This window comes from Ahaetulla prasina, chromosome 2 (genome assembly GCF_028640845.1).
Source record: "Ahaetulla prasina isolate Xishuangbanna chromosome 2, ASM2864084v1, whole genome shotgun sequence".
In the NCBI taxonomy this organism is placed as follows: domain Eukaryota; kingdom Metazoa; phylum Chordata; class Lepidosauria; order Squamata; family Colubridae; genus Ahaetulla; species Ahaetulla prasina.
The window spans coordinates 211590044-211878401 of record NC_080540.1 but is presented as its reverse complement, the minus strand read 5'-3'; the positions used below and the strand labels follow the sequence as shown (position 1 = coordinate 211878401).

The 288358-nt window shown below is 41.4% G+C and overlaps 5 protein-coding genes and 1 long non-coding RNA gene across 9 annotated transcripts; 2 read left to right on the top strand and 4 right to left on the bottom strand.

Moving 5' to 3' along the window:
- Positions 1–105741: 105741 nt before the first annotated feature.
- ACO1 (aconitase 1) lies at positions 105742–162305 on the top strand. 2 transcript variants are annotated; one of them, XM_058170602.1, is made up of 21 exons: positions 105742–105877; positions 121442–121559; positions 122475–122643; positions 128944–129081; positions 132828–132897; positions 133506–133689; positions 137867–138006; positions 139256–139427; positions 140813–140913; positions 142063–142179; positions 144301–144460; positions 145552–145687; positions 148166–148250; positions 149642–149798; positions 151006–151130; positions 151689–151793; positions 152549–152691; positions 155131–155278; positions 158412–158534; positions 160277–160462; positions 161685–162305. In XM_058170602.1, the coding sequence occupies exons 2-21, from the start codon at positions 121463–121465 to the stop codon at positions 161796–161798; spliced, it is 2670 nt and encodes an 889-aa protein (XP_058026585.1). In that variant the 5' UTR covers positions 105742–105877; positions 121442–121462; the 3' UTR covers positions 161799–162305. The 2 variants fall into 2 exon arrangements, with proteins under 2 accessions (XP_058026585.1, XP_058026587.1); XM_058170604.1 differs by having other exon boundaries at positions 105745–105877; positions 121445–121559.
- Positions 162306–163484: 1179 nt separating this feature from the next.
- Positions 163485–217546, bottom strand: RIGI (RNA sensor RIG-I). Of its 2 annotated transcripts, XM_058167176.1 has the most exons (19): positions 217524–217546; positions 217157–217271; positions 194114–194242; positions 191113–191291; positions 189939–190089; positions 188969–189106; positions 185340–185447; positions 182927–183077; positions 181537–181795; positions 178651–178813; positions 176080–176181; positions 173943–174100; positions 172984–173119; positions 171575–171723; positions 170841–170931; positions 169121–169291; positions 166727–166878; positions 166310–166456; positions 163487–163989 (listed from the first exon to the last, which is right to left on the bottom strand). In XM_058167176.1, the coding sequence occupies exons 4-19, from the start codon at positions 191191–191193 to the stop codon at positions 163699–163701; spliced, it is 2448 nt and encodes an 815-aa protein (XP_058023159.1). In that variant the 5' UTR covers positions 191194–191291; positions 194114–194242; positions 217157–217271; positions 217524–217546; the 3' UTR covers positions 163487–163698. The 2 variants fall into 2 exon arrangements, with proteins under 2 accessions (XP_058023158.1, XP_058023159.1); XM_058167175.1 differs by lacking the exons at positions 217157–217271; positions 217524–217546 and adding an exon at positions 199645–199813 and having other exon boundaries at positions 163485–163989.
- TOPORS (TOP1 binding arginine/serine rich protein, E3 ubiquitin ligase) lies at positions 201996–209097 on the bottom strand. The gene is made up of 3 exons (XM_058167177.1): positions 208311–209097; positions 206232–206432; positions 201996–204968 (listed from the first exon to the last, which is right to left on the bottom strand). Exons 2-3 carry the CDS (start codon positions 206307–206309, stop codon positions 202455–202457), a joined length of 2592 nt encoding a protein of 863 aa, XP_058023160.1. The 5' UTR covers positions 206310–206432; positions 208311–209097; the 3' UTR covers positions 201996–202454.
- On the top strand, positions 209131–215692 carry LOC131190146 (uncharacterized). Of its 2 annotated transcripts, XR_009153234.1 has the most exons (3): positions 209148–210939; positions 212332–212760; positions 214337–215692. It is a non-coding gene; the product is annotated as an uncharacterized LOC131190146 (long non-coding RNA). The 2 variants fall into 2 exon arrangements; XR_009153235.1 differs by lacking the exon at positions 214337–215692 and having other exon boundaries at positions 209131–210939; positions 212332–212992.
- SMIM27 (small integral membrane protein 27) lies at positions 214910–220513 on the bottom strand. The gene is made up of 4 exons (XM_058167178.1): positions 220460–220513; positions 217524–218150; positions 217157–217271; positions 214910–216611 (listed from the first exon to the last, which is right to left on the bottom strand). Exons 1-2 carry the CDS (start codon positions 220502–220504, stop codon positions 218058–218060), a joined length of 138 nt encoding a protein of 45 aa, XP_058023161.1. The 5' UTR covers positions 220505–220513; the 3' UTR covers positions 214910–216611; positions 217157–217271; positions 217524–218057.
- Positions 220514–223656: 3143 nt separating this feature from the next.
- On the bottom strand, positions 223657–230669 carry NDUFB6 (NADH:ubiquinone oxidoreductase subunit B6). Its single transcript, XM_058172448.1, has 4 exons — positions 230364–230669; positions 228466–228558; positions 225651–225695; positions 223657–224834 (listed from the first exon to the last, which is right to left on the bottom strand). The coding sequence occupies exons 1-4, from the start codon at positions 230595–230597 to the stop codon at positions 224757–224759; spliced, it is 450 nt and encodes a 149-aa protein (XP_058028431.1). The 5' UTR covers positions 230598–230669; the 3' UTR covers positions 223657–224756.
- Between the last annotated feature and the right edge of the window lie 57689 nt (positions 230670–288358).

The window sequence follows — 288358 nt, the reverse complement described above, 5'->3', positions numbered from 1 at the left end:
CATTCCTAAGAGGTCTGTAAGGGGCGTGCATAAGAGCACCAGCATGCCTACTGTCCCTGTCCTAATGTTTAGTTGTATTCATTTTATGTATTCAATTCATGCTTATATTTATATATATTATTTAATATGTATTTGACTAAATAAATAAATAAATAAATGTCAATGAGGAATCCCGATTCACTCACCAACCACATTACTAACTTAATAAATTCAGTGATTCAATTAATAACTGTGGCAAGAAAAGTCATAAAAGGGGGAAAACTCATTTAGCAACATTAATTTTGGCCTCCATTGTGGTTGTAAGTCGAGGACTACCTTTCTTCTAAATCCTGTTCTCCTTTCTGTCTTAATATCTCTCCCTCCCTCCCTCTCTCTCTCTATTTCATCTGCTTTTTTTCTCTGTTAATGAAAAAAGCATTTAGAGTACTTGCACCATTCCATGTTGTCCTTTGTCTTGCAGTGCCTCTATACTTCTTTTTCCTGTGGAAGAACACAGACGCCTGCAATTTCTTAAACCATCCTGCTCTTCCACAGGTTCAGTTCTTACCTGTTTACTCAAAAGTGTGTAGCTTTTTGCCAGATGCTTAGCCAGAAATAGATGTGGCTCCATGAATTATGACTGGATAATTATCCCCCTTCTCATATGTTCATTTGCCCCCTTCGTATTGCAGAGGCTATGCACCACCTTCATTCAGCCTTTCTGAATCTGATGCCTTCCAAAAGCACTGAAAAATTATCCAACCAGCATTGAAGCTGTAAAAGAGCCTTATATTGCTCCAGTACTCTGGCAGTATTAGTTTACAGCAACTATAGTAGAAAACCAATTTGGAACAGTAGTGGAGGTGCTGGCCTAGAACCCGGGATTCTGAAGAATAAGAACTGCTTGTGTGACTTTGGGCTGGTCACTCTGTCTCAGCCTAACCCATTTTAGATGGTTGTTAGAAAAATGGAAGATGCAAACATAGAGTAATGAATACCACCTTGAGTTATACAAAACAAAATATAAATAATGTCACCTCTAATGGATGAATAAATCAAATTGTTCCTCTCCTTGCTTCTAAATAGCAGTGCTTAGACTCCAGTGGAGTGCTCTGACCTAGACTTCCCCAAAAAGTACAAAGCAGATTCTTGGTCCCGACAAAACCCCTTTTATTAAACGAATGTGAATTCCTCTCATTCACATTCAGCATAGGCCTGGAAAACAATCTTTCAAAGGTGAAGTTATGACCACAGACCTTATCTATCTTGGAAAGCTGCCATGTAAATATTTTCCAAACACAGTGCTGTGCAAGGAAAGACTTGGCACAGAATCTCTAAGATTCAAGGACAGATCTTCACTCTCCTAAAATGAACTAATGAATAAATAAATTGTTTCCTGCAAAAGCCCACTCCCCTTTCACTCCTCTTTTATTTCCTATGGGAGGGGCCAATCATCATCCACCTGTGGTTTTACTCCCAAATCGACCCTGCTTTCTTAGTTGTTCTTGTCTTCTGGCAGCTCCGTGCATGTGCACACTGGGGACAGGCTCCAGCTGTTCCTCTGCCTCACTGCTGTCTAGCTCTGAAGGCAGCTGAGAACTGCCAGACGGCCTTGGCCCCACATCTGCCTCCAACCCAGACCCCTCATCTGAGCCTTCCCCAGCCTCCAGGACTAGCCCATGTACCTCCCAACTTCCTCACTGTCTGACTCTGGTTGCTGGCAGGCCACAACATGGAGCCAACTGCTTCTCTTCTGCATTGGATGCCCTATTGGGGAGTGATAGCAATTGAGACCAATGATGAGCACTGATGATGAGATCACTGATGATGTTACCTACTTTGGGTAATGAAATATCTGCAAACAAACAGCCAAGCTCAGAGAGCACCAAGGACCTCTCAGCGACAGCAGTTACACCCCACATATTCAGAGTAGGCTAAATTTAAAGATGACTTTTCTAAAGAACAGAGACTTCAAAAAGCAAGTCTTATATCATTTTCATGATTCTGAATTCTTGCTATTTACATTTTGGAGAACAACTTATGTAAAGGAGCCATGGTGACGCAGTAGTTAGAATGCAGTATCGCAGGCTAATTCTGCCCAGTGCCAGGAGTTTAATCCTGATCGGCTCAAGGTTGACTCAGCCTTCCATCCTTCAGTAAAATCAGGACCCAGATTCTTGGGGGCAATATGCTGACATCGAAAGTGTTATAAAGCAGCAGTCCCCGATATTTGCAGCTGGTGACCCAACTGGGCGGGCGGGGGGACCTCATTGCGCAAGTGGTGGGCCGGTGCAAATGGCTCACCTCTTGTGTGGCCCAGTTCCAAATATGCCATGGCTGGGTAGTGGGCCATGGCCCAGGGATTGGGGATCCCTGCTGTAAAGCGCTATAGGGCAGCATATAAATCTAAGTGCTATTACTAGGGCTAGTGCTAAAGTAAAGGAATCAGTAAATCCACTATATTATTCATATTGTGACCTATGTTACCTTGACAAATGTCTGAGTTTCTACTGTTCCTGCTATTTTAATAGGTAGGATTCTAAAGGAAATGAGAAACATTTGCTTAAAGTCAGCCTAGACTTGGCATTTTTAGAAAGGGATTGTTATAACTAGTTTAGTACAGAATGGAGAAAAGAGATATTGAAAAGAGATTTTTCCTTGGTGAGGAACTATTTGCAAGATCTTTCAATGTTTCAGATATCCCCTAGCCCAGGGGTCTGCACTCTTGGTTCTTTTAAGACTTGTGGACTTCAACTCCCAGAGTTCCTCAGCCAGCAAAACTGGTTGAAGAACTCTGGGAGTTGAAGTCCACAAGTTTTAAAAGAACCAAGTTTGCAGACCCCTGTCCTAACCCTTCCTTTAAAGAGGAACTCTTACTCTTACAAAAGATGTAATGAGCTGAGGCTCCTCCTACTGTTTTTTTCTGCAGTGTTGCAAATTCATAGCTTTGTTTCTATATTTCGTGGGAGTGTATTTAGTTTGCTGGATGGCAAATTGCTCTTCTGCTTTTTCGGATGGGTAACTTCACACTCCCTCCTCTCCTTTCAAATGCCAGTTGTAACATATTGAAGGAGGCCTCTTCCCACTCAGCAAGGTTGCTCTGATCAGAACGTTTATACCACACAAATAGAAGGATATTAGGAGAGAAAAAAGAAAACCACTAGATTTTTTTTATTTCTTTCAGTGGATTTTTAAAAAAACAACCACCACTAGCTGCCCAACTAGATAAGTTCTAAGACTCAGTCAGTTCAGGACCAAGCTTTGGTGTCATTGATACCCACCCACTCACCCACCCACCTTAAGATAATGAGCAGACAAAGCAAAAAGGCACTCAGGATACTAATGAAGATTAACTTTGGAGTGCTCGCTTTTTAATCTTCTTGCCAATAAGTAGCTTGGAGACATTTGTAAAAAGGGATCAAAGAGCAGGATGGAGAAAACAGATTTTTTAAATATATTTTTTATATTGGACATCACTTTAATTTTTAATAAATTCATTAATTGTTAAGAGTCCAATCTTTTATCTGCTTACATCTAATGGGCAGAATGTTGGCAAACTAAAGCTATAATCCCCTATCCTACTAGATATATCCCAAGATATTCTATCCTGAACTTCTTTCTTCCCCTCCCCCACCCAGCTTTCTGGACTGTGCAGGCTCTTATTCCAGGCCTCTCTTTATGATGCCGAATTTCTCCCCCACTGGTCCTGCTGGTGCACAGTCCATCCCATCAAATAGTAGTCATTTCTAGTTTGCTTTCCTGGACTGAAATAGTTTATCCATCAGTAAACCATGCAGTGATAGTTCATTTTTTTAAAAAAAACACCACAATGGGTCTAAGAGAGGCTGGCTTCAATGATTTCTTCTCCTTGAGCTCAATATTATATGGTTCTCTCCCGTGTCTTTCAAATCTGTTTGACTACAACTCCCACCAGTCTCTAGTTAACACAGAATAACTAATAATGCAGAATTAGATCTTAAGTACTTCTAGTGTGCTTTGTTCTTCCTTTGTTTCTGGATCATCTCAGAATATGCAATATTGCGTTTAAAGCAGAACAATGTGTTTCTCATGGTGAATGTGAGGAGATAGTTACATTATTGAACTAGAACCAAGGAGACCCCCCAGATTAAATCCATTTTAGATATTAGTGTTAGTGGGCTCCTTTGCGCCTGCACCTTCTCCCAGCCCCACTTATTTCTTAAGGTTGCTGTTGTGGGTAACATCTTGAGATTTTGGAGCTACGTAAATCTAATGGGTATATCCCCGCCAGGGATGGGTTCTACTTATCTTTACTACCGGTTCACAACGGGACCGTGCGCGCACTTCTGCACATGCACACAAGCTTCCTGATGACGTCCGGGTCGGTGGGCAGAGCTTCCTGACGGTTTTATTACCAGTTCGCAAGAACTGGTCCAAATCGGGGGCAACCCACCACTGATCCCCACCTATCTACCAAAGAAAATATCAAAATCTTACCTAGAACTTCTTTGTTTTTATTTTGTTTTGCCTGCGTTTAAGGCAGATAATTTCAAATGTTGATTCATGGTATCAAGAATGCAATAATAAATAAATAAATAAATAAATAAATAAATAAATAAATAAATAAATAACCCTTGTGTCCCCTTTCTGGATATCTAAAATCAGTTGCCTAAAGCAATGAAGCAGCTGCCATACTCTGCCTATAGGGAAGAGTGATTGGAATACTCTGCCTTTATCTATATAGATAATTTTGGTATAACCAGTCTGGAAAACTGAATAGCATTGCCTTCAGCTTTGGGCTTCCATGACTTAATTCACGTTTTTGAATAGGAAGATGAGCTATAATGATATTTGACATTTCTGCTACGGTTTGTTAAAAATACATGCACAGAGCCCTTCCATTCTCCTTGTCCTCCTTCTTTCTCTCTTGCTGACTTTCTGACCTCTATCATGAGGAAAAACCCTGATAGAATCGCACTTATGATAGGGTTTATCTCTATGGAAGATAAAGTCAGCACACAAGTATTGATCCTTAAAAGACTGTGATCCAGATGCAAACAGGTTGAGCAGAATATAATTGTGGCCATCGATTAACAGTACACTGATTTATGCTCCTATTTATTCCAATGATCTTTTAAAGATCTGTCTTAAAAGGTGCTTAAGAAGTCACAGGAAATACTTTTCCACTAACATCTTGGAGAATGCATTCACCAGTCATTTCTCCACTTTTTTTTTTTGGTTCAAACAATTACAGGCTAAAAATACTTTAAGTAGAATTAATGAGACCATGTGGAGAACTCAACCCCAACTGCAGGTCCAGTGTTATGAGATATCTGATTAGCTTTTGGTTAGCCTGTATTCCAGAAGCTAAAAGAAAACTGCAGTGTATAACTGACTTCACCTGTCCTTGAAGCATTGCTGTCTTATACCACATTAGTTGGTTTCTTAGCGTGGTATTGATTTTCTGTATAGCATTTCAGAGTGTAAGGTAGGAGTATACAAGCCTTTTGCGCAGGCTTCCTCAAAACTTTAGACATAGCCCTCAACTTTATCCAAACATGGATTTTTTTTAAAAAAAAAAGAAGGAGTAATATTATATGTAAATGTTTGTAGTAGATGAAGATCATATCAAATTTCTTGATTTAGATTTGTTCACCTTTAGGAAATGTGATTGAGGCATGGCATTCAAAGATTTGACCTGAAAACTTTGAGTGACTAGTTCAGTCTTGCTAAGTAAAGCAAATTTAATGAGATACTCAGGGTACTAAAACTGGATCCCTTAACAATCAATCAATGATTTCTGTCCTTGAGCTCAGTATTATATGGTTCTCTCCCACGAGTGTCTTTCAAATCTGTTTGACTACAACTCCCACCAGTCTCTGGTTAACACCATAATTTCTTCCCATCTATTTCCCAGTAATAATGGATAACCACTTACCCATAAAGTGAATGGTGAATCATTGCTCCCTGCAGTGGAATCCATGACCTCCATTCAATTCTTCTAGCTTAGAATAGAACTTAATATTATAATGGAAACTTTGGACTGATAAAATAGTAAACTCAGCAGCAGGGGCAAGTTATTAAGGACAGATCATTAATCATACTTCTGATACCTGTTCCTTCGAGAAAGCATCTATATTTCAGCCTCTTCTAGGGAAGAGATATTTTGCCTATGATATGATAGATGAAGGGGAAATTACAGTATCAAAATATATTAAATAATCCTTGAATAAAAAACTGGAAAACTGTAGAACAGCCACACCCCAGCAGTTCTGCAGAGGAGATAGATCTGAAGACATAGAGAAGTTGAAACATCCATTAAAGAGGTTGAAAGGAAATAAATGAGTAGCATTTTGCCAATAAAATGAAGAGGATATCCATCTGACTAAAGTGAGGTTTTAAACAGTCAAATATTAGAACTGTAGACTGGGAAGGAACTCTGCTAAATACCAATTGTTGTTTCTTTCAGTTTAAATAGCCTCCTACATAATTAAAGCAGACAAGTTCAACTTGTAACTAACCATATTGGAGAGACCCAAGATATGCAAGCATGGAGGCACAAATGGAGAGGGAGAAAATTGGTAGTTTCTTTATGCCTAACAAAATAGGGTATCATGAACTTGATAAGCTGCAATAGATGGCTGCTATTGATGGTTGGTAGTATGATTCAATGCCATCATAAAGTGTCCTCGATAAACACCCAGACCATTAAAATATATCAGGGATGTCAAACTCAGTTTCATTGAGGGCCACATTGAGGGCTTGACTTCACTCCCCAAACTGCTGACATGTTTCCTCTTCGCATTGGGTAGACTGGGCCGAAGCCACATTGGCCCAATGTTTCCTCTTGGTATTAGGTAGAACAGGCCGAAGCGACATGGGCCTGATGTTTCCTCTTTACATTGGGTAGACCAGGCCGAAGCCACACTGGTACAATGTTTCCTCTTCGCATTGGGTAGACCGGGCCAAAGTGGTGTGGGCCGGCCTCTACTACATCACAGGCTGAATCTGGCCTGCAGGCCTTGTGTTTGACACAGCTGAAATATAGGGTTTCTCATGTTTTTATGTACAATACTCATAAAAATGGGTGAAGCTTTGCTCATACCATCATTACCAATCTTGAATGTTTTGTTTTGTTTTTTGAACCAATGGATAGCTCTGGATGTAGAAGCCATCCAGAAGGACTTGTGAAAGTGTGGACCTGACCACAACATTTCCAAAAAGCAACAACGATATAGTAGGTTTAAAATTCCTGCTTTCTTCCTTTAAAAAAAAAGTAAGGAAATAAATAATAATAAACAAATAAACAAAAACCAATGAAATGAGTAAGAAAAAACGGCAATGTAGGCTACAATTTACATAACATTTCTGACATGGAATAGAAATTGGAAAATGGCATTCATTTCCTAGCATTCTACAGAAGCAGGGGTTTTACAAAGTCACCCAAACATGGAAATATATATGTACAGGTAGTTCTTGGCTTATGTTCTGACCCAGCTGCCAAATATGACAAACCCTCTGTAGTTAAATTATTGATTCCTTTATTAGGAGTGCCAGCAGCCCCAGCAAAAAGTCTTTCTCACACACACAGCAGGCTAACAAGTCTGTCCAGCAGGGAGATAAATAGTTGTCTGCCACATCTATCTCTGCCCCCTGCCTCTTAACCCTAGAGCTAGGGTGGGACTTCACTAGCAGCGTGGCTCTGCTGTCCCAAGGATTGGCCCATAGATTTCCACTGCTATCCTCTCCTCTGCTTCTGTGCATGAGGCACTGGACCCAGCTGTTCCTCTTCTTCCTCATCAGCCACCTCGAGACCTGGGAGCTGTTGACTTTCCATCTGAGGGCTGATGGACGGCCCAGGCTCTGCCTCTGTCTCTCTCTCTCTGCCAGCTCCATTCCCTCTTCTCTTTCAGAGCTCTCAGGTTGCCTTGATGCTGGCCCTGACTCCCACGCCGCACGCCGCCTCATCTGATTTGGCTGCTGGAGGGGCTGGCAGCCGACAGGCTACAACAACTTACAACAGTTCACTTAGTGACCATTCAAAGTTGCAACAGCATTGAAAAAAAGTGACTTATGACCATTTTTCTCACATACAGCATCCCCATGGTCACAAGATCAATATTCAGATGCTTGTCAACTGACTCACATTTATGATGGTTGCAGTGTCCTCGGGCCATGTGATCGCCTTTTGCAACCTTCTGACAAGCCTAAAGTCAATGGGGAAGCCAGATTCACTTAACCCCCATGTTACTAATTTAACAACTGCAGAGATTCGCTTCATAAATGTGGCAAGAAAAGTCATAAAATGTGGCAAAACTCACTTAACGAATTTCTCACTTAGCAACATAAATTTTGGGCTCAGTTGTGGTCGTAAGTCAAGGACTACCTGTATTTTAGGAAATCTGGGAGTCCTCAGTATCCCATGCCTGGGAATTATCATTATATATAAGATCTTATAGATACTATCATGTAGTGGAAAATGGAAAGAGGCAAAAGAGTTTAAAATTCTCTTGAGTATTTGCTTCAATCTGCACTGTCCATAAGAGACCCAGCATAAACATTTATTTATTTGACTGTAGTTCTTTTTGCTATTTACAGTCAATAGCAGCAACAGCATCCTCTTGTAGCAACCAAATTATTTGTCAGCTGAAAGAACCAAATTAGACTTATAGCATCCGTGCAATTAGCAAATGCTTCTAAATGTTCTGTTTCCACAGGTTTTTTTAAAGAAAAGTGGAAACAGCAAACATGGCAAATTAACCTGGATCAGAACCATAATGGAAATAGAAAACTGAAAGCTTCCTTTTAACGTTCACCTGACAAATTGTTTTGATGCAGATAAGAAACTGTACCCTTTCTTTTTTTTTCAAAAAATGCAGTCAATGCAGTTTAGGATCATTCCAAACTAGGTTGATGCCTGGAGTGAAGGAGAAGGTAAGTACTATGTTTACTAGGAAATTGCTATTCTATAATATGAGAGAGTATTTTTAGTAGAACAGCTCCCTATGAAATTCCCTACTGTATTTGGGTTGGGTTGGTACTGAGCATTGCAAATCTTTGACTGCAAGTGAACTGTATATTTTCCCTCAGGCCTAGAGTTAAATGTGTTTCGCCAGACCTCCTGGTTGCTCCTTCCTGTCTTAATTTCAGCTGTTTTACAGATCTGAATTTGAATGTGAATTTCCCACTTGGGAAATAAGTTGTATTTCATCTTCAGTTCGGTCCCAATGGTGGTAACCCGAATTTTGTCAATAAGGGGATCTGTAAACTGAGGGAATAAACTTGCTGACTCTCAGCTGTTTCTTTCGAAAAACATTTCTCTTGCATTGCCTTTATTATTTATATTGAACCAGAAAGGTCGCTGGCAAAAGATTATACTCACTGGTCGTAATATCATGGGCAAAGAAATTTGTTTAGTCTGAATTTTTATTTGATTTTAGGCCATTTGCAACTCCAAAACCTATTCTGTAGATTTCTGTTGTGTCTTGCCCGCCCTCAGAGCAGCCGGGGCCTTCTTACCTGCTCCCGCACACTGAGGAATGTATGCCTCCCGGTCCCAGTCCTGGCTCCATGCCCACACAAACTGCAGAAGGAGAATCTCCCTGCCCCAGCCCTGACTCCATGCCCAGGCAAACGGAGCAGCTAGACCCCTCCCCCTCCTCCACAGCAGGTGAGCCTGAGGAGGGTTTATTACCAACAGCTGATTGGTGTGACCCTCGCATCAGAAGATTGGAGAGGCGGAGGCTACAGAGGAAGGAGGGCAGGCCTTAATGAGTGCTGAGTCATGGAGCCACACCCCATGGCCTATATAAAGGATCTACTTTCTGGCAGTCTCTGAGTCAGGCAAAAGTCAAACTTATCTTGCTGAAGTCACTTACTGGTCTCCTGCCTGCTCTGAGGACTTTGCTAGGACTTTGGGCAGAGCTGCAGAGGCACGCCTGATTCGGATTTCCCGGACCCAGCCGTCAGCGGAGGAGTGGGACACGACATCTTGCCTGACTCCTCACACATCTACAAGATGGATCAGCAACAGCTGGCGCTGATTGTGCAGCAGCTACAAACAGACAACCAGCAACTGCAACAGCAAGTCGCCCAGCTGACTGCTCAACTGGCTGCTGGGAATGCCCCAGCAGTCCAACCTCCTCCTCCTCCTCCTCCTCAGCGCCACAGCCCGGTACGGTGCGGAGAAGTTCTCAGGGCGGATGGAGATGTTCCCGGCCTTCATGGCCCAGTGCCAGACCTACATGGCAATGCGGCGGGGACTTTCCAGATGACCGGGCCAGGGTGGCCGTGATGAACCTGTTGTCTGGCCAGGCTGCGCAGTGGGCCACGCCCTTGGTGCTCAGGGACAGCCCCTTGCTGGCGGACTACCAGGGGTTCTGGGGGCAACTACGCCTGATGTATGAAGACCCTGTGCGGGCCCAGACGGCTGCCTGGCGCCTCGGAGAGATCCAACAAGGGCCCCGCCCCCTCCGGGAGTACATCGCGGAATTCCGGTTGCTGTGCCATGATTCGGACTGGAACGACACGGCACTAGCGGACGCGTTCAAGAGGGGCCTTTCGGAAGAGCTGCAGGACGAGCTGGCTCGGGTGGAGGCGCCGCGGACCCTCGTTGACCTGGTGCCCCTCTGCCTGCGCCTCGACACCCGTCTCCAGCAACGCCCGTCCTGTCGCCGCCCGCAACCGTCAAAGACCGTCGCCCTCCCTCGACCCGTGCCGACCCCGTCCCGGGCCACCCCGCGCTTCGTGGCTGCCGCCGAGGAGCCCATGGAGTTAGGAGCGGCCAGGCCTCGCCTGACGGCCCAGGAGGCGGGCGGGCGCCAAGGGGCTGTGCTTGTACTGTGGGAGCCCGGCCATTTCGCCGCCGCATGCCCCAGGAAGCGGCGGAACACGACGCCCGTCCCGAATCCCGGCCTGGCCAGTCGGGAAGCAGGGCAGGCCCGGCCAGAAACCCTAGGCCGGGCACGGACCAAGCCCCGCCAGACATGGCCGGCGTGGACCCTGGGCCCCTCGGCACCTGATTTTGGACACCGGGTGTGGGTGGGTGACCGGCGGAAGGATCGGCACGCGCTGGTGGATTCAGGGCCACCACGAACTTTATGGACCGGGCCTTCGTGGACCATTTTGGTGTCCCCTTGGTTCCGGTAGACCCTCCGATGGCGTCGAGACCATCGGCGGGAGGAGCTGGTGGCGGACCCATTAACCGCCACGCAGCCCTTGCGCCTCGCCATCGGGGACCACGAGGCGATTCGCTTCTACGTGACGGCGGACCTCCACTTCCCAGTGATCCTCGGACTGGCCTGGCTGCGGACGACCCTCAGGTGGCCTGGTCGCGGGCGCCATCTCGTTCCCAGCCTGCAGTGTGTCGACCACATCCGCCACACCTCGCCCGGCCAGGGCGTCTTCACCCGGCCGTCGCCGTGCCCCCGGAGCTGCAGGACTTCGCTGACGTCTTCAGCGAAAAGGAGGCGGACCGCTTACCCCCGCACCAGCCCTACGACTGCCCCATGGGCCTGCAACCCGGCGCCCCGCTGCCCACAGGACGCCTGTATTCCATGTCCGAGCCGAGTTGGCGCCCTCAGGGACTTTCTGGACAAAAATCTGGCCCGAGGTTCATCCGGCCTTCCAAGTCCCCTCTGTCGGCCCTGGTTCTCTTCGTAAAAAAGAAGACGGGGGATTTGCGCCTGTGTTGCGACTACCGCCGGCTGAACGCCATCACGGTGCGGAATCGCTACCCCCTGCCGCTCATCCCGGAGCTGATGGACCGGCTGCGGGAGGCCTCCATCTTTACCAAGCTCGACCTCCGGGGGGCCTACAACCTGGTGCGGATGCGTGAAGGGGACGAGTGGAAGGCGGCGTTCGGCACCCGGTACGGACACTACGAGTACACGGTCATGCCGTTCGGGCTGACCAACGCCCCCGCCGTCTTCCAACATTTTATGAACGATGTGTTCCGGGACATGTTGGATCGGTTCGTGGTGATCTACCTGGACGACATCCTGGTCTACTCCCGGTCCAGGGAAAGTCACCTCCAGCACCTCCGCCTGGTCCTGCAGCGCCTGCGGGAGCACCAGCTCTACGCCAAGCTGGAGAAGTGTTTTTTCCTCCGGTCGTCCATTGAGTTCCTCGGGCACATCCTCTCACCCGAGGGGATCGCCATGGACCCGCGCAAGGTGGAGGCCCTGAGCAGCTGGGAAGCCCCGCGTCGGGTGAAGGATGTCCAGCGGCTGCTGGGCTTCGCCAATTACTATCGGACCTTCATCCCGGGCTTCGCCACGCTGACGGCCCCGCTCACCCAGCTCCTTCAGAAGAAGGTCCCGTTCCGGTGGGGTCCCCCGCAGGAGGAAGCCTTCACGGCTCTCAGGAAGGCTTTCGTCACGGAGCCCATCCTGCGACATCCCGACCCGCACCGGCCTTTCGTGGTGGAGACGGACGCCTCCAACGACGCCCTCGGAGCGGTGCTGCTACAGGCCCCGGCGGATGGCGGCACTCTTTTTCCCTGCGCGTACTACTCACGGAAGCTCAACCCTTCCGAGCGCAACTATACCATCTGGGAAAAGGAGTTGCTGGCTATCAAGGCGCGTTCGGCGTGGCGGCACCACCTGGAGGGCCCGGCATCAGGTGGAGGTCGAGCGGACCATCGGAACCTCGAACATCTCACCACGGCTCGGAAGTTGAACCAGCGGCAGATCCGTGGTCGCTGTTCTTGCCCGGTTCAACTTCCGCCACCTATATCCCCAGTGGCCACAACCGAGGGCGGACGCCTGTCCCGTAAGCCGGAGTACCTGAGCGCCAAGACCCTCTTCCTCCACGGACTGTACTGCCGGCGGAAGCCTTGGCCGCCGCCGGGAACCGGTGGACTTACGGGCCCGGTGCGAGGCGCAGCGCCAAGACGCCTGGTCTCAGCAGCGGCGGCGGAGGCGGGCCCCGTCTCCGTGGACATTGGAAGACGACGTACTCAAGTTCCGGGGCGGTTGTATGTGCCCACGGGCCGCCGTCCTCGTCCTGACCCAGTGCCACGACAACCCTGCCGCGGGCCATTTCGGGTTTTTCAAGACTCTCAACCTGGTAACGCGGACCTTCTGGTGGCCCCGGGTGCGGCATGATGTCCATGCCTATGTGACGTCCTGCGTGCCGTGCCGGCAAGCCAAGGCCGCCACGGGGGCCCCTCCCGGTCTCCTCCAGCCCTTGCCGACTCCTGACAGACCCTGGGGGGCGATTTCCATGGACTTCCTGACGGACCTGCCGCCGTCCTCGGGGTTCACCACGGTGCTGGTGGTGGTGGACATGCTCACCAAGATGGCACACTTCATCCCGTGCCGCGGGCTGCCCACCGCCACCAAGACGGCCCGTCTCTTCTTGCAGCACGTCTTCCGCCTCCACGGCCTGCCGGACAGGGTGGTGTCGGACCGTGGGGTGCAGTTCACGGCCCGCTTTTGGAAGAGCCTGATGGCCGCATTGGAAGTGCAGGTGTGCCTGTCGTCGGCGCACCATCCGGAGACCGACGGCGGGACGGAGAAGATCATTGGCGTCCTGGAGCAGTACCTCCGGTGCTTCGTGAACCAACAGCAGGACAACTGGGCCGATTACCTGTCCCTGGCGGAGTTCGCATTCAACAACTCCCAACACACCTCCACCCAGACCACCCCTGTTCCTGGCCAACTCTTCCCTCTGGCGCCCCCGGACTCCCCGGTTCCCGAGACACAGTCCTTTCTCTCCGAGTTGCACGCGGTCCAGCAGATGGTGCGTCGGCAGCTGAATCGGGCGAAGGAGGACTACAAGCGGGTCGCCGATCGTTCCCGACGGGCAACACCCCCGCTGGTGGTTGGAGACCGCGTGTGGCTCTCCACAAAGCATCTCCCGTCCGACCGGCCGGCGAAGAAACTGGACCACCGGTTCATCGGTCCGTTCCCCGTCGAGGCGGTCATCAATCCGGTGGCCTACCGATTGACCCTGCCGCGTTCCATGCGGATCCATCCCGTCTTCCATCGGTCCTTGCTGGTCCCTGAGGCCCCGCCGTCTCCCCTCCGGCGCCGGCGCCACCCGTCGCTGTCGAGCGGGACGGGGGGGGGGGGTACGAGGTGCACAGCATAAGCGACTCCTGCTGGCTGAAGGGGCGCCTCCAATACCTTGTGGCGTGGCAAGTGCGGGACCGAGTTCACCTGGGTCAATGCCTCCGGCGTCACGCCCGGACCTGGTGCGGGCCTTCCACGAGCAGAACCCGCCCGACCGCATCCCGATCGTCAGCCCGGGGAAGGGCCCTGCGGTGAGGATAGTGTTGTGTCTTGCCCGCCTCAGAGCAGCCGGGCCTTCTTACCTGCTCCCGCACACTGAGGAATGTATGCCTCCGGTCCCAGTCCTGGCACCATGCCCACACAAACTGCAGAAGGAGAATCTCCCTGCCGCAGCCCTGACTCCATGCCCAGGCAAACGGAGCAGCTAGACCCCTCCCCCTCCTCCACAGCAGGTGAGCCTGAGGAGGGTTTATTACCAACAGCTGATTGGTGTGACCCTCGCATCAGAAGATTGGAGAGGCGGAGGCTACAGAGGAAGGAGGGCAGGCCTTAATGAGTGCTGAGTCATGGAGCCACACCCCATGGCCTATATAAAGGATCTACTTTCTGGCAGTCTCTGAGTCAGGCAAAAGTCAAACTTATCTTGCTGAAGTCACTTACTGGTCTCCTGCCTGCTCTGAGGACTTTGCTAGGACTTTGGGCAGAGCTGCAGAGGCACGCCTGATTCGGATTTCCCGAACCCAGCCGTCAGCGGAGGAGTGGGACACGACAATTTCATATTCCAACATCAATATTCTTGGAATGTTGAGACAGACTTGATTTGCAACTTAAACAAAAGTAAAGATAAAGGTGTCCCTTGTCTGGTTGTGTCCAACTTTAGGGAGCTGTGCACATCATCGTTTCTTAGCTGAGGGAGCCAGCATTGTCCGAAGACATTTCTATGGCTCTATGGCCAGCATGACTATCAGTGGTGGGTTTCAAAAAAATTTACTACTGGTTCTTTGGATGTGGCTTGGTGGGCGTGGCAGGGGAAGAATACTGTAAAATCTCCATTCCTTCCCAAATCCAGGGGAAGGTTACTGCAAAATCCCCATTTCCTCCCGATCAGCTGGGACTTGGGAGGCAGCGAATAGATGGAGGTGGGGGCCAGTCAGAATTTTTACTACCGGTTCTTCGAACTACTCAAAATTTCCGCTACCGGTTCTCCAGAACTGGTCAGAACCTGCTTAAATCCACCGCTGATGACTATATGCCGAGAGTCACACATGGAGCAAGTCTTAAACCAGGACTGTCAGCTTTACAGCTGACAAGCTCAGCATCTTTAACCATTGAGCCATTGCGCCCCCTTAAACCGAAGTATTATATAAACCAAAGTGCTCTATATGAAAAAGAGAATGCACGCGGGAATGTGGTAAGTTAGGAAAAGAATTATTTATGCTAGGAATCTGTCATACAGTACAAAAATACATTCATGACAGGAGTGTGTGAAGCATTTGGAGGAACATTGCATGAGGCACCAATTCAGACTCAAAGCATCAGAGCAGCCCAGCTTCTTGGTAATGCTTCCACTTCAAGGCCCTCGGTCACGATTATGTGAAAGCAAAGAGAATTGAGAAAAGCCCTTAAAGCAACACTTCAAACAAGCACATTAATTGCTTCATTAAATGTTCTCATTAACATATCACTCGGCTCTAATGATTTTAGGCCAGAAACGGCAACATCACGTGGCCAAAGGGCTAATTTCTTCTCACCTTAGATCTCATTTAAATACCTTTCAGAAGAAATCAGTTAGATTTCTGCTAAGAGATAACTGCCCTTTCTCTGCAGTCTGTTATTTTGGGAAAAGAAAAGAGAGGCTTTGGAAGAAAAAAAGAAAGAAGAAAGTCATATTCCGATCATTGTCATGTTCTCTTATTTAAGGAAATGCAGCCCTTTAGAAAAGAGTTTACCTGGGCAAAATACCTGCAAATAATTATGAACACCATTTATTTATTTATTTATTTATTTATTTATTTTATTTAATCATTTTTGTATACTGCCCTATCTCCCGAGGGACTCAGGGCGGTTAACAGGCACTTAAAAACACATAAATACAGCATAAAAACAATTAAAAAACTTATTCTAAAAGCCCAATAACTAAAAAAATATAAAAATAAAACCCAATTTAAAACCCGTAAATTTAAAATCTAACTCAGTCCTGCGCAGATAAATAAGTATGTTTTAAGCTCGCGGCGGAAGGTCCGAAGGTCCGGAAGCTGACGAAGTCCTGGGGGTAGTTCGTTCCAGAGGGTGGGAGCCCCCACAGAGAAGGCCCTTCCCCTGGGTGTCGCCAGACGACATTGCCTCGCTGACGGCACCCTGAGGAGTCCCTCTCTATGAGAGCGCACGGGTCGGTGAGAGGTATTCGGTAGCAGTAGGCGGTCCCGTAAGTAACCCGGCCCTATGCCATGGAGCGCTTTGAAGATGGTCACCAAAACCTTGAAGCGCACCCGGAAGGCCACAGGTAGCCAGTGCAGTCTGCGCAGGATAGGTGTCATGCGGGAGCCACGAGGGGCTCCCTCTATCACCCGCGCAGCCGCATTCTGGACTAACTGCAGCCTCCGGATGCCCTTCAAGGGGAGCCCCATGTAGAGAGCATTGCAGTAATTTATTGGTGTGATGAAAGAAAAGAGGCAAAATGCATCTATTTTTGGCAGAATGGGAATCTGAGCAAACTCCTATATGGCACTTGTCTCCCCATGTGAATGCAAAATGGCAATGAATGGCAAAGTGGCATAATCAAAGTTAGAATAGTGATGGAAACTAGAGAGAGGGGGATTAATAAAATACACATTTTTATATAATGAGAAGTAATAGTAAGAGGGGAATTTAGAATTTGAATGATGGTACTACTAAGTACACTTAGATAATATGGTGACTGGCATAAAAATAATATATTGAATTATTGATTAAATAACTAAAGATTATAATTCAATATGAATAGGTGTATGTTTACTAAATATAACAAATATGATCAAAATACTTTATTTGTATTAAAATGTATGACATGCAGAATATGGTGGCTGACATAAAAATAATATATTGAAATATTGAATAACTAAATAATGAAGGATTATGAATTGAACAAGCAAATCATGGAAGATTTCAATTTAGCATAAATCTTTATACTATTATTAGAATTATATAAGCTTATTAAAAGTAATAAATATGATTAATAACATTCTATTTATATTAAAAGGTATGATAGAATAGGGTGATTCGCATAGAAATGACACGTTGAAATATTGAATCATTAAATAATAAATGATTATAATTTAACAAAAATATGTGTATTATTACAAGGATTATATAACATTAATTGAAACAAATATGATTAATACTATTTTATTTGTATTAAAATAACAGTCTGTATGACAGTCAGGTGCCACGCTGTTCACACACTGATATGGCTGTAAAAAATGAAAAACTTTTAAAAAAAGAAAAAGAAAAGAGTTTACCTGGGCAAAATACCTGCAAATAATTATGAACGCCATTTATTGGTATGATTTTTTTTAATTTTTTTTATTTTGAACACATTAAAACACAAGACAAACATACAACATTTATATACATATCACTGTTTCTTAAAAGCTATTCAAAGCGGTCCTTTCTTACTATTTATACATATTTTAATTCTATCTTATTCTACTTTTATATTATCTGTCTTCCTTTATTTCATCTACGTTTTACACTGTTGTTCAATTTTCATTATCTTTCCTATTTTCCAACCATTCATACCATCTACACCAGATCTTATAATATTCTGTATCCTCTTTTTCTTTGATTTCTTTTGTGAGTTTATCCATCTCTGCACATTCTAGGATTTTCGTAATTAAATCTTCTTCTGTTGGTGGGTTCTCCTTCTTCCAATTTTGCACGTAAGCTATACGTGCTGCTGTTAATATGTGTAGTATTAAGGGGTTTTTTTGTTTTGTTTTGTTTTGTTTTATGTAAAGGCTGGGAAAGAAAGGAGGCAAAACACATCTATTTTTGGGAAGAATGGGGAACTGAGCAAACTCCTATGTGGCATTTGTCTACCCATGTAAGTGCAAAATGGCAAATCTAAACATCTACAGACAGACACTAAGGCCCCTGTTTTAGTTTCACACAGATGTGTCTCCCGGCCCTTAAGCATAAGACAATGGTATCAATTTTTTTCTATCTCATTCTCAGAAGAACAATCTGTTAAAAGCACATTATGTGTCAGTAATAGATAATATTTCCAGGATCCAAATCAGAGGTGGGTTTCAGCAAGTTCTGACCAGTTCTGGAGAACCGGTAGCGGAAATTTTGAGTAGTTCGGAGAACCGGTAAATACCACCTCTGACTGGCACCGCCCCCATCTATTCTCTGCCTCACAAGTCCCAGATGATTGGGAAGAAATGGGGATTTTGCAGTAACCTTCCCTTGGAGTGAGGTGGGAATGGAGATTTTACAGTATCCTTACCCTGCCACACCCACCAAGCCACACCACGTCCATCAAGCCACACCCACAAAACCGGTAGTAAAAAATTTTGAAACTCACCACTGATCCAAATCTCCAGATTTTTCAGTCTTAGGAGGGGGTGGGGAGAATCAGAAATTTTCTTTGGTTCTGTGTTTCTTTCTGACTGCTGGGCTACTGGGGAGGGAAGGTTCACATTTGCTAGAAATCCAAAATTGCTTAGCACTTAGAAATAGCACTTAGACTTATAAATCGCTTCATAGTGCTTTACAACCCTCACTAAGCAGGTTTACAGAGTCAGCATGTTACCCTCAACAATCTGGGTCCTCATTTTACCCACCTTGGAAGGATGGAAAGCTGAATCAACCTTGAACCGGTCAGGATCGAACTCCTGGCAGCGAGCAGGGAGTTAGCCTGCAATACTGCATTCTAACCACTGCACCACCACGGCCCTTTGCTTGCTTGCAAAGAGTTTCTAAAATGTGGCTGGAAGGTTATGGACTTCGATGTTGCCCACCTTTTCCATAAGATCTTATGGAATTGATAGCATAAATCTTGGCTGCCCTCATTTCCCAAATTAATATGGTTTTCACACTGGGAGGCAATAATTACAATAAGGCAGGGTGGTGGTGCAAGGAGAGGGCTAAGAGCAAAGAAAGGAACATTCAGGTGATTTAAAAAAGCCAAAACCAACTTTGAATGTAATGAATACTTACGGGACCGCCTGCTGTTACCTTATGTCTCCCACCGACCCGTACGCTCACACAGAGAGGGCCTTCTCAGGGTGCCGTCCGCCAAACAATGTCGGCTGGCGGCCCCCAGGGGTAGGGCCTTCTCTGTTGGAGCTCCTACGCTTTGGAACAAACTTCCCCCTGGTTTACGTCAAGTGCCTGATCTTCGGACTTTTCGCCGTGAGCTGAAAACGCACCTATTTATTCAAGCGGGACTGGCTTAAAAGTTTTATTAAATTTTTAATTGGGGCTTTTTATGAATTTTAGGATCTTAAATTGTTTTAAATTTCGGCCATTGTAATATGCTTGGTTTTAGTTTTGTTTTAATGTGTATATTGTGGGTTTCTTTTTACTATTTGGCTGTACACCGCCCTGAGTCCTTCGGGAGAAGGGCAGTATAAAAATCTAATAAGAAAAAAAAAATGTAATCAGATCTGTCCTTTCTGGTATCAATATTATTGCTGAAATGAAAGAAGGCATGAGGGGAATGCACTCAATCAAATATGGCAAAAACAAAGCAGGAAAAAAAAACCTTGCATTTTGCATCATACCATGTTTCATTGACTCTGATTTTAGGGAAGGCTAATACTACAGGTAATCCTTGACGTACAACCACAACTGAGCACAAAATGTCTGTTGCTAAGCAAGATAGTTGTTAAATGAGTTTTGCTCCATTTTTTTGTCACCGCTGTTAAGTGAATCACTGTAGTTGTTAAGTGAATCCTCCCTTTGTTATTTGAATCTGGATTTCCCCATTGACTGTGCTTTTTGGAAGCTGGCTGGGAAGATTACAAATGGTGATTACATGACCCCAGACATTGCAACATGATAGTTGCGAAGTATCTGAATTTTGGTCACATGACCATGGGGATACTAGAACAGACATAAGTGTGAAAAATGGTCATAAGTTCCTGTTTGAACAATGAATGGTTGTAGTTCAAGGATTGCTTTTACTCTTAGGAGAACAGACATCATAATTCTGAAGAAGAAAAATAAGTGGGAGGAGACTGAACATAATGCTGGTATTGGACTCTAGATACATCCAAGCAGTTACTAGGTGGAGGTTTTGGGTGCAAATTGTGAGAGCCTTTGTGTGGTGTGTGTACATCTGGATTTGAGCACTGATGAGTTAGTATGTACTATTGGCCATTGCTTGGCAAACCCAAGCAATTTTCTTGGCAACATTTTTTGGAAGTGGCTTGCCATCACTTTCTTCTTTCTTGGGTTGAGAGAGTGACTGGACCAATGTCACCCACAGTGGTGGGATTCAGCCGGTTCTGGAAAACCAGTAGTTAAATTGCTGGCTGGCTCTGCCCCGCTCGGCCCACCACTTCCAGGAGTCCCCACGTGCCCCATTTTGACTCCCAGGTAGGGAGGCCTACTAGGGAGGCCTACTAGGCCCAAAATGGGGAAGGGGGGTGCAGCACCCCCCCCCCCTTCTTTAGTTCGTTTTCACCCCAAGGAGGCTTCTGGGAGGCCTCCTAGGCCCAAAACAGGGCTCGGGGGGTGCACCTCCTCACCCAACCTGTTTTCACTCCCAGGAGGCTGCAGGAGGCCAAGTGCTGCCTGTCACACCCCTGGCCACGCCGACCATGACCACGCCCACCCAGCTGGTCATTAGGGCAGAGAACCAGTTGTTAAATTATTTGAATCCCACCACTAGTCACCTAGCTGTCTTCATGCTTAAAGCAGGACTAGAATTCAAAGTCTCCTAATTCCTAGCATTAACCATTACACCAAACTGGCTCCCAAAAGCTCATCACTGCCCACCCAACTTCTTTCTAACATCTGTGGACCAAATTAGGCTTTGTAGCTTTCTCTTTGGCCTTTCTTTACTTTTTCCACACCAAAAAAGAGGGCGGCTTGGGAAAATATGATCAGGAATAAATGTATCCTCTCCCCAAGCCCTTTCCCATGATCCTTTGCTGTAGAGATTTGCCTGAATTGGCAAAAATGCTTTGTTCAGAACCTGAAAATCAGCACATTGCCACTCAAAATTTGATTGAACCATCTCAGAATTATGATTAATAAAAATTTATTAGAAGGAAGGTCAAATGTAGGCAAAGTGAGGTGGCAAAACTATCGTCCATTTTCTCATATTTTTTCAGTACAGAGGGGAGAACCTTTTGTGAAGGTACGGCAATCTCCATCTTTTACTTCTTTTAATAACTCCTGCTAGATTTATCAGCGTCAAAAATTACAAAGGTAAGACGCTTTCCAAACTGAAACTCAGAACATGCTGGTTGTTACAAATTGAAAAAGATTCCAGAGGAGACTTATAGGACAAGGCTGGCAGTGGTGGGATTCAGCCGGTTCTGTCCGGATCTCACGAACTAGTAGCGGTGACTGCGGGAAGCTCCGCCCACCCGCCTGGACATAATGTGTGACTACTGTGCATGAGGTGGCGCATGTAAGCGAAGCGAGCACGCATGCACTCTCATTTGTGAACCGGTAGGGAAGGTAAGTGAATCAAAGTAAATGAAGCATGTGCACCAAACACACACTGCACATTTAAAAAGCTACTGGTTCGGTCAAACTGGTAGTTAAAAAAAGCTACGATCCAAAGATCAGCTGTGCCACACATTTTAGCTTTGCTAGAAAGCAGAATTTCCTGCTTTCTAGCAAAGCTAAACTGCGAGGCACAGCTGATCGTTGGATCGTAGCTTTTTTTTACTACCACTTCGCTCGAACCAGTAGTTTTTATCACTACCAGTTCACCTGAACCGGAGCGAACTGGTAGCATTTCACCCCTGGGTTGACGTACGTACATAGCCTGGTGTTTCAGATCAGACGTAAACCTATTGACAGTTCAGTGGAATAGAGAAGAGTAGGTGAGACACAACTGAATTATTTTAATGTATCACAGGATGTCCCTCTTGTTTCATCTCATTACGCTAATCAATTAACAATTGGGTAATTGTGCAATTAAAAGTCTTTTCAAAAGGTGCAAAAAAATGGAGGCGGTCTTATGGTGATAACTAAATCGAAGTGCAGCATTACAATTCTGCAACATGACTATGGACTACTGAAAACAGAGGGTTATTTAGGCTAGGTTATTAGCAACATTTCCTTGGGAGTAATTTCTAAGGAATTCAGTGTGTATTTGTGTATTTTTTTAATGTAAAAATGAAAAAAACAGTACTGCCAATCAAGAATTTGCCTCAGTCAATATCCATCTGGGAAACTCAAAAGACAGGTACAAAAATAACTGATATTCTTTGCCATTTTGTATTCTAGTATCTGTTAACTGAGGATATATTGCCACCAAATAAGTAGAAAATGCGTGGCAGGTAGTAAACCACTAAAGGCCAGCTTTGGGACATTGGGAAATGAAACTTCTGAGAAAAGCTTTTTTAAAAAAAAAATTTTTTAGTTTAGCTTGCTTCAGCTAGTTGTCCTTTCATTCACACTACTTTCTTCTCTTCTTTTCCTGTGGATGATCACGTAAATCATTTATTTGATTGACTGATTGATTGATTGATTCAATTTCTATAGCCTCCCAACTCAACCAAGTGGCTTTGGGAGACTTACCATTCTAAAATTATAAAACAATGAAAAACATTAAAACAATGAAAACATCCACAAAATAAATAAGTACAAACAGCAGCTGTGATGATCAATCAATGAACAATAAAGCCAAGTAACAGGGCCCTCTATGCATTCTGAGCCCCAGGCCTGGGTCCATAGCCAAGTTTTTAAAGCTTTGCAAAAGGCCACCAGGGTTGGATCTGTCCTTTGGCAGGTGCCCCAATTGTAGAGACCAGAAAGGCGTGTTGGGAAATTAGGCAGCCCATTTCAAAACATTTTTTTTAATAGCATTGTTTCATTTGGAGCTCAGCTATCCCACTGTGGACTATCTGATAGTTATCATTCATTTTGGAACAATAGCTTACTGCACTATTAATATGTCCTGTATTTGTAACACATGTAAGCAGCAGCCCATGGCGCTCCATTGAGCATTGTTTCCATATGCTCCATCCCGTTGCCCCAACTCTACTCCAAATTAAGGGATTACAGCAGGGCTGTCAAACTCCTAGGGGCCGGATGTTTCACATGCTGGCCATGCCCACACCCAGTTTAGCAAAGGGGGGGAAATCCCAATACGTCACATGATGCCAAATGACAATATAAGTTTGACAACGCTGGGTCATAAAAAAGAGGTTATCTCTATCCCTTCCTCCCTCCCTCCCTTTCTCTCTCTCTCTCTCTATCTATCTATCTATCTCTCTATCTATCCATCTCCAGTGCTTCCTTCTGTTCTAGTGCAACTCCAGCTCTGATTGGCTGCAGTGCAGGGGTGGTGTTCACTTACCTTCACTACTGGTTCGTAAATGTGAGCATGCACAGAGGGTCAAAAATGGGATGTGATGATGTCCGGGTGGGTAGGTGGAGCCTCCCACCGGCAGCACTACTGTATCATGTGATCCAGATAGAGCCGGCTGAATTTCACCACTGCTGCAGCTCCTGGCATACTCATCTCCCTCCAGCAGCTGGTTGCTGTCCTCTGCGACCATTTTGTCCTGGGCTGCCAAACACCTATGTTTTTTGATATTATTTTATTTATTTTAATTTTTATTGTAATACTGACATCGACTGAAGCCTGTTAGGTCAGTGAGCTATCTTCAACTCTGTTTCATGATGCATCGTACAGTGACCACCCTGTTGGTTTCTTCTCAGCCAGGATGAATCCCGATTTCTTTTATTGCCATCCCCTGCTCATCGTCCTGCAAAGCTTCCCTTTCCTCATTAAAAAGACTCAAGTTGCTTCTGTGAAGCTCTTCTGTTCTCCCTTACCACAAATTTCCATGGATCTAGAGAGGAACAAAAGGACAAAAGAACAGCTTGCTCCCTATTGTTTTGATCATTATAGCTATGACAAGTTTAAGACAAGAAAAAGAAAAGGCCACAACTTTAGTGTCCAAAGAGAAGGCATCCAAGTTTGCAAACATCTGGAAAAGGAAAGGCATGAGTACTAGAGAGAAGGGAGCAATCTCTAAAAGGAAAAGGCAAATACAGGTAGGCCAGTCTAAAGGTAAAAGTAAAGGTTCCCCTCTCACACGTGCTAGTCGTTCCCAATTCCAGGGGGTGGTGCTCATCTCTATTTCTAAGCCGAAGAGCCAGCGCTATCTGATGACCAGCAGAACTAAACTCCAAAGGCGCACAGAACACTGTTACCTTCCCATCAAGGTGATCCCTATTTTTCTACATGCTTTTTGAACTGGTAGATTGGCAGAAGCTGGGGCAAGTAACGGGAGCTCACTCCGTTACGTGGCGCTAAGGATTCGAACCGCTGAACTGCCGACCTTTCTGACCGACAAGCTCAGTACAAACCTGTGTGACTTGCCTTCTTTGCCTGAATGGGAAGGCCAGGAGAATAAAATTCCAGAATAACAGAGTTGGAAGGGACTTTTAGTTCAACCCCTTCCTCAAGCAGGTCACAAATGGCTCTCAGCTCTCTTCTTAAGAACCCACATCTTCTAGAGGCAAGCCATTTCACCGATTAATTGTTCTCACTGACAGGAAATTTCTCCATAAGAAATACAAGCCTTACAATGGCTGGGACTGAACAAAGACCTGACCCTATTTCCAACCCACTGCAATCCAGGCTGCAATTTCAGAAGTTGGCTTAAGAAACAGCCAACTTCTGCTCCCAGCAGCAGCATGGGAGACAAACCAATTAGGCTGAAGTATGGGATTTGCCTTGCAATACTATTTTTATGATGGTTTTAAAAGTTATTAAAACTATTTCTCATTGTTCCCCTGAAAAACAGAAAGCGGCTGCCATGCATCAATTGTCATGCTGAAATAAAAATTCTCTTCCCGTCTCATTAAAGGCTCCAATTTGTCTATCTTCCCCTGCTTGCCTTCTTGTACCTCATTTACAGAACATGGGGAGGTTTGTGATTGTTTCTTCCCATGAATATTTTGATAAGCAAAGAATAGCGGAAACTTCTTCTATGGGAGCAGGATTCTTGATTTGTTCCTACTTCTCACTCTGCTTCAGTATATGAACATTATAATGAACATTACCAGTGTTTGCTGGCTAAACTGTTAGGAACATTTATTCAGTAAGACTTATTTGTAAGGCTTCACTTTTGAAAGCAATGCTGTTGCACTGGAAGGTGCTATGTACTTTGCTAACGCTACCCAAAAGCTTTTATGGAAACAATTACCCATTAGCAAAATTGATCAAATAATTCAGAAAGGACTCCTTTGTCTAAGAAATGTGTGACCTCTTTTCTAGCTGTCTTTTTAATCCACTAATGCATTGGGATTTGCTGGAGAGCTCATACCATGAATCTTTCCTGCTTTCTCCCATGTTTCACTGGTTGTTAGATCACAAGCTATTAACCATTTTTTTTTAACTCTGAGCCTGTAGTGCAGCAGAGATAATAATTGAAAGAGATTCTGCTTTCAGTGTATTGAAAGGGAAATATCCGATTGGTTCATTTCATTTGATAATCAATACTTCGGTCAGTAATTAGAAAGGAGAGTTTGAAAAAGATGTCCATTCCTCCTCCTGTTTCCAAGCTTTCAACTTTTTATTGATCTGTAGAATTTCTCAAGAATGTATTTTCTAGAGCTCTGAAGAGTTGTGGAATGGGATCTAGAACCTGTCCCAATATGTGGAGGTCCAGTTTTGATTGTCATAGTCTGTACACTCTGATGTTTGAAAGGTTTTCAAACTGAAACTTTACCCTGTGTTATCATGATACAATTAAGATGTGTGTAAGCATGAGGAAGGGACATGGTGGCTCAAGGGCTAGGACACTGAGCTTGTCGATCGAAAGGTTGGCAGTTCAGCGGTTCGAATCCCTAGTGCTGCCATGTAACGGGGTGAGCTCCCGTTACTTGTCCCAGCTTCTGCCAACCTAGCAGTTCGAAAGCACATAAAAAATGCAAGTAGAAAAAATAGGGACCACCTTTGATGGGAAGGTAACAGCGTTCCATGTGCCTTTGGTGTTTAGTCATGCCGGCCACATGACCACGGAGACGTCTTCGGACAGCCCTGGCTCTTCGGCTTTGAAACGGAGATGAGCACCACCCCCTAGAGTCGGGAACGACTAGCACGTATGTGCGAGGGGAACCTTTACCTTTACCTAAGCATGAGGAAAAGGTTATACATACAGCTAGGAGATTGTTAGATACAGCAATCTGCTTTTTTAAAATTTAGAAACATGGAACATTGCATTTTTACACTTGTTTTCTATGCTATACTCACAATTTCAGAAACTCCACCTTTAATAAATGTGCTTAGTCTCCACTATGCTTTCCTTCTATTTTTATTACTAGCACTTCAAGGATCTTGTTAAACAGCTTTGGAACCCTAGTTCATCTCTTTTAAAAGGCTAGGAATTATACATACCCATTTTACTTTATTCAGGGTTTCAGTCCACTTATCCACCCATTCTGACATGTCATTATATATTCCAAAGAGTTCCACAACTATGCTAGATATCAGTTGTTAACGTTATTTTACTAGATAAAACATAAATGCACGTTGCACTTACGTTAAGGATTTTTTTTTGTCTGTGTTTTGTTTTGCTGTTTTTCAAATCCAGTTTTATACTGTTTCCAAGATGACTTTTAAAATCCTGAGAACTGAAGATGCTTTTTATGTAACCAGTATAAAATAAAAATGCCAAGGACTATTTAAGAGAGTAATAGTTGATAATATCTATTTAACAGAGACATGCAAATTTTCTACCAAACAGAGAAGAAATGAACCTCTGAACCAGCAGATTTAATAGAACAGCAGGTCCATGTTTTTACCCACTTTTCTAGTTGTAAATGGTTTGTTTATAATTTAAACCATGTCTATAACCTGGTGCAGTCATGTATTAAATTGTCATGGCCCCATCAGAAGCCGGGGCCGAGGAGGAGACAGAGTCGGGCTGACAGAGAAAGATGGTGCAGCCTCTCTGGCCCTAGAGGAGTGACCGGAGGAGCAGGATGAGGCAGGCCTGAGTCCCTCAGGTCTGGGAAAGGTCATCAGAAAGGAAGAGAGATTGCAGAACAACTGAGCGAGGGGGGAGGATATCAGTGGTGGAATTCAAATTTTTCTACTACCATGTTGTGACTCCAGCCCCCGAACCTGGCCCCATGCCCGAAAGTGACTCAGAAAGTAAGGGGGAAGGGCTGGTAAGGCTTACCTTGGGAGCACCGATTCCTTTGGCTCAGCTCCAGGAACCAGAACCAAACCAGTCGGAGGACGTAATGAGGCCGTCATCCCCTGATTCCTCCCTTCCCCAGGCTACACCTTCATACCCAGCTGATAATAATAATCAAGCTTGGCTTGACCCGCGCTTCAGAAAATTAGAGAGGCGGCGTCATCAAAAGGAAGGGTGGGGCAGGAGCCCCACCCCACAGGATATATAAGGAGCTTTGGGACTGCTCTCACTCCAAGGGAAGCAAAGTTTAGCTGAACCATTTCAAAAAGAGCTGAAAGTCTTACTACGTGAGTCATTTGTTTGAACTTTGGCAGGCAGCCGCGATTTCTCTGCCAGGACTGATAAGAGCCATGAATCCACTGGCTGAAGGCCAGCTCATGGGTCTGAAGTGGGGAAGGAGATAGAACATACCACTTCTGTGGGTGTGGCTTGGTGGGTGTGGCATGGCTTGATGGACGTGGCAGGAGAAAGTTACTGCAAAATCCCCATTTCCTACCAATCAGCTAAGACTCGGAAGGCAGAGAATAGATGGGGGCAGGGCCAGAAAGAGGTGGTATTTACTGGTTCTCCGAACTACTCAAAATTTCTGCTACCAGTTCTCCTGAACTGGTCAGAACTTGCTGAATACCACCTCTGGAGGAGATAGAAAGGACAAGTAGCAGAGCAGAGGAACGATGGAGCTGTGGAGATTGCCTCCCTCACCTGATCCCAGAGCATGGAAAATGGAGAGGAGGTGGGATCAGCATAGAGCAACCCAGCGACTCAGGAGGAGGGCACCCCATCCCTCGCCATGAGGCTCACCTGGGGAATAGGATTTAAGGAGACGCTGTGGGGAGGGGCCTTTGTCAGGAACAAGTGTTGCATTCTTTCACCACAGTTGCGATTACCAACATTACCAAGATTGCTACCTTGCTTTGCCCTGTTTTGCTTTGCCTTGCCTTGCTTTGCGTTAGTTTGTTGAAACTTGCCTTACCTTGCAGCCCAAGCAAACTTCCTGAGCGACGAGGACACCCTGTGATCAGGTTTTGCATACTGCTTCTGCTCCTAGGACTATGTTGCTCCTCTGGAAATATAGCAATCAAGAACTATCGTTTGGTTCTCTATATATTTCATGGTGGATTTTGAGGGTGCCCTTTTCCCTTTGTTTCACAGAAAAAGTCACCCCTTGTATTACCTACTAGGGACTATTGGTGGTTTCAAAGGTTTTTCTCTTCCATCTGTGGGATGGTGCTGTAGAAGTAGAACCAGCAAACTCTAGGCCAGGCACTTCCATTGGAAACTAATGACTGGTTAGTTGAAGAAAAGGAGCAGTCTGGAGAGCAAGGTGACTTCTGATCAGGACAGTCAAGCTTTCACTATTGTAAAATTTAGTGGAAAAATATTCTAAACAACTTCAGGAATCTTCTTTACTGATTTAAAGAGGGTAATTGATTCCTTACTCAGAGGCTGGTATTTGAGACCTTTTCCACTGATGAGAAATCACCATTTTTTATTATGAGCTGGGGTGGCGCCAGGGGTGAAATCCAGCAGGTTCTGACAGGTTCTGGAGAACCAGCGGTGGAAATTTTGAGTAGTTTGGAGAACCAGCAAATACCATCTCTGGCTGGTCCCATAGTGGGGTGGGAATGGAGATTTTGCAGTATCCTTCCCCCCGGAGTGGGGTGGGAATGGAGATTTTACAATATCCTTCCCCCAAGAGTGGGGTGGGAATGGAGATTTTGCAGTATCCTTCCCCTGGAGTGGGGTGGGAATGGAGATTTTGCAGTATCCTTCCCCCAAGAGTAGAGTGGGGATGGAGATTTTACAATATCCTTCCCTCAGGAGTGGGGTGGGAATGGAGATTTTGCAGTATCCTTCCCCTGGAGTGGGGTGGAAATGGAGATTTTGCAGTATCCTTCCCCTGCCACCAAGCCATGCCCACCAAGCCACACCACATCCACCAAGCCACACCCACAGAACCGGTAGTAAGGAAAATTGAATTTTACCACTGGGTGGCGCAGTGGTTAGAATGCAATACTGCAGGCTACTTCTGTTGACTCAGCCTTCCATCCTTCTGAGTCGGTAAAATGAGGACCCAGATTGGAACTCCGTCGCCTTCTACAAGACCTAAGTTTAACTCACAGAATCATCTATTGTAATGTCCTTCCTGTCAAAGACTACTTCAGCTTTAATTGCAATAATACAAGGGCAACCAATAGATTTAAACTTAATATAAACCGCTTTAATCTAGATTGCAGAAAATATGACTTCTGCAACAGGATCATCAGTGCTTGGAATACTTTACCTGACTCTGTGGTCTCTTCCCATAATCCTAAAAGCTTTAACCCAAAACTTTCTACTATTGACCTCACCCCATTCCTAAGAGGACCATAAGGGGCGTGCATAAGCGCACAAACGTGCCTACCGTTCCTGTCCTATTGTTTTTCTTTTCTTCTTCCTATATATGTTTATATGTGTATATACTATATAATCTTTTTGTATGATGTTGTGACAAAATAAATAAATAAAATAAAATAAATTGTTGGGGGAATAGGCTGACTCTGTAAACCTCTTAGAGAGGGCTGTAAAGCACTGTGAACCAGTATATAAATCGAAGTGCTATTGCTATATAAAAATACATCAAGGAAAGTCAGAGGCCCTCTTAGAATGCCTGCTAGTGCCGATTACTGTCATAAATGCTGTTAATGCAACATGCATCTTAGCTTTCTTTTTATTTCCTCATTATCTTAAATTCAGAGTCATCCAAGACAGAGTCCAATATAACTAAGCTGGAAAGTAAATGCATGTCTCTTCTTCACCACGCTGATGAAACAGCCATCTTATCCACAATCGTGTAGATTTAAAAAGGAAACTCCAAGCACTTGCCTTGGACTATGATAAGAAAGACTCATAATCATCCATAATGAAATAAAAGTAGTGATGTTTTCTAAAAAGCCGTGCTAGTTACAGCCGTTGCTGGAAGATAAATGCAGCCCTCACAGGGCAGATAAAGGCTTTTAACTATCTTCCGTGGTGTGAAGATTACAAAAATAAAAATAAAAGCTATCACTGCTAGAGCCCAGAAAACCATCAGTGACATTTGGTATTTTGCCTGTAGCATAGCGATAGTAACTACATACCTGGAGCTATAAAATATATTTAAAGTTAATCAGCTTCCTTCTATGTGGCTTGAAGTTCTGAATTTACAAAGATTCAAGCCACTCAACCAATTTTGCTCAATTTCTGAGAACTATTTTCCAACTCCTTTTTTTTTTTCCTGTAATGTGGGCTAAACTCATTAGAGGCTCATATGAGAATATTTCACTTTAAATTTTGTATGAATGTATTTTTAATTATGAAGCTTTGACCTCTTTGATTCTTTGAACTTTTCCATCAACTTGGAAGGAATTTAGAGACTATGGATCATTAACTCAGTATCTGAACTCAGACAGCCTTGGGAGAGGAAGCATGGACATGACAACTGTCTTTCTGAAACTGAGTTCTAAACTAATTGGAGTATAGCCCCATTTTTGTCATATGAACAGAAGGGAGACATCACAATATGTCAATGCAAGATACAGGTAGTCTTCAACTTACAAAGTTCATTTAGTGACCATTTGAAGTTACAACAGCACTGAAATAAATGACTTATGACAATTTTTCACACTTAGGACAATTGCAGCATTCCCATGGTCACATGATCAAAATTCACACATTAGTAACTGACTATATACAGTATTTATGACGGTTGCGGTGTCCCAGAGTCATGCGATCACTTTTACAAATGTCTTGCAAGCAAAGTCAATGGAGAAGCCAAATTCATTTAACAACCAAGTCGCTAACTTAACAACTGCAGTGATTTGCTTAACAAAATAAGTTTTTTAATTTGTATTTTAAATTGTATATTGTATTGTTTGTTTTTACTTTTGGCTGTACACCGCCCTGAGTCCTTCGGGAGAAGGGCGGTATAAAAATCGAATAAATTAATAATAATAATAATAATAATAATAATAATAATAATAATAATAATAATAACAACAACAACTGTGGCAAGAAAGGTCACAAAATGGGCCAAAATACACTTAACAACTGTCTCACTTAGTGACATAAATTTTGGGCTCAGTTGTGGTCATAAGTCAAAAGACTACCTATAACTTAGGACAGGGGTGTCAAACTCATGTCATCATCACAGTGGCGTCACATGACCTATTGGGACTTTCCCCCCCTTCGCTAAACTGGGCATGGGCATGGCCAGCGCATGACGCATCTGGTCCACAGGCCAGGAGTTTGACAACCCTGGTTTAGGACCTTGTCTGTTTGTGGAAATTGACTCAATCATACATTTTCTATCTGTCCATTCTATGCAGTGTATGTTGCTGTTCTAAATACACACACACCTTGTTATTCAAGCTTCTCAATACGCCATTTAGGAAAATTATTATTATTATTTTGTTTTGCCAATCTGTCTCTTACTAGATAGCTCTGGAGGATTTGCTTTGATTTGCTGTTTGAAAACAACTGAGTGGGGATATGGGGTGGACATATATGTGTAAAATATACACATGAAATTTACACGTTATGGAAATATTCATCTACTTTAGTACTGTTTGAGTTTTTAGTTCTTGTTCTTTTTCTATATTATACTATGAACAGATGGTCTTTGACATAAATAACATTTACTTACTATGTTGTACCTATTCGAGCTAGTTAGTGAAAACATATCTACGTAGCTGATTGTTTTGTCACTGATCATTGGTTAGCCTTAATCAAGATATATTAATCAAATTGATGCAGGCATCTGTCAGGTTTATTTCGATTTCTTTTTTCTTGTCTTCGGTTATTTTGGCAGCACTGAGAACCTGCTGCTCCACAGAGGGATCCCGCATGGCTACAAGTAAGATTCTCTGTAATAAGGCTAGCAGCTACAAAGAACATTGGAAAATGACTTGCCACAAGTGCCAATTATAGTGTATGCATCTCCTGCTGAAATAGGGGTAGAAGAGAATTACATCAAAAGATGCAGAGCGAGGCACATTTTTGTCTCTAGAATTTTATTTTATACCAGAGACAGTTGGTGCAAAATGAGAGAAAAACGCAAGATCCAAGCTACTGATGTTTGATTTAATCAATTTCTGTTTCTCACCCCAATTCACTTGCAGTTTTGAATGCTTTACAGGGAATTTTTAAAATCAATAAAAAGACCACTACAATAACAAATAACCACTGTGCAAAAACTTAATCAAATATACCACAAATAATAATGCATAGAAACTAATCAAGGGAAGTAGCAGCCTAGAACCAAGGAGAAATTTCCTAATGGTGAGAACAATTACCCAGTGGAACAGCTGGCCTTTAGAAGTTGTGGGTGCTTCATCACTGGAGGTTTTTAAGAAAAAATGGGACAGCCACTTGTCTGGAATGGTATAGGGCCGTGATGGTGAACCTATGGCACATGTCGCCCGTTCCTTTTCCGGATTCCTGGCACGTATGCGTGCGTTTATGATCAGCTGGCCTTTTTGCATGCGGCAGTGCCAGAAACTAGAAGAGATGGTCTTCCATTTTCCTGCTTGAGCATATGCGCCAGCCAGCTGATCGTTACATGCGCAAGCGCAACAGAAACCCGAAAGAGTAGCTGACTAAAACCGGAAGTTCATTTTCGTGGGCGTGCATCAGTGGTGGGCGTCGCAAGGAAAGGATACTGTAAAATCTCCATTCCCACCCCACTCCAGGGGAAGGATACTTAAAATCTCCATTTCCTCCTGATCAGCTGTGTTATGTCCTGCACCGGCAGTGGCGGCCCCTAGTGGTGGAGATGGTTTCTTGTTCTGTTCTGATTGGCTCCCGCTTTGACAGCCGAGTATAAAAGGGGGCTGTCAAAGCAGGCGCGCTGTTCTTGTGTTGTTGCTGGTCTCTGTGAGTTAAAAATAAACGCTATGTGTGAACATCTGTGGAGCCTCAATTATTACGGAACCCACAGAATATAATAAGCTGGGACTTGGGAGGCAGAGAATAGATGAAGGCAGAGCCAGTCAGAATTTTTACTACCAGTTCTCTGAACTACTCAAAATTTCCGCTACCAGTTCTGCAGAACCTCTGGCATGCATGCGCCCTGGCCAGCTCCTCTTCTGAGTTTCAGTCCAGGTGCGCGTGTGTATGTGTTCCCTTTTCGGCACTCGGTGCCGAAAAGGTTTGCCATCACTGATATAGGGTCTCCTGCTTGAGCAGGGAGTTGGACTAGAAGAATTCCAAGGTCCCTTCCAACTGTTATTACATTCTATTTTTTAAAAAACCTAAATAAAGTATAACTGTACCTGTGCTAGCAGGGTCAAAGGACTCACTTTGTTTAAGTGGGTGGGTGGGAACATAGGGTTTCCTGCCTGAGCAGGGGGTTGGACTAGAAGACCTCCAAGGTTCCTCTGATATTCCATTATAATGCTTTTTCAAAAGACAAGCAAAGCAACAGAGATGGCATGTCTCTGGAGATATCATTGATTTTTGACATGATCCAGCGCATTAAACTGTTACCTAGTGTGTTCCTTATAAGGCGAATTCTAATAGCAGATCGAGAAACGGGGGAGACACCTGCAGCATCGAATGGGAATACTTAAAAATTCTTCAAAGTGCTTGCAGCCCTAAGATGTTCAATATTTAACTATTTCTCCCAAAAGAGTTTGAATCTGGCTACTAGTAAAATTATTTCTCATCTCTCATAAGGAATGAGGGGAGGTGCTTGCACTGTCTTTTCCTTTGCTTTGGAGAATTTTATCGGCATCCCTTGGTTGTCCTACCGCTTCAATATTTTTAGAGGCATGAATCTCATGGCTAGTGAGACTTTGTGCTGGCTCATTTCTTTGAATGTTATTGGTGGGATTCAAATAATTTAACAACCGGTTCTCTGCCCTAATGATTTCTTCCAACAACCAGTTCAGCAAACTGCTCAGAAAGTTAGCAACTGGTTCTCCCAAAGTGGTGCGAACTGGCTGAATCCCACCACTGGTCTTACCACCGGACAGGCCTGCCAACTGGCATCTCTTCTTTCTGAACTAAACGACACAGTCCTGTGTATTTCTACTCAGATACAAAGATTAATAAGACCTGACACCCAGGATGTAATAACAGCTAGAAAATGGCAGCCTAAAAAGAGTTTTGCTCAGAAATAGGTAATATGTTTCTCAATCTCGTGTCACCAAAATCGTAATTTGGCAAAATCATTGTCATCTTCCTTCTCATCCTCTCCAAAACAAATGCAGCAATGCTGCTAGATTTGATGTACCTACTTTTATTTTAACAATCTGAAAGGCTAAAACTGAAGAGCCCAAAAGTATAATATTACTGCATCACTGCCATGCCCTTGCAGTCTTGGTTTTTTTAAAAAATCTTCTATTAGCAGAAAAAAGGTTGCCCTGTCCTGACATAACTTTTTTTGCCTCCTTCCCCCACTGCCCATGGGGTAGCCAAACAAACCCCTAGGAGAGCTAACACAAGGATTTGAAGCAAGATACCACCAGTGATAGCGTCTTATTTCTCCTTGACATCGTAGTTGGATGAAGATATGCACTGTAATGCACTTATGCCTAAAGATATTTACCCATGTAATAGGGCTAGATTGCTATTATCCTTATCATTTTCTCACCTTTCTCGTCTTCTCATCTTTCTCACCTTCTTATCTTTCCTACCACCTTCTCCTATTGGTATTTTATAATTTATCACCTGTTGTTTTTATTTTAGGATTATGATTGTATCTTATTTTATGATCTATGACTCATCACTTTGTTATTTATATGTACACTGAGAGTTTATGCACTGGGGATAAATTCCTAGTGTGTGCAGTCACACTTGGCCAATAAAGTGTTCTGTTCTGTTCTGTTCTGTTCTACTCTATTCTACTTTTTTCTAAATTACGGTGCCTGGAAACAATAACAGATAGGGTGGTGGTATTTTGTAAATATGTACAATTAGCTTACTACAGGTGCTGCGTCTCTATTTCTTCTCACTAAAATAAATGCCTCCTTTAATCTACTTTTTGAGACTGGAGACAGGAACTATTTTTTTAAAAAATGAACAATTTCCAGTGGTTTTCCATTGAATAATCTTTTCATGAAATTATAATACTTACCCCCCCCCTCCTCTTTTTTCTCATCCCATGTAGCTGTTAATGTAGCTGAATTCCATTGTCCTAGAGAATTTGAAAGCATGTCCTTCAGATCATATTTATTTAAGATGAAGTCCATCTACTTGAATTGCTTTGCATAGCTTTCTTGCTAAATGAGAACATTCCGTATTCCGTATTGTTCCTCTTCACATTTCAAAGTATTCAGTACTCCTTTATAGCCATTGAATAATATTTTGAAGAACATTGTCTCCAGTATTACTGCAACTTTATATGATAGTTGAGTGGGAGAAAAAAGTGAGTGAGATACGATCTGGTAATATTTCAGAACATTAAATTATAGTAAACGTTCATCATTTGACTAATAGCAGTTACTATTAAAATGTCCCTTTCTCTAGTGCAAAGGCTATAAAAATTACTCTGTCTATAGAAACATTATTTCTCAAGACTTATATTTTATCTAATCAGAACTCACTCTGCCGCATCCATCTTTCTAGCTTGACTGCGGTACATACTATAGTTTCATACTGTACATGCCCTCTTTCATTCACTTGGAATCCACAGGGATATTTTAGTAGATAATGTCACATTTAAGTGTCATGTTTGTAGGAAAGCACCTCAAACTAACCTTTTTGCAAAGCCAAGTCATTTCCTATTTTTTCCTATACATAGGAAAGGGGGAAATTAAGAGAAGGGACAAGTTTGCTGAGTAAACCACAGAGTTGCTTTCTTCAATTTCTTCAAGAGTTGTCATTAGCCAGTATGTTTATGGCAGTGGTGAAATCCAAATTTTTTTACTATTGGTTCTGTGGGCATGGCTTGGTGGGCATGTTGTGGCTTGGTGGGCATGGCAAGGGAAGGTTACTGCAAAATCTCCATTCCCACCCCACTCCAGGGGAAGGATACTGCAAAATTCCCATTCCCATCCCTCTCTGGGGCCAGCCAGAGGTGGTATTTGCCGGTTCTCCAAACTACTCAAAATTTCTGCTACCGGTTCTTCGAACTGCTCAAAATTTCCGCTACCGGTTCTCCAGAACCTGTTAGAACCTGCTGGATTTCACCCCTGGCTTGTGGTTTTTACAGTGAGTGAGAGGGTATAAATAAGCTCACTTTGAAATTACCTGTACAAGGAGCAGGTCACAGGTAGAATAGCTGAATGAAGATAGTCAAATTCCAAAGGTGCTTTTTCAAAAGGCAACTGGACTTTGTTTTTCCTTGAAAACATTTTACTCCTCATCCAAGAAGCATCTTCAGTTCAGCTGAATTGAAGCTTCTTGGATGAGGCGCGAAAGGTCTCCAAGGAAAAACAAAGTCTAGTTGCCTTTTGAAAAAGCATTTTTGGAACAACGATGACCTGAATGACTGGGAATCTTTATAGACAAGATAGTCAAATGAAGCCATCAGAAGGACCACAGGATGATTTGATGCAAATAAATAAGTTTGTTCGGGGATGCCTGTTTCTATGAAAATATGGGTTAAAAGTTGAAACTGCCAAATCTGACACATGGAAATACAACATTAGAATTCTGTGCTATTAATTAGCTTTATCAATTATCAGGCTAGAGAAGCACAACTATCGTCTCTCTGAAGATAAAAATACAACTTTCAGTTGATTAAAAATCTAAAACACAAGGAAGAGTTCATATTCAAGCCTGCACCGTGGTAAATGTAGTGAATATTTAGATTCTCGTGATATGTGAAATAAATAAATAATCAGTATTGTTCTGATGATTGTATATGTACATAATAGCTATGTTTAATTAGGTACGAAGGCATATGTGACAAAATATTTTAATTGTTCAAATTAAACAGGTACCCAAATTAAAGCATTCAAGATATGAGTGACTATCCAACCTCCTCTTGAACAGTTCAGTGAAGAGGAACTCGGGTAATTGATTCCCTGTGAAATGCTCTTCTTGGGATTTTAACTGAATCTTAGTCATTTTTATTTTATAGACGGCATTGAGATATTACTTTGGGAAGCTGTATTTTGCTCATTAGTAGCATGCTCATACACCCATGGATGTGTTAAACAAATACTATGCAATACAGAGACGAAATCTATAAACTACCAAATTCTGCAGGGCAGATTGTAAGGATTATATGAGGGGCTATCCGCTCCCAACCCTAATTACACTACCTTACACATTATACCTTAAACATGATGCTCTCCCACTGAAAAAAATATCAATAAATAAATCACATGGATTAGCAGATGACAAATTTGTTCCATTTTGCAGCAGTGCCACTCTATGAAGTGCCAGAAATCAATACTATATTCTTAATAGACTTGGCAGAGTTTTAAGCTTGCCACACTTCTAAAACATGTTTTAAAAATTAGAAGCCCACCTTGGAAGGCTCAAAAATCAATGTAACCTTTGTCTACTCCCACCATGATCTTTTCCCCCATGAATGGAGAGGCACAAGTTGGAATTAATTTTTATTAGCAGCTGCTGTTGTTGAGGTACTGCTAGATGCCAAACTTGCCAATCTGCTAGAGCAATTACAGAAAGTAATGTTGGAGGAAAAACGTTATCTACTCATTTATGAGCATTCGTGAGAGTGGGACTCTAACCTTAGCGAAGCAGGTTTTTATAACTTATAAGAGAATTGTGTATTTAAGGAAATACATGTTATATTTATATAACAAAATAAAATAACGGATTAACAGAGTTGGAAGGGAGGCCTTCTAGTCCAACCCTCTGCTCAGGCAGGAAACCATATACCATTTCAGACAAATGATTGTTCAATCTCTTCTTAAAATCTTCCAGTGTTAGAGCATTCACAGCTTCCAGAGGCAAGCTGTTCGACTGATTAATCCAGGAAATTTCTCCCTAATTCTAGCTGGATCTCTCTTTGATTAGTTTCCATCCATTGCTTCTTGTCCTGCCCTCAAGAACTTATTTGGAGAATAAGTTGACCCCCTCTTCTTTGTGACAGTCCCTTAGACTTTGGAACATTGCTATCATGTTACCTCTAGTCCTTCTGGTCTCCTTAGACATACCCAATTCCAGCAACCATTCTGTATATGTTTCAGCCTCCAATCCCCTAATCATCTTAGCTCTAGGTAACTAGATCTAGCTGACTACATTCTGCCAAGAGGAGATCAGAGAACAATGATTCTATGGTAACACACATAGATGGAAGTGATCCTGAGATTAGCAGCCTGGAAGACAAAGCAATAGCAATAACAGCAACAGCAACAGTAAAGATGGGATATGAAGTCAATGCTAAATTCTTTGCCTCTTTGTGAGGTGCTAAAGAGTTGATGTCACTGAAATCACACATCCAATTTGCAAGAGGCAGCTCCAGTAGTTTATGCCACTGCATTCAATACATATTTCAGAAACAGGAAACTTTGTTGTATTTCCCAAACAGTAAGCATGTTGTTTTAGACACCCATATCTTGCTGGATCAAAAGATTGTGAGGTCTCATTCATCATCTTTCATCCAAACTCACGAAAGTTTCCAAAGATTGTGAATAAAATTCAAAACTCTGGGCACCTTTCTTCTTATATGGATCATATTTTGAATTGAGGGAGAATCCTACGTACGGAATTAATTTTTATACCAGAGTTGACTAACATCTCTTCGAATTAAAGGAGCAATACAAATGTTACGCTGGATCATCCACTCCATCTTGGGGCTTGTCTAAGAACTGCAGGTGAAACATTCTTTGCTTCAGAAAGCAGTTCTGTGATGTGACCTACTAGAATCAGGATTTAGCATTTGTGTCATGCCATCAGTATGCAGAGAGAGTTACCAGGGAACAAACAAAAGGAAAGGAAAAAGGGAACGCTTGCTGAATATACTCTTTTCTGGAGAACTGCTTCTTTGCTTGTCTGCTATATAGTATTGTAGCGTCTCCTGACATTGCCTGAAGGAACTTTTTCTGACTTCATGAAATTGAGACCGAATATGGAAGCAGTTTATCAGAAAATGAACATGCCCATTAACCAATCTGGAGCTTTAGAATAGCATACAGATCCTCTGGAAATCAGTTCAGATCTCTCTGGCGCTGGGTCCCTTCTTCCAGTCTGCTCTCCAGGTTGGGAGGGAGGAAAGAGGAACATCAACAATCAAAGAGGCAAAAAAAGGGGGAAAATAAAAGGAAAAAGAGAGAAGGAGAGTGTCTGGGGAAGAAGGCATTGTCTATTCACATTCACATCTGACCATGCTCACAATCTGCTTTAGTCCCACTCACGACTTTTGCTTCTTGTTGGTCATTAGTATCTGGTCTAGAGCGACAATTCTAATGAACACCACAACAAATCAAAGTGAGGACTTTAATCTTTTATTGACACTGTTAAGATATTAACAGTTAAGACCAATTCTAGAATACAGCTCACCTGTTTGGAACCCTCACCACATCTCTGACATCAATACAATTGAACGTGTCCAGAAATATTTTACAAGAAGAGTTCTCCAATCCTCTGAAAACAACAAAATACCTTATCCCACCAGACTTGAAATCCTAGGCTTAGAAGACTTGGAACTCCGTCGCCTTCGACAAGACCTAAGTTTAACTCATAGAATCATCTATTGTAATGTCCTTCCTGTCAAAGACTACTTCAGCTTTAATTGCAATAATACTAGAGCAACTAATAGATTTAAACTTAATGTCAACCACTTTAATCTAGATTGCAGAAAATATGACTTCTGTAACAGAATCATCAGTGCTTGGAATACTTTACCTGACTCTGTGGTCTCTTCCCATAATCCTAAAAGCTTTAACCAAAAAGTTTCTACTATTGACCTCACCCCATTCCTAAGAGGACCATAAGGGGCGTGCATAAGCGCACAAACGTGCCTACCATTCCTGTCCTATTGTTTTTCTTTTCTTCTTCCTATATATATATGTGCTTATACCTCCTTATATTTAGTCATATATGTGTTTATATACTATATAATCTTTTTGTATGATACCTACATATATTGTTGTGACAAAATAAATAAATAAATAAATAAATATATCATGCCACCAGTGGTGGGATTCAACTGGTGTAAAAACCAGTTCGTTGAGTGCGCACTTTGCTCCACGCACATGCAATGCATTTGAAAACAGCTCAAAAACTTACCTTCTACTGCAGCCCTGGTGAGTAAAATAGCTGAGGCGCAGCAATCCGTTCTGCCAGCTGAGCTTCAAACAAATAAAATATAGGTCAGTATAGCACAGGGGCGGCGGGCCCAGCTGATCGTCGGAGTGAACCGGTTCACTCTCAGCTGATCATCGGAGCTTATAGTTCGTTTGAACCGGTCTGAACTGGCTGGGATTCAGCAACGGTTTCACCTGTCTAGTCATATCCGACTCTAGGGGGTGGTGCTCATCTCCGTTTCCTAGCAGAGGGAGCCAGTGTTGTCCGAAGATGCTTCCGTTAACATGTGGCCAGGATGGCTTGGGTCTCAAACTGCCAAACTTCCAATTGATAAGCCCAGAATCTTAACCACAAGGCCAGTGGTCCCCAAACTTTCCAGCTTTGCAGTCTGGCAATGTTGGCAGCAAGGGAGGGTAAGGGAGGGTTCTGGTTAAGCAGCGGGTACCCTCTGTTAGAGGATAGCCAAATGGAGCTTTGCGTGCACACGCTCACTGCTCACACAACTAGAGCCGTGCATGTTCATGCACTTGTCTGCTGCTTGTGCACCCCAGTGCAGATTGGGCTACGGCTCAGTGTCATACCCCAGCCTGGGAGCTGAGGACCACTATGCTAGGCCTCTGCACACCTTTCATCCCACACTTGTTGTTTTAACCATTCCTTTGTGTCCGATTCTTGATGACTTTGACTGCTACCCTGTCAAATACAGCTTCTTTCAGTTGTTGGATGCTCATCTTTGTATCACTTTTGATGTTATCAAGCCAGCATGTTCTTTGCTTGCCCTTCTTCTTGTTCCATTAATCATTTCTAGCACCATTGACTTCTCCAATGTATTTACACTCATGACATGGCCAAGTAAATCAAGCATAGTCTTGTGATTTTGGCTCCTAATCATTGTCTGGTTTTATACAAGCAGCTTTCTGTTGGTTGGCCTGGTTGCCCAAGGTATACACAATAATTTCTTCCAGAACCACAATTCAAAGGCGACAATTCTTTTTCAATTAGCCATTCTTAGTGTCCACTCTCCAATCCATACATTATTATAGGGAAGATTATCACTCTAATTAACCTGCTTTTGGTATTTATCATCCCATGCTTACCCTAGTGCTAATAAAGCCTCAAAGAAGAAAACACTAAGATTTTTGAAATTTTTCCACAGGTTATATACAGGTAGTCCTCAATTTACAACAGTTCATTTAGTGACTGTTCAAAGTTACAGCATCACTGAAAAAAGTGACTTATAATCATTCTTCACACTTACAACCTTTGCAGCAACCCCATAGTCATGTAATCAAAATTCAGATGCTTGGCAACTGACTCATATTTATGATGGTGTCAGGGTCCCTGCGTCATGCGATCACCTTTTGCAACCTTCTGGGAAGCAGTCAATGGGCCTCTGTGGCTCAGACTGGTAAGACAGTCTGTTATTAACAGCAGCTGCTTGCAATTACTGCAGGTTCAAGCCCCACCAGGCCCAAGGTTGACTCAGCCTTCCATCCTTTATAAGGTAGGTAAAATGAGGACCCAGATTGTTGGGGGCAATAAGCTGACTTTGTATATAATATACAAATGGATGAAGACTATTGCTTAACACAATGTAAGCCGCCCTGAGTCTTCGGAGAAGGGCGGGATATAAATGCAAATAAAAAAAAAATGGGGAAGCCAGGTTCATTTAACAACCGTGTTACTCACCTAACAACTGCAGTGATTCACTTAACAACTGTGGCAAGGAAGGTAGTAAAATGGGGCAAAAATCACTTAACGAATGTTTTGCTTAGCAACAAAAATGTTGGGCTCAATTGTGGTTATAAATCAAAAATGACCTGTATTTCCTTTTCAATTCCTTGCTGCCCATCTGGTCTGCCTTACATATTCCAACGTAATAATCAAAGAATACACATACACGCAAACAATACCATCACAACTTAGAAAGTACAAAAGAAATTGTCCTAGTCCGGAGTTTTCAGTGAGTTCAAATCACATTCATGATTTGCAACCAAAGAATATTTGAATTGAATAGAGTCTATTCTAGAGCGTCTTTCTTTATTTACTATAGAAGTTCTAGAAATGACAGAAATGAATTCCAGGATTCTGAATGGTGGAACTGACTGAATAAATGAAGTAAAGGTGGTTAGTTAGGATACGGATCCATAGCATTAGCAAAAGAAGGTGCAAGGATAAGTAGAATCTATGCCGAAAAGTCCTTAGCTCATGGTTATGCCAAAAAGACGTTAGAATTTGTTAGGTAGTTTTCTAGCTAGTGTAGGAAGCTAGCACCCACCCCTCTCCTAGAAAAATGAAATATTCGAGGAAATATTAAAAAGGCAGAATATTATATTTCCCTGGATGAGAAATGGAGAAACATGTTTTTTAAGGCAGGAAACAGACTTACTCTTAATAGCCCCCACCCTCCTCAATAGCCCACAGCAGATGTCCACACTTAAGAGATAAATAGATAGCTAGGTCTATTCATAGGCACCCAAGATAGGTAGGATTAGCCCTCTACCCATCTCACCACATGGCATCTGGGAAGCAAAGCTCAACTAAACCTGGACTCAAAACACAGCTTACAGAGTTGCCCCTGCATGGCCCCATGGGAGTTTGTTCAGGAAATCAATCCATGTGATCATGTTCATCAATAAATCTTCTTTCCAAGCAACTTCCATGAATCCAGTGTCTTTTTCCTCACTTGGAACTGAACTTAGAAGGACATTTCTTCCAACACTAGGATAGACAAGTATTTAATTAATCTGTTTAGAGTCACGTGTCAATAATTATGTGTTTTGCACATATACATTTTTAAATCATGCTTTATATATTTCATGAAAACCTCTATCCTGAATTTCAAATTCTGAACAAGGTCACTTGAATGCTTATCCTGGGAATAAAGCTACAACATTTTAATATACACCTGTTTTAGTATAGGCAAACAAAACAAAAAGGTGAGCTTATCTTCTCACGTTAAACACAAAATACATTCTCAATGTGCTTATTTTATTTTTAATTTTCAAAAGATTATCTTTCCGAGTTATATATAGATATAGATATATGGTAAAGAGGCAGTAAAGATTCCCCAAATATCTGTCAGGAAAAATACAATTACAAGTCACATAACATGACAATTTAGAAATCACCTTGAAAAACTTACAGGAGACTGTGGCATGAATAAGAGACAGAAAGACAAAAACAGAAGCTAGTCTCTGGAGGAGGAAAATATGTCTCCAGATTCACAAATGGAATAAATCAGTTTTCTTTTTCATCTGTGACTTGCTCTCTCTCTCTCTCTTTTCTCTTCTGCAATAAGAAGGAAAAACAGATCTGTGGGAGCAAAATCCATTTGTCTTTGTTTTAGAAGAAAATTCCCTTTCTTATAGCAATCTATTCAACAATGTTCTCTCATATACCCCCAGTGAATTATTACTGTAAAATTGATTGGCATTTAATTCATACATCACAGTAAACCATTCTGTACTTTCAAAAATTAGTGATTTCTTTTTCCTAAGAATCTATTTATCCTAACAATTTGGAGGGAGAATCTACCTCTCATAGCAGATTTTGGGAACTACACATGGTCTTCGAATTACAACCACAACTGAAGTCCAGAATTATATGCATAAGTCATGCCAGTCATTAAACAGATCAACACATGACTAACCCAATTTTATGACATTTTTTAATAGAAGTCATTAAGCAAATCTGCAGCCATTAAGCAAACTCCATGATTGTTAAGTGAATCCATTATCTTCAATGTGCATTATTTGCCAGAAACCGGAAGAAAATGCCAGTTTCCATCAAAAAATATCATAAATACATGCTAGTTGCCAAACATCCAAAATACAATCACATGACTGCATGGGGGAGGGGCAACCATCAGAACTTTGAATTCAGGTTGTAAGTACCTTTCAGGGGAGGTCCATCATAACTTTGAACTTCGAAGGGACCAGTTGTAAGTCAGGGATTAACTGTACTAATGGCCACCATCAATTGCCTATTGAATCTGCCATTCAACCAACGTTCAATGGGCATTATTGTCTCTCATTTTGGATTCAGCAGATTGCAAAGTGTGCTTAAGAAGGTATACATCTGCTAATAGTATTCAGGTGGTAATAGAGATAACTGGATTAGATTCCCTCCATCCTCAAACTCTTTATTGTTTGAGAAAATGGATAAAACTGGGAAACAGTTAGGAAGAAAGAAAAAATTGCATACAATCTTGCTAAATCTGTAATAATAAGTAATTACGACACAAAATCTATGGAGGGAAAAAGAAATGGCCTTGAAGAACAGGAGGAAGAGATGCTACTAGGAACCGTGGTGGAACAGTGGTTAGAATGCAGTATTGCAGGCTAACTCTGCTCACTGTCAGGAGTTCCAGCCTGACCAGCTCAAGGTTGACTCAGCCGTCCATCCTTCTGAAGTTGTTAAAATAAGGATCCAGATTGTTGGGGGTGATATGCTGACTCTGTAAACTGCTTAGAGAGGGTTGTAAAGCACTATGAAGTTGTATATAAGTCTAAATGCTAAGTGCTGCTAAGACAATGGGCAGATAAGCCCAGATAAAGATAAAGATAAAGAAAGATAAAGAAAGCCCAGGCCAAGAAAATGTGAGGGAATATCTCAGATAAACCACTCCCTAGTTTATACAAAGATAAAGAGGGAGAGGGAGAAGCACATTCAGATTTGAAAAATTCTGTTACTAAGATTTAGACTAAAAGTAGTCCTGACTTTCATGACAATGGTTTCTTAACCTGGTCTATCTTGAAAGGCTGGCAGAATCTCATAATGATTATTTTGCACAAAATCATCCTCAAGGCAGAATGAAGCGGGACCTAAAATACAACAGAAAAATTATATTTACTTTGACTCTATTTATCATATTTTATTTATTTCTTATTTAAGAAAATCCTGGTAAATTGTTCTAGTTTGCTTTTCTTTGAAACCCTAGAAATTTCCATCTCAAATATAATATTGAAGTCTTTTCATTCCTCACAGTAAAACTGAGTCTCCGGGCTTTGTGGAGAATGAATTGCTAAATAAGATGATAATAGTTGAGATAACTTGAATTTAATGTACCTACATGTAAAGATACCCAAGTAGGAAAGAATTGCTGGATGTAATTTATCTTTAATGACTCTACATAAAAGAGACTAGCTGCACCTGAAGCTAACAAATGATTAGTAATCATGGTGATAGTAAAAAATTAAGTACAAGATGGGGTTGTAATAATCATTTAGATAAAATTGCATAAGTGGGGGCTGTATTAATTGCTTCCTAGCAATTAGCAGTAGGGGAAAAAAACCCAAAACTTTCTTGTAATACTAATGGCAGCAGGGACCATTTCTTCTTGAGATAGCAGTTGGGTATAATCTAGAATATTGGCATGTGCGCTATAGTGCAGATGACAATTTCCCTGTCCCAAACTTGCCTCCTGTTTAATATTTAAAAACTTAATAAGATTATTGCTAATCACATCATTAACTTCTTATGTGGTTAGATCCTAAGTATACATCCTGCCTGCTCATGTCTTTGTGAGCCTCATTTTGGATTGTTCATAATCAGTCTGTATTTACATTTGTTTTCTGCTGCAAGAAACTCCATTTTCCTGGCTTTAATAAGGAAAAGCTTCATAGAACATAGAATCATAGGGCTGGAAGCAGTGGTAGCATTCAAGTAATTTAGAATAGAATAGAATAGAATAGAATAGAATAGAATAGAATAGAATAGAATAGAATAGAATAGAATAGAATAGAATAGAATAGAATAGAATTTTTTATTGGCCAAGTGTGATTGGACACACAAGGAATTTTTCTTGGTGCATATGCTCTCAGTGTACATAAAAGAAAAGATACGTTCATCAAGGTACAACATTTACAACACAATTGATGGTCAATATATCAATATAAATCATAAGGATTGCCAGCTACAAAGTTACAGTCATACAGTCATAAGTGGAAAGAGATTGGTAATGGGAACTATGAGAAAATTGATAGTAGTGCAGATTTGGTAAATAGTTTGACAGTGTTGAGGGAATTATTTGTTTAGCAGAGTGATGGCCTTCGGGGAAAAAACTGTTCTTGTGTCTAGTTGTTCTGGTGTGCAGTGCTCTATAGCGTCGTTTTGAGGGTAGGAGTTGAAACAGTTTATGTCCTGGATGTGAGGGATCTGTAAATATTTTCACGGCCCTCTTCTTGATTCGTGCAGTATACAGGTCCTCAATGGAAGGCAGGTTGGTAGCAATTATTTACAACCGGTTCTCTGCCCTAATGATTTCTTCCAACCAGTTTGCCAGACTGCTCAGAAAGATAACAACTGGTTTTCCCAAAGTGGTGCGAACTGGCTGAATCCCACCACTGGCTGGAAGGGACCTCAGGGGTCTTCTAGTCCCCATTCCTATACAATAATGTATGCAAGTGTGGCCTCACTGTATAAAGTATACAGCACTATATATACATAGTGCTATATAAAGCAATATGATCGCTTCTCGTGATTTTGATGCTTTCCTTCTGTTGATGCAGCCCAAGATTGCATTGGCTTTTTTCCTTTCAAGTATAAATCGATCTATCATCTGCTAAACAGAGGACATCATGCTGTGTTATAATATGGATGATCAGACTGTTATCCCTGATTTGACAAAGGAATGTGACAAGCATATTATCCACATTTTCATCAACAAAATGTTATTTTTCATCAGCATAATGTTAGTGATGAACTTGCTGTGGCATTGCTTTTTATATCACATCTATCTCCATTAATTTGAAAGGCAATACGGTATAGCAGATGTAGCATTAAATGTGGCCTGAGCTCACATACCTGCTCGCCTACAAAACTTTCTGGATCGTTTTGATTTAGGATCTCATTCTTATCTATCAGTCTAACCTGCTTTAAAAGATGTTCTGTTCTGGGAAGTCTCGGGGGGGGGGGGAATGAGGCGGGGAAGGGGAAGACTATAAATTGATTGGTTGCCATTGTACAGGAATAATGGTAGAATTAAACAAGTTGGAATGGTGTAATGTCGGGACTGCTCGGCAAACACTCCCGAAGGGAAAGGGTAAGGAAAGAGGAGTAAAGAAGGAAGAAAGTAGGTAGGCAGGTGGGTAGGGAGGAAAGAAGGGAGGGAGAAGAAAAGATAGGAGGAGGAGGAGAAGGAGAAGATAGAGGGTTAGAAAGGATGGTAGTGAGAAGTGGGAAAGAGGAGGGGAAGTAGGAAAGCGAGGAGAAGGTGGTGGGGGAAGTTTAAGAAGGATGAGAAGGGAAGAAAGGATTAAAGGGGGGAGTGGCAGCCGAGCAGCCCTGATTGAGTATAATTTGAGTATAGGACTGATTGTTGGATAAGTGATTGTATTGTACACTGGTCAAATTGTGGGAATTATTATGGAAAAATAAAAATTTTGCAAAAAAAAAAAAAAAAGATGGTTAGGAAGATACTGATAAAAACTGCCATATATGCAGCAATGGGTTTCACGTTTTGTTGTTACCAGTTCTCCATGCGCCTACACACTCACTTTGTGCACACACCAAGGGTAAAATCTAAAAATTTTCCTTACCGGTTCTGTGGGCGTGGCTTAATTGGTGGGCATGGCTTGGTGGTCAGGTGACTGATGGGCATGGCCAATAGTAATAAATAATAAAAATAATAAAGTATACAAAACTTGGGAATGCACCGGTCTACCTTCTTTAAAAATAGAGGCACCAGTCTACCAATTGCCTTTTTTGGGGAGGCACTGAACTACCTTCTTTAAAAATAGAGGCACCGGTCTACTAGCCACCTACAGCACTACAGCTTTGAAGCGCCACAGCAGTCATTTAAGGCCATTTGCAGCTATATCACCATCAAGAGCTTCAGGGACAGAGAAGAGGAACAGCAAGGCGTGGACAGTGGGGGGGAGGAATTTTTGCTTCCAGTTTATTTTATTTTATTTATTTATTTTATTTTATTCAATTTTTATACCGCCCTTCTCCCGAAGTAAAAATCACAATATAAACATTAAAAGAAATTAAAACAAACATATTATAAGTGGCCAAATTTAAAACAGTTTAAAACATTAAAAATAAATAACCCCAATAAAATTTTAGGCCAGTCCCGCTTGAATAAATAGGTGCGTTTTCAGCTCACGGCGAAAAGTCCGAAGATCAGGCACTTGACGTAAACCAGGGGGAAGCTCGTTCCAGAGCGTAGGAGCTCCAACAGAGAAGGCCCTGCCCCTGGGGGCCGCCAGCCGACATTGTTTGGCGGACGGCACCCTGAGAAGGCCCTCTCTGTGAGAGCGTACGGGTCGGTGGGAGGCAAAAGGTAACAGCAGGCGGTCTCGTAAGTACCCGGGTCCTAAGCCATGGAGCGCTTTAAAGGTGGTAACCAGAATCTTAAAGCGCACCCGAAAGACCACAGGGAGCCAGTGCAAACTGCGCAGGAGTGGTGTTACATGGGAGCAACGGGTTGCTCCCACTACTACCCGCGCAGCTGCGTTCTGGACTAGCTGCAGCCTCCGGGTGCACTTCAAGGGCAGCCCCATGTAGAGAGCATTGCAATAATCCAAGCGGGAAGTGACAAGGGCTTGAGTGACCCCCATCGCTATCGGTCCAAACCGGGAGCATTTCACCCCTGGCATACATGCATCTTCTGTGCATGCGCCCGTCCTTCCACACATGTGCTTTGCTGATGGACGCATCTTCCGCGCATGTGCCCAGCTTCAAAACTGTGCTTAAATAGGACAGCATAGAGCTGGGGCAGTGGGTGGGCCCACCTGCGATCTCCGCTACTGGTTCACACAACTGGTACGAACCGACGGAATACCACTTCTGCATATATGGCTTAAGCTCCTTGGGAGAAGAATAGGATAATTATATATTAAACAGCAGCTTGGGAACTATTTTTATTTTTTACTCCCATGTTGTAGGCCATTTGGATTTGTCACTGTAAGCCCTGATCTACCTTGGATCATTTACTCCACAGAATAGTGATGTAGGTAACTCATTATTAATCCCATTGTAATGATAGAAAATTAAGGCTGAGATTAATCACGCCCAACTCTTCCCAATATAGATATTGTACCTTGTTTCCTGGACAAGCTAACTGCCTGGTCTCATCCATTCTTATTCAGAAATAAATGTCAGCAGGAAAAGAGAGGGCAGATTTAAACACGAGCTATCCTATAATGACTTTTCAGCTTCACTACCTCTGGCAGTTAATATCTTCTGTCTAACACCCTTTCATCCATACAAGCACCATTAATTGCTAGAGAGGGGCTTGAATTTAATCCATGGGTAAGCACTGGGGATGTTTGATCACTTTGATTAGAAGGTAAACTGTCACTAATTCCATGGCTTATTCACTGTCCAGAAAAAGGGAGATACATTAGAAAAAGCACAAATTATATATATCCTTTGATGGACATAAATGGGTAAGTCAGCCAAGGTCCTTCCTTATTGCCATGGAAATGGCTTCAGTTAGTCTTCCTCTGTTATTCTCATAGCATCAAAGAGTACAGTATTAGATCCACAAGCAACAACTGTTCCAGTTAAAGAAAAGATACAAATAATTGAACTTTTGGAATGACCTATATGACAGATAGTAATTTTTAACCATTTGAACATTTAATATATATTTTAAAATTGACCATAAATCCAAAGAAGCTGTCTTATTGTGAAACCAGAAATGGCGATGAGCACTTTCTTCCTTTGTGCTTGCCACCAATTGGAAAGAGAGAAATGAGTACAGGTAGTTCTCGAATGACAACGGTTCATTTAGTAACCATTCAAAGTTACAACATCATTGGAAAAAAAGTGACTTATGGATAGTTTTCACACCGACAGCCATTATAGCATCCCCATGGTCACATGATCAGAATTCAGAGGCCTGGCAACCGATTCATATTTATGACGGTTGAAGTGTCCTGGGGTTATGTGACCATCTTTTGCGACTTTCTAACAAGCAAAATCAATGGGGAAGCCAGATTCATTTTAAAAAGTTCCTGTCACTAATCTAACAACTACAGTGCTTCATTTAACAATTGTGGCAAGAAAGGTCATAAAACGGGGCAAAATTCAACGAACAAAACAAAAGTTTTGGGCTCAATTGTGGTCATAAGTCAAGGACTTCAACAGTCAGTTCTGAAATCAGGGGAATGCAGTTCCTAACTTCATCCAATCAGAAATTTTCTATGGTCAGTTAAAATAACCATCAGAACACTTCTCTTCATAACTCCAAAAGATCAAAATGAAGAAAAGAGAAGTTGGATCTTTTAGCTATTGGCTGATTAAGAAGTTCCAGATCCTATATTCTTCAAGTTTGTCCTGTTTATGTATATTGTACATGTAGCATCATGAATCAGATTAGGCCTTTAGCATCTGGAAAGGCAACAGTCCTAAGAGCAGCCAAAAGTCTGGATTACTTCAGAAGCAGCAGTAACCTTTAAAACCTAAGCTCGTGGTACAGATGCACATAAGGAAGAAATATAGGTAGCCCTAAACTTACAACCACAATTGGGACCAAAATTTCTATTGTTAAACAAGGCAGATGTTAAAAGGAGCCCTGCACAATTTTATGACTTATTTGCCATGGTTGTTAAGTGAATCACTGTAGTTGTTAAGTGAATTCAGCTTCCCCATTGACTTTGCTTGTTGGAAGCCAGCTGGGAAGGTCACAAATGGTGATCACATGACCGAAGATGCTGGTTGCCAAGCATCCAAATTTTGATCATGTGACTGTGAAGATGCTGTGATGTTCATAGGTGTGAGGACTGGTAAGTCATTTTTTTCCCCAATGCCGTTGTAACTTAGAATGGTTGTGTTGTGTCTGCGCCCCCCGAGCCGGGCCTCTTGCCAGAAAGTGACTTGGAAAGTGAGGGGGAAGGGCCGTCAGGACTTACCTCGGGAGCACCGGCTTCCCTGGCTCAGCTCCAGGAGCCAGAGGCAGGCCAGGTGGAAGAGATAATGAGACCTCCATCCCCTGACTCTTTCCTCCCCAGGCTACGCCTCCATATCCAGCTGATGGCAATCAGGCCTGGCTGGACCCTAGGTTTCGTAGGCAGGAGAGGCGGGAACAACAGAAGCAGGGGTGGGGCAGGCCTAGGAAGTGCTGAGTCATGGAGCCACATCCCACAGGATATAAAAGCAGCAAGGGCTGCTGTGCCTCTTCGTAGCAGGCAAATTAACTGCTTAACTAAGAGTTTAAGTACTGTTTGTTCCTGGGTGACTCATCGGCGTCGAGGGAGATAACAGAGACACTTGGCAGACGCTCGCTAGTTTGCTGCCAGAACTGATAGTGCCAGCTAATTAAGCTATCACTCGGACAGAGGCGAGGGGGGACAGAACAGGTTGCTAAATAAATTGTTGTAAGTCAAGGACCACTTATATGCATTCTGAAGTACATTTTGTCCATTTCTCCACTGAATTTCTTTCTACTAAGAGATGTTTGAAATTTTTCTTCCCCAGGTTCCTAAATATTGCTTTATCCCATTCCTCTTAGCTTGTTCACCGTGCCATAAAGTGATTCAGGAACGGAGGAGAAGAGAAACAGCAGCATAGACTCACAACTATGGAACACTGAACTGATTAGCATTGCCCACTGCAAGGACTGAGAGTTTGAAGTGCACAGATTCACATGGCTGCTCTTTCTGAAAACTGTTATGCTTCTAAGAGTTGCTAGGAAGTAGCTTTTTGAATTTTTATGTATTTGCAAAGTGCACAGGGTTGGAGGGATAGTCAGAGCTGAACTTACAGTATACGTAGAGAAGAAATGTGGCACTTTTGGGTCTCCAGATTACTAGCCATCACAGTCAGTTCTCTGCTATTGTGGGAGAAGTGTCAGAATGACAACTAAAAGTCCCAAGATGCCTCAGATATTCTGCCCATGTTTATCTCTTTTCTTTCTTCTAAACCACTTGGTGGCAGGGTTAGCAATGGTATTTTTAAGAAGGTAGAATGTTTTCTAAATGGAATTGTACATTTATTCCACCACTCAGTCACTGGCAAAAATGGAACCTACTATCTAATATAATAGGTTGGATTCAGAATGTAACTCTAGGCCTGGACTCCAGTCGTGTCCTTTTGGTTACACTCTGCCCCTCAAAATTTGCTCTGGAGATTGTGCACTGATAATTCTCCTTCCTATTACAATGGCTGAGTGTGACAGTGACTTCCATCCAATGTTGTGGTAAAGCAAATGTCAGAGAGATAATGATGTGCACCGCCTTCTCAGATTATTACAAAACCAACTAAAATGCCAGTAATCTCTGTTGTATTCCTCAATTCTCTAGTTTTCCTTGCGCTAATGAATGGGGCACAGATCAAAATGGGATCTCTGTTAGAATAACATGGAAAACAACATTGACAGCTAGAGGTAAAATCCCTCCACAACACTGATAACTTTGCCCATAGAAGCATTTTTTTGGGTTGAAGCCATCTAGATGATCTGAAGGGGCACCTAGGATCTACCTTAATTTATTGTCCTATTTGTTGCATGTTGGGACACACAGATAATCTTCCAGCCGCAGTTCATCATGGGAAGCTAGGTTAGGAGAGATGAAGTGTCATGATATTAGGAGTTATGTAAAACTAAGTTTCAGGAAAATGGAAGGCTCTACATTTTTTCAGGGCAATTTGTGTTGCTTTCCATATGTACTGTACAGGAAATGCCCCTGTTCTGTAGGGGAGTTTGTATTTGAGAATGCTTGGATTAGAAATGGATTTTTCTTGTCTTTTCTTTTTCTGAATCTCCTCTTTCTGAGAATCACTTTGCAATCTTGAAAATATTCTACTTCAGTATGAATTTGCACAGCATGCAAACAAACAGCCTCTTTGATCCTGATAGGGGTCTTGAAGCTGCTGTGCTGTGGCTAAATAATGAATGGCTTCAAAATTAAGGGCTTCCTTAATGATAACAACTTGCTGGGCTATGAGCTTTTATCGATTGTACATACCAAATAGTTTTACACATATATATAAAACAACAAGATGCAGCCACCAAAATAAGCAGAACTTCAGTGAAATGTATGAATCTCATTTTTTTAAAAAACTGCCAGAAGGCTTAAGCATGACTTGTCTTTTGTACACTGGTTTTGAAGAGAAGTGAAAAATCTAGATCTTATTTTATTGCTTTCTTTTTATCCACATCCATTAACACACTCAAGCAGAAAGTAGGCCTAATGTTGTCTTTAACAGCTTGAGATTTTATTTCCCTAAAAAGGGTTTAGCCGGGAAAGAAAATAAAACTCAACATGAACAAAAAATGATGATTTAAAGCCATGGAAATTGTGTTAAAATTCTCTTCAGAAAAAAAAATGCATCGTTATCAACTATATATGTTGTCACTCTTGAGGTATTTGTGTATGACTGTTTAGATTTTTTTTTATTTGTTTGTTTGTTAGATTTGTATGGGTACCCATCTTGGAGCAGATGGATACCCTGGGTGATTCATAATTATAATAAACCATAAAACAATTTTAAAAACCAAAACAGAGACCAAAAAAAAATAGTGCCTCAGCTTCTGGGATGCTCCTACAAACCATCCACTGGCCAATCTCACACTACCCTGGTGCCTGAGGGAAGATCTTCTGGAGGGCTAAAAGTGTGGAGGCCTCCCAGATCACCGGATAGACACCACTTCTAAGTTCTGCTAGATCATATTATTTAAGAAAAGGGATCTCAAAAGTGCCTATTCTATTTCAATCTGATGGGATACCAGTCAGCCTCACAGAGTGGTGACCTTGCAGATAACCCAGCTCCATTCCTCATTGTAATGATATCAGTGCTTAGATACCATCATTTATTTATTTTTTTAGCAAAAACAGGTCTTTGTTTTTTAGATATAATCCATATACCGTATATACTCGAATATAAGCCGATCCGAGTATAAGCCGAGGTCCCCAATTTTACCCCAAAAACTGGGGTAAACTGGGGACTCGAGTATAAGCCGAGGGTGGGAAATGAGGCACCTACCGGTTGGGGAAACCCTCCCTCCCTCAGCTGAGAAGGCTGGCGGCTCCCCCGCCCCGCCCTCTCACTGCACCGGCAGGGCTTCCCCGCGCCGTCCGGTAAAATGTGAAAAAAAGAAAAAAAAAAACTCGAGTATAAGCCGTATATACTCGAGTATAAGCCGAGGGGCTTAAAAAAAAAAAAACTCGAGTATAAGCCGTATAGACCCGAGTATAAGCCGAGGGGACGTTTTTCAGCACAAAAAACGTGCTGAAAAACTCGGCTTATACTCGAGTATATACGGTAATTAATACATTTTTTTAAAAAAAACTTGACCATTTTAAGAGAGATGGACTTCAATTCCCAGAATGAGAATTCTGGAAGTTAAAATCCACCCCTCTTAAAATGGCCAAATTTGAAAACCACCATGTCAGGGTTCAAGTAATACCCCCAATGAAAGAAGACTCCGAGGCTAGAAGTTCCTCAAAGCTCCATTTTATTAGAGATGTCATATTGGCACATCTGGGAAAACCCAAATCTGAAAACTTCCAAGTTTTCCCCACCCAAAAGAAAGTGGTGCCTGCCCACATGTCCATCTCATGGTGCAATCAAAGCACCGTCGCAACTGGAGATGCCTCCCAATCACACCACTCCAGGTGCAGGGCAGGATGTCCTTGACTCTCAGAGAAAAGAATGTTATTATGGCTAGATAACTTCCCAAGTCCATACAACCCCCCCTCCCAGTTTCCCACAGCACTAAATGTGGCAGCCCTGAAGATCCAAAGTAAAAGATGGCTTCCAGGACTGACACACTGATCTAATAGATTAAGGAGATTCATTTCCCAAGGCCAATTGTCCCAAAGCCCAATTCCAATTTGCATTCTAACTCCCGTTTTTCTATCCACATCTAGGTGGTCACACCAAGCTTTGTAGCACAACCATGGCTTTTTCCTCACACATACTCTTCTTGAAAAGAAAGAGAGCCATCACCTCCCTGTCAGATCAGGCCTATTGAAGGAGCTGAGACTACAAGGCCCTGGAAGATCAGTAGAATAACCCACAAGAGCTGCTTGTGTCCCATTAAGCACAATGAATAAAACATGACAGAAACAGCACAAATGCAGAAAGCCTGGAATTTTTGTTTCAAGCCAGATTCCCCATCTACCCCAGCAGCTCCCGGCTAGCAGGCTCTCATTGCTAGTCAGCCATTACTCTGATGAATCACTGCAGATAGCTGTCAGTATCCTTGTCAGTATGATAAATGAGGCCAGGAGCTACAATGTTCTCAAGCAATGTATTCAGTTCATCTTGCATTAAAGCATGTAGCACACCTCTCCTGAGGCTTTCCTTCAGCTTAGCAACAGCCTCTTTATTTTCCTTTCCCTCATTGGGAGTTTCTTCATGTGCTCTGTTTCCTCCATTCTCCCCAGCTAAAAAAAAATGCCTGAATTTCCTTCCTAGATTGCAGAAGCCATACTATGAATTGGCATGGTTCAAAATAAAACAGGCCCTCTGCTTCAAGGATGGATCCCTGTTAGAAGGCAAGCTGAAGCAGGTAATGGTGGGCGAGGAGGCTCTTATTTGGATTCCTTTAGGACAGGGGTGTCCAAGCTTGATAACTTGTAGACTTCAACTCCCAGAATTCCTCAGTCAGCCATGCTATCTGAGGAATTCTGGGAGTTGGAGTCCACCAGTCTTATACTTGCCAAGGTTGGATATCCTTGCTTTAGGAATTAGCACATCAGGAACAAGTTTCTTCTGTATCCTCATTCAGAAAGAACTTAATATTTCAGCCGCAAGAATTTCTGCTGTGCAGGATATTCAGTCATATGATGTGATCCCTCTGAAGCAATACAGGCCCAGAAAGCTTAATTCATGCTCTTTTTTTTTTTGTTCTCCAGACTTAATAACAATGGAAGCACTTTTAGATTTACAGCCTTATATATTCCAGCCTTCAGAAGTAGCTTTAAAACAAACCTGATTGACCAACCTATCTAGACCGGGGATCTCCAAACTTGGCAACTTTAAGCCTGGTGGACTTCAACTCCCAGAATTCCCGAGCCAGCAGAGCTGGCTGGGGAATTCTGGGAGTTGAAGTCTGCCAGGCTTAAAGTTGCCAAGGTTGGAGACCCCTGATCTAGACTCTCTTGATTATTTTCATACCGATTCATATCTATTTGGACATCAAGGGATTAAGGGCACATCTAAATGTTTCTTCTGAGCCCATAAAACTTTGTAAATTGGTTCAATCAACTGTTCTTCTTTCTGGTCAATAGATGGACAAAAGAAACTGTAAGTTATTAAGTGCTTCATTCTGACCAATGACCTTCCCACCCTCTTAAGACACACAACTAAGTATATGTCTCTAATGCTTTGGAGGGTTTACCATGTTGGAAAATCATCATTGCTTTCAAAACATATCTTGTTGATGTGCTGGCTGGATGTTCTGTATTAGGGGACTGTGTTGCTGTATGAGCAGTGGTGAAATAATTTCTTTCCTAGTGGTTCTGTGGGCGTCGCTTGGTGGGCCATGTGGGGGGGGGTCATGTGACTGGGGGAATCAAAAGACAGAAACTCACTAACAATGTCCTGATGGAGCAGGGTTGGACTAGATGACCTCCAGGTCCCTTCCAGCCCTGGATTATCCTCTGAAGCTGCGTCTAGTGTCAGGTTTGTAGTCCTTCCTTCCGCTCCTTTTTCCTCCTCCCCCCTCTCTCTCAAATGAACACCCCCCTTTTTTTGCCTACACCCCCCATTTTTTGCCTAGCAGGCTTCAGCTTTTTTACCTTTTAAAAAATGCTTTTAAAAGTAAAAAAAAGAGCCTCTGACAATCAGGCACCTCAGCTGGGATGATCAGAGCCTTGTTTTAACCCATTAAAAACATTTTTTTTACAACCTCGGCCAAAAAGGTTGTTAAAAAATGCTTTTAAAAGTAAAAAAAAGAGGATCTGATGATCACGTGGCTCAGCTGGGTGGGGGGAGGCAGGGATTTTTGATACTGGTTCTCCGAACCACCCGCCACCATTGCTACCGGATCATGCGATCCGGTCCAAACCGGGAGCATTTCACCCCTGTTTATGAGCCACCATGCTGCGTAATGGGAGCCCAGGAAGTGGGAAGCAGAGTAAGCGAAGACTTCACAGAAAGCTTTTCCAAGCTCAAAAAATGGTATGCTATAATTTCTGAAGCAGCATTCCCCTCCTGAACCAATATGGCTCCATCTGCAGAGGCTGTAGCATTGGGCAGGGATACAAAGTCTGTGATGATGCTGTGGGAATCCACCCTCCTCCCCCCAAGAATGAAATATTTGGGGGGAATATTAAAAAAAAAGGCAGGATAGAATATTTCCCCTAAAGGAGAAATGGGGAAAAAATCTTAAGGGAGGCAGAAACCAGCAACAGTCTCCCTGCCCCCAAGCAAAAATTGAGGAGGCCAGCTTTTAGAAATGCAGATTTGGTAATCGATTCGGAAAGACTGAAATAAGCAAGTAAGGAAGCCAAAAGGGTTGAGAGGGTTAGCTCAGACAAGCACCTAGGATTTGCATTTCCCCTTTTGCCTATAGAGCCAGCCATGACCCCATAGGAATCTGACAACAGCCAATAGAATATTAAAGGACATGTTCTTGCACAGGAACAGGAAGCTCAAATACAAAGCTCAAAGAAAGTATAAAAACCCACCCACTCTCAACTCTATTTTGTCAGCTGCCCCAGAACCACAAACTCTGGTGGTTCTGTTCATCAATAAATAGAATCTTACTTTCCAATCAGCCTCCAGCCTCCATTTTATTTCTGGTGATTTTCTCCCAGCTTGGAACTGAACCAGATGGCTTTTCCTTCCAACAATGCTGTGTGATGAAAAGGAAGGTTTCCTCCCAAGAATATCAGGTCTTCCCTTCCACCTGAAGGGTGAGAGAGAATGCCTGCTAAATTATGATTGAATTTCATGTCCCAACATGACATAACTAATATCACTTACATGATTGCTTTAATCTCCTTTCGAATCAATCCTTTCCAACATTATTTTTAGTAAGCACAGCTTTGTCAGTGAGAGAACTAGGAGTCCTGCTGAATAGAATCAAAGTCCCCTCTTGTTTTTTCCCCACACTGGCCAACTAGATGTTTTGGGAAGCCTATAAGCAGAACAGGAAAATAACCTGTCTTTCTTTCTTTCCTTCCGTCCTTCCGTTCCTTCCTTCCTTCCCTCCCTTCCCTTTCCTTTCCTTTCCTTTCCTTTCTTCTTTCTGTTTTTGCTTCTTTCCATCTTTCTTTCGTCTTTCCTTCATTCCTTCCTTTTGATGTATAACTTTTCTTCAAGATGATTAATAAACAAAAGAAATCATTTAAAATATTTTTTTAAAATACACTTCAGCACAAACACTCCGCAAGAGTCCTTAAATCACAAGTCAAAGGTCAGCCTGAATAAAATTAGGCTTCTCTGCAAGCAATAGAGAAGGACTTAACAGCCTGCTGTTTTTTTTGATAGGGAATTCCAAAAGGTAGGAATTGTTCTCTTATGCGCTATCCCAGATGTAAATTCAGATGTTTATGGCTTTAAAAGTTGTCCTCACTGACTGGCACATGATGACTTTTGACCCTGGAGACTGAGCTGTGATAATTCATAGCTATTTGATATCCTTACCTTCCAGGGGTCTGTTTCATCTCTGAAGTCACCCAAAATGGTAACCAATAAAACATTTTGGCAGAAAATACCTTATTTATTTATTAGTTTATTAGTTATTTAGCAAATACCAACCACACGGTTCAAATGGGTGTAAATGCGAATAGATAAAGTGGTACCACTTTGGTGGGAAGGTAACAAATAGTGTTCTGTATGCATCAGCATATAGTCACGCCTGCCGCATGACCACAGAAGCATCTTCAGAAAATGCTGGCTCCCTCAGCTGGGAAACAGAGATGAGCACTGCTCCCTAGAGTCAGACATGACTGAACAGGGGAAAACTTTTTTTTTTTTAATGAAAAACTGCAGCCCTTAATTTTTTATGATTCAGCTTCATGAAATGACTCAGGGTTCAGGGGGGTTGGGGAGAGATTAAAAAAAAACATTCATCTCTCCCAACTTTCCATATGATAATCACTTTGCTCAATAGCATATTCACCCATATACACCAAAATATATGGCCTTATTAACTGTCTGTCTAGTCTATGGATGTAAGAATAGCTCAAATGTACATCCACTTTATGATTTACATGTATATGAAAAGATATATGAAAACATCACAAAGCAAACAAAATTATTTTTGTTTCGTCTTAATGCAATCATAAGTCTCAGCGTTTTCCAGTGGGATAAGCGATCAGGGTGTTAAGCAGTGGTGAAATCCATATTTTTTTTACTACCAGTGGACGTGGCTTGGTGGGCATGGTGTGGCATGGTGGCCGTGGTGCGGTGGGCATTGCTGGGGAAGGATACTGCAAAATCCCCATTCCCTCCCCACTTTAGGGCCAGCCAGAGGTGGTATTTGCTGGTTCTTCGAACTACTCAAAATTTCCACTACCGGTTCTCCAGAACCTGTCAGAACCTGCTGGATTTCACCCCCGGTGTTAAGTGACAGAAATTACAAATAGAAATTATTGTAAGGTGATAGGGAGTTCTACCACTGCTTATAACTAAAATGAAAAGTGTCTTTTCATTTTATTTTCATGTTTTTGTGATATTAGCGTTCATCTAGATGCGTCTCCACATACCTTAAGGCACCTTTCTTAAAATCTTTCACAAAGTCACTTTTGATTATTCAGCTATGACAACTTTACATCAACATCACTTTTGTAAAAATGAACACTGATATGAGGCAAAAAAATTAATACATTATTGTCAACTCCACAATGATATTGTAAAGCTAAAAAGTAAAACTAAATGTCCCTTTTGCAGAGAAATTTTTTTGAATGAGCATGGATAAGCCCGCTGCTAAATTAAACCTTCCTATAACTGACCTGTATCCAGTCAGCTTATAGAAAAATATTTGTAGCAGTGTCAAAAAGCTATAGTTTGGATAGTTTTCAGCATGAAAAAGTTGTTTGCACTGTGTACTTTTTTCCTATTTTTCCACACAACAACCCTGCAAGGTACCAGTAAGTTACGTTGCAAGAATAGTCATTCTGTGAACTAATATAACTGAGGATGGACTAGACCAGGGATGTCCATTCTTAGCAACATTAAGACTTGTGGACATCAACTCTCAGAATTCCCAGCCAGCATGGGGAATTATAGTTAATATTGTAGTTAATATGTTGAGGGTTTTTTTTTTCTTTTCTTTATTTACAACTCTCTAAGTTATTTATATAACAGTGTGCCAAGAATTTGTAGTGATATCAGATAAATATCATTGTATTGAAATAACATAATGTATCAAGATTTTCAGCAGCAGAATAAAAAAGAAAACACCATTCATAGTTGTGTAGCATTAAAAAGTGCTGGGATTTATAAACGTTCCTCTCTGATCTCACAAGGTGCATCTTAATTCTTTAAGCACTGGTGAATTAAGTACTTAATTTTGTAAGTACAAGGAGCAAAGAGAATTACACTTTCATTGCATGAAGATTCTAAGTATGCATTCTTATTCTGAAAAGCAAGAATTTAAATAAGGCTTCAGATTTCTTTTTTTTTTTATAAAAAAAAAGACATTCATGTCAGGCAACACCTGTATTCAGACATTATCCAATCCATGTGGGAAACTCATGTTTAGGCTAATTAACCTCAATGATTATGGAGTGAATGCTTAAGTTCCTACCACATAGTGAGGCCTGATTATAATAATGTGAAAACCAGCAGAGATGCCAACAAAATTCTCCCAAGGTGAAAACTAGCTATTGGGTTTATAAAGCTGACCTTAAATCAGGGCAAAGATTTTTAAAAGGGTCTATTTTTCTCTCTGGCTTGCATCAAAGGATAAGGTTATCTGATTACCCATTTTCAGAACAGTCCTTTACTAGAATGGTAGCATTGGGTATAACAAGCTGGAAGCATAAATGTCACAATAACATCATATTAACATTAATGTTACATAACATAACATTAACATTGTAAGATATATGACAAAATAATGCAATAATTTTGATGTGATGACCTCATGATGGACATAACCTCACCTGCTCCCCTTGTCCATATAATGGATCCCCATATAGAGTTCCTACCCTGTTTCCCAAAATAAGACATCCCCTGATAATAAGCCCAATCGGGCTTTTCAGCAATGCGCTAAATAAGACCCCCTGAAAATAAGCCCTCCCGAAAATATTTAAAGATACATTACACCTTCCCTCCCAGAAAACACTTTACCTATATATTTACATTTATTTACATATTACTTTTCAACGTAATCACGTAAATAGACTGGGCGTCTCCTGACTCTTTCGGACCTGCGCAGTACAGTCTCTGGGAGTGGGTTGAGTTGACCGGAGGGGCTGTTTGCTCCTCTCGGCTCCTCCTCTAGGCCATCCGGCCCTGGATTATTTTCCGAGTTGTCCCTGCTGTTTTCTACAGGAACCTGTGGCGTCGCTGGACCTCCGGAATTCAGTTAAGTCCTGCGATTTTCCGGGTTTGAGTCAGCTGTTGGTTCAAACATGGAATAGTCAGGGCCTGTTTCGTCTGACTCGGGTTGTCCGGCTATGTTTCCTCAATTGATCTATATGTCGCCTCCATACTCGGCCATCCTTTAACTCTACCAAGTATGATTTGGGACCTGTTATGTTTAGAATTTTTCCTGCTACCCAGGTCGGGCCCTCACCATAGTTGTGTGCCCATACCCGGTCGCCTATATCCATTCCTCTGGTCTTTTCGAGTCCCCCCTTGTATCCCTCCCGTGTTTAGTTGGGATTTTAACGGTCTAGTGGGCACCTGAGTTTCCCATTAGTAATTCGGCAGGGCTTCTGCGGTGGTGGCACTGGGGTTCGGTGTTGGGCTAGGAAAATATCTATTTTTGATTGCCAGTCGCCTGGCTTGAGCCTGGACAATGCCTCTTTCGCGCTTTGGACGAAATGCTCTGCAAGGCCATTCGTCGCAGGGTGGAAAGGCGCCCAGAGGGCATGGCGGATGCCCTCTTCTGCCAAGTATTCCTCAAACTGTGTTGCCGTGGTGCGGGCGTTATCGGAAACCAATGTGTCAGGCAACCCATGTGTTGCAAATAGGTGCCGTAGGACTGAGATCACGGCCTCGGCTGTCATGGATCTCATGAGAATGATTTCCAGCCATTTGGAGTAGGCATCGACTACTACCAGGAAGGTTTGGCCGTGGAAGGGGCCGGCAAAATCAATGTGGATTCTAGACCAGGGCCCTTGGGGTCTTTCCCATTCGAACCGGGGCCGTTGGGGGTAGAGGTCTGGACTCCTGGCAGGCCTGGCATTTCCCTACCCTTTCAGCAATTTCGGAGTCCATTAAGGGCCACCACACATAGCTTCTCGCTAGACCCTTCATCCTAACGATCCCTGGGTGACCCTCGTGCAGGAGATCCAACACCCTTTTTCTTAATTTCTCTGGGATCACCACTCTATCCCCCCATAGCAGGCACCCCCTTGAGCCGAAAGTTCCCACGTTTTTACAAATTCTTTAAAGCGCTCGCCCGGCGCAGCCACCCTCTTTGTACCCAACCAGTACAGTCCTCAAAATAATGTCGGTATGATGCCGAGCCACCTCCTTAGGCGTGACTGGGCCAGAGTCAGAGAGTCAATTAGCAGGATGGGCGTCCCGGAGTGGGGTCTTGATCGCCCCTGGTAGTGGGCATCTGCTTAAGGCGTCCGCATGCCCCAACTCTTTTCCGGGTCGATGCTGCAGCTTGTAGGAATAAGCGGCTAAGAAGATAGTCCATCGGGTCAATCGTGGCGAAAGTGCCACAGGCGTTGGGCGGTCGCCAGCCAGTATCCCTAACAGAGGTCTATGGTCTGTAACAATTTCAAAGTCTCTACCAAAAGCGTATTCGTGAAACTTTTTTACCCCTGACACAATGGCTAGCGCTTCCTTATCCAACTGGCTATAGTTCCTCTCTGTCGAGGACATCGTTCTGGAGTAGAAGGCTATTGGGGCTTCTGTGCCGTTTGGAAGTCTGTGGCTGAGCACAGCCCCCACCCCGTAAGGGGAGGCATATAAAACCAATAATAATGGCAATGAGCTATGATACTGATCAGTAGCTATCGCCGAGAGTAGGTTTTTACTGCTTGAAAGCCCTAGCTTCCGACTTTCCCCAAGACCAAACAGTATTCTTTCCCAGAAGCTTATGCAGCGGCTCAGCAACGGTTGCCTTATTTTTAAAAAGACGTAAAAAGTTCACTAGCCCAGGAATGCCTGTAGCTCTGTTTTGTTTTTGGGCGCTGGAGCCTTTCTTATTGCCTTGACCTTGCTTTCAGTGGGTGAATTCCTTCTTGTCTATTCTGTAGCCCAAGAACTCTACGGATTCTACCCTATCTGGCATTTGTTCACTTTAACCTTTAGTCCGGCTGACCGGAAAATGCCCAGAACTTTTCTCAAACGCTCCCCCAATTCCTCTAAATTTTCGGCTGATATCAATACATCATCGAAATAGGGGACTACCCCTGGGAGCCCTTGCAGAAGTCGTTCCATTAAATTTTGGAATAGCCCCGGTGCCACACTCACCCCAAATTGTAATCGGGTACACTTGAAAGCACCTCTGTGAGTTACAATCGTTTGGGCTTCGGCTGTGTTGGCGTCTACGGGCAGTTGTTGGTAGGCTTGAGCCAAGTCTAACTTTGCAAAGACTTGCCCTTGCCCCAACGAGTGCAGCAAGTGTTGCACCACGGGAACCGGGTAAGCGCTTTTCTGTAAGGCTTTGTTTAACATCGCCTTGTAGTCAGCGCAGATTCTAACTGACCCATCTGGTTTCACTGGGGTGACGATTGGTGTCTCCCACTTTGCGTGATCGACTGGCACCAGAATCCCCTGATTTATGAGCTTGTCTATCTCCTTGTCAATCTTAGGTTTAAGGGCAAAAGGGACTCTCCTTGCCTTTAACCTAATGGGGGCTACCTGGGGGTCTAAGTTGAAGGAAATAGGGGTCCCCTTGTACTTGCGCAGGCAGTCTTTGAAGACATCTTCGAACTCGTTCATGAGTGTGTCTTTGAGGTTACAGTCACTTCTGTAGATGCCAGTCACTCCCATGCCCAATGCACGGAACCAGTCTAGTCCCAACAGACTTGGCAGGGTCCCTTCGACTATCGTGATGGGCAGGGTCTTCTTGTGTGGTCCGACTCGACGCTGGACGGAGGTGGTCCTCGAACAGGGATGCGATTCCCTTGGTAGTCGTGGACTCGTAGAGCTTGTGTTTGCAGTTTGCGCTTTGGCGGTTTGGCAAAGCTTTTGCAAAAGTGTCCCAGGACATGATTGTGATCGCTGACCCTGTGTCCACTTCTAGTCGGCACGGCACTCCTTCTATTTTTGGTCTGGTGAAGATTTTCTTCTCGACGCGGGTTGCTGCATGGCCTATTACAACGGTCGTTGATTTGAATTCGCGCCTTTTTGTTTTGACCAATCGCGGGTCGCCTTGCCGATCCGCTCTGATTGGTCGATTTGAATTTTCGGCGGGAAGGTTGGGGTGCTCGACAGACTTGAGCCAGGTGCCCTTCTTCTCGCACCCGACATGTAGCGTCCTTGAACTTGCATCGTTGGCGCTGGTGTTGCCCTCCGCAACTTCCGCATTCATCGGTCTTCTTTTCCCTTCTCTCGGTGAGGCAAACTCCCTCCTCATCCTCGCCGTCTGATTCGGTCTGGATTTCTTCGTTGTGCACTGGGGTTTCTTTTGCACTCGCCGTTGGCGTGAGTGGCTTTTGTAGGGTTTCCGCCGCTTGGGTGGACATCTCATGAGCTCTGGCTTCGTCCAGAGCGGTTGCCAGCGTTAGATTGCTTTTTGATAGCAGCCGCCTCTGCAAACGCATGTCTCTGACCCCACGGATGAGTTGCTCTAACAGTTCCTCATCCAAATCTCGATACCCACAGTCTTTGGAGGCTTTTCTCAGGGCGGCCATGTACTCGCTGATGGATTCGCCCTCTTGCTGTCTGCGCTCTCCAAATTCAAAACGCCCGTGCATTTGGACGGTGTTGGCGCGAAATGGTTCTTTAGAAGATTTTGCAGAGTTTGCCACGATACCGATTGTACCGGCGTTGGCTCTGCCAGGGCTTCCGCGATGTCGATGACCTCGGGACCGCAGTGGCTCAGGAAATATGCCCTTTTGCGGTTGTCTGGAACTCCTTGCAGCTCATTTGCCTCCAGGAAGTTCTCGAAACGGGTCATGTACGTTCCCCATTTCTCCCTGGATGGGTCAAACGGCGCGGGCGGAGTGTAGCTGGCCATCGCTGCGATTCTGCCCTGAGCTTTGCTGGGTTCGGTTCTTTCGTGTGTTCAGCTCGTTCCTGGTGCTCTTAACCTCGAGATCCCACCTTCGTCGCCAGTGTTAAATTCGGGCAATAACGAGGCAGGAGACCAGGGTAGTGACAACAGCTCTTTACTATATGGTGAACCCAGCAACCGGGCTGGGGAAAAACCTCTCCTTATATACAGTTTAACCGGCGGCTTCAACCAATCAGCAACGTGCTTGTTTCCCGCCAAAATATTTAAAGATACATTACATAATGTATCAAGATTTTCAGCAGCAGAATAAAAAAGAAAACACTATTCATAGTTGTGTAGCATTAAAAAGTGCTGGGATTTATAAACGTTCTTCTCTGATCTCACAAGGTGCATCTTAATTCTTTAAGCACTGGTGAATTAAGTACTTAATTTTGTAAGTACAAGGAGCAAAGAGAATTACACTTTCATTGCATGAAGATTCTAAGTATGCATTCTTATTCTGAAAAGCAAGAATTTAAATAAGGCTTCAGATTTCTTTTTTTTTTTATAAAAAAAAAGACATTCATGTCAGGCAACACCTGTATTCAGACATTATCCAATCCATGTGGGAAACTCATGTTTAGGCTAATTAACCTCAATGATTATGGAGTGAATGCTTAAGTTCCTACCACATAGTGAGGCCTGATTATAATAATGTGAAAACCAGCAGAGATGCCAACAAAATTCTCCCAAGGTGAAAACTAGCTATTGGGTTTATAAAAGCTGACCTTAAATCAGGGGCAAAGATTTTTAAAAGGGTCTATTTTTTCTCTCTGGCTTGCATCAAAAGGATAAGGTTATACGATTACCCCATTTTCAGAACAAGTCCCTTTACTAGAATGGTAGCATTGGGTATAACAAGCTGGAAGCATAAATGTCACAATAACATCATATTAACATTAATGTTACATAACATAACATTAACATTGTAAGATATGACAAAAATAATGCAATAATTTTGATGTGATGACCTCATGATGGACATAACCTCACCTGCTCCCCCTTGTCCATATAATGGATCCCCATATATAGAGTTCCTACCCTGTTTCCCCAAAAATAAGACATCCCCTGATAATAAGCCCAATCGGGCTTTTCAGCAATGCGCTAAAATAAGCCCCCCCCTGAAAATAAGCCCTCCCCGAAAATATTTAAACTCATGTGCAGCCAGTCCCTGCCATATCCTCTGGTTACCTCCATGTGCCCCAAAATAATAAGATCTCCCCAAAAATAAGGCCAAGCACTTATTTCGAGGTTCAAAAAATATAAGACAGGGTCTTATTTTTGGGGAAACACAGTACTGAAATTCAGAAGTGTGATTTCTTCTCTTTTTTTAATTAAAAAAATCAAAGCAAAATTGGTTTGTTAAGACCTCCAACCCTTTAGTTTAGCTAAGAATATATGTATGCATGTATGTATTTATGTATGTATGTATTTATATATGTATGTATGTATGTATGTGTGTATAGTACTATTTTAATGTTTGAGATATTTTTGGAATGACTCGGCTTCTGAGTTAATCCAAAAAAAGCAAAGAGTATATCAGTCAAGTTCGATTTTGTTCCACGAGTCATTTTTCTGACTTTAAATTCATTTCATCTTATTTCCGCATCAGTTTGCCATTTCAGTCAAAGCAGTCCAAATGAAAAATGAAGGCATTCTGCCCACATTTGTCTTGATATACACATTTTTCTATGTAGACTTTTTTTTTTGTTTGCACACAGTGTTTACTCCGGTTCCCCTCCCCCCACCCCCACCTCTTTTCTCCGTGTGTTTCAGTTTAGCAGTTTTGTTTGGTAATGAGTGCGTTTTTGTGCGCTAAATTCTGAAAAGAGATATGTTCCGAAAATGCCATTTTAATAGATTCATCAAATACAAATCGAATGTACTTTTTAACCATCCTTAATTAGAGGATTGTTTAAGAGAGCTCTCTTATATTTTCTCTCATGTCTGGTAGCGCCAGCACTAATAGATATGAAACTCCAACCTTTCTTTCTTCACCTTAAACAATAGGACACGGCTGGTATAAAAATTGCATGACCTCAGCTGCTGCTTCCTCTGGTCCCATCCTGCAGATAGATACTCTGTGTAGAATTGCACCTGTCACCTACTTATGTTTTGACCAAACCAGAGAAAATGCAGGTCAAGAGTACATCAATCCTCTGGCATCGAATCAGTATGAATTTGCAGAATTAATGAATCAATACAAAACAAGTATAATAAGCCTCCGTGAGCCATTCGGATAGGGCAGGCACATAAATAAATATGAATTTTGATGAATTTTGCGGGTATCCTAACAAATGAAGTTTGGAAGCTAAGGTTATGTAGAGGGGAAAAAATATATTCTCGCATTCTGAAATAGCCGGTATAAGTTCATAGCCAATTGGTTCTTGAGGGAAACTGTTCTGCAACTTGAAAAACACAGTGCAGTTATTCTTACTAATGAAGCTTCTAAGCGGATAGCTACAAAGAAGAAAGTGACTTTTAACGTGCACACACACACTCCTCAACCCTAGGCTTCTGATTTTCCCTTGTTAAAGGTGACACCACTATTGCTGAGACATAGATGAATTAGTTCATTAATTCCTATGCTGTCCTCAGTAACTGGAGAGAAAGACAGGAGGCCCATTTCTCAGCTAATAGAGACTAGCTGTGGGACTCAGGGTAGCAATACAAATTAGTAACCGTTAGCAAGCTTGTAACAAATAGAGAAAATCTTATTCTCCTCAACTTCCTTTTAATCTATTGGCCAACCCCCTCACCAATATTTTCCAAGTGAAAATCGGGATACATACGGGATCTTTATTGATACACCAAGGTATCTGCCCAAAGGGATCCAAACACCAATTAGAATAGAATAAAAGAATTGGAAGGGGCCTTGGAGGTCTTCTAGTCCAACCCCCTGCTTAGGCAGGAAACCCTACACCACTTCAGACAAATGGTTATCCAACCATTACATTGCTATAGTTGTTGTTTTTTCTGTTTGGTTTCTGACGCTGACCTGTTAGGAAATCAATTATAGGTAGTCCTCTATTTACAACAGTTCATGTAGTGACCGTTCAAAGTTACAACGGCACCAGACAAAGTGACTTATGATCGTTTTTCACAATTACAACCTTTGCAGCATCCTCGGGGTCATGTGATCAAAATTCAGACGCTTGGCAACTGGTTCATACTTGCGACCGTTGCTGTGTCCCAGGGTCATGTGATCCCCTTTTGCGACCTTCTGACAAGCAAAGTCAATGGGGGAACCAGATTCACTTAACAACCGATGTTGTGTCCTCCTCGCCTCCGTCCGAACGATGGCTTAATTAGCCGGCTCTTATCAGCTCTGGCAGCAAAAGAATCAGTGTCTGCCAAGAGCCCTCGATAGCTGCCAAGACGCTGGTGAGTCACAACCTTCAGCTCTAGTCAATCCGTGGATTTTCCTGATACAAGGAGACACACCAGCTCTTGCTGCCTTTTATATCCTGGGGGGTGTGGCTCCATGACTCAGCACTTCCTAGGCCTGCCCCTCCCCTGCTTCTATTGTTCTCTTTTCTCCTGCCTATGAAACCTGGGATTGAGCCAAGCCTGATTGCTGTCAACTGGGTCTGCAGGCATGGCCTGCGGGGGGAGTCAGGAGGAGGAGGCCTCGTTATCTCTTTCACCTGGCCTGCTTCTGGCTCCTGGAGCTGATCCAGGAAGGCCGGTGCTTCCGAGGTAAGTCCTGACGGCCCTTGTCCCTCACTGTCCAAATCACTTTCTGGCAGCAGGCCCGGCTCCAAGTCACTTTCTGGCAGCAGGCCCGGCTCCAAGGCACTTTCTGGCAGCAGGCCCGGCTCCAAGGCACTTTCGGGCATGGGGCCAGGTTCGGGAGTGGGAGCCACAACAATGCAATGCTCTCTACATGGGGCTCCCCTTGAAGAGCACCGGGAGGCTCCAGCTAGTCCAGAATGCGGCTGCGCAGGTAATTGTGGGAGCATCACGTTGCTCCCATATAACACCTATCCTGCGCGGCCTGCACTGGCTGCCGGTAGCCTTCCGGGTGCAATTCAAGGTGTTAGTGCTCACCTTTAAAGCGCTCCAGGGCTTAGGACCGGGCTATTTACGAGTCACCGATAGCCTCCCAACGACCTGTGCGCTCCCACAGAGTGGGCCTGCTCCGGGTGCCATCAGCCAAACAGTGCTGGCTGGTGACCCCCAGGGGGAGAGCCTTCTCTGTGGCAGCACCGACCCTATGGAATGAGTTACCTTCTGGGTTATGCCAACTTCCCGACCTCCGTACCTTCAAGCGGGAACTGAAGACTCTACTATTCAATCGGGCGGGACTAGCCTAAATATTATTTTAATTTGATATTTTAGTTTAACTTAGTTTTAATTGAATTTTAAACTGTATTAATTTATTTATAATTTTATAGTTTAGGGTTTTATATCGGTCGTTTGACCGTTTTAGTTTTAAATTGGCCGGTTAAATATTTCATTTTAAATGTATTTTAAATTTATTGTGTTCCTATGTGTTTTAATAAGGCTGTACACCGCCCTGAGTCTTTCGGGAGAAGGGCGGTCTAGAAATCTAATTAATAAATAATAAATAAATAAATAAACCATGTTACTAACTTATCAACTGCTGTGATTCACTTAAGAGCTGTGGCAAAAAAGGCCATCAATAATAACCTTAAGTTATTCATGGGTAGGGAGGAATAATTGTAAACATTGCCTCCATACAGTGGAAGTTCAAGAACACATTACAGATAGTCCTCAATCTACAACAGTTCATTTAGTGACCATTCAAAGTTACAACAATACTGAAAAAAGTGACTTATGAGCATTTTTCACACTTACGACCACAGCAGCATCACCAAGGTCACGTGATCAAAATGCAGACATTTAGCAACTCGTATTTATGACGATTGCAGTGTCAAAGGCTCATGTGATCAATTTTGTGACCTTCTGACAAGGAAAGTCAATGGGGAAGCCGGATTTACATAACAACCGTGTTATCAACCGAACCCAGTGGTGGGATTCAGCCAGTTCGCACCACTTTGGGAGAACCGGTTGTTAACTTTCTGAGCAGTTTGGTGAGCTGGTTGTTGGAAGAAATCATTAGGGCAGAGAACCGGTTGTTAAATTATTTTGAATCCCACCACTGACCGAACCACTGCAGTGATTCGCTTAACTGTGGCAAGAGAGGTCATAAAATGGGGCACAACTCACTTAGCAACAGAAATTTGGGACTCAATTGTGATAGTAAGTCGAGGACTACTTGGATTCCATCTTACGAAGCCATCCTTGGCATTTTTTCCCACCTACAGATCTCCCTCTCCTAATAGGCAGAGGGAGCCAACAATTATAATTGTTGGTGGAAGCAGGGGCAGCAAATATACGATGAAATAGTGGGTCTTTGTATCCTTTGGGAAACCTTCAATGCAAGGACTTCCACTGAAATTGAAGGCACGCTCGATTCAGCTCGGCAAGGCAGAAAGAAAAAGAGCTTTTTGTAAAATGTTTGTCTCCGCACTCATTATTTTGAGAAAGAAACTAGGCCAGCATTGGAGCTGATATAGAGCAAATGTTTGGCTGGAGGCTGCTTGGGAGCTTTTGATGCAGTTTATCCATAGTCCCACTGCTCCATCCCCAGCTTAAAAAGAATTGCCCTTGGCAGTTCTTGAGGAATCAGTAGCTATTCCTACTTAGGCTGGATTTCCCTCCCCCAAAATTGCCACACGCGCGAGGGGGATTCTGAAAAATGCATTGGTTTCTGGGACACCATCTTGGGAAATATTTATTTTTCCTGGGAATAAATCACTGTTGCAAACTTCTATGTAAACAAACAGAGGAGGCTCCGTAAAACGGCAATCCCATATCACCTGTTAGGTAAGCCATCTTATCAGGGGCTTGTGAGATAATGTGCACAAAATAGTGCTTATAAGCATGCATGGTGCAGCACAATTCTCTGCGTGTGTTCTCAGAAGTGAGTATATATAGAAGCAGACATACCTCCAACACAGATATACTGTAAATATACTGGTAAATCTATTAGCACCACAATGTTACGCCTGTTTCCTTGGAAATAAGGTGTATTGTATCCAGCAGGGCTGACGTGAAAGAAAGGATTGTCCCAGACTGCACCCTATTATACAATAAATATGGATGCGATAGCTCAGTGGCAAAGACGCTGAGCTTCTCAATCGAAAAGTTGGCAGTTTAGCAGTTCAAATCCCTAGTGCCACGTAACGGGGTGAGCTCCTGTTATTTGTCCCAGCTTCTGCCAACCTAGCAGTTCGAAAGCACGTAAAAAATGCAAGTAGAAAAATAGGAACCACCTTTGATGGGAAGGTAACAGCGTTCCATGCGCCTTTGGCATTTAGTCATACCAGCCACATGACCACAGAAACGTCTTAGGACAGCACTGGTCTTCAGCTTCAGATGAGCACTGCCCCCTAGAGTCAGGAACAACTAGCACATATAACATAACATAATAACAGAGTTGGAAGGGACCTTGGAGGTCTTCTAGTTCAACCCCCTGCTGAGGCAGGAAACCCTACACCATTTCAGACAAATGGCTATCCAACATTTTCTTTAAAATTTCCAGTGTTGGTGCATTCACAACTTCTGCAGGCAAGTAGTTCCACTTATTGATTGTTCTAACTGTCGGGAAATTTCTCCTTAGTTCTGTATATGTGCGAGGGGGACCTTTACCTTTACCTTTATGCAATAAATCCCACTGAAATCAGAGAAACGCATTCTTGAATAAATCTGTCTAAGACTATCCTGTAAATTGTTCATTTTGTTTATTCAGTTGGGGCAGAGAGATATAGGTGGAAAGGATGGGGCAGAACAGAAAGGGATGAAAACAACATATTTTCGTACTCCTGCAATGAATTTGGGCTCATCCTGGCTTCTTCCTAGCACACCAATAGGTTACTCCCACATTTTATAAATATTTCTGCCCCAATATCTTAGGAATGCTATTGTCAACAGCATTGTTTTTTTTAAAAACTCTATTTTTACTGTACAATGCTGAAATATAAAGACAATAGAAAACAAATATTAAAACATAAAGTCGGGGGAGCAAGGTCATACACACACAAAAAAACACATAATGAAAAAAATTAATTTTTGGTGATATATCCTTCATTCCCCTTCCTTTTTTATTCTCAGCCAATAACTGCAACCTAGATATTCAGTCTTTCCATCAAATATTAGCCATTGTTATTGGTTTCTATCTGATACTTATTTTGAATATAATCAATCCACATTTTCCATTCTAAAATATATTTTTCTTGTGTATAGTCTTTCAAGTAAGCAGAGATTTTTGCCATTTCTGCCAGATTTGATACTTTAAGAGTCCATTCTTCAATTGTAGGTAATTCTTCTTTCTTCCAATATTGAGCAATCAAAAGTCTTGCGGCTGTTATTAAGTTCAGAATCAATTTAGTCTCTATAGCTGTACAATCCATAATTATTCCTAGTAAAAAGAACTGCGGGTAAACTTAATCTTCTTTTCAAAATATCCTGCATGATCCACCATACTTTAATCCAAAATGCTTTAACTTTTTTGCAAGTCCACCATATATGATAATAAGTAGCATCTTCACAATCACATCTCCAGCATTTAGCCTGTACATTAGGATACATACATGACAATTTTTGGGGGTCTAAATGCCATCTATAAAACATCTTATAAAATTTTCTCTCATATTTTGCGCTTGTGTAAATTTAACATTCCTCACCCAAATTCTTTCCCAAGTTTCCAACATTATTGGTTGCTGAAAATTTTGTGCCCACTTAATCATACAATCCTTAACCAAATCAGTCTCTGAATCTATTTCTACTAATACATTATACAACCTCTTAATATGCTGTTGACCTTGATCTCTCATTTGTTTTAACAAATTATCCTCAATTGCTTAACACCTATTTTTTGATCTAATTTCCATCTAGCTTGTAGTTGTCCATATTGGAACCATGTATAATTTTTCCCTTCTTCCCCCATCTTTTCTCTAGATTTTAATTGTAACTCCCCCTTTTCCATACAAAGAAGTTCTTTATAAGTAACTACCTCCATCTTTTGATATATATTTATATTTTCTATCATGTGTCTCGGGTTTGCCCATATTGGAATCTTTCCATCTAATTTGTATTGATATTTCCTCCAAACCCTCAATAATGCATTTCTAATTATATTATTTTTAAATATTTTATCAACTTTCTTATCATATAATAAATAGGCATGCCACCCATATAACAAACCATAACCTTCTATATTCAGAACTCTTTCCTCAGTTAAATTAATCCAATCAGTAATTAATGATAAAACAACTGCTTCATAATACAATTTTAAATTAGGCATTTTAAGACCCCCCCTTTCCCTTATATCCTGCATTACTTTTAATTTTATTCTTGGTTTTTGCCCATCCATACAAATTTACTAATCCCTTTTGCCATTCCTGTAATTTAATATCATTCTTAAACACCGGTATCATTTGAAACAAAACAAAACCTGGGCAAAACATTCATTTTATAGCCGCTATTCTTCCCAGCAAAGATAGTTGTAACTTCTTCCAACTCTCCATTTCTTTCCATACCTTCTGCCACAATACCTCATAATTATTTTTGTATAATTTAACATTTGAAGCTGTAATATATATTCCTAAATATTTAACCTTTTAACGATTTCAAAACCTGAAGTTCTTTCTAACTCTTCTTTTGTTGTATATTCATATTTTTAGTTATCATCTTTGTCTTTTGCTGATTCACCTTAAATCCAGATACTTTACCATACTGACCAATTATATCTTTTAAACCAGTTACTGCGTATATTGGTTGAGATACAGTAACAACCAGGTCATCTGCAAAAGCTCTTAATCTATAATCTTGATGTTTAACTCTAATTCCCTTTATTCGATCGGAACCACGTATGTTATTCAGGAGAATTTCTAAAGTTAAAATAAAAGTAATGGGGACAAGGACATCCCTGTCTCGTCCCTTTCTCAATTTTAAAAGTTTCTGTTAACCCACCATTTACTATTATTTGTGCTGTTTGCTTCTGATATATTGCTTTAATTGCACGAATAAAATAATCCCCAAATTGCATTTTTCTATTACTTTAAACAAAACTGCCAATCCAATCTATCAAAAGCTTTTTCAGCATCAAAAAAAAGGAATGCCGCTGATACTTGGTTGTTTCGTTCCAAATATTCAAGTAAATTTACGATTTGCCTCACATTATATCTCATCTGCCTACCCTTAATAAATCCTGACTGATCATTATGAATTATTTGATTCATCACTGGCATTAATCTATTAGCCAATATCTTGGTAAATATCTTGTAATCAGTATTTAAAAGTGATATAGGCCTATAATTCTCTGCTTTAATACCATCTCGATCTTCCTTCGGTATTAACGAAATAAAGGCTGTCCTCCATGAAGGGGGAACATTTCCTCCCATTTGAATTTTATTAAATAACTCTTTAAGTGGTTCAACCATCTCATTTTGTAAATTTTTATAATAAACATTTTTTCAAGTTTTTACATAAAAGAATAGTATTTTGGGATTATAAATCATATATATTAATGGGTGATTGGAATGGTGTGTTGGATACTCAAAAAGACAAAAAAAGCTTAAGGAAGATATCAAGTCAGAAATTACCAAAGGCTTTTTTTGAAATGATGGAGGACTTGGAATTAAGAGATATTTGGAGAGAACATAATACAGAAGAGAGGGATTTTACCTTCTTTTCTGATAGGCACCAATCATTTTCGAGGATTGATTTTATTTTGATTACTAATGACTTGTATTCTAGAGTGAAGAAGACGAAGATTTGTTCAAGAACTTTATCTGATCATAGTCCAGTTTGGATTGAATTTGATCGGGAAAAGGAGGCTAGGAGATCATGGAGGTTGAATGAGAATTTGTTTAAATATGAACAAAATGTAAATGAATGTAAAAACAAATGAAAGAATTTTTATTATGAATATGAAAAAGAGACATCTATAGAGATGATTTGGGACTCAGTAAGGCTTATATGAGAGGAAATCTTATACAAATGAATATTAAATACAAAAATAAATTGCAGAAAAGAAAAGGAACTGGAAGAGGAAATTAAAAGAAAGAACAATTATTGATAAATAGCCCAGGAAATAGTAAAATAAAAGAATCAATAAATATATTGAGAGGTCAGTTTAATATGTTGATGCCAGATCAAGTAGCAATTAATTTACAATATGTAAAACATAATACGTTTAATAATGCCAATAAGCCAGGCCGTTGGCTTGCCTATTTAATAAGGAAAAAACAGAAATCACGAACGATTGATAAAATAGAATATAGGGGTAAGGAAGTTTATCAAAAGAACTTGATTAAAAAAGCATTTTTAGAGTATTATAGTAAGTTATATTCTAGGGATATGGTTGATGATACAGAGATAGAAAGATATTTACAACAACAAAATATTTGTGAGCTTACAGAAAATCAAAGAGAAGAATTGAATCAATTAATTACTTCAGAGGAAATTTTCTTAGCAATTAAACAACTTAAAATCGGTAAAGCACCAGGAACAGATGGTTTAACAGCTCATCTCCCTTTCAAAGCCGAAGAGCCAGCACTGTCTGAAGACGTCTCCATGGTCATGTGGCCGGCATGACTAAATGCCAAAGGTGCATGGAACGCTGTTACCTTCCCACCAAAGGTGGTCCCTACTTTTTCTACTTGCATTTTTTACTTGCTTTCGTACTGCTAGGTTGGCAGAAGCTGGGACAAGTAACAGGAGCTCACCCCAGCACTAGGGATTCGAACCGCTGAACTGCAGACATTTCAATCGACAAGCTCAGCATCTTAGCCACTGAGCCACTGCATCCTCAGTGGAAGCTATAGGAATTTGTATTTTTGTGAGATAGTTTTGTATTTCAATGCTGGTGAATCTTTAAACTTTAAATCGGGGCGTCCAACCTTAGCAACTTTAAGACTTGTGGATTTTAATTCTCAGAATTCCCAAGCCAGTGTAGTTGACTGTGGAATTCTGAGAGTTGAAGTCCACAGGTCTTAAAATTGCCCAGATTGGACACCCCTGCCTTAGATCTTGCAACACTAACCGTCCACGACTCTGCTTAAGTGCTGCAGTCTTCCTAGGAAGCCTAGGAAGCAGGAAGCATCTCAGAATAACCCGGCTCTGTAAGTATTAATAAGTCTCTAAGGCAGGCCTGGAAAAACCTCTTGCTACCTTACTTCTTACCTTACATTGCATCAGCTTTTCTTCTATGGATCACATCAGTGGTGAAATGCTACTGATTCGGACTGGTTCGCCCGAACCGGTAGCAATAAATGTTACTGGTTCAGGTGAACCGGTAGTAAAAAAAATTGGTATTGGGCAAATTGGTATTTCTGACGATCAGCTGTGGTATTTCTGACGATCAGCTGTGCTGCGTGATTTATATGCACTAGAAAGCAGGAAATCTGCACTAGAAAGCAGGAAAGCAGGAAAGCTGGCACAGTTGTCCCCCCCCTCCCGCTTGCTGTTCTACTTACCTTTGCAGACTCAGAAAAGGCTTTTTAATCCTCCTTTTTCATCGTTGCGTGGTAGTGCCTGTGGTGCACATGTGTGCGAAGCGAACCAGCAGCAAAGCAAACCGGTAGCAGACTTCAGAGCATTTCACCCCTGAATCACACCATGGCTTCAAGCTGGGCTCTGACAATAGTGCCCTGATGAGTGCCTGGCCGAAATAGAAAAATAGTACATGATGAGAACCTACCAGCCACTATCCAGATTATAAACTAGATTGGGGACTAAGGAGGACTTAAGGAAGTCCTTTTTCTCTTGACCTTCTTGCATTTGGCAATACCGTCTTGCATCAAAACAGAGCCTCTAAAAAAAAGGAGTCCCACTGCTTCAAAACCTTTAATTGTGTGATGGATTCTCAGGGCTAACAGGCAACAAATCGACAAACTTCAGGCTATAAGTGCCTGGCCACCCACTCTTTTCCTTTTGGAGTGTAATCTGAGACTTTGGCTTTTCTTCTGACAGGTTCAGCAGGGAGATCTTTCTTTGCATCCACCAGGGCCGTGGGCATCACACAGAGGCTAACATTTGAACAAACCGGCTTAAAATAGCTTTTGATGCCTGTTCTCAGCACCCGTCTCCAGCTCCAGAGTAAATGATAGTGGCGTGACGTCCCATGCTGAGCTTTTTACTCCTGATTTGAGGTTTATCTGCATGATGTTAGAAACACGGCAACTATGGAGGGAGGAACACAGATCATGTCTCAGCCTTTCTCTCTCTCTCGCTCTCTCACTCTCTTTTTATAAAACCTGACAAAGAAATAACGCTGCTGTCAATACCTTTCAAATATGACTAGACTGCACGATCTAAATTGGCATCACTTCATTCTGATTGATGGATTTGACCGTGTATTTTAATTTTTGCATGGTTGGTTGTTTTAATTTTATTTTAATACTGCTGGCTGCCCAGAGTCACTTTTTGAGATTGACAGCTATACTAATTAACTAATTAATTGCCTCCCCAACACTTCCATTCTTCAAGTGAGCTTTGGAGACTTGTTCTTTTGCCCCAGGGCCCCAGAATAAGAAGTTGTTTTCTTTAGTTCCCTTGTGTTATCAAAGAGCCCCTCAGTTCAGATATATATACATACCATACATACATACATAATCGACCCTTGTTCTTTAGGGGGATTTTTCTATTTTTATCAGATTGTACCATCTAATGGGATATTTTTAATGCATTGTTTTTATTATAATGTGCTCAGGTTCATTTGAGTTGGGCAATATGTACAGCATGAAGGATAGAAGGAAAAGGGGAGGGGACATTTTATTTATTTTTTATTTATTTATTTATTTGTCAAACACAATAGTATATATAAGTATAAGCATGAAATAACCATACAAATTGGATACGATCAAAGGGAACATTAGGACAGTATAGGCTGGTGCTCTTATGCACGCCCCTTACAGACCTCTTAGGAATGGGGTGAGGTCAATAGTAGATAGTCTTTGGTTAAAGCTTTGGGGATTTTGGGAAGAATAACTGAAACCTTTAAATATATTATATTATATTATAATATACATTATATATTAAAGAATATATATTATATATTAAAGAATGACTGAAACCTTTAAATATATTAAAGAATAAGGTTCTAGAAGGCAGCATTTTCAATATTAAGCAAAAATCAAGAACATGGGGCATAACTGCAAACTTACAAGAGGGAAATTCAAAAGTAATATTACAAAATATTAGTTTACAAAAAAAGTAGTGGAAGCTTGGATCCAACTTCCAGCAGAGGTCAATCAATAACTGAGTATAAACATTCTTGGGATAAATGCATGATCATTCTGCGCATGTCCAAGATGGCACCGCACCGCTGAACGGGAGATGCGGCGACGGGCCTCTTTTGGACCCGACCGGCCTGGGGAGGTCTTTGAGAACTTGGACCCCGCCCGGTAGAGGGCAGTGTGGTCAGTCTGGGGAGGGTAGATTGGGGCTGGGCGGCTCCGGGTCGCTTCAGGAGGAGCCGGGCACTCTCCCCAGCAGTGATGGCGGCCTTTTCCAGCGGCGGCGGCGGCGGCTTTTCAGATTCTGCAGTGGCGGCGGCAGCGGGCCGCATGGGCGAGCCCGGAGCATGGAGCATGGCCTTGGGAGAGCCCTCTCTCCATCATCGACAGGCCATCGCCGGTGATGGCGGCCTAACCTGGTCTTTCCTGCTGGTGATGGCGGCGGCGCTGGGCCTTCAGTAGCGGCGGTGGCCGGCTCGGAGTTTCTTTGGGAGGAGCTTGGGCTCTTCCCCCAGCGGCATTGTCATCAGCGGCGGCAGCGGCGGGAGCGGCGGGCCGGCCTGGCCTGGCCGGGCTGGGGGCGGCCTGGCCCCGGTGGGCCGCTGGGCCCGTGAACTGGCCTGGGGTTGGAGCCAGTGGTATGGCCCAGCGGGCCCAGCGGGCAGTGGCCTATTCCAGTGGCCTGGCGGCTGGGCGGCTGTGCAGCCTAGCTTGGAGATCGCAGGTGGGCCCGATGGACGCCTTGCTGGTGTCATCTTGAGGCTGTCCTCGGGCCTAGTGGACGGTCCCTCTTTATCATCTTTACCACCTAGAGGACGTCTATGGACGGCTTGTGGGGGGGGGACCTTTTTAAGTCCTTTAAGATCTTGTTCGCCCCCCCCTCGGACTTTGGGAGAGAGATGGCTTAGGGGCTGAGCGGCCTGGCCTAGAGGCCTGGCCTAGTGGATGCCCCTGGCCTAGCAGTGTAACAGCTTCCCCCTTCCTCCTTTAACCACCTCGGGACTGTATAATGAGGTTGGTGAAACGGACTGAATCATGTTGTTATCCATCTACCGCCCAAGAACTATTCCTCAACTGTGCTCACCGGAATTGCGGAACTATCAATTATCATCTTGATTGGTCCAGGATGGGCTTGTTGCGGACTCTTATTATCGGACATTCACAGCGGCTGACCTTCTTGCCTCACAGATTCCCTCTCTCATGGGTTTGGCCCCTATCAAGGGCCCATCTTGAGGACGGGTTTGGAACCCGAGGTGGCATGCCAAAATAGGAGACTTAGGGATTTTAATTAACTGTTTTAACCGTTTTTAAGGGAGTTTAATGGGAATTTTAAGGGGGTGGATGGGGGAAACCCGTCAGGGAGGGCTAGGTCCACCATGTGTTCTGTAACTTAATAGGTCCTAGGGTTGTGGCGAGGGTGTCGTTCCAGTTTGTCAGGGTCGAGCTATTACTACGGTAAGTGGGAGACTTGTTCTTTTGCCCCAGGGCCCCAGAATAAGAAGTTGTTTTCTTTAGTTCCCTTGTGTTATCAAAGAGCCCCTCAGTTCAGATATATGATATACATACCATACATACATATATACATAATCGACCCTTGTTCTTTAGGGGGATTTTTCTATTTTTATCAGATTGTGCCATCTAATGGGATATTTTTAATGGATTGTTTTTATTATAATGTGCTCAGGTTCATTTGAGTTGGGCAATATGTACAGCATGAAGGATAGAAGGAAAAGGGGAGGGGACATTTTATTTATTTTTTATTTATTTATTTATTTGTCAAACACAATAGTATATATAAGTATAAGCATGAAATAACCATACAAATTGGATACAATCAAAGGGAACATTAGGACAGGAACGGTAGGCACGCTGGTGCTCTTATGCACGCCCCTTACAGACCTCTTAGGAATGGAGTGAGGTCAATAGTAGATAGTCTTTGGTTAAAGCTTTGGGGATTTTGGGAAGAATAACTGAAACCTTTAAATATCTTATATTATATTATAATATAATATATATTATATATTAAAGAATATATATTATATATTAAAGAATGACTGAAACCTTTAAATATATTAAAGAATAAGGTTCTAGAAGGCAGCATTTTCAATATTAAGCAAAAATCAAGAACATGGGGCATAACTGCAAACTTACAAGAGGGAAATTCAAAAGTAATGTTAGAAAATATTAGTTTACAGAAAAAGTAACGCTTGGACCCAACTTCCAGCAGAGGTCAATCAATAATTGAGTATAAACATTCTTGGGATAAATGCATGATCATTCTGCGCATGTCCAAGATGGCACCGCACCGCTGAACGGGAGATGCGGCGACGGGCCTCTTTTGGACCCGACCGGCCTGGGGGAGGGTCTTTTTGAGAACTTGGACCCCCCGCCCGGGTAGAGGGCAGTGTGGTCAGTCTGGGGAGGGGTAGATTGGGGCTGGGCGGCTCCGGGTCGCTTCAGGAGGAGCCCCGGAGCACTCTCCCCCCAACGGTGATGGCCGGCCTTTTCCAGCGGCGGCGGCGGCCGCGGCCGGGCTTTTTCAGATTCTGCAGTGGCGGCGGCAGCGGCCGGGCTTCGCATGGCCTTGGGGAGAGCCCCGGAGCATGGAGCATGGCCTTGGGGAGAGCCCCGGAGCTCTCTCCCATCATCGACAGGCCATCGTCGGTGATGGCGGCCTGGCCTGGTCTTTCCTGCTGGTGATGGCGGCGGCGGCGGCTGGGCCTTCAGTAGCGGCGGTGGCCGGCTCGGAGTTTCTTTGGGAGGAGCTTGGAGCTCTCTCCCCCCCAGCGGTATTGTCATCAGCGGCGGCAGCGCCCCCGCATGGCCTTGGGGAGAGCCCCGGAGCATGGAGCATGGCCTTGGGGAGAGCCCCGGAGCTCTCTCCCATCATCGACAGGCCATCGTCGGTGATGGCGGCCTGGCCTGGTCTTTCCTGCTGGTGATGGCGGCGGCGGCTGGGCCTTCAGTAGCGCGTGGCCGGCTCGGAGTTTCTTTGGGAGGAGCTTGGAGCTCTCACCCCCCCAGCGGTATTGTCATCAGCGGCGGCAACGGCGGTAGCGGCGGCCTGGCCTGGCCTGACCGGTCTGGCGACGGCCTGGCCCGACGGTGGGCCGCTGGGCCCGGTGAACTGGCCTGGGGGTTGGAGCCAGTGGTATGGCCCAGCGGGCCCAGCGGGCGAGTGGCCTATCCCAGTGGCCTATTCCAGTGGCCTGGCGGCTGGGCCGGCTGTGCAGCCTAGCTTGGAGATCGCAGGTGGGCCCGATGGACGCCTTGCTGGTGTCATCTTGAGGCTGTCCTCGGGCCTAGTGGACGGTCCCTCTTTATCATCTTTACCACCTAGAGGACGTCTATGGACCGCCTGTGGGGGGGGGACCTTTTTAAGTCCTTTAAGATCCTGCTCCCCCCCCCCACGGACTTTGGGAGAGAGATGGCTTAGCGGCTGAGCGGCCTGGCCTAGAGGCCTGGCCTAGTGGATGCCCCTGGCCTAGCAGTGTAACAGCTTCCCCCTTCCTCCTTTAACCACCCCTCGGGACTGTATAATGAGGGGTTGGTGAAACGGACTGAATTATGGCGGTGTTATCCATCTACCGCCCAAGAACTATTCCTCAACTGTGCTCACCCGGAATTGCCGGAACTATCAATTATCATCTTGATTGGTCCAGGATGGGCTTGTTTGCCGGACTCTTATTATGCGGACATTCACAGCGGCTGACCTTCTTGCCCTCCTGATTCCCCTCTCTGGTTTGGCCCCTATCGAGGGCCCATCTTGAGGACGGGTTTTGGAACCCCGAGGTGGCATGCCAAAAATAGGAGACTTAGGGATTTTAATTAACTGTTTTAACCGTTTTTAAGGGAGTTTTAATGGGAATTTTAAGGGGGTGGATGGGTGGGGAAACCCGTCAGGGAGGGCTAGGTCCACCATGTGTTCGGTAACTTAATAGGTCCTAGGGTTGTGGCGAGGGTGTCGTTCCAGTTTGTCAGGGTCGAGCTATTACTACGGTAAGTGGGAGAGGCAGATATGACGGAAGGGGGCCACATCAGGTTTTGGGGCTCGCTCTCGCTGTTCTGACGATTGCATGCTCCGGCCCCAGGAATTTCCGTGACCAGTGGCCAGAGTAATCGGGACCTGGGCCTTGGCTGATGTTATGTAATGCCAGGTCATGTTAATAAAGCCCCCCTGATTTCAGATCTTATTCAGGAAGGGACCGCGGACGTTATGGGCATTACGGAGACCTGGTTGGGCACCGAAGGGGGGGTCCCCCTAGTGGAGATGTGCCCACCAGGTTTCCGAGCATTCCATCAGCCGAGGGCCCAGGGTAGGGGTGGAGGGGTGGCGGTTATTATTAAGGAGAGTCTCGAGCCGAGGGAAACCACTGTGCCTCAGATAGCTGGGTGTGAATCCCTCTACGTGAAGTGGGGTCGTAGGACTCAGGTGGGCTTGTTGATCACGTACCTGGCTCCTTGCTGCGTGACAACAGCCCTGCCTGAGCTGTTGGAGTTGCTGGCCGGGTTGGCAGTTGAAACCCCTAGACTGTTGGTCATGGGGGATTTCAATTTGCCATCAGCCGGCGTAGCATCTTCGGCAGCTCAGGAGTTCATGGCTTCCATGACGGCCATGGACCTGATTCAATTAATTGACGGCCCTACCCACGTCGGGGGAGGCACCCTAGACTTGATTTTTATCTCTGGCCAGTGGTCTAATGATCTGGTTTTAAATGATTTAGTTGTCGAGCCTTTGTCATGGTCAGATCATTTTCTCCTTCGTCTAGACTTTCTGACCGCTACCCACCACCGCAGGGAGACGGAACCAATACGTTGGTTCTGTCCCAGGCGCCTGATGGACCCGGAGAGGTTCCTGACGGAGCTTGGGCCGTTTCCCGAGCACCTGGCCCACAACTCGACTGAAGAACTAGTTGCGGCCTGGGAACAGGCCGCGGCTGGAGCTTTGGACCGTGTCGTGCCTTTGCGGCCTCTGACCCGCGTCGGTCTCAACCAGCTCCTTGGTTCTCCGAGGAGCTGAGGGAGATGAAGCGCGGAGAAGGCGCCTAGAGAGTGCCTGGAGATCCAGCCGCTCTGAGGCTGACGGACACTAGTTGGGTCCTATAGTAGGACCTACCTAGTGGCAATGAGGGTTCGAGCGTTCCTCGTTCCTCCCTCATTGCGTCGGCAGATAACCGCCCGGCCGCCCTGTTTGGGTTACCCGCTCTCCTTCAACAGGAGGGGCGGAGGACCCCTACAAGGGCATGCCGAGGAGTTTAACGGTTATCTATACGACAAAATCGTTCAGCTTGGACGGATTGGATCAAAATTGGGTAGATCCAGGCAAGGGTTCGAGACCCGTCTTGTTGAGGTGGTTTGGGATGACTTTGATCCTGTGACTCCGAGGACATGGACAGGTTGCTGGGTAGGCTGAACGCCACCACATGTTTACTGGATCCGTGCCCTCCTGGTTAGTACTGGCTACTCAGGAGGTGACACGAGGCTGGCTCAGGGGATTACAAATGCTTCTGCGGGAGGGGTCTTTCCGCGGCCTTGAAAGAGGCGGTGGTGAGACCCCTCCTCAAGAAGCCTTCCCTGGACCCAGCTGTTTTAGGAAATTACCGGCCAGTCTCCAATCTTTGCTTCACGGCGAAGGTTGTAGAGAGTGTGGTGGCATGTCAGCTGCCCCAGTACCTGGATGAAGCTGTCTATCTAGACCCGTTCAGTCCGGCTTCCGGCCCGGATACAATGGAGACAGCTTTGGTCACACTGGTGGATGATCTCTGGAGGGCCAGGGATAGGGGTTACTCCTCTGCCCTGGTCCTATTAGACCACTCAGCGGCTTTTGATACCATCGACCATGGTATCCTGCTGCGCCGGTTGGGGGGATTGGGAGTGGGAGGCACCGTTTATCGGTGGTTCTCCTCCTACCTCTCTGACCGGACGCAGAGCAGTGTTGACAGGGGCAGAGATCGACTCAAGGTGCCTCATGTGTGGGGTGCCGCGGGGTCGATTCTCTCACCCTCCTGTTCAACATCTACATGAAGCCGCTGGGTGAGATCATCAGTGGCTTTGGGGTGAGATACCAACTGTCGCTGATGATACTCAGCTGTACTTTTCCACCCCGGGCCACCCCAGTGAAGCTGTCGAAGTGCTGTCCCGGTGTTTGGAAGCCGTACGGGTCTGGATGGGGAGGAACAGGCTCAAACTTAATCCCTCCAAGATGGAGTGGCTGTGGATGCCGGCACCTCGGTACAGTCAGCTGCAGATGCGGCTGTCTGTCGGGGGTGAGTCATTGGCCCCGATGGAGAAGGTACGCAACTTGGGCGTGCTCCTGGATGGTCGGTTGTCCTTTGAAGACCATTTGGCAACCGTCTCCAGGAGAGCTTTTTATCAGTTCGCCTGATCCGCCAGTTGCGTCCCTTCCTGGACCGGAATGCCTTATGCACAGTCACTCATGCTCTCGTTACCTCTCGCCTGGACTACTGCAATGCTCTCTACATGGGGCTCCCCTTGAAGAGCACCCGGAGACTTCAGCTAGTTCAGAACGCGGCTGCGCGGGTTATTGAGGGAGCGGTTCGGAGCTCCCACATAACACCTATCCTGCGCAGACTGCACTGGCTACCTGTTGTTTTCCGGGTGCGCTTCAAGGTATTGGTTACCACCTTTAAAGCGCTCCATGGCTTAGGACCGGGCTATCTACGGGACCGTCTACTGCTGGCCTCTATCTCCCATCGTCCGGTACGTTCCCACAGAGAGGGACTCCTCAGGGTGCCGTCAGCCAAACAGTGTCGACTGGCGGCCCCCAGGGGGAGGGCCTTCTCTGTGGGGGCTCCGACCCTGTGGAACGAACTTCCCCTCGGACTTCGACAATTACCTGACCTTAGGACCTTTCGCCGTGAACTTAAAACTTATTTATTTTGTATGGCTGGACTAGCCTGATTTTTATCTCTAAATTTTAATTGAATTTATGGGTTTTTAAAGTTTTATAATTTTATGCGGGAGTATGTTATTTTAACATTTGGGCAAATTTAAATTAGTTTTTTAAGGGATGTTTTTAACTATTGTGTGTATCTGTATTTTATCTGCCTGTTCACCGCCCTGAGTCCTTCGGGAGAAGGGCGGTATACAAATTAAAATATTCATATTCATTCATTCATTCATTCATTCATTCATTCATTCATTATCTGACAAATATTAAAAAACAATTTAAAAATAATTAGAGGAAGGGAGGAAGGGAGGGAGGGAGGGAGGGAGGGAGGGAGGGAGGGAGGGAGGGAGGAAGGAAGGAAGGAAAAAAGAACTCAAAGGTCTTTTTTTGTGATCAGTTTTCTATGTTTCTATTTGTAAATCTGAATTAATTAACAAATAGTGTTGTGACCATCAATGGTCATGAAAACTTGGCATTAATTTCTTTTTTTAAGGAAAGAAAACAAATAGTAGTTCACACAAGTGCACCAGCGTGCCTACCATCCCTGTCCTAATGTTCCCTTTTATTCATATCCATTTCATGTATTCATAATCATGTTTATGCTTATATCTGTTATCTAATACATGCTTGATAAAATAAATAAATAAAATAAAACATGTGTATCTTAGGTAGAGCAACGAGGAAATTTAATCTCATATATCAAAAACACACACCAACCACCACTTAAAGGCACAATCACATCACCACCCTGCACAGATCAACTCTGTAGCCAAGACTCTCATCTCCAGAACCAAATGCCTAGCCGACAAAGACCACCTGAAAACTGAATTACACACTCTCACAAACGTATTAATCTCCAACGGATTCCAAAGAAACACAATTACCAACCTAATCCAAAGGGAGACACTGCCCAAGAACCAAAACACAGAACAAGACAACGGCATCGCCCTCCTCCCGTACATCAAAGGCACCACAGATAAAATCAGCAAAATTCTCCACAAACACAACATCAAGACAGCCTTCTGCACAGATCAAAAAATAACCAACATCTTAAGAAACCCCAAAGACAAAATCTAAGGAGTCTATGAAATACCATGCAAAATCTGCCCAGCCACATACATAGGACAAACTAATAGGAGAATAAATGCACGCATCGCAGAACACAAGAACGCAGTCAGAAAAGAAGAAAAAACCTCCTCCCTTTTCCAACATCTTAAAACCACAGGACATGAAATTGATTTTGAAGGAACCTAATTAATCTCCAAAACTGAACACTATAACAAGAGAATAATTATGGAAGCCATCGAAATAGAGAAACACCCCCACAACATGAACAAACAGGATGACACCTCCCGCCTACCAGACATCTGGAAACTAGCCTTAGTCAACAAACGAGTCCCAGCCACGAAAATTGACACCGGACCCAGGATAACACACAATGCCACCACCAATCATCCTCACCAGATTCAAACCCAAACCCATCCCACAGATGAAACACAACCACCATCCAGAAGCCAGACCATGCTGGCACCACTGGCTGCTGTGCTCCCCTCCGATCCCCACACAAAGCAACTGACACATGCCAAGAACACATGACAAGACCTCAGACTCGGAGCAAAACCAAAACCCAGGATGCTGCATTACAGCCACCTGCTCAAGACATCACATCACAAAACTCCAGAGGCCACAACACCAAAGCTCAGGAACAAAAGACTAGGACTACACCCACACAGGATGCACACAGGATGCTACGAAACAGCCGACCAATCTGCAAACACCAATTCCATCTACCAATCAAGATGCAACCATACAGCCAACCAACCCACTCACAGCAACACTCCCCACCTCCCCACCAGTATTTATAGAGAGACGGCAGCTCCGACCATGCTTTGCTCACAGAAGCATGAAGCCAAAGCACCAGCCTGAAGATGATGAGTGAGACCTCGTCGAAACGTCGCCAAGATACTTTCAACCTTACATGGGAAAACCTATATAAACAAAATATATATTTGTTTTCGTAGGTTTTCACGGGTATAGGTATGTAGGTCTCGGCATATTCGGGTCTTTTCTCATGTAAGGTTGTTACACTTTTTCCGTGTAACCTTACATGGGAAAAGACCCGAATATGCCAAGACCTACACACACACACACACACACACACACACACACACATATATATACCAGTGGTGGTTTTCACTTACCTTTGCTACTGGTTCACTTGTGTGTGCATGCTTCATTAGCTCGCACACCACTTCTGCGCATGCATAGAAGCTTCCGGGTGGGTGGGTGGGTGGAGCCTCCCGCTGCAGCTACTACCGGTTCTCCTGAACCGGTGCGAACCAGGAGCAACCCACCACTGATAGATAGATAGATAGATGATAGATAGATAGATAGATAGATAGATAGATAGATAGATAGATAGATAGATAGATAGATAGATAGATAGATAGATAGATGGGTAGATCTGCCCCAATATGGGAGAGATGCATACTGCTTTCCTTTTGCCTTTCAGCCTCAATCCAGGAGCCCTCAAGCAGTCACATTCACGACAAACCATTTTATACCAAATATATATTGCTGATAAAAAAATAAAGGGAGACTAGTATAGATCTATTTCAAGCTTCTTAGCTTTCATCAGCTCCCCTAGCTCAGCTGATAAAGGGAGGAGAACTTGTGGCTCAGAGGTTAATACAACTGCCTAATATGCAGGCTGCCCAAGTTCAAATCTGGGTAAGGGTATGGCTAACTGATGAAAGCTAAATAGCTTGAAATACATCTATACTAGCCTCCCTTTATTTCTTTATCAGCAATATATATTTGAGATATATGTATATGTATATATTTATTTATTTATTTATTTATTATTTATTATTTAAATTTCTATACCGCCCTTCTCCTGAAGGACTCAGGGCGGTTTACAGCCAGATAAAAATACACAATAATATTACAATATAAATACAATTAAAATACAATTAAAAAACTTATTCAATTGGCCGAGATTAAAAATTTAGGATAAATAATAAAAAACCCATTAAAAACCCATAAATTTAAAAACTAACCCAGTCCTGCGCAGATGAATAAATGAGTTTTAAGCTCGCGACGAAAGGTTCGGAGGTCCGGAAGTTGACGGAGTCCTGGGGGGAGTTCGTTCCAGAAGTATATAAGCAGCAAGACTGAAACCCAGTATTAATGGAACAGTGTTTCAGAAATTGTGTAATATTTCTATATTGTATGTAAGTCCAGCATTGTATGAAATACAAGGAAGGACAGAAAACAAAGTAAGAGTAGTCTCCTTACAGAGAATGTATTCAGGAATAAACTGCCCTGGGGAGGGGGGAGATGGCGGGAGCTCTCCTTTGCTAATGATATTCCACCAAAGGCAGAACAGCCTTGTTGGTGATGCTGATATGTGATAACTCATGTGGTATTTTCAGGTTCCACAGTACCATAGCCCCCTCCTCACCAAATAAATTGCCTGATAGCCCATATGATATTCAAAACTTGTGAGATTCCGGCGATCTCGCTCATAAAGGTATCTATAGGATCAAAGGCTTTTATCAAAATTACAAATGTCCTTTTATTACCAGTGATGGGTGAATAATACTTTCAAATTTCAATGTTGATGTCTGTCTTACTGGGTAGATTGGACAGGAAACCTGGCCAGTGGGTGAATTCTACTGTGCTCTAAAGTTACATTAACAGAATCTTGCCAGTCTGACTGTTGTGTCTGCGCCCCCCGAGCCAGGCCCCCTGCCAGAAAGTGACTTGGAAAGTGAGGGGGAAGGGCCATCAGGACTTACCTCGGGAGCACCGGCTTCCCTGGCTCAGCTCCAGGAGCCAGAGGCAGGCCAGGTGGAGGAGATAACGAGGCCTCTGTCCCCTGACTCTTTCCCCCCCAGGCCACGCCTCCAGACCCAGCTGATGGCAATCAGGCCTGGCTGGACCCTAGGTTTCGTAGGCAGGAGAGGTGGGAACAACAGAAGCAGGGGTGGGGCAGGCCTAGGAAGTGCTGAGTCATGGAGCCACACCCCACAGGATATAAAACCAGCGAGGGCTACTATGCCTCTTCGTAGCAGGCAAATCAACTGCTTAACTAGAGTTGAAGTACTGTTTGTTCCTGGATGACTCATCGGCATCAAAGGTGATAACAGAGTCACTTGGCAGACGCTCGCTAGTTTGCTGCCAGAGCTGATAGTGCCGGCTAATTAAGCCATCGCTTGGACGGAGGCAAGGGGGGACAAAACACTGACAGTATAGTACTCCCGCCATCTTCTTTACAGCCCAACAATTTGGGAAGGTTCTGTTAAGCTTCTTGACCAATCCATTATCCAGCTGTGGGCTATGCTGTCTCTTATCTGCTTGCTCCATAAGGTAGCATTTCTTAGTCCATTCTCCCAAGTCTTTCCCACGTACCCTTACAAGATTAGAGCTGGGTTTTTCACAATTGGTTGAAAAAAGAAATTCCCAGGTTTCCAAATTTACCAAAGTTTTAGCAATAGATAATTGACTGGGTTCAAATGAACCTTTGTTTAAAACACTTATTCTCTCCCAAAACCACACTAGGTCATTCCCAGAAGCCTAGAACTCCATGGAACATAATTTCCAGGACTGTGGCAGTGGTGGGTTGCTACCGGTTCTCCCCAGTTCTTGCAAACTGGTAGTAAACATTTTGAGTAGTTCGGAGAACCGGTAAATGCCACCTCTGCCTGGCCCCACCCACAATCTATTGCTGCCTCCAAACTCCCAGCTGATCAGCTAGAAGGAAAAAATCAGGGCTCACTTGACAAAGAAGGTCGGGGGAAACAAGATACCATCGCTTTAAATTGAGAAGTTCGTTTCTGGGTCAGCTGAACAACAAACTGGATAAGAGGAGGGATTCTTATATGGTTCTATGTTTTTGAAGTTTTGGGGTTTGTGCAACATGGGCTTTGTGTTTCTAAAATGGTTTGGGCAATTTCCATTGTGAAATATTCTGTCCTAAATGAGTTTTCTGCCTGCTTGTAAATGGAGCCGAACTTCCAGCTTCCACTTTCTATGATCTCTAAGCACCAGTAGCTATTTTCTACTTACAAAGTTTCCTTTATGCAGCTGGCAGGAATGTGGAATTCCAGGCAGGTTCCTTGCTAGCAGCTTGATTATTCCTTAATTATCTGGGAGCCTTTTCTTATGAGTAATATTTTATTTGGGAAATGAAGAGGGGGAAGTTTGATTCCTTCTCAGAACAGATTAGTGGGGTGGGGAGGGAAGGGGATTTTGAAGTAACCTTCCCCTGGAGTGGGGAGGGAATGGGGATTTTAGGCTTGCTGTCAAACATCAGCCATAATACTAATGACTGTTTTGAACAATATGCAGGTTGTATTACATGAATGGCTATTTTATATGTGAAATTATGACTGATACCTATATTGGTTCACACTGTCAGGAAGTTTCTCCTTAGTTTTAGGTTGCTTCTCTCTTTGTTCAGTTTCCATCCATTGCTTCTTGTTTTGCCTTCTGGTGCTTTGGAAAATACATTGCCACCCCCTTCTTTCTGGCAGCCCCTTAAAAGCCTGTTGCCTATCACACTCTTGGGCAAAGCATGTGAGCCATTTCCTCCTTTCAGTGGGCCATGAAAGTGCATCTATACTATGTAGATAATAAAGTTGAAAAAAGGTGAACAGCATTTTTGTAGAACTATAGATATGTTGAGGCTGGGTGTGACAAGGAATGGCTGGGAGGGGAGGGGCCAGGCAAGGCACCCCTTGACGTGAGTGACATTGAGTTGGCCATGCCTACCTAATCACATGCCCATCAAGCCACACCCAGTCACATGCCCATCAAGCCATGCCCACAAAATAAGCCACACCCACAGAACCGGTAGTAAAAAAAATTAGAACCCACCCCTGGACTGTGGGTTAGAGAATATCTAAACTTGGTTTCAACCCTTTGGTTCTGCATCCTAGCTTCAGATTACTCAGTTTCATCATTGTTTATGGGGTGTAGATCTTGGTGGTTCAGTGTGCTTAGAGGGCAAGTATATTTGTGTGCAGAAAAAAAAAAAATTCTGGTTGACAAATCAGACAGCTCACAGAAATTTCACATTTCTGAAATATATATTCAGACCAGGCACCAGAAGGGCCATATGTTGCTGAAATCAACCAGAAGGTAAATATATGCTAAAATGTGAATTATAAGTAGATTTTTTAAAAGATGTTTGTAACGAGAACAGGTGATTTTTCTTCCTCCCACCCGTGGGTGCTACTTAAAAAAGAATGATTTCCTTAGCGTTGATTGGAAATGGAAATTACTCTAGCACTACATCAGATGGAACAAGGAAAACTCACATTTAAGGGTCTAGTTGACCATCAGATCAGTGGATCATTTTAGGCAAGTGATTAAACCTGTCCTACCTTGCAGCATTGTTGTTGCCAAGGCAAAATAAAGGAAATCCCTCCCCTTCTGCACACCTGGGAGAAAAGCCAAACCATAAGTAACACCAGCAATTCCACTCGGTGGTAGTTCTGTCTCAATTTCTCTTTCAACAAATAATTAATCCGAACAAATTGTTACTGAAATCTCCACAAAATATGTGCAGGTCGGTACCCAGGCAAAAAATACTTCTTTTGTTGTTAACAATCCCTTTCTATTTACTCCCAAGCAAATTTACATAACTAGCTATGGGTGAATGTGCAGATGCACCCACACCGACTCAGGGTGAGAGAAAAGGGTCACCTGTGTTTTCACCCTTGTTTGATATATTTCATTGTTGAAAGCCTCTATGTAATAACCTTGGGGTTTTTCTTTTTTTCATGTGTTATTTTTATTAGGAAGATCCATTTTCCCTTCATAAAAATGTGTGTTTCCCATCTTGGCAATCAAAAGGGATTGGTCTGATGCACCAATAGCGCCATCTAGGGACCAAAGAAGATACGGAGTCTCGGCATCTCTCCTTTGCCTGAAGAGTTTAATTTTTACTGACCCCTCCTGAGCAGGTTTTTGACAAGATTTTGTTTTGCTTAGTTAAGCAAGTCATCTGCGCAGCAAAGGTGCTTCCTTCAACACCTGCACGAGCCAGCAGTCAGCCCCAGGACTGCCATCTTTTGCCTGGCAACTGATCCTTCTGCCGCTTGTTAGCATACGATTGTGCAATTAAATGGAGTATATTTAATATTACATATTGCCTGACTTCAACACTCTTCTAAAAATAAGCAAAAGGATGCAGTCTAAAACGGAAATCAAACTGTTGCCATGGTTTAAAATCAGCCTTGCGCGGTATGATAGGCACGGTATGAATTATGCTGCAATTAAGTCTTTTATAAACACTTGGATTCAAAGAGGAAATAACATGGGAAAATAACACTAACCTATTCATTGTTCCAATTCTTCATATTAAGGTAATATGGAGAGCAGGCCAAGTAATCAAGGGCTGTTGTTTAATTGAAGCAGCAGCAGCAAATCTTTATTTGTAGAGCACTTGTGCCAAGTTACAAAAATAAAATCCAATTATACAAATAAACAGTTCTAAACAAAGACAAGACAAGGTGCAAGCATGTGCTTGCTTATCCTATTTAAGGTTCTCAGTCAGGGATTCAAGAAAGCACTTCAGCAAGGATAAGAGCTTGTAAATCAGAGATTTGTGTCTAATACAAAGAAGAGAGCCCTTCATTTTCTTTTTCTGAACAGAGTTACTATATAAATCAGGAGTTCACTGCTTTACCTCTGTGCAATCGGAAGAAGATACACGTGGCAAATAAATGAGCAGCTGGAACAGTACCATCAACTGAAGTAGTACCTAAGTGAGATCTAGACAAAATTGCCCCATAAAATTGTTTCTCCCCAAATTTGGGATGAAAAAGCACATTAGCAAAATGATGAGGGAAATGCTACTATCACTTTGCCTATTTGGCAAGGAAATACATGTATCTATGTGAACAGTTAAACTTCAGAGCAGCCAAAGTTATTGTGCATTGTGTTCCCAATTTGGGGGGAAACGGTCCATTTGATTCGTTTTGGATCCCGTGAAGATAAATGATGAAAAGCCTCTCTGAAACCATTTTTTGTCACGGAAGGCCCTGAAATGTACTGTCGTGTCCCACTCCTCCGCTGACGGCCTGGTCAGGGAAATCCGAATCAGGCTTGCCTCTGCAGCTCTGCCCAAAGTCCTAGCAAAGTCCTCAGAGCAGGCAGGAGACCAGTAAGTGACTTCAGCAAGATAAGTTCGACTTTGCCTGACTCAGAGACTGCCAGAAAGCAGATCCTTTATATAGGCCATGGGGTGTGGCTCCATGACTCAGCACTCATTAAGGCCTGCCCCTCCCTTCCTTCTGTTGCCTCAGCCTATCCAATCTTCTGATGCGAGGGTCACTCCAATCAGCTGTTGGTAATAAACCCTCCTCAGGCTCACATGCTGTGGAGGAGGGGGAGGGGTCTAGCTGCTCTGTTTGCCTGGGCATGGAGTCAGGGCTGGGGCCGGGAGGTGCTCCTTCTTCTGCAGTTTGTCTGGGCATGGAGCCAGGACTGGGGCCGGGAGGCATACATTCCTCCGTGTTCGGGAGCAGATAAGAAGGCCCCGGCTGCTCTGAGGGCGGGCAAGACACAACATGTACAGTGCTGGAGAGCCACAACTGCGTGTGGGATTCTAATAGAGGAACTAATATTGCATGGATTGCTCAATGATAGGTAGCATAGAAGCAGGTTTCCTAATCAAAGCAACAGTGGTTGACTTTTTTTCCATTCGTTTCTAAGCAATTTTTTTTTAATCCTTTAAGAAGTACAGGTAGTCCCCGACTTACGAACACAATTATGCCCAAAATTCCTCTTGCTAAGTAAAAGCGTTGTTAAGTGAGTTTTGCCCCATTTTATAACTTTTCTTGCCACAATTAAGTGAGTAATTGCAGTTGTTCAACTAATAACATGGTTGTCAAATGAATTTGGTTCCCCCATTGACATCGCTTGACAGAAAGTCACAAAAACTGATCATATGATCCCAGAATACTGCAGCCATCATAAATATGAACCAGTTGCCAAGCATCCAAATTCTGTATTACATGACCACGGAGATGATGCTAAGATTGTGTGAAAAATGGCCATAAGTCATTTTTTTTTAGTGTTGTTGTAACTTTGAACAGTCACCAAACAAAAGAATTGCTGTAAGTTGAGGACTACCAATTTTGCCTAAAGATTCATAACCAAAATCACTTTTGTTGTGCTTTCCTTCCATCCCAGAACAGGGAAGGATCCTGTCAACAGTGGTGGTATTCAAATCCGGGTGCTACCGGTTTGCTATCAATAGTGTGCGAGTGTGTGGCACTTCTGCGCATGCGCATAGCATTTTTGGTGACATCTGGGTGGGTGGGCTGAGCCTCCTGCCACTGCTGCCACTACCGGTTCACCCGAACCGGGGCGAACCAACAGCAATCCACCCCTGACCATTGATTTGGAATGTGGCTGTGTAGTGTCTGTACATCTTTTCTGCACAGTGCTAAAAGAGCAGAGATCAGTGGTTTCCTCTGGATGAAATTCCAACATCTCTGGCCAAGAGAAAACAACCACTAAATTCTGTATGGAATTCATGCCAAGCCATGTTCAGCCAAAAAAAATGCCCCATTTTTTTCTATTCTTCATTCCATCTAATCTGTGGTACTTGTTTTCTTTTATCTTTATTGGTTTTCTTGTGAATTTCTTTGATTGCTGTGAGTAGCCAAGAGTGATTGGGAGTTGGATGGCATAAAAGCTTAAATCATCATCATCATCTTCATCCCAAAGACTGTTGGCTATTAAACTTGTCGACCAGAGGTAGCAGGAAAGAGTTTCGGTAGTTTTGTGCATCTCTTGGCTGCCATCTAGGGCAGTGGTGGGTTTCAAAATTTTACTACCGGTTCTGTAGGTGTGGCTTGGTGGGCATGGCAGGGGAAGGATACTGTAAAATCTCCATTCCCACCCCACTCCAGGAGAAGGTTGCTGCAAAATCCCCATTTCCTCCCAATCAGCTGGGACTTGGGAGGCAGAGAATAGATGGGGGTGGGGCCATCAGTCAGAATTTTTACTACCGGTTCTCTGAACTATTCAAAATTTCTGCTACGGGTTCTCCAGAACTGGTCAGAACCTGCTGAAACCCACCTCTGATCTAGGGGTCATTGGGATTCATGCAGCTGAAACCCAGCTGATATTAAAGAGCTGAAGTTTGAGAAATGGATTTTGCTGTATCTGAGTATCTAACTAGGTCAACTTACCCGTGAATAAAGGACTAAGAGAAAGCTGGTTCTGGTTTTTCTTAGAGACAGAGCAACGGTAAATGGAGAGAGAGGCTTCCTATCTTTTTTCCACCTTGATGAAAAAGACTACCATCTCTGTAGAATGGCACAAATGGAACTGATACTCAAGAGAAGAAATGGCATTATGCAGTGTTTATCTGTTGAGCGTTTGATGTTGCATAGTCTCTCATCAAAGAAGCAGCCACTTAGAGCTACTTGTAAGAACACACACGAACACAAAAGACTGTGGAAGGCAGGGCTGTAGTCTCTCTTACACCCAAAGCAGCACTGAGGAACAGGCATAGTAGAGCCTAGCAAGAAGATGGAATGGGGCAGTTCCCACAGCAGACCTGTTTGGATCAATTGGAGACAGATAGATAGCCAGCATCAAACTGTCATCTCAGGTCAACTACATCATTCTCTTGGTCTGTCATTTGTAGTTCTACTTTTGGTACTTTCTCTGTCTTTTAAACATCTTTTAAATGTTGTCTACCCATAGAAGCAGACATACTGACCCTCTTGATACTATACTTACTAACTTCTGGCTCCATTCGTTTAAAATCTCCCTTAATGTTTTTGAAGTTTGAGCCACAGTGGCGCAGTGGTTAGAGTGCAGTACCACCGATTACTTATGCTGACTGACTGCTGACTGCAATTTGGCAGTTTGAATCTCACCAAGCTCAAGGTTGACTCAGCCTTCCATCCTTCCAAGGTGGGTAAAACGAGGACCCAGATGGTTGGGGGCAATATGCTGACTATGTAAACCGCTTACAGAGGGCTGTAAAGCACTATGAAGCGGTATCTAAATGCTATTGCTATTGCTACAACTACAAGTGCTGTTTCTGTTGCTATTGCTACAACAGCTACAAGTGCTGTTTCATATCATTTTGTAAGTCTCAGTATTAACTGACATCAAGAACAGGCTTGTATTTTTCTTTTCTTTTTTCTTCTGCCTAGAATCCAGTGGTGGAATTCTAATTTTTTTACTACCGGTTCTGTGGGCGTGGCTTGGTGGGCGTGCTGTGGCTTGGTGGGCGTGGCTTGGTGGGCATGGCAGGGGAAGGATACTGCAAAATCTCCATTCCCACCCCACTCTGGGAGCAGCCAGAGGTGGTATTTGCCAGTTCTCCGAACTACTCAAAATTTCCACTACTGGTTCTCCAGAATCTGTCAGAACCTGCTGGATTTCACCCCTGCTAGAATCTTTAGTCCCCTCCAGTCCCCTTTACTGCCTTTGAGTCCCCACCCCTTTAAAAAGGTATAGAGTCATTCCTGACTCTAGGGGGCGGTGCTCATCTCTGTTTTAAAGCCGAAGAGCCAGCACTGTTCGAAGACGTCTCCGTGGTCATGTGGCCAGCATGACTCAACGCCAAAGGCGCACGGAACGCTGTTACCTTCCCACCAAAGGTGGTCCCTATTTTTCTACTTGCATTTTTTACGTGCTTTCAAACTGCTAGGTTGGCAGAAGCTGGGACAAGTAACGGGAGCTCACCCCGTTACATGGCAGCACTAGGGATTTGAACCGCTGAACTGCCGATCTTTCGACCGACAAGCTCAGCGTCTTACCCACTAAGCCACCGTGTCCTTCCCCCCACCCACTTTAGTCCCTTCAAAATGACTCATCCCATCCCAGCATTCAAACCCATAGAAAATGACTACCCCATGGTCTCATGAGAAGCAGCCATCCAGAACAGAATTAACTAATAAATAAGTAGTTATCTAATCTGAAATTTCCACTCTTATTTAATAAACTACACATAAAGCAATATATTAAAGACTTCTATTAAGAGAAACCCAATGTTGGATGTTGTTTAAGTTTTTATTTAGAGTGGCATTTCATGGATGATTTTCAAGGTGAACTAAATTCTATGTCAAAACTTGTTTTTTATAAGTATCAAGTGATGTTTCGTATTGATGCACATTCCTCGTTTTAGTTAGCCACTCTTCTGAAGAGGGAATTTAAGTATGATTTCCAATAAAAGGCATAAAGTATATACAGAGCTCATAAATAAGCTACCATAGTAAGCTTTGTACTAATGCATTTTGTGTGTGCCTTCAAGATAATTTTTATCCTCTGGCAGCTGCCTGGACTTGCAGTTTTCTTGGCAAGATTTTAGCAGTGATTTGCCATTGTTCCTTCCTAGGGCTGAGGGAAGGTGACTGATCCAAGGTCACTGAGACAACTCTGTGCCTAAGGTAGAACTAGAACTCACAGCCTCCCAGTTTCTAGCCTGATTCCTTAACCACTACACCAAACTCACTTGCTTGTGAGTTTCATTTTTACAAGTAGTCCTTAAGTTACAACCACAATTGAGCCTAAAATTTATGTTGCTAAGTGAGACATTTGTTAAGTGAGTTTTGCCCCATTTTACGACTTTTATTATTATTATTATTATTATTTATTAGATTTCTATACCGCCCTTCTCCCGAAGGACTCAGGGCGGTGTACAGCCAAAGTAAAAGCAAACAATACAATATACAATTAAAACGAAATTAAAAAACTTATTACACAATTGGCCAAAAACTTTAAAACATTTAAAATTCTAAAAACCCATTTAAAATTCATATAAATTTTCTTGTCACAGTTGTTAAGTGAATCTGGCTCTCCATTGACTTTGCCTGTCAGGAGATAACAAAAGGGGATCAGATGACCCTGGGACACTGCCAAGCATCCAAATTTTAATCATGTGACAGTGGGGATGCTGCAATGGTCATAAGTATGAAAAACAGTCATAAGTCCCTTTTTTCAATGCTATTGTAAATTGGAATGGTCACTAAGTAAACTGTTGTAAGTCAAGCACCTGTACTGCTTTTTATTTGTATTGATATAAGGCAGAGGTCTTAAAACTTGGCAGCTGTAAGACTTGTGAACTTCAAGTCCCAGAATTCTCCAGCCAGCTATGCTGGAGTTGAAGTCCACAAGTCTTAAAGCCGGCAAGTTTTGGGACCCGTGATATAAGGTTTGATAATGTTGAACTGAAAAACAGCAGGCCTTGTCCGATAAAGTTTAGAATGAGATAAGTTAAAAGCAGTAGTGGCTACATTTCTCCTCCTACCAGCATTCTTAATGCCACCTGCTGGTTAGGAGAGCAACCACCAATCACATTCCTTAATGTTGTGCTATGGCACGACATTAAACTCGATCGCATCACGGGCTGGATCGTGACATATCGTGACATTTTTTTGCCTTTGTGGAGTGTGGCCTATGCGTGACATATCCAGCCACGGCCCACCAGTTTGACAGGCCTGCGCTATGGAGTAATTGGATGATGGCAGCCTGTCAATCAAAGACCTGCCTGGCACCCTTTTCAGGAGAAATTATTATAACCATTTTTAAAGTTTAACTATCATTTTGAGAAAAAGAAAAAAACAAGCCCAGCACCACCTTTCAAATTGCCTCAGATTGCTTATTGTCATAGCAATCTCTTGCTGCTGGTCAACATTTAGGGTTATGTCACAAAAATGATGAAGTCTAAATTTGCCCTAGTGTGTGATATGTTGTATATAAGGGAGCCATTCTTGCTTGAATTTCGTTAAACTTCTATTCTGGATATATATCCTGTCAGTTTTGCTAGTTCAGCTTATTTTCTAACTTTCGGAGAAGCATCCCCCATTGGTCATGTGATCAAAATTCAGACGCTTGGCAACGAACTCATATTTATGAAGTTTATAGTGTCCCGGGATCATGTTACCACATGCCTCCCACCGACCGGTACGCTCTCATAGAGAGGGCCTCCTCAGGGTGCCGTCAGCCAGACAGTGCAGGCTGGCGACCCCCAGGGGGAGAGCCTTCTCTGTGGGGGCACCTACCCTCTGGAATGAGCTTCCCCCAGGACTTCGACAACTTCCAGACCTCCGGACCTTTCGCCGCGAGCTTAAAACATATCTATTCTTTCGAGCAGGACTGGCTTAATAGGGTTTTAAATATGGATTTTATTGGGGTTTATTTTATATTTCGTATTGTATTTTAAATTTAGGCTATTGGAATAAGTTTTTTAAATATTGTTTTTATTGAAATGTATTGTTTTTATTTTATCTGCCTGTTCACCGCCCTGAGTCCTCCGGGAGAAGGGCGGTATACAAATTAAATTATTATTATTATTATTATTATTATTATTATTATTATTATTATTATTATTATTATTATGTGTAATCACCATTTGTGACACTCTGACAAGCAAATTCACCTAACAACTGTGTTACTAACTTAACAACTGCAGTGATTCACTTAACAACTGTGGCAAGAAAAGATGTAAATTGGGGCAAATTTTACTTAACAACTATCTTGCTTAGCAACAGAAATTTTGGGCTCAATTGTGGTTGTAAGTCAAAAACTACCTGTACAGACTTAGATTGCCTCAGACGTGGGTTGGAGATGATATGAAGATGTGGCTTTAAAGAACAGCTAGTGAGGTACCCCAAGTTTTAGTTAGGGGACCTGTCGCTGGGCCCCCAGGATTTGTCTATCAGCGCAAAATTTTGATCACCGTTCACATTTCAACAAAATGAAGGTGTTTTCAAGCCCTTTCAGCAAATACCCTGTTTCCCCCAAAATAAGACATCCCCTGATAAAAAGCCCAATTGGGCTTTTGAGTGCATGGTAGTAAGGCCAAGCACTTATTTCAGGGTTCAAAAAAATATAAGACAGGATCTTATTTTTGGGGAAACATGGTAGCAGTTTGGATTTTAATTCTTCGACATCTTAATTTTTTTCCTTTGCAATATTTCTCCTGCCCCATTCCTATAACAAATATAGCTGCTTTTCTTCCTGCTTTCCTCCATATATAAGTTTCTTGCAATACCATATTAATGAAAGAAATAATGAATTCTGAATTTATTCCCTTTTTTGTTGTGGTTTCCTTTATGCATCCAGTCATGAAAATATTTGGCATCAACTAACCAGAATATAGAAGGGGACACGGTGGCTCAGTGGCTAAGACGCTGAGCTTGTCGATCAGAAGGTCGGCAATTCAGTGGTTCGAATCCCTAGCGCCGCATAACAGGGTGAGTTCCCGTTACTTGTCCCAGCTTCTGCCAACCTAGCAGTTCGAAAGCACGTAAAAATGCAAGTAGGAAAATAGGGACCACTTTGGTGGGAAGGTAACAGTGCTCCGTGCGCCTTTGGCATTGAGTCATGCCAGCCACATGACCAAGGAGACGTCTTTGGATAGCGCTGGCTTTTCAGCTTAGAAACGGAGATGAGCACCACCCCTAGAGCCAGAAACAACTAGGATGAATGTGCGGGGGAACCTTTACCTTTATCTTTAACCAGAATATAAGGCCCAGTTTCTTTCTTACGGAACATTCCTAGTATTGCATTTCTTTTTATTGCATAGCAAGAAGATTCTTTTAAAATTTTGGGTAATACTTTATAATTTCTTGGTTAAGTTAGCAAGTTGCAAAGTGAAGAAATAAATTTGGATTTGTGTAATGACTTCATTTATCTTCCATGAGCCCAGGTCTTCTCTACTGTTTTCCCTCTAACTGGTTGAGGCTACTGCAATAACAGTTGTAGTCTAAAATATAAACGACTACTTATACTAGTTTAATGGATAAGTATGCCAAGAGTAGAGTAGAGTAGAGTAGAGTAGAGTAGAGAATAGAATAGAATAGAATAGAATAGAATAGAATAGAATAGAATAGAATAGAATAGAATAGAATAGAATAGAATAGAATATTCTTTATTGGCCAAGTGTGATTGGACACACAAGGAATTTATCTCCGGTGCATAAGCTTTCTGTGTACATAGAAACAACAAAGTAATTAAAGTAATTCTGTGTTTCTTTGTGAGTTTCATTGCACGTTCCATTTTCTATCTCTGCAGCAACAAAATTGATTTTCACCCATTCTATAGTTGCAAGCAGATAGTTTAAATAGGACCATTTATTATTGTAGTAGACTTCTTTGTACATCGTGTGATTGCTATAGAGAGCTAATGAATTGTGCCTGTTACATTGTTACATAACTTAAGAAATACCACATTTCCTCTCTAATTATGGCTTTCAAAAATGTATTTGTTCTATGGAATTAAGATTATCTAGGATTCCCAGATCCAGGTTACTAAAGGACCAATGTCAACGAAGAGAGAGAGAACTACAGGTAGTTCTGTAAATATCCTCTGATTGCAACATCCCCGTGGTCATGTGATCAAAATTCAGATGCTTGGCAACTAATTCATATTTATAACGGTCGCAATGTCCCAGGGTCATGTGTGATTACCTTTTGCAACCTTCTGACAAGCAAAGTCAATGGGGACTTCACTTAACAACCATGTTACTAACTTAACAACTGCAGTGATACACTTAAGAACTGTGGCAAGAAAGGGGGTAAGACTCCTTTAACAGCTGTCTTTTAACCCTGCTAAGATTTGTCAAGATTTAGACAAAGTCAGCTAGGTGCTGTCATTTATTCTAGAATAATGCAATTCATGGAGTAATAAATTTGAAGAAGAATGTTTTATTTTTGTTAATAAGAACTTACTTGGAAAACTTATTCAGAAACTTATTCAGGACAGTATTTGAGTCGTACATGTTGTACAGACTTCAGAGGATAATTAGAACTGCAGAAAAAATAATTGCTACCAACCTGCCTTCCATTGAGGACCTGTATACTGCACGAATCAAGAAGAGGGCCGTGAAAATATTTACAGATCCCTCACATCCTGGACATAAACTGTTTCAACTCCTACCCTCAAAACGACGCTATAGAGCACTGCACACCAGAACAACTAGACACAAGAAAGTTTTTTCCCAAAGGCCATCACTCTGTTAAACAAATAATTCCCTCAACACTGTCAAACTATTTACTAAATCTGCACTACTATTAATCTTCTCATCGTTCCCATCACCAATCTCTTTCCACTTATGACTGTATGACTGTAACTTTGTTGCTGGTAATCCTTATGATTTATGTTGTAAATGTTGTACCTTGATGAAGGTATCTTTTCTTTTATGTACACTGAGAGCATATGCACCAAGAAAAATTCCTTGTGTGTCCAATCACACTTGGCCAATAAAAAATTCTATTCTATTCTATTCTATTCTATTCTATTCTATTCTATTCTATTCTATTCTATTCTATTCTATTCTATTCTTAGTTTTTTGATGTACTTTCAGTACTTCACCATTAGATGGCAAACTTTGCTTAACCATATTTCATGTACAAATGTTACAGTACTCAAAACTTTTATACAAGTTTTCTGCACCACCATGGTTCAATACATCTTGTAATTCCTAAGTAACATAATCATTCTGAAAATTATTGAATTTTATATATGTTACATGGTTCTCCAACTGGAAATAAATTAACTGCATGTGGATTCTTAGTAGACAACTACAACCCAACATCTAGTTTTATAGTCTTCTAAAATGTCAAAAGGCAGTGTTTTGGGGGAATTTTGCTTGAGATATTCATGAGCATGAACAGAATGTTTTCCTAGAAACAGACTAATGCTGTCTGTTTATAAGTTTTCAACCCAGTCAGTGGTGGCATTCAAATTTTTTTACTACCAGTTCTGTGGGCATGGCTTGGTGGGTGTGGCATGGCATGGCTTGGTGGGTGTGGCAGGGGAAGGATACTGCAAAATCTCCATTTCCACCCCACTGCAGGGGAAGGATACTGCAAAATCCTCATTTCCTCCCTGCTCTTGCAGGAAGGATATTGCAAAAACTCCATTCCCACCCCGCTCTGGGATCAGCCAGAGGTGGTATTTGCCAGTTCTCTGAACTACTCAAAATTTCCGCTACCGGTTCTCTGAACTACTCAAAATTTCCGCTACCGGCTCTCTGAACTACTCAAAATTTCCACTACCGGTTCTCCAGAACCTGTCAGAACCTGTTGGATTTCACCCCTGCTCTGAACCTTCCCCATTGTGGCCCCTGTTTGCAAGGCAACTCCAGGGAGGAAGGGGACCTTGGTGTAAAGCCAGCTCACTCTTGTGGCGCACCATGGAAAGTGTGTGTTTCCTACAACAGAGCTGGTACTTTGGCAGCTTAACTACTATTCTGAAATTGCATGGTTACTCCTCGCTACTATAACACCATACTCTAATAACAGTTGCTTACTGGATGTACACATTCCAGGAATCTAACAGACATGAACCATTGTTACTGATTAGTGGATTAGACGGGAAGCAGAGACTCGGGAATCCTGGTTTTATATGTATAAAGGATGATATATGTCATCATGCAAATGCTATCACTCCTGCCCTCACCTCAGATATTGGGATGCAAGCAGACAATGACCGTATTTGTTGACAACATGCTCACACATATCATCATGGTTTTCTCAAGACACAATTAACCAGGAAGATTTCCCCATTCGGTTATTCATCTCCTAGATAATTTGGATCAGTTGCACTCTTTTCCCCTGACCTATAAAATACAGCTTGTTTGTGGGATCAAATAGCTTATGCTGCCTTGACCCTTAGAGGGGAGGTGGGAAGGATGTATGAATGAAAGATGAAGGAAAGCTAACCTTTCTGGCAATGTATGCCCTTTCTCTGTTAAAATGGTTATTGATTAGGTTCACACATCCTTTGAATAGGTTATTGAAAAAAATCCCAAGAACTTAGCAAAACTACAGCCAGAAAAACGACCTTTGCAAAACTACAGGCAGAAAAATAACCTCTGCAATAGAGTTAACCTGCCCATGTTTCTTAAATAACTTTGGAATGGACAGACTGCATGCAGTTGGACAGACTCCTGTTATGCTCATTAGATTTGACCTCGGAATATGGAATACAGAATTGTTGGCGCTCTGCTTGCTTGCAGACGCTTCATTACCCAACTACTTATCCAATTAATTACCTAGTTGGGTAATGAAACGCCTGAGAACAAACAACCAAGCTCACCTAAAACCACCCCACAATTCGGTCGTGAGCCACAGATCTTCTCTTCTATCGCCCCGAGACGTTTGAGGATTCCCCAGGATTCAGGATTCCCCCATCAATCCTGGTGATCCATTGCGTCAAGCCTGTATTTTAACCCCTTGCCCCTCACCTTTTCTCGAAAACACGGAGGTTCAAATCAAATCAAGTTTATTACAGTCAAAGACCAGAGACCAGAACAAACAAACAAAAACCAAAAACCTCAAGGACTATCCAGTTCAAAAATCCTAGCATAAAACAATAAAACAACAGCGGATAAATAATCCATAACAGATAAGAGAAAATAAAATAATAACAGTTAAAACACCGAGGTGGTTGTTGAATTTAGTTATTTAGTTGAATTTATTTAGTTGAATTTAGTTGCACGTCATTCCCCTCGCCCCCTTCCCCCAGCCACCCCGATTTAGCTTTGTAACAACTTGGCGATTCTGACGGTTGAAGATACGGCCGACTTTTTGGCCGACAGTAAATCCCGGGAGAAAAAAGGAAAGGGTGGCGGTAGCAAGTCGGTTTCGCCGATTCAGACGTGCAGCTTGTAAGACTCGGATCGGGACGCGGGAGAAGCAGCCAAGTGGGCGAGACGCGGACACACACGGGCTTTTTTTTTTTTTTCCTCGAAAGGGAGGCGGAGCAGCTGTTTTTCTTTGCCCGCCCCCTTGACCCGCGTGGGAGGAGCCTCTGGGAAGGCGGAGCAAGAGTGGCAGCAGTGGCGAGCACGGGGGTCGTTGCTTGGCCGATCTCTCCCGGCGCCGCGCAAAACAGCCGCCGCCGCTTTCTCCACCTGGGTAAGTCTCCGCGGCTTCTGGCTTTGGCGAGGACGCGCGTGCGCCAAGGAGAGCGCTACCTTTTTTTGGGTCCCTGTGGCTCAGCGTCCCGGGTTGCCGCTGAAGCTTCGGGACGGCCTGCCTTCCCTTTCCCTTTGCTCCGATCGCTTTCCTCCCTTTGTTCTTGCCGCCTTGCTCGCGAGTAATCCCGCTGGCGTGAGCGAGAGGCGCAGAACGCAGAGAGCTATCAGCAGCCTTTTATCCACGCAGCGAAGCTTCGCTGAAAGGCCCGGGGTGATTCGGCGGGCCACCTCCGGCGTTGGCCTCGGGGTTGTGGGAAGAAGACGCCTCTGACATTCGATTGGGAGTTTAATAGATTTTAAGAGATTAGCAAGAGTTAGAAGGGACCTTACAGATCATCTAGTCCAAACCCCCCCCCCGGCCAAGCAGGAGACCCTAACCTTAAAGACGCGCCTCTATGGAGATTCTCAGTCATCCAGGTCGTGGGTCTCCAACCTTGGCAACTTTAAGCCTGGCGGACGTCAACTCCCAGAAGCAAAGCTGGCTGGGGGTTCTGGGAGTTGAAGTCTGCCAGGCTTAAAGTTGGCAAGGTTGGAGACCCCTGATCCAGGTCGTGGTTGTTCCAAAGGGGCTCTTATTTTATTTTATTTTTTAAATTTTCCTAAGAGGCAACTGGACTTTTCTGGTTTTTCTTTGAAGACGTTTCGCTTCTCATCCAAGAACCTTCTTCAGCTCTGGGACCTCTTGGATGAGAAACGCCTGCAAAGGAAAACCAGAAAGTCCAGTTGCCTCTTGCGGGGTTGGTGGTGGGGGTGGGAAGCGCCTTTGGGTCTTAAGAAGCGTGTTGACAGAATCGCTTTCGGAGCATCTGGGGCGCTCTTCTTCAAAAGTAAGTTCGGAGGGAGGACAACTCGTCACCTAAAGGCAGATCAGAAGTGCTGGCTTGTTTCAACGTTCTTGTGTGTTCTTAATCGGCTTTCCACCCCCATCTAAATGATCCCGGAGCCCCTTGGATGAAAATTTTCCAAATTTTGCTGGTCACCAGTTATGCTTCCTGGGAATTACAGAGGTGTAGACAAGTAGAATTGAAGGACCTCAGGTCAAAAAGGGGCGCTCCAAATTCTATTTCCTTTTATACTTTATTTAATTGAGAGGGGACTGCCGTTTTGCCCCTTTGCAGTACATTTTTGGTGTTATTAAGCCTAGGAGAAAAAAGGGAACATTGGGGGGTGGGGGCTGGTCCATGCCTATTTATTCATCTTCTATTATGTTATATAAAGTTTTTCCGATGTGATTTGCTTCTGACTGAACCCAGTTGCCGAAAAGAACCTCTGAAGATGAATTCTTATTTGGGTTAACAACTTTTCTCAACAGTTCCTCCCATAGTTTTTCTTGGATCACCAGAAAACACTGCAGAAAGTCTGATGTTTGGTTTGCTGTAAAGAAAACTTTTACACTTCCTTGGATTACTATTGACTCAGCAATCTGAGGCTTTGCTTTCTTCTCATTTTTCAGATTTCCTCCTTTTCTTTTCTTTTTCTTTTTCTCCCCCCCCCCCCATTTATTCTCTGTGTCAGCAGGAGCAAAGTTCAGTGTCAGTTTCACAACACTTTTTTTTTCTTTTTCCTAAGGCTGAGAAAGACAGCCTAGGACAGAGGTCTCCAACCTTGGTCCCTTTAAGACTTGTGGACTTCAACTCCCACAGCTTTGCTGGCTGAGGGACTCTGGGAGTTGAAGTCCACAAGTCTTAAAGGGACCAAGGTTGGAGACCCCTGGCCTAGGAAACATGTCTTGGGTGGATCTTCATGTTTCTGTCAAAGCAGATTAAGAGTGATACAGCTTTTGTCTGTTGCTAATACACCTGTAAAGGGTTTCTTAAAAGAGCAATATTAAGACGGAGCATATTAAGCATTGACAGAACTCACCTGCTAGAGTTTAGAAGCTTTTCTTCTAAGAAATCTTAATTTTTTTTCTGCTGCTGCTACATTGTGAATATGAATAATGAATTGTAAAATCATTATGAAGACTCTCATCTGTCTGTGCCTTAAACTGTTAAAATTATATGGAGTTACATTCAGTGGTGGGTTGCTACCGGTTTGCCCCGAATTGGGCGAACTGGTAGTGGTGGCAGGAGGCTCCGCCCACCCACCTGGTGCAGAAGCAGCGCGCACACGCCCACAAGTGAATCAGTAGTGATGGGTTTTGAAACCCGCCTGTATTCCTTCATGATGCTCAGGATATTCACTCAGCCACACAGTCTTAAGTTGTGGTCATGACAGAGGTTCTCTTAAGTTCTACATGGAACTTTACTAAGTTAGAGGTTACCCTTAACTCCCCTTGATTGACCTTGGAAAGTCTAAAGAGAGAGAAACTTGGGAATGCACCACTAGCCCAGGAAATCCCAGGGCTGCAGGATAAACTGAGACAAGAACAACAAATCCACAAGCAAGCAACAAAATCGACGTTTTTGTCAGGCAAACATGTCCATGTGGTCAATAGGAGCAAAGCCCAACTCAAGGGAGAATCTTTACTTTTTAATCTCAAAAGTCTTATCCTGTTTCCCCGAAAATAAGACATCCCCTTATAAGCCCAATTGGCTTTGAGCGCATGAGCTAAAATAAGCCTCCCCACCCCAAAAAAATATTTAAACGCAGAGCTGGAAATCAGGTAAGACGGCAAGAGGAGCCCCATCTTGCTCCATGTGCCCCAAAATAATAAGGTGTCCCCGAAAATAAGCCCAAGCACTTATTTCAGGGTTCAAAAAAAATATAAGACAGGTTCTTATTTTCGGGGAAACACGGTAGTTGTATATTGTAACCTACATTGTAGCTTACTAAGTCATAATTTGCATTGCCCATGTTGCTGAATAAACTATATGTAGTTATGCTATACATTATATTAAGCCATAAAGGCTGGTTTGCAAGCTAGGCTTATATAGCATCCAAAGCCACAATTTTGTTTAACATATGGTATAAACCTCACCCAGAAATCTAGTTACTTCAGTAAAGCACAGGTTTTGTAATCATGAATAAGTAAATTTTGCTTTCATTACTTCTGGGTGGTAACTGTGAACTCAACCAATGCTGGTTTGTAAAGGGTCACCAAGGTGGTTTGTGCATTATAAAACTGGTTTATCAAAATAAACTAGCTTAACCCTTCAGTTTTTGCACTTTTCTCTCTCTTCTGAAGTGTTCACTTCTGTTTTGGTTGACCACAGCTTGTCATTCTCCAAACCCAAGAAATTAAAAATTCCTAACTCAGTTTTCTTTGAAAGCATCATGTTTAAGCCATGGGTTGTGAAGGTAAGATCTTTCAATAAACAGTAGTCAAGAGTACTGTTTTTATTAGTATAAATAAGCAGAAATAGGAAAACAGTGATTTTAAAAAAAATGCCTCCCTCTGTCTCTACCCAGAGAAGTAATGGAAATGGAGATTGTGTCCTTCATGAAAAAGTATTTCATACCTTTTAACATGCTGAATTGGCCTCTTGAAAATGCCATTTTTCTTCTACTCAGCTAGGCAAAAGCAAGCATGATTTGAAATGTTCACAGGTTCAGAACAGAAAATAGCACATGAGTGACATTGGTCATGGGATTTTTGTTGTTATGCTGTCTTTCGTGTTCCACATGAAATGCAGTTGCTGGTCTAAACTTCTTTCTATATTGAAACCAGTGACAATCTAACTAGATTTCTTTTGTAAAAGTCATCTGTTGATACAACTGACAGTAATAGTAATACACAAAGCTCTACTACGGTACCCCGATTGAATCTTGTGAGAATAACCCAGCTCACAGGTATCAGCAGAGGCATCTCTTGTGCTGTTGGCGCAAAGTTTTGAAGAGTTCTTCTTTCAAGTTACTTTGGCATAGTTTATAGGAGAATTAATTGGTGAGACGTATATGTAAAACAACCTGGGGGAAGTTTGAATGATTCCCCCCCCCCCGCTTTGCTTGGCAAAAGAGCAGCAGCTATTACATTTATTTATTTATTTTTTACTGTTCCACTGATGTTTACTTTCCACGTAAGAACGTAAATGTTCATGTGTTCCAAAGCTTAATTTTTTATTCCCAATTTACTCTATCGGTGATAGCAGAGATAAGCCATGTTGAAGCAGCAGTGCAAATGCAGCATTTCAGCACCACACGGGACAGGATTTTAAAGGTTGTGTCACAAGGTTGCAAAAGCTTTTTGGCATTTTCTGCAACTATGTGACACGTTTACTATGTTCACATGAGAGTAAACCTTTCTTGGCAGTTCTTGTAGACAAATACTGCTCCGGGCATCTATCTTCTGTTCCCTACAAAACGTTCTTGTGATTATGTAATAAAGGGAGAATTTCACAACTCCACTCCTGTGTTAATGGACCTCTAGTTCTTTTAATAAAAGAAATAAGGCTATGATTTTATTCTGTAATCTGAATGAATCACATTGATGTGATTTTTTCTCTCTCATTCTTTACTTGAGATCTCAAATATTTTCCTATATTGGATTTTTAAAAATACTATATGTGTGAAAAATAGTTATTTTTCTCATAGGATGGCATGTATATGAATGAGGATTTGTAACTAAGATCAACAACTTACACTAAACTGTAATATGGTTTGGCTTAGTATGTTGAATGAAGCCAACAATTACAGTTTGTAATCATAAAGGTAAAGGTTCCCCTCGCACATATGTGGTAGTCGTTCCTGACTCTAGGAGGCAGTGTTCATCTCCATTTCAAAGCTGAAGAGCCAGCACTGTCCGAAGACGTCTCCGTGGTCATGTGGCCAGCATGATTCAACGGCAAATGCTGTTACCTTCCCACCAAAGGTGGTCCCTATTTTTCTACTTGCATTTTTTACGTGCTTTCGAACTGCTAGGCTGGCAGAAGCTGGGACAAATAACGGGAGATCACCCCGTTACCTGGCACTAGGGATTCGAATCACTGAACTGCCGACCTTTCAATCAACAAGCTTAGCATCTTAGCCACTGAGCCACCGTATTCCCTTGTAATCATAGTTGTGGCTTATTATTATGTTTGGAGTCATCTTATTTGACTTATTCTTTAAACCATGGTTTGGTGGATTAGTTAAATGGGCCTGTATATGTGTGCAAATTTAATTTTCTTTCAGGTATGCTCTTACACTGTTCTCTGTTTCCTGAGTTAGTTCTTTTCTGTCATAATCCACACATACAGTATTACTGTACAGTTTACCTGAGATTGATATCAAGCAGGTAAATTACATGTGTCCTTCTGATGATTAAAGTGAGAATTTTTGATTAAGTCTATTGATAACTTTATAACTTTATAAAGGTACCATATTTTTGGGACTATAAGACACACCGGAGTATAAGACGCACCTTAGTTTTTGGGGAAGAAAATAAGAAAAAAGCTGATTGGGGGTGGATCGGCCTCCAGAATACCCCCAATCAGCTGTTCCCAGAGGTGAACTTTAGCAACAGGTTCATTGGTTGTGAGCTCTGCGCCTTGCTTTTTTTCAGCCTCTCAAACGGAGGTTTGAGAGGCTGAAAAAAGCTTCTGAAACCTCCGTTTGAGAGGCTTTCTTTCAGCCTCTGAAACCTCCGCTTCAAAGGCTGGGCAGGGCTACATTCGGTGTATAAGGCGCATCCAAATTTTCACCCTCTTTTAGGGGGGAAAAAGGTGCGTCTTATACTCCAAAAAAATATGGTAGTTGTAGATCCTTCTTTCAAAACCAGGTCATCTCTAAAAAGTTGCAACCTGTAAAATGTTTTGCTTCTTGAATATTTTTCAGAAAGAAGGAAGGATACATGCCTCTTTTTGGAAACTGTGACTGAATCTGGAAAAATATCTCCTTGCTGGAAATAAGACTTTACCTTTTAGTCACTTCTTAAATCTCTGGAACTTACGAGTGACATTAGTTTTTAAGAGAGGTAAAGGTAGCAAAATTTAGGGTAACTTTTTGTAGCAGAGGTCAGCAATATCCATTTCAGTCATGTCCACTAAAGAAACCATTTCCTAATTTTAACTGGGGTTGAATTAATTTATATGAATTTTAAGGGTTTTTAGGTTCAAACGTTTTAAATCTCTGCCAATTATATAATAAGTTTTTTAATCTTTGTTTTAGTTGTACACTGTTATTGTTTTATATTGGCTGTAAACAGCCCTGAGTCCTTCGGGAGAAGGGCGGTATAAAAATCTAATAAATAAATAAATAAATAAATAACCAGATGAACCTCCCATGTTAGCTGAACTACAGGTAGTCTTCTATTCAAAAACAAAATACCGTAAATTCATAAGAAGCCCAAATAACCAAAGAAGGATGGTTGCACCTTCAAGAAAATAGTATAACCATTTAATTAATATTATTGGATTCACTTTTGTTTTTTTAGCTTTATGCTGCTCAGGCATTGGTGAATTCTGAGAGAGGGGTAAAGTTATCCTAAAATCTGCCCAAATGGGACAGGAGAAGGATCCACCTCTCAATACTCTCTTTGGCCTTCCAAATATTGGAAGGAAATATTTTTCCAAAGCACTGTAGAGAAAGATCAAGTCTCAATTCAATTCAAGCTCAACTTTATTGTGACTTTATGGTTACTATCAATGTAGATGTAACCATACATGTAATTTTCTTGGCACAGAGCAGAAAAGACAAATGATTCAGTGCAGATGATAACTATTTTAACAGCAGCTAATTGAGGTAAACTTTCATGCAAACTAACTTAGTTTTAGTTTTGTCCTAATTCCTTCCACTATGCCCCCACGCCGAAAGGTGGTGTTCTCTTGATCTGGTTTCCCTTGGTGGCTAACAAAATAAAAATTTGTTCTGCAGACAACTAGAATTATACTAAACACAAATACCATTTAAACACTTAAGTAAGAGTCCTGAGTGTGAAATAAGTGGGAAGGGGAGTGTTCAAAGCTACAACAGAATGGGACACAGTCCTTCTGCACCTTGTCATACATCCCAGCCTCAATTATCTTTCCCGGGAACACATACCTGCTTCTGCTTTCAACATCAGTTGCTGTAATTATTGCATAATTTGCATTGTGCCAAGATTTAAGATCAGGTGATTAGCACTGATAAAAGACATTCTGGTTCTGGCTTTCTTATTTTCTGCATGTGAAAGCCAAGCACAGCTATTCAGGACAGAGTATATCTAAGATCAATGCGCACAACATTAAATGGGTAGAATGTCTTTTGATCTGGATCAGTACAAATGTTTTTCCAATCAATGGATTTTAATCATATCACATACCCCCCCACACATCTCCAGCTTGTAAAAATACTCGCTTGACTGCTCTAACTAGTGGCTTAAAGAGGAGCACGTGCTTGCAGAATCTGTCTCTTCCTTGGGGAATTCTCTGCATTAAGTTGGGAATTCAATTGCTGTTTTTTTCCATCTTCAACAGATCGCTTGGGATGTGCTTGGGATGAAACACGTATGTATCTTTTCCCCAGGATCTCTTTATAGGCAAACTTTCTCAGCCTTGGGCCCTCTGTATGGGGAAATACCATGTTTCCCCCGAAAATAAGACCCTGTCTTAAATTTTTTGAACCCTGAAATAAGCGCTTGGCCTTATTGCCATGTGCTCAAAATCATGTGCCCGATTAGGCTTATTATCGGGATGTCTTATTTTGGGGGAAAGAGGGTACTTACTCCCAACAGGGATATTCTGGGAATTCACACATCTGGATAATCCCAAGTCTGGGAAGACTGGCATAAGACTTGTAATGGAGAAGATTGACTGTATCAGCCAATCTACTGAGATCGCAGCACTTTCAATCAGCTAATCAGTTGTGTGCAGTTTCTGAAATACATGGAAATAAACACTTTGAAGTTGGTTGAATTTAATTCTAAGTGGGCATACACAGGCTTGAGTTTTTAAGGTCCCTTCTTAGCTTCTTATGATTCTTTATTTGCTCAAAACGAAAGAATGTGTGTGCATAGAATTTTTAATTCAGAGTCAGCTCATAGAAGATAGTGGTGGTGATCCAGTTAAGTTAGGTACTGTCAAATTTCTACCTTCTCTCCTTTTTTCCCCCTTCTCACAATGCTTTCTCTGGAAACCTAGAGAGAAAATATCCCATGCTTTTTAAATTAAATGTATAACATTGCACGGTGGATTTTTTAAAATGTTGGTTAAACTGAAAAGTTGTGGGAGGGGAGGTAACAATTCCTGATAAAGTAAATGGCAAACCCCTTCCATAGTTAAGAAAACTTTATGAATCCAGAGTAATTCAAGAGTGTTTTTACCAGTTTCTAAACTCTGTGTTTGCTTTCTTCTGCCTAGAAATTGAAGCTTGGGAAGAAGTATTCAGCCCAGAATAGAAGATACAGTTACACATATCATCAGTTGAATTTAGTTGATAGTGATTTCCATTGATTTGGATAGTTGAAAATCACAGTTAGTGCCTGGAAGAAAATATGGCAGTATGGAAGGATTCTGTTTTCCATCGTACTCTGTTCAATTCCCCTCTTCATTCATTTTTTCCTACTTTTCCCTGCCTGAACTATTACCTAAGCATCTTGAAGTAGTTGACAGGTTCAATCTTTATTGGATTAGCCTGCCTTTGCTGGTTGCCTTTTATTTGTGATGTTTGCTTTAAGATTTCATTTGCTTTTGTACAAGTCTTGGTTTCCCTACACCTCTTTGGCATGTTGATGGAGCTATTTTGGCCATACAAGTCAAGGAATTTTCCTCCATATGAGAAGGAATAAGTGCTTGATGGCCAAGGATGCAGGATTTGATCCATTTTATGGCAAGCTTTTTTTAAAAATAAATAAATAAAACTTATTCTCCTTTCATTGTGTCTGTTGCTGTGGGTCAAAATGTATGATTGACTAGAACATATTTCTCTCCAATGAGCAGTAGATTCTTATGCTTTATTTGTTTACTCCTAATGTCAAAAAAAAAAAGGGACACGGTGGCTCAGGGGCTAAGACAGCTGAGCTTGTCGATCGAAAGGTCGGCAGTTCGGCAGTTCGAATCCCTACTGCTGCCATGTAACGGGGTGAGCTCCCATTACTTGTCCCAGCTTCTGCCAACCTAGCAGTTTCGAAAGCACATAAAAATGCAAGTAGAAAAAATAGGGACCACATTTGGTGGGAAGGTAACAGTGTTCCGTGCGCCTTTGGCGTTGAGTCATGCCGCCCACATGACCACGGAGACGTCTTCAGACAGCGCTGGCTCTTCGGCTTTGAAACGGAGATGAGCACTGCCCCCTAGAGTCAGCAACGACTAGCACGTATGTGCGAGAGGAACCTTTACCTTTACCTTTAATGTCAGAAAATCTTAACTATCTTGAAAATAAAACCAGTGGGGAACAATAATTACAAAGTGAGGAATAGGAAGGCGGTAATAATTAGAAGTAAGCAGACACGGAGTGAACAGATCAAGGCATAATTCTTTTAAAGTCTTGGTTTAAAATGTTAGGGTCCCATTCTTTTGAAGTACCCTGCCCCAGGTAATTCAGGCCAATTAAGGGTAGTGCCTCTACTTGTGATTTAAGCTCAGTAGTCTTTAACGTTGAGGCTTAGTTGGTAGATTATATAGACTGTGAATTATTTCAGATTTGTGGTTTTGGCATTTCTAGAATGGTAAGTGTTGCAAAATCTGATTTAAGACAGTCGAAACCTCCTGTGTGAAGGAAGGTTTATTTTCATCAATATCACTCACACGGGTCCAAAAACTGATCAACCAGGAGGACATGTTCACTGTGCCATAGACAAGAGGCAAAGGCAGCCGTTTTTAGAAGTTCCTGGAAAATTCGTAAATGGAAATATAGATATAGATCTGAGATAACCTCCAACCAAAAACTCTCTGTAGTGCTTTTATGGACAGACGGTTGACAGGTGAAAAACCAGAACTGGTTTAAATCTGAGGGTTCCGGTTAAATTTCCTTATTCAAACAAAAATAATATTCTAGGCAACTCAGAATTCTATGCTAAAATCTCTTTAGTATTTCAGATTATAAATACCCAGATGAAAGATTCACAGTTCAAAGGTGGGGAGGGGCAGATCTTCAAGATTACTTATTTTTTTACCCCTCTTGAGCAAAAAGGTCAGTAATTTGTCCAGACAGCCAGAAGAAACATCCTTATTTTTCCTCAATAGGCCCTGCAACATCCTTGTAGCATCTACAGGTAGTTTTTGCTTAACATCAATTCATTCAGTGATCAGTTACGAGGGTGCTGAACAAAGAGACTTATGATCGGTCCTTGAAGTTCCAGCTGTTGTGGGGTGTCTACAGTCATGTGAACAAAATTTGTGCCCAGCCACATTTATGCCTGCCTTTTGGTTGCCCTCTTAGCCATGTCAGCTGCTCCACTGCACGGCCATGTTCCCCACCATCACATTTTCCAGATTGCGTGCCATTACTGACCCAGCTGGGCCCTTCTTTGGCACGTCCACCTTTTCCATTCACAGAAGAATGCCCTGGATGTTGTCTGAACTAAAAGCCCTGGCTGATTCACAAATGGAGACCCTGGACAGCACACGCAACAAGTCCTAGCTATACTGGTTCAAATGAAAGTGGTGCAAAAGAAAGCTCTGGCAGATACATAGTGGCACATGGTGTGCTGGGCATGGTGGTAGTAGACAGGTTTGGGAGGGAGAAACAGCTCGGAGCAACAGGTAGGCATGCAGCTAGAAGTTCAGAGATGGGCAAGGGAGTCCAAAAGGAGGCAGTTCCTTACCTTAACAAGCCCGGGGTTGAAAGGGACCAAGCTGGGAATGGCTTGGATCAGGATGGATACTCACCTAATGACCAATGGGATCCAGTTAACAATTTAATGAAAAGAAGGACTAGGGGAGACATGATAGCAGTGTTCCAATATCTCAGGGGCTGCCACAAAGAACAAGCTATTCTCCAAAGCACCTGAGGGCAGGACAAGAAGCAATGGGTGGAAACTAATCAAGGAGAGAAGCAACTTAGAACTAAGGAGAAATTTCCTGACAATTAGAACAATTAATCAGTGGAACAACTTGCCTCCAGAAGTTGTGAATGCTCCAACACTGGACGTTTTTAAGAAGATGTTGGATAACCATTTGTCTGAAGTGGTGTAGGGTTTCCTGCTTAAGCAGTGGGTTGGACTAGAAGACCTCCAAGGTCCCTTCCAACTCTGTTATTCTGTTCTATTAACAGTGGCAGTGGGCAGCCTGGGATTGCTATGGTATCACTAAGCAATTCAGTCACATGAAGTTGTCCTATATGATTCCATTGCTTAGCTACAGAAATTCCAATCCCAATTATTGTTGTTATGGTTGAAGACTACTGTACAGGTAATCCTCGATTTAACAAGAGTTCATTTAGTGACCCTCAAAGTTACAACGGCTCTGGAAAAAATAACTTATAACTGTTTTTCACACTTAGGACTGTTGCAGCACCCCTGTGGTCACGTGATCAAAATTTGGATGCTTGGCAACTGATCTGTATTTACAACGGTTGCAGTGTCCCAGAGTCATGTGATTCCTTTTTGTGATCTTTCGACAAGCAAAGACAATGGGGAAGCCAGATTTACTTAATAACCATGTTACTAACTTAACAACTGCAATGATTCACTTAACAAATGGGGCAAGAAAGGTTGTAAAATGGGGCAAAAGTCACTCAACAAATGTCTTACTTCACTACATAAAGTTGAGGATTACCTGTATTGCTCCAGCTGTTGACCTAATTTTACAATAAGCCTGTCAGGGTTCAAAGTAACATACCGATAGCAAACAAAACTCTGAGGCAGGCAATTTCCTCAAAGAATGGGTTTATTGAATATGTCATATTGGCACAAGCTGGTGAAAACTGACTCTGATTCTTCTCGTGGTTCTCACCTAATTAAAAGTAAAAGTTTGTCACTTTCTCAAAACAATCAGTCACATGGTCCAATCAGGATACTGTCCAGTTGCTGTGTGACCCCAGTCCCCTCCTTCCGACCACCTGCAGGAATGTCCTTGGTTCCCAAGAGAAAGTATATTGTTTTGACTACAACATCCCAACTATTTCCATTCCCCCCCCACATCCCTCTCCTTCAGTGTGTCAGCCTTGAAATCTCAAAATGGCCTCAGTCAGGCCAGCTTCAGGGTTGACAAAGCCTTGATAGTGAATGGTGTCCATTTTCCACAGTTTGGATAACAGGCTTTCTCTAATGAAAATGGCCTGCTTGTTTAGAAGGTGGTCAGTATAATGAGAAGAATGAATGATCAAAAGCATCATTCTGTCTGTCAGTATCATCCCTCCGCAGCTAAAAACTGCAGAACAGTCTGGACCTTATATCCACGTAGCACATTTAAAGTTCAGATGCCTTTTGAGGCCAACGGCAGCTTTTCAATTGATTTCTGTAAGGTCAGGTTGCAGTTAGTGTACTGTAAAAGGCAAGGCATGGTGTCTATAGTATTGCAAGCCATGAACTTCAGTCCAGATATCCTTATCTTTGGTGCCCTGGTGTTTACGCTGTATGGAATATAACTGCCTCCTTTTGTGCAAAAGCCTTGAAGCAGAGAAGTAATTGCATTTGCTTTTTAACGCCCAAGACTTAATTGCTTTTAGAAGAACAGTTGATTTTAAAAAGGTAATTATTCCACCGCTTGTTTTTAAAAGCGATCCTTTATCAATTAGTTTTTGATTCCGTTATCTCATAACTGGTTGTTGTTTTTTGAGCATGGTAAAAAGTATATCTTGTCTTTACCTTGGTTTCTCGTTTACAAATGATATTCAGCAAGCATTGATCTACTTCTGAATACTGATTGTCCTCCCTTTCTTGTGATGGTTTAAATACTGGTATGTGTGTTGACATAACTGTTGCATTTAAACTTTATAGAATTAAAGGACACTTTTATAACTAATGCAGCATAAATATGAAATGCGCAGTCAAATCTGGTGATGATTATCGTCTTTTCAAATCATTTCAACCAACTTAGCAATAATTATTTTTACAGAAGAGCAATTATTTATAAAAAGAAATGAAACAGACGTGCTTCGTTTTACTGTTGTATAAATTTATGGATTGTAAAATACTGGGCTCTATGTCATCTATGTCAAAATTGCAATGAGCTGTGTTATTTAATAATGGGGATCTATAACTGACTTATCCTACAAGAACTCTAGCTTGTTAAAGTATAGGAAATGCTTTAGATATTTGAAAATGCTGTAAAAAAATATAATAGTAATAGTTACTTTAGTAGTACCAATGATACAAATTAGTAAGATAATATAATCTTTCCTTATTGTTAAAGAAAATAAACATACACATACCCTGAAAAATATGGAACTTTAAATAATGCTAAGTGCTAATACAATAACAAATAATTTATATGACACCACATTGATTTCAGTCGACTTATGGGCACAATTGAGCCCAATGTTTACATTGCTAAGTGAAACATTTGTTAAGTGAGTTTTGCCCCATTTTGCAACCTTTCTTGCCACAATTGTTAAGTGAATCATTGCAATTGTTAAGTTAGCAACATGGTTGTTAAGTGAATCTGACTTCCCCATTGACTTTGCTTGTCAGAAGGTCGCAAAAGCGGATCACATGACTCCAAGACATTGCAACCGTCATAAATATGAACCACGTGCCAAGCATCTGAATTTTGATCATGTGATCCTGGAGATGCTGCAGTGGTTGTAAGTGTGAAAGACGGTCATAAGTCACTTTTTTCAGTGCCGTTGTAACTTTGAACTATCATTAAATGAATTGCTATAATCCGAGGACTACCTAAATTTGATCACTTACAGCAGGGATTTCCAAACTTGGCAACTTTAAGACTTGTGTGTTTTCAACTCCCAGAATTCCTCAGTCAGATGGCTGGGAGTTGAAGTCCACAAGTCTTAAAGTTATTAAAACTTTGGAGACCCCTGATGTACAGCATGGATTGGGAACCTATTGATTGTATGTGGCTTTCATATTTTTTTTCTGAGTCCCTAATGTGCAGCATACAATTTTGTGGTTTTTAGGATTAAGGGACATGGTGACTCAGTGGCTAAGATGCTGAGCTTGTCAATCAGAAAGTCGGCAGTTTAGCGGTTCGAATCCCTAGTGTCGCATTACGGGGTGAGCTCCCGTTACTTGTCCCAGCTTCTGCCAACCTAGCAGTTTGAAAGCACATAAAAAATGCAAATAGATTCTGAAAGGGACTTGGTAAAGGACTGTATGATAAAGTGGGCACAAAATTTTCAGGAGCCAATATTATTGGAAACTTTGGAAAAAATTTGGGTTAGAAATGTTAAATTCACGCAGGCACAGAATCTGAGGGAAAATTTTTATAAAATGTTTTATAGATGGCACTTAGATCCTAAGAAATTATCGTGTATGTACCCAGATATGCAAGCAAAATGTTGGAGATGTAATTGTGATGATGCTACATATTTTCATATTTGGTGGACTTGTAAGGATATAAAGGCCTTTTGGATAAAAATTTGGTGGATTTTACAAAATGTTTTGAAAAAGAAGATGAAGTTCCTGCCACAATTTTTTTTGTTGGGAATTATTACGGACTGTACAGTAATTGAGACTAAATTGATTTTAAATTTAATAACAGCAGCAAGATTACTAATAGGACAATACTGGAAGGAAAAAGAAGTACCTAAAATAGAAGAATGGATATTGAAAGTTGCCAATTCGGCTGAGATGGCGAAGATATCAGCCTTTTTGAAAGACAATACGCAAGAAAGATACTTAAAGGAATGGGAAAAATGGATTGACTATATTCAAAGTAGATATCAGACTAAGAGTTATCAGACTGTTTTTGAATGATTATGATGTATTATTTTTTATTGTTTTCGGGGGAAGTTAGGAATTGATGATTGTAGGGGTATAATTAAGTTGGGACGAAATTTTTTTAGCATATGTTTGTTTTATTTTTAACTATACCTTGTGCTCGTTCCGGGAAGTGGGGGGGGGTTGTGAAGGGAGGGGGGAGGGGAGGGGGGGAAAGGGGGAAAAAAATTTCTGTAAAACTTTGAATAAAAAAAAATGCAAATAGAAAAATAGGGACCACCTTTGGTGGGAAGGTGTTCCGTACTCCTCTGGCGTTCAGTCTTGCCAGCCACATGACCACGGAGATGTCTTCGGACAGCGCTGGCTCTTTGGCTTTGAAACGGAGATGAGTACCACCCCCTAGAGTCGGAACGACTAGCACATATGTGCAAGGGGAACCTTTACCTTTTACCTTAGGATTAATTTAATGTGATTTGTCTTAGACTTTTAAAATAGGTTTCTTTTTCCTCAATACTGAGATCTTCAGTTGTAAAGAAAGAAAAGACAAAGAATAATATGGAACTCTAACTAGGGAAAAAATACTTGCCCCAAGCATATCCTAGACATATTTAAATTGATCGTCTTAAGAACCAGTTTGGTTAAAGCACCAGGCTAGAAAGCCAGAGATCATGAGTCAAAGTCTTGCCTTAGCAATGAAAGCTATTGAGCCAGTCACTCTCTTTCTCAGGTCAACCAACTCACAGAATTGTTGCTATGGGAAAAATAGGAGGAAGATACGTTGGGTATGTTCGCCACCTGGGGTTCTTTGTAAAAATAATAAAGGAATGCAAATTAATAAAAACTCTTCAAATAAAATCCGGCGATATAACCCTGTTTTATATTTCTCAGCAGTAACAAGACTTTACAACAATGAGCAACCCCTTTGAACACCTCACGGAGCCTCTGGATTTAGGCCAATCAGCAAAGAAGTTCTTCAATCTGAATCATTTGAAAGACGCCAGATATGGTACGTCAGCTATGGTCAAAAGGGATTATGCCTGAATTCACCTCTACTTTCACAGCGCTTTCATCTGTTGATAGTTCTTGATGGTCACTTCGACTTTGTCCTTTAGAGATCCATAGCTCATTGGAAAACACAAGCAAAAAAAAGTGTCAGATTTTAGGACTTTTCATCTCCAGCTAGAAAGTTGAAGTATGGAAGGGCTGGTTTTGAAGCATTATTGCCCTTCAAAAGGACACATGTTGGATCAAAGGTCTGAAACACTTTTTCTATTTTGTGTGAAAAGAAGTATGAAGAAATATTTCTCCTAACCATCCAAGTGGCTTTCATCAGGCAACCCAACCCCTTGCAGCTTCCCAGATATATTTGCGACCAGTCTCCATATGTATAGATGTCACTTTCTCCTTGTTTATTACAGAAAGTCGTATCTTTTTCTTTGTATTGCAGCTTCCCTACCTGATAGACTCTCAGTGGGGTGGGTCTCCAAGTTCCAGAATTATTAGTTGTTGGTCTAAAGCAGGGGTTTCAAACTCACGGCCCATGGGCCGGATCCAGCCCGTGGAGTACTTAAATCTGGCCTGCGGTGCCGCCCTGGAAACAGTGAAGGACCAGCCCGCGGTGCCTCTGCCAGCCAAAATGGGCTCCTGAGTTCCATTTTCGGCTGCGATGGCCTCCTGCAACCCTCTGCCAGCAAAAACGGAGCTCAGAATTTTTAACAATATATGGCTGGATGGTGATTGTGGGAGTTAACATTGGGTGTGTGCCCAAATGAGAAGAGTCTTCTGTATTGTGTCTTTAGTTTTAATTCAGAGAGATGCTCCCTCTTGATGTGAAACAAATGTTTGAACATCTCAGCTTCTTTTTCTGAGTCTTCTTCTCATTTCATTCTTTCCTCCCCCTCCCTTTTCCTTTCTTTCCCAGCACATTTACCATTTTCTATCAGAATCTTGCTCGAGGCTGCAATTCGCAACTGTGATGAGTTTCTTGTGAAAAAAAACGACGTTGAAAATATCCTCAACTGGAAAGTGATGCAGCACAAAAATATCGAAGTGCCATTTAAGCCTGCTCGGGTTATTCTGCAAGACTTTACGTGAGTTCTATACATATATATATATCTCATTTTTAGTTGCACCCACTTTTTCTCAGTTAGCTTACCTTTGGTGGAGAACATCTGGCAAAAATGTGAGCTTTGTAATATTTTGGGTTAAATATAGGTAGCCCTCAGCTTATGACCACAATTGAGCGCAACGTTTCTGTTGCTAAGCAAGACAGTTGTTAAGTGTATCACTGCAGTTGTTAAGTTAGTAACACGGTTGTTAAGTGAATCTGACTTCCCCATTAAGTTTGTTCGTCAGAAGGTCACCAAAGATGATCACATGACCCCAAGACACAGCAACAGTCATAAATACATGTCTGTTGCCAAGTATCCAGATTCTGATCACGTGACCATGGGAATGCTAGAACGGTCAAGTGAAAAATGGTCATAGGTTACTTTTTTCAGTGGTATTGTAACTTTGAACAGTCACTAAGTGAATGGTTTTAAATTGAGGACTGCTTGTACCACAGATTGCACTGGGTTCAGAGGTGGTATTCAGCAGGTTCTGACCAGTCCTGGAGAACCGGTAGTGGAAATTTTGAGTAGTTCGGAGAATCGGTAAATAACATCTCTGACTGGCCCCGCCCCCATCTATTCTCTGCCTCCCAAGTCCCAGCTGATTGGGAAGAAATGGGAATTTTGCAGTAACCTTCCCCTGGAGTGCAGAGGGAATAGAGATTTTACAGTATCCTTCCTCTGCCATGCCCACCAAGCCCCGCCCTGCCCACCAAGCCCCGCCCACAGAACCGGTAGTAAAAAAATTTGAATTCCACCACTGACTGGGTTGAAAACTTATAAACAGACAGCATTAGTCTGTTTCTAGGAAAACATTCTGTTCATGCTCATGAATATCTCAAGCAAAATTCACCAAAAACACTGCCTTTTGACATTTTAGCAGACTATAAATCCAGATGTTGGGTTGTAGTTGTCTACTAAGAATCCTCATGCAAGTAATTTATTTCCAGTTTGAGAACCCTTTCAATATATTTAAAATTCAACAATTTTCAGAATGATTATTTTAGTTAGGAATTACAAGATGTATTGAACCATAGTGGCGCAGTGTTTAGAATGCAGTACTGCAGGCTATTTCTGCTCACTGCTGGCTGCCAGCAGTTTGGCAGTTTGAGTCTCACCAGGCTCAAGGTTGCCTCAGCCTTCCATCCTTCCAAGGTGAGTAAAATGAGGACCCAGATTATTGGGGGCAATAGGCTGACTCTGTAAATTGCTTAGAGAGGGCTGTAAAAGCACTGTGAAGCGGTATATAAGTCTAAGTGCTATTGCTATTTGTATCATGTTGGCCTACATGATACAAATCGCTACAATTCAATACAAATTGACTAAGTGTTTTTTTCTCAATAGTGGCTATCCACAGCTAACATTGTGTCTCCTGATTTTAAGGAGTACTCTTCCAAAAAAAAGCAGTTACAGAAAATAACTTTCTTCCCCTTGAACCAATGGTCTTCAATACATGGGATATAATTTTAAAATTAACCTACCTTGTATCATAATGTTATGACTTACTCCCATTAGTACCACCTTAAACCTGAAAAGCAAACTTGAGAATCCTCTGGTCATGTTTCCTTCTAGAAGGGGAGAAACAACCTGTGATCTCCTGTTGAGTCATAGCCAGGAGATCAGTGACAAGAAGAGGACAGAGTTCTGATGACTTTAGTCTTTGGCTTGGTGACCAAGGTTGAATTTGAGCAAACTTTACAAACGCATCTTTACATTCAAGGCAATGTCAGTGATTGCACATCTCTGCCAATTATTAACATCGGCTGCATTTTTTAACATCTCAGTGATGTTTTTATATATCTCTCTTTTTGAATATTTTTGCAGGTTAAACTTGAATTCGTTGTTTGTAGTTAAAAAGACCTATCAAATATCCTATACATCATACAGTCATTAAAAACTGATACCGTGTTTTCCCATAAATGAGACCCGGTCTTACATTTTTTTGAACCCTGAAATAAGTGCTTGGCCTTATTGCCATGCGCTCAAAAGCCCGATTGGACTTATTATCAGGGGATGTCTTATTTTGGGGGAAACAGGGTAGTACTGAAATAAAATTCTATAAAACATAATAATTGCCAGCTAGCCTTATCCGTAAGTGGACAGAAAAGCAATGCAGAACCAGTAGCAAAATAAATTTTAAAATATTAAACTGTTTAATAAATAAAAGAACTGAAAACATCTGGAATGTCTTAAGTATGGTTTAAAAAAAACCCCAGAAGATTAAAAAAGGGGGAGAGGAAGTAATGTATATAAGGAATACCGTATTAATGCCGTGCCAAGTAAAGATATAAACATCATTCCTGGTATTTTCCATTATTCTTACAATCAATCAGAATCATTTTATATTTTCAGATTGTGTTATGGAATTTTAAAAAGAAGATTGCATTTATTTCTATATGGAAAAAATAAGTGTATCTTGTAGGTAGTTGAAGAGCTAAGAACTGGGAAAGAAGCATTAAAAGTATCTGTTCTGTGCTGGGAAAAAGATAATAATAATAATAATAATAATAATAATAATAATAATAATAATAATAATAATAATAATAATAATAATAATAATAATAATAATAATAATAATAATAATATCAGAGTTGGAAGGGACCTTGGAGGTCTTCTAGTCCAACCCCCTGCCCAGGCAGGAAACCTGGGCAGGGCATAATAGATGACTATTATGGGGGCATGATAGATGACTATTATGGGGGCATGATAAAAAAAGATATTGATAGGGTATTTTGGGTCATGTTTGGGTGCAAGTAGCGAACTTTTTTCTTTTTTTTATCTTCATAAGAATTGAGTTGGGTGCTACCCAAGACATTTTTTGCAAATTATTTTCTTGTCTTGACTCAAGTTTAGTTTTTTTGATCATTGTCTTGGGCTTCTTTCAGTCCTTCAAGCCCATCCTCTTTAGTCCTGAATGAGAAAATGGCATGTGAAGCTTGAGGATATTAAATAGTTTGATAAGGCTGAGGAATTTTCTATTTTGACATTGGTGCTACTCACCTGTCCTGGTACCTCTGTTCACATGTGGAGAGCCATTGCGTCAGGAAGAAAGATTTGAGCTAGTATTTTTTTTTTCCTGACAAGCTACATGCTGTTTTTCTGAATGCAGAATATGTATTTGGAACAGGGTAACACAGCAGTCCTTCCTAACATTGCGGTGACTCAGTACCTCCCTTGAGCCTTATACAGCAGTCTGTGAAATGCCATCTTATACAATGTACACAATGGCCATTTTTCCCAAAGCAATAACTGTAGCCATTGTTGTGAATCAAAATCCTTGCATACGAAGTCTGAACTTTGTGTAAATGTGAATGAATGATGTAACACTTCGATAGAAGCATCACTGCAAGAGAGTAGAATATCTCCATTTTCTTAAACTACTGTTGTGTCTTGCCCGCCCTCAGAGCAGCCGGGGCCTTCTTACCTGCTCCCGCACACTGAGGAATGTATGCCTCCCGGTCCCAGTCCTGGCTCCATGCCCACACAAACTGCAGAAGGAGAATCTCCCTGCCCCAGCCCTGACTCCATGCCCAGGCAAACGGAGCAGCTAGACCCCTCCCCCTCCTCCACAGCAGGTGAGCCTGAGGAGGGTTTATTACCAACAGCTGATTGGTGTGACCCTCGCATCAGAAGATTGGAGAGGCGGAGGCTACAGAGGGAAGGGAGGGGCAGGCCTTAATGAGTGCTGAGTCATGGTGCCACACCCCATGGCCTATATAAAGGCTACTTTCTGGCAGTCTCTGAGTCAGGCAAAAGTCAAACTTATCTTGCTGAAGTCACTTACTGGTCTCCTGCCTGCTCTGAGGACTTTGCTAGGACTTTGGGCAGAGCTGCAGAGGCACGCCTGATTCGGATTTCCCGGACCCAGCCGTCAGCGGAGGAGTGGGACACGACAACTACAGTTAATATATGCTTTTTCATTACAAACTAAGTACTACAACTACATTAAGAGTTTGGACTCTAGATTCTGGCTGTGTGTTGTATACGTTTTAATTCTTATGTATTCAAAGTTTGTAGGTTGCCACATATTCAGGGGGCATTCATTCCATATTAGGCTTATTCTTTTCCAAAATAACTTTCATTTTCCCCCTGTTACTTGTGAGACTCTGTCCCAGCTAAAAATTCTGAGCTTCTAAAGCAAATATAAGATAGTGGGAATGGAATCATTAAATTCTGTTCCAACCTTTGCTAAACTTGTTGTGTGGTCTTAAGGAAACAACTAATACCTTTTTTTGTTGTTGTTATTGAAAGAATTCCAGATGAATTTGGGTTGCTGATGCTGGAGAAATGTATTTGCAAAGGATTTGTTCAGACATTGCTGTGTTATTACCCTAAGTAATAGCAGTGTCTGAACAAATTCTTTGCAACTACATTTTTGGATAATCCACAGCATTATTAGTTGTAGATTTAATTATAGTTTTGAATAACTTTCTTATTTTCCATTGGAGGAATTGATATTTGTGCAGACGCTTTAGGGACGTAGAATTAGAATAAATCTCTCCTAATTCTTTTAAAGTGTATTTATTATAAGTTATATAAAATATAAATTTAGTGCCAGGCTCATTTATATATTTATTGGATAAATACAAAGGATTGTGGGATAATACTATAAGAGTTCAAGCTTGTTTACCGTCTGTGACAAATTGCATTAAAACTAGAAGTTTTTTTCACATTAATCTTTTCCTTTTCTTCTCCCATTCCCTGGATCTATTTGTGATTTGCGTCTCAAATGTTGATTGCAGAAAGTCTGTTTAATATTCAGTGTCCAAAATAACTATAGATAGTCAACTTACAACCGTATATTTAGTTACTGTTCCAAGTTATAACAGTACTGGGGGGAAAAAGTATTGCACATTTACTGTATGACTGTCACAACATCCCCATGGTCACATGATCAAAATTTGGATGGTTGGCAACTGGCATGTCTTTATGACAGTTGCACTGTCCCAGTGTTGTGTGATCACCTTTTGTGACCTGACAAGCAAAGTCAACGGAGAAGCCAGATTCACTTAACAACTGTGTTATTATCTTAACAACTGAAGTGATTCACTTAACAACTATGGCAAGAATGGTTGTAAAATGGGATAATAGTCACTTAATAACTATCTTGCTTAGCAACAGAAATTTTGGACTCATTTGTGGTTGTAAGTCAAGGACTGCCTACATATAATAATTCTAAATGTGGGATTGCATCGGGGTGAAATGCTCCCAGTTCGGACCGGATCGCTCGACCCGGTAGTGATGGTGACAGGTGGTTCGGAGAACCGGTAGCAAAAATCTCTGCCCCCCTCTTGCCCAGCTGAGCCGCGCGATCATCAGAGGGTTTTTGTTTTGTTTTTTACTTTTAAAAGCATTTTTTCTTTGGCTGAAAAAATGCTTTTAAAGTTAAAAAAAACTCTCTGGTGATCGCATGGCTCAGCTGGGATTGTCAGAGCCTTCGGCTGAAGAGGTTATTAAAAAATGCTTTTAAAAGGCTCTGACAATCCCAGCTGAGTTGCCTGATCATCAGAGCCTTTTAAAAGCATTTTTTTACAATCTCTTTGGCTGAAGGGGTTGTAGAAAAAATGCTTTTAAAAGTAAAAAAAAAAATTGGCCATGTCCACCCAGTCACATTACCCACCACCACCACTAAGCCACGCCCACAGAACCGGTAGTATCAAATTTTCATTTCACCACTGGATTGCATGGATTTAGACTAAAAAACTATTGAGTGTAGTCTTCTGCAAGTTGTACCATAGTATCAATATATCTGCAAGGAAGAACAGTTTCATGGGCGATTCATGTACCTGATTGCAGTCTGGAGCACTAGAAATATATATATATTGCTGTTTGATTTACAGTCAGCACTACCATAGTACCTACGAACCATACTTTCCACAACTAAATGAGTCAGCAATCTCTGGCATTTGCCTATTAGCAGGACCTAGAGCTTGCCCAGTTCAGATAACCACAGATAATTATAGTTAATCCTACAACACAAGTTGTAAAAATGACAGGAGAAGGAACAAGGAAAGAAAAACATCAATCTGGAGCATGTTTGTTTGGAAAATTCTTTCTATTGAACCAGGGTGTTTGCTCTTACAGCCCATTCAGGTGTGTTGAACCTTTAACTTTTACCATTCTCCACATAGCAGCTCCAACTTTGGGCTTTACAAAAATGTTTTGTGTGTGTGTGTTTTGATTTCAAAATCTTACTTGCACGTTTTTGCAGCCCCTGGGCTATCAGTTCTGACAAATTTGCCTTGCGCTTTTTTTTTTTTTTTTACTTACCTGTCGCAGGGGTGTCCCCGCAGTGGTTGATTTTGCTGCTATGCGTGATGCTGTGAAGGCCCTGGAAGGTAACCCCGAGAAAATCAACCCCGTGTGTCCTGCTGATTTAGTCATTGATCATTCCATCCAGGTTGACTTTAATAAAAGGTAAGAAATTTACCTTAAGCAACATGGGTGGGGGGGAAGACCCAAATTCTTTCAGCGAAGAGCAAGGATTCATTACATTCAGAGACTGTGTTAGGAAGGTAGCCATGTTAATCCTAAAGGAACAGACACAAGATACAGATACATACCGCATTTTTCGGACTATAAGACATATCAGTGTATAAGACACAGCAAGATTTTGAAGAGGTAAGTAAGGAAAGAAAAAAGGGTTTTGCCCTCCCCAACCCCCAGGATCACTCTGCAGGCCTCCCAAACCCTCTGTGCATCCTGTTTTTGCGAAAAACGGGCCCATTTTTTGCAAAAATGGGACGAGTGGGGCAGGACTTCAGGAGGCCAAAAATGGCTGTATTTGGTGTATAAGATGCACCAACATTTCCACCTTCTTTTAGGAGGGAAAAAAGTGCATCTTATACTCTGAAAAATATGGTATGTTAAGATAGAGATATAAATACTATGATAATGGTTAGTATTAGGTTACTAACAATTATCTAATAATCTAATCTTACTAAGAATCTAATCTTAACTAGATTATTATGCTTAATATTATTATTATATTCTTATTAGGATATGTTAAGAGGGAAAAATGAATAAGTTTACTATGCTCAATTGTTTAATGTACTATAATTGTTAAGATTAGAGAATTAATATCAATGTAGTGAATGATGTTGTAAATTCTGATGGTTGTTGCACGGAGATATTTGTACCCAGAAGACATACTGTTTAAGAGAAGATGGAATGTTTATATTTTTTTAAAAAAAACTTTCATAGATAGATAGTTATAGATATAAAAACTAGATACAGATAGTCCTCAATTTATGACCATAATTGACCTCAAAATTTCCATTGCTAAACCAGATAATTATTAAGTGAATTTTTGCCCCATTTTGTGACCTTTCTTGCCACAATTGTTAAGTGAATCACTACAGTTATTAAATTAATCATGTGATTGTTGAGTGAATATGGCTTCCCTAATGGCTTTGCCTGTCAGAAAGTCGGAAAAGGTGATCACATAACCCCAGGACATTGCAACCATCCTAAAAAATGCCAGTTGCCAAGCGTTTGATCACCTGACTACAGGGATGCTGCAGTGGTCATAAAAGTGTGAAAAATAGTCATAAGTTGCTTTTTTTCAGTGTCATTAAAATTTCAAACGGTCACTAAACAAATGGTCGTAAGTCGAGAACTACCAGTAGTGCACTACCAGTGCAATGAGCTTCTTCCCCTTGTCAGCTTCAATTGCTATCTCCAGCTAAAACCATTATTAACCCTAATTCTTCCCCAAAATCTATCCATGTGACGCCTTTGCTTGTGTTCATGCATGTTTATAAGTAGAAGATCCACAGTTTAAACGGGGGAGGGGACACTGGACCTGTATGAACTATGACTGATAATTAAAAGTAATTGCTTGAAAAACAAAATGTCCTATCAATATACTTACAAAAATTAATCAATCCTGGGCTAATCCTCTTTCTTTGTGTATCTTATACACAAGCTATTTTCAGTCATGGACACATACCAGACTGATAATTTTTTTTAGCTTTTTTACATGTCCACCAAGCATAATAAAATGCTTGACAACATACATTGCATTTGAAGTGCCTTTATACATTCTAGATTACTTCTCCAGTGTCGAGCACTAACAATGCTCGACATATGTTGTTTAGCTTCCAGTTGAGATTAAACATCTTTGTGAATGGCTCCACAAGCTGAAACAGCACAATAGTGGAATTGCCACTCAGGAGAGAGTTTTGGTGGGCGACAATTTCTCCTGAGTCCCCACATCTTAATGTAACCAAGTTTGAAAGCTCTGCATTAGATGATCCCTTCCTCAGGTTAACGGAACTGTGTTCACATGTGAATGTTGGGAATGATTAGCTCAAAAGTTTGCATTCTTTGAAATGTAATCTTTAGTATAAGGGCATTCCAGGAAACTTGCTAGATGAGACCAAAGTCTAGTCTTTCTCCAACAATAGTGTTTGTTACTGAAACCTTCCCTTCTTCTCTTATTTAAATATGAAGCCTGACGTTCCAAGCCTTGTCTCTGAACACTGTGTTCCCATTTATTTGAAGCTGGAAAATACCGTAGTACAAGAAGAAAAACGGAAATGATTAGGAGATTGAAATATTTCAGGAGGCCTGATTAAAGAAAGCCTTTCAGACTATTTCACTTAAAAATAAAAATCAAGTAAGAGAAGATGTGATAGAGGCATATACAATTATTCCTTTTATGGAGTAAGCATAGACAGAGATTTCTGTTGTGATTAAAATCTGAGACCCCATAAATCAAATTTCAAAGGTTCAGAGTAAGACAAAAATCAGTCATTCACACATAGCTTATCCTCGACATACGACCAGAATTGAGCCCAAATTTTCCATTCCTAGGTAAGGCAGTTGTTAAGTGGGTTTTGCCCCAATTTATGATGTTTTTTGCCACAGCTGTTAAGCAAATTACTGCAGTTGTTAAGTGAATCATGCGGCCATTAAGCAAATCTGGTTTCCCCCATTAATTTTGCTTGTCGGAAGCCAGCTGGGAAGATTGCAAATGGTGATCACATGACCTCAGGATAGTGGAAGTGTCATAAATACATGCTGGTTGCTAAGTGACAGAATTCTGATCACGTGACCATGGGGATGGTGCAATGGCCGTAAGTGTGAAAAATGGTCATAAGTCACTTTTTAAGTGCCATTGTGAGCTCAGTCATTAAGCGAATGATTGTAAGTCGAGGACTACCTCTATTCTATCTTACTCTATAGCAGAAGTCTCCAGACTTGGCAACTTTAAGCCTGGCGGACTTCAACTCCCAGAATCCCCCAGCCAGCAAAGCTGGCTGGGGAATTCTGGGAGTTGAAGTCCACCAGGCTTAAAGTTGCCAAGGTTGGAGACCTCTGCTGTATAGAACAGACTAGATGAGGTTAAAATGAGGTGACATCACTGGCTCCACCATGAGTTTAGCATATTGTGAAAGGCGGATACTGGTTGGGCCCACTGTCCTAAACACAGCCATTGTGTTTCCTTATTCCAGGTTAAGGGTTTATTGAGGCCAGATATGTTAACTAGTGGATTTTGCCCTCATGCATTATAGGTGAGGGTCACAAACTTAAGCCTTGAATGAGGATTAGATACATTTATGAGGGAAAAAGGAACGATCATCTCAGAAATGGGAAACTAATTGAAAAGAATATACTGAGAAGAGAGCATTTGCCCTTGTATCCTGTTAGTGTGTTTCCCCTAGGATTAGCCAGATCTTTTGGTTTGAGTCAGAACGAAATCTGTTTTGGTCCTAGACTTTTTGGTCTAATTCAGTCTGGTTTTCAACTCATATGGCCAATATTCCAGTACCTCTTTACATGGTGTTTTTTCAAAGCCTTGAATGTATTCTTGTCAGCTGTACTTTCTAACCCTTTTCTGTTTACTAGAACGCTTGTTCTTGTATAATAAATGTTTTAGAATCCTTTTCCTCACTGTTATATTCAGAATACCCTCTGCCAAAGTGTCTACATGGAATTAGACATTCTGTGAGACAGTAGGAATTATTATAAAAGCTTTGTGAGTCCTCTTTTTGCCTAACTCTCTAGTTTGGTGCATGGCAATTAAAGAGCTCGACGATGCTGAGCTAAATAAATATCAACTCGCTCCCCACTTTCTTTTTCAAGGTACAGACACTGAATTTTGCCTACTGTCCTACTGAAGTTTTCTTACTGTATTAACCCCTTACCTTTCATTGCAGGCCAGACAGTTTACAGAAGAATCAAGATTTGGAATTTGAGAGAAACAAAGAAAGATTCGAGTTCTTGAAGGTAAGATCATACTTCTGTGTGTCTGCAAAGCTAAGCATGGAAGAACCTAGTAAGGTAAAGGGGAATCTACAGAATCATAATTCCTAATGTGTGACCGAGGCCTGTTTTTGTCCTGGAAGGATAGTTAAGAAGAGAAGTCAGGAAAAGTTTTTTTTTTTCCATAAAAGAAGGGAAAGAATTAAATTTAATAAATGCTCTCCAATAAATGATGTCCAAAATTGAAACGTTTTTAAATTGAGCTTGGTTATTTATCAGTATCACACGTACCAAGCCAGACAGTTAATTTTGTAATTTCTGTCTAGCTTATGCATTTGGCTCAGTTGGTAGCCAATCAGAATGGGGCTGTTTGCTTGATTATGGTATCTTAATTTACATCTCATCAAATTTTAAGATTAAAAAAAATACCAGACTCGAGGTTGAAACCCTACATTGGTGAAACCACAAAATCAGAATAAAACTTCAAAAACTTGGTAGTAGGTCCACGTGGGCAGAATATTCTAAAAATCAAATCTTCATATCCCAGTATTTATAAATGGATGACTAGGCTAGAAAAATACTTAATTTTGCTACTTCTTAAGACATTTCCTTCTTTTTCATTTGTGTTTTAGTGGGGTTCTCAAGCCTTCCAGAACATGAGAATTATTCCTCCAGGTTCAGGAATTGTCCATCAGGTCAATTTAGAATATCTGGCAAGAGTTGTCTTTGATCAGAATGGCTTCTATTATCCAGACAGTGTGGTGGGTACCGATTCACATACCACAATGATTAACGGCTTAGGTGTGCTTGGCTGGGGTAAGTGCTTTTAAAACGGAGCTGTCTGTTCATTGGGAATGAAAGTGGTGTTTAGCAAAATTCAAGAATGAGATGGTATTATTTTGAATTCCTTCTTGCTGTTTTTCCCCGCAACCAATATTTTTTTTTGAAAAAAAAATATTGGTTGAGTTTTCAGTTGCCGAATTTATGTTCAAATAGCTTTGTATGTTTATTTATTATTTTTATCCCACTTTTTATTATTTTTTTATAAATAACTCAAGGGTGGCAAGAGAATACCTAATATTCTTTCCTCCTCTTGTTTTGCCCATAATAACAATCCTGTGAGAGAGGCTGGTTTTCATACCTAAGGTGTGACTAGAACTCAGCATCAACAGGTTTCTAGCCTGATCTGTAACCATAACACCAAGTCAGTTCTATATCTTCCGAGAAAAAAAATCTATAGCCCATGCAATGGAATTTGGAGTCCTGATCCTGCTGAAGTACAGCTTCCAAAGTCTCTAGCAAAAGTCCAAAATATATGCAATATATTCCCTACACAGGTAGTCCTCGACTTATGACCACAATTGAGCCCAAATGTTAAAGAAGACATTTATTAAGTCAGTTTTGCCCCATTTTAAAACCTTTCTTGCCACCGCTGTTAAGTAAAGCACAGAAGTTATTAAGTTAGTAACACGGTTTTTAAGTGAATCCGGCTTTCCCATTGACTTTACTTGTCAGAAGGTCGTAAAAGGGGATCACATGACCCCGGGACATTGCAAATATGAGTCAGTTGCCAAACATCTGAATTTTGATCATGTGACCATGGGGATGCTCCAATGGTTATAAGTGTGAAAAATAGTCACAAGCTACTTTTTCCAGTGGCATTGTAACTGAATGGTCATTAAATGAACTGTTATAAGTCAAGGACTACCCGTACTTGGTCAAAGATTTTAAAAAATAGTCTAATTCAGGCCAGGAGCTTCGCATCACAGAGCCTGTTCACATACAGTGGCAGAAGAAGACTTTATGCTGGGAATTTAAATAGGAGAAGAAGCAAGCAGTTACTAACCCTAGTACAAAAACAGGGAAAGAATCAATTTCATAAGTGGAATCCCTATTTAATCATAATTAGGCATGGCCTCTGACCACCAAAATATTTTTCACATCATTGGTTATGCCTGATTCAAGGAAATGCAGGTCTAAACATCACCCAGCATTTCCCTGGAAAGTTAGAGGGAGGGAGGAAAAGACACCATTTAGTTATCCTATGACAAATTAACACCACTACTGAAATAGCCCTGTTCTTGAACGGTAGAAGGAAACAAATCAGAGATTGTCCCAGTGACTGAAGTATGACAAAAGGCTCACAAGATAGAAGCCATGCCTTTAATTTCTCCAATTTTAAAGTGTTCTCAATAAATCATTGAGTCAGATGAAGATTATTTCTACCCCTTCCGTGGGAAGCAAAGAAATCTACCTTGGATATTATCAGTCATTGTCAGTGCCCAGAAGAAATGTTCCCACATGCCAGGAATATTCTCGGGAGAATTCTAAGGTGTATATATACCTAGCTTGCATTCTTACTCCACTTCATTTTGAGGGCAAAATCTTCCTAGATTACATCAATGAATTATTTATTTATTTATTTATTTATTTATTCATTTATTCATATTTTTATACCGCCCTTCTCCGAAGACTCAGGGCGGTGTACAGCCAATAAAACAACAGAAATCCCAAACAAATTTATTTATTTATTTATTTTATTTATTTTATTAGATTTTTATACCGCCCTTCTCCCGAAGGACTCAGGGCGGTGTACAGCCGAAATAAAATACAGAGTATATACAATTAAAAGAAATTAAAAGAAACTATTAATAAATGGCCGATAATTTAAAAAATTTACAAATATTTAAAATCTCTAAAACCCCAATTTAAAATCAACTATTTATGCCAGTCCTGCTTGAGTAAATAAGTATGTTTTTAGCTCACGACGGAAGGTCCGAAGATCAGGCACTTTAAAATATTATAACAAATTTAAAAATCTGATTCAACCGCTGTATACTTAAAAATTAGCTAAAATTTTTCAAAAACTAAAACCCTATTAAAACCCGCTAAAAACCCCATACTAAAATCAGTCGGGCCAGCCCCGCTTGGTGAAAAAAGAAAGTCTTGAGCTCGCGTTTAAAGGTCCGGAGATCAGGGAGGAGACGGAGAATTAAAGGCAGGATTGCATGTTGAAGGTGATGAAGGTGTTGAAGGTGATAAAAGTGGAGATTCTTAACAGACGTTGAGAGAGCCTTGGTATACGTGCACTGTTCTGTGAGGAGAGAAGGAAGGTTGATAAAGTAAAGTTAAGATCGGCATGGGTTAAAAGAAAGCAAAATCATGCAGTCAGAGCTTAAAATAAAATACCATTGTTGATTTCTTATTTCTCAGAATGTCTGGCCATTCTGAAAATAATTTAAAATAGGGATTCAAAAAATAATAATAATAATCACATATATATTAATTAGAGCCCCATTCCTAAATATGAAATCCCTGAAAGACCCCTTTAAATCCCATGAAAAAACCCACCAAACGTAAGCCTAATAATCCCTTTTAAAATAAGCTCAAAGCAGTAATGCACTTAATCTTTCTAGAGAAATGCTTTGACTCAGCACCTATCAGGAAACCACAGGTTGTGGTTTGTTTGGTTTTACACATACACATACACACATTTGCTTGATCAGCTAACATAAAAATGCAAACAGGGCAAAGTAAGAAACATTTAAAGACTTTTTTTTATTTAGTTAATACAACTACATTGTACCTCACTGCTTAGTTGAAGTGTTTTCTACTCATTCTGGAGTCGGCTGAAACGATAATGGCATGGAATTTGCTGCCCCAGTTGCTGAGCTCTATTATTCTTTTAAAATCACTACAACTACCTTATATCAATTCAAGATCAAAGGTGACAATCCTAGCAGATTTCACACACTTTCACACTTTCACACTTAAATATGGTCAGACTAAGGGGGAAAATACTACTTTAATTCCAATTCAACTGAGGATGATTTAAGAATGGGTCATCTCAAAACAATGTATTGAGGCCACAGGGGAAAAAACATGTAGCCAAGATATGCGCCACGGTTTGATACAAGTGGGAAAAGCTGCCTGTATCTGGAAATGTGGTGAGCATCCCTTTAAAAGTGAGAAGAAAATGTGATAAACATAGTCTTGTTTTCCTTTGGGAATAGCCAAGGTAAACTAGATCCAGAGTTGATCTAAATTTGATGAGGAGATGCCTGCATGGTGTTCCACTGCTGAATAAAACAAATGTGTTTCTTAGTGTCATGATGTTTCGGGATTCTTTTTTCTTCTGATTCATTGGCAAGTGTTTGTGTGTAAGAGTGTTGAGGGTTATAAATATAGGAAAAAGATGTAGGATCTAACCAGGGAAGGAAATGTTAAATACATTCCCTTCCCTGGTTAGTAATCTCTTATGTGCTTACAATTCTTCCATTTCCTGTTCTTAAGTTCCTTGAATCCTTTACATTTAAATGCCTTATTTTATTGCTTTTAGGTTGTGTTTTAAATGCCTGTGGAAGGGGGGGAAATGATTTTTGCATGCATGGCGATTTGCAGAATGCAAGAGAACAGTTTCACACGTTAAAAGAGTTTATATGTTTGTTCCTTACAGCAGAGCTTTTATAGCAAAACTATACCGTATATTTAGAATGTACCAGTTTCTTAAACAAGAGAGGAGACACTCAGCTTAATTTCATCTGCAGTTTGGTAAACCCTGCTGATTGCTTTGCAACTTCTCAGTCCAGTCTCAGTTCCTTGGGGAAATGGGGCAGGGAAAATGCTAACGCACAACTGTTCTTATTGGGTCTTCCTATTAGCATCTGTTTGGCGTTATGGGAACAAAAACAGAACCTAAATTGGCCATTGCTTTGATCTAGCAATACACTTTTGATATTTTTTAGCCTACCAGATAATTTGCATTCCTGAAATATGTAAAGTATATGGAAAAGCTTCATTTTAGATGAAGAACTACTGTTTTTATCTCCCTGTCAGTAATATTGTTGACAGGGAGATACTGTTGTTTTCCTTAATGGATGCTCCTGCAAGATAAATTAGCAGTTGTATTTTATATCTCTTCCTCTCTCTCTCTCTCTCTCTCTCTCTCTCTCTTCCTCCCTTCCCTTCCCCTCCTCTCTTTCCCATTGATCAGGTGTGGGTGGTATTGAAGCTGAAGCAGTGATGCTGGGCCAACCAATTAGTATGGTTCTTCCTGAAGTGATTGGCTACAAATTGAGCGGTATTCCTCAGTCATTGGTCACATCCACAGACATCGTGCTCACGGTTACCAAGGTAATACCTTGCTTGACCGACCACAGCTGATCTTGATACAAGGCTATTGCTTAATTAATCTCAGAAATCTGCATGCTAATAGATACAGGGTAGGAATTTAAGTACATCAAGTGACATCAGTAATGTTCGAACTCTATTTCTGGGAGTATTTATTCCAATTTAATACAATATATAAAGTCACTTAGTGGTCATTATTCTAAGCACTAATGTGTGTCAGAAGTATTGAATTAATAGAATAGTTCCATAATTCCACCTTTTAGAGAGAAGGGCCTCTCTAAACACAGGGATACTGTGGACCATAAAGTATGTTAGTACATATTAGACTTGTCCAGGATTTTTAATTGTGATATACTTAATTTGATGACAATGTTATACTTTTATTTGTTTCCTAATTCAAAAATGCAGGAAAATGTATTATCAGTTTTCAACAAATTTTAAAGGGGCTCCAAGAGGCATAAAAAATAGAACTCAGCCAACTTTAAGTTGATTAAGGCAGCCAACATTAAGTTGATTAAGGCAGCCAACGCAAACTGGAGATAGTGAGATTTAGGATTGTGGGGGGATACCTGTTGGTAACTTCCATTCAGAGGGACTTTTACTCAAAACTTCCAACAGAAAGTTTTGTGCCATATTTTAAAACTGCAATGCAGTTGTATTTATCTAAAAGAATTATAGAAATCAATGGAACCTATTTTATTTGTTTATTAGATTTGTATGTTAGTGGATGCAATGGCTCAGTGGCTAAGACACTGAGTTTGTCAATCAGAAGGTCGGCAGTTCAGCGGTTCGAATTCCTAGTTCCTCATAACAGGGTGAGCTCCCGTTACTTGTCCCAGCTTCTGCCAACCTAGCAGTTCGAAAGCACATAAAAATGCAAATAGAAAACTAGGTACCACTTTGGTGGGAAGGTAACAGCGTTCTCTGCACCTTTGGCATTTAGTCATGCTGGCCACATGACCACGGAGACGTCTTCGGATACTACTGGCTCTTCGACTTTGAAACAGAGATGAGCACTGCCCTCTAGAGTCAGGAACGACTAGCACATATGTGTAAGGGGAACCTTTATCTTTACCACCTTTATGTTAGTGTTGCATTAAAGGTTTAGATTTGGCAGCAAACTTTGCTTAGATGGAGCTTCAGATTCTCTTTATAAAAAAACCCCAAAACTCAGTTATATCTGGATTCAGTTAAATATACTATAGAATATACTATGAAAATAGAACTGAATGCAAACTTAAATGTGTTGCAGCATTTACGCCAAGTAGGGGTTGTGGGCAAATTTGTCGAGTTCTTTGGACCTGGAGTTGCTCAGTTATCCATTGCTGATCGAGCCACCATTTCCAATATGTGTCCAGAATATGGAGCAACGGCAGCCTTCTTTCCAGTTGATGAAGTTAGCATCAAATACTTAGTTCAAACTGGTGAGTAGATAGAAGACAATATGTAAAATCTGAATTTCTGAAACAGAGAGTATTCATTTCAGATGGAAATAGGTTGCCTGCTTTAGTACCAGCCCATTTAAACCAATGCAGCATCCGTGGAAAGAAATATAAGCCCCAGTCTTGGCATGTATCAAGATTCTCTGATTCTTTAAAATCTTAATTCTAATGCATTTTTAAAAATTGAATGGAAAGCTGGGATGATGCAAAAACTGAACAGAGGACAAGATGCCATGTTACCTTAAGCAATGCAGGGAAGCCTCATAACCAATGGTGGGATTCAAAAAATGTCGCCACCAGTTCTGTGGTCGTGGCTTGGTGGGTGTGGCAGGGGAAGGATATTGTAAAATCTCCATTAACTCAAGTAATGGTTTCAGGGATGCTACATTTACATTTATATATAGATAGTATGCATTTATTTAATTTGCACATTTACATACAAACAGTATGTCTTGCACATACTGTTGAACATATAAACCGTAAATCCTTCACCATGTTTTACTTATCACATATATACACTATGCTTCCAATTATACCCAAACCATCTTCTCATTACATGAAAAATTAGCTGTGTAAGTATACATTGGGAGTGCCAATATGATGATTCAGACACGTGTACATTCTTCATTTTTAAAGATGGGTTAGAACTTTACAATTAGGCTCTTAGTGTGTACACTAAATAGACTGGCAGTACCCAATATTGTTTATTTGGTGTGATGCTAAAAGGTTTTTTGAAATTCTATACAGCTGTGATGGCGAACCTATGGCACGTGTGCCACAGGTGGCACGCATAGCCATATCGGTGGGCTTACGAGCTCAGCTCAGCTGATTTTCGGGCCTTCTGGGCCCATTGGAAGCAGGGAAACAGGCTGTTTCCTGCCTCCAGAGGGCCTCGGGGGGTGGTGGTGGGGAAGGCCTGTTTTTCCCTTTCCCCAGGCTCCAGAGCCTTTCTAGAAGCCTGGGAAGGGCGAAAACAGCCCTTCCCCACCCACCCAGAGGCCCTCCGGAGGCCAGAAATGGCCCATTTGCCAACTTCTGGTGGGCCCAGAAGGCCCAAAAATCAGCTGAGAAAAGGCATCGAGCCTGGCGAGAGAGAAAACCGTGCCATCGCGTGCCAGGAGCAGGGAGAGAAACAGGGGATCGTGCACGCATACGCGGAGGTGGGGTGGATAGAATTATAGGTGTGGGTAAGCATGCATGTGGAGCGCACACACACACACACACACACAAACACACACACTCCTGGCACGCGATGGCAAAAAGGTTAGCCATCACTGCTATACAGCATCTTAAATTTGCTGTTCCTTAAGAAATTGTCTTTCTATCTCTTCGCACATTCATAGAGCTGCTATTTTTGTCTATTATAGGCCGTGACCAAGAAAAGATTAATCATATAAGAAAGTACCTCGAGGCTACAGGAATGTTCAGAGATTTCAATAACTCATCTCAGGATCCAGATTTTACTCAGGTACCTTTTCTTAAATTTGTACTTTCCTCTGGGAAACATTCAAGCCCCAGACTTCTAGACATCTCAGGAAATGATCCTGTATCTTCCACTAACTGAAAATACAGAAGCCGATCACAAAATTATTTAGAAGAACCAGAAAGCCTCTAATGAGTACAGTGATTAAATTAAAGAAGTCTAAAAAGAGGTAATGTTTTTAAAATTACTAGAATTACTGGATGGTCATAGAGTTGGCCCAATAGGCAGATTCTTGTGACTATCTCTGGCATCTAATTACATTTTTATTCACATGAGAGAAGCCTTTGATGGATTTTCTACAAAAAGCTGTTGACTGGCCTTAACTACTATGCACCTTGACATGGTGGAAGCAAAATGTGGATAACCTCAAGGTTTTTGTCTAGTTCCTTACCATAAAATCATTCTGAAGCCCTTGAAACAAGCCAGCGCAGGCCAACGGAGGATCTGCCAAATCAGATTAAGACCACTAGCTACCTATGGCAGACCACCAAGGAAGGACTTTAGAAACCCTCTATTAACGCTTCATGGCTGGGATTTCAGAACCAGAAAGGATTTTGAAGAGCCTTGGCAGCCACACAGTGAAGCTGGTGGGTTAGGTTCAAGTTGCTACAGGCCTGTCTTGAAATCATCCCCCAAGACTGTGCTATGTATGAATCCTGAGGATTTGGCTTAATTTTTTCAAGTTTCCAAACTTCTTGTTGCTTGTCTGACTCCCTTTAGCTTCTGTAGTGCCCGTTTTAAAAAAAAAAATCAAACTTTTTCTCTGTTCTTCAGGCTGCTAGTCAGTCCTCAAGGTGAACAATTTCTAGATTTTGTCACCCTCTTTCCAGGTGTGCAGTAAATTTAGCAAATTAAGTGGTTATAGGGGATCAGGGTTGCAGGGCAGAGGTAGAAAGTTTAGCTTCAGCACTTAAGGAGTAGGGGAAAGAAAGATCCATAAGTCATAAGTGCGGACAGACTGCCAAGTGTCCAAATTTTGAATATCCCTTTTGTTCTGTGCCATCATAATTTTCTAAGTCGTTTTCTGGGTGGTTGTAAATTGAGGGCTACTTATATAAATATATAAGGGAACAATTTCAAGAAAGCTAGCACCTCTCTGTTTTTCTTTTGTCCTGCTTCCTTTCTTTTCAGTAGATTGTAGAATTGGATCTACAAACCGTTGTGCCATGTTGCAGTGGTCCTAAAAGACCGCAGGACAAAGTAGCTGTCTCTGACATGAAGAAGGATTTTGAGGCCTGCTTGGGAGCAAAGGTGATGCTATTTTCTATTTGAAATATACCCCTTTTTTATGGTATGTGATCTTCCTTCTGATATATTTATTAATTTATAATTAATGTACAGACGATATATTGTTTTTGTGAGACTAAATTGAATTGAATTGAATTTTATTGGCCAAGTGTGATTGGACACACAAGGAATTTGTCTTGGTGCATATGCTCTCAGTGTACATAAAAGAAAAGATACGTTCATCAAGGTACAATATTTACAACACAATTGATGATCAATATATCAATATAAAAGAGGGGTACAATCAAGATCAAGTGAGGTACTAATACCTCTCTATAAAGCCTTAGTAAGACCACACCTAGAATACTGCATCCGGTTTTGGCCACCACACAAAAAAGCTCTTGAGACTCTAGAAAGAGTGCAGAGAAGAGTAACCAAGGTGATAAGGGGACTGGAGGCTAAAACATACAATGAACAGTTGCAGGAACTGGGCTTGGCTAGTCTAGTGAAGAAAAGGACTGGGGAGACATGATAGCAGTGTTCCAATATTTGAGGGCCTGCCATAGAGAGGAGGGGGTCAAACTATTTTTCAAAACACCTGAAAGCCAGACAAGGAATAATGGATGGAAACTGATCAAGGAGAGATTCAACCTGGAAACAAGGAGAATTTTTCTGACAATGAGAGCAATCAACCAATGGAACAGCTTGCCTTCAGAAGTTGTGGGAACTTTATCATTGGAAGCTTTCAAGAAGAGACTGGACTGCCATCTGTGAGAAATAGTATAGGGTCTCCAGCTTGGGTGGGAGGTTGGACTAGATGGCCTATAAGATCCCTTCCAACTCTGTTACTCTGTTATTTGTGGAGAATCTATTTGCTGATGGGTCAGACTGGAATATAAAATACATATTTTTTCACAGTTCAGTTTTTATTAATGTTGAAACTCTTTGGTGGCTGTCTTTGATAGAAATTCATTTGCTCTCCTGTTATCCAGGTTTAAAGTTTTATTCTTTAGGATAATGTGTTTTCTTTTACTAGCGAAGCCAACTTTGTGCCTAAATTTCAAAGAGAGAATTTCAATAGTTTTGTTGTAACAAAATAATGGATTTTGGAGCTAAAAGGATTCTGATAAATGTGGCATTTAATCAGACAAAGACTATGCTATTTTAAAATCAGTAGATACAACATTATACTTACAGTGTCATGACCATTCAGATCCTCTAGATGAGACTACAGTTTTTCTTACCTAGATTATTGATCCTAGCTGAGAATAATGAAGGATGGAGGTCAAAAGTCAGCTGAAAGACTGAAAGTTCCACTAAATTCTGCTAAGACTTTTGCAAAGTTGGTAATTCCAACTGGTTGGATGAAGGAAGAAACAATAAAATATTTCCCTTCTCAACAGCATTTTTATAGAGCGTTTGTCTGTGATGCACATAATATAGGCAGAATATCATATATCCTTCAGTTGCACCTGGCTTTGAATGACATACAGAGGTATACCTCTTCCCCACCCCCAAAAAAAAGACTTAGGAAAAAAATGAACAGGTTTATTTTATTTAAATTGATTTAAAATTAATCCGAGGCAATTCGTGCAGTTACTCCATCTATCTACACATTCATGTGGTTATTCCATCTATCCACAAACAACAGGATGTGTGTCAGCACATTCAAGAGAACCGTAATTGTATAATGTACGCTGAGAGCATATGCACCAAAGACAATTCCTTGTGTGTCCAATCACGCTTGGCCAATAAAGAATTCTATTCTGTTCTGTTCTGTTCTGTTCTATTAATTGTTATAATATTACAATATAATTATAATTATAATCTAAGAAAACAAAGTAATTCCACGATGGTTGATAGAGAAAACCGGCTGACAATTGGAAGGAAATTATAAGAAACTGAGAGAAGGTAGAATGGAATAGAGGATGCTGGGTGGAATGTTGAAAGGATCGACTGCACTACAATATTTTGTGGCAGCTTTTCAGTTTCAAACCTCTAGATCCGTATTTCTCAATCTTGGCAACTTTAAGATGTAGGGACTTCAGTTCCCAGAAATCCCCAATTAGCTCAGAAATCCCCAATAATCCCCAATATATGTTACCATATATATATATATTTGTTTTTGTTTATTTCTGTTTGCAGCAAGGATTTAAAGGTTTTCAGATTGCCCCCAAATATCACAACCACCATGTCAAGTTTGTCTACAATGACAAGGAATTTGAACTAACACACGGGTCAGTTGTGATTGCTGCCATTACTAGCTGTACCAACACTAGCAACCCTTCTGTGATGCTTGGAGCTGGTAAGTTGTCATTTAGAGCACCAGTTAAAGCAAAGATAGAGGCAGGTAGTCCTCGACTTTACGACCACAATTGAGCCCGAAATTTCTGTTGTTAAGCGAGGAAGTTGTTATGTGAGTTTTGCCCCAAAGTTTTTAAATAAATCACTGCCTTGTTAAATGTATCGTGCAGATGTTAAGCAAATCTGGCTTCCCCCATTGATTCGGCTCGTTGGAAGCCAGCTGGGAAGGTTACAAATGGTGATCACATGATCCTGGGACAGTGCAAATATCTTAAAATACATGCCGTTTGCCAAGCGCCCAAATTCTGATCACGTGACCATGGGGATGCTGCAATGATTGTGCGAAAACTGATCACTTTTTTCAGTACCGTTTTAACTTCAAACTTCGAAATTAACTTCAACATTAAAGGAATGGTTGTAAGTCAAGGGCTCCCTGTACTGCACATTTAACGGTAATGCCCCACAAACCTCTTTTTAAATTAAATTTAATTATTTAGTTGACAGCAAACTGTTTTAAAGATTCTTTGATTTCCTTCCACAGAAGTTGAATTCCAGAATTCTCTGGAATTAGGGAGTAGATATTGAAATCGGCTGAAAATTGCCCCTTTTACTTCTTCCTGATTTTTCATTTCATTATACCTGAAATGAAATTGAATTATTTCAATTTCATTATCCAAGGTATCTTGGGGATGGGTAAAAACACTGCATTCCTGACTGTAGCACAGAGTCTGAAATATAAGCCAGTCTTGTTTTTCATTGGCTTGGGCCATAAATGATAGAGAGCACATTGTTGCTGTGATACTCCATTGAGTTATCATGAGGGTCATGGAGCTTGCTGGGCTTCTTAGTGTTTGCAAGAAGGCAGCAACAACAAGACTTCCGATACTGTGGGAAATAGAGGCTTCACATTTTGGATTTCTCTCTTATTTCCAAGGCAGGAGATAAAGTATCAGATTATTATTATTATTCTGAGCCAGATTGACTAGCATTGTGCCAGCTATGTAAATATTTAGAATATTTTTGTATAAAAAGTCTAAACTAGGCTGAAGTACACAAACTCATATACTTATATATATATGACTCTTTATGCAGGTTTGCTTGCAAAGAAAGCCATAGAAGCCGGATTGACAGTGAAACCATATATTAAAACTAGCTTGTCTCCAGGAAGTGGAGTAGTCACGTACTATTTAAGAGAGAGTGGAGTGATGCCTTATCTTGCTCAACTAGGGTAAGACATTCCTTCTTTCTTTTTTGTCCGTTTATACTTTTGATCTCAAAGATAGAATCCTGATTGCAAAAACAAAGAAACTTCAATCAAGTAGCTATAACCAAAAAGTAAGGAAAATATTGTCTTAAAGAACCTAAGGGAAATATAGCAATTGCAAATATATGTGCTGTAAAATTGTTACGTTTTGGTCACTACAATATTAAAAAAATGCTGAGACTCTGAAAAGAGTGCAGAGAAGAGCAACAAGATGATTAGGGGGATGGAGGCTAAAACATATAGAGAACAGTTGCAGAAATTGGGTACATCTAGTCTTGTGAAAAGAAGGACTAGGGCTGACATTATAGCCGTGTTCCAATGTTTAAGTGACTGCCACAAAGGAAGGGCCATAATAGCTCAGGCTGTTAGAAGCCTGTTATTAGAACACAGCAGCCTGCAATTACTGCAGGTTCAAGCCCGGCCCAAGGTTGACTCAGCCTTCCATCCTTTATAAGGTAGGTAAAATGAGGACCCAGATTGTTGGGGGGGCAATAAGTTGACTTTGTAAATATACAAATAGAATGAGACTATTGCCTTATACACTGTAAGCCGCCCTGAGTCTTCGGAGAAGGGCGGGATATAAATGTAAATTTAAAAAAAAAATGGGGTCAATCTATTCTCCAAAGCACCTGAAAGCAGGAGAAGAAGCAATGGATGGACACTAATCAAGGAGAGAACCAACCTAGAATTAAGGAAAAATTTCTTGACAGTGAGAACAATTAACCAGCGGGACAGTTTGCTTTCAGAAATTGTGGGTGTTCCCTCACTGAAGGTTTTTAACAAGAGATTGGACAGCCATTTGTCCAGAATGGTATAGGGCCATGATGGCGAATCTATGGCACATGTGCCACAGGTGGCACATGGAGCCATATCTGTGGGCACGTGAACATTGTCCTAGCTCAGCTCCCATGTGCATGCATGTGCTGGCCAGCTAATTTTCGGATCTTCTGGGCTCACTGGAAGTCGGGAAATGGGCCGTTTCTGGCCTCCGAGGGGTCTTTGGGGGTGGGTGGGAAGGCTGTTTTCACCCTCCCCAGGCTCCAAGAAAGCCTCTGGAGCCTAGGAAAGGCAAAAAACGGGCCAACCAGGCCCACCGTGCCATTGCGTGGCAAAAGTGGGAGGGGGTAGCACACACATGCACAGGGGATGGGGCACATTAAACTATGAGTGGGGGCACGCACGTGCGCGACCTCCCCCACACTCCCCCGCTTTTGGCACGCGACAGCAAAAAGGTTAGCCATCACTGGTAACCTGTGCTTACCCAGGGCGTTGGAGTAGAAGACCTCCAAGGTCCCTTCCAACTCTGTTGTTCTGTTTAGCACTTTGGATTTCCAGAGCATCTGGAGCTGTAATTACATATAGTTACATACATACATACTATCCACAACTTCTCAGTTTAGGCTGCAGCTGCTTTAAGGAGTTGCAGACAAGTACTTTGTGAGGGATCTTGATCTTGTGTGCTCTAAAACACCATTTTATTATAGAATCAGATGAGCTGTATGGCCTTAAAAATCACATGTTCAGATGAAGAGGGGAGAGTACAAACCAAGTAGCGCAGGGGTGTCAAACTTGCATCGTCTCTGCAACGTATCAGGACTTTCCGCCCTTCGCTAAGCTGGGGAGGGGTGAGGCCAGCACATGACTCATCCAGCCTACAGGCCGCGAGATTGACAGCCTTGAAGTACAGTAGTAGAGAATATATTCACCCTGTGCTTTGTAGACATTGACCTTGAAGGTTAAGAAAACAGCTGCACACAGCTAGTATGCGAATGTTGCATATGCCAGCATCATTCACTGGATTACACATTGCCTGGGAAGTGGAAGACATTTCACACCACTTTAATTCCTTAAGAATTAAAGCGGGGGAATTAAGTCCTTGACGGTGATTCAAGTTAGGGAGGTTCACTTACTTTCCAACTCAATTTGTATCAAAGAGTGCCATGTTTACTGTACGTGATTTTGAGATGCATGCATAGCAAAGCCCAGCTCAACTGAAATTGTACATAAGGGGATAAAGTGTCTCATGATATGTGGGGATTATAACATTAATCTTTACTAAACAACAATCTGAATACTTATCTCCCCTGCTCATAAATTGATGTGTCAGAAAGAAGGTTAAGCTGGAAAATTCCTTTTATTTCAGTCAACATTTCCCCCTCCCCCATCCTCAGTTTGAAGCAGCTGGTCTACAAGCAATTTTTACAAAGGTTATAGGCTGAGAGTGAATGTGAGAGGAGGTTATGATTTCACTATTTGAAACATGTGGAACAATATATCTTAACAGTTACATTATTGTCATTATTCTGAATTTATTACATTAAATTCAGAATAATGAATTTAATGTAATAAATTCATGGCAAACTGGAGAAATGCAATTTGTTTGATCTTTCCTTTTCTACTAGAAGTCCATTGGTAATCTATTGACTTTCGTCCTCTCCACAGGTTTGATGTGGTTGGCTATGGGTGCATGACCTGCATTGGTAATAGTGGGCCTCTGCCGGAATCTGTGGTTGAAGCCATTACTCAGGTATTGTGGAGTTTTTTTGTCCTGTGTTGTCGCAATTTTGCATACAAATGATCAGAACCAAGTAAAAATTAGGATTGGTAGTGGATGGATTTGTGGATAGACTATGGAAATATGTGTGAACACTTTAGATATGCAGAATAGAAGGCTTATGGTTCTTACAGGTAGCTATTGACTTACCACTGTTCATTTAATTATGGTGCAGAATTACAATGGCCTTGACTCATCCTTGAAGTTGCAACTGTCGCACTACTACCAGAGTCACATGCTTGGCAAACAACTTCATTTATGATGGTTGCAGTGTCTTGTGGTCACATAATCGCGATATGCAACTTTTCCAGCTGGCTTCCAACAAGCCAAGTCAATCGGGGAAGCCAATTTTGCTTAACAACCATGTGATTTCACTTATACCCCATAAAAATAGCAATAAAATCCGATCTGATGATGATTTGTTTAATGACCACCTTGCTTAGTGACCAAAATTCTGGGCCAATTGTAGTTGCAAGTCGAAGACTATTTGTAGAAGGGGAATGCTTATTTATTTTACATGGGTCTAACATTGTCGGTGTAGTGTTTAATGATGGCTATCATGCTCTTTCACTGCACAGTTTAAGAGCTGTTGAGATGATAGAATTGTAGTCCTTTAAAACAGAGGTGGGGAACCATGGCCCGTTTATGATTTGTGGACTTCAACTCCCAGAATTCCTAAGGCCTGCATGGCTGGCTCAGGAATTCTGGGAGCTGAAGTTCACAAGTCATAAAAGGGCCATGTTCCCCACTCCTGCTTTAAAAACAGTGCTTTTCAAACTTGACAACTTTACGATAGGTGGACTTCAACTCCTAAGCTTTCTGAGAACTCTGAGAATTGAAGAGGATACATTTTAAAGGTGCCAAGTTTCAAAAATGCTGCTTTAAAAGAATTCCTTGCTCTTATAATACAGGAAAAGTAACTTTGAACTTTACTTGCTGGCTGGCTTAAATTTTATTTTATTGGTTTTATTTTATTGGTTTTAAATTTTTATTGTTAATTTTTAATGGGTTTTAGTTTTTACGTTCCAAAGTTTTAGGCCAATTATGTAATAAGTTTTTTAATTCGTATTTTAAATTGTATATTACATTGTTTGTTTTACCTTGGCTGTACACCGCCCTGAGTCCTTCAGGAGAAGGGCGGTATAAAAATTGAATAAATAATAATAAAATAATAATAATAACTTGGAAATGGATAGCTAACTTCCAGTTTTTATTCAATATTAATAAATGGCCATTTAGCATAGTCTTTAAGGGGGAGGGGGGAGTGAGATTTCATGTGACTTTAATGGACATTATATATGGACCTTGGTGATATAAACAAATAGAAACTATTTTCTTTTTCAATATGGACCGTATTTTTGCAGGGAGACTTAGTAGCTGTAGGGGTGCTGTCCGGAAACAGGAATTTTGAAGGCCGTGTCCATCCAAATACACGTGCTAATTATCTGGCCTCCCCTCCCCTCGTAATCGCCTACGCTATTGCAGGGACCGTAAGGATTGATTTTGAAAAGGATCCTCTAGGTAAGGATAATTTGAATTTGAATTTTTGAAGGGGATGACTAAATCAGAAACTATGCTTAATCTCTGGGTCTCTTTGTGTACAGATGGAGTGTGTAAAGGGACTGGGATCATAAAAGACTATTCTCCATATTTCTTTGTATTTCTTAAGCATCATGTATACAGTAGTGGCCAAAATTGTGGAAACCTTTTGGGAAAAGTGTATTTTTGAGGTTTGATGGCTAATAACACCATTTGGGGGGGAGGGGTGATTCAAGAACTCTAACTGCTGGAATGGCCTGGGAATAGCCCAGACCTTAACCCAATTGAAAATCTATGGAGCCGACCAGTGGTGGGTTTCAAAATTTTTTACTACCGGTTCTGTGGGCGTGGCTTGGTGGGTGTGGCTTGGTGGGCGTGGCAGGGGAAGGATACTATAAAATCTCCATTCCCTCCCCAATCCAGGGGAAGTTTACTGCAAAATCCCCATTTCCTCCCAATCAGCTGGGACTTGGGAGATAGAGAATAGATGGGGGTGGGGCCAGTCAGAATTTTTACTATCGGTTCTCTGAACTACTCAAAATTTCCACTACCGGTTCTCCAGAACTGGTCAGAACCTGCTGAAACCACCTCTGGAGCCGACTAAAGAAACTTGTTAGTCAGAAGCAACCCAGCAATAAAACCCAGTTAATAGAAGCGATCATTCAATCTTGGTTTCACATTATAACACCTGAAGAACTTAAAAGACTTGGTTCACTCCATGGGAGGACATTGTAAGGCTGTAATTCATGTTAAAGATTACCCAACTAAGTATTAACTGACATGGTGATAATTTTTGTACATCTCGTTTTTTCTATGGTGATAATTTTTGTATATCTCATTTTTTCTACATGTTTCACTTTTCTTCTGTATACTGTAACTGCTATTCTAATAGCAAATCCTTCATAAAAGTTATTGCACTACATTCTTGATTAAATTATCTTTCCATTGATATATAATTTTATGGTACTACTCCAAAAAAAAGTGGTGTTATTAGCTAGTTTTAGAAAATATACTTTTCCCAAAAGGTTTCCACAATTTTGGCCACTATTGTATATAGGGTTTATGTTCATGGAGAACGGATCAACCTGGTTATAGAAAACTGGTTATAAAAAACCAGTTCAGCTCATTGCCCCTGTGGAGGACAAGTTAGTAGGGTGCCTGCTGAAAACCAGTGTTCCATTAATTGCAGGTGTCAATGCAGAAGGCAAAAATATCTTTCTGAAGGACATTTGGCCTCTGAGAGATGAGATCCAAACCATTGAACGTCAATATGTAATTCCAGGAATGTTTAAAGAGGTCTACCAGAAAATAGAGGTAATACTTAGTGTTAAATTGTGCTTTCTGCATTTGCTCAGATGTTACATTTGCGTCTTGTTAGCTGTAAGTTAAAACTTCAGTCGAAATCAGAAAGGTTCCCCCGAAACAAGAGAGAGATCCTTTGTGAGCTGCGTAAGATAATGATATTCTAATTTTAAAAAATCACCAGAAAGATGAAGAAAGTGCCAATATGGGATTGACCAAACTTTGAGGCACTTTTTAAACCTTGTTGGAAGCAATGACATTTTGGGGGAACCCTTTTAGAGAAGGAACATTCTAAATAGTCACACTACTTGATTCTCCTGCTCTCAAACTTAACCAGGTCAGACTGAGACTGAGTTGGAAAAATAGGCACGGTTAGATGAATATGTAAAAAAACGGAGCCTTTAGTTCAGAAATTGAACAATAAGCATAAACCTGCATTTGTTTTCATGTGTTTTAGAAACAAAAAGAGATTTTCTGCCATTACTTTATCTCCATAGGCTGGAGATAGAGGGATTTAGAATATTTTCATTTGCTATGTTTGTATCCTAATTTTTTTTTTAAATTTTCCAGACCGTAAACAAATCCTGGAATGACTTGGATGTCTCATCAGACAAACTATATGCTTGGAATCCAAAATCCACATATATTAAATCTCCTCCATTTTTTGAAAACCTGGTAATTCTCTTTTCATGGCCTTTTGATGAATTTGCTGACAAACATGCTTTGTGTGTTGCGGTTTGTTTAAATTATTTAAGTTTTTAAAGAAGTTTCTTTAAAAGTTTTGTAAAGTATAAACAAAAGTACCTTGCCTACTAACAAAGTGAAGTATATAAAGTATCTTGAGGTAGGGAGGGAGGGAAGGAAGGAAAGAAGGAACGAAGGAACGAAGGAACGAAGGAAGGATCATTAAAATCAGTATTCATTAATAGGAAATAAAGCTTTTACATTTGCAAAAGTATTTGAAGTAACTAGATTATCTTCTAATTAGGTCAGTGCTCTGATTGAATAACACATTCAGCTTATAATCTTTAGATTATTTGGATGCAGGAGAAAAGGTGGCTATACAAATAGAAGAGAGTTATGTGAACCCTTGAGTGCCCACCTCAAAACATTCATAACTCTGGTTAGGAAATTATCTACATGAATTGTTTCCTATTTGCTTTTGGGAATAGTAAGTTTGGTGATTATTTTAAAACACTGGTCTTCCCAGAATTTGAGGTTTCCCCCCCAATTCTAGGCAAACAGCACAAAGTGAGAAAAAAGAAAGGTTTATGTACATTTAGTTTTTTCCAATATGATTAAGAGTGTTCAGTTCTTAGATACTTTGGAGGAATGGAAGCTCAGTATATTTTTGTTCTCATAAACCAGTCCTTATTTATATGCCTGACAGACAAACATGACCCCTTTTTTGGTGATCTTTTTTTCCCCAGACCCTGGAGCTTCACCCCCCTAAATCCATACTGGATGCCTATGTCCTGCTGAATCTCGGTGACTCTGTGACCACTGACCATATATCTCCTGCAGGGAATATAGCAAGAAACAGTCCGGCTGCCCGTTACTTGACTAGCAGAGGGTGAGTCCAATTAACACCCTGAGGGAAAGAAATTCCTTTTGGAGAGAGGAATTCTACCTACTCTCTTCTCCATCATTTAGTTATTTGGTTGTAGATTTCAACAGCAATATCTAGAACCCAGTTACTGCCAGTCCTGAAAACAAATATTTTGTAACTGCTCTCCTCATTGCGCTAATTGTTGTGATGAGATTCCTGATAACTTTTTTTTTTCCAGGCTCCAATCCTAACCTAGAAGAAAGTTAGTTCCTTTAATGAATGAGAAATACTGTCCATGCACAAGGGCAAAGCATATTTTCTGAATCATTTTTGAAGCACATTCAAAGTTATAAAGGTGCTGTTAATGAAAAGAGGGACTAGGGGAGATATGATAGCAGTGTTCTAATATCTCAGGGGCTGCCAGAAAGAAGATGGAGTCAAGCTATTCTCCAAAGCACCTGAGGGTAGAACAAGAAGCAATGGGTGGAAACTAATCAAGGAAAGAAGCAACTTAGAACTAAGGAGAAATTTCCTGACAGTTAGAACAATTAATAAGTGGAACAACTTGCCTCCAGAAGTTGTGAATGCTCCAACACTGGAAGTTTTTAAGATGTTGGATAACTATTTGTCTGAAGTGGAGTAGGGTTTCCTGCCTAAGCAAGGGGTTGGACTAGAAGACCTCCAAGTTCCCTTCCAACTCTGTTATTCTGTGTTCTAGTCACCCGTGTCCTAGAAAAGTGTTTCTGACCCTCAGCTTCTTTAAGCTGTGTGGACTTCAACTCCCAGAATTCCCCATCCAGCACACTTTGTGTTAAAGTACTCAGTCTTTAAATCCTCCAAATTGTATTGTGTATCACCTGCTGAGTAGGGGGTTTCTATCATGCCTTGAAACATCTTTCTGGCATATTTAACTCCTTGAATTATTTTTGTTTGTGTTAGGAGTGTTACTTTTCCTGGATATACGGATGAGAAAGAGACTAGATAAGCTGCTACTTCTTCATTGTAAGGCTATGTATTGCCCACCATTTCATTTACGGCCTAAAAAATAAGGGACAGTCTCTTCTGGGCCTCTCCCTCTGTCATTTATGCAGCCTCAGGCCATATCCTCTCTTATAAAGAGCCATTGTGGTGCAGTGGTTAGAATGCAGTACTGCAGGCTACTTCTGCTGACTGCCAATTGCCAGCTGCCAGCAGTTTGGCAGTTCAATTCTCACCGGCTCAAGGTTGACTCAGCCTTCCATCCTTCCAAGGTGGGTAAAATGAGGACCCAGATTATTGGGGGCAATATGCTGACTCTGTAAACCACTTAGAGCAGGGCTCATCAACCTTTCAGACCTCAGGGACCACTAAATTCATAATTTAAATCCTGGGGATCACTAATATGATCTGCCTAATGACTGCCTGGGTGGTCATGTGACTGGGTGTGCATGGCCAACTCGATGTCACTCATGTTGAGGGGCGCCTCACTGGCCTCTACTTGCCCCTCCCCTCCCAGCCACTCCTTGCCTGCGCATCTGGGCTCCTTAGGGCCCCAACAGGAAGCAGTTGTTGGCGCTAAGCAGCAACCATGAGAAAGAGTTAGCGAGAGTGCAAGGGCAGGTACCGGCGCCTGGAGGCTCAGCGGGCTGAGATGGTCAGCCAGTTCCAGGCCATGATGCAGTCCCACTAGAACAAGGCCCTCCGGCTCTTCACCCCCCCTCCGACCCACACAAAAAGACCCTGAAGGGGGAGACTCTCTGTAGCAACACAAACGTTCATTGCACGTATCTGTCCCAGGGGCCGTAGTTTGAGGACCCCTTATTTAGTGCAATATAAAAAATGGAAATAATTTTTCTACGAACCACCAAAATTTTATCGCAGACCACCAGTGGTCCACAGACCACCAGTTGGTGACTGCTGACTTAGAGAGGACTGTAAAGCACTGTGAAATGGTATGTAAGTCTAAGTGCTATTGTTATTGCTATCTGATTGTTTCCTCGGCAGCATTTCTTTGCTGGCTTCTCAAGGTTTTTCTCACGCATCATTACATGGGATCATTTTAAAATGTTTTTAAAATGTTTTGGAGATGCTCCAAAAGCTTATTCTTCCTTGATAACCTTTTAAAGGAAGCCCTCAAACATAGCATCCTAAGGACTTGATTGGGATTGGGTCTCCTAGAATTGTCAGCCAGCATGGTAGATATTTTTGGAGTTGCAGCTCAACAAATCTGAAGGGTCCAAGATAGAGAAGACTTGAAAGATTTTTGTTTTTCCCACACATCCCCTTCCTCTTAGCATACATATATACTCAAATTAAATCCTTGAGGTAATACTGTCAAATCAAGGTCATTTGAATGGCTGTTACGTACTATTGTAGACCTGCATTGAAAGAAGCTTCGTGCCAGGGGATTGAATCTCTCTGCTTATTTATTAAACACTTTGGAGCTTTTGAATATTAAGACTTGCCTCTTTTGCATCTTGATAGTCTCACTCCTCGAGATTTTAACTCGTATGGCTCACGCCGGGGCAATGATGCTGTCATGGCAAGAGGAACATTTGCAAACATACGCCTATTGAATAAATTCCTTAAGAAGCAGGCCCCACAAACCATCCACTTCCCATCTGACGAAACGGTAAGTGTTTTCCCTCCCAGCATTAGGTTTTGCCCCAGGGATGAAATCTACTTACCTTCCTTACTGGTTCGGAAGTGTACACGCTCGCTCACTTTGCGTTCTTACACTCACGTCACATGCACGCGCAGACCTTCTGTGCATGCATAGAAGGTAAAAAACACATTACTTCTTGGTTAAAACCACGATTGCTACCAGATCATGTGATCCGGTCCGAACCAGGAGCCCTTCACCTCTGTTTTGTCCCCTTCACCAAGTAGTTTTGGCTTTTCTGCTACTGCAGGACTGTCTCCTTTTGGCAGAAGTTTCAATTTATGTGTTTAGTAGGCTGCAGTGTTCTCACACAACAGAGTTATCTGGGGCTTTAAAGATTCTTGAAGGTAGGTCAGATAAACATCAGATGTTCCCTTAGAAGAAATATTCTGTGTTTATTTTACTACATTTTCAGTAATAGTGCATAACACAGACACTGGTGAAATGTTTGTATATGTTTTCTTTTCTTTTTCTTTTTTTTGAAAAAAATTATTTATTTTTAAACATAAAAATAAAAAAAGCTCATCAAATCAAATCCATTACATCGTGCTGTAAGGGTGTTAATATATCTTCCTGTGCATTCACAAAATAATCATTTCTTCCATACATATATCTTATACTCATTTTTCCTAACATATCTTTCCAATAAATCCCATATTTTATAATATTGTTTATCGTCTTGTTCTCTAATTTCAAATGTTAATTTACTTGTTTCTGCACATTCCAACGTTTTTCTAATTATTTCATCTTGTGAAGGTAACTTTTCATTTTTCCAATTTTTTGCAAATACAATCCTAGCTGCTGTAATAATATTCACAATCAAATATTTTATATCTCTAGTATATATCTCCGGTATAATTCCCAACAGAAAGATTTCTTGCTTAAAGTCAATATGCTTTTTGATCATTTTTTTCCAACCACATGTGTATTTTAGTCCAATATCTTTTAGCTTCAATGCATGTCCACCACATGTGGTAATATGATCCAGGTATCTGATGACATTTCCAACATTTTTCAGATTTGTCCTTAGACATTCTAGCAATTCTTGTCGGGGGTAGATGCCACTTGTAAAAATATTTGTATATGTTTTCCATTGATGGTCTCCCATGGTCCATGTACCAACTCTGGACCTATGTCCTCTAGAACAGGGGTCTCCAACCTTGATCCCTTTAAGACTTTTGGACTTCAACTCCCAGAGTTCCTCAGCCAGCTTTGCTAGAAACCTTGTTCAATGTGATTATGGATCTTTTCCTGTTATGAAAATAACTCAATAGGTGATTTCCCAAGAGATGGCTTTTGCTTGCATGCTTGAGAATTTATTTTGATGGTGGCTTATTTAGCCTCCCTAGCTGGCCATACTTCTCAGTTTGAGGAACTCCCTGTTGATGGGCTTTCGTTGAAGTGTGGGAAATCAGGGTGGCTGCAGTCTCCCACAGAGCTGAAAGACTTGGCATTCATGTATATCTCTTGGCCACCTTGATTTTAAAGTGAAAGGATAAATATATAAATAAATATATGTCCCCATGCATTTCACACCGAGGCATGACTATAAAAAATAATGAATAACTCTCTGAGCTTGTGTTTTCTTGCAGACTTTTCATTACCCAAACTAGGTAACATCAGCAGTGCCAATAGGGAGGGGTTTTGTTCTCAACCAGTGTTGGTGAGGGTGGGCTTAGAGGTTCTTTGGTTGGCCTGTTTACTGTTAGCTGGTTTGGCAGTTTTTTGATTGGAACAGCCAAACACCAGCAATCAACACCTACATGAGCATAGATTAACTCCAAGATTAACATCAGACAAACAAACAAGAAGTAAACAATCCTCAATCAAGCAACAGCCAAACGAGTAACTGCTGCTGATGTTGTTAGTTGCGAAGTCATGTCCAATCCATCGCGACCACACGGACAATGTTCCTCCAGGCCTTCCTGTTCTCTACCATCCTCTGGAGTCCATTTAAGCTCACGCTGACTACTTTGGTGACTTCATCCAGCCATCTCGTTCTCTGTCATCCCCCTTTTCTTTTGCCCTCAATCTTTCCCAGCATTAGGTTCTTATCCAGTGAGTCCTTCCTTCTCATTAGGTGGCCAAAGTATTTCAGTTTCATCTTCAGGATCTGGCCTTCTAAAGAGCAGGCAGGGTTGATCTCTTCTAGGCTGACTGCTTTGATTGCCATGCCTATTTATATTGTATATTTTTGTACCGTTTTGTTTTATCTTGGCTGTACACCGCCCTGAGTCCTTCGGGAAAAGGGCAGTATAAAATTTGAATAAATAATAATTATTATTTATTATTATAAATAATTATTATTATTTAATAAAATAAAAATTATTTTATTATTTAAATAAAATAAAAATTAATAATAATAAAATTATTATTTAAAATAAAATTAATCTAATAAAAGGGCGGTATAAAAATTGAATAAATAATAATAATAATAATAATAATAATAATAATAATAATAATAATAATAATAATAATAATAATAATAATAATAATAATAATAATAATAATAATAATGCAGTTCAAGGGACTCGTAGGAGTCCCCTCCAGCACCATAGTTCAAAGGCCTCAATTCTTTGGCGCTCAGCCTTTCTTATGGTCCAACTTTCACACCATACATTGCAACTGGGAAACCATAGCCTGACTATAGTAAAGTTAGCAGCCCAATAAAGAACCTCCAAAACTATCCCCACCAACACTTATAGGGCAGGTCACTAGAATATAAACTGTGAGAAAACCCCACTGCCTACTAGCACTGATGATGTTACCTAGTTTTGGTAATGAAACATCTGCAAGAAAACAGCCAAGCTGAGAGAGCACCAAGGACTCTTCATGAGTAATGTGTAAGACAAAAAGGGCCAGTGCCACTTTTATCTCTACAGCATTCATTGTAGAGATACAGGGATCATTAGTTTCGTTTGGCAAATGAATGAGTTACAGGGAAGGGCCAGTTGTGCTTTCCTAGTTCATTATTCTTTATAGTGTAAAATGTATTACACTACAATATTTAGTGAGTTAATCTACGACAGGCATAGAAGGAAGGAATCTCTGACTGGAAATATTGCTTCACTAATTGAGCTTCAATTGCATTCTCTGCCTCTAGCTGGACGTATTTGATGCTTCTGAGAGATACCAACAAGCCAACCACCCACTCATCATATTGGCCGGTAAGGAATATGGCTCAGGAAGTTCCCGGGACTGGGCTGCCAAGGGGCCTTTCCTGCTGGTGAGTAGGCTATTTTAATAAGAGGAGCTTAATAGCATCATCAGTTTGGATGAGCCAATGGAATCTACCGTATTTTTTGGTGTATAAAACGCACCTTTTTACCCCCAAAAAGGTAAAAATCTGGGTGCGTCTTATACACCGAATGTAGCCCCATCCACCTGCTGCCTCCCCACCCTTCGGAAGTTATCAGCCTCTGTGTGTCCTCATGAAAATGTTCTTGTATCTGCCGCGATGCTTCAGAGGGCCGCACTACAGCTGATCAGCGCTGTAGGCAGCTAGTAGACCGGTGCCTCTATTCTCAAAGAAGGTAGACTGGTGTGCTCCAGTAAAAGCCAAATGGATCTGTGTGGCTCTGCTAGGCAGAATTCTTTTTTTCTTGTTTTCGTCTCCCAAAATTAAGGTACGTCTTATACTCCGGTGCGTCTTATACACTGAAAGATACGGTATCTCTTGCTCTCTGTTTTTTGTTATCTATTCATTCTCTGTGTCAAACACCTCTTTCTTCTGGGAATTCTTTTTCAGATATATCCTTGCATGTTGACATTATTTTACATGGTAGTCCTCGATTTACAACAGTTCATTTAGTGACAGAAATTACAACGGCACTGAAGAACATGACTTCATTTCTTTTTTGATCATTTGGCAACTGACTCACATTTATAACAGTTGCACTCTCCTGGGGTCATCTTTTGTGACCTGACAAGAAAAGTCAGTGGGGAAGCCAGATTCACTTAAGAACCGTGCTGCTAACTTAACAACTGCAGTGATTCACTTAAGAACTGTGGCAAGGAAAGTCATAACAAAGCTATCTCGCTGAGCAACAAAAATTTGAGGCTCAGTTGTGGTCTTTTCTCAAAACTAATCATCATCCCTAATAAATCTCATTGCATTACCTTGCTTTCTTACTCTTTGAATTCTTCTGAAGAGTAGTGGCCAGAATTGGTCTTCGCACTCCCAAGTGGGTTCTGACCAATACAGTGGATCCATTCCTCTGATTTTGAAACTAAACTTGTTAGATAATCTAAATTTGCATTTTTACCAACCTTGTCATACTGTTGGCTCATGATCAGGAGTTCAATTCCAATTTTAAATCCTTTGCACAGATAACATCACCACGCCAAATATTCCCCATCATCAGTAGTTCAACTTCTGAATGAATGTACTATTTGTTATGAAATTTAGTCCATAAGAGGCCATAGTGCCAAAATTAAACATTGGGGTTTAGCAACAAGACATTCAAGGATATTAGTGCGTTTGTTTCTCCCAACTGTATATGTTCAGAGCCCAATAATACTGAATTTTATTTTGGATGAATTTAACCTCCATAAATTCGAGATTAAAGTTCTATATATATATACACACACACACACACACACACACATTTATATATTTGGATTTTTCAGTGACCCTCTCCTCTGCTGTGCTCGCCATGTCTTCCTTCAGTTCATATGTTCCTATTTATGATGGGATTGTCCTTTTGAGGGAAAGTTGGCTTGTTGTTTCGTAGCTTTTGGATAGCTAGCTTCACAAACCAGGAAATGGAGAAGTTACTTCTTTGAGATGGACCGCTAATCTACCTAGCACAGCATCACCAACCATTGACTTTTTCCCAATCCTACCTAGAGCTGTTAAGAATGGACCTGAGGCCTTTTGTCTGCATAGTTGCCGGGAAAATAATTAGCCACTTCTTTTCTACAACTTTTGTTTTAATTTGACTATTAATGCCTTTGTGTGTTCCTCAGGGTATCAAAGCAGTCCTTGCAGAGAGCTATGAGAGGATTCACCGTAGTAATCTGGTGGGCATGGGAGTCATCCCTCTACAGTATCTCCCCGGCCAGGACGCAGAGAGTCTAGGACTGACAGGGCAGGAACGTTACACAATCATTATTCCGGAGGACCTGACGCCCGGAATGAATATCCAGATCAAAGTAAGCGTTTCCAGGGATTGCATTATTTTAATCTAGCAATGCTCCGTGTTGGTGTGTCTCTCTTTGTGTGCACAGATGAAGGGTGTGCAGTTATGTGAAGTGGCTGTGCGTCAGGTTTAAGGAACAAAATTTGACGCCTGAACAAGCCCTTGAATTGACTTTGAATCACTCAAATCTTTTATGATTTGGTGATCTTGCAAGATTTCAAGGAGTGAAGGCTTGAAAATACTAGTAGTCTTTGGGTATAGAAATAGTCTAAGGTTTTAAGTTACATTCCCTTATAAAGTCATATTGCCCTTTTCAGGGAAAGTTGGCTTGTTGCTTTGCAGCTTTTATAAAGGAGCCACAGTGGCGCAGTGGTTACAATGCAGTTTTGCAGGCTAACTCATTCCTCACTGCAGTGAGTTCAATCCTGACCAGCTCAAGGCTGACTCAGCCTTTCATCCTTCCAAAGTCGGTAAAATGAGGACCCAGATTGTTGGGGGCAATATGCTGACTCTGTAAACTGCTTAGAGAGGGCTGTAAAGCACCGTGAAGCAGTATATGTTTAAAGTGCTATTGCCATTGTTGTTCAAATGTGAGAGATCAGGATTTTCATGCTTGGAAGCTTTTGTTTCTATTGAAGCAAATTGGACTAAATTCAAAGAGTGCAGAGGTGATTAGGGGACTGGAGATTAAAACATATGAAGAACAGTTGCAGAAATTGGGTACATCTAGACTAGAGGAAAGGGGAGATACGATAGCAGTGTTCCAATTTTTAAAAGGCTGCCACAAAGGAGAGGGGCAGCCTCCGAAGCTGCTGAAGCCGTTCAGAGCCCCAGAATAAAGAAGGGTTTTTAATTCAGTGAAAAAGCAACTTTTTAGCACTGTGTTGAATGGGATGGTCTGCATGTGAGATGAGTGTTCTAATAATGGGTGTTGCAGGAGTAAGTAATGTGTACAGCCCTGAACCCCGACAGTTGTTGAAATATTGTGTGTGCACATTTGAACATGGTTTTCATGTTCCCCATCCTTCGGATTGCTCATTTAAGACATTAGGAGAGATTTTCTTGCAATGGGACCCCCAAAAGTATGAGTGGTGGTGATGTAATATTATTTCCACAGAGTTCCTGTATCTTCGGAGCTTTGGCATAATTTCTAAAAAGAAAAAAGTCCCTGTTTGAACTTCTGAAACCATTGTACCTTTCCTTAATCCTCCTTGTCCTCTATGTTCTCTCCACAGTTGGACACAGGAAAAACTTTTCAAGCCATCATGAGGTTTGATACGGACGTGGAGCTCACCTATTTTCGTAATGGCGGCATCTTGAACTACATGATTCGCAAAATGGCATCTTAACCCCCAAATGAAGCACTGCTCATATCCAGAAACCCACCTTTTTCAGAGGACAAAGGCTCAGTAATTATAAGTGCCGTAATTATGAAAAACAAAATATACAGTAACAAGGGAAGTATGTGCAAGTTTTCCCCAGCGTAGTGCCTTCCAAGCGTATTAGGACTACAACATCCAGACTTTCAGGACTGGCTGGGGCTCCTGGGGGATGTGGTGGTTTTAAAGCAGAATTGAAGGGAAAGGCTTGTAAAGGGTATGTTCTTACACTGTCAACGCTAACCTTTGGCCACTAGCCTGATTTATGTGTATATTTGAACTCATCCTTTCTACAGTACTGTATTTCATCCATCTATTTTGTACTCGTAGGTGGGAACAAAAACTTTTATCATCTATGTATGTGGAGGCTAGATCCTTTCCAACATTTTATACGGCAATTAACAGTACCAGTTTCTTTTCCTGCCTGCCTCAGAAGTTACTAACCTTGTACTATTGCATTAAAAGCGCTTATCCAAATCCCTCCTTGAAATTTTATTACTGCTAAAACGATTAAATGACTCGGCTCTTTATTCTTCGGCATATGTGCATTCGCTCGTGTGTGCCTTCATTCATGGGACCGCAGGATTAAAGCCTTTTGTAACAAACCTGTTTTCAAAAATCAGTAGAACCTTTTGCGGATTTTACTTTGTTTGCATTCCATGTGAATTCTCAATCAGAGGTTCAAAATAAAGAATAAATTCTCCTTTGCTTTTATCAGAAAGGAACATGCTTTGGAGTTCTGAGCAATAAAATGTTGCAACAGCAATGGGAGCCTAACAATAGATATAATACATGGACATAAGATATAACTACTGTGTTTCTCAGAAAATAAGACTAAGTCTTATTTTCTTTTAGACTTGAAAATAAGCACTTGGGCTTATTTTCGAGGCGGTCTTACTTTTTTTGAGGTGCAGCAGGCCAGACTCAGTGAGCTGGTCGCGCCATGGGTGCACCGTTGCCTCCATTCCGAACCTTCAGGGTTTGGAATGGAGGCTTTTTGGCGAATGGGAGGAAAATGGGGAGGGGGATTTTCTTGCCTGTCATCTTTCCTTCAGTCTGTGCTGAGCTTGAGAAATGGATGACAGGCAGGAAAATCCCCCTCCCCATTTTCCTCCCTTTTGCCAAAAAGCCTCCCGCGAGCCTCCCAAAAAGAGGGAAAAAGCAAAGCAGCTGGCCGCAGAGCTGCCAGCTTTGGGGAAGCCACCCAACTAGCAGAAGCACTGCACCAAGAAAGAGAAGGGCAAAAGTGGTATTTGCGCTGCCCCAAGGGGCTGCAGCTACAGGTAGACAGTTACCTCCTCCCCCTATGCCGCCCACTCGTGCTGGCCACGCCCATCCCCCTGGGCTTATTTTCAGGGTAGGGGTAATATTAGCCCCACCCCCAAAAAAATTAGGGTTGGGTTTCGGAGAAACACGGTAGTTGATATAAAACTTTTAGTCTTACATCTGAAGAATGAAAACTTGGCTTTCTTATCTATTACTATTATTGACAGTTCTAGTTCAACCTCACCTTAAATTGATTAGCTTATCCTCAGCTATATGTCCCTGACTTTTTAAAATAGCCAAGTACGGCTATAATTTAAAAACAACCCCTTACTCCCAGCCTCCACAAACCACCAAGGGCCCTTTAAAGTTTCAAATATATATATATTTATTATTAGATTGCATAATCAAAAGAAAACAGATCAGCATTTTTGAGGAATTAATGGAAGCGTACTAAGAATCAGACAGGTGTCACAGCTACCTTGGAGTTTGAATTTACACTGGAGTAAGTGGAAAGTTAATAGTTCCTCAGTTATCAATTTGACTAAAATAGAATTAACGAGGTCATGCAAGATTATAAATGGAAGTTTGAACAGACCGTACTTCACTAAGGTATTTCTTCAACAGTGAAGTCTTTCATTGCAAAATCAACATCCTTCCATTTTCGGAAATAAAACTGCTTGTTGCTAACAACATCCTGCACGGAAAAGCTCTCGATTTTAATGATGGGCATGTCCGCAAAGGTCTTGTACTTCACAATGATTCCCCAGTCGTGATGGCAATTGAGGCAATACATCTTGGCTTTTTTCTCAAAATTCCCGTAGGTGTGTGCCTTCTTATGAGGTCCTGTGGTATACCGTGTTTTAAATTTCTCATCTAAAACAGTGTGGTGCGACTCCTAGAATGAACCCAGCACAGAATATATAGCATTATCTGTTATCACTTTATAAATGGATTGGTCAGAACTCTAAGGTTGCATTGCTTTCAGGTCAACTTATAACCTCTTGGTAAATTACATGCATATTCCAGTTGTCAATTTCCTCAAGCACAGCAGTCAAAGCAGCTGCATTTAACTTCTATAGTTCTGCTTCCAACATTTAATTCTGAAATGGGAAAACCAAGTTTCTCTCAACTGAATATAAAGAAGGGCTTTTTCATGACGGACGCTTTCAGCTAGCTCAGGTTTTATTTTGGACTGCATAAATTCCAAGCTTCACCTGGTAATAGGAGTTCAGAAATGTATCTTTATGTGAAATCAACACAGAAAAAAAAAATCTGTGCATGACTCCTTTGAGCTCATTTGGTTTGCTTTTTTAAAAATAAAGACAAGTTTTTAAAGAAGAGTTCGCCCTTAGCCCATATAGTTTGTAACCCTGATCACTGAATTCGCTTGGGAGGAGTTTTTCCCAAAATCTGCAATGCAGTTTATCTCAGTTGGATCATGTCCACAAGAGCTATTGTTTCTGGTCTTCGGGATTTGTGGAAATTGTTGGAATTTGGTGGATTATGAACTTGCATGGAGATTACATGGCTTTAGAGACCTTTGATGACCCTTCCTGTTTACTGCCAATACCATGAAAGCCACAATATGTGGGATGAATGTGTGAAACATTTAAAATTTGCAGTTGTGGGGTTTTTTTTGGAGGATACTGGCTATTTTTTTGGTGGAAAGGCAGAACCCTTCAAAATATATCCCCTCTGGTGCAAACATTCACAATCCAATTGTGAATATACCTCTCTATATGAATTTAATGTAGGAACAATTGTCCTTGATTTTACCATCAATCTGACTACTTCAAAGGGACTAGAATGCTAGAGGGTCCATTTATCAAGAGATGACACTCCACCTATATGTGTAACCCAAAGGCTGGAACTCTCGTTTAATGTTCTTACAATGACCAGAAATACAAAGTGCTAAGATTTACCCTTACAGTTTGACAGGTCAATGCTAATATTTATTTTCTTCACTCCTTTTAAGTGTAAATATACCTAAACTCATGATGCTGTTTACTCAGCTATGCAAAGCTTTAAAAGGAGTTCTACAATTGAAAGGTTTGATTTAATAACCATTTTTAAAAAATTAATCCTTGGGTAGATTTGAAGTTTAAAATCGAATAGCTGTTATTTGCTGTGTTTCCTGCATCCTAGTCCTGACACGTCTATTATAAAGTGCAGAGAAACAATTAAAAATACTGTATGCAGCAATGATGGCAAACCCAAGTGCCAAAAAAGTCACGTGGAAACGTCACATGCGAGCACACGCACGCTCTGGATTGCGGTCTGGAAAAGCTGAACTTCCTGGTTCTAGCAGGCATGCACGCCCAATAATCGGCTGGCTGGCGTGCATGTGCAGGCGGGTTTGTGGCACTGCCGCTTGTGCGAAGGGATCGCGCTCCAGAAAAGCTGAACTGCCAGGTTCTAGCACCCATGCACGTCTGATGATCAGCTGGCCGGTGCACATGCGCACACCATTTTTCGGCACTGCCGCACGTGCTAAGGACAGCTGATTGTCACACACACATGTGCTCCAGAAACCCAGAAGACAAACAGGAAAGGCAGCGCGTGCCAGGTGACATGGCTTCGTGTGCCACTTTGGGCCATAGGCACACGTGCCATAGGTTCGCCATCATGGGTATATAGCAAAGAAAGCCTTAACACTTTCCAGCTGAAACTTTCCATCGATATCCTCTAAAGCTGCATTCTTTAAAGAATGGTCTGAGGAGCCCTGAAGAACTTCTCAGGAATCTGCAAAATCAAAATTATTTGCCACCCTTGTTGAAAACTATGTAATATTAAAATCCCATCAAACAATTGGAACGGAAGTGGCAGCAAATGGGACAATTTTAGTTTTCAATGATTGATTTTAATAAATATAACACATACAAACAAAAAGTGGTTGGAGGGGGTTCCTCCACAATTTTTAAAAGCAGGAAGGGGTCCAGAGAGAAATGTTTTAAGAAACACTTCTCTAACGCTTCTATCATTTTGATGTTCATTTTATTCTGCCCAAAAATTAAGCAGATGCAGGCATATGTTTTTCCTGATTCATAGCCTATGGATAAAGCTTTTATTGATTCAAATCTTGAAATTCAAATCACAAATTTGGACTGAAACAGGCCTCGTTCAGAATTGAACGGGAACACAGCTGATTTGTACCCTCCAACACTTATCCCACCAAAAAAAGACACTGTGAAGCAAAAGCAGCAACAGCAGATTACCTCAATCACCCGGATGTCCTCTGTGCTGCAGGCCTTGTTCTTGCATTTGCCACACAAAAGGACTCGATTGTTTTTCCAGGGTTTGGGTTCTGTCGTTTTTTTCTTAGAATCTAGCATTTTTATTTGCTGCTTTTGCAATTCGGTGATCTGGGATGAAGAGAGAAAGATGGAATTCAAGTCACAAGGCACCAACTACTCTCAAGAGCTCAGGAATGTTGTCCTCAATCAACCTCCCCACACACACACAAATCCATCTTGAAAATAAAATAATGACAACCAAACCTTGTAAGCAAAGTTAGACAACAGCAGGTTCAGCCATTCTGTGTTTGAACAGCGTTGGCTCATTTTAAAGTACAGAATTTCCCCCTCAGCTGAATGAGACATTAAGGAAGCCCTCATAAAAAAAAATCTGCTCACCTTCTTTGCAAAGATCTTTTCATCCCAGCTCTGTACCTCTTCAATAGCTCTGTTCATCATTGCCTCCTTTTGTAAATTGTATCTCTCCTTCTCTTCCTGTTCTTTTTTGCTCGTCACAAGAATGCACTTGCTGTCTTTTGCTCTTCCACGACCTGGAGATGGCACATTACAGGTAGTCCTTTTTTAGGGACCACAATAGAGACTAGCAGTTCCATCGCTAAGGGAAGTGGTCACGAGGTGAGAAATTACATGACCAAGATTGTGCTTTCTGGCTTGAAGCTGCAAAATTTGTTCAGTTTCACACTTTCACTGTTTATTTGCCTCTAACCGTTTTATTCCAGCTTTCCCTTTTCCCCACTCCCCTGCCCTTTTCAATGCTCACCTCAGCCTGGGATAATTACCAAGAAGGGAACTAGTATTTATACTTAACATTCATCTGAAGAGGAAGAATTACAAGAGTAAGTATAATGAGGAATGCACATTGAAAGAAAGGTACCAGTTCTAGCAACCACAAGCACGCTTAACCAACAGTCCAGTGTATTCCCCTTTGTGTGCCAAATTACACTCTTATAATCCCTTCCTCTCCATGATAAAGTGATAGATAATTGTTGCCAAGGCCTCCTCCTTCGAGTGAAGCCATAACTGGCATTACAAGAGACTCCTCTAGTCATGGCCTCTATTTATTTACCAACGACAACAATATCTAGGAGGATTCTCGGGTTATAGATTTGCTCTACCAGAGGAGTGCTATCCAGAATTACAACCAAAGCAGATAAGGGCCAAATGGGTTTTAGACTTCTATCTTAAATGTGATTCAATTCTTCCCATTGAACCCATTGAGCTTTAGCAAGTTTAGGCCAGCCCAGGATGGAGATGTACATCTAAGTCTTATTCACTTCATGAAGCTATTGAAAAGTGGGAGTTGGGCTAGAAAGAAGGCAGACCCTACAACACATCCACTCATGAAAGAACGGAGCTATTTAAAACAGCCATCCCCCAATTCTTGTAGTAAGTTCAGAAAGATGCTGTAGTTAATGGCACTGAAAATTGCTGAAAGGATTTAAAAGAAAGAAAAGGTGCACACTTACTCACTCACTGCAAATCCTTACGAAGGTTATCAGCCAAAACTGTTAATATTTCCAGGCCTAGGCCTGAACACTGACTGAATATTATCCAGGTAATATTTTAATGTTGGCCCCCAGACAAGGAATACAGGTAGTACTTGGTTAGCAATTACTCATTCAGTGACTTTCAAAGTTACAACAATGCTGGGAGATTTACAATGTATCCTCAACGTTGCAACCACTGCAGCATCTCAATGGTCATGTAATTGTGACTTGGGCACTTGGCAACCAGCGTGCCATGCTGGCAGCCGCAGCATCCTCCAGTCATATAATCACCATTTGCAACTTTTGCTGCCAACTTCCAACAAGCAAAGTCAATGGCAAGAAATCACTAATCACAGTGTTATTATTATTAACAATGTATGGTGTTATTACATTGGCCAGGAGACCACAATGCTATTGCAGAGTAATAGTTTGGCTGCCAATGTACCAGCTCTATTGTAGAAGACACTTGCGTGCTTCCCAAGGTGTGCCGTGCCAAGTTGGCTTCGCACCACAAATCATAATCAGATGACATCACTCTTAATGACAGAAACCAGGATTGCCCAAGAGGCTGCTGAAAGTTAGCACAGTCATGATTTTTTTGCTTTATGACATTTCTTAATGAGGAAGAGACTGCTCCCACTTATGGTCATTAACTGAGGACTATCTGAAATTGGATTGGAGAAGTGCAACAATGTTTCCAAGCAATACATAATGCCTCCAATCTCAAAAGCACTTTTTGCTAATTATGACTATTACGTGTTTGCATAATAGGCCCAAACAAGGTATTGTTTGCTGAATCACTATGTATCTGATAGTATCTCATCCTAGGGCGGATATGCATGACCTTCAGTTAATATACAGGTAATCCTCGACTTACACCACTTCATTTCTTGACTGTTCATAGTTACAACGGCACTGAATAAAGTGACTGTTTTTCAGAGTTACAATCTTTGCAGCCTCCCCATGGTCATGTGATCAAAATACAAAAGCTGGGCAATCTGGTTCATATTTATGATGGTTGCAATGTCCCGGAGTCATGTGATCACTTCTTGCAACCTTCTGACCAACAAAGCCAATGGGGAAGCCAGATTCACTTAACAACCAAAAGTTACTAACATAACACCTTCAATGATTCACTTAGCAACTGTGGCACGAAAAGTCGTAAAATGGGGGCAAAGCTCACTTAACAAATGTCTCACTTAGCAACATAAATTTTGGGCTCAGTTGTGGTGGAGGACCCCCTGTAATTAAAACATCTACGTTCAGAATAATTTCGCCAACCTACCTCTGACTTGTATCATTTTGATGACGTTGCCTACATATTCATATAGCAGGACCAGGTTGCACTGAGCAATATCGATCCCTTCGTCAGCAACTGACGTTGCTATTAGCAGCTTGCTGTCCCCTTGGGTTTTGAAGGCATCCAAAGTCCCTTTCTGATTTGGGAGGGTCATGCCTAAGAGAGCGATGATGAAGGAGAATCCAGAGTATCAACCATACAAATATTGCCCTTATCACAGGTCTGCGGAGGGTGATCAAGAAAAAGTACAGAGTGATAAAAGAACCTAGCCTTGGTAAGAATCTCTGCTTCACAAAATACCACACACGGACAGGTTTCCAGTTCTTAATGAAGTTGCGGGGCGATGCTTGAAAGTGTGATGTAAGAGAAGGAATGGTAGAATGTGAGGGCAAAGTGAAAAGGGGGATTGGCCTAGAATCCCTACACGGTCACAAAAGAACAAAGTCCAACTCCCCTTGAGTACTGTTGATACTTATCTAACTCTAAGCAAGTGCCCACCAATAAATCAGTTTAATTGAACCCTCTTGTCTGGACCTGGTCTTTCACGCCAGACAGTGGGAACCATGCTTATTGGAAACTGCCAGGAGAGGTCAGCCTGTGTCTGACATTTCTACCACCCTGGTGCACAGCTCCAATCCATTGAATAAACCCTGACTTCTCAATACTTCCAGAAAAAAAAAACAAACAGGTTAGTTCTAACCAGTCTAGAGCAGGCGTCTGCAAACTTGGCTCTTTTAAGACTTGTGGACTTCAACTCCCAGAGTTCCTCAGCCAGCTTTGAGGAACTCTGGGAGTTGACTATGATCAAAATTTGGATGCCTAGCAACTGCCATATTTATGATGGTTGCAGGATCTTGGAGTCATGTGATCACCTTTGGTGACCTTCTGACAAGCAAAATCAACCAGATTCACTGAACAACCTATAATGTACTACATTGTGCACAGTGAACCCAATCTTAGATATGTTTCTTTATCCATAAAAGGGAGTAGCAACCAAGGATCCAATTAAGGTCTCCTTGGCCTTTATATATTTTGAGAGAGGCAATGGGGAAAAAATGTTCAAAATTGTTTTAATAGTTTCTCTGAAATTCAAATAATTGTTAAAAGCTGAAAATGTACATAAAGAATGCATTAAATTCGTAGATCTCAAAAATGTTGGTTTCGTGGTTTCTTATGAACTAACTCACTTGATATACTTGTATGGAAGATCTTGGATAATTTCTGTTTAGGAAACTTTTCTTTCATATTGAAATATAGTTTCACTTTTTAGTTATCATGAGTTTTACTACCAGTAACCCTCAATTTACCATTTGTTTTGTGACCATCTGAAGTTACAACAACATTGAAGACAGTGACTTACGACTGGCCCTTGCATTTACAACTATCACAACATCCCCATGATCACGTGATCAAAATTCAGATGCTTGACAACCAGCATGCATTTATGATGGTTACAGGGTCCAGGATCATGTGATCACTATTTGGGACTGTCCCAGCTGACTTCCTAGAAGCCAAAGCACTGGAGAAGCTGGTTTCATTTAATGACTGCCATGATTTGCTTACCAGCCATGCCAAAAGAGTTGTAAGATCAGACACGGCTCACTTAACAATTGCCTTGATTAGTAATAGAAATTCTGGTTCCACTTGTGGCCATACGTTGAGGACTACCATCCCCAACCTATACAGTCCATCCAAGTTGCCTCACCTGTACAGTGGTTTCTTTTTCCACGTCCTATCAGCACCTGTGGCTTCAGATGCTTAAGTTCAGGTGTTTCTTCTACCCAATTCTTCAATGCCTGTAAAATTAATTTGTGACAATAGGGATCTAAGTTTCAATTGGCACACTTGGCTGGCATGATTGTGCGTAGCCCTTTGTACATAATCACAGAACCTTTGGAAATATCTTTACACTATTAAATTTTAATAATAATATAAGCACATTCCTTAACATTGGAAATTCCACTCCCAGTTTCTGACCTGAGGCTTACCTGTAATTTCTTTTTCTTTCTTTCTTTTTTTTGAATTTTATTTTTATTGTGATTTTATTTTTTCATAACATTACTGCATTTTCAACAGAACTGTGACATTATTGCATATTTCGGATCTACCTTCCATATAATTTCTATATACATCCTACGCATCTAATCAACAATAGCCTTATATATACTGTAATTTCCTTTTCATCACCAACACTGTAATAGCAAAAACCAGAGGAGGGGGATGCTAAAATTGACCCTAACCATTCTGATAATGCTACCACGTGAGCAGAAGGCCTTCAGCAGTTCCCTAGCTAGTTAGAAGAGTACACTGTGGTCCCATTCCAAGGGAAATTACCCACCCATCTCAAAACACAAGTAAACTGATCTTAAGTGCTAAGCCACACATAACAGAAAACATGGGGGGAAATCCCTCTTCCTCCATATTGGAAGAGTTTCTTACTGCCAGCAGTGCTCTTGTCTTCACGAAGAGAATAGTGCGTGTCTCAGGGTTGACATGATATGCCTCTCCCAAAATCTCTCTAATATCTTCCAATTTTGGGTTTTCATTCAATTCATCCCCGGAAGCAGCCTTGAGTTCTAGCAAATTAACTTGTGAGAAAAAAAATGCAATTGTATAAAGATGGATAAGGAAAGGGACACCTTCCCTACAAGACTATAACCTAACACCACACAGATAAATAATTACATTTTATTATACTTGTTTGTATAGGTAATTAGCTGCATTTCTAAAGGATTCAAAAATTATCTACAATAATTTTACATTTCACCTTTCATCCACGGCAGTATGGATCAGGGTTGTTGTTTTTTAATTCTCGGAACTGGCTTTTATCAGTTCCCTCTCTCTCCCTCTCCCTCTTCCTTAGCATTGGTCTATTCTATTTTTTGACCTAATTCCCAGTGAGGCTATGATCACTTAATGCCCACTTAATAATATGACTAAAAAATTGTAAGTTATTACTGCAAAGCTACAGTAGCCTTTTGCATGCCATTCTAGTTTTCTATGATACAGGGAACTAACTGGTAATATATCAGCAATCAAGCATATGAACTTGCACTTGAAAATTATAAAATTAGGCAGCCGAGTCAAACTTTTTTTTTTCCAGAACCAGTCCCTTATTTTTAACATGTACAATTGCATTTCATTGGGATCTGCCAAGCCCTTCTTGCATATACCTTCCACAGAAATAAAAATAAACTTAAGTTCACTTTACAGATCAATCAAGTATGCTACTACAAGATTTAAATCTCTGGTTTGCTCTTTTGTTTACTTAAGAGTCCCTCTGTTAGGAAAATGGGCAGTTAAAAAGGAGAGAGACAAATATATAGATAGAAAGGGAGATGATAGATAGTAGATAGATGATAAAAAGGGAGAGGATAGATAGATAGATAGATAGATAGATAGATAGATAGATAGATAGATAGATAGATAGATAGATAGATAGATAGATAGATGTAGGTAGGTAGGTAGGTAGATACTATAGGTAGGTAGGTAGATAAATACTGTAGATAGATGATAGATAGATAGATAGATAGATAGATAGATAGATAGATAGATAGATAGATATAGACAGACAGACAGACAGACAGACAGACAGATAGGAGAGAGAGAGAGAGAGAGGTAGATAGATAGATAGATAGATAGATAGATAGATAGATAGATAGATAGATAGATAGATAGAGTGAGTTGATAAATATTGTTTGAGGATTGAAGTATTACTGGAAAGCCGGAGTATTATATTCTTTATTGCTTCTAATATATTTTGAAAGTCAAGTTTCTCTGTTGAAACAGACAGAAGTTTGACCTATCAAAGCAACATGAATGTAGGGCCTTTTTAAAATAACACGTACCTTCAAAATTTGAGGCCAGCTGATGTTCAATATCATCAAAGTCGCTATTTTTGATATCCTCAAAATAATCTTTCAGATAAACCAAAGCATCTTTGGTTCGGGCATCTTCATTGATGATTAAGGCATCATTGTATTTCTGTGATTAAAAAGTATAATTTACATTATTTTTATACCATAAAAAGGTCGTTCTGAAAGCCTGGCAGCAAACAACACTCAAGAGGGGAAGGGGAAGGGAAGCCCTTACAATCACATGAGGTCTTCATTTAACGATGGCCATGAGGACTGCTGGAAGTAGCTAAGCCACACAGTCTTGCTAAGCTAAGCCACATCACCTTTTACGACCTGGTCCCAATTGCCATTGTAACCCCAGGACTACCTGGAGCAATGTGACCTATTTCAAACTTGAATCATTCCGAATTCAAATGACTTGCTTCAATCAACTTTCACATCTGAGGAGCAATTGAAAAAACTACACGTAGTCTTTGACTTACGACAGTTCACTTTGCCTAATATGCAGGCAGCCTGGGTTCCAATCCCAGAAGGGTATGGCTAGCTGATGAGAACTATACTCATAAATTTAAATTTAACATAAAATAGTTTGTCATGGAAGCCTGCAAAGGCTCCTGGATTGCGGGTGAAAGATGAAGCAGTATGCTCCATTCCATATTTGGGTAAGCCAGGTTGCCCTGATAGACTGGTCTCACTGAAAAAAACACTTAAACAAAGTAACTCATAATACACCGTTGATTAAAGTAATGCCAAACATTAGGAAACAGGGCAGGGGTGTCAAACTCATGTCATCACGTGACGTATCGCGACTTCCCCCCCTTTGCTAAACCAGAGATGGCTGTGGCCAGCACATGACACATCTGGCCCACGGGCCACGAGTTTGACACCCCTGCAATACAGCAACAAGGCAAGAGAAATGGTTGCTTCCCAAGAAAAAGGAAGTTACCCACCCGGAGGTGCTCCGTGCAAATAAATAGAGCTCTGCAGACTCGGCTCTCATCTTCCTTATTTGGCAACTGTAACACCACACCTTTCTTCTGCACGTCGACTATCCACTGCTCGTATTTCTGGGTCCCATAACATTGGTTCTTCATTACAGACAAGTCATCTATTGGAGAGAGAAAGATTTTTTTAAAAAACGTACTGAAGGCCCACAATGAAGAGCAGAGAGATCTCTTTATTCACGTTCCGATTCAAGACATGTTATAACCTACAGTACTGTATATTGTATTATTCTATACCCGGCTAGAACATATGGTGTTAATGGCACTCTGGTGTGGTTGTCTATGATTTATGAGATCTTTTTTAATTGGGAACCTTGATTTTTTTCCTTTTTTCTTTTCTTTAAACTGATAATGGTTCTTTTATTCTCCTTTTCCACCCATGCATATCTGCTACAGAAATAATTAAATGCTGTATACATTAGATTGCACATAGAGCATTGTGTGGTATGGAGTTCTTCTACCATCATATCATTTTGAGCTTTGTGTTTTATAATGTACCGTGTACTCTTGTGTTCTTTCATGTGGTTGTATAGTATTTTGTGGTTTGTAATGTTAATATATATGACTCTGCATTGTTATCTGATACTGTGAATTGCATCGCGTTTGCTTTGCCCTACCACATATTCCCTTCCATTATTAGTCACTTATTTCTACTCCGTTGTGTTATATTCCGTTATGTACTGTCTACCATCTTATGCTGTCTGAAAAAATCTTGTCTGTTGCTCACTGGAGAACAGCATCTGCCAGAGATTCAGATGGCCCCCACCAAAGACCTGGTTGCTTTCTTGGGCTTTAGCAGGGATGAAATCCAGCAGGTTCTGACAGGTTCTGGAGAATCGGTAGTGGAAATTTTAAGTAGTTCAGACAACCGGCAAATACCACCTCTGGCTAGTCCCAGAGTAGCGGGGGGGGGGGGAGAATGGAGATTTTGCAATAAGCTTCTCCTGCCACGCCCACCAAGCCACATCACGCCCACCAAGCTACACCCATAGAACCAGTAGTAAAAAAAATTGGATTTCACCACTGGGCTTTTGGATCAGGTAAGGCGAGAACTGCTGTAATCAATGTGGCTCTTTGATGAATGAAATTGTTCACCCTTGGGCAGCAGGATTTGTACTTATTTGTTTTTAATGCTTGTATGCCTCCTAGAATTATCTGTGTCAGAGGGGTGGGCCACATAAATAAGTAAAATAAATACTGTACAGTACTGTACTGTACAGTATATGACAGTCTAAATTGGATGGAAACATAAACGTGATAGATTAAGAGATAGAGAGACGATAGATACAGAGAAATAATAAATGATGGATGGATGGATAGATAATGATAGAGAGATAAGACAGAGATATGTGTGAGAGAGAGAAAAAGAGGGAGAGAGAGAATATGTGTTTTGAGTTCTCTTTAGGATTATGGTGCAATATGTGACATTTTGTCTTGTGTTAGGTAAGTTTGTATTGCTTAGTACTGAGTTTTATGTAGTATATTTAATATACTGAGCAGTAATGTGAATTGTACAGCATAGTAATAGCATTTAGATTTATATACCACTTCATTGTGCTTTACAGCCCTCTCTAAGTGGTTTACAGAGTCAGCATATTGTCCCCAGAAATCTGGGTAATGGAAGGCTGAGTCAACCTTGAGCCAGTCAGAATCAAATTGCTGGCAGCTGGCAGAATTATCCTGCAATACTGCATCATCACAGCTCTTAATGTGAATTGTATAACACAGTATACTTTAATATGCAGTTTATACTATTTTGAAATGAAAATTCAGCTGTATTATGCACTGAGGAATATACTATGTATACAAAGTCTGTTTTATTGCAGAGCTATATAGTACAGTGAACTGAATTATAATTGTTGGGATGAATGGTGTTAATTGCACTATGTAATGATTGATATATCTATATAATGTATGTGTGCATATCTATATGTACATGCATATACACATCTTATTTAAAAAATAATGCTCTTAGAAAGAGACAGCTTTGATCAGGTCGTAGAAAAAAGTGATGATTTTACACAACCATGTTACATCAATGGAGCATATAACTGACATCACCAAGCAATCTCAATTGTCTTACCAATAGGATGAAATTGTCTTGCTAGAGCCTCTGCTTTCAACATCATCTGAGATAAAATATCTACAAAGCGATTTTGTGGTCGAGTCCCAACGAGCCTAATAACTGCAGTAAAAATAAAAAAGAAACCGCCTTTCTTAGTGTGCTATTAGCCGCACATTTAATTATTTTAAAATTATTACAGGTCTTTTCTTTTGTTCAAGAAAAGATTAAAGGTTTCTTAGAATGTGGGGAACTAATTTATTATGCTACCTTTTTAAATACTTTTGTCCTTCAGGGATACAGCTATAATCCCAATATACTAGTCATCAAGTATATTGCCGCAGTTGTTACCTGACACAACAACGTGAGAGAGTAAAGTGGCTCAAAATGTTTGTTTTTCAAAAGGCAGCTGCTTTAGAAGTATAGCTAGCCTAGTTCTGCTGAACAAACAAAACTGAATGAAATTTGGAGCACTTTAAATTATAACTTATTCTTGCATACATTTTCATAAGGTAGAGTCCACTTCATCAGATGCATGGAATAAATCCTTGACTTACGACAATTCATTTAGTGACCATTTGAACTTACGATAGCACCGGAAAAAGTGACTTATGGTCATTTTTCATACTTGTGAATCCCATGGTCACATGATCAAAGTTCAGATGCTTGGCAGCTGACTCATATTTATGACGGTTGCCATGTCCTGGGATCATGTGATCACCTTTTTGGTGACCTGACAAGAAAAGTCCATGGAGAAGCTAGATTCACTTAACAACCATGTTTCTAATTTAACAACTGCAGGGATTCACTTAACAACTGTGCCAAGAAAGGTCATAAAATAGGGCAAAACTCACTGAGCAAATGTCTTACTTAGCAACAGAAATTTGGATCTCAATTGTGGCCATTTTGTGATCGGGTTCTGTGCAAGCGGCAGGCAAGGGCATACGTACAGCTCCATTGCATGAGCGGCGGGCACAAGCATTCACCATTCATGCAAATGGAGCATGCACGTGCCTGCCCGTCACTTTTGCAGCCCAGTTCCGAGCGGCTCAAGACCCAATAGTGGGCCATGGTCCAGGAGCTGGAGACCTCCAATATAGTACATCCAGGGATGAAATCCAGCAGGTTCTTATAGGTTCTGGAGAACTGGTAGCGGAAATTTTGAGTAGTTCAGAGAACTGGCAAATACTACCTCTGGCTGGCCCCAGAATGGGGTGGGAATGGGGATTTTGCAATATCCTTCCCCTGCCACAGCCACCAAGCCACTCCCACAGAACTGGTAGTAAAAAACTTTGGATTTTACCACTGAGTACATCCACTATAACTCTTCAGAATGGGTTATCCAATTATGGGTTCATCCCACTGAGAGATGGGTTCTATGGCAGTTCATCCCACTATCAAGTCTCAACAGAACTATGAAGTGAATGTGTCTAGAAAGCAATCCAATCTGAGCTACAGGTAGATTGACACCAGATTTCATGGGCATTCCCCACACCTATTTCCAGCAGAGGGAAACATGAGACAAATATGGTTGTGTGGTGTTAATATATTTCCTTCATTACACAAAAAACTGTTTGTTAGTATAAATTTCTGGGGAACAAGATTCATGCATGTGTCGGGCTTTTCTTGGAGGCAACCATTTAGCCACTATGAAAACAAAATGAAGCCCCATACTTACCTATTCCTATCTACGTATATCTCCTCTTAATTTGGAGGAGTGGAGGCACTGGAGGGAGGCAGCATAATTGCATTGTAAGGGATTTCAAGGTTAAAAGTGGTCATGACAGGTTGTTTAATGACTGTTCAAAAGTTATGACCTTGAAAGGGTCTTTTATGACCAATAAATACCCCCAGCCTTTATAAATTTGTTTGCCTCTTCCATGGTCATATGATCTTGACTTGGGTGGCCTGGCAACCTGTTCACACTTATGACCGGTTGTTAAGCGCCTTGCAATCCCGGGATTGCCATTTGCAATCTTCTCCGCTGGCTTCCCCAGAAAGTCAGTGGGGAAGCTGGCAGGGAAGATTTGCAAGATGAAGGGACTCCCTCTCATCTCTGGGAGCTGTCTGTCTGCTGGGGGATAGTCTCAGCTCTGCTCCTACCTCAATGAAATTTCCAGCCTGCCTTTCTGTTGGGCTTCAGAAAAGGAGCTTTTTTAAATCATCAAGGTTTTAAAATCTTCCGGATTTTAGCTCTGTTTCTGCAACCTAAAGGGTTCCCCTCCATCCTGAGACTCCTGCTTAATGATCTAGGACAGGGGTCTCCAACCTTGGCAACTTTAAGACTGGTGGACTCCAACTCTGGCTAAGGAACTCTGGGAGTTGAAGTCCACCAGTCTTAAAGTTACTAAGGCTGGAGACCCCTGACCTAGGATATTATTAAATGACTACAAGGGGGGGGCAGGGAGAGGGGTGCTGCAATTATAGTCCCTGACTGAAGTAGTCACGTGATTATCTCACTTAATGACTCTTTTGCTTAACAACTGGAATCCCAATCCCAAGCATGGTCATTAAACTGAAGAACTACATGTATTCCTTTAAAAAAAAATAACTATTTGTTATTCCAATAGAGAGAATTAGAATATAGCTCACTTTTTTCAGGTTTATGAACAATTTCCTCTAGGTCCTTTACGTTCTTTCTGACTGTTGAGATGACTTCAATATTGAGTGAAGCACAAATCTTGCAGATGTAGTCTATGGCCTCACCTACGTTTTTGGCATTGCCAATGCCAGGGGAAGCGGTCAATCCTACAATCTGAATAATTAAAATACATTCACATCCACTTTAAAGCAAAAGTACCGCCCATCAATGAAGACAGTAAAACATGAAAAGAAAGAACAAGAAAAAAAGAGGCGAAGTTATTTTCTATTTTCACTATTTTCATTGGCCACTTATAGCTTTTCCTGATAGAGATCAATTGAAATCAGAAGAGAAATGACCTTTTAATCTTATTCAAAGAAATACCAGTACTACTATTAAATAATTATCATTTAAATTAATATCTTAAGATTCTTTACATAAAAATACTCCATCATAGTATTTAGAAATTAAGTGTTAGGAGATATATATTTCTGTTACTTTCTATCCTGTTTCTCGTTAAAAACAATTCCAAATCAACCTTGCCTCAAAACATTGTGAGTGCTCCATTACTGGAGGCTTTCAAAGAGACTAGACCAGGGATCTGCAAACTTGCCTCTTTTAAGACTTGTGGACTTCCACTCCCAGAGTTCAAGTCTCTGGGAGTTGAAATCCACAAGTCTTAAAAGGGCCAAGTTTGCAGACCCCTGGACTAGACAACCATTTGTCTGAAATGGTGTAGGGCAGGGGTGTCAAATTCACGTCGTCACATAACGTATCAGGCAAGGACTTTTTCCCGCTTCACTAAACCTGGTGTGGGCGTGGCCAGCATGTGACGCATCCGGCTAATGGGTCGGGAATTTGACAGCCCTTGTGTAGGGTCTCATGATCAAGCAAGGGCTTGGACTAGAAGATCTCTGAGGTCCCTTCCAACTTATTCTATGTTCTAAATCTTACTGTGAGTCATTTGAACTAAGCCAGGTCAATAAACAGGAATGGTTGGAATTTCAAGAATGCTCTTTATTGTTGTTGAGGTATTGTAACAGAATCTTGAAAGCCTGCCAGGCTTTCTCTAAAAATCAAGATGGATTTTTCTGAGTTTCTTTCTCAAACTTTCTCCTTTCCCAGGAATATTCTTTTCTGAAATTCTTCCTCCCCCTGCCATTCCCAGCATTCAATCTACAGAACATACCATTGCATTTATTTTCATTTATTTAAAAGGGGAATACATTTCTAAGATAAATAGCAAAACACTGTTAGATGCTAGTGGTGGATCAAATCATCAGTTTCTAATCCCAGAAATTATCAGACTTTTATCCATATAGTTATCCGGAGTCAGGTACAATTCAAAGGTGTGTAACAACAATATTTCTAATTGTTAGGAAAAAAAAATTCCAGTTGATATCGTGATAATATTGGACACAAAGAGTGGGACACTGCGAACTCGCACCGAATCCCTTCGCTGGAAGGCCTTATAAAGGGCTAAAGTCACCCTCTAGGGGTGACAAAGAGTGGAGGGGTGCCTGGCAGGTCCCGGAGAGTGGCGGCTCCCCTGCTTGAACCAGGGCTAATTCCCTCTCATCTGACAAAGAGGAGAGGCAGCTATTATGGCTGCCATGAAGCTGGGGCAGCCGAAGAAACAAAGAATGTGCTGGAGCTATATGGATGAACAGTGACTGGAACTGGATGAGGTGACTCCCTTTTTTTACCTAAAACCTACCCTAAAGAAAATAAACTCTGGAAAAGAGACTCTGAAAAGTTTGTTTAAGCGGCGAACAATTACAACGAGACAAATCACAGACCTGAAAGAAAAGATTTTAAGAAGAGACTGCAAAACCTTTAAAAACTTAGAAAGATTGGATCTCTAATTTTTACTGGCAATAAAGCATTTTAAAATGCTAGAATAATTGTCAGAGTTTTGATTATTTGTTTGAATAAACACAAACGGAACCTGTTAGAATTTCTGCAATGTTGAAGTTAAGCTGAAGGTGCCACCTACTGGTGAATGGAATAGACATTATACTCCTATAACTCTGGGAAAAATACTGATAAGACAGAGGAGAAAGTGGAAATAACACCTGGAGGACTGCTGTGCTATCTACTGCTCTATACTTATCTACTCCATGGAACTCTAATGATGAGAACACGGAAGACATCTAATCCAGATTCTCTGGGTGTATTGACTATGTTTATGATACTGGAATGACACTGTTGTTGTGGTTTCTTCCTAAAAGTCATCTTATCTAAAATAACTAAGCAACTACAACATGTCTTTCCATGTGTTTGGCACCACAATGTGCAATTACTTAATTGAACGCATTAACTACATTCTTTTTGTTCATGGATTAAAATTTACCAAAGTCAGTTTTTTTTCCCAAAGTGAAGCTCAAATGATTACCATATTTTTCGGAGTACAAGACACATCTTTTCCCCCTAAAAGTGGGTGAAAATTTAGGTGCGTCTTATAAACCGAATTCAGATGTTTTTGGCCTCCCTAACCTTCCGCGTGTCACGTTTTCACCCTCTCCGTCCCACGGAAAATGGGACATGCAGAGGACTGCAGAGTGCTTCTGGGGGCCGGGGATGGTGAAAAACGACACGCAAAGGCCAAAAACTATTTTTTTCTTGTTTTCCTCCTGTAAATTTAGGTGCATCTAATCCAGTGTGTCTTATAGTTCGAAAAATACAGTATGTTATTTAAGAATAGAGTGGGAGACAAAGTGGATCTCTGCCACAATATTGTCCAACTAAATGTCTCCTGGAGTACAGGTATGCATGCTATCTTCTTGAGAGGTTCAACATTTTTCATATTGTCTTCATGTATTAGAAGAGGATACACAACTTACTAACAATGACATATTTCTTTTACCAACATGAGAAAGCTCCCAGTATCATCTTACCTGAGGCAATGAGCGTGCACCTTGCTTCAGTTTAAGGTCCAAGTACTTGGACATTAACATATTGTACGGGTTATTCCCTGTAGTGTTGTGGCATTCATCGAATATCATCAATGTGAATATTGAAAGAGAAAGAATTGTCCCATCATTCAGAGAATTCAAAAGAGTCTGGGGCGTCATGACAATAATATCATTCTGATCAATAACTATGCCTGCAGGACTCAAGGAAGCATTTTCCCCACAGATGCCTGCAATGTTGTAGCTGCAAAAAAAGAGACAGATACTTCTCAGAACACCATCAACCCTATTTAAGCCTTTAAGTGAGGTGTGTGTGTATATGTATACACACACACACACACACACACATATTAAGTGTTTTTCTGTCGAAGTACCTGGCCTGCCCCAATGTGGGAGGGAGCATACTGCTTCTTTATCAGCAAAACATAAATTTGGTACAAAATAGTTTGTCATGAAAGCGACTGCCTGAGGGCTCCTGGTTTGGAGTTGAAAGGCGAAAGGGAAGTAGTATGCTCCCTCCCACACTGGGGCACACCAGGTGCTTCAACAGAAAAATGCTTAATCTCTCCTCTGGCTCAGCTGATAAAGGGAGGAGAACTTGTGGCTCAGAGGTTAATACAACTGCCTAATATGCAGGCAGCCCAAGTTCGAATCCATGTAAGGGTATGGCTAGCTGATGAGAACTAAATAGCTTGAAATAGATCTATACTAGTCTCCCTTTATTTCTTTATCAGCAAAACACAAATTTGGTATGTATATGTATATACACACACACACACACATCGAGGTCATCCAATCACACACACACATACATACATCAAGGTTATCCAATTACACTCATATAGACAAACACATATAAATACATAAATTAGTCATATTTGAGAGTTTCTTTTAATTGCAACATAGGCGCTTATCACATGTACAACTGCACACTTTACACATTACTGATTTCAAAGTAAGCAAGGATACTAAATTTCATCCTTAAGATACGGCAGACCATCTTTCTAAAGAGCAGAGGTCCCCAACCCTCAGGCCATTGCCCACTAGTGGGCCTTGAACCTTTCTGAACTGGGCCAGGGAAGTGGCAGGCGACCATGTGTATGCGCGCCATTTGCCCGAGTGGCTGGCGGTGTGCCCGCAACTCGCGCAACTGGAACTTTGCACACAGGTACGCTTGCCAGCTGCATGTGCAGAACTTATCTCCTCTCTCCCGCCCCCTCTCCTCCGCCCCCGCACCAGTCTGCAAAGTCGAAAAGGTTGGGGGAATTTTGCTGTAGACCAACAATCTAAATCAATAGCTAAAAGAGACACTATTGTTATTATTTTAGAACTAGGAAGCAAGAGGAAATCTGCCCAGGACAGACTAAGATCATACTCATTTTTGAAGTATTCATTGAAGACTTTCTTCTGTTGTTCATAAACTGGAACTTTTGTAGTGAGGAAGACCACTTTTCCTGTCTGCCCAGCAGGCCTGTTGCAAAGATGATGCTCACATATCATAATAGACACAAAAGTCTTCCCAGATCCTGTAAAAATGAATAAAGGCCGGTTGGATGCATTTGGAAGCAATGGCCTAAAAATTTGAACTACAAGCTGGCAAGTCCATACAGATGGTCCTCTTACGTAGGAGATCACAACTGGGACTGGAAACTTCAACACGGAAAATCTCTTACCATAACAGGTTTATTTCCCCTACAGTTACTGAATCATTGCTGTTGTTAAGCAAAACATATCACCATGACATATGATTTTATTTGCTTATTGCTCAAGCCAGTTGAAAAATCACACAACTAGTGATCTCGTGTCTCTGGGATACTGTGATGGTTGTAAATGGTCACAAAGCTTTTTTTAATGCCATTTTACCTTCTAATATTTGCTAAACAAGGCAGTTGCGAAATGAGGACTACCCATACTCCCTAGTCATTAATTTACATGGCAATATTAACTAAATATTGCTTTCTAACCTGTTCCCTCAGTTGTAATATAATGCCATCTTTAAAGATTGTGCTATGAAGATGTTTGTGAAGCACCATTTAAGTATTATTTACTATTTAATATTATTGTGTATGGGAATCTTTTTTGCATATTTTCAAAGACATTTTCACTAAAACCATGTTTGGGTTTTTTTAATACAACACAATTCTTCAGTATAAAAGAGGGATGCTCAAGCCCAGAAGGTATGGAAGAGTAAAACTTAGAATCCCTTTAAACTTGGCACCAAAAATGAGCCACGTGTCATTGTCTCAGAGTTCCTCAACCTCAGCAATTCTAAATATGTGGACTTCTAGCATGCTGTCTGGGGAATTCTGGGAGTTGAAGTCCATGCATATTAAAGTTGCTAAGATTGAAAAACACTGGTTTATCTGAATGAGTAGCAAAAGGGATTTATATACACATTTTAAAAATATGGGGAACGGGAGCAACAATTTCAGGTGACAAAAATGGGTTTAAAGAAATATGAAGGTAAAATAGATGCATGTTTTACAACAGAATTTCAATAATTTTCCTTCACTGTCAAATCCATTGGTTTAAGAAGCCTTAGTACTGTAAATAGTACAAAAAGAGACAGCAAGTATATGAAGTTTTCTTAGATACTATGAACCCTCTGATCTCCCTTGCCCAAAAGCATTTGATCTGACTGACTGATCGTATCAAGCCACAACTAAGCAGAAATTCCCTGATTTATTATTGTTCCAATACTTTCAAATTATTCTGCATGAAAAGGGGACATACACTCTTTTCTGAGCCGAGGGCTGCAAGTTGATCGTTGAGCGACAGATAATCCTTGACTTATGACCAAAATTGAGCCCAAAATTTCTGTTGTTAATTGAGACATTTGTTAAGTTGAATTTTACCCCACTTTAGGACCTTTCTTGTTTCAGTTGTTAAGTGACTTCAGTTGTTAAGTAACTAACTTACCAACTGTTAACTGCAGTTAAGTTAACCCAGTTAGTTAAGTGAATCTGGCTTCCCCACTGATTTTGCTTGTCAGAAGATCACAAAAGGGAATCACATGACCCTGCGACCCAGCAACATCATAAATATGAACCAGTTGCCAAGCATCTGAATTTTGATCACATAATCATGGGGATGCTGGAACAGTTGTAACTGTGAAAAATGGTCATAAGTCACTTTTTTCAGTGCCGTTGTAACTTTGAACGGTCACTAAATGAACTGTTGTAAGTCAAGGTCTACTTGTATCAGAGTCCATACCGCAGAGGTACATCTGTCTGGCTCAGACATTTGGGAGAAGGCCTACTGAAAGATCCTTCTCCTTGAGCAGCTTGTGGGAATTGGACAAGATGGCCCCATATTATGGAACATGTTGCCTCTGAAGGATCAGAAGGTTCCTTGTCCTCTTACATTCAGGAAGGCTTTTGCCACTACAGTTATTTTTCCCATTTATAATATATAGTCTTTATTAGGTGATCACAGAACTATCCAGTGTGGGATAAAAAAAATTAATCTGGTCACCCTAAAAAAATTTTCACCTAAGACTGCATTATCTTCTTCTTAAAGGATGACTCAACATATCACAGGGTTGTCTAGTATTCCCATAAAGGGATAATCAAGGTTTGATGATGGCACTAGCAAACCATTCAAATCTCCATCATAGCAGGAGAAGAGGAAAAAAAGACATGTCAGGGTTTTCTTTTTTTTTCCCTCAGAAATTGTTCTTATAGCCTTTCTTTTTTTTTAAGAAAAAGAACTCTATAATAACTTTCCATTCCTATCAGCAAGCAGCTTACTCCTAAGGGTTACTGTAGTTCAGAGAAATATAATCTTACCAGTAGGGGCACAAATCATGGTGTGTTTGCCATTAATAGCAGGCTCAGCAAGTTCTATCTGATAGCTCCTTGGGTTCCTTGGAACGTATCTGGTCTGCTGGAAGGTATCTAGAAGAACAAGTGAACAAAAGCACATTTAAAAAATTGTAACACATATAAAATACAATATGTGTATGGCATGTATAATGAAGTATCTACTATAGCCATGATGGCGAACCTATGGCACACATGCAGGAAGTAGCACGCAGAGCCATTTTTCTGGGCACGCGAGCCGTCGCCAAGCTCACCTGAAGCTGCACATGCGCACGCACCCCAGCTAGTGTTCAGGCCTCTGGTGTGCATGCGTGCAATTCAGGGGACCCAGCTGGTCTTCGGAGCTCTCCTGCACATGCGTGTGTTTGTGAATGTGTGCGAGATGACTGGTGCACAGTGTGCACATGTGCAGTGTTTGCACATGTGTATTGAACGCACAAAAACTGTGCATGTGCGCCGATGGTGAGATTGCACACGCAGCGCGCACTGCTGCATATGCACAAAAGTTGTGCACATGTGCAGATGGCGCAGTTGTGTGGGCAGTGCATGGTGGGGGGATGCATGAAAGCTGTACGCATGTGCAGATGCGCACGGACACGGGGAGGAGCCACGCATCAGCTGTTCAGCACTCTGTATGTAAAAGGTTCACCACTCCTGTACTATAAGCAACAGCCATTACATACTGTTTCATAATGCTTTACAGCCTTCTCTAAGTGGTTTAGTTAGAAGTTACAACAGCATTGAAAAAAGTGACTTATGACCATTTTTCACACTTAGGATGGTTGCAGCCATGATCAAAATTTGGACACTTGGTAATCAGTTCATATTTATGATGGTTACAATGTCCTGGGGCCATGTGAGATCACCTTTTGCAACCTTCTGACTAGCAAAGTCAGTGGGGAAGCCAGGTTCATTTTACAACCGTGTTACTAGCTTAACAACTGCACTTAAAAAACTGTGGCTGGGGGGGGGGGGAATCATAAAATGGGGCAAAATTTACTTAACAACTGTCTCCTCATCAAGGCCATGAAAGTAATTTCCCTGTGAGGAAGAACCATAAGATCACTTGGCTCTTGCAGAGATGGTGTCAGCTGGTAATTTCTAAAGAATCTTTTTCTGTCATAGCTTACCATTATAAAAGGTAACAATTAAGGGTAGGTGTTTCCTTGGTTTTCTTTACCCTCAGTATGTCTTTTTTTTTTTTTGTTGTTCATTTAGACTGGCATAAAACTGATTAAAAGCAAATAACCATACGTACAAAGTTGAAAAACTTTTGCATGCCTGTGTCATTTTGTATAATGATGTGTGAAAATGCTTATAGGCTGGGTGACTTGGTTTAAACAAGTTACCCAGTGGTTAGAGCCTGAAGCAATTCTAAATAAAAGTCTGAAGGTCTTTTTGTCTGATTCAAGGCTTACGTCAAGTGCCTGATCTTCGGACCTTCCGTCGTGAGCTAAAAACACACCTATTTATTCAAGCGGGACTGGCATAATAGTGTTAAATTTTAATTCGGGGTTTTATTAATATTTCTAAAATTTTAAAGCTAAATTTTAATTATCAGCCTTTTTGTAATTTGCTAGGTTTTAAATGTTTTAATTTGTATATATTCCTGTGTCTTATCTTGGCTGTACACCGCCCTGAGTCCTTCGGGAGAAGGGCGGTATAAAAATTTAATAAAATAAAATAAAATAAATAAATAAATAAACGGGCAGGAATTGTGCTTCTGACCCACGTTCAATTGTCAAAAAGGAACATTTTTCAAAACAAGAAAATACCCTGCAAGCTTTCTCATATAGGCCTGTGAAAGACACCTCCCAGAGAAAATGCTGAGGTGAAAATACATAGAATTTGTGTTAGGTATACTAATCCTCTTAAAAGAACTCTTGCTTCATCAACCATAATTGCATTCCAACTTATTTCAGAACAAGGTCCTTTACTGGCCTGTGGCTGGTGCTTCAAACTACATTAAAGGTAAATGTAATTTATTTTAAAATAAATGAGTATTCTTTTGGTAATGAACCATTTCTATATTTAATCACATTAGAAAATGCCATAATATTCATCCACAAGGGGCTGTAGGGACAGCACTGAAATTTTTCAAGAAATATAAGTACCGCAGGTACCACCTTGGGCACCTGGTTTCCCGAAAATAAGACCTCCCCGGATAGTAAGCCCAATTGGACTTTGAGCGGATGTGCTAAAATAAGGCTGCCCCCAAAAATATTTAAACACATGCACAGCCAGTCCCCGCCATTTCCTCTGGTTAGGGTTAGGGTTAGGGAGACAGAGCTGGAAATCAGGTAAGATGGTAAGACAAGCCCCGTCTTGCGCCAAGTGCCCCAAAGTAATAAGACTTCCCCGAAAATAAGGCCAAGCACTTATTTTGGGGTTCAAAAAAAATATAAGACAGAGTCTTATTTTCAGGAAAACACAGTACTCCTCTGCCCTAAGTAAGTGATATGACGACTTTTGGTAGTACAGATTCTTTCCTTGAGAAGCTACTAAACGTTTCCTAGAAGAATGCACAGAATTGAACCCAAAGCAGTTTTACAAAAATGGGGGGGAAAGCCAAAAGAAAAAACAAAAACCATACCAAGCACACAAATTTAAATCCAGGAAGAAGAAACCAAAAGAGGGGGGGGAAAGGGAAAAACAGAAGGAAAAAATAATAATATTCCAAAATACCACTATTCCAAAATCTTCTAAAATTTATAAGTCCCTCAAGCAAAAGGAAAAAAAAACAGCTCAATCATAGTAGTTTACAAAAGCTTTCGTTCTTCTTTTTTTCCCCCTCCTTCTGTTACAAAATCACAAGACTACTTCTTATCAAAATCTTGCCAGTTTCCAAAACATTGTCCAAGGTCATTCTGCTCTCATCTTCTCCTTTATTGCGTATGGCTATTTAGTTTTCTCTGTCACCACTAGATGACACTACAATTCACTTAAAATACTCTTAAAAATATAAATATACTTTCCTTCTTTCCACTTTGCGCTCCCAGCTACAAAATTCAAATTTTCAAAAAACAATTCATTAGCCAAACAAAACCTCTTTGTCCAATCTGCTTTCAATTCATTAAATTGACTTTTCAGTTTTCTGTAATTAGTCTTTATTAATGGCTTTCACTTCTTCGCTGCGTTTCCGGAATTGGGGAGGTAGCCTTATTCCTCTCCTTCCCCTCTCCTCTTTGTCATGTCTTTCAAAAAACTTTTTTTTAAAAGTTCAGGATTTAAATATATAAAAGGAATCCTGTTTCCAAGACCTCAGTTTCTCACCCAGATAATTGCCTCAGTCTCTTCTCTTTTCTTCTTTCGTGTGGCCGCCCGGGCTTTTGACAGCTCCTAATGGCTGTCTTCCCTCACCGCTGGGTCAGAGGATGATGCCGGCACTTCAGAGAACTTGCCTGTTCGTGCCAGCCTGCGCCTCCGTTCTTCACTGTCCCTACAGGACAGCTATATTCCCTGGGGATCCCCTGGATTGGCTGGGATATCGGCATTTTTCCGGAGCCCCGGAATTCCACGCCATACCACTGCAATGCTGGCCACGCCCCCCCAACCCAAGGCAGTTTTCCAACTGTCCAGTTTTCCAGCTGTCTTACCTGAAGCTGAACATGAACTCCCACAAAGATTATCAGATTCTGCTTCTTCAGAAATTTGTATTTGAAAAACACAGCTGCTTTCATCTTCATTTTCCATTTCAACATCTGCATTATCATCTGAATGTGACACAGAGAAGTCTGTGGGAACACAATGAAAATATGTTCTAATGAATGCAGAAACACTGCAAGTTGCCAATCCAAAACAATGTGGAAGGACCTATCTGAATAGCCTTGCTCCAGTGACTGAATTTCTACATACTTTTTTGTTTATATATTCATTGCATTTCTACCCCACCCATTTCACTAAGTGACATTAGTTGAGAGACTGGAGAGGAAGGGATTTCAAAAGTAAGCTGCTTTCTTTTCTTTTCAAAAGCAATGTGATTGTACAGGCAATTGGAAAAGGTCAGGTAAGGGAGTGATTACCTACAGAAATTGCTTGCTTTTTTTCTACATTCCCCCCCCAATCTGCCTCCCCACTTGTATAATGAAGATATCGGAGAGGAAAGGATTTCAAGAGAGTACTGGAAGCTATTTGTGTAATGCACCTCTGTCTTTCAGCATGAATGCTGGAAAGTACTCTGAGTAGCCCAAAGGGCAGGGGAGTAGTTAGGAAGCAAACAAAGCCAAAGGTGTGAAACTTGAGTCTATTGTCTATTTCTAGCCAGAAATTACAGTTGCATGTGATTTCCCACTCAGTGACTGCTCCACTTAGTTGCAGGTCCCAATTAGACTTTTTAAGTGAGGACTACCTGTACAACATGGCAATGGACACCTTTCCAGTTTTAAGGCACATGCAAGTTAAAACTGAGGAGTTTCAGTCACCTGATTATGACCATCACTACACACACACCCCACTGACATTCCAATTGGTGACTCTGCCTCTCGTAACTTTCTCTATTCTGGAAGTCTTCCAAGAGAAAGAAAGAAACTGAATGGAGAGTAAAACAAAGATGTGATATGACAATACCTCCTTTTAAATCCCATAGTCTGCTTTGCTTTTCGCATCCAGTCTCATGCAGTGCAATTTGGAAAGTTTTAGGCCAATGTTCTTTGTCTGATCTACACAGGCATTCTACCAGTTTGCTTCCACTTGCTTTTCTTCCTTTTGTGTCACAAATCTGCAAATCAGAAAGAGGAGGTGGAGGGTACTTATTTATTATATTCAAAACTCAAAAGATTCCTTTCCACTCTTTATGGACTTTTTTACATAAAACAGAAAATAACGCAGAATTTGTGGCTACAGTATAACCTGTGGTTTTGAAGACTAGGGAAAAACTGAAAAGTGAGTCTTCTTTTGTAATCATGGGGCAGGAGATAATTTCGTAACTGTACTTATATTTGTTGCAAAGGAAATTGGAAGCTTCTTTTTATTTCTTTTTATCTTTTCTTTCTGCACCTTTGCTTTTCACTTTCTTCTTCCTTGCTTTCACTCTTTATTACAGCCTTCATGGTACAGTGGTTAGAATGCAGTATTGAAGGCTGACTCTTGCAACTGCCAGCAGTTCAATCGTGACCGGCTGGAGATTGACTCAGCCTTCCATCCTTCTGAGGTCAGTAAAATGAGGAGCCAGATTGTTGGGGGCAATATGCTGACTCTGTAAACCACTTAGAGAGGGCTGTAAAGCACTATAAAACAGTATATAAGTCTAAGTGCTATTGCTATTCATTTGAATTAGTTCTTATATTCTTTGTAAAACTTTCAATAAAATTTGATGAAAATAATATCAGAAAATACACATCCAACTACAAGTAAGTAAACTCAAGAAAACATCAATAATCAGAGCAAAATTCACAAACCTTCTATCCCAGGGTAACGATAAGAGAATATAAAATAAGAAGCAAATCCAATTTTAAAGTTCACCATTTATTCCTTTCTTTCTTCATGGATGTTAATTCCCTTGCTTACCAACTTGTAACTTGGACCACATCATCATCTTCTCAAATATTTATAGAAATGACTGGTAAGAGTTCATATAGGTTTTATTTTTGCTCTCTGATCATGCTGAATTAGTACACTGTGCAAAATGAAAGTCAAGGCTATCTTCTAAAATAATGTAGGCCTCCGTTAACAGTGGGGTAGCGTAAAGCGGATGGTCAATATTGCTGAGTGTTATTGATCAAACAGTTTAAATAAATAATACCTGATAAATTTCTTCCCATTCCTGCTCTAGGAGGCATTCTGGCATCTTGAGGTGAATTTGTTTGACGTCAATGTCCCGCATAGTGGGCTCAATGCGTTTCAACAGTTCCCTGTGAGGTTCCAAACTTTCAATTATCTTGAAATCCCAACTGTCAATTGCTTGATGAAGGCCGGTATACTCTTAAGAAGCAGAATAGAAGGTACAAATTGAAATTAAAATGGTAATTGACTAAATTCAACTACAAGCAAAAGGTGGTTTATCTGATGGCTTTGTTAAGTTAGTTTCAGCCTACCCCAAAATGTGGAAAGTGAGTATGTTGAGAATCCCTACCAATCAAGTTTGGTAAGAAACTCCAGTTCCCCATGAGACTAAGAAAGCTTTTAAAGACCTTCCTCCCCCCCATATGTGTTTGTGTGCGCACGCACGCACACACAGAGGGACTGAAGGAAGGAAATATTGCAACAATTGGCTTTCTGAGTGTAAGAAATGGTAAAATGACATTTATCATTGTAAATTTTATTTATTTGTTGAGTACGTATTAGATAATATATATAAGTATAAGCATGAACTGAATACATAAAATGAGTTGACAGTCTAAGGTTAAAATTTTGGGAGTTTGGGGATGAAACCACAAAGTCAGATAGTGCATTCCAGGCATTGACCACTATGTTGCTGAAGTCATATTTTCTGCAATCGAGTTTGGTTCGGTTTACCTTAAGTTTGTATCTATTGTGTGCTCATGTATTGTTGTGGTTGAAGCTGAAGTATTCATTGGCTGGTAGTACATTGTAGCAGATGATTTTATGTACTATGCTTAGGTCAGACCGAAGGCAGCGTCGTTCTAAATTTTCTAAGCCTAAAATTTCAAGTCTGGTGGCATAAGGTATTTTGTTGTGAGCAGAGGACTCTTCTTGTAAAATATTTCTGGACATGTTCAATTGTATTAAATGTCCGAAATGCAGTGCGGGTTCCAGATAGATGACCTGTATACGAGAATTGGTCTAGCAAATGTTTTCTATGTTCTGGTTAGTAGTGTAATATTACAAGAGAAGAAGCTATGCAAGATTAGGTTGTGTATTATTATGTATTATTATGTATTATTATGTATTATTATGATGATGTATTATTATATTATATACTATATTTATATATTATATTATATTTTTATATTATATAATATTTTTATATTATTATGTTACAAATAATATATTATTATTATTATTATTATTATTATTATTATTATTATTATTATTATTATTATTATTATTATTATTATTTACACAAAATGATAGTATACACAGCAAACGAGATAATTATGCTGGATTTCGTATCACAGATCACTAGTCGAACACTTCCCAAGCGTTTAGGACTGTGTGATGTATCAGCGAATTATGCGAGCAGATCCCAGTAAAGTGGCCTTCTGCACCATCACCATCACCATCACCATCATCATCATCATCATATGTATATTATCATGATGTTCTGATTCTGTTGGCTGTGTTGACTGATTTCTTTAAGCTATCTAAAGTTATCCCGAAGTTGCTTTTTCAGGAGGCAACTGGACTTTCTTGTTTTTTCTTTTGAAGACGTTTCGCTTCTCATCCAAGAAGCTTTTTCAGGATAGTGTGGAACGGAAGGATTTATATTCATTGCAGATAGCTGGTCATCTGCATCCTTTTAGTGGGTCGTTGAGGCAGGATGCAAAAACAATGCAGATTACCTAAAAGGTAAGCAATCTTAAAGCACATTGCAGCCCACTGCAAGTTTTGTGCAACTCTGTCTGAGCATTTTATCTTTGGAAGAACTGGTGAGATTTTCTCCCATAGCAGAGAGCACAAAGTAAGCAACCTTTCCACACAACTAGCTTGGTGTTCCTGATTGGAGGCATTTCCTAAGCTCCATAATCATTTTCTGCTTTCTTGCCCCTGCAGCCATTCTCTTATCTTCCCTGAGCTATAGAAAAGGATTGTTTTTCCCCTGAGCAAAGGAAATTATCTTCCTTCCCAGTTGCTATACATTCACCAAAATCACTTTAACAGCCTCTTTCCACCCAAAATTATGTCTACTAGTTTCACTGTCACAATGGTGGTTTTTTTAAAACCAACATAACAAATGCACTAAGAGTATTAAATTACCATTGCAGAGATCTCTGCCTTTATATGCCATTAAAAATTTGGCCATTGTGCATGTAATAGGCCCCTCCAGCCGTCTCCCACTTGTAATCAGCTGGGTTGTTTTTGCTGTCCTCATTCTGGTTGATGGAGGCTTAATTCCTACTGTTTCCTCCCTCCTAGCCTGCTTCATCTGTAAGGGATGATCTTAGCCTGTCAACCATCCTCCCAATTTGCTGTCTTATCTGTGACTTTGTGGTCCATCTGGTTTGTTTCTCATTAATCCCTATTTGTTATGGTTAGAGACAGCCCTGCCGGGTTCTGTTTTTGGTCAGGCCTGACTATGCCTTCACAGGCTGAGTCTGCATGCGCAGGGGGAGGGTGCCATTGGTCTCTGTTCCTTGACGGGAAGCCATCTCTGCTTATTCTGCAGAGTCTTTCTTGATGTCTCAATGCCTAGTAGGCCGCTGGCAGTTCGATATGCCTATTGATGGAATTGTCATTGGAGAAATGTGTGTGTGTGTGTGTGTGTGTGTGTGTATGTATTTATTTATTCATTTTACACACACACACACACACACAAATTAAGTGTTTTTCTGTCGAAGTACCTGGTCTACCCCAATATGGGAGGGAACATACTGCTTCTCTTTTGCCTTTGGCTAGCTGATGAGAGCTAAATAGCTCGAAATAGATCTACACTAGTCTCCCTTTATTTCTCTATCAGCAAATACATTATACACACACACAGACAGACAGAACTCTGAATAATTCTTTTGTATGGTACCCACTCAATAAAATTGCAATTGTTTACATAAAACCATTGATTAGCGTTTTAGAGGGAGAAGGATTGTAATTTAGCAAACACTTCCTATATAATAAAGCAATCATACCTGATGCTTGTAGTGCATCTAGAAAACCACGGAACCATCCATCCACGTTGAGCTGTAGAATAGCCTGAAGAAAGAGTTCTGCTGCCTTGGTTGGCCGGCTGCTTTGCTCTTGAATTTTCTCCACAGTCTCTAGAATGAAATCAGATTGTAGACAAAACTGTTGCAGTAAATTTCTCACCTTGTTTCAAAGCAAAACAATAGAATTTCAAAGTAAAGCATCTTTTCCATTTTAGCTTTCCAAGGGCCCACGATTATCTTTGTCACATACCAAAAAGGCAATAATTCATTCTGCTGCTATTAGAAAATGTTTCTGTGTGTGTCTGCTGGCTTATTAAAAACACATTACAAGTAGTTCGTTCTTACTTACTGACTGCCTCCCTCAGCATCTATTGAAAGTTACAAGTAATATCCCTCAGTAATGTGATTACCAATACAGTCAATATTCATCGTCCTGGACTTAATATGCTGTTTTTCTTTCCTCATCCTCCTTGCAAAGTAGAGAATTGGAAAGGAAGTGATTACAAGAGAGTAATGAGGAATACATACCAGAAGCAATATGCTGGCACTGGCAGCCTCTAGCACACTATGCAAACAGCCCATATATTCCCTACTAGGTGTTTGCTTACTCTTTTGTAATCTCTTCCTCTCCAATCTCTCCATTTTATGGAGAGACAAAGCAATTTTTGTAAGCAATCTCTCCTATGCCTGATTTGTTTTCTGCTTGCATGTCTTCCCACTTCCTGGCAGCAATCAGTCTTGTTCAGCTGCACTCATGAAGGGCCAGCTTAGGCACATCTCCTCAACGGTGGGAAGAAAACAACAGCAAAGGTCAGCTAGGGATGGCAAGAATAGTGAAGAGCAGAGATGGGGGCAACAGTTGAGTGGATAACGTTGAAGCACATCCTGAGGTAAATTTTGATCACTTGAACATAGGGATACTGTAAGATTTGTTCAGCACCATCATAACTTCAAATACTTGTTGAATGGTCATGAAGCAAGGATTATCTGTAACAATTTTCTGTATCTCTTTATGTCTAGATAATGGACATTTGGTATTTTGCAGTCTGGCTGTTAGACCCTATGGAAGACAAATATTTGACCAGCACAGGAATCTCTTCATCTTCTCCATCACACTCTCTTAGCTGTTATCAATGGATGAGATTTTACAGCCAAGTACAAAGCATATTTGTACACCGGACCGAGTACTCTTCATCTTATGTAGAAGACTAAGCTTTTAAGGTGACTTGAATCACATGTCTGGCAAATGCATTGCTCTACCAAATCTTTCTTCCAATTGCTGAAATATATAATTAAATTAATCACAGTGATAAATCTATTCTGCATTCTTGTTGGTTCTAGTATTTTAAGTCTTCATTTACATAATCAATCAATCTATATATATATAAAAGCAAAAACCACTCATGCATTAATCATAAAATCTCCAGAATCGTAAAGCCTACAAACTTGAAATTTGCCACGTATGTTCCTCTTGGCTTCTAGGTGCTCATTAAAAAGGATTTTTCGAAATGACCATCAGAGCATTAGTATTTCCTATATTATTATTAACACGCTCTGATGCCAAGGAGTTGTACTCCGCCCTCCCCACCTCAAAAGAAATCTGTTCCAAATGCAAAACACAAGCAGAGGAGTTTCACTTTCTGTTTTACTTTCACAGCAGCAAGCAGCTTTACTACAGAACAGTTGAGCTAAGCCACACCCACTCCTTCCTGTCTCTTTCTTGCTCACACAGCAAATACTGCTTTGAGTTTCCAAACACCCCTCAACTCTCTTGCACACTGACAGGATGCTAGCCAGATGAATACTGATGGATGCTGTGGGCTGGGACATTCTACTCCCACTCCCCCTCTGTTCCAACTGCCAGTTGCATTATATTAACATTCTCTGATGCTACGGAGTTACATATTCTACATTAAGTTTCAGGCTGCAAGTGTCAATTTATCAAGCCTGAGCACAGGCGTCCAGCTAGTATTATATAGTTGTCAAGGTTGACTCTGGGCCAATGAAATCTCTCAACCTAGCTATTTCATGGGGTTGTTATTATGAGAAAAAAATGGTAGAATTCTTTGTCTATACACCCTTTTGTTTTCTTGGAGAATAAACTAAATATGTGATGGCGAACCTATGGCAAGTGCGCCACAGGTGGCACGCAAGCCCTCGCCCAGTTCAGGGGGACACGTGTACGGTGTGCATGCAGGGGGGCACGTGCACATGCAGGGGGCGCATGCACTTTGGGCACTCAGTCCGGAAAAGGTTAACCATCACTGAACTAGATGAACTAAACTAAAAACCTTTGCATGCTGACTAGGATGAGCATTCATGGAGTGAAACTAGGATTAGGTGCTAATGATGGGAGAGGGAGCCACTATCTATGGGATCATCTGATATCTATGGCATGAGAATGACTGGGACTTGAGAGAAAGAAATGGGAGAGGGAGAGAGGGGTAGGGGAGGGGAGAGGAAAGTAAAGGAATTCACACCAATGTATCTGTACTTTGACACAAAGGGTATTTTATTTTTATTTATTTTTTTTATTCAATTTTTATACTGCCCTTCTCCCTAAGGACTCAGGGCGGTGTACAGCCAAGTAAAAATCACAGTATAAACATTAAAAGAAATTAAAACAAACATATTATAGGTGGCCAAATTTAAAACAGTTTAAAACATTAAAAAATAAATAACCCCAATAAAATTTTAGGCCAGTCCCGCTTGAATAAATAGGTGCGTTTTCAGCTCACGGCGAAAAGTCCGAAGATCAGGCACTTGACGTAAACCAGGGGGAAGCTCGTTCCAGAGTGTAGGAGCTCCAACAGAGAAGGCCCTGCCCCTGGGGGCCGCCAGCCGACATTGTTTGGCGGACGGCACCCTGAGAAGGCCCTCTCTGTGAGAGCGTACGGGTCGGTGGGAGGCAAAAGGTAACAGCAGGCGGTCTCGTAAGTACCCGGGTCCTAAGCCATGGAGCGCTTTAAAGGTGGTAACCAGAATCTTAAAGTTCACCCGAAAGACCACAGGGAGCCAGTGCAAACTGCGCAGGAGTGGTGTTACATGGGAGCATCCACAGCCACTCCGTCTTGGAGGGATTGAGCTTGAGTCTGTTTCTCCCCATCCAGACCCGTACGGCTTCCAGACACCGGGACAGCACTTCGACAGCTTCGTTGGGGTGGTCCGGGGTGGAAAAGTACAGCTGCGTATCATCAGCGTACAGATGATAACTCACCCCGAAACCACTGATGACCTCGCCCAGTGGCTTCATGTAGATGTTGAACAGGAGGGGCGAGAGAATCGACCCCTGAGGCACCCCACAAGTAAGGCGCCTCGCGGTCGACCTCTGCCCCCCTGTCAACACCGTCTGCGACCGATCGGAGAGATAGGAGGAGAACCACCGATAAACGGTGCCTCCCACTCCCAGACTCTCCAACCGGTGCAGCAGGATACCATGGCCGATGGTATTGAAAGCCACTGAGAGATCTAATAGGACCAGGGCAGAGGAACAACCCCTGTCCCTGACCCTCCAGAGGTCATCCACCAACGCGACCAAAGCTGTCTCCATACTGTGACCGGACCGGAAGCTGGACTGGAACGGGTCTAGATAGACGGCTTCATCCAGGTACTGGGGAAGCTGCCATGCAACCACACTCTCTACAACCTTCACCACAAATAACCTTCGCATAATAAATTACCTTCGCATAATAAAGGTATGTCATTAAACATAATTATATTAAATTAGAAAAACTTTACAGTGAAACTAAATCACTTTTCACTTTTGTTTTTCAAACATCAATCCTTTGAACCTAACCATTTGGTTCTGAATGAATCTGGATTGAATTTAAAAGTGAGTTAAGAGTTATAAAAAGAATAGAATAAGAATTAGATTATAAATATATGAAGGGAGAGCAAATGTCACAAAAGGAAGCCTGAGGACATCAGAGTTAGAGGGAAATGATGGAACCCACATGGAGAGGTAAGTTTAAAGAGTAAAAGGTACTGCATTTAGAAGCATATGGATTAGGTGAAATTAAAGATAGTTTGCATGAGATACTTGGTTTCGGAGCTCTTGATCAAGATTGTGCATTCTGAAAGACCATGACTTCATGTATGAAATGTCTCAATCTCTTTCTTTGTTTCAAATAACGAAACCTACTTTGGATTTCCAGACACACATTGCTTATTTCGCTTCCAGTAGAAGATGAAAAATTCTGCAATTTTCAGAGAGGGAGAAAAACTGTAAGAAGCAGGCAGGACACGAGCCCGCCTTGACGGTCTTAGTGCCATCTGCTGGTAGGATTCTTGCCCCGCCTCCTCAACTACTTTCAGCCAATAAGTGCCCTGCTTCCCCCTCCCGGTTATCAAGATAATTCCCAAAAAGAGAATGCTGGGTGCGGTACCACTCTTGCTGGAAGAACACACATACAACCCCACCCCCATCTCAATGCAGTCAACCAAGCCGCTTGCAAAGCTGGCCAATCACGAACGCCTTGCAAACGCACAGCAAAAGCGCGTCTGCCAACTGGAAAGAACTGTATGTAAAGCCGCTGCAAAACGCGTGCAAGAAAGAGGACTGAAACACAACCTTTCTGAATGTCAGAACCGCGCTTAGCCTGACTTCTCTCTGCAAAAACCAGAGTAAGAACCGTGGTGGGCAAAATAGTTGCCTCTCGGGTTCTTAGCTGAACATTAGCTACACGGAAACGTTTCTTTCTGTCCAACCATCACCAACCTCTTCTGAAAAGCCATAGCCAATGCCTCAGGTGAAATCAACCTGTAGATCTGTACTCTTAAATTAAAGGTAAACGTAAAGGGTCACCTCGCACATATGTGCTTAGTCGCTCCCGACTCTAGGGGGCGGTGCTCATCTCCGTTACAAAGCCGAAGAGCCAGCGCATTAATTACAGCGCAAAGTAATTAATGACTTTAAGTACTTAGCATCCGAGCATGTGTAAGAATATAAAAGCAGGATTCCTTAACAGGATGTTTTCAGCTGGAGTTTTAATTTATTCATTCTGTTTCTAAACATCACTAGGAAATTTCTGGTTAGGCTGGTAACATCTCCATATAATTGCAGGCAGGCGATTTGATTCTTAAGTCAACCAATTAATTGACACGCCTGGTCATTCACGGGGGGGGGGGGGAATAGGCATTTTTCAGCTAATCTGTTTTTAATTTGGGTATGTTTCCCCATTCCAAACATCTGAACCGAATATTCTCCAAAACACCTGGAGAGGCCAGATCAGGCACTCCTTATAACGTGAACAGTGGCCACGGGTATTCTGAGCTAGATGACACGGAGGGGTTCGCTTAATAAACCCCTCGTCCTAAGTGTAAATAAAATGAATCTGGTAAACCACTTCTCCCAGTCTGATGTCCAATGTTGCATTACAATTCCCATCGGGCCAACCAGCAATGCTCGATGGTCAGACTATATCTGCGTGTTATATATATTACAGTTCCCAAGAAATTGGGGATTTCGGAAAAAAACGCGACTTTGATAGAAAACTTGGGTGACTCCTACTTACCATCAGACAGCCAGGTTTTCATGTAGCTCAATATATAAGCAGGATTTAAAGTCTTCACTATGTAGTCCCTGTAGCGAAGCAAATTCTCTCGTTCGACCTCGGTCATTTTTTCTCTTTCTCCTTAAACCTCTGGCTTTGCAATAGTTTTCCCCCCCCCTCCTCGTATTATTCCGTTTTTCTTTCAACTCTGCCCCCCCACCGCCAAAAAAAAGCCCATCAAAAAACCCAAACCCGACTGCAAGATCGCCTGCTCGCGGTTCTAAAACTAAACAGAGGCGGGAAGCACCTTAAAACACCCTCCCGAGGACGGGCCAAGCCGTCCAATGAAAATCCTCCGCTGCCGACCGACTCGATTCCTCAGAATCAGCCGACCCGAAGCAAGAATCGAAAGCGAAGGAGGTTTCCCAAAGCAGGAAATGCGATCGGAGAAACAGAGGAAAAGGAAACAGAAAGCGGCTCGCGGGGCCGCCGTTGAAAAGACAGGGAAGGCGGGGCGCCGTTGAGCAGGGAAACGAGGCGGAGATGTTTGCCTTTTGCCTATTTGGATTGGTTTCCGAATTGAGTGCGCAAGGTTAAGGCAAACGTGGCCGAATCAAATATAAATTTGAATAAATAAATAAATAAATAAATAAAATAAATAAATCAGAAATAAACTTTGCAGCAGTCGTCCTAAAAGAGAGGTGGGGGGAGGGGCTGGGGGAAGCCGTGGCCGTCACGATGATGGCGAGGTGCGAGTTCTCGCCACCCCCCACCCCCCGCCGGGAGACGCTGTAAGAAGGCAGACAGCGAGGAGAGCGCTGCCGCTTTCCCGCCCTGCTTTAAGAGCGCTTTTTCGTCTGCACCCCAATGTTTTGGACCCCAGCTCTCCAGTCAAGATGGCCAGGGATGACCAGCTGTAATTGGAGTGGGGGGTGTTAATGCTTCCACCGTCTGAAAGCCAGGATGGCCAGGGATGACCACCTCTAATTGGAGGAGGGGCTGTTAATGCCTCCACAGTCTGAAAGCCGAAGGTTGCCTGAATGATTCAACTACCCCCTTCCCTCCCTCAAACACTGAAGAAGAAAAAAAGGGGGGGGAGAGAAGCAGCTCTTAGACCGATAAGGGGAACTATATCCATATACAGGGCGGCCCAGAATACGGATAGTCCTCAACTTAACGACCACAACGGAGCCCAAGGTTACAGTTGCTAAGTGAGACATTTGTTAAGTGAGTCAGCTGCCCCGATTTACAACTTATCTTAACTGAAGCACTACAGTTGTTAAAAGTGCTTCTGATGGACCACAGGATTATTGCAGTTAAGAACTTTGTAGCCTAGATAAGCTATAGACACTGCAAAAGTCATAAATACCACTGCATATGCCTTTTGCTTACTGGAGAAAAGTTTGCTGGAGAAAAAGAAGCCTCACATACTTGGTTATCCAAACCATATGCATAACCTACAGGCATAATCTGAAACAAAACTGTAGGATGATTCTGCAGATGACAATATTCCCTGCTCTGTATTTCAAATAGTCAGTTCCATGTGCACCTCTCTTCTCCAAAGAACTAACTTTCTGTATCTGTATGTTTTGGATATCGTACTATGGAGTTGTAGTTATTTTTCATTCAGAGTCTGACAGGCCACGGATAAAAACTGTTCTTCAGCTGTTTATTCAGCTGCCTGTGCTTCTATATCTCCTTCCCGATGGGTATAATACTGGTAGGTAGGTAGGTAGGTAGGTAGATATGATAAAGATAGCTAGATAGGCAATAGATGATTAGATAGATCAGCGACCGGTGGTCCGTGAGAAAATTTTGGTGGTCCGCAGAAGAATTATTTGCATTTTTTATATCGCACTAAGTCAGGGGTCCTTAAACTATGGCCCCCCGGATTGATACGTGCAATGAACATTTGTGTTGCTGCAAAGAGTCTAGTACAAAGCTAGTACAATGACTTTAAAATACAGCTATTACTGTTTCCAAAAAATATATACTGGTACTTGCTAAAATTTTAGAAGGTATTGTTTAAATTATTAAAAGGGACTGTTTTAAATGATAAAATCATCATTAAAGCCTTCGAAGACTGTCACATAAGCTAAGGAACAAAAATAGCATATATGAGCATACTTTTTCCCTTCAAGAGGCCTCTAGCATTAAAAAAAATGGTCCTCAATTTAATCTACTTGTTATAATTTAGTAGGAATAAGTCTTATGAAGTTTTTAATTGGGGGACTTCCACAGAGCAACGCTATTCCAATAAAGGCCAACCACGTCCTTCTGTCAATACTTTTATTTGGATAAATGGTAATGTATGACATCTTAACCCAAATGAGAAATATTAGCCTATTGATAATTATTTGCTCATGCCATTACTTTTAACAGATCAGTCATGGGTTTAGCTTTTAAACTAAAATAAGCATATTACAAAAATTGAACCAACTCTGATTAAGGCAAGTTTTCTAAAAAATACATATATTTTGGGAAGATTTTTATCATAATACCGAATTGATCTACACTGCCACTTTTAATGAATAGTTAGAGTGAAGCCCATACTTTTCTAGCATTGAAAAACTTACCTAGTCAGATAATGAAACAAGCCAAAAACTAAACTCAGAAAGCACAAAGAATTCCAAGGTCACATTTTATTTTATCTATTTATTTATTTAATAAAATTTATTTCATAAACCAAGTTATTTTTTCTTTAAATTAAAAACAATAGCAAACAATTATTAAAAACATTAAAAAGGAAAAAAAATCTATGTCTACCTCTACATCTAAGGTTTAACCTATCTAAGAGGAAAAAATCTATTTAAAAAAAAAGTTTTAAAAAATTACACATCTTGCTCTGGTGAATGTAGCTGGCAATGTGAATTGCCATTTATCATTTGTGCCAGACGTAAAAACAAAGATGATCTCTTAGTTGGCAACTGGTTCAAAATTTTAGATTCTGTAATGCCATTCTCTCTGTCACTATCACTGTCAATTGTAATCACAACAGAAGATAATGCAGATGAATTGGTAAGATTGGTAGACTTAATTCTTTTTGGTTTCTTTTTGTCATACTTTGATGTACACACACCTTCATAAACAATTTCCACACTTGGGCTTCTTGACCTCTTCTTCTTCTTGTGCTCTGTTCTAGGTTGTCTGTCTACAATGCTGGTGGCTTTTGTACAAATGGTTTGATCCTTGGGTAAGGATTTCTTTAGAGCGTTGCTTTCCCTTACAGAAGAGGTTTCCTCGCTACCTCTCTGGCTGCTCTCCAAGTGACGTGTTTTATATTTCCTTTTCCCACTCGGCTTTTCAGAATGTCCTCTATCTGGATGCCTGGAAGTTCTTGATCTGCTGCTAGATCGGCTTCTTGATCTGCTGCTAGATCGGCTGCTAAATCGACTTCTTGACCGGTTTCTCGATCTATGTCTTTCATAACTTCTGACTGCATTTGGATTGTATAAAGCATATTCACCTCTTTTTTTACTTTTTGGGTAATCGTCTCTCAAATAATAATCCGTGTCTTTAATCCTGGAAGTTCCACTATAGTCTCTGCTTTGAGATCGTGACCAGCTTAAATCTCTCAGTTCAGTGCTTTCACTACTTGGAGAAAGAGATCGGGACGTACTCTTTTCTCGGGTTGATCTCCTTTTATTCTTTTTGTGCTTATGTCTACTGCCGTCTCTTTTCTTTTTTCGTTTTTCCCTACTACGATGCTTCCTCTTCCTTTTCGAACTGTGATGCTCTCGGTCAGAATGCTGCACATGCGATTCAGATTTCCTTCTTTTTGATGAATTGTATCCATAACAGGCTTCCTTTGAAGAAAAGCTTTGCAACGAAGATGCTCCTCTGAATTTAGTCTCATCTTTTTCCCTCTTCGATTTTCTTTTTTCATCGGAGAGATATTCATTAATCTTATTAGCAATGCCATCTCTGGATCCAGCAGAAGAAGGCGAAGCAGATCTACTAACATCTGTCGGGCTAAAACTGCAGAATTGGATAGGCTGCACTTTATCTGTATCTTCCTTTTTCCCATCATCAGCTGAAACTTCAGAGTCTGAGGACAGCTGAACAAGCTCGGGGGTCCTCTCAGCTAATGGTTTGACATAGTCCACAATTACACAGTTGTCCGATGAATCACAAGTGTCACCGTTCACCTCTATATTTGCTTGTGGCGACCCTGTTCTATTTCCAGCAGGCTCTTCATCAGAGCTTTCCGAAGTGTTTAATGCAGTTGATGGAGAAGCATGCACTTGTTCTGTGTTAGAATAGGAGGGACCGGGTGTTTCATCATCCCAGGGTGCCTGGCCTGTCTCAGTTCTGAAAGCAGTGCAATCGGGTGCCTGGGTTTCGGTTTCATCTGGTGAAATGGTAATAATTGACGATTCAGATGCACTTCCTTCTTCTCGTGATGGAGCCGGACAGTCATAGTTTGCGTGCTCATCATAGGCTTCAATATTAAATGGACATCTGGCAAAATTTATAAATTCGTGTAAGAAATGGTCTGTGCTTTGCAGTAAGAAAGGATGTAGTTCATTGGCAAATGCCTGGCTTTCCAGGTCAAACTTACTTAAATTGTTCATTATTACACGCTGAACTATACTAATGAGTGATCCATGAATTCCAAACAGGACCGTAAGTTCACGTTTTAGCCATGGCACCAGCCTATGAAGGCAGGCAGGATTCCTGCGGAAAAATTCAGCTGATATGTCCCTATAACGCCCTCCATCTTCAATGCTTCTCACACGTGTGCCAGAACGATACAGAGCTTTTCGAAAGCTAATCATTTCTTGCTCTTGAATGTGCCGCATAAATCTACCTTCCAAACTAGCTTGTCGCCTTGATGCAAGCCGTCTGATCATCTGATGCATTTCTGCATCTCTCTGCCTTGTTGTCTGAGTTGATAACCCTTCAAACAAGATCCCACAATTTGGGGAAGACATTGTCCTTCGAGAAGAAGAAGACGTCTGGGAATTAACATTTGTAGGATGTTCTCCTGTTAACGTAGTTCGGTAACGGAATCGCCTCCCATTAGGATTAGCAAAAGATTCCATTTCTGAAGGCCTCACAGAATGCACCTTGTAGTCATCTGCAGATCTCATGCTGTGCACGATGGAATGAAAGGGCTGTTTACAGAGTGGGCATTCTGCTTTGTTTTTGGACCACTCCAACACACACCGGAAGCAGAATCTGTGCCAGCAACGATCCAAGTAGGCCACATTTTCAAACATGTCCAGGCAGATCGGGCACTTAGAATCTGGAGATATTTCCTCCGGCATTGTCTGATGCAGACTGTCGATGCCAGATAGGAGTGAATTATCCTTTGGGAAAAAATCTGCCAGGGGTATCAAGCCCTGAAAAAGGAAAAGAAATACAATAATCAATGTAAGTTTGACATGAGTTATCTGTTTGTATTGAAAACTACAATGTAAAAATATCACCAATTTATCAGATTAAATTTGTTTTCTGCAAGGCTAAGTTATTTCATTCCTCATTCAGAGATATATTCTCCACTCTTAGATCAGATGGCGCCACACTGTTGTTATTTAGAAGAGGCACAGCAACCTTTTGTTAACCTTGGGTAAGTGAGATTCCATGCCTGGCTTGTTTTATCTTTACTTTTTATGTTTTACTAACTTTACTGAAATTTGTGAGCTGCCCAAAGTCCTTGAGCTGTGGATAGCATACAAGTTCAATAACCATTTATCAATTGTTGTTTCTAACTCAAGATTAATGTTTGTAACTACGATATACGACCTATGACCTATTACTTGCTGTTTATATTACGAGCTTATGCACTGGGCAGAAATTTCTTCTGTTTCCACAAGTGTGTCCACACTTGGCCAATAAAGAATTCCATTCTAATCTATTCTATTTTCATCAGCAATGAGAAATCTGGAAAAGATATGGCTGCCTGCATTAAAACTCTCAAAAAGCAGATCCGGTATAAAATACTAACACTGCTGCTGCTTGAATCCTCGGAGTCAGAAGAAGATTGATTTGCTTCTCCCATCACTATGAGATGCCTAAAAGAGCCAAAGGCTGGGCAATCTTCAAGGCAACGATGTCCCTCAGTCAGAAGAAGAGCCACTGATGTCTCCTTTCACTAGGAGATGCCTAAAAGAGCCAAAGGCTGGGCAATCTTCAAGGCAACGATGCCCCTAAGTCAAAAGAACAGTGACTTGAGCCTCCCTTCACTACGAGATGCCTAAAAAAGCCGAAGCTTGGCAATCCTCAAAGCAACGGTGGGTCCGAGATTATGCAAACCGCCGCTTCCTCGCCTGGACGAAGAAGAACTGAAGATCGGGATAAGCGGAGGCTGCTAGTTAAGCATCCCGGCAGCCAATCAGCGGCCACAAAGGGACCCCGAGTTCGATTTGCCATTATCTAGGAAGGAGGTGGGGGGGGAGCGAGATCCGAACGTTCCTTTGGCTGAGACCGTTAAAACGAGCCTCGAGGCACGAAGACCCTCAGCCAGGAGCAGAGACAGACGACCTCGCTCGGTTCCCCTACCCCCACCCCCACCCCATTTCCTCCTCAGGGAAACTAACGGGAAAAAAGTGTCCGGAAGATCCAGAGTTTTGCCGGCCGCCCTTCTCCCCAAAGAAGCCACTTACCGGTTTGGACCGTTCTTGCCAGCGGCGACAGCCATCGACGCCGGCGGCTCGGCTCCGTCGCTCTCGGGGGTCGCACATGGACGGCGGCACATCCGAAGACAGCTGATGAGAAGGCTGCCGCCGGTGCGGCTGCTTTGGGTTGCTTCCCCGTCCTTTCCAAACCGGATGCACAATCCGAGTGGCAGGCAGGGGGAGGAGTCACTTTCCGGGTCAGAAGGGAAAAGGGGGAGGGGTCTAATTAAAAAAATACAAAACTCGGTATGGTTGGCCCTCACTTTTTTTTATTTACTTTTTTTTTTTCAACAGCAGCCCAAAGAATGTTCGCTTGGTGATGCCGCGCTTTCCTTTCCTTGGCTAGTTAAGACGAAAACGGTGAAATCCATGCTTCCTGGGCTGGGCTAAAGCTTGTAGGGCTCCATGACTTCAACTCCCATTAAGCCTCTGCGATCAGGACAGTGTGGCCTCAAAGAATCTCGGGAGTTATATTTCAAAAGTTTATTGCTGTTGTAATGTGTAAAGGGGAGTCGGCAGGTCCACATTCCTCGCGCTCAAAAGAGGAGAAAAGCTACCTTCCCAATCTTTTTTTTTTACCCATAATTATCAATTTATCAGTCAGAACGGACACCAAAGGAAAAAGCAAGGCTCTTGACTGCACTTCACTCGTACTTATTCATGAGAAAAACTCGGTCAAAATTGGAACTCAATACAGAAGCTGTCCTTTTTCCTTCCTATTTATTTATTATTAAATGCAGTGATGGGGTTCAAGTAATTTAACAACCGGTTCTCTGCCCTAATGATTTCTTCCAACAACCAGTTTGCCAAACTGCTCAGAAAGTTAACAACCGGTTCTCCCGACGTGGTGCGAACTGGCTGAATCCCACCACTGATTAAATGCATATGCTATCCGATTCCCAGCAACTTTGGGCGGTTTACAAAATCTTCAATCCAAACAAGAAAACAACATAAATGAAAGTAAACAAAAAAGAAGCAATGGGAACGATAACTAACCCGGAGGGGGGACACAAAGAAAAAGAAGAGGGCTTCAATCATACTTGCCAAAGGCATAGGCAAGGTTCTTCTCTCTGATGAAACTTGGAAATTGTTGATTTCTATTTCGCTAAGGGAGTTTTTGTCCGTAGGTGGATGGGGGTGGGGGTGGGGGGAGAGACCGCACTGGCAATTACCAAGGTTCATTTGGAAGAGGCTCCCCCCCCCACGATTCATCTCAGATTATCAAATATTTCAACAATGTCCATCTGTGCAATGAGTTTGGATGTAGGATGGTAGCCAGGGACGATTCTACACACCTATTCGAAATTAAATTGCAGAGGATCGGGCTAGCTTAAAATCCTTGGATGTTCTTGGCAAGGAAGGGGAAGGATTAAAACTGGGAAGATGGAGTCAAAACAAGGAAGAGCGACATATTTTTGCCCTAGACCAGGGGTCTCCAACCTTGGCAATTTTAAGCCTGGAGGACTTCAACTCCCAGAATTCCCTTAATTAATGGGGAATTCTGGGAGTTGAAGTCCCCCAGGCTTAAAGTTGCCAAGGTTGGAGACCCCTACCCTAGACCGAGGGCGGACATTTGTCCCTGCAGTTCGGAAGAATCGAAGAGACCGTCCCACCATCAAATTTCAGGGGATACCTGGGAATCTCCCTTCCCGGAGGGAAGAAGGAGTAGTAGGAGGGTTTGGCTCCCTTAATAAAAATGGCTCTCCCGCCTTCCCTTTCCTGCCGCTCTGCGAACATCACTTCCTGAGCGAGGCGAGGGCGGAGCGCGACGGGAGAATCTGAGAATGGCGATGGTAAATTGCCGAACTCTGGAATGGTTCTACTCGCTGGTAAGGCGGTGCTGCTTTCTTTGCCTCGTTCCCTCCCGTCATTTCTTCTGTTATTTGAGGGAGCGGGACGCGGCCTCTCCCCACAAAGGAATTCCGGGAGGCCGATTTACGGGCTCAATCCCGCTGCCCAAAAGCAAGCAGCTTTAGTGCGGGGTCGTCCCCATACATTGTGGGGGGGGGATCTCCCGTTTCTGTCACGGAGGAACGGGCCTGGGACTCCCCCCACGTTTGCCATTACCTTGAAAGCCAGTCGTCCCCCACACCCTCCAATGCTGGCTGAAGCCAAGCTTCTGTCTCCAACGTCGGTTCTCTTTCTTATAGTCTCCAGATTGTAGACACTTTTGAAATAATTGGATTCATTCACCCAAAGCAAGAGACCCCCTCAAATTTTAATAGCGTTATTTTTATTAGCATTTTTAAAGATAATATTAGCACTTTTCCCATGGCAATCTAGGCCTCTTTTTTAACCTTCAGCAAACACGTTTTTCTCTTGTTAGCCAAGGCCATTTTATTTATTTTTTTTGGTAGGTGAGAACTTGCTTTTTCAGCAACTTCAGGAAGTCCTCCACTTACATCAGTTCATTTAGTGACCATTCAAAGTTACAATATCACAGAAAAAAGCAACTTATGACCATTTTTCGCATTTACAACCAGTGCAGCATCCCCATGGTCATGTGATCAAAATTCAAACAATTGGTAACTGGCTCACATTTATGACAGTTGCAGTGTCTGTGATCACCTTTTGTGACTTGACAAACTCAATGGGAAAACCAGATTCACTTAACAAGCATGTAACTAACTTGTCGTGACTCACTTAACAACTGTGGCAAGAAAGATCGTAAAAATGGGGTAAAACTTAACAAATGTCTCACTTAGCAACTCACTTTTGGGCTTAACTGTGGTCGTAAATTGAGGACTACCTGTATTTAGTCATCTTTCAAAAATTTCCAGAAACCCAGATTTATATGGAAAGATATATATGTATTCTGAAAGTCCAGGAATATACTCACAAGTTTTAAGAAACATAAACCTAACAGGGAAAGACCATTTTTCCCATCTTGTTTGCAGTTTTCCTATCACTATTTTAGAGGCAGTTTGCCGTGGCCTCCTTTGTAGGGCTGCCAGAAAGTGAGTGGCCTAAAATCACCCAGCTGGCTACATGTCTAAGGCAGGACTAGAACTCATACTCTTCTGATTTTCAGACTGGTGCCTTAACCATTAGACCAAACTGGCTGCAATTCTGGCTTACTGGGATTTAAATTAGACCATTATGTACTGTAAACTATGCTTTATAAGTTAGCAAATTAAATGCATCAAGCAAACCATGATTCATTCAAGAAAAGTGGTTGACATAAAACTTATTTTCGCACAAAAATCACTGTGGTGTTGGGGTGAAGGTATTGGACTAGGATGGGGAGGGTCACGTTCTGATTCATTTTCAGCTATGGATTTTCACAGTATGTCTTAAGGCCAGCCATACTGTCTCAACCTAACAGGTATAAAATAGAGACCCTCATGGAAATTCTTGAACTTCTGTGGAAAAGGCAGAATGAACGTTTAATAAATAGTAGCACTACAGTACATAAGCAATCTTAGTAAGACACCAGTGGTGGGTTCTAACCAGTTTTACCACCGGTTTGCATTGCCCGCGTGCTTTGCGTGCAATCAAAACTTGCATTTCGCGCAAGCGCATTGAGTGAAAAAACAGCTGAGGCATGGCAATCCCCTCTGCTGCGCCTTATAGCTGAGCTAAAAACAAAGGAATAAAGGTAGGTATAGTGTGGGGGTGGGTGGGAGGGCCCAGATAACCTTAGGAGCAAACTGGTTCGTTCTCATATCAAGATTTCCGCTACCAGCTCTCCCAAACCGGGGAGAACCGGTAGCAACCCACCACTGTAAGAGACCCATCTCATATGACCCTCTTCAGCCCCAGGGTTCTTGTAGGAAAGTTGTAGATTTGATTTTGTGGTGGGGATAAGACAAGTATAAAGAGAGGCTTGATATATCAAATGTAAATTCATATTAAGGATATTTTGTTCTTTTCTTTCAGATTCTTCTTGCTACTGTATTGCTTTCGTGGGGCTACGTCATTTACGCAACCCGAATAGCAGCCAAATGGCAATTGAAGGAGATGTATCCCACACAAGCCCAGAATATTTAAGACACCTCCAGAGTGGAATACCACAGAAATACAAGCACATTCTATAATACCATAAATAATAATCTGCAAAAACCTGCATTCCATACCAGAGTGGCTAAACTGCAGTAGCAACATTGAAGCTTCAGAAGTACAGATTTAGTATTCTGATACTTAACACTAATAGCATATAATTGAGAAAAAATGGGAAAATATCCTTGAATATCTTATTTTTTAAAAAGAGAAATTTACTGTTCAGGCTGGAGCACAGTATTGCAGGCAGTCTACAAGCCCAGATTACAGAATGTAGCAATCTTCTGAATGAATAAATAATCGATATTTCAGAGTTGATATGGAAAATCAGCCTTATGAAAGACATAGATTAAGAAACTAATCAAGAAGCAGTTTGGCAGCAGATCAAGAAGTCGATCTAACAGTAGATCAGGAACTGCCAGGCATCCTGATAGAGGACATTCTGGAAAGATATATAGGAAAACAAAATATAAAATGCAATTACTAGAAGAGGATCCAAAGAGATAACAAAGAAACCTCTTCTCTAAGACAAAGCAATGCTCTAAAGACATCCTTACCAAAGCATTAGGCCATTTGTGGGAAAGCTGCTAGCAATACAGACAGGCACTCTCCAGTGGAGATTCAAGAAGAAAAAACAATCAAAAAGCCCAAGTGTTGAAAGTATTTATGAAGTTTGGAAAGTCACTGATACAACAAGGTATGACAAAAAGAAACAAGAATGAAGTCTCATAAAAATCCTACCAATTCCTCTCCATCTTCTGTTAAGAAAAGGCCTTGGTTTTTATACTGTGTTTCTCCAAATTAAGATCCTAGATAGATAGATAGATAGATAGATAGATAGATAGATAGATAGATAGATAGATAGATAGATAGATAGATAGATAGATAGATAGATAGATAGATAGATAGATAGATATTTGCTCCAAAAGACACATTAGGGCTTATTTTTGGGGAAACACAATATCAGGGTGATCAGCCCAGCTGGGCGCCCCACCCCTAATGCACGCAGAAGAGGTGGCGAGCGTGCAAGGGCCAACTGTCCAGCTGCAGCGTGCTGGCCCCCTGGTGCATTCGAGCTGCACAGCCTACACAGCACAGGTGAGTTGATTACCTGTCCAAGCAATAGACGGAGGCCAGGGCGTGGGGAGATGGTAGGTAATCCTGATGCGCCGCAGGCAAGCCGAGTGACGCAAAGATGAGCTGCCCGTGGCCACTTCGCCCCACTGTCTCTTGGCTTGCCTGCGGGCCGCATAGTACATCGCGATTGCCTGCCTCCGCTGCCACTGCATGAAGACGAGCCATCCGCCTGCTCCATCTACCAATTCTCAGCTTTCAGGCTGCCCACACAACATATCCGGATCATCTACCTTCCCTCCCGGCTCTGCTTCCACTTGCTGCTTGGATAGGTAATCAACTCACCTGCGCTGTGCGGGCTATGGCTGCTACCGGACACCTCCGGTGCTGACCATACCCACCCACAGCCACCACCACCCGGATGTCAACCTTAACTGGGGCTTATTTTGGGGACATGGTTTATGTCAGGGGTCTCCAACCTTGGTCCCTTTAAGACTTGTGGACTTCAACTCCCAGAGTTCCTCAGCCAGCTTTGCTGGCTGAGGGACTTTGGGAGTTGAAGTCCACAAGTCTTAAAGGGACCAAGGTTGGAGACCCCTGGCTTATGTTAACCATGCAAAAATCATGCTAGGGCTTATTTTCTGGTTACAAGAAACAGTAGTTTGTAATGTTTAATAATTGGGGAAACACAGTAGTTTATAATGTTTTTTGGGGAACACAGTTGTTTGTAATGTTTAATAATAATTGTTATTGGTTTACTATTGTTTCTAACTTTGCCATAAGGCATAAACAATAACTTGTTTTACCAATAAGAAACAAAAACCATAAAAAAATGTCAAAAAAGCATGGTTTTTTTTCTCCCTCTGGTCACATGGCCAATCAAGAGCCAAGGATTTTGCAGCTGGTATGGTTGTTTCTCATTGCTGCTTTGTGGAGGATTGTTGGTGCTGACTTGATGACCGAAGTGCTATAATTGCTTTTGTAACTATTTTAAAATATTCTTTTTCTATGTCAGACAAACAGGATGACAATTAAAAACCAGAATTCATGAACACCAGCTGACAGTCAACGGGCATGACCAGAAGTCCCTGATCTTGAGCCACGTCGACAATATACAAAGTCCCATTTCAACTGGGACAAAGCCAGAATCATTAGCCATGCTAAAACTCATCATATATGGGAATTCATCGAAGTCTAGTACTATACAAATGGATCCATCAACAAACACATTGATTTAGAACCACCTATAAAAAACAGGACTGTTCACAATCAACAATGGAACCAACCGCCCCCTCACCAGCTGAATTTTGCACCAAGCCATTCACATGACCTACTGACCACACAAGACCTATATAAACAAGAGAGAAGCGGAACAAGACACTTCACCCAAAGTCCCGCTGAAGATATTATCTAGTTTGGTAATAAAACATTCGGGAGCTAAATGGTAAGCTCAGAGAACAAATCACTACCCAAAAACCCAGAGTGAATTTTGTTTAAAGTGTTTTGTAACAATATATTTTATTTTATATGTGGTTTAAATTAAATTTGTTAATAGAAGTAAGGCTCCAAAAATGTAAATTGTTTGTTTGATTTGGCCCCAAGTCTGCAGCAAATACAACATTTTAAATTAAAATAAAACCAAAAAACTTGTTTCCTATATAAATGAATATATAATTCAGCACAGTGGCTTGCATTGCAGGTTAGCAAGCCCTCATTCGAGACCCGAGTGCTGCTGTGAGATGGGGTGAGCTTTCATCCTTCACTCCAGCTTCTGCTGGGGACATGAAAGAAACCCTCAATTGGGTGTCCCCAGGACAATGGTGAAGTCAATAGCTAAACTTTTCAATTCAGAAGTGCCTTCAACAACAGTGGGATGTGATTCAAAATGGATAATAAGAGACATAATGATTTTGGGCTAATGTGGGGTTATTGGAAAGGCATTGCTAGCTGGGATGGTTTTAATGCAGTCACTAATCATGTATAGATACTGAATCCAACAACAAAGTACTTTATTTTGGTTATTGATAGGTCTTAGACAACTTAGAAACATTAAAAGATAAATAAAACAAAATGGAATACCTAGCCAAAGAAGTCAAAGTTTCTTCATTTAGGTAAACCACTTTGAACTGGCTACTCACACTAAAGCTTTAGTGAGGAGACCATCATAAATATATCCAGAACTATGTGAGGCTGATTTTAACTGTCTTATTGTAATGTAAGTACTGATGAGTCAATACGAAATGCTTGCATCTACTTGTTTTTGTTTTTTGGCTGTATTGTTTAAATTATTAAAAGGGACTGTTTTTAAATATCCAGAACTAATAAATAGGATTAATGGTTACTGTTATTACTAAGCTTGAAGAAAAATTAATTTAATTCTAATTTAATTAAGTCTAGTAAGGTTGTCCTGTTGACTCTTGATGATTTGAAAGAATGCATCAACTAAAATATTGGATTAAAAAGCCATTAAAGTCTGAGTATTGTACCAGAGAAGTAGCAAGGAAACTTGGGTCTACAAGAGAAAGCCTAAAGCCTCTGAAGAAATCTTTACCAAAGCCCCAGGCTGACTGTGGAAAAGTAGCTAACATTGCAGACAGAAGTTGAGACTCAACAAGAAAAGAAGAAAAAGCGGTCAAGAAGCCCAAGTGTTGAAATTATTTATGAAGGAACGATCCCTAATACAAGGTGTGATAAAAAGAAACACATCTGAATCATAGCTCTGCATCACCATCCTGTGTTAGGTCCACAGATGGGAGTGCGCCAGTAGTGGGGATTATAGGGACATCATTTTCTATAGGAATACTGCCTGGCTTTAAAGGCTGCTTCCATGGTTTTAAAGCGAGCTTACAGTCCCGTTGGGTATTCATGGCTCTCTTATAATATTGTACAACGTAAAGTGATGCATAATTTAATTAAGTTTGATCTAGAAAGCCAGGCATGTGCTAATCAATTACAACTTTTCTTATTCCAAAGTAAGGAACACTATATGAGTTTATCAACTTTATGTCCTTTTACTATAGATGCATATGATGAGCAGACAAATTACGATTGTCCAGCTCCAGCAGGTAAAGAAGGAAGCAACTGAGTCTTCTATTATTACAATATCTCCAGATGAAACTGAAACCCAAGTACCTGAACATCGCTTTCAGAAGTGACACAGGCCAGGCACCCTGGGATGACGAAACACCAGGCCCATCTTATTTCAATTTAGGGCAAATTCATGCTTCTCCATCTACTGAGACACCTCTGGAAGCGCTGATGAATACCCTTCTGCAAACATAACTGGGTTACAGATGTCACAACCAGCAAATATAGAAGTGAATGGTGACAATTGTGATTCTTTTGACAACTCTGTTGTTGACTGTAAAACCATTACGAGGTAAAAACTTAGTAACGAGGACAGCCATGCATCTGGATCCTGATGGCTGGCAACTCTGTGGTAGACCCAAGAAAAGGGGGATAGATTGCATCAAAGAGGATATGAAATACGTGGGTGTCGCCCCTGAAGATGCACTGGATTGAGCCAAATGGAGAAGACTCTGCCATAACATGGAAGTAGCACTAGAAGAAAGAGCAGCCTATCCAACTGTGCAGCTTTAGTGCCACAGATGCTAGTAGATCTGCAACACCCTCCTCTGCAGGTTCCAGAGATGGTGCTGCCAATCATAAGAATAATGAATGCCTCTCCTCAGAAAAGAAGATCCAAGAGGAATGAAAAAAGAGTGACTAAAGCAAGAAAAGCGCCTTAAATTACTATATATTCTTTGTTAAATATTCTTAGAAACCTTATTTTTTCCTCTTTGTTACAAGTTTTTGCTTTGTAGTTTAACCAATATTTAATGTCCTTATACATCTTGTTTACATTATATAGCTTTATATAAAAAGGCCTTGGTTTTTAATTTTTGATTAACAATGGTTGAAGCAACCAGAAGAACAAGAACAAGAACCAGAATTTGTATCTCCTTTGACTCCTGAAGCGGTAAAAGAGGAAGTTATGAAGAATGTTTTTATAATAATTACTTGTTTACTATTGTTTTGATCTTTGTTATAATGCATAAAGAAGAACTTGTTTTATGAAATTTAATTTTAATAAATTAAAATGTTGTAAAATTGAGTCTGTTTCATTTTACGACATTTTTGATTTACAACCCTAATGGACAGGTTCCAATAGGGTCATACATCAAGGACTATGTTAAGTATTACTAAAGTCTTTATTTTTCCTCTTAGTTACAATTTTTTGCTGTGTATGTTAACGAATATCTAGGGTGTCTTTCTGCTTATTGATTACATTATATGGCTGGATGAAAAGGCCTTAATTTTTATAGTTTTTAATGTTTTAATAGTTATTGTTTAATATTGTTTCTAACTTTGTTGTAAGGCATAAGGAATAACTCATTTTATGAAATAAATTAATTAAAATGTGATCTTAGAGTCCTTGGAGCTTTCTGAGTTTGGTTGGTTGTTTGCCTGTTTCATTATCTGACTAGATAACGTCTTCAGTTTTAGAAAGGTATGGGCTTTGTTCTCTATTTATATATTTTATTCATTAAATGATAACAGTGTAGGTCAATCCCATATCATGATATAAGGCCCCCACCCCAAAAGATTAAAAAATAAAACTTGCCCTGATCAGATTTGGTTTAGTTATTGTTATATGCTTATTTCAGTTTAAAAGTTAAACCCAGAACTGATTTGTTAAAAGTAATGTATGCACAAATTATCAGTAGCCTAATATTTCTCATTTGGGTTAAGATGTTATACATTACCATTTATCCAGATAAAAGAACTTATACCACAAGGGCATGGTTGGTCTTTACTAGATTAGTGTACTATGTAGGTCCCCCAACTAGAAACTTCATATGACTATTAAGTCATGAAATGCCATTCATTTCTTTTAATTCTAGAGGCATTAAAATCAAATTAAGGTCTCCAACAGCCTTATAACTGAATACCTGGTTTTCTAAGAAGATATCAATAGAATGAAACGGGCCTCAGTTTCTTTATCAAATAATCATTGTCTGATATACTTCTGGATCAGGTTACCTGTAGTAAACTCTGATCACTTTGTGATAATTTACCCTCTTGTGCTTGTTAGTAAATAGCATTATTTTGGTATTGTCATTAATCTGCAACAAGAGATTGTCACAGGAGATAGCAAGAGCATATACCACTTCCTAAATCTACAGGTAGATTTACAGGTAGTTCTTGTTTGGCATCTGCCTTGTGCAGCAACAATTCAGTTATGACAGCAATGAAAAAGTGCGACAAATCCTCTCATTTACAACATTCACAGGTCTGTAAAACAAAGGAAAGCCAAAATAAGAACTTAAGCACAATCACCATTTCAATTAGCAACCTTCTCATTTAACAACTAAGTTATCTGTCCCAATTGTGATTGCTAAATGAGGACAGGAGTTTTAGAATTATCCATCATCTGCATAAAACAGTCAAAATTTATAGAAGATAATGTAAATAAGCACCAAGTTTATTAATATAGAAATTAAACAATAATGGAGCCAGGATGCATCCTTGCCTGGTCACTAAGATTTGGATTTTTTTTAAAGCAGGTGCCCTTGGCTACTGCAGTGACCCCCAAGATACGTGTTCACATTATTTTGACATCAAGAAAAGAAGATATGTAGATCATAATTTATGCCCACATTTTTAAAATCAGGTTAAATGTGGATCAAGGATCAACTAATGCTGGTTATAAACCTAGATTAGTTTTGGAGTTTTCCTGCCCAGTAAAGGCTGAAGGTAAAACAGAATGCTCTGGCCAAAAGTCAAATTATTGCCCTGCCACACAGATATTTTACATACAACTAACTGATAATACTTACAGATTAATTGGTCGGTAGTTTGGGGACAACTTTTTGGTGTTTTGCAGATACTGACACTTCCATTGAATCTATTAGTTACTCCTGATTTAGTAACTGATTTTGGATTTTATAGAAGCTGCAGATGAAATTAGACAAGTAAATTCAAAATGTTAAAGATTGGCTATCAAGCACTCAATTGATACACTCAAAAAACAATTCTTTTAATTGATATAATAAAGTGAAGCCAAAAAAAATAGACTAAAGTTACACTTTCGTTTGCATAAATTATTATTAAATAAAATTAAATATTGCTTTAAAAATGTCCCTAATTCGATAATCTTGGCTTTCAACAATACATTGTAGAGTGGATATATTTAATGAAACATACCAGTATGATGAGGATTTTTTTTCAGAATAGCATCAAATAACTTGAACATCTTTAACTTCAAATTCTTACTGGATAGTATATACATATTTTGCCAATCCTTCCATAGATATCCAGGCGTTTATTTCTGTATTACTGTACACTGTATTACAGTGTAATTTTTAACTTGAAAACCAAACCAAACTTTTTTGCACAAAGTATCTAGTTATTTTTCCGTAATAATGACTGGACTTGCAGTAATCCTTCCAGCCTTACTCTTCTGAAACATATTGAAATAAGCAGTAAAGTGGAAAAAATGTAAAATTCTTTTTAAAAAAATTATATTCAAAGATATTTTTTCAGTTATATGTTAATAGTACTGAGTATCAGATGTTCACAGCTGTTTTGTTGTCTTTAGCTGTATTTCTGAAGCTTCAATTAGACTCCTGCAGCTCAACCACTCCAGCTGAGAATTCCTGTTTTTGCCGATTATTATTTGTGGAGTTATAGTATATTTCTGTGGTATTCCACTCTGGAGATGTCTCAAATAATCTGGGCTTATATGGGATACATCTTCAATTGCCATTTGGCTGCTATTCGTGTTGCATAAATGACATAGCCCCACGAAAGCAATACAATAGCAAGAAGAATCTGTGAAAGACAAGAACAAAATATCCTTAATATGAATTTACATTTAATATATCAAGTCTCTCTTTATATTTGTTTTATCCCCACCACCAAAATCAAATCTGCAGCTTTCCTACAAAAACCCAGGATCATATGAGATGGGTATCTTACTAAGCATGCTTATGTACTATAGTGCTACTATTTATTAAATGTTCATTCTGCCTTTTCCACAGAAGTTCAAGTTTCCATGAGGGTCTCTATTTTATCCGTTAGGTTGAGAGAGTATGGCTCGCCTTAAGATACAGTAAATAGTGAAATTCCATTGCTGAGAATCAATCAGAACTTGACTGCCCCCATCCTAGTCTAATACCTTCACCCCAAAACCACAATGATTACTGTGCAGAAATAAGTTTTATGTTAACCACTTCTCTTGAATGAATCATAGTTTGATTTTTGCATTTAATTTGCTAAATTATAAAGCATAGTTTACAGTACATAATGGTCTAATTTAAATCCCAGTAAGCCAGAATTGGAGCCAGTTTGGTCTAGTGGTTAAGGCACCAGTCTTGAAATCAGGAGACTAGGAGTTCTAGCCCTCCCTTAAGCATGGAGCGCAGCAGGGTGATTTTAGGCCACTCACTTTTTTCTCAGCCCCATGAAAGAAGCCACGGCAAAGTACCTTTTTTATTGCCAGAAAAAGGGCAGGAACTCTAGACAGTTGTCAAGAATCAAAGGAAGAAAGAAAGCCAAAATGTAATCACATTGAGGGCTAAAATAATAGGTAAATGTGGTTTAACAAAAAGCCAAAAAGTACATGCCTATTTCAGATGTTTGGGGTAAGATTAGAACAAAGCTCACAAGTCTTTTCACCTAACTTTATTTTGTTTCTCTCAGGAATGTATATTTTTTACAGTTCAATTTGAAAGGATGGACAGGCTTTTTAATGATTGCAACTGATGGACAGCAGGGATTCAGAAAAATGTGTGGATTAAATTTCAAATCCTCCAGAAATTTACCGATAAAACACAGACATAAAATGTGCCCACCCTAAAGAGACAATGCTAGTGCTGTTTCAAGCAGGAAGCCAGCTGGGTTGATCTTGGGCTAGTAATTCTCTCAGCCCTAGTAGGAGAAACCAGCCAGCTGTTTTTGAAAACGTTGCCATGTAAGCCACAGCGACTTCTCCAGGCAGTTGCCAGGCAGTTGCCAGGCATGCAAATGGCTTGAAGAAACAACATTATTATAAAGGACTAAGTCAAAGCCCGTATTTGTTTAAACTTAACTAAAGCCTAATCTATGATTAAAGTTGGAAAGAAAGGAGAAAGGCAAGAAGCCATGGCCTAAAGTGGGTTAGTGATCTATTTTGTTCAATCTCAGCTTCTGATTTGTACTTGATACAACTCCCCTATAGACATTCAGCAATTGAGATTGAAAAGGGGATGTGAAATGCCAATATTATTATAATTGGAAACTTGGTTAAACGCCAAGGGCAGAGGGGGATGCATAGGAGGTATTGTTGTGTCTAGACAACCTAGAGACTTCCATGGAAAGTCTTGGTGTGGAGCTGATAAAAACCTGATCCCTGAAATTGAGAGAGAGAGAGAAAAGGGCTTCTCTGTCCACCAGAAAATACAGATCACCAAGTAATTCAAGGAAAGCAAAAAGTTTTTTTTTTAAGGAGGAGGCCATTTATAGGGTACAGAAATCAACAAAGCGCAGAGTTTGTGTAATGCAATGCGTCAGAAAGCAAGGGATCGAACAAGAAAAGGCACCGACACTTGAATAATAGAAAACACTGATTCTAAGTAACACTCCCCAAGTGGCAAACTTATGGGTTACATTGCCGCTTTCCAACTAGGTTAGTATGTGTCTTAAAAGTTGCAAGTGTATTGTGGACTTCAACTCTCAGAGCTGGCTGAGGTACTCTGGCAGTTGAAGTCCACAAGTCTTAAAAGTTGACAAGGTTGGAGACCCCTGGTTTAAAAAGTGTCTGTTACTTCATGTTAAAGGCTAAAAGAGAAGCTCGTAAATGCGAGGCTGGAGACAAAGGCTTAGCTTCAGCCAGCATGAGGGGGACTGGCTTTCAACTGAACGGCAAACGTGGAGGACGGGGTGTCCCAGAGCCCCTTCCTCCGAGACACAAAGTGCCCTCTCCCAATGTATGGGGCTGAGTCCGCACCGCTCCTTGCTTTTGGGCAGCGGGATTGAGCCCGTAAATCCGCCCCCCGGGATTTCTTTGTAGGGAGAGGCCGCGTCCCGCTCCCTCAAACAACAAAAGAAATTTGGGGGTGGGGGTTGGGGGGCAGGAGGCAAAGAAAGCAGCACCGCCTTACCAGCGAGTAGAGCCATTCCAGAGTTCGGCGGTTTACCGTTGGCATTGCCCAACTGCTCCCCTCGCGCCCGCCCTCGCTTCAGCTCGGGAAGCTCTCGTGAAGTGACGTTCGCGGAGCGGCAGGGAAGGAAGGGCAGGACAGCCATTTTGTTAAGGGGCCAAAGCCTCCGCCTCTTCCCGCTCCCCTTCAGGAAGCGAGATTCCCAGGTATCACCTGAAATGAGACGAAGTTGAGGTAGAGCAGGGTCTCAACCTTGGTCCCTTTAAGACTTGTGGACTTCAACTCCCAGGTTCCTCAGCCAGCTTTGCTGGCTGAGGTACTCTGGCAGTTGAAGTCCACAAGTCTAAAAAGTTGACAAGGTTGGAGACCCCTGGTTTAAAAAGTGTCTGTTACTTCATGTTAAAGGCTAAAAGAGAAGCTCGCAAATGCGAGGCTGGAGACAAAGGCTTAGCTTCAGCCAGCATGAGGGGGACTGGCTTTCAACTGAACGGCAAACGTGGAGGACGGGGTGTCCCAGAGCCCCTTCCTCCGAGACACAGAGTGCCCTCTCCCAATGTATGGGGCTGAGCCCGCACCGCTCCTTGCTTTTGGGCAGCGGGATTGAGCCCGTAAATCCGCCCCCCGGGATTTCTTTGTAGGGAGAGGCCGCGTCCCGCTCCCTCAAACAACAAAAGAAATTTGGGGGTGGGGGTTGGGGGGCAGGAGGCAAAGAAAGCAGCACCGCCTTACCAGCGAGTAGAGCCATTCCAGAGTTCGGCGGTTTACCGTTGGCATTGCCCAACTGCTCCCCCTCGCGCCCCGCCCTCGCTTCAGCTCGGGAAGCTCTCGTGAAGTGACGTTCGCGGAGCGGCAGGGAAGGGAAGGGCGGGACAGCCATTTTTGTTAAGGGAGCCAAAGCCTCCGCCTCTTCCCCGCTCCCCTTCAGGAAGCGAGATTCCCAGGTATCACCTGAAATGAGACGGAGTTGAGGTAGAGCAGGGGTCTCCAACCTTGGTCCCTTTAAGACTTGTGGACTTCAACTCCCAGAGTTCCTCAGCCAGCTTTGCTGGCTGAGGGACTCTGGGAGTTGAAGTCCACAAGTCTTAAAGGGACCAAAGTTGGAGACCTGAGGTAGAGGATAGGATAGGGTTTAAGATAGGATCTAGGAATAGAATAGAATAGAATAGAATAGAATAGAATAGAATAGAATAGAATAGAATAGAATAGAATAGAATAGAATAGAATAGGTTCTTTATTGGTCAAGCGTGATTGGAGAGACAAGGAATTTGTTTTCGGGGCATAAGCTCTCAGTGTGCATACAAGCCAATGAGTAATAAATCATGATCAAAGTCATTCATCATAAATCGTAAGATTTACATTCATCATAAATCGTAAGATACAAGGCTTAGTGATAATCACTGCAGGGATGAATGTCTCCCCACCAGTTTCCAGCAAAAATATATCGCTCTTCCTTGTTTTGTTTCCATCCTCCCAATTTAATCCCTGCCCTTCCCCATCTTGCCAAGAACATCAAGGTTTTTAAGTTAGTCGGATCCTCTGTAATTTCCTTTCAAATAGGTGTGTAGAATCGTCCCTGCCGACTATCCTATCCAAGCTCATTGCAGAGGTGGAAATCCGTTGAAATCTTTGGTATTTCAGAAAATAGGGTTCAGATTTGAGCTATCCTTTCACCTCGGGATTATCTTATCTTATTTATTGATCACATTTTGAAAAGGAACATTTTTTCCCTGGCTTTTGGAGGGCTCCCGCATAGGTCATAAGCATGACACTAGCTCCCAAGGCAGAACCCTAATAATTTGAGATTAATTGGGGTTCAGCGAACCGGTAGCGGAAATTTTGAGTACTTCAGGGAACCGGCAAATATCACCTCTGGCTGGCTCCAGAGTGGGGTGGGAATGGAGATTTTGCAATATCTTTCCCTCAGGAATGGGGGTAGGAAGGGGATTTTGCAGTATCCTTCTCCTGGAGTAGGGTGGGAATGGAGATTTTGCAGTAACCTTCCTCTGCCATGCCCACCAAGCCATGCCTACAGAACCAGTAGTAAAAAAAATTGGATTTCACCACTGGGTGGTGGGGTTGAGCCTCCTCCAAATAAGCCCTGCCTGTTGCCTGATTGGATTCCTCCCCACACACACACCTCCTCTCAAAGCATTCAAGGACAAACCCCCCCTAGGGAAAGAGAAGGAATACAAAGCAGCACAAACACTTATGGATATTCTCAGTCATCCAGATCATGGTTGTCCCAAAGGACAACATCTGAAGCTGAAGAAGTTTCTTGGATGAGAAGCAAAACATCTTCAAAGAAGAAACAGAAAATCCAGACATTGCCTCTTGAAAAAGCACCTTTGGGACATCAGAGAAGAATCTTGCCTGTGAATTTGGCAAGTATGATTGAAGCCCTCCTCTTTTCTCTGTCCTCATCTGGTTAGCTACCATTCCCATCTTTCTTTTTTTGTTTCCTTTGTCTTCTTTTATGTTGTTTCTTTCTTTTAGGTGTGTTTTAACATTTTGTAAACTGCCTAAATTTGTTGGGAGTCGGATGGCATATAAATTGAATGAATGAATGAATGAATGAATGAATAGGAAGGGAAAAGGACAGCAGGAACTTCTGCATTAAATTAGTTTTTTTGAGTTTTTATTCATGAATAAACATGTGTTAAGATCTTGTAGTAAAGAGCCCTTCTTTCTCTTTTGGTATCCGTATTGACTGATAAATTGATTTATATGGGTAAGAAAAAATTGGGAATGTCCCAATAAATTGATTTATATGGCTAAGAAGAGTGTGTGTGGAATGTGGACCTGCTGATTCACCCCGCCACACACACACACATTTCAATAGCAATAAACTTTTGAACTACAATTCCCATTATGCTTTGGGGCCACCATCCTGAGGAAATGTAGAGGTGAATGAAGATAGATGCAATTCTTCAGACAACTGTGTTACTGTTGACTATGTCAAACCATTAGCTGGGATAATCCTTCTTCTCTGATTCTGGCGTTTCAGCTGATGATTGAAAAAATGTGCAGCATTCTAAGAGACCACCATAATTTGAAAAGGAAACATCACAGTAGGGGAAAATGAAAAAAGAAAAGGCAGCAGTAGACATAAACACAAGGCGGCCAGATTACAGAACGCACTTTTCTGAATAAATAAATAACTTATATTCCTGAGCTGATGTGGAAAGTAGGCCTTCCAGTGAATTTAATAATGTTTATTTTTAATCTAGAATTTAAATTTGCCCACTGGCATATGACTTGCAAGGGATGGGGAGAACTTAACAATAGTTAACAATAAAAACAATAAATAGTAAAACAAGAATAGAAACTGTTGTGCTGAGGAAAGGGGAATCACAATAAGAAGGACATTCAAACTGAGTGTTCAGTTATAACAAACTCATTTGTGCCAGACGTAAAAACAAAGATCGGTTACTTGGCAACTAGCTGAAAGGTTTTGTTTCTGTGGTGCCATTCTCTCCATCATTATTGTCAATTGTAATTACAAAAAAAGATAATGAGAAGAATTGGTAAAAATTTTATCCAACTTAATTCTTTTTTGTGTTTTTTGTCACGTCTTGTTGTATCAGTCACTTTCCCTTCAGAAATTATCTCGATCCTTGAGTTTCTTGACCAATTTTTTCTTATCTGGTTGAATCTCAGCTTGTGTTTGCCCATCTGCAAATGGCTTGGTGTTTTGTTAAGATTTCTTTAGAGTACTGACTTTCTCTTGTAGAAGATGTTTCCTCTGTGGTACAATACCCAGACCTTAATTGCTTTTTATCCCAATCATTTTTCAGTGGATGCACTCTTTCAATGTCAAATCTGCCATCAAGAGTCAACAGGCCCTTACTAGACTTAATTAAATTTTCTCCAAGCTTAGTAAAGCAGTAAGCACTAACCCTCCTGTTTATTTGTTCTGGATATATTTATGATGGTCTCCTCACTGAAACTCTGATGTGAGTAGCTTCAGAGTTCAAAATGGTTTATCTGAATGAAGAAAGTTTATCCTCTTTGGCTGCTATGTGCATCTTTTATTTCATGTTATTTATCTTTTAATGTTGTTTCTATGTTGTATGTTTTCTAAGGCCTATCAATAACCAAAATACTTCGTTGTTGTATTCAGTATCTATACATGATTAGTGACTATCCTTAGAGACCATCCCAGCATAGCACTGCCTCCCACATATACGCACATTAGCCAAAATCATTACATTTCTTATTGTCCATTTTGAATTATATATTCATTTACATAAGAAACAGTAAAGTAAGTGTTTTCATTTTACAGGTCTTAAAGGGTCTCTCAGTCCTCACAAAATGGTATTTCTGTTGCAGTTCCATGTGATGGTGGGGGAACTTCTTTTTCCTCCATCCTGTCTCCCTGATAATGAAAAAAAAATCAGAATATGAAAATATTTTAAGGAAAACATATACTAAGTACCACCACGTTTTTGTTCTGCAGAAGATTTGGTACTATTTATGCACAATTTATGCAAGACATTTTTCTTAACTTAGAAATCCTCGTTATATAACAAATTGGCGTAGGACAGGGGTGTCAATTGGCGGCCTCTGGGCTGGATGCATCACATGCAGGCCACGCCCACCCCAGTTTTGCAAAGACAAAAAAGTCACGATATGTCATGTGTCGTGATCAAGTTTGACACCCATGGTGTAGGATAAACAGTGTTAGCCACAATAACTTTGTATTGCCATAAAAATAAATCTTTTTACAGGTCATAAGAGTAAATGTCTACTTCAAACCTATATTTGCAACTGGAGTTCAGTATTCAGAATTAAAGAAATGGCTACTACAGAGAACATTCTAAAGCCATCTAAGCAATGATATCCATTATTTTCAAAGAATATTTTTGTGTTCCCTTTCTAATTTAGTAGATGCTCCTGACTGAGGAAGGAATTAAAGGTACTGAGCAAATTTTAGTCCTGACTTAGCACGAAGCAACTGGGTGACTTTGGGCTAGTACTTAAGAGACAGATATTTAGGAAGCCTTAGGAAGGAAGGCCAAACCACTTTTGAACAGCCTTACCAAGAAAACTGCAGTCACCTTAGTCAAAAATGATTTAAAGGCAAAAATTAAATGAAATACAATAAGCCTATCTTTTCCTTAATTTATAATCTTAAAGTGGGTTTTATAAAACACAAATAGATGTTAAATAGAATATTAAAAAGACAACTTACTGGATATATTGTAGGCTTTTTTTGAACAATACCATGGGGAGTAACCTGCAAATGAAAACAGAATAATGATTATGAAGTACCGTATTTTTCGGACTATAAGACGCTCCAAAGTACAAGACGCATCTAGCTTTTGGGGAGGAAAACAAGGGGGAAAAAATCTGCCTCTGCCTCCCAGCAAATTACTTCCTTGCAGCGAACCGCAAACAGCCTGGTCAGCTTCAGCACAGCCTGATTTAGCACAAGCAGCTGATTGGCGGTTGGATCGCCCTCCTGGAATACTGCCTATCAACTGCTCCAGGCTGCGGGGATCACCACTGCCTGTCGCTGCCCATTGCTGCTGCCGCCTATCGCCGCCTCCACACAGAGCATTTGGAGGCTGAAAACGCAATGTGCGGAGCCCAAAAACACAAGCCATTGTCGGTGGCAATCTTTGCAGCAAGGAAGAGGACGCGCAGAGACCAAAGGGTGGAGGCCGGGGCTACATTTGGAGTATAAGACGCACCCAAATTTTAAGCCTCTTTTAGGGAAATGCGTCTTATACTCCGAAAAATATGGTATATTACTGGTACAGTCAAATGGCAGTATTAGAATGGGGAATAGGGGTACTGGTCAAAAAGAGCTGGAAGTTAACTGAAGGTCTTGCCTACAGGCAAACAGATGTTTGCAAAGTTGAAGCTCATCACACTAAGATTCTATATCAGTTTCAAAGACCCAGGTCACTGCAGAAACATCTATACATTGTTGATGCTAAGTGCTTTGTTAGTTTTATTTCAATTTAAAACATTGAATTTTGCTGCGGAGCTGGGGCCAAATCCAACAGGTAAGTCCATTTTTAGAACCTTAGTTCCGTTAACAAATTTAATTCAAACCAAATATAAAACAATGTATTGTTATGCAACACATTGAGCCAAAATTCACCCCATCTGTCTATGTATGTATGATTGCTAATGCTCATGAACTGGAAAGAGCTATAAAACCATTGTGAAAGAATTTGACCTCCATCAATCTATGGTCAGTCAAATACTGCATGATGAGGAAAAAACATTAACTCTACACAGTAAGTTGAGAAGATGACCTTGAAGAAAATGGGCAAGAATCAAATTCCTTCCTGTCCTGGGAATTAGAAGTATTTAGAAAAGACTTAAGCAGGCTCCTCTCTGACATAAGTGGGAGTGGTTAAGCACAATCAGGCTTGCAAGATTTTGTTGTTCTAGCCCAGGGGTGTCAAACTGGTGGCCTGTATGTCGGATGCATCATGCACAGGCCATGCCCACCTGTTCCACAAATGGGAAAAAGGTTGCAAAATGTCACGTGATGGCAATGTGACGTCGTGAGTTTGACACCCATGTTCTAGCCTATCTCAAGAAAAAACAGCTCTCATCTTCCAGTGGAGTCAGCTTCCTAATCAGGTCTACCCTGAAGGACACATGATTATTCTTCCCAGGAATGGTGATCCAACACATATTCAGCTCAACAGCAAGACATATAATACGCTTGTTAGGTCACCAAACAACCCAAGGGATCTGCAGGCCATTCTTGCTTTTTCTGATGCCAGTGTTCATAAACCCACTGTAAGAAATTTTCTGAATAAGTGTGCTGTGCACTGGAAGAAATCACTGCTGTAGTCGTTGAAAGCAGATTTCTCACCCCAGTACCCTCTGCTTGTCTCAGGTTTGTCAAAAGCCCTATGGATGATATAGCAGGCTGTTCGAACAATGCCATGTTGACAGATGAGGTGAAAGCAAAACCATTAATGAAAAACACTACATTTGGGGGAAGGGGGAGAACCATTGATACGCTGCATTCCAGCAAAAGTTCTTCATTGCAACCATGGAAAATGATGGTGGAATCAACATGGCTCAGGGTAGTTTTCTGACCTGTGACCCAAATTGCTCACAATTATTGAGTGAACAGTGGATAATTTGCAGCAGATATCAAGGCAGGATACATTAGCTAAAATGGCTACCACTTGGGGGGGGGGGAAACTTACCTGGAACAATGGGTGGAAACAAACAAAGAAAAGTAATAGGGAGAAATGTAATGCCACTAAGTGAGACAAATAAAAGAAACATATACGGGATGGGGAAAATCTTGCTCAAGAGCAGCACATATAAGGAGAATTTGACTGTACTAGTGGATCACAAGCTCAACATGTCTCAGCACTGTAATGCAGCTGCAAAAAAAGCCAATGATATCTCAAGGAGCCTCAAGAGAAACAGATATCGGATGGCTCTACTCAGCCTTAGGCCTCATCTGGAATATCATGTTCAGTCCTCCACAACTCAGTTTAAAAGGTATTGATAAACTGGAGCTAGTCCAGAGAAGGGCTACCAACATGGTGAAAAGATTCAAAATCAAGTCCTACAAGCCAAGCAATGATGAAAAGATCTAGATAAGGTTAGCAGAAGAGAGGTTTAAAAGGAGATGTGATAGCTAGCTCAAATATTTGAAGGGCTTCACACTGTAAAGGGTTCTGACTAATTCTCACTTGTTTCTAGTAAGGTTAGAATTAATTGGATGAAACTTCAAAGAGATAAAGAAAAACATACTGACAGGAGGAACTATCCATCTTCTCTTCCCTGGAAGTTTTCCAGGAAAAGCTGGATAGTTCTATATCAGGGATGAGGTAATGAATGTTGCAGTGCACAGAGAATTCAATTTGGTGACCTGTTAGGTCACTTTCAACTCCACAATTCAGGACTGTACTACCAAATGTCTATGGAGATTTTCAGTCATCCAGGCTTTCTAATATCAGAAATAAAATACATTACTGGAATTAAATCAGCAAAAAGATATACCCCTCATACATACATACCTGGACATGGTACTTGACAATATAATGGGCAAGCCACAGAGGAATAATAAGGTTAATTATAGTAAATTTTCCAGCATTGTAGATCTTGAATACCTAAAAATAATTTTAAAAATTAGTTCTTTGATGCTTGATTACATCAATACAATTTCATTAGATTTGTTGAAATTTAAAAATTATGTTTAATGTTATTTTTATGTAATAACAAACTATGGTACAATCTGTAGGAATAAATCTCCTTTGCCTTCTGGAATAGCCTCAAGGTAAGAGAAATTTATCCATGCATATTTATTTATCATTTTATCCTGCACTAAACTATAATTTTATGCATAGCTAAATTAGCCATAAAACTAATTCATTCCAAAGAAGTTTTCATAAATCAGTTTGTTGGATCCAGATAGGAAAATTCATACAAAATGAAAGACAAGCTTCTCAGCTCTTCCCACCATGCTGAAAGATAAAAGGTGCCTTGCAGCATATGGTTATCTTAGAGACTTTATATAAATTTTCTTTATCCCCAAATTAAGAACTTTCACATATTGCCCAGTTCCTTTATGAAAACAGCCTGTTTTGTTCTCCAAATATCCCAGATATATTACAGAAATACATAGGCCTCACTTCCTTTGTAGAACATTGTGCCTTTTAATTGCATCAGTTGTAATTTAGTTTTTCAGAGCTTTTCAAAAACAGAAGGCTGAAAAACACTGTGTTAGAAAATATTCCTGGGTTTCAATGGAGTTACTTCAAACTTATGTATGTATTAAAACTTTTTGTTGTTATTTTAGCCATACTGGGACCCTGAATAAGATTAATCACCTTTATCTCTGGAGACTATACAGGTAGTTCTCAACTTACAATAGTTCATTTAGTGACCAAAGTTACAACAGTACTGAATAAAGTAACTTATGACCATTTTTCACAATTACATCCTTTGCAGCATCCCCATGATCATGTGATCAAAATTCAGGAGCTTGGCAACTGGTTCATATTTATGACCATTGCTGCATCCTAAGATCCTGTGATCACCTTTTGTGGCTTCTGACAAGCAAAATCAATGGGGAAGCCAGATTCACTTAACAACTGGGTTACTAATTTATCAGCTGCAGTGATTCACTTAACAACTGTGGCAAGAAAAGTCATAAAATGAGGCAAAACTCACTAACAAATGCCTCACTTAACAACCAAAATTGTGGGCTCCATTGTGGTCATAAGTCAAAGGACTATCTGTATGCAGCTAATGGCTGTGATTCTCCTTTCTTCAATCTCTATTTTTTTTTCCTATTTTCTACTATACTTTTATTTTCTCTTGTTTACATCACGACCCACAGACTCAATCTGAAATAGGGGCAGTATCTAAATCCAACCCAGTCAATAAAGCTCAATAAACAAAACCCAGGAATATCTTGATTTGCTAGGGATATTTACATATTTTATTATGGGATGGCTTACCATATGTATCATTATATTTACCTTAACACACTTTTTAAAACTCAAAAATGTTACGCTTTCTTGGGAGTGGCGTGGCCAAATGCCATACAGACACAATACCTCTACTGTAAAAAGTCACTAGTAAATTACTAGAGAAGCATCTTCAAGCAAGATGTCAAGAAGAGGTTGTGTATGTGAGTATTAAACCACACAAATCATAACACCGCCTATTTGTCGGATCTCACATCCAGAGGGCCAGGGAGTTTCTACCTTTAATCCCAATAAAATGTAGGGTTGCAATCTTAAAAGATCAAAACCTTGCTTTGGTTTAGTACAGCGCCTACCCTGAAACTGGTGGCCGGGCCAGATGCTGTACTACAACCCCCATCGTCCTCAGCCACCCGTCCCCAGAAGGCACCACCTAGGCTAGCCCGACGGGAATCCCCCCCCCCGCCATTTCTCCTGGGCTTCACCTGTCTCTTCCAAAATCTCTCGGGCTGAAGGAAGCGCTGCCAGAAACCTTCCACCAAGCCGAGCTTTCGCGGGGGAAGGACCGGTTCCCGGGGGCTCAGCTCCTGATCTTTGAGCCAGCGGCGCCGGAGCTCTCGCAGCTGTTGGAGCCGGAGTTTCTCATCTGGTGTGTAGCCGATCACCTCCTCGGGGAGGTCTCTGGGTTGCAACCCCGAACCCCGCGACATCTTGTCCATCCCCGATCTCGGACACGGCTTCGTTTCCCCGCGCCTCTCTGCGCCTGCGCGACCTTCCAGCGGAGAGAGGACAGTCCTGGGAGGGAGGAAAGGAGGGAGGCGTGGCCGGACGTCACTTCCGAGTCGCGTGCCCAGCCATAGAGATAGGAATAAAAGACAAGCGATATCAGACTCTATACGAAAGGACACCTGCTACCGGTTGTTGTAGCTTGCCTACAGATTTTCCTATTTATTCATTATTTTTTCCCCCTCATGATTACCAAGGTTGGAGTAGACAGAGCGACTCTAAAGCAGAGGTCTCCAACCTTGGCAACTTTAAGCCTGGAGGACTTCAACTCCCAGAATACCCCAGCCAGCTTTGCTGGCTGGGGAATTCTGGGAGTTGAAGTCCACCAGGCTTAAAGTTGGCAAAATTGGGGACCCCTGCTCTAAAGCGTCCTGAAATCTCTTCGTTTTTTATTTTAAAACGAACGGGAAAGAATTTTCCCCGCTTTTTACCAACCGCTTCCCCCCACCCCTTGGCTTGAATGCCTTTTCTATATGCAAAAGAGTGGTTCCTAATAAAGTAATTGTATATAATATAGGCATAACATGTATATAATTATGTGTTGCGTTTGTTGCGTTATATTAATTATAATAGGATGTCTGAACTGTCCCATCCGCAGCGTGTCAAGTCACCTCTGAGGAGTCCTTGGGGATGGTTTTTTTCTTGCAGATGTTTCATTACAGTTTCCTTTGTGCCCATGGAATTGTCAAAGGGCGAAGTAAACGAGGGTCGTGCTAGCAGGCTAGAAGTGCAAGCCTGTCTAAATTGGGAACTGAAAATGAAAGGCATAATGGATATGGATAGATGGTGGGAGAGTTTCTAGTTCTCTTGATATCTCTATAATATATCTATTATTATAGATATATCTATAATAATTTTATAGAAGCCAGCAAGAAGTGAAAAGCACTTGGGAAGAAAATGAGGATATCTTTCATCAGCAAATTAATTAAATGGCCCCCTCGGTTTGGGCTTAAGACAATGGGGAATACATTGGCAGATGATGGGATGCCCCAATTACATGTTGATTATTCTTGCAACCCCCACCCCAAAACCTGGAAATCAATCCAAAATGTGTCATTGCTCCCCAGGGAACAAAGAAAAAAAATACAAATTTGAAGAAACCTGAAGGAGGGGGGAGACTAATGATAAGGGTTTAGCTGTGTTTTCCCTTTATAACCCTAAATAGATCATGACAATAACGTGACATTCGATAAGGGTGAAAGAGTGGTACAAAAAGTTTGACAATATTTGATAGAGGCTCCATGGAATGGTATGGTCTATCTGAGAAAAAGAAAATCTTTTTTCCCCCAAACTTTTTGTTAAGTTCGGGAAGTAACGAGGCTGGAGACCAAGGTAGTGACAACAGCTCTTTAATATAGGGTGAACCCAGCAGCGTGGCTGGGGAAAAACCTCTCCTTATATACTGTTCAACCGGCGGCTTCAACCAATCCGCAACGTGCTTGTTTCCCGCCTAAACATTTAAAGATACATAACACTCCTCCCCTCCCAGAAAACACTTTACCTAATATTTACATATTATTTACATGTTATTTTTCGACGTAGTCACGCAAATAACCTGGGCGTCTCCTGATTCTTTCGGACCTGCGCGGTTCAGTCCTTGGGAGTGGGTTGAGCTGGTCGGAGGGGCTGTTTGCTCCTCCCAGCTCTTTCTCTGGGCCATCCGGCCCTGGATTACTTGCAGATTCTTTTTCTAGGCCATCCGGCCTTGGATTACTTGCAGAGCTGTCCCTGCTGTTTCCAAAGGGAACCTGATGGCGTCGCTGGACCTCCGGGGACTCAGCTAAGTCTTGCGCCTCTCCCGGGTTAAAGTCAGCTGTGGGTTCAAATAATGTTTGGTCATTGTCTGTTTCATTTGGCTCGGATTGCTCGGCTATTCGTTTTCTTATCTGATCTATGTGGCGTCTCCATACTCGGTTGTCTTTTAATTCAACTAAGTATGATTTTGGGCCGGTTGCTTTTATGATTTGCCCTGCCAGCCAACTTGGGCCGTCCTCATAGTTTCGTGCCCACACTTGATCGCCTATGTCCATTCCCCTAGTTTTCCCGAGCTCCCCCTGGTAACCCTCTGGTGTGTACTGGGGGTTTAAACGGTCTAGTGGGCACCGGAGCTTCCGTCCCATCAATAATTCGGCTGGGCTTCTCCCTGTTGCGGTGCTGGGGGTTCTGTGTTGGACCGCTAGGAATAAATCTATCTTTGTTTGCCAGTCGCCTGGCTGGAGTCTTGACAATGCCTCTTTTGCGCTCCGGACGGAACGCTCTGCAAGGCCATTCGACGCAGGGTGGAAAGGTGCAGAGAGGGCATGCCGGATGCCCGCGTCTGCCAGGTACTCCTCAAACTGTGTTGCCGTGAATTGCGGGCCGTTATCGGATACCAGCGTGTCGGGCAGGCCGTGTGTTGCAAACAGGTGCCTTAGGGTTGCGATTACCGCCTCGGCTGTCATGGATTTCATGAGAATGATTTCCAGCCATTTAGAGAAAGCGTCGACCACCACTAGGAAGGTTTGGCCGTGGAATGGGCCAGCAAAATCAATGTGGATTCTCGACCAGGGCCCTTGGGGTTTTTCCCATTCCCTGACTGGGGCCGTTGGGGGTAGTGGTCTGGATTCCTGACAGGCCAGGCATTTCCCTACCCTTTCAGCAATTTCTAAGTCCATTAGGGGCCACCACACATAGCTTCTTGCTAACCCCTTCATCCTTACGATCCCTGGGTGGCCCTCGTGGAGGAGGTCCAATACCATTGCCCTCAATTTCTCCGGGATCACCACTCGATCCCCCAGCAGGCACCCCTTGAGCCGATGGTTCTCCCGCTTCTTCACAAATTCCTTAAACCGCTCGCCCGGGCGCATGACCACCCTCTTGCCCAACCCAGTACAGTTCTTAAGGTAATGTCGGTAAGGCGAGCCACCTCCTTAGATGTGACTGGGCCTGAGTCCAGAGAGTCAATCAGTAGTACAGGTGCCCCCGGTGTGGGGTCCTCGATTGCCCCTGGCAGTGGGCATCTGCTTAATGCGTCCGCATGCCCCAGGTCTTTTCCGGGTCGGTGCTGCAGCTTGTAGGAGTAAGCCGCCAAAAAGATAGTCCATCTGGTCAAACGGGGTGAGAGTGCCACCGGCGTTGGGCGGTCGCCAGCCAATAATCCTAACAGGGGTCTATGGTCTGTGACAATTTCAAAGTTTCTGCCAAAAACGTATTCGTGAAACTTCTTGACCCCTGACACTATAGCTAGGGCTTCTTTGTCCAATTGGCTATAGTTCCTCTCGGTTGAGGACATCGTTCTTGAATAGAATGCTATTGGGGCTTCTGTGCCATTTGGGAGTCTGTGGCTGAGCACTGCCCCCACTCCGTAAGGGGAAGCGTCACAGACTAGAACCAATGGCAAGTTGCTGTGATACTGGATTAGCAAGCTATTGCTCGAGAGCAGGTTTTTTACTGCTTCGAAAGCCTTTGCTTCCGCCTTCCCCCAAGACCATGCAGCATTCTTTCCCAACAACTTATGTAGCGGCTCGGCAATCGTTGCCTTATTTTTTAAAAAGACCGCGTAAAAGTTCACTAAGCCCAGGAAAGCTTGTAGCTCTGTTTTGTTTTTGGGCGCTGGAGCCTTTCTTATTGCCTTGACCTTGCTCTCGGTGGGGTGAATTCCCTCTTTGTCAATTCTATAGCCTAAGAATTCTACGGATTCTACCCCGATTTGGCATTTGTTCACTTTAAGTTTTAGACCGGCTGACCGGAAAATGCCCAAAACCTTTCTCAGACGCTCCCCCAGTTCCTCTAAATTTTCTGCCGATACCAACACATCATCAAAATAGGGAACTACCCCGGGGAGCCCCTGCAGAAGTCGCTCCATTAAGTTTTGAAATAGACCTGGTGCCACACTCACTCCAAACTGCAACCGGGTGCACTTGAAAGCCCCCCTATGCGTCACGATCGTTTGGGCTTCGGCTGTGGCTGCGTCTACGGGTAGCTGTTGATAGGCTTGTGCCAAATCTAGTTTAGCAAAAACTTGCCCCTGTCCCAACGAGTGCAGCAAGTGTTGCACCACGGGAACTGGGTAAGCGCTCTTTTGTAAGGCTTTGTTTAACGTCGCCTTGTAATCAGCGCAGATTCTTACTGACCCATCTTGTTTCACCGGGGTGACGATTGGCGTCTCCCATTTGGCGTGGTCGACTGGTACCAGTATCCCTTGCCTTATTAACTTGTCTATCTCCCTATCAATTTTGGGCTTAAGGGCAAAAGGAACCCTCCTTGCTTTTATCCTGATCGGGGCTACCTGGGGGTCTAGGTTAAAGGAAATAGGGGTCCCCTTGTACTTGCCCAGGCAGTCCTTGAACACATCTTTGAATTCACTCATGAGTGCATCTTTAAGGTTAACGTTACTTCTGTAGATGCCAGTCACTCCCATGCCCAATGCACGGAACCAGTCCAGACCCAACAAACTTGGCAGGGTCCCTTCGACGATCGTGATGGGCAGGGTCTTCTTGTGTGGTCCGTACTCGACTCGGACAGAGGTGGTCCCTCGAACAGGGATGCGATTCCCTTGGTAGTCGTGGACTCGAAGCCGTTGTGATTGCAGGTGGCGTTTCGCGACTGATGGCAAAGCTTTCGCAAGAGTGTCCCAGGACATGATTGTGATCGCTGACCCGGTGTCCACTTCAAGCCGGCACGGCACTCCTTCTATTTTGGGCTTGGTGAAGATTCTCCACCGGGTTGATCTGACCTATTATCACAGTCATTTGATTCGAGTTCGCGCCTTTTTTGTTTGAGCCAATCGCGGGTCGCCTTGCCGATTCCGCGCTCTGATTGGCTGATTTGAATTTTCGGCGGGAAGATTGGGGAGCTCGACAGACTTGAGCCAGGTGCCCCTTCTTCTCGCACCGCCGACATGTAGCGTCCTTGAACCTGCATTGTTGGCGCTGGTGTTGACCTCCGCAACTTCCGCATTCGTTCCGGTCTTCTTTGCCACGTTTCTCGGTTCGACAAACCCCTTCCTCATCCTCACCGTCTGATTCGGTCTGGATCTCTTCTTGGTGCACGGGGTTGATTTGTGCTCGCCTTGGTGTGAGGCTTTTACGGGTCTCCGCCGCTTGGGTGGACATTTCATGAGCTCTGGCCGTCCAGGCGTTTGCCAGCGATTAGTTGCTTTTGATAGCAGCCGCCTCCATAAGCGCATGTCTCTGACCCCACGGATGAGTTGCTCTAGCAGCGCCTCGTCCAGGTCTCGGTACCCACAGTCTTTGGAAGCTTTCCGAGGCGGCCATGTATCGCTGATGGATTCGCCTCGCTGTCGCGCTCCAAATTCAAAACGCCGCCGTATTTGGGCGTTGGCCGAAATGGTTTTAGCAGGGTTTGCAGAGTTTGCCACGATACCGATTGTACGGCGTTGGCTCTGCCAGGGCTTCGCGATGTCGATGACCTCGGGACGCAGTGGCTCAAGAAATGCCCTTTGCGGTTGTCTGGAACTCCTTGCAGTTCGTTGGCTTCTAGGAAGCTTTCGAAGCGGGTCATGTCGTTCCCATTTCTCTCTGGCTGGGTCAAGCGGCGCGGGTGTGTAACTGGCCATCTCCGCGTTTCTGCCCTGGGTTTGCTGGGTTCGGTTCTTCCGTGCTTCAGCTCGGTTCTGGTGCTCCTTAGCCTCGAGATCCCACCTTCGTCGCCAGTGTTAAGTTCGGGAAGTAACGAGGCTGGAGACCAAGGTAGTGACAACAGCTCTTTAATATAGGGTGAACCCAGCAGCGTGGCTGGGGAAAAACCTCTCCTTATATACTGTTCAACCGGCGGCTTCAACCAATCAGCAACGTGCTTGTTTCCCGCCTAAACATTTAAAGATACATAACACTTTTGGTTCTGAAACTAATCCATTCACTCAAGGAACATGTACTCATATATCTCCGAGCTCTGCAAGATCTCATTCTAGGGAGTTATTAAGCATTGGAAGATATTAAAATTCATGTGCAGCTGGAGTAAATATGATAGGAATGAACTGGACAGTTTAAGTCTTGCCTTAGGACTATTGGCTTCACCTTATCCTAGCACAGTATGGAACCCAGCCATCGGGGGCAATGCCTGCCACATGAGTATGGCACACATTGCCACAATGCTAACCTTTTCTGATTTATTTTCCCTAAAGGAAAAAGATATGTGGAATTAAGGCAGACAAATTCTTTCTGGTAAGCTAACTTTCTCTAACAACTAATCTGCCTCCTGTATGACCACAGGCCATTCAAGGTAGAAAAGTCACTCACCTCCCCTAGTCTATGCAACAGAAATTTTTGCTTGTGCCCCATATGTGGAAACCGGAACCTGCCTTCTTGATAAGCACAACTGAGACAACTACAGAAGGAAACGAAGAGAATGCACAGTGACATCAACATGGCACTATTGTGTGTAGATGTTTGGTGAGAAGTAGAACCCTGGCTTCACACAGTAATGGCTACTGATTGTCTTTTGATTTGGTAGACTTCAATAGGAAGCTGTGAAGAGAAACTGCAGCCACTTCAGAAAGAATTCTCCAAATTACTGAACATTATACTATAGGAAGTTAGCACCCACCCCTCTCCTAGGAAAATGAGATATTTTAGGAAATATTAAAAGGGCAGAATATTTCCCCTAAAAGGGAGCAAAAACTCAGCCTCCCACCTTTGTCAATGGGCCATTAAGGCCTGGGCCAGTCTATTCTACATAACAAAGATCTACCTCCTTCGGGCAGAGCCATAGTAGGAATTGCCCAAAGCCCTTTCATTACATCATCACCCAGCAAGAGTCAACCAAGCCTGGGACTCAAACGACAACCTACAAAGTTACCCCTGCATGGCCCCATGGGAATCTGACAACCAGTCAGAACACAAGCTCAAATTCAAAGCCAGAGAGGGTATATAAAACCCAGGGAATCTCAGCATCTCTTCCCTTTTCTGTCCAGGATCTCTATTGATGACCCTGTTCATCAATAAACCTTTCCAAGCAATTTCCATGAATCCAGTGTCTTTTTCTCCATTTGGAATTGAACCCAGATGGACATTTCTACCAACAATACGACAATGAACTTGGTTAGCCTTTAGTAACCGCAATGTCTTTTTTTTTTCAAAATGCACCTCTTCCTGATCACTAGATGCTGAAAACAGCAATCTAACTTTAGCTACCAGATTGGCATCACACAACCATATAATGACTGAATTCATACTAGGCCTGATGCTATATTAGTTTAGTGGATCAGTGGGATGGTAAAGATTTGGGTGTTGATCAGTATGCATGTAAATTACTTGCATGCTTCCATCTGTTATGTGTATTTATTGTTGATGTACCATGTATCTACAATACATATATAGGCAAAGATGACCTTAGTACTCCCATCAAGTAACCTTCCAGGAAATTCTTGCAGAAGTTTGGACATGGTAGATTGTGAGGGTTATAACCAGGGGTGGGTTCTACTTACCTTTACCACTGGTTCACATCGTGCCTGCGCACTCTTCTGCGCATGGGCAGAAGCTACTGCACTTGCGCAGAAGAGTTTTGATGACATTTGGGTCAGTGGGTGGAGCCTTCCACCAGTTTTACTAACCAGTCTGAACCGGGGGCAATCCACCACTGGTTCTAACCTATTGGAATAATTGGCCTTATATTTATCTTTTCAAATCAATTTTCCTCCTAAAAAAGGATTTTTTGCTCCATAGAAGAGAGGGATTGCATGGCTTGCAACATGTTAAACAAGACAGCCATCACTACACCAGGTTCACCAACTGAGTGGAAAGGATATTTTTCTTAATGATATGCCCTCCAACCTTGCTGTACATTTAATCTTGCTGAAAAATTGCTCAGTGTGTATACAACCTATGGAGGGTGTTCCTTAGTTGAAAGCTCCTCATGACATTGCTTTTCTTGATACATATTATTTTTAGTTGGGGGTTGCGGAATTAGAATTTGCTTTCTCAATGTTTCAACATCGCTCAATATTTCAGCCATTAGAAGACTGTAGTCTTCTAATTGCTGAAATATTGAGCGATGCTGAAAAATTGAAGTCTCCTCATTGTCTCATATTGTTATTCCAGAACCCTGTGGCTCTAGATTTTTTACTGGCAGATCAAGGTGGAGTTTGTGCACTCATTAATACTAGTGGTTGTAGATATACAAGCTATTTTAACTCAGTATGGTTTTTTTCATGCTATAGTATATGTTGATGTTCCTCTCCCTCTTGGTTTGCTTCATTGAGGTCTGTGCATGCCAGGGCACGAGCCTAGAGCCAGACTTGGCTCTCATCTTCCTATGGTCTAGGATGAAATGACATCTCTCTTCTTCTGTGATGAGATCCCTTCCATTTATCCGCACAGAAAACAGAGAAACAGTGAACTGTGAGAGAAGAACTTGGAGATCCAGCCGTTCTGAAGCTGACCGTACACTAGTTAGGTCTTTCACCCAGACCTATCTAGTGGCATTGAGGGAGGCCAAGCGGGCCTATGTTTCTATCCTCATTGCGTCAGCAGAGAACCGCCCAGCCTCCCTGTTTAGGGTGACTCGCTCCCTCCTACATCAGGGGGGGGGGGGGTGCGATGATCCCTTACAGGGTTGTGCTGAGGAATTCAGCAGGTATCTGTTTGACAAAATCGCTCAGCTTCGGGACGGTCTGGACCAAAATTGGGTAGTTTTGGGCGAGATGGCGGAGGCTAGTCTTGTTGAGACCATCTGGGAGGAGTTTGATCCTGTGGCTCCTGAGGACATGGACAGGTTGCTGGGACGGCTGAATGCCACCACATGTTTATTGGACCCGTGTCCCTCCTGGTTGGTGCTGGCCACCCGGGAGGTGACACGAGGCTGGCTCCAGGGAATTGTCAACGCTTCCTTGGGGGAGGGTGTTGTTCCCACCGCCTTGAAAGAGGCAGTGGTGAGGCCCCTCCTCAAGAAGCCCTCCCTGGACCCAGCTGTTTAAGGTAACTATCGTCCAGTTTCCAACCTTCGCTTTATGGCGAAGGTTGTTGAGAGTGTGGTGGCACATCAGTTACCCCAGTACCTGGATGAATCTTTCTATCTAGACCCGTTCCAGTCCGGTTTCCGACCCGGGTACAGCACGGAGACAGCTTTGGTCGCGTTGGTGGGTGACCTCTGGAGGGCCCGGGATAGGGGTTATTCCTCTGCCCTGGTTCTCCTAGATCTCTCAGCGGCTTTTGATACCATCGACCATGGTATCCTGCTGCGACGGTTGGGGAGTTTAGGAGTGGGAGGCACCGGGTTTCAATGGTTCTCGTCCTATCTCTCCGACCGATCTCAGACGGTGTTGGCAGGGGGGCAGAGATCGACCTCGAGGCGCCTCCTTTGTGGGGTGCCACAGGGGTCGGTTCTCTTGCCTCTCCTGTTCAACATCTATATGAAGCCGTTGGGGGAGGTCATCAGTGGTTTTGGGGTGAGTTATCAACTGTACGCCAATGACACCCAGCTGTACATTTCCACCCCTGACCACCCCAATGAAGCTGTCGAAATGCTGTCTCGGTGTTTGGAAGCCGTGCGGGTCTGGATGGGGAGAAACAGGCTCAAGCTCAACCCCTCCAAGACTGAGTGGCTGTGGATGCCGGCATCCCGGTACAGGCAGCTGCAACTGCGGCTGACTGTTGGAGGCGAATTATTGGCCCCAATGGAGAGGGTGCGCAATCTGGGTGTTCTCCTGGATGAACGGTTGTCCTTTGAAGATCATTTGGCGACCGTCTCCAGGAGAGCTTTTTACCAGGTTCGCCTGGTGCGCCAGTTGCGCCCCTTTCTAGACCGGGATGCCTTATGCACGGTCACTCACGCCCTCGTCACTTCTCGCCTGGACTACTGCAATGCTCTCTACATGGGGCTCCCCTTGAGGAGCACCCGGAGGCTTCAGTTGGTCCAGAATGCAGCTGCGCAGGTGATAGAGGGAGCCACTCGTGGCTCCCATATAACACCAATCCTGCGCAGGCTGCACTGGCTACCTGTGGTCTTCCGGGTGCACTTCAAGGTGTTGGTTGTCACCTTTAAAGCGCTCCATGGCATAGGACCGGGATATCTTTGGGATTGCCTTCTGCTACCACATGCCTCCCACTGACAGGTACGCTCCCATAGAGAGGGTCTCCTCAGGGTGCCGTCAGCCAAACAGTGTCGGCTGGCGACCCCCAGGGGGAGAGCCTTCTCTGTGGGGGCACCTACCCTCTGGGCAGCTTCCCCAGGACTTGACAACTTCCTGACCTCCGGACTTTTCGCATGAGCTGAAGACGTACCTATTCTTCCGAGCAGGACTGGCTTGATAGGGGTTTTAATTCGTTTTTAAATGGGGTTATTTTATATTATGTATTTTATATCTAAATTTAGGCCACATTGAATAAGTTTTTTAAATAGTTTTTATTGTAATATATTGTATTGTTTTTACTTGGCTGTTCACCGCCCTGAGTCCTTCGGGAGAAGGGCGGTATAAAAATAAAATAATAATAATAATAATAATAATAATAATAATAATAATAATAATAATAATAATAATTATTATTATTATTATTATTATTATTATTATTATTATTATTAAGAAATCACCATCTCTCCTCCTTTACAGGCAGATCATAAGAAGCATATGGTTAGTTCATTGGGACTTTACTTGAAAATGATACACATAGGACTGTGTTGCTAGTTATGTCCATTTGGGAGACACCACTGATCAGCTAAACATCTTTTCATGAAAGAAGTATTCTTCCATCAAGCCCATCAGAAAGAGAAGAAACATTCTAGAATTTAGCGCCGGCTGATAATTCTCAGAATATATTTCAAGGTCATATTCCAACAGAGATTTTCTTGTTCTCGCTCTGTCTTTTTCTTACACAGTACATTTGCCTCTATGCTATAAACTGGACTGAAATATTTATTGGGCGATCACCTCCAGTCATCTCATCTTTTTGAGAGATTGGACAGAATCAAAAGTATTCATGTAACTCACATTAGTTTAACAACTCCATGCCTTTGTGTCAATCTAACTGAATTTTCAACTGAAATCTGTTAGTCAAATAACTCAACATCATTAGTATGTCCTTGTGTTTTCTTTCCCATTCTCCCCTGGGAAAAGCTAGAGCAAGTTCTAGGTGCTCTTTACACTTGATCAGTATAAATGTTCATATTCCTGTTTTTCTTTATTTATCTTAGGAGATTTCATCCACTTTCTTGCCCAAAAGGTTTATATTGGCCATCCTTCCATGCACCCTGACTCGATAAATGCAGGTGTACTCTGGATTTCCCCAGTTGCTCTGCACTTTGATTTTTACATGCTGGAATGCCTTCTCCTGTTCATTCTGAAACGTAGATGAGGGAAAAGAACAAACATAATAAAAAGCAATAGAGATCATCATCTTGAATGGCTCTATTAGTTTAATAGAAGAGTGCAAAGCCTGTATATCTGCAGACTTGTTTCCCAAACACTGATATAACTGCTTTGTTACTCATCAGAAAGAAGGTTGGTGGTGGTGTTTTTTTTAACTGTGTCCCATTAGCTCCTATTACTACAGGTAGTCCTCAACTTATGACCGCAATTGAGCCCAAAAGTTATATTGCTGAGTGAGAAATTTGTTAAGTGAGTTTTGCTCCATTTTACAACTTTTCTTGCAGCAATTGTTAACTGAATCACTGCAAATGTTAAATTAGTAACATGGGTGTTAAGTGAATCTAATTTCCCTGTTGACTTTGCTTGTCAGAAAGTCGCAAAAGTTGATCACATGAGCCCGGGACACTGCAACTCTCATAAATGTGAGTCAGGTGTCAAGCATGCAAATATAAATCACATGACCATGGGGATGCTGCAATGGTCATAAGCAGGTGTGAACCTCAGCAGGTTTTGACAAATTCTGGAGAACCGGTAGCGGAAATTTTGAGTAGTTCGGAGAACTGGCAAATACCACCTCTGGCTGGCCCCAGAGTGGGGAGGGAATGGGGATTTTGCAGTATCCTTCCCCTGGAGTGGGGTGGGAATGGAGATTTTGTAATATCCTTCCCCTGCCATGCCCACCAAGCCACACCACATCACACCCACCAAGCCATGCCCAGAGAACCAGTAGTAAAAAATATTTGAATTCCACCACTGGTCATAAGTACGAAAAATGGTCATGTCACTTTTTTCAGTGCCATTGTAACTTTGAACGGTCATTAAGCGAACTGTTGTAAGTCAAGGACTACCTTTATAGTGAATTGCCACCGATTATCTAAACTACATTCCCTCAGGAGGGGCTCTGGTTTTCCAGCTCTAGACTAATCCACTCCTTAAAACACTGAATTAAAAGTTGTCTAATTTTTAGAAGATGGGGCAGAACTTGGAGAGGTTCTTTCAAAACAGCTCCCTCTGAGACGGCCCCTTCGGTTTTCCCTCTATGCTACTGTTCTCATTTTTAGTTCTACCTCTACCCCACTTCTCTCATTCCTAGTTTACCTTTAGTTGGAATGTCTGAATTAATTCTTTCTCAGTATCATACATGAATGTTCCCAGCAGGATCTCCTCTTTTGTTTCATCATTTAGCCCCTAAAATTACAGGGAGGAAATCAGCGTAGAAGATTCAGAAAGAGAGTTGAATGCTGCAGTGGCCCTGAAGGACAACCTAGAAACAGTTCTTGGTCAACGAAGTCAGGTCAATGCAGAAATAAAACAAGGAAGTCAGGCAATCTTTTAATGGTGAGGGGAATTATTTTATATGAAACAGGCAGACAGCTACAGAGAGTGGTGTGATAAGTACGCTTTTCACACTGACTATTGCCAGAGGCTTTCAAGACTTTGTTTTTAACATGATGTTAAGATATCTATGTTAGGGTTTATGTCAGAAAGCCATGTTGCTGATTTTCAGCAATTCTGGCGTACAGACCTGGAAATTGATATTCTCAGGAAAAGCTGGAAGTAGCAGGCAAAAGTCTTGTCCATTTCATCCTCCTCCCACATGTTCTATTCCAAATCACTATCCTGTACAGAGGTTGTAATGAAGGCAGAAAGTATCCCCGATAATTACCTTATGGAGGTATCCAATGGAGTAGGCCAGGGGTCTGCAAACTTGGCTCCTTTAAGGCTTGTGGACTTGTGGACTTCAACTCACAGAGTTCCTCAGCCAGCTTTGCTGGCTGAGGAACTCTGGGAGTTGAAGTCCACAAGTCTTAAAGGAGCCAAGTTTGCAGACCCCTGGAGTAGGCAAAGGGATTACTGCCTTGTCATGGCGAAGGGGTTTGCGTAGCTCAATGAAGCTATGAGCAGGGCCACCCAAGATGGACAGGCCATAGAAGAGAGCTCTGGCAAAACGTGATCCACTGGAGAAGGGAATGGCAACCCACTCCAGTATCTTTGCCATGAAAACCCCATGGATGGTATGTTGTCCATGGGGTCCTGATGGGTGAGACATGACTTCACAACTAACAACAACAAGGCAAAGGGACAATCTTTAAATGAATTCATATGGGAAGCAGCACAGAAACTGCCAGTCATTTTCTGAACTAAAGACACCAGGGAAGGTGAGGCCATACCATTGGATAAGAGAAATTAATAGACTACTTAAGGTGGAAGCTGGTAGACACTATTGCTTGTCTTAGAATCCTACAGTTGGAATGGCCATTTAGCCCATTACTCCAAATATTACTAGCTTAACCAGCCTCTACTGATAGGTTGCCAGTCCAAACTCTAGAGAAGTTGGCAGTATATCATGTGCTAAACCTTTCACAAGGAGCTTGTCGAAGGGAACAATAGCTTGCCTATCCAAAATTAACATATTAATTAATATTTTTATTAGATTTGTATCCTACTTTTATTTGTTACAATTTAAAGTATGTGCATAATGCTCCCACCTCCCGTTTTCCCCCAAGAACCTTGAGAGATGAATTGGCCTGAGAGAGAATGACTGGCCCAAAATTAGTCTGCTGGTTTATATGCTAAAGCGAGGATTAGAACGCGGAGCCCTGATTTCTAATCCTTCACCTTAACCTCTATAGCAAAATGGCTCCGTATCGTATATCAGCTCAATATCAAGGGCTTAGTAGTTTTAGTGCTTCCTAAATCAGAGTTCTTTTAATGCACCTTAGAGGAAAGATATAAGTTAAAACAGTATTGTACTCACATAAACCAAGAAATCTTTTAAGGCGCTTGTGATGCCTTCCGAAAAAGCTATTGCTTTAGAGATGTGCTGAACTGTAATGGCTGTGAGTTGGACTTTTTCAGGCAGTTTAATTACTGCTTGGCCATCAGATCCTGCGAATGCCCAGCAGTTTCCAGGGTTAACATCTGGCTACAAACAGGAGACAATTCACATAAATAAAATGTTTAAGAGATGCAGTCTGAATTCAGGTCCTGCAGATTGATTTTATGTGTGAGTACAATAACAACTGGGGTTTCTCTAGGAGTATGGTCAACTTTATTGTGAATGTGTGACAAAATTGCTTCTGACCTCTAAGCTGTGTTTTCTCTGACTTATTAAGAAATCAGATACACCAGGAAAGTAAACTATTAGTGGGTAAATAGCATTTGTATTTAAACCAGAATAATATCCCAACAAGTGTAAATTTTCCAATCAACTGCAATCCAGAAAATGTCATTCTTCCCCCATTTCTCCCTGTTGAATGAGGCATTCTCTCTTTTTCTTTTTCTTTCTCTTTCCTTTTCTCTTTCTCTGTCTCTCTATCTGCCTTTTAATCTCACTGAGGAGATTAGTGAAGAGAACGGGCAAGAAAGGGCCAAGATCTCCAACGTTTTTATTTGCATCCCTCTAGAAATTAAGAGAATGAATGAGGAACTGGAAAAAAGAATTACATAAAGCGAGTAAAGTAGAAGGTGAAAAGAACAGAGAAAGGGGATGGATGGGATTAAGGATAACAGCTTTCCTATCAAACAGACAACAAGTGGTCAAAATCGGCAATGCTCTATCAAATCCTGTTCCTGTCAAAAGTGGCGTTCTCCAAGGCAACGTTCTTAGACCAACACTCTTCATATTATACATTAATGATCTCTGTGACCATATCACAAGTAATTGCTGACAATGTCAGACTATTTAACACCACCAACAATACAACTACCCTTTAGAAAGACCTTGACTTTGTATCTGAATGGTCAAAAACTGGGCAACTCCAAATCTCAACCAACAAATGCTCAATCTTACATATTGGAAAAAAGAACCTAAACACTAAGTACAAGCTTGATGGACATTACCTTATAGATGACCCACACCCTGTTAAAGACCTTGGAGTTTTCATGTCAAATGATTTAAGTGCCAAAGCCCACTGCATCTATATTGCAAAAAAGGCTTTAAGAATTGTAAACCTAATCTCCAAAAACACTACACTACTAACCAGAGCATATAAAACATTCGCTAGACCAATTCTTGAATACAGCTCAACTGTCTGGAACCCATACCATTTCTAACATCAATACAATCGAACGTGTCCAGAAATATTTTACAATCCACTCCTCTGAATACAACAAAATACCTTATGCCACCAGACTTGAAATCCTGGGTTTAGAAAATTTAGAACTACGCCACCTTCGACATGACCTGAGTTTAACTCATAGAATCATCTATTACAATGTCCTTCCTGTTGAAGACTACTTCAGCTTCAATTGCAACAATACACGAGCACACAACAGATTTAAGCTTAATGTTAACCGCTCCAATCTTGATTGCAGAAAAAATGACTTCAGTAACAAAGTTGTTAATACTTGGAATACACTACCTGACTCTATGGTCTCTTCCCAAAATCCCCAAAGCTTCAACCAAAAACTGTCTACTATTAACCTCACCCCATTCCTAAGAGGTCTGTAAGGGGCGTGCATAAGAGCACAAACGTGCCTACCGTTCCTGTCCTATTGTTTCCTTTCGTTATATCCAATTAATATAGTTATTATATACTCATACTTATATATATGCTTATATACTGTACAATTATTTCATGCTTATGCTTATATATACTGTGGGACAAAATAAATGTGAACCGCCCTGAGTCCTTCGGGAGATAGGGCGGTATATAAATATGATTAAATATGATTAAATAAATAAATAAATAAATAAATAAATAAATTTATTTAAATAAATAAATAAATAAATAAAATAAAATAAAAAAGCCCATTACAGGAATATTCCTGGAAGATTGGCAGATTGTTACTAAAGATGGCATGCTCCCAAGCATTTATCACCAGCAGTCAATGCTTCAAGAACTAAATATACTAAATATACAAGAAAATATATATTTTCTTCCATTCTGAAGCTCAATAATGAAGAATTCTATAGAAATGGGAGAGAATTCTTATTTATGCCTTCTGGACATTGGGAAGCAAAAGGAGAATTCTCTCCCATTTCTATAGAATTCTTCATTATTGAGCTTCAGAATGGAAGAAAATGGTGGCATGCAGAGGCTCTCTAATAGCACGTGAGCTGTCGCCCCAGTTCAGTTCTGCTGTTCATGCACGCGGGCCTTCCGCTATCCAGCTGGTCTTTGGGTTTCTGCTGCACAAGTGCGGGGGAGTGGGGCAAATGCGAGGCAGGGCGCATGTGGGGCGGCTGCATGTGCATGTGTGGGGAAGCAGGGTGCATGCAGGGAGTGTATGTATGCATGGGGACGGGCACAGGGGGAGGCGCATGCACAGGCCCTGGACGCACATTGCATTTGGGGGGTTTGAGTGCGTGCGTGTACGCTTTAGGCACTCAGTCTGGAAAAGGTTAGCCATCACTGGTCTACACTAGAGCAATAGCAATAGATTTATATACTGTTCCACAGTGCTTTACAGCACTCTAATGTGCTGTTTACAACATCAGCAGCCCCCAACAATCTGGGTCCTCACTTTACCTACTTTGGAAGGATGGAAAGCTGAATCAACCTTAAGCTGGTCAGGATTGAACTTCTGGCAGTGAGCAGAGTTAGCCTGCAAATCCTGCATTCTAGCCACTATGTTCATCACAGCTCTTGCCATCATTTAAAGTATTTTTAAAGACAGCAACACAAAACTTCACACACTATTCCAGAAATACGTTCAGAGGAGAAAGGGAACATTTTGCTCTTCTCTGAAATATTCTATTTTTGAGCTGGAGAGTTTTGCGCATCCCTCACCCAGCTCTAAACCAACCAAAATTATATTATTGTAATTTGTGAACTCAGCCTTAGTGTAATGAAATGAAATGAAACAGTTATATTTTCAAGTCAGAATAAGCCCTGAAGAACTGCAGAAATTTTTTTCAGAGCCGTACACAAATATGTGCATAATGAACATAACAAGCTGCACTGAGCTTTCCTTAAAATTAAATGAAGTCAGATTTTATCAACATTTTTATCTGCAATACAAGATCTCTAGGAAATCCAAGGGCTATAGTATAGGCTAGATTGAAAAGTTAAAGAAAACATCCAGAAGAAAATAATGACATATATGTAGTTATGAGATAGAAACTGGACTCAGAGGACAGTACTATTTTTCTAGCTGAAAAATTGTACTATTTTACTGAATTAATTAATAGCAATGATAGAAATACTGCACCTCTAAAATAGTTTCAGGGGGGTTGGCTGAGGAGATAAATGGAAACCAACAGTATTCCTGGTGCAAAAAATCGTAAGTCTTAGATGTCCTGTCTTTATCAATCGTGGCTCCTAGATAGACAGACAGATGATTATGTAACCTCAAGTTGTTTTCCATTCCTAGTGAGCACATAGACGTATTTTCTCATGGAGCTAAGTGACAGAATTTTTAAAAAGTCTAGAATTAGTACAGAGTAAAATTACATTCAGTCACATGTAATTTCCCAATATCAGTTCCCACATAGATAGTCTCCATGTAGATAGATGATACTTTTATAAAGGCTGGAATAAGTACAGAGTAAAATATAAAGAAACTTTTCATCAGAACTTACATTCATTTATACATAATTATCCAATAGTAATTCATCTTTTGTAGAGCTTAGCGTAGAAAGAGAAAAATCTGTCAAATATGATTTCAAGTCACTTTCTTATTTTTTCCAAAGCTTCAGTTCACTTCTATTCGATTCTCATACCAGTTTGCTCAATGTGTCTATTTGCGCACATTTCCTTCAATATATATATTTATGTATTATACATATTCACAGGGATGCCCAACTCTTACACAGTCATTCCAGACAACTTATAACATTAAAATATCACTAAAAACCTCATTAACCCTCCCTCCCCAGTGGCAGTTACCACAAACTCACATCAGCAACTCAGTTGGCTCCACAACAACCAGGGGTCCTCAGGCCTGCTGACAAAACCAAGCCTTCCAAAAAAAGTAATAAGGTGGAGGCCAATCTTATTTCTGAGGGAATGATGTTCCAAAGGGAGGGAGCTACTATAGAGGGAGACCTTCTCCTTGGTCCCACAGGATGTACCTCCCTAATAGATGGAACCCATAATATACTTTGCCTTCCCACTCCGGTGGGCCAGGAAGATGTAACTGAGGAGAGGCTGTCCTTGCAGGGATTTAAGTGTGATAGCCAGCACCTTGAGTTGCACCCAGAAGCAGATTGGTAAGTTTCCTACATGCACAAATCTTCTTTTGTGCAAAACTATGTGGACCATTGAGTTTTAAATCAACTGAAGCTTCCAGCTACTTCTCAAGGGCAACTAGGTTCTCAAGATCCAGAACTGGGTGTAACTGGCGCACAACTCACAGTTTGTGCAAAGGCACTCCTGGCCATGAGTTGCAAACCCAAATCTACTCCATCTTGTCAGGGCATTACCTATTGACTTTTGAGCCCAGTCAGCCATTTGTACATCGTCTTCAAAAATCTTTTTAAAAGCCAAATTGAGTATATCAAGCATTTCCTGTAAAGGAGAAGAAAAATGCATCAGGGGAATGGTTTATATAAATATCAGTAACATACTTTAGACACTATAAGTTATAAATAGCACCATAGACTTGGTTCCAACTGCTAGCAACAGATGCATGAATATGGACAATGAAGCATCATGTCAAAAAAGCCAAAACTTGCCAATTCAGGAAATGTTTTGTTCTTCAGGTTTGCTGAGTAAAGGTAGGAAAGAAATGTGTCCAAATGAATAACCCTTAAAGGAATGTTAACTGGTTTCTAATAATATTTCTTTTATATCAAATTTTAGCTAAGGAGGAGTGGCTGCTGGTTGTTAAAACAGTGTGTACCGCAATTCTTTTAGATAGTATTCAGATGTCTTCATAGGTTATTTAGGTACGTGAAAAGATTATGGTTATGAAGCAAGCCAGCCCTGGGACATAAGTGAGAGCTCTACTTCAAATATCCTTCCTGCTTTCTCTAGGAAATGACTCAGTTGATCTCTTCAAATCTTGAAAGACAGCATTTCATTTTGAGAGCTCTAGTTAAAGGCATTTTGGGTCCAATGTCAAAAGACAAAACTTTATGTCAGTGCAGAAGTCTGTGCAATGCCCATGTTTTTTTGGATATGAAGGCGGGGACTTCTGCGGAGAAGAAAAGTATGTAGAAAGGAGAGGTGATTTAATCATTCTTAGGATCATCAATCATTCCAGACAGACTATCTCACATAGCAGGTTGGAGATCTACAAATTCCCTTTGAACTTTTGGTAAAGGGTAATCCCATAATTTTACTATTTTGTTTATAACACATCCTTTGGAGCAGGAAAGAGACTCTCATTGTGGTTTAATGTTTTCCCTACTCTATTTTTAAGCATATTTGGTAGTCTTGAGGCTGGGCATGACAACAAGCCTAACAGACTTAGTTTCATAAAAGAAAAATAATAATAATGACATTCTATGGTAGCAATAGATGAGAAGAGGAAAATGATAATCCAGAAAGATAGGAAACCAGAGAATTTCTGAGACTAGTTTCAGCTTCCTACTTTCTTCTCTCCTGGAAAGTCACTGTCCTCAAGGATTTGCTCTGTGGACTGTAGGATGCCTTTCCTGATGCTGCCGATCTCAGAATGCATGTCATCCATCTCTTTTTTAAGGCCCTGAATTTCATGGAATTGTTCTTCAAGCAGGTGCTGTGATTTCCTTGGAATAAAGAGGGGGGAAAAATGGGTGTCAGGATTATATACGGGCTGCAAAACTCTGAAAAACTGTTAAATGGCAGCAAAAGGATACAAGCCATTCTATTGTTGCTTCCATCTAGTCAGGGGTCTCCAACCTTGGCAACTTTAAGACTTGTGGACTTCAACTCCCAAAGTTGAAATTCTGTGAGTTGAAGTCCACAAGTCTTAAAGTTGCCAAGGTTGGAGACCCCTGGACTAGTGTTGCCCGGATCTTTACAGTAGGCTAATGTAATACAGGTAGTCCTTGACTTACAACAGTTCATTTAGTAATAGTTCGATGGCACTGAAAAAAGTGACCACTTTTCACACAACTGCTGTGGCATCCCCATGGTCACATGATGAAGATTCAGGTGCTTGGCAACTGATTCATATTTATGACAGTCACAGTGTTCCAGTGTTATGTGATCATCTTTTTGCAACCTTTTGACAAGCAAAGAGTCAGCCCTGGAGGCCATCTTTTTCTTTGGATCTTCAGGTCTGCCACATTTAAGTGCTGTGGGAAAGTGGGAGGGGGTTTTCATGGAGTTGGTAGAGTTATTTAGCCATAACAACATTCTTTTCTCTGGCAGTCAAGGACGTTCAGCCTGCACCTGAAGAGGCATGACTGGGAGGCATCTCCAGTTGGGACAGTGGATTGATTGGACCCTGTGATGAACATGTGGGTGCAGGGGAAGGGACTTTGACTTTCTTTTGGGTGGGGAAAACCCAGGAACTTTCAGATTCGAGTTTTCCCAGATGTGCCAATATGACTCTAATAAAATGGATCTTTGAGGAACTGCTTGCCTCAGAGTTTTCTTTCATTGGAGGTGTTACTTGACACAAAATCAATAGGGAAGCCAGATTCATGTAAGAACCATGCTACTAACTTAACAAGGGCAGAGTTTCACTTAACAAGTGTAGCAAGATAGTCATAAAAAGGAGCAAAATTCACTTAACAATTGTCTCATTTAGCAACAAAAAGTTTGGGCTCAATTGTGCTCGTAAATTGAGGACTGCCTGTAATCATAACTGTTTACCAGACCATTGCTGGGCCTGCAATGCATCAGCCAACTATTGTGGGTACATAAGCATAAGTACATAAGCATAAGTACATAAGTGGGTACATGCAGCTGCGCGGGTGATTGAGGGAGCCACACGTTGCTCCCGGGTAACACCGCTCCTGCGCAGTTTGCACTGGCTACCTGTGGTCTTTCGGGTGCGCTTCAAGGTGTTGATTACCACCTTTAAAGCGCTCCATGGCTTAGGGCCCGGGTACTTACGGGACCGCCTGCTGTTACCCTATGCCTCCCACCGACCCGTACGCTCACACAGAGAGGGTCTTCTCAGGGTACCGTCCGCCAAGCAATGCCGGCTGGCAGCCCCCAGGGGAAGGGCCTTCTCTGTAGGAACACCTACCCTCTGGAACGAACTTCCCCCTGGTTTGCGTCAATTACCTGACCTTCAGACCTTTCGCCGTGAATCGAAAACATACTTGTTCATCCATGTGGGACTCGCTTAATTCTTAATTTTTAAATTTTGAATGTTTTGAATTTTAATAATTTTAAATTGGGTATTCTGTTTTATTGGGTCAAATTTGATGGTTTTTAAATTTTTTGACCATTATAGAATATGTTATTTTAATTTGTTGTTTTAAAATTGTATATTGTATTGTTTTAATCTGGCTGTACACTGCCCTGAGTCCTTCAGGAGAAGGGCGGTATAAAAATCTAAATAATAAATAAATAAATAATAAATAAAAAATAAATAAAGCCTGGACATTAAAGTATTTTTCCTGCATCTGAAGGATGCTCAGATTAAGGAAAAGATATATTAAGCATGCCTGATCCCAATAGCCTAAACATATGTACTTGGGAATTAATCTGATTGAAATCAGTGGAACTTACTTCCATGGAAAGGTCCATAGATTTGCTGCTTAAATATTTTCTCCTGGGGTGTGAAAGAATGTTGCACTGTAGTCTTTAACCAAAAGCACATGCATAGTTATCCAGAGAAGTCTTCCAATGTGTTTTCAATTTAAGATTGCCTCCAAAGGGATTGCTGTAGGTCAAGGATGGGATTGGACAACCTATTGCTTTTAACCCTAATGTACAGAACAATAACAATAACAACAGAGTTGGAAGGGACCTTGGAGGTCTTCTAGTCCAACCCCCTGCCCAGGCAGGAAACCCTACACCATCTCAGACCAGGGGTGAAATGCTACCGGATCGGACCGGATCGGGCGAGTAGGTAGCGGAGTTTGGTTCTGGTTCGCCAATCCGGTAGCAATCGCTGGCTGGCCACGCCCCCGAACCAGTCCATGGCCCACAGTCCAGCCTTCGCAAGCTGGACACCGGAACACCTGGAAGGCAGCTCGCCACCTGCTTGCCCTCGGGTCAGGGGCCGGGGCCCATTCCCCGAGGCCCCGGAGCCGCCGCCTTCCCCAACTGGGTCAGGGAATGCACCATTCCCCGACTCTGGCCTTTCCCTGGAGCCGCCGCCCGCTCTTCCTTCGCCCACTTGCTGCCCGCTCCCCGCCTGTTCCCCCTTCGCCTTTGGTCAGGGATACCTCATTCCCCTGAGACCCTGAACCACCCCCTGCTCGCCGCCTGCCTCAACCGGGTTGGGGAATGCACCATTCTCCGACACCAGCCTTGTCCCGGAGCCGCCGCCCGCTCTTCCTTCGCCACGCAGCATATATTTACTTTCTTCCAGCGGCTGGCTGTCAGGAAAGGCAAGAGTCCAAAAGTTAGAGTCCCTCTCCTTGACTCTGCTGCCGCCATTGCTGCATGTTCCATGCACTGACTGTGCAAGCGCACACCTGTTTATTTCATTTATTTATCAGCGGCAGGTTGGGTATGCGCTTGCTCAACCAGCGCATAGAACAAGGCGGCATATTCAAGGAGAGGAACTCTGGTAACTTTTGGACTCTTGCCTTTCCCAGCAGCCAGCCGATGGAAGAAAGTAAGGCTGCCGGCGTGGCGAAGAGTGGGCAGCTCGGAGAAAGGCGGGTTGGGAATGCACCATGCATTCCCGACCGGTTTAGGAGGCGGTGAGCAGGGGGCGACTCTGAGGCCTCAGGGAATGGGGTGTCCCTGGGCCCCGGCCCCTGACCAAAGGCGAAGGGCGAGCAGGTGGCGAGCGGGCAGTGAGTGGGCGGCAGCTCCGGAGAAAGGCCGGAGTTGGGGAATGGTACATTCCCCGACCCCGTTGAGGCAGGGAAAGGGAAAAGGCAGAATAGAAATTAATTTTTTTTCCCTACTGGGTTCTGTGGGTGTGGCTTGGTGGGGGGGGTTGTGACTGAGTGGGCATGGCTGTGAGTGACATTGAGTTGGCCATGCCCACTCAGTCACAGGACACACCCACCCACCAAGCCACACCCACAGAGTAGGTAGCAAAAATTTTTAGATTTCACCCCTGTCTTATCCAACATTTTCTTAAAAATTTCCAGTGTTGGAGCATTCACAACTTCTGCAGGCAAGTCGTTCCACTTATTAATTGTTCTAACCGTCAGGAAATTTTTCCTTAGTTCTAAGTTGCTTCTTTCCTTGATTAGTTTCCACCCATTGCTTCTTGTTCTACCCTCAGGTGCTTTGGAGAATAATTTGACTCCCTCTTCTTTGTGGCAAACCCTGAGATATTGGAACACTGCTGTCATGTCTCCCCTAGTCCTTCTTTTCATTTATTTATTTATTTATTTATTTGATTTGATTTTTATACCGCCCTTCTCCCGAAGGACTCAGGGCGGTGTACAGGCATAATAAAACCGACAATACAATATACAAGTTTAAAATACGATTTAAAAAACTTATTTAAATTAGCCCAGTGATTAAAATTTACCATGCTAAGACCCCGTTTAAAATTAATAAATTTAACATTAAAATCCCAATTTAAGCCAGCCCCGCGCGGATAAAAAGATGGGTCTTGAGTTCGCGACGAAATGTCCGAAGGTCAGGTATTTGGCGTAAACCCGGGGGAAGCTCGTTCCAGAGTGTGGGAGCCCCACAGAAGGCCCTTCCTGGGGCCGCCAGCCGACATTGTTTGGCGGACGGCACCTGAGAAGTCCTCTCTATGGGAGCGTACGGGTCTGTGGGAGGCGTGTGGTAACAGCAGGCGGTCCCGTAAGTACCCAGGTCCTAAGCCATGGGCGCTTTAAAGGTCATAACCAACACCTTAAAGTGCACCCGGAAGGCCACAGGCAGCCAGTGCAGGCTGCGCAGGAGCGGTGTTACATGGGAGCTACGCGTAGCTCCCTCTATAACCAGCATTCTGGACTAACTGAAGCCTCCGAGTGCACTTCAAGGGGAGCCCCATGTAGAGAGCATTACAGTAATCCAGCGAGAGGTAGCAGCGCATGAGTGACTGTGCATAAGGCATCCCGATCAAGGAAGGCGCAACTGCGAACCAGGCGAACCTGGTGGAAGGCCCTCCTGGAGCGGCCGTCAAATGATCTTCAAGCGACAGCCGATCGTCCAGGAGGCCCCCCAAGTTGCGCCCCCTATCCTTTGGGGCCAGTAACTCGCCTCCAACAGCCAGCCGCGGCTGCAGCTGACTGAATCGGGGTGCCGGCATCCACAGCCACTCCGTCTTGGAGGGATTAAGCTTGAGCCTGTTTCTCCCCATCCAGACCCGTACAGCCTCCAAACACCGGGACAGCACTTCAACAACTTCATTGGGGTGGTCCGGGGTGGAAAAGTACAGCTGGGTGTCATCAGCGTACTGCTGGTATCTCACCCCGAAACCACTGATGATCTCACCCAACGGCTTCATATAGATGTTGAACAGCAGGCGAGAGAATCGACCCCTGCGGGACCCCACAAGTGAGGCCCCTCGCGGTCGACCTCTGCCCCCCTGTCAACACCGTCTGCGACCGGTCGGAGAGATAGGAGGAGAACCACCGATATACGGTGCCTCCCACTCCCAATCCCCCCAACCGGCGCAGCAGGATACCATGGTCGATGGTATCGAACGCCGCTGAGAGGTCTAATAGGACCAGGGCAGAGGAACATCCCCTGTCCCTGGCCCTCCAGAGATCATCCACCAATGCGACCAAAGCTGTCTCCGTGCTGTATCCGGGTCGGAAGCCGGACTGGAACGGGTCTAGATAGACATCTTCATCCAGGTGTTGGGGCAGCTGTCGCGCCACGGCACTCTCTACAACCTTCGCAACAAAACGAAGGTTGGAGACTGGACGATAATTACCCAAAATAGCTGGGTCCAAAGAGGGCTTCTTAAGGAGGGGTCTCACCACCGCCTCTTTCAAGGCGGCAGGGAAAACCCCGTCCAACAAGGAAGCGTTGATAATCCTCTGCAGCCAGCCTCGTGCCACCGCCTGAGTGGCCAGTACCAGCCAGGAAGGGCACGGGTCCAGTAAACATGTCGTGCCGTGAAGCCTCCCCAACAACCTGTCCACGCCCTCGGAGCCACAGGGTCAAACTCATCCCAAATGTGCTCAACAAGACGTGCCTCCTCTCCTCGCTTGGATCATCCCAAATTCGGTCCAGACCGTCCCTCAGCTGAGCGATTTTATCGTATAGATAACCACTAAACTCCTCGGCTCGTCCCTGCAAGGTCATCCGCACCTCCTGATGTAGGAGAGAGCGGGTCACCCAAACAGGGCGGCCGGGCGGTTATCTGCCGACGCAATGAGGGTGGAGGCGAGGGCGCCTCGCTTCCCTCATTGCCACTAGGTAGGTCCTAGTATAGGTCTAACTAGTGTCCGATCAGCTCGAGCGACTGGACCTCCAGGTGCTCTCTAGGCATCTTCTCCGGCGTTTCATCTCCCTCAGCCCTCGGAGAACCAAGGGGCCGGACGAGATCTACGCCGGGTCAGAGGCCGCAAAGGCGCGACACGGTCCAGGGCCCGCCGCGCCTGCTCCCAGGCCACGACCAGTTCCTCAGTCATGCCGTGGGCCAGATCCTCAGGGAATGGCCCAAGCTCCGCCTGGAACCTCTCCGGTCCATCAGGCGCCTGGGACGGAACCACCGTATAGGTTCCATCTCCCTGCGGTGGTGAATGGCGGTTCGGAAGTCTAGGCGAAGGAGCAAATGATCCGACCATGACATTGGTTCTGTTACTAAATCATCTAATACCAGATCATTTAACCACTGTCCAGAGATATAAATCAGATCCAGCATGCCTCCCCCCGTGTGCGTAGGGCCATCATTTACTCGAATCAGGTCCAAGGCCGTCATGGAAGCCTGGAACTCCCGAGCTGCTGTCGATGACAAGCCGGCTGATGGCAAGTTGAAATCCCCCATGACTATAAGTCTGGGGGTCTCAACTGCCACAGCGGCAAGTACCTCCAACAGCTCAGGCAGGGCTGTGGTCACGCAGCAAGGAGCCAGGTACGCGATCAACAAGCCCAACTGATTCCTATGGCCCCACCGCACATAGAGGGATTCACAGCCGGCAATCTGAGAAACAGTGGCCTCCCTCGGCTCTAGATCTTCCTTAATGACAACCGCCACCCCCCCACCCCTACCTTGGGCCCTCGGCTGATGAAATGCTCGGAAGCCTGGAGGGCACATCTCAACAAGGGGGACCCCCCCCTCAGGGCCCAACCAGGTCTCCGTAATGCCCATGAGGTCCGCGGACCCCCCCTGAATAAGATCACAAATCAGGGGAGCCTTATTAACCACGGACCGGGCATTACATAACATCAGCCGAAGATCCAAGCTCTGAGGATCATGGCCACCCGAGGAACGGGTAGGGACTGAGGGGCCGGAGCACGTGATCGCTTTAAGACATCGCGCACGTGCTCCCAACACTCGATACGGCCCCCCCCCTCCGCCATATCTGCCTCTCCCACTTACCGTACAGATTGAACAACCCTCTAGTCCTGGAACAAGACCCTCCCCCCCTGCCTTCAGACCAGATATAGAAGTGCCGCGAACAAGCACAGGGGCTGGATCCCTCCCCGACGGGTTAATCCCCCCACCCGTCGTATCCCTCCCTCCCCTTAAAAAACCCCTTTTTAAAAACCTATCTAAAAATCATTAAACTAGACATACCCAGTTCCTGCAACCTGCAACATGAGGTCATGAGGGTTGAGGCCTAAACTCCTGGACCTAGGCCAATATATGGCTGGCTGGGGAATTCTGGGAGTTGAAGGAGGGGTCAAATGCAGCAGGTTCCAACAGGTTCTGGACAACCAGTAGCGGAAATTTTGAGTAGTTCCAAGAACCAGCAAATACCACCTCTGGCTGGCCCCAGAGTGGGGAGGGAATGGAGATTTTGCAGTATCCTTCCCCTGGAGTGGGGTGGGAATGGAGATTTTGCAGTATCCTTCTCCTGAAGTGGGGTGGGGATGGAGATTTTGCACTATTCTTCCCCTGCCATGCCCACCAAGCCACACTCACAGAACCGGTAGTAAAAAAATGTGGATTTCACCACTGTGTTGAAGTCTGCAGGTCTGAAAGTTGCCAAGGTTGCCCTGTTTTAGATGGTTCCTATAGGTCTAAGCCTGGCTGGGGTGATGCTGCATTTCAATAAGCCACATTTCCTGAGTTTTGTACAGCTCCCATGCTGTACAAGACCTTTAACCATTGCTTTTCTTCCATATGTTAGGTTCGAAGGGAGAAAGACCTGTTTGAGGTGTTGTGGTTTATTATCTTCAGACTTTTTTTTTAAAGCTTATGTACATTCTTGTTTTTCTATTGTATTTTGTAAATTGCCCAGAGCCGTGATAGATTAAAACAGCTTATGAATTTAATTAATGAGTAAAGTCTTTTTCTTTAAGATATTTTGGAGGGATTTGGAATAGCCTTACCAGAGTTTATTTAGCTCAGTTTCATACTCTTTTGTAAGTTCCTGTTGGAAGAAAAACAACAGTTATGATACATAAACAATTTATAACATGTGGACCCCAACCACAGTTAACTGTAATTAATCTATGACCATTTTAGAAAAAAAAACAACCTCTTGACTTAAGTTCAATTCCCTATCTACCCAGCCAGAATTATGTAGTAAATTACAATATTATCATACTGATTACAGATAGTCTTCATTTAGTGATTGCCTCAGATAGTGACAATTACAAAGATGATGAAAAAGGAACTTTGGGACCAATACCCACATTTATCTTTGCAACATCATTTGGTTATATGTCCACATTGCCTTGTGCTTATCCCATACTCCCTGATAGAGCCGAGAAATTTTTATTTACGTTTGCTTGTAGGTATCCCACTTTCCATTATTATTATTTTTATAAAACAACCCTTTGTGGTAAACCTATCCAACACACCTTCTTCCTCTTATTTTTCCCACAACAACAATGTGAAGTGAGTTAGGCTGAGAGAGTGTGACTGGCCCAACATCACCCAGCTGGCTTTCATGGTTAAGGCAGGAGTAGAACTCACAGTTTCTGGGATTTCTAAGCCAGCACTTTAATCGCTATACCAAACTCAACCAAGTTGTCACTTCCTGAGCTGCTTGTTAGTGTAGCTGTGCTTTCTTCAAAATTGCTGAGAACAACTTAACAGGCTCAGTTGTGTAACTTTAATTAGTGGATTACAACCTGTTGGCAGCTGCTGCCTGGAACTGACAAAATTCTAATCACTTTCACCCTGAAGGCATTAATTTGCCTCCTAAGAAACTAGCAGCTACACTCCTTTCAATGTGTATTCCCTATCCAGTGCCTGCTCACTGGCCAGTGAATGTAAATATAAACATTAATTCCCTTCTTTCTAATTATCCCAGTGCCAGGGTGAGCATTTCAAATGGTGGGGAACAGGGGTATATGATTTGGCCTTTCCCCCAGATTTTTCGTAAATTGACTTCCCTGACACCTCCACACTGTTTGGGCTCACACAGCTGTTTGGGATTGTATCCTGATGCTGTAAGTAAAATAATAAGCAGAATTGTGGTCATGTGATTTTTCGCTTAGTGACAGCTTCGCTGAACAACCAACTTGTAGTTTGCCGATTGCAGTTACTAAAGAAGGACTACCTGTTATTGGATAACACAAAAACTAAAGGAGCCAGGTTTGCTACCCGAGCCATTCTTTTATTTTTTTTAAAAAGGAAATCCAGGTTTTAATTGCTACTCCCATGATGGCAAAGTCAGACTATACTCACATTCACTTGCTGTGTTCCACATACAACATTTCTAGTAGCCTCAAAACCCAAGAAAGCAAATGTGAAAAAGCACCTCTATTATGATGGCCTCTTATTATCCAGCAAGGCCTTGTTTCCATTGAAAATAGCTACTGAGGAAAGGCTGTTTGTGTGTGGCAGCCATTTTGTCTTGAGGCTTATCGCATGCTTCCCAAATTTTCCATGAGTTGCCCAATCTGGCCTCAAACCATTTTGATGACTTTCCTTTCTATCCATTATAGCCTGTCTTTACAAACACGGAGGAGATTCTAACACAGGAGGAGGCAATTCCCACGGAGCCATGGATTACTAAAAAAACCAAACGACGGAAACGAAGGAAAAGAGGTAAGCGATCTGGGATCTTAATCAAGCTAAGAACTCACATTAAAACTCCTCTGCCTTCAATTTTCCTAACAAATATACGCTCACTTGCAAATAAGATGGATGAAATACTCCTCTTAAACAAATACTATTCTGATTTTCGCAATTCAGCAGTCCTATGCTTCTCTGAAACCTGGTTAAATGAATCAATTGAAAATAGCAGCCTGAACATTCCAGGATTTCAAATTGAACGATCAGACAGGATTCCAGAAACATCTGGTAAAAAGAAAGGAGGAGGCTTATGCCTATATATTAATTCAACCTGGTGTCAAGATTTTAACATAATTTACAAATTCTGTGACAACAATTTAGAGACTCTAATTATCAACTGCAAACCTTACTATTCGCCTCGTGAATTTTCCTCATTTCTTCTAATTGCTGTTTATGTCCCACCACAAGCCTGTGTAAACAAGGCATTACGAACTCTAGCTGACCAAATCATGGAGGCTGAAGCCAAACACCCTGATTCACTGGCCATTGTTTTGGGAGATCTAAACAAGGCAAACTTAAGGAAAGAACTACCAAAATACTTTCAGCATGTCAATTGTCCCACCAGAGGCAAGAATACTCTAGACCACTGCTACACAACACTAAAAGATGCCTATCGGTCTTTACCACGTGCAGCTGTAGGACACTCTGATCATTGCATGATTCACCTTGTACCTGCTTACAGGCAAAGACTTAAAGCCATAAAACCAATAATTAAATCAGTGAAAACCTGGACGGAGGAATCAGAATTAAAGCTACAGGCATGTTTTGACTGCACTGATGGGAATATTTTAAAGATACCTCTGCAGACCTGGATGAACTCACAGATACTGTAACATCATATGTCAGCTTCTGTGAAGACCTATGTACCTACAAGGAACTTGCGAATACACAGTAACAACAAACCTTGGTTTACACCTAAACTTAAGCAGCTACGACATTCCAAAGAGGAAGCCTACAGAAAAGGTGATAAAATGCTGTACAATCAGGCCAGAAATGCACTAACAAGGGAGATAAGAGCAGCAAAAAGAAGCTACTCTGAAAAGCTAAAGAATCAATTTTCAGCAAATGAACCAGCAAACATGTGGAAAACTCTTAAAAATATCACCGGCTATGGCAAACCTCCTTCCCAGGCTGAAGGTAATCAACAACTGGCAGATGACCTGAATGAGTTTTACTGCAGGTTTGAAAGGAAACTACAGCCACCTATCTCCACAACCCCCATCTCAGACACACCAACAACAGCCAAGCCTCCTACAACTGACCCCATTTCATTGGGTTCACAACCCCTAGTGATCACAGAAAAGGAAGTGCAGGACCTATTTCACAGACAAAAGCCAGGAAAAGCTCCAGGCCCAGACAAGATAACTCCTTCTTGCTTAAAAGTCTGTGCTGACCAATTGGCCCCCATCTTCACCCATATTTTCAATAAATCACTAGAGATGTGCTATGTTCCTTCTTGCTTCAAACGCTCTACCATCATCCCAGTGCCGAAGAAGCCCACCATCAAGGAACTGAATGACTACAGACCAGTTGCTCTAACATCGGTAGTCATGAAAACCTTTGAAAGGCTAGTACTTTCCTACCTGAAAACCATCACGGATCCGCTGTTAGACCCTTGCAATTTGCATACCGAGCAAATAGATCAACAGATGATGCTGTTAATATGGCTCTGCACTACATCCTACAACATCTTGAGTCTCCAAAGACCTATGCAAGGGTCCTTTTTGTAGACTTTAGTTCAGCATTCAATACCATCATTCCAGACATTCTTCTAACTAAGCTAAACCAGCTACAGGTACCGGAACAGACTTGTAAGTGGATCACAAGCTTCCTAACAAACAGGAAGCAGCAGGTGAAGCTAAGCAAGATCACATCAAATACCTGTACAATTAGGACAGGGGGCCCCCAAGGCTGTGTGCTCTCCCACTTCTCTTCTCTCTGTATACCAATGACTGCATCTCCAATGATCCATTTGTTAAGCTACTGAAGTTCGCAGATGACACAACAGTGATTGGTCTCATTCGAGACAATGACGAATCCGCATATAGACGAGAGGTCGAACGACTAGCCTTGTGGTGCAACCAAAACAATCTGGAACTGAACACACTCAAAACCGTAGAAATGGTGGTAGACTTTAGAAAAAACCCTTCCATACTTCCACCTCTCACAATACTTGACAACACAGTATCAACAGTAGAAACCTTCAAATTTCTGGGTTCTATCATATCGCAAGATCTCAAATGGACAGCTAACATCAAAAACATCATTAAAAAAGGACAACAAAGAATGTTCTTTCTGCGCCAACTCAGTAAGCTCAAACTGCCCAAGGAGCTGTTGATCCAATTCTACAGAGGAATTATTGAGTCTGTCATTTGCACCTCTATAACTGTCTGGTTCGGTTCTGCAACCCAACAAGAAAAACACAGACTTCAGAGGATAATTAGAACTGCAGAAAAATAATTGCTACCAACTTGCCTTCCATTGAGGACCTGTATACTGCACGAATCAAGAAGAGGGCCGTGAAAATATTTGCAGATCCCTCGCATCCTGGACATAAACTGTTTCAACTCCTACCCTCAAAACGACGCTATAGAGCACTGCACACCAGAACAACTAGACACAAGAACAGTTTTTCCCAAAGGCCATCACTCTGCTAAACAAATAATTCCCTCAACACTGTCAGACTATTTACTGAATCTGCACTACTATTAATCGTTTCATAGTTCCCATCACCAATCTCTTTCCACTTATGACTGTATGACTATAACTTGTTGCTGGCAATCCTTATGATTTATATTGATATATTGATCATCAATTGTGTTGTAAATGTTGTACCTTGATGAACGTATCTTTTCTTTTATGTACACTGAGAGCATATGCACCAAGACAAATTCCTTGTGTGTCCAATCACACTTGGCCAATAAAAAAAATTCTATTCTATTCTATTATATTATGTGGAATGGTATTTACCTTTGATGATAGGCCATCTGATAATCGCAGGTATTGACAAACACAGTAAACTGTACCTGCAAGAAATAAGCAAAAATGGGAAGAGTTTCTACAATTAACTCTACAAATGCCTTTTATTTTGAAGTTTAGTTTGCTAAAGTTAGCTAAAATTTAGCTAAAATTGCTAAAGTGGCACAGAGCATTAGGAAAGAAATCTCTAACATTTTCAAAACTCTTCAAGAAGTAAACTAATCCTATCTGCACTGAGATTTGGCAACTTTACTGAACACTGGACACTTTCTCTCCTTCATTTTGAAAGAATAGAAAAACTTGAAAAACTAGATTTATAAACACAGAGTAATATAGAAGTGTAAATAAGAAAAATATTACCACACATAGCCATCTTCCACTACTTGAAGGAGCATTTACAAGCTCACTTTTTCCTACCAATACTTGCCATTCAAACTCCCTTCATTTACTTCAACCATCTATCCAAATTTGCTCTTATAGAATCTTTTTCAGTAACGGGAGAAAAATCTGTATCTGCTGAGAAAAAGGTGAGTGGTCATAGGCTCTACAATAACGTGCCCTTGCAGGCGCTTCCATATTTATTCTTCCTGCAAGAATCATGGTGGGCCATGACTTTGTTGGATCCTGGTTTGGAGGAGGAGGAGCTGGAGCTGGGACTGTCCAACAGGGAAGACACAGCCCTCTCCAAACAACTGGAGAGTCCAGGGGCTGAGGATGAGGCAGTCCCAGGGCCATCTGGCAATGGGGTGGGGTCAGTCAACTGGACGGGGATCCTCCTGCAGGAGTAGAGTAGCTGCAGAGGGCTAACAGAGTTGGCAGGCTCCAGATCACCTCTGACGAGGAACAGCTCCCTCCCCCACCGATCTGCAGACAAGGAGAGCAGAGTGGAGAGGAGCAGAGAGAGATTGCTTGCGAGGAAGCATCCCCATCCTTCCTCACAAGGAAAGCTGGGAAAGGGTGATTGAACCAGATGCTTGGGAAGATGTGTTTGTTGGGAACACTTGCTTGTTTTGATGTGCTTCTTCCCAGCATTGCTGGATCCTGTTCCTTGAACTTTGGACTTGGTCTCAGCTCTCGAACTTCAGGCTCTTGGACTATGTTTTGTTTGCTGGAACTCTGCACTTGTTGGTATTGTTACCTCCCTCTTGCCTCGTGGATTGGCTGGAACTTAGTTTGTGAACCCAGACTGATGGAAAACTGAGGACTGAGGTGGAGCTTCACTGGCACCATTGGTGGGTTGTTTGTCACTGTGATAAATGAGCAGTAAACAGACCCTCCTTAACCTCTGCATTGTCCGCCTGACTTGGATTAGAACAGATGTGTCCAAACTTGGCAACTTTAAGACTTGTGGACTTCAACTCCCAGAATTCCTCAGCCAGCTTTGGTAGCTGAGGAATTCTGGGAGTTGAAGTCCACAAGTCTTAAAGTTGCCAAGTTTGGACACCCCTGGATTAGAACATGATCTTTTCTGGATAAAGGTTACTCTGGCACATCGGGACTTCTGACACTCAGATCCTTGACATGAGCACCTTTTATGTTCGATCCATGAGAACCTGCCGCTATTCAGTTGTTTTTTTTCAAATCTCAAGTGGAACAATGAGTACTTACCATAAATGACTGAGACAGCTATGATGAGGAACGTCAAGCATCTCACACAGTTTGCCATAGGGTTTTGGTTTCTGAGAAGGAAGGTAGGATCATTAAGGCAAAGTCAATGGATGGAACAATTCTTAGGAATTGCTAAGGATAAGAATAGGAATTTTGATAGTAGCAAAGGTCACCCAAGGGCATTGCTGGTTCCCTTCCGAACCAGAGAAGTTTATTAACAAGTCATTCTAAGGGTTGCTGCTACTTCATATCTTTTTCTCTCTCCTCTCTTCCTTGCTTGATATCTGCCATAAAACAATGCATGGTGTGATGTCATCAAACAGGGTGTTTCCTTAACCTCCAGTACCAATGGTATCACATCATACACTATGGCTATGCTAGCTGTTGCATGAGAAAGGGAACAACAAACACCTAGGAAGTTGCATCTATTGATTTCAACCAATTCAGTACTGTTTAAGTTGTTAGCAGCATTCCTAGATTTCAAACAGGGGCCTTTCGCAAACTGGACATTCATAGATGGAATTGGAAATTGCCTGTGTGTAAAACAGGTCAAGTATCAAATTCTAGGCCAGTGGTAGTCAACCACTAGTGGGCATTCCAGCTTTCATGGTGGGCGGTAAGGGTTTTGTCCGATACTGAAGCACTTTCCTTTTTTTTAATTTAATTGACTTTTTAAAAAAAATTCAGAGTATTATTTAAAAACATTTTCATTAGGTTTTCATAAATTCCCTGTGTGACAATTTAAATTTCTGAAAATATACTATTTGTATCGCCCGCACATAAATTTAGTTCACATTATGTAAGTGAAACTAAATGGCGCTATAATGCGACCGCAAACAAAAGAGCCTCGTCCCTGAAGGATAGATAGAATAGAAGATAAAAAGAAATAAGAGAGAATGGGACAAAAAAAAAGAGTTTAATTAAATGAAATGAAAGAGGGAACAAGGATGTAAACATGAGAGGAATAAGGAAACAAAGCTGATGTAAAGAAGGAACATAGTTTCTATGTTAATGTATGTTATGTCAATGTATGTTATGTATTGTTTTTTTGTTAAAAAATAAAAAAAATCTGAAAAAACAAAAACAAAAGAGCCTCGTCCCAGAATACCTCGCGCATCTCTCCCACACACCACCCAGCTGTAACAGACAAGCAGAGCTGATAGCCGGTGCCCCCCCCTCCGCACAATCCAATCCACAATGTGAGAGAGGCAAAAATTTTACTACTAACAGAGACACAAAAGTGGGCGGTAGGTATAAAAAGGTTGACTACCCCTGTTCTAGGCAATGTTCAGGTTATTACATTGCTTGAGACACGGAAAAGCAGAAGAGAGAGGGAAAGAAAAAGAAGAGTTGTTGGAAATTAGCAGGAGGGTCAGCAGAAAGACTACTTGTTGGCCATGGTGAGTTGGCGAGTTTGGTTGCAGTGACTTGGCTGTCGCGGGTTGATCTCATCTCAGCTCAGTAGAACAAGCTTGGCAACTTTCACCACCAAACAAATTGCTGAGTAAGTTGGCTGGAGAAGATATGAGGTTTGGAGAATCTGAGAGAACTAGACTTGAATTTAGAGGGTGGAGTCAGGAACAGGAAGAGTGTGAGAGGGGAACTGCAAATGGGGCCATGCAGAACAGAGGTGGATTTCAGCAGGTTCTGTGACCAGTTCTGGAAAATCGGTAGCAGAAGTTTTGAGTAGTTCGGAGAACCGGTAAATACCACCTCTGACTGGCCCCGCCCCCAACAATTCTCTGCCTCCCGAGTCCCAATTGATCAGGAGGAAATGGGGATTTTGTAGTAACCTTTCCCAGCCACACCCACCAAGCCACACTCACAGAACTGGTAGTAAAAAAATTTGATGCAGAATCTGTTACTTTTAGAATCAAGGAAGGGAAAAAAATAAGGGTAATTAATTTGTGCATAAAACGCCCCATTAAAATATAATAAAATAGTGGAATATTTCATAAAATTATAATAAATGATTTTAGTATATAACATGAATTTATAAACAAACTATTTTTAATAAATATTTAAAATACATAAAGTGTATTAAGACAATTAAAATAAGACAGGTATTAGGGTAACACCTCTTTAGCCTATTTAAAGTCTTGCATGTCAAAAGACGCATGATATTTCCAACCTTTATCCAAGGGAGATTTTCTCTAATGGAGACGACTATCAGATGCTAAGTTAGCTGTCTTGATTATGATTTCTTTCGAAAGGAGCTTTTGAACATTTTTACACTGCTACTTACCTTGTACAGTAGCAGGATTGTAAAAGTTTTCGAAGAAAGCAGATAATAGAATATACAATAAGGCTGGGAATGCAGCATATGGTTTCTGCGAAACAGAATAATTCACAAAACGTTTAAGGAATTGTTTCTGAAGGTTTACAAAATAACTGGGAATATACTTGTTTCGTCATCGGATCTGCTGAGGACTGTAATTACGAAGATAAGTTAATGTTTTCCTAGCAGTAAATAAATAAATAAAATTGGTAAATTCACAATCCAAACTCTTAGCAAATAAACCAGTTAGCACTATTTCCTGTATGCACCTTGTATGCTGTTGCCATGTGTGATTTATCAAGTCACAGCATGAGATATAAGATCAAACTGTATTTTAGCAAGTGGTGGGATCTAGTCAACATTAAAACCCGAAATAAAATATTAGGTTGCCCTGAGATCTAGAGCTGCATCCCATTTTAACAAATAAGGATCTCCATATTACTGATACGCAAAATTATACAATGAAGTGGCTTAATATGAAACACAATAGATTATATGAATATAGCCAACCAATACTACTGACTTTAGGTTCAATCCAGAAGAGATTAGGCCTTCTTAAATCTTACTAAAATCAAAGGAACTTTTAGAATTAAATGTTCATTTCAGTTAGACTTTTAAGGTTAACTTTTTCTGGACTGTATAAATAAGGGGGGGGTGTTTAATTTTAAATGCATCATCATGTCCACCAAAACTGTTGGTGGCATTCCTGCAATGTAATCCTACTCTTTAAAAAAATGTCATCTTAGCAATATATTTTAAGACTTTCACACTAGGTCAGAAAATTAGGTCCAATGGGCAGTCTTAGAAATGGAAGTTTTCTGTCCCTTTCTACATATAAGAAGATGTACAGTAGATGAGAAAGATGGATGAGGGTATTCTCAAATCTGTCACTCCTACGTTTAGAGCTTACTATAGGTTTGGATGAAGATGTAAGATTCTGTACTACAAAACTGATATTCCAGAAAAGATGAGCACCACCAGATGAAACATCTTGCTACCATCACTGTGTCCAAAAAAAAGCACCTTTGGGACAATTGTGTCAAGTGGATAAGAAAAAACTCCAGGCGAGTTTACCTTTGTCAATCTACTTAAATATTATTCTACCTCTCAAAGAAAACAATATGTGATATTCTAAAATTGGAAATTGTCCCTGGTTGAAGGCTGTCTAGCTTTCTGCTTGAATAACTTTAGCTATCAAATGCACCATATTTTTAGGAAAACTGTACGAAAGTGGAACTGCTAGATACATACTCAGCGTACTCCTTTCAGATGAAGCTGTGGAATCAGATGAGAAGCGGCTACAGCAACTCTCACCGGCAATAACTTCTCTGGTAAAACCTCCTGCTGAAGAAAACCCATCTCATTATTCAGTCGTCACTATCATCCTATATCAATAATTTCTGTATACAAATTGGATTGGCAACAGCTGCTCTGTCTTCCATCTACATCAATATCAGTAGTGGGATTCAAATCCTGGGGCTACCGATTTGTTATTGGTAGCGCGTGGATGCGCACGGTCGCTTTGGAAGCACGCGGCACTTCTGCACATGTGTTTTTGATGCCACCTGGGCTGGTGGGCGGAGCCTCCTGCCGCCGCCACTACCTGTTCGCCCGAACTGAGGCGAACCGGGAGCAACCCACCACTGATCAATATATATTTCTACAATCTGTACAATAGTTTCTTTTCTTTCCTATTCTTACTTCTTGGCCTTTTGAATAGATCAATTGCTATATAGAACAAATCAGGGAAACTGCAAAATTATGCATTGAGAGGCCAATATTTAAGAGCTTTAGTGGATTTGTATGCACTGCATAGATCTAAACTAGCAACAAGATTCAAGATGCAATCCTGTCATATTTTTTCTGGGATTTTTTTTTTTATCTGTGGCCTCTAATCATTAGTGGGTATCCAAAAGCCTAAATGTTTCTTAGACTTACGCCCATTTTCTTCTCCCTGGTCGTAAAGTGAAGACATCTGGTTAGATGAGGTAGTAGATGTCCTGGGACAACCTCCTGAAGAATTAAGCAGGTACCAGCTGAAAGAAGAAGAATTACAAATGATCTTCAATGCTCTACAAATGTATGCTATGTTGGGGCACCATTTGTAATAACTGTGAAAAATACCAACCCTTTAGCATTGAGCAATAACACTTAGACTTATATACCGCCTCATAGTGCTTTACAGCCCTCTCTAAGCAGTTTACAGAGTCAGCATATTGCCTCCAATCATCTGGGTCCTCATTTTACCGACCATGGAAGGACGGAAGGCTGAGTTAACCTTGAGCCACTCAGGATTGAACTTCTGACAGGAAACAGTAAGTTAGCCTGCAATACTATGTTCTAACCACTGCACCACCTAAATAAAGCTTTTTTCATGCTTTATAGCTGTAATGTGGAGGCTGCCTGAAATACATTATCCTAAGAATGATGATCCTTACTATCCTTAATTCCATGCATTGTGGCAACAAGCCTTATTAAAATACTATTTTCTATTCCTAAATATTAGTTCTAGCCTAAAGTTTCACAAACATGGTGTACTTGCCTTAGGGAGGTGCATACAGAGTCCAGGGGAGGTGTGAAAAACCTTTTAACCCCATTGTTAAAATAAATCCATCTTTCCCAAAGTTTCATTGTATTGTTTTCATTGTTCATTTGTGTTCATGTGAGTACAGTACTTGGACTACTAAGGGAGATGTGTACATTTAGATTATACTTTTTTTAACAGTATTTTTTATTTTCTTCAAAAAATTAAAACACAAAATCCAAAGGGAAAAAAATGAGAGACGACTTCCGGTGTCCAGTGGCAACGGTCGTCTGGAGGCTTCTCCTGCCTCCAGTGCCCGAATCCGGCCGCCGCCGAGGCCCCCAGGGGCCAGGTGTTCCGAAAAGGACGCCTGCCGCACGGACGGCTCGCCAGGGGTCTCCCAGCCGACATACAGGACTGGGGGGACCGATGCTGGCGCGTCCTAGGCTCGGCGGGGCTTGGAGGCCACAGGCCACGGCCATTACTTTGGTCGTCGCCTGGGCCGCTGTGCCCGGTGACACCGGGGCTTTGGATTTATAACTGCAGCAGCCTGGTGGTGAACAGGGAACGGAGAAGAATTGAGGAATGGAGAAGGGAAGGGGATATCGGTGGCAGGTGGAGTGCTCCGGAGTGCGGGGGTTTTTCTCCCCTGCGGCTGGAAGGAGCACGAGTCATTCTGAGAGGAGAACTTAAAATAAGAAGATTACGGTTTTGTGGAGCTCTGGAGAGAAGAGGTGATGGAGAAATTTAGGAGGGAGGGTTTGAGGCCCCCCCTCCCTCTGGGGAACAGTGGTGGCGTCCAGCTTCCGCCTTCACTATGAGAATCTTGATGACATCACTTCCCTTCGGCTTCCTGGTTGACTAACTGTACTCTGGACTCGTTGCTCCTGTGAGTGCCCCCTGGTGGATCCGGAGGAAATTACAAGGATACTGTGCTTGCCTGAGGATTTTGAAATTTTTTTTTTTTAAATGGCAAAAGGTCAGAGACCAACTGCTGGAGAGATGGAGAGAATTCTGGAAAAGTTATCCAATATGGACAAGAAACTGGATGATTTGCAAAGAGGCCAAACGGAAATAAGAGCAGAAATTGTGACTATCCAAAAGGATTTAAAGGATACTCAACAAGTCTCAGCAGAAAACAAGCAGAAAGTGGAAGGTCTGAAAGGAAGGGTGCATACTTTGTCTCCATTGCAAAAGCAAGAATATCTGAGGGACCGTCTCTTGCCAGTCACATCTACCTGATCCATCAGAGTGGGAGGCAGGGAATGTCTTATTTCCTTAGGTTTCAAAATTTGGAAGAAGTGGACCAAGAAGATTTGAGAGATGTTGTGACTAAATTGTTGGGAGAATTTCTTGGGAGAGGTGTTGATTTCATGAATTGGATGTGGATCGAGTTTATAGAGTTAATTCACAATATGCATATGCAGTTCCCAGAGAGGTTCATGTCAAATTTGTGAGAAGAGAGACGAGATGAAATTCTTAGAAAACATAGGAGTGGGGCACTGACTTATAGGGGCAGGAGATAGCCATTCTGAGGCAGATTCCCAGACAGGTACGTGAAATGAGAAAGAAATATTACTTTTGTCAAGCAAATTGTACCAGAAGGAGTAGGCTTCAGATGGCTGATGCCAGAGGGATTGATGATTTTCCGGGAGGGCATAAATAATAAATAAATAAATAAATATTGATCCCAGGTTCAGTTCTTGGCCCTGCAGTGGAGACAATGTTTTGCTAAACAAATTAGGATCAAAAGCACCCTGCTTTCCACATGCATCAAAATAGCCTCCATTCTGTCTTTCCAATGCACTTCTGTGATGTGTGAAGATTAATCGCCTGACCTCCAGTGTGTGATGTCACAATAGGAGGCCTACAGTGAGATAAATATGATCATCTCATGACATCACAATATGGCATATGATATTACCAGCAGGGAATTTTGTTCCTGTTTATAGCAAATGTATGGTCACATTTCATATTCTGCATATTCATAGTGGCATTTTTGGTGTTAGCCAAATAGAAGCTGCAACTCACGTTTCTGTCACAGAAATATGAGTCCTTTAATCAAGTTATTTAGGGAAGGGTCAGAAAGGAAGGGTGCATACTTTGTCTCCATTGCAAAAGCAAGAATATCTGAGGGACCGTCTCTTGCCAGTCACATCTACCTGATCCATCAGAGTGGGGAGGCAGGGAATGTTGCGGGTCCCATCCCCTAGGGAGATATACCTGGTGGGACCCAGAAGAAGGGCCTTCTCCATGGTGGCTCCGTCTCTCTGGAACATCATTTCCCCAGAGATTAGAACTGCCCCCACTCTCTGCTGTTGCCGGGGTGCAGGTGATTTTATTATATTATACCGTGTTTCCCTGAAAATAAGACCCTGTCTTATATATTTTTTTGAACCTTGAAATAAGTGTTTGCCTTATTGCCATGCACTCAAAAGCCCGACTGGGCTTATTATCAGGGGATGTCTTATTTTGAGGGAAACAGGGTACTATATTAATTTATTTGATTCTTTTTATTAGTTTTATTGTTTTAAATGTGGTTTCATATTCTGCATATTCATAGTGGCATTTTTGGTGTTAGCCAAATAGAAGCTGCAACTCACGTTTCTGTCACAGAAATATGAGTCCTTTAATCAAGTTATTTAGGGAAGGGTCAGAAAGGAAGGGTGCATACTTTGTCTCCATTGCAAAAGCAGGAATATCTGAGGGACCGTCTCTTGCCAGTCACATCTACCTGATCCATCAGAGTGGGGAGGCAGGGAATGTTGCGGGTCCCATCCCCTAGGGAGATATACCTGGTGGGACCCAGAAGAAGGGCCTTCTCCATGGTGGCTCCGTCTCTCTGGAACATCATTTCCCCAGAGATTAGAACTGCCCCCACTCTCTGCTGTTGCCGGGGTGCAGGTGATTTTATTATATTATACCGTGTTTCCCTGAAAATAAGACCCTGTCTTATATTTTTTTGAACCTTGAAATAAGTGTTTGGCCTTATTGCCATGCACTCAAAAGCCCGATTGGGCTTATTATCAGGGGATGTCTTGTTTGGGGGGAAACAGGGTACTATATTAATTTATTTGATTCTTTTTATTAGTTTTATTGTTTTAAATGTGGTTTTATATTCTGTAAGCCACCTTGAGTCGCCACGGGCGAAAAGGTGGCAATATAAATTAGATAAATAATAAATAAATAAATAAATATTAATCCCAGATTCAGTTCTTGGCCCTGCAGTGGAGACAATATTTTGCTAAACAAATTAGGATCAAAAGCAGCTTCCTTTGTTTCTAACTAATCCCTTTCTAAAAAGTTGCTTGTTATAATCATCCTTTTGGCACAATCCAGAGAAAATATGTGTTGTGAAAAGATCCAACAGCTGCTACACTTTTTTCGTATTAACAGATGATTGTACTTTGTGCACCATCTGAAATAGAAATTGATCCATAAAAACTGGTCTCTGTGAATGTCTTTTTCCTTCATTGGGAGGAAAGGAACTTTTTTTTTTTAAATAACAAAAGTTATTGCCAGGTGAAGAAGGAAAACAAATGAGTTGAAGTGCTGGATAGTTTCACTAGAGGTCAGTCTTACTTCATATTAAACAGCTCATGGTCCCTTGTGGATGATCCTTTTCGAGATACCTATTTCCTTACTTAAACAGAGAAACAACAAAAAAAAAAAAAGAGAGGATTGGGATCAGGAGGGACTTCCTGCTTGATTCCCCATTGATGTTGCTTGTGGGAATCTGGCAGGGAGTTCAGAAATCAATCCTCTTTAGCTGACCAATGAAATTGCCTGTTTGTGGAAGGGGACAAAGGAAGCTGCAGACCATGAGGAAAACTGTACCCCCAGCATATCCACAAGGGTCCCCTTTCTTCAAAGAGAAAGGGCTCACCCATCGATCTCTGGCACTCCCCAGACCTTCTGAGTCTTTCTCTCGTCCTTATTTTACCACCTTCCTTCATCTGTTATTTCAATTGTCAGCCTTGGTTCCAAGGCAGCCAACTGCCATTTGCCAATCCACCAGCTGATTGGATGCAGGGGAGAGAGGGAGGTGGGAAAGAAGGGGACGACACAGCCCTCCCATCCTCCCTTGCGCCATACAACCTATGGGTTTCTAGGAAGTGTAGTCGGGAGGCATGGTGGAAGCGGCACCAAGGTGACAACTTCCCCAAACTTTATTCCTAAGTGAGTCATGGGTGCTGGATGTCTGTAAATTAGCTAATCTGAGCTACTTTCATTCAATAATACTTTCATTCAATCTTGATTGCAGAAAAATATGACTTTTGTAACAAAGTTGTTAATGCTTGGAATACACTACCTGACTCTGTGGTCTCTTCTCAAACTCCCAAAAACTTCAACCAAAACTGTCTACCATTGTCCTCACCCCATTCCTAAGAGGACTGTAAGGGCCGTGCGTAAGTGCACAAAAGTGCCTACCGTTCCTGTCCTATTGTTTCCTTTCAATGTATGTGCTTGTATATAATGTTGTGACAAAAATAAATAAATAAATAAAAAAATAAGTCTTGTCTTATACCTTCCAATTGAAAGTTACAAAGAGCCATGAGATTATATAGATATACAAAAGCGCATCCTCACAGAAAAAGCAGCAGAGAGTCATAGCTTCTCAAGGCAAGAAACATAGGGCATTTTTGCTCTCTTACCCTTTTTTTTTTTTTTGCTGCATTATTTAGCCAGCCTTGATCTTGCATTAACAAAGAGCCTGTAAGATTATATGTATGAGTGTATCATTCATGAGACAGGAAGTTGTGCCTTCCTTGCTCAAGACCTGGAGCCTCTCAAAGGCTAAAACATTGCAATATAGCATATACTTCAGAGCAGTGATAAAATTCAGATTTTTTTTACTACCAGTTCTGTGGACATGGCTTGGTGGGCGTGGCAGGGGAAGGATACTGCAAAATTTCCATTCCTACCTCACTCCAGGGGAAGGATACTGCAAAATCCCCATTCCCTCCCCACTCCTGGGGGAAGGATATTGCAAAATCTCCATTCCCACCCCACTCTGGGACCAGCCAGAGGTGGGGTGCCAGTTTGCCAGTTCTCCGAACTACTTAAAATTTCCGCTACCGGTTCTCCAGAACCTGTCAGAACCTGCTGAATTTCACCCCTTCTTCAGAGATTCAACACAAATTCATCATTCATGCTAATCAAGGAGTGGGGATGATCTGTTTAAATGAATTTGTTTCTGTTTGGATAATTCCAGTATTATGAATGCAACATATAAGCACAGCTGGTTCTACCACCTCCTCACCATACATATTCATAAGCAAACGTACACATGTATGCAGTACTGTATTCAAAACTCAAACATGAGCTCCCATGTGATGGATAAAAGGTTATGGGGAGAAAAAGCAGTTTCCAATAATGATCAGGGGATTAATACTTATACTAATATAAGTATACTTATATTAATACCTCATACTGACCCTAGTCCATTTCCCACATCTATTTAAAACGTGCTGTTCCAGTTTCAAATCCCATCAAAGCATCCAAGAGCAATGAATATCATAAGGATTGCATATCTTTATATATGGTAACCATGTCTCCATATCTTCATCAGAGGACCATCTCTGGATTTTCTGCCAACTGAACTATATTTATTTGATTTTTTAAAAAAATAATTTCAACTTTTATTACTTTATAAGTAACTCAAGGCAGCAAGCATATCTAATAATCCTCCGATTTTTTTCCACAACAACCCTATGAGGTGGGTTGGGCTGAGAGAGAGTGACTGGCCCAAGGTCACCCAGTCATACCAGAACTCACAGTCTCCTGGTTTTTAGGCCAGCACCTTAGCTACTACACCAAACTGGCTCTCTCTTTTCTACTGAATGATTCCTGGGAGGCTAATCTTATGAATGCCTGCTGAAGACATTTTCATTTGCTCATATAGATTTAAAAAAAATAAATTATGAAAGTACGACTTAACATAATTTATCAGAAAGCCAGAACTGACTAGGTATTTGACTTGTCTTTTCTCAGGCTCAAGCCTAACAATGTTAATTGGAAGCACACGTACACAGAAAAATTCTTTGCTACTTGTGCGCTAGTGAATTGTAAGTCCTTAGGACATCATAAGTCATTCCTGTGGCAATATATCACTAATAAAGGCCAATTTAGGACTTCGTCAACTTCCGGACCTCCGAACCTTCCGCCGCGAGCTTAAAACGTATCTATTTGTCTGCGCAGGGCTGGATTAGGTTTTTTAAATTTTTTAAATTTAGATTTTAAATGGGTTTTATATATATTGTTTTAATTATCGGGCTATATTTAATAAGTTTTTTAACGGACATTTTATCTTGTATTTATATGTATTTTAACTGCCTGTGAACCGCCCTGAGTCCCTAGGGAGATAGGGCGGTATACAAATTTGAATAAACTAAACTGAACTAAACTAAACTAAACTAATTTCATATAGCCATAGCAGTAGTTCAGTGACACTGTATAGTGCTAGAATAGTCTTTGTGGGGTAATGCCTATTCTTCACTTTTCAGATTAAACGCCATGCTAAGCAGGACTCCATGAAAAATCTTTCAGCAATCTGTAGTAAATTGGCAATAGTACTATGGTCCTCGATGTTGAACAATAACAACAGAAGTAGATTTTTTCCTGAAAAATAGGCTGCTGAATATAGAATTGATGAAGAAGTAGGATATTGTTTTTGATGCACCTTGGTCTTGGTGCTAAATGCAAATATTGGGCTTGAACCAATATTTGGTTCAAGTCAGGGGTGCCCCAGCCTTTGGATGATGGGCTTTGAAAAAAAATATTGTTCTAATAAGCAATATGGGTACTGCACTTTAAACACAATGAAATCTGTATCTTAATAAAGAGGCATTAGAAAGTATAATGAGAGCAGAGATAATGAAATACTTGCTCTTAAATAAATATTTTACTAGAATTAAGATTGCACTCATATATAACAAGCATATGTTATAAAATGCTGTAGCACGATTTCTATAGAATATAGTACATGTTCTTCCTTAACCCTGGGCGAATTAACAAAGGGCCAGATAGTTTAAATTAACAAATATTGCAGATTTCATCTCAGAAAATAATTCATTTAACATAGACAAGGGCAACTTGTGACAAAATTCAGAGGTGACATTTGCCCATGAAATTTGAAAAAAAAAAGTGATATTACTAAATTTAACACTTTAACACATGGGGGGAAAAAGAAATGCTTTGGAAGAACTTTTGAGTATAGGAATTGTTTAATATTTATTTGTCCCCATGTTAGCATCATAGCCAGAACTGATAACACATCTCAGCAGCCCAAATTACAACAAGCAATGGATTGTCAATATTAAAAATTGCACTTCTGTATAGAATCATGAACATGACCTGAAACATGTAAAATTAACTATTAGTTATAAAATGTATACTGTTGGTAGGCGCAGTATTTATGTTCCGAACAATGTATACATTTTAAGATAAAACCGCTAAAGAAATTAGTATAAATTAGATAAGTATATAGCCTGTCTTTAGAAAGTAATTATGAAAGCTGCAAGTTCATGTTTATTAATCATTTACACCCAATTATTCCTTATTCCTTTCATTCTTTGTTCTCTAGAAAGATGCTTTGATGGCTTCCTTTTTTTTTTTTTTACAAAATGAAACTAATCAGATGGGTGAAGGATGGAAGCTTTTCAAAAAATCTCTTGTGTTTTTCCATTGATTATGAATTTCATCTGCATAAATAAACCCATCCTCCCTGGCAAGAGCTGAGCAACCTGACATTTCAAGTTTTGTGTTTCTCTGTTTTCTCCTCTTCCTATCCTTGTTAGCTAAACCAGGCCAGATTTTAGAAGGAAGGATTATTTGTGCGTGGTTTTGTAATTCAGTTCGTAATTTCTGAAAGTGATGGTCATTAAATCAAACCCATTCATTTGATTGGACATATTTTGCCGAAACCATCAAAAAATGCCAGAAACTGGCAAAAAAACATTGTGAATCGTGAATAAAATTGCAATCCCTTGTATGGGATTCCTCGTAACAGTGGAAACATGGGAATTATAATCAATAAAGGAGCAAACCAATGTTGGGATCTGAAACCTATGTTTGGCTGTTTTTGTGCATGTCTGTACATCATACACATCTCTAAATTTCATGGAGCAAGGAATTCAGTGTGTTGGAATAGTGGAAGAAATAGGTAGCCAATAATTATCCAAAAGAATAAGTGCTGAAGCGGTTGAACTGAAAATAAAAATGCAAAGCTCTCAATTAAAGGAAGGCAGAATTAAAGAGACAGTTGAAAAGGAATCCTGGTTGAATACAAAGTAAGTTTCTGCTATAAAAAGGAAGCATTAGCACTGAATGCTTATTGCTTTTGAAGATAATTATTTGTCACCCCGTTCCTAAGAGGTCTGTAAGGGGCGTGCATAAGTGCACCCGTGTGCCTACCATCCCTGTCTTAATATTCCTTTTTTACTTACTCTTTTCATGTATCCAAATTATGTTTATAATTTTACCTGTTATCTTATATATGATTGACAAATAAATAAAAATAAAAAAATAAAATAAGCAGTAATAATTATATAAATATTGGGTCCTCACAGAATATTCTCCATGTTCATCACAAGATGGCAGGATATATCCAGTTTTACAAAAGAGAGAGAGGGAGGGAGGGAGGGACAGAGAGGGAGGGGATTATGAGTACAGGTAGTCCTCGATTTACAACAGTTTGTTTAGTGATTGTTCCAAGTTACAGTGGCACTGAAAATAGTGACATGACCATTTTTCACACGTATGACTGTTGCAGCATCCCCATAGTCATGTGATTTACATTCAAATGCTTGACAACTGACTCATATATATGACGGTGGCAGTTTCCGAGAGTCATGTTAGAGAAAATGATAAAGTAACATACAGATTTAAAGCCAGAAATATTTTTGTTAAGTATTTTGCCAGAAAAATATAATAAAGGGAACGTATATTTAATACTACACGTTTTGACGGCAATGAGAACTGTATTTGCACAACACTGGAAAAATGAGAAAACTCCTTCAGATGAAAATATAATAAAAAAATATTAATGTGTGGAAATGGATAGGTTAACGCTAAAAATAAAGGATAAAGAAGACACAGAATATTATCTAACTTGGGATTTGTTTTATCAATGCTTAAATAAAGGTAGAAACTAGAAATTGGAAGAATACTATTATATACAAGTAAAGAATATTATTATTACTATTACTATGTATATGTAAAATGACCAAGACAATACACCGTCTATTAAATACATATGTTAAAGAAAAATGTATAAATATTTTCTTTAAAAAGAACTCCAGCAGTCCAGATATATATGGAAAGGGCATATAGCATTCTCTAGCTAAGTCCCATAGTGTTTCTGACAATAGAAGCTGATCAAAGTACTTTTAATAACTGAATACAAGTCTAAAGCAAACTCCAGGGTTATCTTCAACAACCAATTCTACAGATAAAACCTTTCAATTAATTTTATTCTTTTCCTATGGAGGAAACCACTCTTAGTTTCAACAATGATGCTACTTGTGTACATTATTAGAAGCCTTTTCTGAGATACTGTTGGGTTATCTGGTTTATAAATATATGTCCTTTATGTAAAACAAGGCTTGCTTGCACTAATCCAATTTCACTGACAGAATTTCCATTTAATCTAATGTTATCTATGTCTAGCTCTTTTCCTATTATTAGGAACAGCACCACCATTCTTGGCAACTATATCAGTTATTTGAAACCAGTCTTCAAACTATGTCTATTGTGTAATGCCAGGGCTGTCAAACTCACGGCCCACGGCCTGGATGCGTCATGCATTGGCCATGCCCACGCCCGGTTTAGTGAAGGGCAAAAAAGTCCTGATGCATCCTGTGACATCTCCGTGATGACGCGGGTTTGACACCCCTGGTATACGCTGATAGTTGTGAGAGAACTGAGATTTACTCAGTGATGTACAGAAAGTAACTTGAAGTAACAACAAGGGAGAATATTTTTGGCTCAGGGATAAAATGAGGAGCCCTGAGCATAACTTCTGGAAGATTGTGCAGACATTTATACAGGATGGTCTGAGGATTCTTGCCCTGGGTAGGAGGTGAACTAGAAGATGGTCAACTTTCTTCCAAACTTATGATTCTATAATTGTTTGCTTTACTTTAAATTGAAGCGTCCTTGTTGCTCTCTGAGCTTGGTTGTTTTCTTGCAGACATTTCATTACCCAAACTAGGTAACATCATCAGTGCTGTTATGGAGTAGGGTTTGCTTTGAGTTTATATCCTAGTGGCTTGCCCTGTCAATGTTGGTGAGAACGGTCTACGTGAGTTCTTTTTGGTTGGGCAGTTTACTGTTAGCTTGTTTGCCAGTTTTTTTGGGGAGTATTGTTCAGTTCTTGATTGTCATCTACAGCATAGTGTAAACACTGCAACAACCACTATGTAGGACAAACATGCACAAAACTAGCAGAACACATCCATGAACATCAACTAGCAGTCAGAAGACATGATGAAACCCCTTTAATTTCACAACATACGGACACACTTAATGATAGTTTCAACTGGGAAACTATGATCATCCTAGATCAAGCCATGTCCAAAAATGCTAGGGGATTCCTGGAAGCCCCGCACTCTGACAACCAACCATCAATACACACATAGACATGAACAACATGTCTAAGGGGCATGCATAAGTGCACAAAAGTGCCTACCATTCCTGTCCTATTGTTTTCTTTCATTATATGTGTTTATATGACAAAATAAATAATAAATAAATAAATAAATAAACATCTACAAACTGTGCAAAAGAGATGATCAACAAGCCCAAAAGGGAGCAAAAAGATCAAAAAACCTTCCCACCAGCAATCCAGATGAGCACAGATTAATACCTCCCCACCTTTGTTGCTTTTCTTGGCACTTTTTCATTATTCACGATACTTCTTCCATTATGATGTCCAAAACTAGACACAGTGTTCCAGGTGATCCTGGGACACTGCAACCATCATACATATGAGTCAATTACCAAGTGTCTGAATTTTGATCATGTGACCTCGGGGATGCTGCAACAGTTGTAAGTGTGAAAAGCTGTCATAAGTAACTTTTCCAGTGCTGTTTTAACTTTGAACAGTGACTAAATGAACTGTTGTAAGTCCAGGATTACCTTTTTAGAAATCTGCCAAAACCCATTATATCTCTATCTCTATCTCTATCTCTATCTCTTATCTATCTATTTATCTATCTATCTATCTATCTATCCATCCATCATCTCTTTCTATCATATCTCATATCTATCTACCTACCTACCCATCATCTGTCTGTCTGTCTGTCTGTCTGTCTATCTATCTATCTATCTATCTATCTATCTATCTATCTATCTATCTATCTATCTCAATATATTCTTCCTTCTTTTTAGTAGTTTTTCAGTGCAGTGTGTCTACTCAGGAGTATATATAAATAAACATAAATAAAACCAAATGTCTATGGAGATTCTCAGTCATCCAGGTCATGGTTGTCCCAAAGGTGCTTTTTCAAGAGGCAACTGGACTTTCTGGTTTTTCTTTGAAGACGTTTTGCTTCTCATCCAAGTAGCTTCTTCAGCTTTGAGAAAAACCAGAAAGTCCAGTTGCCTCCTGAAAAGTACCTTTGGAATAAATAAAACCAGTTTGATCTAGCGGTTAAAGCAGGAGACTCTTGAGTTCTACTTCATGAAAATTTTAGCCGTGAAAGTCAGCTGGCTGACCTTGGTCCAGTCACTCTCTCAACCCAACTCACCTCACAGGGTTGTTGTTGCGGGGAAAATAAGATCAGGAAGATATGTTGGATATGTTTTCCACCCTGAGGTATTTGTAAAAAATAATAAAGGTGGGATACAAATAAATAAAATGTGGGGGGCGTGGCCATGACCGTGGTGGGGTAAGGACCTTTCCTTCACTTCACAGGGCTTATTAATGAAGATTTATGAGAACTTATGCCGTTTGGAATGCACTGTTATGGATGAAAGTTAATAAATCATGAAGTGAAAGTGTTAACAGCCCAGCAGATTGAATTTAAAACTGGTAGGTCATCTGAAACAGCTTGAATTAAGGAGTTTCTACAGCGTGGGATGACCGAGCCGACTGGCAGATACGATAAGTTGGAATAAATTGCTGTGTTTTGTTTTTCCAAAATTAACTATCGTGTTCTGTGTTAAAAAAAATTTTTCTATTGCTGAGGCTAAGGAGTGAATATTAAGGACTGAATCTGATATACAGAAAAAAAAAGGATTCTTTTTTGAAGTTTAAGCTGGTTTGTCTTCCTTTCTGCTTTGCTGACGTGGAGGAAAAATGGCGCTGATTAATGTTAGCTGAGAGGTTCTGTGTTTCTTTGGTATCCTTGAACTTGAGAGATAACAGTGCAAATAAGCCGCTTCGCTTCAATTAAAAGACTGTCGTCCTTTGATCTTCACTAAGACCCTCTGTAAAATTGGTTTGGAATCCTAGTTTGGGAAATTTTTTGGTTTTTTTTAAAATGACTCAACAACTTTCAGAAACGCAGCAACTTGCTGCAGCTTTAAATAAAATTGGGGAAAAAATAGCAGGACTATCAGAGCGTATAGATAATCTGACATTGAAACTGACATCTGAAATGCAAAATTTGAAGCAAGAGATGAATGAAAACTTTGCAAAACAAAAAGAGGAAATGATAATGATTAAAGATGAAATGGAGCAGCTGCATGTACATGAGGCAAAAGTAGATCGGCAAATTGGCAAAATATTTTATAAAAATGAGCAGCAAGATAAGAGAATTTGTCTTTTGGAAGAAGAGATGAGGAAATATAATTTGGTTATCAGAGGAATCTCGGAAGAAAAGGAGGATAAATTGAAACAGCGGGTTCTGAAATGGATTAATGATTTGGATACGCAACTTACGTTCACAATAGCAGACCTGGCAAGTGTTTTTAGAATTGGATATAGAAGGCAAAATGGTTCTAACAGAAATGTGCTTGTCAGGTTTGCAAATCTTGGTGATAAGTTGGAAGTTATGGCCAAGGTGAGAGAGTTGGGAGATGCTTTGAAGTTTGAAGGGAAGACTATTCAAGTCTTCCCGGATATATCAAGAGAAGAAAGGGCATGGAGATTTTTTTTAAAACCAATCACAAAAGTTTTGAGAGATAATGGAATTAAATACAATTGGAGGCCACCACAACAATTGAAATTTTTTTATAAAGGAAGGATGCGTACAATTACCCCAGATATAGATGCATTATTATATTTACGGGAGCTTGGACTGATTGAGATGGAGGATTTAATGGAGATAAAAGATCAAATGCTTAAGATGGGTGGAACATACGCGGAAACATCAATCCCAGAAGAAGAAAAAGGGGCTATTGGAGGGCAAGACTCTAAAGGGTTAAAGAGGAAAGAAATATCACCTGTGTTGGTTGAACAGAAGAAGAGTCGTGAGGATACAGCAGGAGAAGAAGCAGATAAGAGTCTTGGAAAATACGAAGCTGAATGCGGGAGAGAATCATCGCTATCTTTTTTTTTGAGTGACGAATTTAAATAGACAGCCCGAAAGAAGTGGCCCGGGCATTGGCACGTCCCCTCTCCCCCATTCTCTTTATAGAGGCGAAACCGATGAGGATGTGGGGGAAGAAGATTGTTTGTACTTTATTGTTTGTTTTGTTTTTTGTTTTTTTTCTGTTTTCTTATTGTTGCTTATATGTTAAATATAGCTTATATGGTAGTTTAATGTTGGGTGGTGGGCACAGAAAGAAAGATGCGGGGATAGGATTAAAAAATTTATATTTTAAATGGGAGTTATAAAAATAATGTCATGGAATGTGAAGGGTACAGGGAATCAGATTAAAAGAAGAAGATTGGAACTTAAGATTAAAAGGGATTTACCAGACATTTTATTTTTACAAGAAACCCATCAGAAATCTGAAGATTCAAATAGAATGTATATAAAAGGTATGCAAATATATGAAAAAGCATTTGGAACTTCAAAAGCTAGAGGAGTTGCAACACTGATATCAGATAGGGTGTACTTTGAAAAGCATAAGGTAATTTTGGATGAAGATGGAAGATATGTAATAATTGTTGGAAATCTTAATGAGGAAAAAGTGACACTTGTTAATTTATATTTACCGAATGAAAAACAAAGAGAATTTCTTGAAAAAATAACAAAAATTTTGGAGAATGAAAGTGTAGGGAAAGTAATTGTGGCTGGGGATTTTAATTTAATCAGAGATAAAATAGACAGTACTAATCCCACCCGCTGTGGAGGAGCAAATAAAATGGGGATTTTAAATATGTGGATGCTTCGAAACGGCGTGGTTGATGTGTGGAGAGAGGTTAAAGGAATTGAGAGAGTATACACTTTTTTCTCTAAGATATATAATACATATTCTAGAATTGATTATATTTTTCTTTCTAAAGATTTGTTGAATAATGTGGATAAGGTAGATGTGGGAATTTAAAGATTCTGATCATGCAGAAGTTATGGTGGACTTAGATTTTAATTTTGAGAAAAAAAGAAGCTATTGGAGATATGACGAGAAATTGTATAAAAATGAAAAGGATAAAAAATGGATACTTAAAAAATTGGAGGAAAGTTGGAGATTAAATGATAACGGGGAGGTTAAATTTGAAATTGTTTGGGATGCGATGAAAGCGGTGTTTAGAGGGGAGAGTATCAAATTATCAAGTAGGAAATATAAAAATTATAAAATTAAAATGGAAAGAGATAAAAATCAGATTAAAGAATTGGAAAATCAATTTTTGCTTACTAAAGAAAAAAATTTTTTTCAGGAGCTTAATATGTTAAGAAATAAAATGATAGAAGAGGATACAGAGTTAGTAAAAGAAATTTGAGATTTTAAATAGGAATTTTTGAATTTAGTAATAGAAATTCTAAATTATTGGCAAAGATGGCGAAAGACAAAAGAGAGAAGAGAAATTGGAGTTTTGATAGATGATAGAGGTATAAGATGTTATAAAAATTAGAGAAATGTGAAGTGGTTAGAAATTTTTTCAGAATCTATATTCAAAGAAACCAATTAATCGGGAAAATTGCAAAGCTATTTAGAAAAGTATGTGGTGAAAATTGATCAAACATATAAGGAATTGATGGAAGAAGATATAACACAAGATGAGATTAATGGAATAATACAAAAATTAAAATTAGGGAAAGCAGCAGGTGAGGATGGATTACCTGCTGAGTTTTATAAAGAATTTAAAGAATTAATAATACCAAGATTGCAAAAATTATTCAATGGAATATTACATGGTGGGAAGTACCTTCATCATGGAATAGAACGGTGATATCCTAATTCCTAAACCAGATAAAGATTTAGAAAGGATTGAGTCCTATCGGCCCATTTCTTTAATTAATCAGGATGCAAAGATATTTACTGCTATTATAAGTAATAGATTAAATAGATTTATAGATAGATATATAAGTTATAATCAAGTAGGTTTTGTGAAGGGTAGATACATGAGTGATATTGTTAGAAGAGTATTAAATATTATAGATGTAGCTGAATATAATGGTGATAAAATTGGTATAGTATCATTGGATATTTTTAAAGCTTTTGATTCTGTACAATGGGAAACTATTAAAGTAATTGTGGAGGCTTTAGGCTTTGGTAATAAGTTTATACATGTTATTTCAAAATTGTACCAAAAGAGCAGTGCAAGAGTGAAGGTGAATGGAATATTAACTGAAGAGATAAAATTAGAAGCTGGTACGAGACAAGGATGTCCCTGTCCCCAACATTATTTTTATTGGCTATGGAAATATTGACAAAATGATAGAAAAGATGAAGAATTAGAAGGATATAAGGGTATAAGATAAATTTGTATGGATGATACTTTAATTATTTTGAAAATGTAGAGAAAGATCTGAAAAGATATATAAGCATTTGATAGAATTTGAGGAAATGACAGGATTGAAAGTAAATTGGTCAAAGTCAGAATTATTGATGGATAGTAATGGTAATGAGTCTGAGAATATGCAAGAGCAATTTGGGATAAGGATTAAAACACATTGAAATATTTGGGTATAGTGCTTTCACTTAAGGTTAAAGAATTGAAAAAACTTAATTATGATGTGGTGATTAATGAAATTGAGAAGAAGATAGATAAATATAAAATTTTAAAGTTGTCTTGGTTTGGTAGAATTGCAATGTGTAAGATGATGTTGCTGCCCAAGTTCAACTTTTTATTCGAGATGCTACCACTAAATTTGACAGAGAAAGATATTGAAGGATATCAGAAAAAACTGGATAAATTTTGTAATGGTGGCAAAAGACCTAGATTAGTGAAGAAAATGTGGTATCAAAATCAAAAGGAAGGTGGATTAGGAATCCCCAAATTATTTAATTATTACTGTGCGTATGGTATCCGGATAGTGGTAAAAATATTTAAAGGTGAAGATAACTATTGGAGAGACTTAGAGTTAAGGGATATAGAAATTTGGATCAAGGTGGTTTTAGATAAAGCAAATTTAAAATGTGTAAGTAGAAGTTATTGGTTAAAGGGATTAAGTAAAATGTGGAATAAATTTGTTAAAATTTTAATTCCGGATATAATCTTTTTGGGGGAGACAATTGGAATTTGGCCGATTAAAAATAATATAAAACGTAATGAAGTGATTAAAGAGGAAAATATAGAAATTATTAGAGATTGGATAAAAGTTATGGAAAATGAAAGGAGGAATAAAGAAATTATTGAAAAATTAGGGTTAAGTTGGTTTGAAAAAATACAGATAGAAAAATGGACAAAAAATTAAGGGAAAATTATTCGATAAATAGATGTGAAACTGAATTTGAATATTTAGTATCTCGGATTATGAAAGATGAAATTGGGCTAAAGGGACTCGTTAGTAGGGTTTATAAGATTATAAATTCTGATGAAAAATTACAAAGAGTGATGAGGACAAATTGGGAAAAAGATCTTAATATTGAAATACCAGAGTCAGATTGGAATGTGAATTGGAAGAGTAGAATTATGAGAACTTTATCTATAAGGATTAAAGAGCACAATTATAAAGTTGTTTGGAAATGGTATTTGACTCCAGTAAGATTGTCACAAATGGATAAAAAAATTAGTAAAAAATGTTGGAGATGTGAGAGGGAATTGGGGACTTATGAACATATGTGGTATAATTGTGATAAGGTTAAAAGTTTTGGCAACAATTGGAGAAAATGATATTTGAAATGATGGGAAAGTAATAACATTGAGAGTGGAAACTATATTATTGTTGGTAATTAAGGAAATAGAATTAACAAAATATGAAAAAGAATTGATTAGAATTATGATTATAATAGGTAGAATTATAATAGCTAGATATTGGAAACTAGATGTGATTTTTAGAATAGAAGAGTGGAATTCTGAAATGTGGAAATTAGCTTTAAATGATAAAATGACATGTGATATTAAAATTAGAAGTGGTGTGTATAAAGAAGATATTTTCTGGAAGACTTGGAAACCATTTGTGGACTTTGCGCTTGGAACATTGGACGCTTCAGTACCTGTACCTCGAGAACGTGGATTTTGGCAATCATGAGGATATATCCGAAGATCCAAATCTTCCTTTTATGTATAGCACAAGGGTGTAATAATGTATTTTCTTTTTGTTTGTTTGTTGAAAAAAAAGTAATAAAATATTTTTTAAAAAATAAAATAAATAAAAAATAAAAATAAAATGTTGGGCTCGCGGATCAAGCCATTTTGCAAAGAAACACAGCAGTTCAACTTCCAATAGTTCTACAGCTGACAATGTCTTCATTTTTCTTGTCATCTTTGGCATAATTATAAAATAAAATAACAGATTTGGAAGGGACCTTGGAGGTCTTCTAGTCTAACCTCCTGCTTAAGCAGGAATCCCTACACCATTTCAGACAAATGGCTGTCTAATATCTTCTTTAAAACTTCCAATGTTGGAGCATTCACAACTTCTGGAGGCAAGTTGTTCCACTGATTAACTGTTCTAACTGTCAGGAAATTTCTCCTTAGTTCTAAGTTGCTTCTCTCCTTGATTAATTTCCACCCATTGCTTCTTGTTCTACCCTCAGGTGCATTGGAAAATAGCTTGACCCCCTCTTCTTTGTGGCAGCCCCTGAGATAGCCCACTGCTATCATGTCTTCCCTAGTCCTTCTTTTCATTAAACTAGATATACCCAGCTCCTGCAGCCATTCTTTGTATGTTTTAGCGTCCGGTCCCCTAATCAGGGGTGAAATGCTCCCGGTTCGGACCGGATCAGGTGATCCGGTAGCGATGGGAACGGGTAGTCCGGAGAACCGGTAGCAAAAATCCCTGCCTCACCCCCGCCCATGCCCATCCAATCACCCGTTCCCCACTTGTCTACTTGGCAGCTTGCTGCTTCTTTCGGGTTCGCCTTGCTTTGGCTGATGCAATCAATTGCATCAGCTAGCAACTCAATCTGCCGGCCTGCAATCCATCTCCTCGGTGAGCAACTCAATCTGCCTGCCTTGTCCCTTCAATTGGGGGGAAGGGAGCTTTAAAAAAATAGTTAATTGAGATTTTTTTAGGAGTTTTTTTTTTTTAGACATAGCAATTTAAAGTTAAGGAAGTTTTAAATTTAGCTGCTTTTATCTAAAAATATAAATAAAATAAAATAATAAAATAAAATAAAATATGTGTGCAGCTTTCTGAGATTTGGTGATTCTGTAATGTTTCACTTTAACTACACAAACACACCAAATCTCACAAAGCTGTATGTGGCATTTCGTGTGTGTATGTCAGTTGTGTTGTATTGTGTTGTGTTGTGTTGTGTGTATGTAAAGTGTGAAAATTGGTTTTTGAGCTTTTTGTGGCTGTATGAGGTTCCTGCTTGTTGTAGGCGCCATTTTGGGTGAAGTGCAGCTGCTTTTACATTGTGAGTCTGTTGTGTTGTGTTG

Bases quoted from the DNA above. Each gene is read 5' to 3' on its own strand.
- ACO1 (XM_058170602.1), top strand. From the start codon at position 121,463: ATGAGCAACCCCTTTGAACACCTCACGGAGCCTCTGGATTTAGGCCAA. The intron at 144,461-145,551 runs GTAAGTTGTCAT...CTCTTTATGCAG, and splicing joins TTCTGTGATGCTTGGAGCTG to GTTTGCTTGCAAAGAAAGCC. The intron at 149,799-151,005 runs GTAAGGATAATT...CATTAATTGCAG, and splicing joins TTTTGAAAAGGATCCTCTAG to GTGTCAATGCAGAAGGCAAA.
- RIGI (XM_058167175.1), bottom strand. From the start codon at position 199,750: ATGACCGAGGTCGAACGAGAGAATTTGCTTCGCTACAGGGACTACATA. The intron at 189,107-189,938 runs GTATTGTCATAT...GTGTTCCCACAG, and splicing joins ACTATGGGATTTAAAAGGAG to ACTTCTCTGTGTCACATTCA. The intron at 170,932-171,574 runs GTAAGAAACTCT...TTAATTTTACAG, and splicing joins AGACAAGAGCACTGCTGGCA to GCATTGAAGAATTGGGTAGA.
- TOPORS (XM_058167177.1), bottom strand. From the start codon at position 206,309: ATGTGCGACCCCCGAGAGCGACGGAGCCGAGCCGCCGGCGTCGATGGC. The intron at 204,969-206,231 runs GTAAGTGGCTTC...TTCCTTTTTCAG, and splicing joins GGCAAGAACGGTCCAAACCG to GGCTTGATACCCCTGGCAGA.
- SMIM27 (XM_058167178.1), bottom strand. From the start codon at position 220,504: ATGCCAACGGTAAACCGCCGAACTCTGGAATGGCTCTACTCGCTG. The intron at 218,151-220,459 runs GTAAGGCGGTGC...TGTCTTTCACAG, and splicing joins TGGAATGGCTCTACTCGCTG to ATTCTTCTTGCTATTGTATT.
- NDUFB6 (XM_058172448.1), bottom strand. From the start codon at position 230,597: ATGGACAAGATGTCGCGGGGTTCGGGGTTGCAACCCAGAGACCTCCCC. The intron at 228,559-230,363 runs GTGAAGCCCAGG...AATTATTTTTAG, and splicing joins AGAGATTTTGGAAGAGACAG to GTATTCAAGATCTACAATGC. The intron at 225,696-228,465 runs GTATGTATGTAT...TTTCATTTGCAG, and splicing joins TTGTCAAGTACCATGTCCAG to GTTACTCCCCATGGTATTGT.